At 43.7% G+C, this 234,505-nt stretch overlaps 2 protein-coding genes across 7 annotated transcripts; one reads left to right on the top strand and one right to left on the bottom strand.

The window, feature by feature from the left end:
• Window positions 1–1,946: 1,946 nt before the first annotated feature.
• Window positions 1,947–76,350, bottom strand: GALNT6 (polypeptide N-acetylgalactosaminyltransferase 6). Of its 3 annotated transcripts, none has more exons than XM_058558241.1 (13): window positions 76,340–76,350; window positions 28,431–28,551; window positions 26,400–26,482; window positions 24,798–25,390; window positions 23,051–23,223; window positions 14,484–14,633; window positions 13,166–13,400; window positions 8,950–9,067; window positions 7,381–7,581; window positions 6,704–6,835; window positions 5,969–6,070; window positions 4,699–4,851; window positions 1,947–3,679 (listed from the first exon to the last, which is right to left on the bottom strand). In XM_058558241.1, exons 4-13 carry the CDS (start codon window positions 25,286–25,288, stop codon window positions 3,566–3,568), a joined length of 1,869 nt encoding a protein of 622 aa, XP_058414224.1. In that variant the 5' UTR covers window positions 25,289–25,390; window positions 26,400–26,482; window positions 28,431–28,551; window positions 76,340–76,350; the 3' UTR covers window positions 1,947–3,565. The 3 variants fall into 3 exon arrangements, with proteins under 3 accessions (XP_058414224.1, XP_058414222.1, XP_058414221.1); XM_058558239.1 differs by lacking the exon at window positions 76,340–76,350 and adding an exon at window positions 36,176–36,230 and having other exon boundaries at window positions 28,431–28,553; XM_058558238.1 differs by lacking the exon at window positions 76,340–76,350 and adding an exon at window positions 34,277–34,859 and having other exon boundaries at window positions 28,431–28,553.
• Window positions 56,667–129,782, top strand: SLC4A8 (solute carrier family 4 member 8). 4 transcript variants are annotated; one of them, XM_058558237.1, is made up of 25 exons: window positions 56,667–56,829; window positions 70,015–70,096; window positions 75,531–75,677; window positions 76,187–76,322; window positions 77,869–78,029; window positions 80,753–80,941; window positions 81,945–82,036; window positions 82,993–83,150; window positions 84,061–84,148; window positions 85,114–85,260; window positions 86,074–86,174; window positions 92,093–92,267; window positions 92,864–92,997; window positions 94,048–94,293; window positions 103,349–103,454; window positions 104,062–104,223; window positions 106,469–106,582; window positions 108,992–109,153; window positions 110,045–110,296; window positions 113,033–113,101; window positions 114,247–114,420; window positions 117,490–117,627; window positions 120,937–121,028; window positions 123,074–123,169; window positions 124,337–129,782. In XM_058558237.1, exons 1-25 carry the CDS (start codon window positions 56,785–56,787, stop codon window positions 124,347–124,349), a joined length of 3,279 nt encoding a protein of 1,092 aa, XP_058414220.1. In that variant the 5' UTR covers window positions 56,667–56,784; the 3' UTR covers window positions 124,350–129,782. The 4 variants fall into 4 exon arrangements, with proteins under 4 accessions (XP_058414220.1, XP_058414219.1, XP_058414218.1 ...); XM_058558236.1 differs by having other exon boundaries at window positions 123,062–123,169; XM_058558235.1 differs by having other exon boundaries at window positions 75,531–75,698.
• Window positions 129,783–234,505: the final 104,723 nt, after the last annotated feature.

Genomic DNA, 234,505 nt, shown 5'->3' with positions numbered 1-234,505 from the left:
GCTGTATGTGGGACGCGGCCTCAGCATGGCCGGAGAAGCGGTGCGTTGGTGCGCGCCCGGGATCCGAACCCGGGCTGCCAGCAGCGGAGCGCGCGCACTTAACCGCTAAGCCACGGGGCCGGCCCTCAATGTCACTTTTTAAACTCATATTTTTCTGTATTATTTGACTTCTCTACAGTATTACTTTTATAATTAAAAATAAGTAAAACGTATATTCTGGGACATTTAGCTGTTTTTGGCAATGGTGCCAATACTCTTCAAGTGGGAAAGAGATCCCCAGAGGGGATCAGCCATTCAATGCCAAGGTGGGACGCTTCTGGAGCCGGGAGATAGTAGCATAGGGCTAGCATCAAGATTTTAAGCAAGATTTAAGCAAGGTTATAAGGTTTTAGGTTAGCTCTGAGAATGGTCAGGGGTGGATTTTAAGGAAGAGTGCAGATGTTGGGGTAGGGGAGGCCATGGAGCTGGTTTCTTGAGCCTTCCCACCACCCCATCAGTGCCTTCTCCCTCTTCTTGACCACTTCTCTTCCCTATTCCTCCCCTCACCCCCAAACCTGGGCCCACTCTCTAGCCGTGGCATGCGGTCTTTTCTCTCTTCTGCTGCATCTCTCACTCCCTATGAGTTACCCTTAGCTGACTGCTCCTGGGAGAGGCTATGCTGCTTTTGGGTGGGGGTGAGGAACCTTGGCACCACAACAGGGCACCTTGGTTGGATGTACACCATAAGATTGGGCTAGAGAGCTGTTGGATGATGCCATAGAGAATATGAGGGATATTGGGATAAAGGGCAAACAGTGCCTGGTAAACGTTTGGATGTTTAATGTAACCAAGAGTTAGGGCGAGGGTTAGAGTTAGGGACTGTGGCTCCCTATTGCTTACTCGACTTATTAGCATGGCATTCAAAACCTCCCCAATTGGGCCCCAACCCAGGGATCTAAGGGGCCGACTTGCCCACTAGGCACAGCCGGCACAGTGCTGAGGGCCCACAATACTTTTAGGGGCCCACAAAGATGTTTTAGTTCCTTTTTTTATTTTTATTTATTTTTTGTGAGGAAGATCGGCCCTGAGCTAACGTCCAATGCCAATCCTCCTCTTTTTGCTGAGGAAGACCGGCCCTGGGCTAACATCCGTGCCCATCTTCCTCTACTTTATATGGGACGCTGCCACAGCATGGCTTGACAAGTGGGGCATCGGTGCACACCTGGGATCCAAGCCTGGGCCGCCGCGGCAGAGCACGCGCACCTAACCGCTACGCCACTGGCCCGGCCCGTTTTAGTTTCTTTTAAAATCAGAAGAAATAAAAGGAATACAATCAGCCTGGATTATATTCAACTTTATACTAATGCAGTCGTAAAACAATTTTTCATATTTTTTTATGAAGGCAAAAGTGCTTAGGGCCCATGAAAGTCAAATGTGGCCCTGATCATTTTAGCTTCCATATCCACTGCTCCCTCACCCTGATGTCCTCTTGGTTTCCCAGATCCACTTGTACCTTTGTCCCTCTGTGACTTTTCTCATGCTCGACTGTTGCTTGAGTGAGATCTTTGCTTATTGAGCCCTTCCCCCCCGAGGACTCATCCTTCGAGGTCTAAGGTCAAAGTCACCATCTTTGTGAGGCCTTCCCTGATTCTCCTAAATGGCAAGAATTCTTCTAACTCACCTAGCACATCTCTGAACATCTCCAGGCTTGTCATAACCCACTTACATCTCTGTTTTCCCAGCTAGAGTGTGAGTTTCTGGGGGAAAGAGCCTGATCTTCCATCTCCTTGTTTCTACACGTGCTTGGTACACAGTATGTAGGCTACACTGGGGGCCAGAGGTGGTCTGGGGACAAGAGACAGTGGCTGTGACAGAACTTTTCAGATGTGTGTGGTTCTTCACAGCCTGAACCAACTGATTCTCCAAATGGATCAGCTAAGGGACAACGCAGGAGACCCAGCGCAAACTTCCTTTACCAATGCCAGAAAACCTTTATTTCCACTGGGATCTCATGTCCAATTCTCTTCTCTTTCCAGGAAAGAATTTTTCCCTTTCCCCACTCCAGGTCACATCCTGGCTAATCTCTCCTCTTCCTTAGGCTGGGCTACCCCAGAAGGTTTCCTCTATGGGATCCTGAAGGCCTTCAGGGGCCTAGGAGACCTCCTGTAGTGTTGAGTTGTGCCAGGCCAGGCAGCTGTGATCCCATGGCACCCTCATGTGGTGATGCCCAAGATGACAGCCTGCTACTGAAAGTCAGAAGCCCTCCTGGAAGGAATGTGAGTCCTCCAGGCAGCTAGTATCTCTAATTCAGGCAAAGCAGTCCTGTGCGGTGGGGTCCAACTTGCTTGAAGAGCTGACATGCATGTCAGGTTTGTTCCACGTGGGGACTTCACGTGAATACAGCCGACAAGGCCAGGCATGTAGTCATGCTCGACTCTACACACCCGTCCCTGCTTCCTATGACTTCCCAGGGCACTTGTTAGCCTTATCTGGGTCTTAGCCTCAGGGCTGCCAATACCTTGCCATGCGGACAAATGACTTCACTTATTGGCCTGTTTCATAATATGAAAATGATAGGGTTAGACTAAAACACGATTTTCAAATTGTGCTTACAGACCTTTAGAATTTCAGTGGCTGGTGGCATTGCCCTCCCCCACCCTCAATTTCACCCATGGCTACTTTGCCTTTTAATTATATTATATACAGGGCATTGAAAAAAAGGGTTCTGGGACTTAAACCTGAGAATCACTGGCTCTGCGAGCTTTCTTTCAACACTAACATCCCAGGATTCCCAAATGTGGTCTCCCTCATGGCTACCTGGCCTCATTGTTCTAGGCTTTATGGAGATCAGCCAGCCAGAAATATCAGAATGGAGGGAAGAGAGAATAGGAAGGCTGATAGCTAGTTGTCTAGTGTTCTTGTGGTGTGGTGGAAGGAGCCCTGATTCAGCATTCAAGATTGAGCCTCAGTCTTGGCTCCAGCCATCCACTAGCTGTGGGATATAGACAAGCGCCTTTACCTCTCTCTGCCTCAGCTTTCTTATCTGTAAAATGGGCATGGTGGTTCCTGTCCTGTCTTTCTCACAGGATTGTTGTGCAGATGAAGGTAAAGGATTCCTGTCAGGGTGCTTTCTGTAAACTGTAAACGGCTCTACAAACTTCAGGTAATATTAGAAAGACTCTTTGAGACCTCTAACCCCTCTGTTAGAATATACTATTTCACCAGATTCTGTGGGTGCTCTAGATGACCAGGGATTCAAGACGTGGCTGCAGAGGTACTTTTCTTGAATTCAGCATTTCTGGCCTTGGCCCCATGCCAGCTGCCTTCCCTGCTTTGGAAGTCTCTGTTTATAGGATAGAAGGAAAGCTCTAGGCCAAGTATTATGTGTTCTAATGGTCCTTTCCATCAATGTGGAGGAAAGAAAATGGGCCCAATGTTGTTGCAAGGAGTAGGAAAGTCCCGCCTTGACATCCATTGGGCTTAGAAATCCATCTTTTAAGGCCTACAGAGAAGCTGATGATCAGGTTCCCAAAAATCCTGTTTCCTGAGAGGCTTGTGGGAACTCCCACGGAGGATGATCCAGGGCCTAGATGAAGAGCCAGTGCTGGTTGGGGTCACTGGGATTGCAGGAGCCCATGGCTGGCTTTTTGTCTTCCAACGTCAAGCAGGTACCAGATCCTGAGTTCCTGATGAGCTGGTCCTACAAGATGACAGCAAAGGGTCACCCTGGGCCTCAGACCTCTAACACTGCAACCAGGGGGCAATGAGATGGGGGCAATACATAAAATGCAAAGGGAGCCGAACAAGGCACAGAGAGGACACTTCCAAATTCCTTTCCTTGGAGGCCAGATACTCTGAAGGGATGTTTCCTGAGTTTCTACCTGTGTCTGGTGCCAATTCCCCACCTCCAGCTTTAGCCTGAGTGGCTTGAATAGAGGAAGGCAGGACCACGGGCTAACCGAAAAATGCTTTCAGGGCCCCCCTCCTCCAGATGGCCAGTCCCAAAGACCAGGGTCACTGCTGCCCACCCCGCTTTCTGCCTTTGGTCATATTTAAACTCCCCCCTTCCCTGTAGCCCCAAGATTAGGCTCCTCTTTCCCTAAGCCAGGGACTGGGGATTGGGGTAGAACGGGGTGTGGAGGCTCACTGGGGGTGTTGGTTTGGGCCCAGTACTGTAGAAGTTACATTACATATCCTGAAGCAGTGTGGTGTAATGCTTTCAAGCCAGACGTATCTAGGTCTGAATCCCAGGCCTGCCATTTATTAGTGACGGGTCTTAGGCCAGTCACAAACTTGCTGAGCTTCAGCTGGCTCATCTATGGAAACGGGGACACCACCTACTTGGGAAGAGCCTCTGAAAGATTAACCAAATCAATGTACGTGGGTGCATAGCTTTGTGCCTGGCACACAGAGGGCAGGCAGGAACCATGAGTGACTCTTCACCTTCATCTACTTGGGTTCAACCTAAAAATACTTGAGCCATGACAGAGCTGGCCATGGACCATAACCCCCAACCCCACCTTTATATTAGCCAGAACCAGCCATCAGCAAACATTGCTTAAATCCCAAGAACCCTGGCTGTTCCAAGCCATACTCCCCATACTTTCCACATCATCCTGATCCACCCCATGGTATCTCAGGCAGAAGATGCAGAAAATAAGGAGGGGGCAGTTGTGGCCTCAGGTTATTAATTCTGAGCTTTCTGGGCAGCTGACTCACCTGAGTCAATTCCCACTCCTCATCCTTGGGGACTTGGCTATTTTTGCCAGTGAAGTGACAGCTCCTAAGGCCCAGAGTGCCAGCACTGGCATGTACACACAGCTGCTTTGCGATGTTGTGGCGAAGGTCCCTCTGGGTTGTGTACTCAAAGTACTACAAGTCAAGACGAGAGGAGGTCCTGAGAAGGAGGCAGAGAGTTTGCCTACCACCTTCCAAAGCCAACTGCCCAAGGATGCCAACCCTAGATGGCCTCCTGGGGAGGAAAGTGAGGGGGTGCCAAGACTTTAGTAATTCATGTGCCACCTTCAGGATTTTTACCATATCTGGGTTACACTGGAATAATACTTAATATTTTTTCTTTAGATTAATTAAAAATGTAACTTAGCCTCATCTTAAGCATTATCTGTGAAATCAAGTGTTTGATATGCCAGTTCTTTTTCTGATAATAAATTACTATTCAAATAAAAAATGGGGGCCGGCCCAGTGGCATAGTGGTTAGGTTCAACATGCTCCGCTTTGGCAGCCCAGGGTTCGCAGGTTCAGATCCCGGGCGTGGACCTACACCACTCATCAACCCATGCTGTGGTGGCGACCCACATACAAAGTAGAGGAAGACTGGCACAGATGTTAGCTCAGGGCCAATCTTCCTCACCAAAAATAAATAAATAAATAAATAAATAAATAAATAAATAAAAATGTTCATCAATGTACCACCTGAAATCATTGTGCAGGCCAGTGGTACAGGAAATTGCTTTAGAATGACTTTGTCTTCATTTGCACATGCTGAGCTGGGGCATTGTAGGGCATGGAGTAAATTCCCAGGATATCAGGTAACTGTGAGATGTCAGTAGGTGGTTGTTTTGGGATCACAGTTGGGTGGCAGGATCAGAGTGGTAGCTTCTGGGCAGTGGAGGCATTGAAGATGGAAGTTGAGTGTAGGTGAGGGAAAGTGCTTAACAGTTCTCCACAGTCACCCTAAAACCTCACTCAGCAGCTGGCATCCTCCAGCAAGCCTTCTCTGACAAACATCTTCCCCTCCCACCCGTCTCAAGCCCCCAGCACTGACGCCCAGTGCTCTCTGGATGTCCCTAATTTGTACTTCAGACCTTGTCTGTTTCACGCATTCCCCACCAGACTGGGAACTTTCTGAGGGTAGGGTATCTCCCCCACCCTAGTCCTCAGGAAAGGACTATTTTGGGCCTGTGAAGAGAGGAGCTGCCCCAGATACAGGCTTCTCTCCTGCCTGCCTTGGTACCGTTGGGCTGTGTACCTGGTTGCCGCCAAGGCCGTGGCAGGCGTACATGATGAGGGGCTTCCCTCCATGGTTGTTCTCACCCACATCTAGGCACTGATCAATGCCGACGTTCTTGATCTGCAGAATGGTGAGCAGAAAGGGGAAATGGGATACCCCAGTCAGGAGTTTTTTGGTTTGTGGTGTGGGGCCCAACTGGAATAAATTTGCATGGCTGGACTTTTCCTCTGTGATCTTTCTCCTTTGCTCATCCTCTCTGCTCATTAACCCCTATGCCTGGAGTTAACAGCAAAGGGAGATGCAGAGCCTGGAGGCTGAACAAGGGCAGGATGGGCAACTTCCCAGGCGGCCAGGTCCCTGGGAGAAGCCCTCAGCACTTGGGAATTTCCCATGAGCAATGGCTCTCAAAGTGTGATCCTCAGACCATCAGCATCACCAGGGGACTTGCTAGAAATGCACATGTTCAGGCCCCACCCTGGTCCTACCAAATCAGCAGTCTGTGTTTAACACGCCTCCTAGTGATTCTGATGCAGGCAAATGTTTGAGAACCACTGCTTATGGGTTGTTTTCCTCTTACAATGTTTTAGCTATCTCTAGAAACCCCAAAGTGGCCTCTCAGGCCTCCTTCTAAACGCAGGAGTGTGGAGAGTAAAGATCAATTCTTGTTTGTCATCCATCTGCGGGGCAAGTGGTCCTGCACTTTCCCAGGGGGTTCTGTGATGACGGGCAGGCACGTTGGTTCTCAAGACTCACAGCTCCATAGAAGGTGGGCTTCAGGTCAGGGACAAACATCTCCGGGTAGATGTTGTGCAGGAACCAGGAGAAGTTGCGACAGTGTAGTTGTTCCCTCAGCCGCAGTCGCTCAGAAATGTCACCAAAGGATTTCTGTCAACCAAGCCACCCCTAAGGTCAGTTTCACCAGTCTGACCTCATCTGGGTTGAAGCAGCCCAGAGTTCCTGGGGCTGCTTCTCCCAGGATGGGTCTCATGCTCATTCCCCCTCAGAACCTGTTGAGGTTACTGGCTCAGCCTCACATCCAATCTCAAATCCCCTGCCTTGGCTTTGGGACCCCCACTCATAGCCCCCTTACCTCTCATTCCTTGTGACTTCCCAGTCAGTTTTCTCCCAGTCCCCCATTCCGAGCCTCACAGGGCAAAGAACCTCCTGTAAGAGTTTCTTCCTCCAATCTCTTTTCCCTCCACTCCTAAAAGATGCCGAGGCTCTCCAGGCAGGGACGACAAAGGGGCCCCTCCTCATTCTCCAGCCTTCAAAACCTTGCTTCCCTGGGCTCTCGCTCCCAGGCTCTGAGGGGTAGACGGAGGCACCAGATGGTAGAGATGGGTAGGCCTCTGCCATTAAGCCCCTGACCGGGATCTGGGATTCTGCACTTCTCTTCATCCAAACATCTCCTGAGCACTGTTGCCTCTCACCTCTCGGGCCATCTTTGCTGCCTGCAGATTTCTCCGGTAGAAAATCTCCTTGTAGCTATCCATCCAGACCTCAGCCAGCCGCACTTGGTTGCGAGCAATAACACTGATGCCCTTGGGGAAGGTGTGGGGGCTCTTGGTACGAAACACGTGGCCCACCACAGAGCAGGGGATGATCTCCAGCTGGCCCCCACACTGCCACACCTGCCATAAGAGGATACAGGTGGGGCCTTCAGGGGGGTGGGCGGGAAAATAGCCCCTCAAGCAGCTCTGTTCTATTCCCAGACCCCAGGTCCAAGGACTCAGGGAAACGCTGCTCTCTCTCCCTGGAAAAAAGGACACTGACTGGGCTTCGTGTGCAGAGACTGCATAATCCCTGGCTCTCTGATTTTGGTTCACTCCGATTTAAGCAAACGGAAATTTGCAGGGTTCTAAGGGTTACCAGGGCCCACTTCAGAGAGAAAAGACAATTGGCTAATTTTGTGTCCGTATACCTACTCTGAGCTCTAGTCGCTTGGCTTTTCGACCTGGAAATGTGATTTTATCAGCTCAGAAGGTGTTACTGGAAACTCAAGCACCCCCAAATCAAGATAGACTTGTGACCCAATCAGAGCATCAGTGCATTAATTACACCAAGGATGGTCAACGGCCAGGTAGCCTGCGGTAGTCACCTGAACCCTTAGCACACCAGCTTCCTAGGAGAGAGATGGAACAGAGGTCAGAGGCTCATGGATGAGCCTAGAATCAGAACCCTGGGGGTCATGGTGACCGAAGTGTTGACCCTTCTCTATGCCAGTGGGCTGGTTTAAGACATCCCTCCTACCTGTATCTTCTCTTTTTTAGGTTTTATATTGGGAGGTATGTTGTTATTGATTTTAGTATAGCAGCAACAGAAATACATACTCATAATCATAGTCACAGCAGGTGTCAGTGATGTGCTTAATATGTGCCAGGCACTGTGAGCGGTGACTTCATAAACGAGCTCATTGACTTACTATTAATTCTCTACTGGCATGGGGATTTGGGTAGATTTTGTGGAGAGGCAGCCCTTTCTGCCTAACCTATTCCTGATTTGCCTAATTTCTGGAATCCCTCTGAGTTCTGGAGTCCACCATCTTCTCCCACGGTTATGAGGAGCTTGCTGAGTACAGGGTAGGGAAACTACAAAGGCTGCCAGGGTGTGTGTCCTCTGACCTGGAGAGGAGGGGAGCCTGATTTTTCCAGAAAAAGAATAGTGATGGCTTACTGACCTGTTCCATCTTCACTCTAACGCTTTTCCCACAGACATCATGAAAGATGTCCCCAGATGTCCAGTCCCTATCAGCCCTATTGTCCCTTCCCTCTGAGGAGTTGTGCAGCCATTTGTCCCAAGTTGTCTAATCTGATTCCCAAAGCCCAACTGCCAAGGACTGGGAGGGGAGCAGAGTGAAGGCGGAGCCATGACAGGAAAGCCACCCTTTTAAGTTCAGCTCCAGATGAGCTATCCCGGAGGCTGCCGCTGCCTAAGAGACAGGGTTTCAGGCTGTACCCTGGGAAGTTGTGGTTCCCCCGCGAATCCTTCTTTACTCTCACCCGGAAGGACATTTCCACGTTCTCCCCTCCCCAGATCTCCATCTGATTATCATAGGTACCGATGTGCTCAAAGTAGGACTTGGAGATGGAGAAGAGGCCACCAGCAAACGTCGGGGATCTGGAGAGACAGAGGGAGAAGCATGTGCATCTTCTGGAAGAGGAGCAGGAGCCTGGTGCGGAGAGCTGTGGACTCACGCTGACGCCTCCTGACCTCCCTCCTTCTTCCTCGCCTCTTTCCTGGGATGTGCAGCCCCTCCTCCACTAACTTATTCATTTAGCAAATGTTCATTAAGCTTTTATTATGTCCTCTTCACCTTCTAGGACCAGGTCAAAGATCTCTATTACTCTCTTCCAAAAGGCACTCATTCATTCGATCAACTGAGAATGTATTAAACACTGGCCACCAGGGCCTGAGCTACACGTTAGGCACACACAGCTAAGAAAGGCAGATCCCATTATCTGACAGTCAGTTTAGCAGCAGAGGGAAAAGCTCCCATCATTGGTTTTTTGGCAGCCAAGTTCCTGGAGCATAGTAGACACTCAGTTACCAGAAGCTGTGTGAAGTTGTTTTTGGAAATAGCATTCAAACCATGAATGAATGATCATTATGAGCTGGATGGACTCCATTCTCTTTTGGGGTCCCTGGCCCTTCAGGGACTGTAAAGTCACAGTTTTAGTAAGCACCTAGCCCTGGTAACAAATACTGCATGAGAAACTTTAGCTCTGGGGAAAAGTTACCAGCTACTTTGAACAAAGGAAACTGATAAGAGATGCTCCTGGAAATAGAGTAGATAGCCAGCCCTGATTGCCTCGTGGTTAAAGTTTGGTGCATTCCACTTTGGTGGCCCAGGTTCAGTTCCCGGGTGCAGAACCACACCACTTGTCTGTCAGTAGCCATGCTGCGGTGGGGGCTCACATAGAAGAACTAAAAGGACTTAGTTCAACTTAAGTTGTATAATCGTACAAGTAGATTATACAACTAGGTACTGGGGCTTGGGGAAGAAAGAAAAAGAAAGAGTAGAAAGTGAGGTGAAATCAACCTCATCTTGGACTACAGGGAGCATTTGGAGGTTACAAAAAGTTTCTGGCTTTCAAAGGCAAGGAGGCACAGACCTATGTTAAGATAAATTGACAAAAACATCTCATTCCTAGAATTTATTTTATTTTTTATTTTTTGTGAGGAACATCAGCCCTGAGCTAACATCCATGCCAATCCTCCTCTTTTTGCTGAGGGAGACTGGCCCTGAGCTAACATCTATTGCCAATCCTCCTCTTTTTTTTTTTTCCCTCTTTCCTCCCCAAAGCCCCAGTAGATAGTTGTACGTCATAGTTGCACATCCCTCTAGTTGCTGTATGTGGGACGCTGCTTCAGCATGGCCGGACAAGCGGTGCGTCGCTGCATGCCGGGGATCTGAACCTGGGCCGCCAGTAGCAGAGTGCACGTACTTAACCACTAAGCCACGGGACCGGCCCCTCATTCCTAGAATTTAGATACCAGGTTGCTCATAAGAGAGGCTGGGCTGAGGGTGAGGGTACTTGAGTGAATACGGTGAAGCATATGCCAGGTGGAAGGCGGGGGTGGGGGCAGGGGGCAACAGGGTCAGGAGTACATAGATAATCATGAGCTGTTGGTGGCTGTGCCGGGCCAGGCTGGCTTGGACAGGGCTTTGCTGCCCTCAGTGGGTGGCTCCATGTGGTACAACCAAGCAGAAAGAGACTGAAACCTCTGTAAGTCCAGAATGATCAAGGTGCTTTCCACACAGCGGGGTCTCAATCAGTGTTCACTGGACTGATCTGACCCTGATGTTCCTCCGTGGCAGCTCTTGTTGCCCTGAAGTTGACTCCTGCAGCTGCTTTCTGGAAGGAATTTCAGTTGGGAAACCCTCATGCTCAGGCAGGCTTTCTGTCACTGGATCTGGCCTCTCCCAGGGGTTCTAAGCCAGCCCGAGTGAGATCTGGAAAGGCCCAGAGTCCTGGTACTCCAGATGAGCACTGGGGAGCTAACCTGCTCCTTCTTGAGGGCCTCCTCGAGCTGGGCCTGTCTCTCACCCTGACAAATTACCACCGAGGTAAACCCTACACGGGGAACTTCACTGCAGACCCACAACCAACAGGCAACACCCTGGACTTCCTGGCCTACTTCCTAGGGTCCCCCGGGCCCTGCACAGGCTTCCCCTGCTATCCACTAGAGCATTCCTGTGGAACCTGTCGTAAGCTGAAATGGCATCAAGTGAAAAAACAATTACCATTAATTTATATGGGAAAAAATTTTGAGCATTCCCAGACCCCAAAAATAACCTACCAAAATAAGCCGAGATAAAGCATAGATGCTCACAGACGCAGTTCCAGCTATGGCGGGTTGACGCTGAGATGCGGAGTGTAGCTCCCAGGGAAGAGCTGGGCGGCCACTCTTGCTGCTTGGGGTATGCACGGCCTCTATAATGCTGAACGCTATTTTTGTTTTTTGCCTTTTTTTGTAAAAGCAAAAATCCTCTTTGGTTTCTTTCGAAAGACTAATGTAGGTCTTTCATAAAAGCAAAGAGGTGTAAAGCGGACTTTCGGATAGCGGGGGAGACCTGTACCTCTCCTCTTAGCCTCCTGCGAGCTTTGAGAGTGGAGGATAGGAGGGTACTGCACACAGGCCTCCTGGTGGGGTACTCTGCAAAGTGCCTCAGGAAAGCCATGCAGGCCACCAGGGCATTTGGACCAGGGAGCAAATTCATTCCTCAAACACTGGAGCTTTGTCTTCCAGTTGTATGGTCTTTGGACATCGGAGCTGGGGACGTCAGTGATGGGCGGGGGCCAGGTGCCCTGTCCCTGACTGTGCCACTGTGTGCCTGGCCCCCATCTTGGGGGAGGGGGTCTTTGCTGCTGTACACACCAAACAAAAGACATCTATGAAATGAGCAGGGGGTCAATAGGGAGTTCCAATGTCTTTTCTCTCTCCTGCCTTCTCTTTCCCCCTCTCCCCCTTCTGTTGCTTCTTCTCCTCCTTCTAATGGAGACAGAGCAGCTGGCTGTTCAGGATCCATGGGATTCCTTCCTGTGGCACCCGTCTGAGCCCTCTCGACTGAGGCTCTGGGCAGCATTTCTTAGGATTTGGGCACATGGAGGGGAGGAACTCCAACCCTCTCCTCCTTTCAAGCCTTCCCTCTTCTCTCTGCTCACTGTATCCCCAACATCTGCTTCCCTCCATCCCTGATATATATACAGTTGACCCTTAAGTTTCCTGGCCAGTATAGGAAAACAGTGGCACCACAGGATATTCTAAAAGTCACTCCCCAACACTCAGTTTGGCTGAGGCATCTGTTAAACTTGTGGTCTCCAACAACGCCAAGAGGCAATCTGGAGAGGGAAGGATGGGGTGGGCCCACGAGGGGAAGGCAAACCCCACGGGGCATTAAACAACAGATAAGCTTTCAAGTATCCCCCCTATAGCCCAGGTTTGAACTATGGCCTGTGGGCCAAACCTGGCCTGGCCACGTAAGGCTCTGGGCAAAGAGTGGTTTTTACATTTTTAAAGGGTTGTTTTGAAAAAAAAAAAACAAGGAATGATATGCAACAGACTGTATGGAGCTGGCAAAACCTAAAATATTGGCTATCTGGCCTCTCACCGAAAAAAAGTTCAGGGCAACTGCAACAAACTACAAACTGAAGAACTCTTCTCTATTTTCTTTTAACATGTTCTCAGCCCTTTCAAAGCTAGTGATCTGGGAGCACACACCACCCCTTCTTATTACAATGGCTTTTCAACAATGGCCTCTACCCACTATCTCTCAGTGCCTCTGCAAGCGCCAGTCACATCTTTCTCCATGCAGGGAGGAAAAAATGGGATAAAGTATAGAAAGCCCTTAGTCCAGTGCCTGGCACACAGTTAGTGGTGGAGAAGAGCAAGCTGTTATGGCATGCGGCGGTATCGTGCCACGGTTAGGAGCATGGGCCTTGGGTCTGACCAGCCGGGATGGGTATCCTTGTGCCACCATTTGCTAGCTGCATAATCTAAGGCCAGTTGTCATCACTAGGAGCCTCAGTGCTCTCACCTGTAAAACAGGCTAATCACAGTATCTACCTCACAGGGGATGAGGATTAAATAAGATGTCAAGTGCTTCATAGAGTGCCTAAGAAATGTTGACCTGAGATGGCCCAGGTCCCTGGAACTGCGTGGGGCTGGGGCCATGAAGGCCAGGCTGGGGGCTCACCAGGCTCTGGTCCTTACTTGATGGGGTAGGTCTCATCCTTGCGCCTCTGCTTCTCATGTGCAGGTAGAGTTTCCCAGCCAAAGGTCAGGCTCCAGTCAAAGTTGCCACGGCTATGGACTCTGCCCCTCTGGACGGGCTTGGAGAACTCAAAAGTGTTAAGGTCGATGGTGACGATGTCCGGGCTCACCACCGCTGTCTTTTCCTCAGCTATGCGAGCCAGAAGGGGCTCCAGCCAGCCATGGAAGCATTCACCTGCAGGCCCAGATCGGGAGACAGCAGTCAGGGTCCGGCACACAGCTAAGCCCAGGCCCCACGCCAGGGGGGAGACCCAGGAGGACAAGAGAACCCTCCCCCACTCCCTAGTTACAGGCAGAGAAACACAGGTGAGTTCCATAGCTGTAGAGAGCATAGCGGGATCTCCTGAAGCCCTCCTACCTCCCCCCATCAGCACCACCATAGATGGAGGCAGCCTTCGAGGGGAGAATGGAGGTCTCAGGGGAGTAACACGGTCAACTCCAATGATCCAAAAGCACAGGGAAGACCCTGGATGGGCGTCTCCAGCCTATGCACTAAAACAGCCCTCCACACCAAGTGTGGATTTCAGAAGGGGGTGCCCCTCTGCCAGGGGTTTCTGCATCTCAAGCTTCAGCTCCAGTTGTAGAATAATATTCCCTTTCATTTGTCTAGCCCTTTGAGATTTTCAATGAACTGCATATATTACTATATATGGCCCTCAGAGTAATAATTCTGCTGGTGAGTAAGGTTGGTATCTTCATTCCCACTTTACAAATGAGAAAACTGAGGATCGGTCAGCGGCAGAGCCAGAACGAAAACCCCAGTCTTCTGACTCCAAGTCTAGAGCTTTTCCCAATATCTACTACTTATTTTAGGGAATGATTTTTTTTTTTCTGACAACAGTGGGGAGGGGTTTCGGTTTGGGGCAAGAGGGAGGCCTTCCTGGTTCCATGTGGCCCTATAGGAAAGCTCCATACAAACCAGTTCCCAGTGGTAATAGCAGGCCTCTCTGAGCGGCCGAGCTCAGAATGAGGTCCAGATTGGGGGAGGGAGGGCAAGAGGAGTGTCTGGGGTCCAGAGCACGCTCCCAGCAATTGTGGGGTCACCAATTGTTTTAGGGCTGTGTGTGCCTCCTGATAAGACTTCCTTGGGACTGGGGTGAGAAAGGGGTAGAAGAGGCTGGAGCAAGTCCCAAGCCTCCACTCCTGGGACAGCAGAGCAGGAAGTGATGTCGCGGTCCCAGCTCTCCATTCTGCCAGGAAGGGCGGGACCAGACCACATGCAGGCCTCCTGGTGCCAGGCAGGCACTCCCGTACTCACAGTGGGCGTCCAGGAAGGTGAGCACCTCTGCTTGGGCCACGCTGGCTCCCAGCAGTCGGGCGGTGATCAGCCCCTTCCGCTCCTCCTGCCGCACCACCCTCACCACCTGCAGCTGCTTCACGTACTGCTCCAGTTGCTCCTTTAAGTATTCTGGAAGGGACAGTGTCATTGTTGCCAGCTGGCCACTTTGTTGCAAACCTAATCCCCTGTGGGCACCAAACCCTGGCACTCTCAGGCCTCCAGCAGGCCTTAATTTTAACCCTCCCATACCTACTGCACTCAGCAGTTCCAGAGAGGCCAAAGGTGGGGAAGGGGGTGGAAGGAGGAAGTCCCCCGTGTGGCCAGGCATGCCCTGCACCCGAGGACCACCTTGCCAGGACACTGGCTCTGCGGTGCCCATTCTGTGCCTGTTTACTTAGGCACCTGCTCTAATGTCCGACACAGGACCTCAGAGTTGTGTTTCTTTGGTCTCAAATCAAGTATAAACTTCTGATGAAGGCTCTCAGATGCCTCTCTTGGTCTCTGCACCCTCTCAGCCACCATCTTTCAGAGCTGTGATGCCAGCCTCCCTTCTTTTCCACACCTGATGGTTGTGGGCATCACTTCTCCGTGTCTGATGCCCTGCCTCCCAGCTCTTCAGAATAAGTTGGACAGGCAGAGCACACACAAACGTTGATTTCTAGCTTGCCGGATCAGCAGCAAGAAATCTTACTCTAATCCTCTTTATTACCTCCTCTGCACGTGGAATTCTTTAAGAAGATGAAAAGATGCTGAGCAGTTTTTTAATTAAATTTAAAAAACATGTACCATGAGCCTGCCCTGGGCCAGGCACAACGGTGGGCCAGGCACAACGGTGAGCCAGCCGCTCAGGGAACGGGCGATTGCAGGGCAGGTGATCAGGGACCTGACAGAGGTAGTGCAGGGCTGGGGGAGCCCGCAGGAGGGGCAACCATCCTGAATTCCGGGATGGGTGCGTGGGGAAAGCACTTTGAAGGCATGGGTGTCTCTGCTGAGATCTCCAGCTCCTTCTGAGTGAGGGCTTACTACATGGCCTGGTTATTCAGTCTGAAGTCCTCAGAGCATCAAAAATAGCTCTCTTCTGAAGCACTCCATCTTGAAACATATCCCACATCTCACCTATCTTTTATTAACTGCTATTTTGGTTTATCTGTGCCACTGTTCTGTTCCAGACTGTGCAGAATGGAACTGCCTGTAGTTTCAGAGGTGAAGGTGGTGGGCAGGTGTGACGGATGAGTGTGTCCTTTCTCTTGGGCCCTGGGATCAGCCCAGCGCTCAGGCCTTGCTCTGAACGCAGTGTTCTACAAACTGGGGCCTGAAATCAATTTTGTGGGGGTGCGATTGATCTCTTTCTCTCGCACACACACACACACACTTTGCCCAAATACCTGAGCACCTACTGTGTGCCAGTCATTGAACTAGGTGCGTTCACATTGACTTTCTTATTTAATCTTCTCCATGAAGGTTAAAAACGCTATGAAATAGGGAGTCGTCCCCAACGTTTGAGTCAAAATTATCCTCATTTGCAGCTTTAGGCCTCCACTCACTCAGCAAACACCTGCTAACACACTGCCCAGGGCCCAGACACGATCCTGGGCAAGGAGGGGCCTGGTCTGAGTCCTGCCCCCAAGGAGCTCCTGACTAGTGATCCCACAGCAGCCCCAAGTGCTGGCTCTAACAGGACGGAGGGAGGAACCCAACCAGGAGCCTCACTTTCAGCATGGCTGATGTTTCCCCTGAGAACTCGCTTAACTGTGCTCACAGGAAGTTCACGGTGTCGGAGATAACCCAGGGACAAACATCATAGGAAGTGGGTTTTGTGGTAAGCACTGAGCTGTGAGCCTCAGGGGGCCTGAGCTCCACAGAGCCCTTCTCCACATGCCTTCTGGCCAGTCGCAGGTGGCTAGCCTGGACCTGGGCATTCCGAGCACAGGCCTCAGGCTCTTCAAGGGGAGTGAGACAACTCCCATAAGTAATGCCCCTCCTGACGGTCTTCCCGTCACACCCCTGGACCCACTGGACATGTGCCCCAGAGCTGAGTAGAGCAGGGCTGAGCGTGGAGACACTGAAGAGCCCATTCATATTCTCTTACGTCCCCCAGACAGCAGCCTCCTAATTTACGTTCAACACCCCACCACCTCGACCCAGCTTCATTCCTCATGACTGGTGTCTACAAGGCTCCTGTGACCTCCAACACACACGCCTTACTCAGTCCCATGCTTTGAAACACCATCTATACGCAGATGGCTCCTAGGCCCCTTCTCCTGGCCTTGCCATCTTCACCAGGATGTCTCACAGAACCGCAAACCTGATGTGCCTGAAGCTGGACTCCGGATTTCCTCCCAACCTGCCCCCAGGCTCCCCCGTGTCAGTACTCAGTACCAGCACGCCTCCCACTGCTCTAACCTCAGCCTCGCGCTGCGTTCTCCCTTTTCTCACCCTCCACACTCAGCCCATCACCAAGTACTGCCAGTTCACTCTCCGTCCCCATGGTCACCCCAGCAATAATGTCTTTGCTGGTCTCCCGGCCTCTACACCACTCTTCCCAATCTATTCTTTTTTTTTTTAATTTTATTTATTTATTTAATTTCCCCCAAAGCCCCAGTAGATAGTTGTACGTCACAGTTGCACATCCTTCTAGTTGCTGTATGTGGGACGCAGCCTCAGCATGGCCGGAGAACCGGTGCGTCGGTGCGCACCCGGGATCCGAACCCGGGCCGCCAGCAGCGGAGCGCGCGCACCTAACCGCTAAGCCACGGGGCCGGCCCCCAATCTATTCTTGACAGAGCAGCCACAGTGAGTGGCAGAGTCAGCTCTTAAAACTATAAATCAGATCATGTCATGATGGTGGTTTAAAATTGCACTTGAAAACAAATCCAGACAGTATGGTGGCTCCTCAAAAATTTAAACATAGAATTACCACGTAATCCAGCAATCCCACTCCTGGGTGTGTATCCAAAAGAACTGAAAGTGTATACCAACGTCGACAGCAGCATCATTCACAATAGCCAAAAATGTGGAAACAATCCAAACGTCCACGGGCAGACGAACGGATAAACAAAAGTGGTATATACAAACAACGAAATATTCAGCCTTAAAAAGGAAGGAAATTCTGACACATGCTACATCATGGATGAACCTTGAAGTCATTATGTTAAGTGAAATAAGCCAGGCACAAAAGGACAAATACTGTATGATTCCACTTATATGAGGTCCCTAGAGTAGTCAAATTCATAGAGACAGAAAAGAGAATGGTGGTTGCCAGAGCCTGGGGGAGGGAGGAACAGGGAGTTAGTGTTTAATGGGTACAGAGTTTCAGTCTGGGAAGATGAAAGAGTTCTGGAGATGGACGGTGATGACGGTTTCACAACAATGTGAATGTATTTAATGCTATTGAATGGCACACTTAAAAATGGTTATGATGGTAAATTTCGTGTTATGTATATTTTACTACACACACATGAAAAATCCAAACACTGACCATGGCTTACAAAGGTCTTGTGATTCAGTTCTGTTCACCTTTTTTCTTTTTTTTTTTTTGTGAGGAAGATCGGCCCTGAGCTAACATCCGTGCCAATCCTCCTCTTTTTGCTGAAGAAGACTGGCCCTGCGCTAACATCTGTGCCCATCTTCCTCCACTTTATGTGGGACGCCGCCACAGCATGGCCTGACAAGCGGTGCATGGGTGCGTGCTCGGGATTCGAACCTGGACCGCCAGCAGTGGAGCGCGTGCACTTAACTGCTATGCCACGGGGCCAGCCCCTGTTCACCTTTTCTTTTTCTTTTTTTTTTTTTTTTTGTGAGGAAGGTTGGCCCTGAGCTAACATCTGCCAACCCTCCTCTTTTTGCTGAGGAAGACTGGCCCTGGGCTAACATCCGTGCCCATCTTCCTCCACTTTATATGGGATGCCGCCACAGCATGGCTTGCCAAGCGGTGCGTCGGTGTGCGCCCGGGATCCGAACCGGCGAACCCTGGGCTGCTGCAGCAGAGCGCACACACTTAACCACTTGCGCCACGGGGCCGGCCCCCTGTTCACCTTTTCTAAACTCACTTTGTACCAGTGCTCTTTCTGCTTCCTAGCTCACTTGTCTTCAGCCACGCTGGCCTTATTTCTGCCCCATTAACATGCTAAGCCTCAGGGCCTTTGCACTTGCTGTTCTCTTTGCGGGGAACACTCCGAGGAGCCTTTCCTGGCCACTCTGACTAAAAGAGCTGCCTAATTACTCACCAGCCCAGCACCTGCATTCTTTTTTTCCTCTAATTTCTTCATAACACATTATTATCTGAAATTATTTACTATTTTCTGTCTTTCCCATTAAAAAAGTAAGCTCCAAGAAGACAGAGACCTTGCCCAGCCAGTTCACTGTTGTACCCCCAGGGCCTGGGTATGAGTCGGTAACTAACAAATACTTATTAAACAAATTAGTGAACTCCTGCCTTTAGTTACTCTTTTCTTACGGACTGTCTCCCACTTCCTTGGCTTCTGAAAAATCTAGAAAAGAAAAGCAGAAAGTCTTTCTTGTAGGGAGGGATTCCTCTCTAATTTTTCCTGCTTTGTTTGTTTTTATTCTACTTTCATGCCCATCTATATTCTATCCAGCCTTGGCTCTAACTGCAATGGGGAAATTTTTCTTGGTTAATCCCTTTGGAAGGATAAAAGGAGAAATAAACAAGTGTAATGCCTTTGGGAGTATTCTACAATCTATCTGCCCAGATAGGACATTTGGACACTGGGCCGTTATTTTCAAACCTAAATCAAGACCCATTGTCGGCCACTTTCCATTTCTAGGTGTAAGGAGTGGACTGGCAGGTGAAACTGACATATGAGAAGAGTAAAATTTTTTATGTGGAAGAAAATATTGAAATGGAAACTTTCCCAGAAAATCCAGGACATAGAGTTACTATAGAGACCTTTTACTATATTGTAAAACAAGTACAGAGTTAAGAGAGGTGATATAGCAACTTTTCCCAATGGAATAGATACTGGAAGTTGTAATTCAACTAAAATCAGAGGCTTTGGACAATTCCTTACTTGCGTTACTGGTACCTCTTAGGAGCTCAGGAGGCCACGAGAGGAACTGCCACTCACTTCAGTTCTGACCCACAAGGGGAGACGGAAGTGGGAGAAATCATGGGCTAACCCAGAGTGTTCCCCAATGTCTCCTCCCTGGGCTTTCTGAGTTCAGGGCTGCCCCTTATCTTCTTTCCTTTGCCTGATCCCTCTATCTTCCTCCTACAGAACCTGCTCCCTGGCCAACCCCACCTCCCTGCTCCCTCTCCTTCCATGAGCAACTTGCTCACTGAGGGTCCTGTTCACTTCTTGACTCTTGGGGTCCTGGTACGTGTCTGATTTCTTCCCACCCACCTAGCAAATTCCCACAGGAGCAAGGCCTAGATTCTCTCCTCCTCAGCCTCCCCCAGGGGCAGGGCAGGGCTTTCGACACAGGGATGCCTTGTTTGGGGCACAGTAGGCTGATGGGCCCGGGGGCCCAGTTTTCAGAAGTTTGTGGAGCCTGCCAGACCAGGAGTGGACCTGCCTGCTGAACTGGCCATGCAGGAGTGAAATCTGTGTCTGGGGTTCGGACTCCGAGGTGGGAAAGAAAAAGTTCCCCAGCCTGGCACTGGGTCTCTTCCCCCAACCCCAGTATCAAACTCCCATATACTTCGTGGTCAGAGAGTGCTGCCAGGCGCCCAGATTAGGAGCACGGAGAGCAGGGGCACGGTATTTCAGCAAAGACACAGCCCTCGTTTGTGTGTGTGTAACAAGAGCCAGTTAATCTGATCAAACCGCCAAACGTGTGGGAAATTTTATCCTGCTGTGGACAGCAGGGATTTCTGACCATGGATCTGAGTTTTTCCCTTTCTGCACTGAACTGGACATTGCTGAAAGTATCTCGAGAGTCCGAAAACCCTCAAGGTGAGGTTGTTTATCCTAGGGTCCACAAATTCCCTGGAATTACATGCAAAAATGCGGGTGTGTGCACCCTGGTGTGGCAGTTGTGCACGATTCTAGGGTGAGGGGCATAGCTTTTAACAGATTCTCAAAGGAGGCCAAGACCCAGAAAAATAAGAATGACTGGTTCAGGTTTTTCACGCAGGTGATTCCGAGATGCTGGAATTGGCCCTAGGAGAGCCCAGAGCAACAAGGGAGAGACAACTAAAGAGAAGGGGAACACATGTCTGTGGCCTGCTAGGGCCGGCCCTTCTGAGGGGCTACGGGAGCTCCGACAAGGATCACCCTACTAGGAAGAGGCTGCTGTGCCCTTTAGATGCTGCCTGTGCCAGTCTGGCAATTGTCACTTGTCTAGCCTGCTCAGAGGAGTTGCCCAACTAGGCACTTATACCTTATGGACTCACAAAATTCTGGGTGACAAGTTGAAACAGTTTAGAACTTCCACCATATGCGAGTCAAGGGAAGAAGCTTCTGAGGGTTGGGCAGCATAGGGCCAGGGGCAGACAAGTTTGAGAGGAAGGGCAGCAAACGCACTTGCTCCCATTCCATACAACCATTTCATTGCTAATGAGATTCCCTGGAGGCCACTCCTAGCCCCTCCCATCTCTGCCACATTCTCTGCCCCTCCCCTTCCAGAAGTCTAATCTCTGTGCTCCTTGTCCCCCAGACCCTTTCACTGCATCCTGACACTTGTCTGCCTTTGCTTTGGAAGTGCTGCCAGGTGTCTGTCTGTCCTCCCTGAGGAAAGGTGAGCTCCCTGAAGAAAAGGACTCAACAGTGCTCCGACTCAGCTCCTCCTTCCACGGCCTTCCCCAGCCCTAGTCCTCTTTGTAGCATCACCCCTCACCCAGAGGGAGCAGGGAGGCTGGGGGAAGGTCAGGAGAGGCAGCAGCTCTACTCAGTGGCCCCACAGTTCCTGCCCTCGATATGGGAGCATGGGCACAGGAGGCCAACCTGGGAGAGCCCAGATACCACGTGCCCCCTGGGAGGAGGGCTCAGCTCCTGGAGACTCCTGGTCTAACAATGCATCCATCCCACAGTCCCTTTCCTAGTTCTGGCCCCATCATCCTACTCTCAAGTGATTATAAGAACTTCCTCTCTGGAATGGGGTCCTCTGCTTCAATTGTTCCTGACAATTAGCCTCCCCCACAATTGCCATCCTTTTGAGACATGGTCACTCTCCAGCTTAAGTACCTCTAATGATGCCTCATTTTTTCCCCAAATAAATACTTTGAGCATGGAATGAATTTCAGTTCAACATTTTTTCTTTGTTTGTTTGGTGAGGAAGATTAGCCTTGAGCTAACATCTGTGCCAATCTTCCTCTATTTTGTATGTGGGACGCTGCCACAGCGTAGCTTGATGAGCGATGTGTAGGTCCATACCCGGGATCTGAACCTGTGAACCACAGGCCATTGAAGCAGAGGGTGCAAACTTAACCACTATGCCATCGGGCCAGCCCCCAATTCAACATCTTTCCTACCACAAACTGAAGCTTCAGCCACATCAACCTCTCAATTTTTCACAAACACACCTATATCTCTAGGACTGTGTTTATGCCACTCTCTCTTCCAAGAATGCCCTCCAATGCCTCTGCTTTCCCTAAACACTCATGCTTTAAGGCCCAGCTCCAATCTGACCTCCACTGTGGACTGCCCCCACCATGCCATGCAGAAATAACACCTCCTGGGTACGTACTGCCATAGCGCATTGTTCCCCTACAAAGAATACAATGAAACTAATGCTTACGGAGCTCTTACTCGATGCTAAGTACTCTACAGCACGTGAATTATTGCCTTTATCACCTGTCTCAGATCCCTCGCCCACTACGTGAGGGAGTCAATTGTCTTCATTTTTAGAAGAGGAAGCTGAGGTTCAGAGAGTCTACGTGTCTTGCTCAAGGTCACAGAGCTAGGAAGAGTTAGAGCTGGGATCTGAATTCCTGGGTGTCGGACTCTCAAGTCTGTGGTGTGTTATGGGCCACACCGCTGTGGCTGGTGGTGTAAGCGGCCATCTGACCTAGGAGGGTTGTTAGCCTTTTCAGGGCAAGATCTGTCTCATTTGTCATTTGTCACGGTATCTCTTATGCCTGAGTCAGTGCCAGGCACCGAGTACTCAGTAGATGTTTGTGGAATTGCTTTGAAGGGTAGAAGTCTGGGGAGCAACCTCGCTTGACTATTAACAAAGAGAGCAAAAAGGGCTTCTGAGGCGGATGGAATCTTCAAGAGCAGAAGTGTGATCTAGCAGGTGGGACACAGAGGGAAGGCTCATTCCTACCCTCTGCCCTGACCTCTCCAAGCATTTCTGACTTGGGGTTGGGCTTGGCAGCTCTAATGAAGTCTTAGAAGCCAGAAGTGCAAAGCTTTTGGAGCTCTTTGGGTGAAATGGGAATGAAGTCCAGGCTCTAGGAATGTGACCCACTTGTCCCCTACTTTCCCATCCCTCACCTGCCTTGTCCCTGCTCCCGGCATTTATGATGAGCTGTGATGCCAGGCAACAGGCGGGGAGGGCGCCTACTCCCTCGAGAGAATCTGTCCTCCTTCCCAGAGTACCAGGGGGCACGCCAGCCCCCTCCTCAGGGCCCCCGCCAGCCTCACCCTCAGTGCTGGCATCATCCACCAGAATGATCTCCCTCAGCAGGATGGCAGGAGTGGTGTGTAGGACACTGTACACTGTCCGCAGCAGCGTGGACCAGGCCTCGTTGTGGAACACAATGATGACGCTGGTGGTGGGCAGTGGGGGGCAGCGCCGGAACTTCTGGTCGACACATCTGGAAGGATGAAAGTATGGATACAGCTATCCAGGTCCCTGGGAGTCCGGGGGGTGGGGAGGACTCTGTCCACAGATTCCCATAACCATCCTCTGCTCCTTGGAACCACCAGCCTACATTCTCTGTTGCGGTTGAGAATAGCTGCTCCCTGTGCCCAGCTTATGCTGTATTTGCCACCTTCTCTGAGCCTCTGCACAGGTCCTAGCCAACCCACTAAAAAGGCCACCTCCCCCAGAGCTGGCTCCGTGCCCCCATTGTGCTGCTGAGGGCTCCTCCCTGCTGACCTCTCACTTCTCTCAACTGCTCTAGGAGTTCCCAGGGCTGACTCTCTCCTCCTCAGTAATACGTATACTGCATAAAGTGTCATTGGATCCAGAGGTCCCCGAGGGGTGGGTAATAAAGGGCAGATTTGACATCTGAGGAAAGTGACTACAATTTCCATACTCACTGAGAGGAAAGGCTCTTCTCTTTACAGTTCACGGTTCCTCTCTAACCCATTTCCTCATTAATTCCCTGTCATCTGATACTATCATCACAAACAATCTCCTGTGACTTTTCTCTCTCCTCATCCACTCCAACTGCTCTGTGCACTTGGCCACACTGCCAGCCTCTTGACGCTGTCTCCGGTGGGGGTGGAACGTGTGAATACTGGATCTCAAGGGAGCATGCGGCCTAACCTCCTTTGCTAACCCCCTCTGCTGGTCAGACATTTCTCATGGACCCAGAGGAGGCTCCGGAACTTCCCCCACTGGCCCTCCTCACGCCCGACACCCTTCCCTGCTGAGGAGCTCCCGACAACTCCAAGTGGCTCCACATTCCAGGACACTTATACTCGGTCCAAGTCTGAGGAACCCCAGGTTCACAGCCCTAGAGAATCATGAATTTGGGGCTAAGGACTGCCATGTGAGAAAAGGCCAAAAAGGTTATAACTATTGAGTTGGAAAAGATAAAGTCCAAATGAGGAAGACACACAATCTTTAACTTGGGGACAATGTGAACACAGCACGGCTGAGTTAGAGTTGAGTGGCCACAGCTCAGAGACCTGAGTGCTGGTTTGCTGCCTGGGATTGAGAGGATAAACAGCTTCAAATCGAGGTTGGAATGAATTCCTCACTGAAGGGAACCAGGAGGAGGTGGTAGTCCTGACCACCAGAGTTGGCCTCAGGACACGTCCCTTTCCCAACAGCTCAGCAGCAGAGTCCCACGGTCTGTGGGGCAGGCCTCAGCAGAGGGCACGGCCGCCGAAACTGTGGCCTGGAATCAGTCCCTCCCGGTTGCTCCTGTGCCAGGTCCTGGCCCTAGGCCCTGAGCTCCTCCTTCTGTATCCTGTCACTTTCATAATTGCGTTTCGCCCCTACAGGTCTCCCTGGGCCTCTGGCCTGACCGTAATACTCCTGAACCCCACTCCTGGGATAAGGGTAGCTGGTCAGGAGAAGAAGTGAAGGCTTACAGGAAATCCTTGCCCATGTTCTAAAATCCCCTCAGCTCTTTACCTGGCACTTGGCCCATGGCCATACCAGCCACACCATTGGCAAGAGCCCTGGCTTCACCACAGGACTCTGGGTGCTACTTACTCAGGGGGTCGAGTGTCTGGCCCCAGGGCCCTCTGCAGTGAGATCCGGTCACTGGCAAAGGCATTGAAGCAGTGCTTCTTATAGCCCTCTTCCTTTTCCTGAGTCTCCAGGGGGGTCCACTCGCTCTTCTGAAATGCTTTTCCGTCTGCCCCGGGGCTGTTGGGGTCCTGTGGTGGCCGTTCCCAGAAGGGCTTCAGCTCAGCTGGAGCATAGAACCCGGGGAGGCAGGACCGGTTTGTGGAGACCTGTGTCTCCTGGGGCTCCGGAGCCCTGATCTGGAGCTTGGGCATCGAATCCCTAAGGTTGTTCACAGCCCCCAGCATGAGGTCCAGGACGTGATCCTTCTGACTGACCAAGGACTTCAGCCATGGTGTCTCTGTGGCCTGTTCCCTGCTGCTTACGTCCCTCTGCAGGATGAAGAGGAAGAACACAAAGGCACTGCCCACCATGGCCAGGCGCAGGGGCATGTGGCGTCTGCGGAGGAGCCTCATCCTCTGGAACCAACGGGGACCCCGGCTGGGTCAGCTCTGCGTGTGGGCTCGACCCTGGAAATAACTCGATACGTCGTGGTGGCCACACCTTGGAGCCTCAGCCTGAGAAGGGAGGGGGTGAGAGACAGAAATGAGCCAAGGCAGGGGTGGGGAGGGAGTCAGGGGGCTGGGGGTTCGAGTCCAGACTCTGTGGCTGAATGGTGACATCCCCTTAACCCAGTCACTTAACTTTCCTGTGCCTAAGTTTCCTCCATCCATAAAATGAAGAGCCTGGTCTCAGTGTTTCCTTCCTGACCTAAGATTCTGACATTCATGGATCTAGAATAACCGGGAGACTGAAACTCTACAGGAAGAGATTTAATTGACATAACCACTTTGGAAAACTATTTGGCCTTATCAAGTAAAATTTAAAACATACATACTCTATGACCCCACAAATCCAGTCCTAGTTTTATATCCCAGATAAACTCCAGAGCACATGAGCCAGGAGGCAGGTACCAGCATGTTTCTAGCAGCACTGACTAAAACGGCAAGAATTAGAAAGAATCCAAATGTCCATCCAGCAGTAGTGTGAATAAACAGTGCGAAATAGCCAACCCAGGAGGACTCTACAGCAGTGACCAAGAATGAACCGCTTCTACAGGCAACAGCACGGATGTAATGTTGAGCAAAAAAAGCAAGTTGCAGAAAGACACATACATTATGATTCTATTTATAGAAAATTTAAAAACGTAAAACTAAAGAATATATTGTTTATGAATACAAAAATGAATATGTGGTAAAGCTATGAAGAAAACTAAAAGAACGATGAAACCAAAGTTTCTGGGGGAATCGAGACACACAGGGAATTCAAAGTAAAGTGTTTTTCTCTTAAAGTGGATGGCGGCTGTTGGTGGCACTCTTATTCTTTATACCCACTCACATATTTTATAAATTTTCTTCTGTATCTACCCATATTTAATAAAAAAAAATTCTTTTAAATCTAAGATTCTATGACAACTCCTTCTGGGCAGGATTGGGACTGCTTCACCCCCAGGCACGTGGTCCCACAGCTCAGAGGATGGATGTTTGCAAAACTTTCTGTGGAGAGCTCTGGAAGCATAAGACTTACCGGTTAAGTGCTAGAAATTGGTGGCAATAGACCTGGGCACAAATCCTGGTGCTGCTCCTTCTAGTAATAATAGCACCTACCCCCTAGGGTTGATAGAAGAATTAAGTTCCATGAAACAATTCATGGGAAAGCTTAGCAGTCTCTGCACACAGTAAGTTCTCAAAAAGTGTTAGTTTTTATCATTAGCAGCTGTGTGACCCTTGGACAAATTTCTTAATCTCTCTAAGCCTCAATTTCCTCATCTATAAAGTGCGGGTAACTAATACCTAACTCACAGGGCTGTGGTGAGGATTAAATCAGAGAAAATGTATGTAAAACACTCAGCGGAGTGCCTGGCACATACGAAGCCCTCAATGAACGGTATCAATTATTTCTATTATTATGATGAATAAATCCTTGCTCAGACTCCCAGCAATTATTCTCAAGCCCCTGGTCCTCGGCCAAAGCCACACTCATTCCCCCATGACGTGTCTTGCTTAAAAGTAATTCCAGGTGAGCTATTTAATGCTGTTATTTAAACATGCAAACTGCTGCCCATGGGGAAGCCTGGTGTCTGGGGTCACTTGGATCTGGGGACTATGTGGGCATCATGATCTCAAGGGGGAGCAGGGTTCACTCTGGGCGGGGGGGAGACAGGTGGTTTTCTTGTGTAACATCAGATTCAGCAGCAGCAGCATGAAAAATGAAATGAAATGAAATCTCTTTGAGCGTCTATTTCGTACTAGGTGTTGTCTGGGAGATGGGAGATGGCCACTCTGCCAGTATTGATTGGATAGCTGCTCTATGCCAGCTACTCTGCCAGGTCGGGAGGTACAGACATGAGCAAGCCCAGCCTTCAAGGAGCATACAGTCAGTTGGGGGAGTCAGATTTTAAACGGAGATCACCCGGTGAGAAGACAGCACGAGAGAGGCACCTTCAGGTGCTGAGGGAGAGAGGATGTAAGGGGGCGGCGGTAATGTTTGAGAAGAGGTCCCACAGGGGGAGAAGCTCGGGCTAAGCACTAACCCACAAGTAGGAGCTGGCCAGGCGAGGTGAGCACATTTCAGGCAGAGGGAACAGCACAGACAAAGGCCTAGAGGTGGGAGACAGCATGGCCAATCAGAGAACCACAAGTAGTTCGGTATGGTGGGAGCATGAAGGCTGATGGGAGTAGCAGAAGATGGGCCTGGGGAGGTGGCTGAAACCAAGTCATCACGCCAAGGAGTTTGCCCTTAACCTGAGGTATGGGGAGCAATACAGGATTTGTGGGGAGCCCAGCCTTACAGGAAGAGTAATATGACAGCGGTGGAGGACGTCTAGGAGATGGATCTGATTGGCAGCTGGATGGCCAGTTAAGAGGGCTTGGGGTCTGACCCAAGACAGCAGCAGTGCTGACGAGGAGGGAGGATGTGGTGCCAGGAAAACTCCCTTGGGTGATGGGGTGGGACAATTCTCCCCAGCTGGGACACAGAGGGTCACAGAAAGGTAGGAGACAATGCCTTTCCCCATGGGATTATAAAATCTAGTTGGAGAAGAACAGGTAGCACTGGGTCGAGGGAGCACCTGTCCAGGGAGGGGACAGGAGCAGGAAAAAGAGCTTTCTCTGAATTTGTTTTTGTACTTTGAACCCTGATTACATTACCTATTCAAAAATTAATAAAATTAAAACGTAATAACAGCACAGACAGTATGTGCCAAGTTGAGAAAGGCAGAGCTCCCTGTGGGCTTGCAGAAGGCTTCAACGAGGAAATGGGGATTCGGTGGAGAGGCACTTTCCTGCCCCGGGGGTTGAGCTCTGCTGGGCCAGCACAAGGGGTTCTGCTTGAGCTAGACACCTTGTCAGTTCTGGAACTGCCCCAGCTAAGCACAAACAGAGGGCCCGCAGAATGGGGAAGTGTTTGCCACAACAGTGTTGAACCAACCTGCAGGCTGCATCTTCCCTGATACTTTCTGTCTACCTTCCCACTCCAGCAAGAAAGAGGAAGCAGAGTTAGAAACAAAGGCGTGATAACAGCTTAGTTACTAGCTGCTGCCAAGTGCACAAGACTCACCTCCTCCAGGAAGGCCTCCCTGACTGACTCACTCAGAATCACCCAGGTCACTCCAACTCCCTCGTTTTGGCATTGCCTCGTGGTCCCTTGCAGTGGGGTTCGCCTTTGCTCCTTTTACTTCCTCTAGAGAAAGAGTTGTTGTTAGTGCCATCAAGTCAATTCCAACTCCTAGTGCCCCTGTGGACAGCAGAGCAGAACCCTGCCTGGTCACTTTGCGCCATCCTCTGATCTTCCGGCGCTCTATCAGACAACACTCAATGCTATTTGTAGGATTTTCAAGGCCAATTTTTTCGGAGGTGGGTGGCCTGGTTCTTCTTCCTAGTTTGTCTTAGTCTGGAAGTTCTGCTGAAACCTGTCCACCATGGGTGACCCTGCTGGTATTCGAAATCCCAGTGGCATCACAGCAACACGCAGCTGCCACAGTATGACAAACGACAGATGGGTGTGGTTCCCTGACTGGGAAACGAACCCCTGGGCGGTGGCTGTGAGAGCACGGAATCTTAACCACCAGAACACCAGGGCTTCTGCTGGAGAAAGAGACTTCGGGTTAAATTGAGCCCTTCCCAGGCATCTGCCCTCAGTCCAAGCTGGCTGCCTAATGCTTTCTCTCTGGAGCCTGCAGTTCCTCAAGGTACTAACCACATCCTGAAGTGAAACGAGACACCTGTGATTAGCCCTGGCAGTAAGGGATTCGGTCTCCAGTTTGTTTGCTCAGCATGCGGGCAACAGGAGAGTTCCTTAGAAGAGACACGTAATCCGATGGAAGCCGCGAGACTTGAGGGTTAAGGATTCCTGTTCTCTGTGTAGGAGATGATGCCCAGAAGTGTGGTTAGCAAGGTCGGGGGTTACCCCTCCACCAACCTTGGTGAAGGAACAGCCCCTGTGGTACGCAGTACTCTGCCAAGTGCAGGGCTTCACGGGATCCTCCCCCCAGAGTGGCTCCCTCACCTTTGGGCTCCCACAGCCTGGCCTCCCGGTCCACCGGCAAGTGTGCCCACAGCTCTCATCCACTCATTCCCTTCCTGCTGCTCCTGAGCATTCACTCCCAACTCTTTTTCCTCCAGCTACTTTTGGGATTGTAACACTTCAGCCCATCTTGGTTTCAGGACTGAGATGACACCAGAAATCCTCTTCTTCCGGGAAGCTTTCCTAGATTGACCAAATGGGACCTGCTTCCCTGGCCCCACCAGCCAGAACACAAACTTACCTTCTCTCCCTGGTATAAGGGAACTGAGGTCTCACCCAGCCCAGTGTCTATCAAACCGCTGATTCATAGGATTGTGACCCCCCCATAGGATTGTGAAATACATTTAAAGTGTTGCAAATCAGCATGAAAAAAATTCTTTAAAAGATCAGAATAGAACAGGGCCGGCCCCGTGGCTTAGCGGTTAAGTGCGCGTGCTTCACTGCTGGCGGCCCGGGGTTCGGATTCCGGGCGCACACCAACGCACCGCTTGTCCGGCCATGCTGAGGCCACATCCCACAGACAGCAACTAGAAGGATGTGCAGCTATGACATACAACTATCTACTGGGGCTTTGGGGGGAAAAAAAAAAAAGATCAGAATAGAACAAAAAAGATACCAAAGTGCTCACATGTAATATGGGTAAGTATTGTTAAAATTTCATTTCAGTTATTATATATACATATATAGAGTGTACCAAAAGTCTTAGTGCAATGTTAAGCTTTAATAACTTCAGAAGTATAAATGCTACAGACTTACAAAGAACGTCATTTGAAAACTTTATTTAAATTTCTCTTACTTTATTTAGTTTTATGATTTTGAATAACACATTCTTATTTTAATGTTTGTCTCAGTCCATTGAAGATTAGAAACATTTCCTGATACAAAATGAAAATGAAAAATTTGTTATTAAAAATTCATAAAACTGGGGCCAGCCCAGTGGCGCAAGCGGTTAAGTGCACGAGCTCCGCTGCAGTGGCCCGGGGTTTGCCGGTTCGGATCCCGGGCGCGCACCAATGCACCGCTTGTCAAGCCGTGCTGTGGTGGCGTCCCATATAGAGTAGCGGAAGATGGGCATGGATGTTAGCCCAGGGCCAGTCTTCCTCAGCAAAAAGAGGAGGATTGGCAGATGTTAGCTCAGGGCTGATCTTCCTCACAAAAAAAAAAAATTCATAAAACTAAAGAAAGAAAGAAATTTAAATTATTACATTTTCAAGTCACGTTTTTTTGTTAGTTTGTAGAATTCATACCTCTTATGTGATTAAAGTGTAAAATTGCCCTAAGACTTTTGGGATACCTGTCACACGTTAAGTAGGTACTAAGTCTTATTGTAAAATGTCTTTCTTACTTTGGTCCAGTCACAGAAATTTGAAAGCCAATGTTTTCACCTTTTTACCACTTGCAAAGCCTAGCACAAGTTTTGTACATAATAGATATTCCATAAACTCTTGTAAATAAATGAGATGAGGCCAGAGGGGTTAAAGTGACCTGTTCAAAGCCACAAGGGTAAGCACTGGCTTCACTACATGATGTTTTTTTTTTTCTTTCTTTCTTTCTTTCTTTTTTTTTTTTGCTGAGGAAGATTAGCTGTGAGCTAATATCTGTGCCAATCTTGCTCTATTTTGTATGTGGGTCGCCACCACAGCATAACCACCGATGAGTTGGTGTAGGGTCCGCACCCAGGAACTGAACCCGAAACGGAGCACGCCAAACTTAACCACTAGGCCACAGGGCCACCCTCCACTACATGATGTTTTGAATGCACTTACTACAACAAGCATTTGAGTTACATGATATTCTGCTGTTCCACATCAGCGTGCCACTTTGACCTGGTATGTCTTGTGTTTGGGTTAAATGTTTAAGCTTAAAATATTATCCAATCATGAAATGAACCTAGATTTGCTGGGGGAAAAAACTTGATAGACCAGCATCCTCATTTTACAGGTAAGGCCAGAGTGGTTAGTGACTTCCCTAGCGTCACACAGCTCCTGGCTTCTAGGAGCAGACACCGCCGGTGTCCCAACTCCCGGGACCCTGCTCTTGCCTCCCCCTTGGAAATCACCTGGGGAGTCTGGGGGCTGGGTTTGGCACTCCTGAGCCTGGGGCAGGGCTGTTCTCCTGAGCCCCACGCCCTGGCACACTCTACTTTTAGACACCTTCCTCCCCTACCCAGCACTTGCCCTCCCCCAAATCTCGCCCAGGACTACAAGTGCTTTAAAGATGTTGAAATTGGAAGTTCCAGGCAAAGTTTCAGCTTTCGTGAAAGCCAGGGTCAGCCACCCAGAACACGCCCTTGCTGGCCAGGTGGCCTCTTTGTAACAAAGTTTCTTTCTGTTTATCAGCCGAGCTGCTCACCTCTGGAGACGTGGCAGCCAGGAAGTACCAGTCTCGACCCCACCACAAGGATGTTTGCTCAAGTTACTCAGACTACTGCTCAATTACAGGTTTCTTCGAAAAGTGACGACTGTCACCACTCTCACAGAGGGTGCAGGTGTGTGGAGCAAGACATCATGTTGGAGAGCAGACAGGTGAATTTCAAGCTACTGGTGAGGGGAGGGGACCAAGAGGCTGTCTTGGCCAAATGATTCTCCTTTTCTCCTTCGCAAGCACTTTCTTGCCATCAAACACGGCCCACATTTTACTCCCTCCTTCTCATGCTGTGAACAGAGCAGCAAATTATCTCCTCCAAGCCCTTCTTCCCACCTCTGACCCTTTTGATTACAGAATGCTGAGAGGTTTTCATGTTTCTCCATAATTAACACCTTCAAGACACTTCAGCGTTTGCCCAGGACTAAAGCTGCAGGACTGTGGCTTCTTTTCCCCGAAAGATGTGCTGAAAGTTATTTCCGTAGCTAGTCTATCAAGTTTTTTCCCCCAGCAAATCTAGGTTCATTTCACGTTTGCATAACATTTTAAGCTTAACACTTAACATTTACCCCAAACACAGATTTTCAATTGAAAAATCCAACCCGACTTTGCTTGCACTGCATACCTAGAACAGTGCTTGGCATCTAATGGGCGCTCAGTAAAGATTTGCTGATTTATTCAAAGTTTGTAAAAGTTACTGAAAATCAAAATAATACCTAACCAAACAGGAAGTTCAACAGCGCACGGGTTTTTACTGGAGGACCTCCAGGCCCTGCCAGGTGGGGCAGGGATATGCAATTTTTCTCAAATTGAGCCTTGACACTGCTGGCTCCTAGGAAGCTAGGGATAAAGGAGGCACTCAGGTGGGCATGAGGTAGGATTCCTTAATTGCCTAGGAACCCCGGTGAGAATCAGGCTGGGTTTGAGAGAAGGCAAGAAAAGGAACTTGAATTGAGTCTTATCATCTATCAGTTGGGGTTGGGTAGGGAGGGGAAGGGACAAGAGGGGGAGTTAATAGGAGGGGTATTCCTGAAGACTCGAGCTCTGCTCCAGATTGGGGGTGGTGATGGGAGAGGGCAGAACTGAAGTTTTTCCTTTTCTCCTCACCCCACAGTCTGCTTCTGGCTATAGGACTTCTACCCAGGCCACCAGACACTCAACATGCCACACCCTGTACTCGGGGTTTGTGCCCTGCCTCTGAAGTAACCACCCTTCTCAACTCCCCCATTGCTGCCACTAGCATCAAAATCCTTCAAACAACCCCTGCCCCACTCCCAGGCATGTAGTTTTTAAACCCTTCTCAATGTCAGGTTCACTCCACGCCCACTCCCAAGTCCTGCTGATTCATTCCCTGCCTCCTGGGTCCTCCTCTTCCTCTCCACTCTCCAAACCGTCGTCTGAGACAGTGCCCTTATCACCCATCTGGAGGATCAGCAGAAGCTGCTGCCAGCCTCCTCTGCTGCAGGCCTCTCTCTTCCTTTCCCAATGGGAACAGCCGTATTCATATTCCTTTAGCACGGCTGGATTGTAGCAGAAACACAGCCCGGGCAGTCTGCTTCCTGTTTGCTACTCACCCTCACCGGCTGTCTTTTCCTCCTCAAAGCCTTTCCCTTATATTCTTGCTAAGCAAGCCATGTTTCTTTTCTCTTTCAAATTCTTACTCGAAACTCCCTCCTCTAAGAAGCCTTCTTAGACTAAGGGGCATCTAACTGCCCTCAGCTTCCCGGTGTATTTGTTTCTACGTTTCACCACCCACGTTTCCCCATGTGGGACGTCTCCACTAGATTTTATGGGGGAGGGAGAAGCAACAGGTCCAGACACTAGGCCACCTAGATCCTGTTTTCTTTGTCCTTCTCAGTCTTTAAATCCTGGTCCCCAATCTTCTGCCTCCAGAGTGCTTTTCCTGACCAATCCACGGAGCCTTCTCATCCCTGCAGTGTCCCTGGGTCCTGAGATATTTGGTGATGCTAGTCCACCGCCCCGCTCCTCCTGCCCTTTGTTCTCTGCCACATGTGGAGCTGAGGGTGAGGACTGGGTTTCTTCCTGCCTTCAAATCTCTACCTAGGGCTCAGGACCAGGTTGTCCAGGGTACAGAATAACCTGAGCCCACAGGGCTCTCAGGTGTCACAAAAGAGTCTTCTAACAGTCCTTTTTCTCCCCAGACTGAACCCATCCTTGTTCACTGAGCAAGCCTTTTACACAGCACAATCACAGCATTGAGCTGAACACAGAGACAGGCCCTGCCCTGCACTTGACCCCTCGTTCATTCAAACCCTCACTCTCATTCCCATCGAATGAGAACAGGCATTTGGGGATTTCCCAGAGGGGCAGAGGGCTGCGTGAAGAGCCAAGTTCACCCAAGTCTCTGGCATGACCGTTCACTGGGTCCCTCTGGTGCCTAGACACCCACTCTGGCCCTCAGCTTCACTTCCGGGGCTGGAGATGTGAGAACATGTTTGTGGGAGCCAGAGGAGGTTGAGGACAATACCACCATCACTGTCAATGTTACTACTTACCATATCAAATCAAGTAACAGTTATCTTCTCCACTTTACACAGAAGGAAGCCAAAGCACAGGGAGGTTAAGTAACTTGACCAAGGTCACATAGCTAGGAAGTAGCAGAGGCAGAATTTGCACTCAGGCCCATGTCTCTCCAAAGCCCGCTGTCTTAACCACGACACCACACTGTCTTGCCCCATTAGCTGGTGCTTGGAGCTTTGCCAAAGCACTTTCATTTACACCTTCTCATTTGCTCCCCACCCAGGGAGTGTTTATGTGATTTGGCCAAGGTTAGCTAAATGAGTGACAGAGCTGAGTCAGCTACCTGCCTCCCTTACGCCCACTGCCACCCTGCACTGAGAGCACTTTGGCCCTAGGGTTAGCTGCCTCTCTTGTTCCTGACTTCTGTTCTAGGCAGTGGCTACATGGACGAAGCCCATGGTCACATCTCCTATCCAGGTTTCTCCCAACTGAACTTGGGCTAAGATATTTCTGATCTCAGAGGGCATCTGACCAGCATCAGGGCCTCCCTTTTTCAGGCCTGAGTTCTTCCATGCTGCTGTGGATGGCAGTCAGCTATCCCGCCAACTGTGGGCAGTGATGACCAAGAATGAAGCCATCTCGCGCAGCCCAGTATCCTTCATGGTTCTGCCAGCTCCAGACTACTTCTTCCCTTTGACAGTCTTTCCTGCTTTCTGCTCTGCTGCCCTTGAAAGTAGTTTTGTCTTGTTACCTCTGGGTGTCTAAAGTGAATGGCACTGTTGAGGAACAGGAGCTAAGGAAGTACCCGCGATGATACTGCCTTCTGCTGGATAATTGGATCCAAAGTATATTTCAGATCCCTCACCTTAGCTTGTACTATTCATCACATGAATTTGCCTGTCTCATCCTTTTTACTCTTCCTGTGATGGGCGGGGACACAGCTCACCTATTAGAGAGACCAGGGCCTGGGTAGTGCACACATATCTCTGGTAAAATGACTACCAGCCCCAGGTTCTTTGGTGCGTCCAGAGTTGCTAACCTCATCCAGTGTCTGTAAACTGCATTTGTGGGTCTGGAGAGCAGGACATTAAAATCCTCCCTGGGACAGTTGCAATGAGTTGTTGGCTAATAGAGGGGGTCTGTTCCAAGCTTTGCTAGCAGACTGAACGCTCCCTCGCACCCCACCATACACACAGGGTCTGGGATGACTGGCTCTGGGGGCAAGTAACAACCTGTTTCTCCTTTGGGTTGGCCTGGGGCTCGGAACAAGTGACGGGGAAATCGGGAAGTTGGTGACAGTCACAGTCATGACCACCCATCAGACTCCCTCTCCACAATACCACACAGCCCCCACCCCCCAAAGGGCCCAAGCCTCTAGAGGGAGGACATCCGAGACCCGACCCCCACCAGGGACGTTTCTCTTCATGTGCCCCTTCTGCTCAGGAGCAACGTGGCACTGGCAGGAGGAAGCTCTCTGAAAGATTTTCTGCAGCGGAGCACATGGGGTGGCCCAACTTGGGGAGACGCGACACAGAAAGACGCGGGGGCGGGGGGGGGGGTGAGGGGAAGAGGCTGTAGAGCCCTGAAGGGAGAGCTATGGCTTGCCCCTCTCCCACCCCACCCCTCCAAGTCCCAGAGGTCTGAGCTTTTCATTCATTCCTTAAGGCGCAAAGGTGGAGAGGGGTCCTCCCGAGGGAGGAGCTAGAGGCCACGACGACAGATGAGGACCAGTGTGGCTCAGCCCCTTCATTTTACTGTCGGGGGTGGTGAGGAGGAAGCGGAGGAGGGGAAGGCGGCGGAGGGGGGAGGTGGGGAGCAAGGACTTGGCAGAAGCGAGCTCGCTTGGAGGAAAGTCCCGAGAAGCGGGAGAGCTCTGGGTTCCAAGTCCGGGGGGCGGGGGCCCGTGAGGGTCACGGGCTGCTTCGGCCGCTTACCTGTCGCGAAGAGGAAGAGCCGCAGCCGCGCCGCCGAGCAGCTCGCCGGGCTCCCGACGGGACGTCCTGGAGGGCGGGGCCGGGGCGGGCCCTGCAGGGCCGCTGGGGCGCGCCCTCCCCTCCCCTCCCCTGCCGCGCCAGGTGCAGGCGGCCGCCCGCCGCGGCCCCGAGCGCCTCTGCGGGCAGCGGAACGCCCAGCGGCTCCTAGGGCCGCCTGGAGGCTGGCGGCCGGCTGAGGGGCATCTCCTGCCCCGTGCACCACACCTGCCGGCCGCTGCCAGGAGCCCAGCTTCTCCAGATCTCAGCCCACCCCGGGATGCAGCCTCTGCGGCCAGGCTCTCAGCGCCGAAAAAGATCAAAGAGTCCTAGCCACCTGAAAGACGACAGGCATTAGCCGAGCCGCCGGTGGCGCGGAGCAGCGTGTGCATGGAACCGCAGCGTGCCCGGCACGGGCGCGGTGGCGGCGCGGCCGGAGCGCTCAGAGCCGGGAGGCAGCCGCACTGGAGGGGAAAAACGCGGCCGGGAGGCGAGGCGCCCCGAGGCTCCGTCCCAGGTTTGCTTCTCATTGGCGGGGTGGTCTGGGACAAATCACTCCTCCCCTCCGTCCTACAACAAGAGCAGGTATTAACTGTTTGCCACGAACAATGCTAAGGGCTTCATATGCCAGGTCTCAGGTAAACGCCAGCCCCAGCAAATACCTGCGATTATTATCCGGAATACACATGGGAGGCAGCTGATCACACAGCTAGAGTGTTGCTCAAAGTGTGGTTCCCGAGCAGCAGCAGCAGCAGCAGCATCTGAAAATTTGTTAGAAATGTAGATTCTTGGGTCCCACCCAGACCTAAATAATTCGAGACTCTAGAGATGGAGACCAGCAATTTGTATTTTTAAAAGTCCTTCAGGTGATTCTGGAGCACGCTAAACTTGGAGAACCATTGAACAAGTAGTGGCAGGGCTGGAATCAGAATCCAGGAAAATTCATTTCCCCAACTCATGCTCTGAATCATCCCGCCAGGGCCTGGGGCTGCTCACCGGCTCTCTCCGGCTCTAGGGTTCTCTGATGCAATCTTTTGGGTCTTTATCTCAATGACAGAGAAGTAGCATGGACCACTCAAGATTCCAAATAGCTGATAATTCGGAAATTTTGTATGGTAGAAAGTTGGACCACTAATTCTGTTTTTCTTTTGTTTTGATATTTAAACCAGTTTGTATTTCTAGGTCCGTAAGACCTGGGAGCGGAAGTGTGGGTGGGTAGATGTGAGCAAGAAGACTTCTGATGCCAACTGGGAAGGGCAGGGGAAGCCACTTGGGGATTAACAGTTGGATGGAGAGAAGTAATCTTGTTTTTGTGTGTGTGTGTGTGTGAGGAAGATCAGCCCTGTGCTAACATCTGCCAATCCTCTTATTTTTTTTTTTTTTTTTTGCTGAGGAAGACTGGCCCTGGGCTAACATCCGTGCCCATCTTCCTCCACCTTATATGGGACGCCGCCACAACATGGCTTGCCAAGCGGTGCATCCGTGTGCGCCCGGGATCCGAACCGACGAACCCCGGGCCGCCACAGCGGAGTGCACGCACTTAACCGCTTGCGCCACGGGGCCAACCCCGAAGTAATCTTGTTTTTAATCTGGGACCCTGTGGTAGGACTGAGCTATTCAGGAGGCCAGAGGTTTACCAGTGATGGAGTCTGGAGGAAGGAGGCCGGTGAAGCATGGATAAGATCTTGCTCAACTGCACTAGATCAGAAGGACAGACATTCCCAAAGGAGTAGAAGAGGAGGCGTCCCCTCACTCTGGGCATGATCACTCGTCTCCTGTAAGTAAGCTGAGTAATCCTCCACCCCAACTCCCTTTTGTTCACACTAGAGACTCTTGGGGTTCATGTTCCTAAAAGGAGACTTTCTACAGAGTTTACCTTGATCATCCATTTTAGCCCCTTTATAGGCCCTCAGGGCTCATCCTAACTCCCACTGTTCCAGCTGCCACCATTCTTGTCACTTGCCTTATTCGATAGCTATCTTCCTCAGAATAAGGGCATTTCCTATTGAAGACTGTGGGATGCGGCCCTCATTTGTCTCTTTCTGGGGGCTAGACTCCTGTATCGGTCTGACCCTGCAGTCGTTGCCCCACCCTTCCTCTAACTCCACACACTCCTCAGGGAGTGTGTGATCCTTACCTGGCCCTTGAACCTTAGTCAGGACCCAAGCTGACCTGAGGGTGATGGGCTAGGCTGGACTCACAGCCTCACTTCTTCCCCAGGACAGAGTCATGTCCACTAACCCCATCCTGGAGTTCCTGAGAGGGCGGTGCCCAGCTTCCCAAGGAAGCAGTATCAGTCTGTGTTGTGTGTTCCACATTCTAGAAGCAGATTACCCATCCCGTTTTACTTGGTGATTTTAAACGTGACTTTGAGTCCTCAGAAGAATCAGCTGCCTAATTTGGAGGCGCACGTAGTCCACAGGATGTGTGACCCACCCCTGATGTGTCATGCACTGAGCTGTTCCCTCCTAGCAGGAAGGACGGCTTGGGCTCCCTGCCTTCCGCTCCAGGAAGGTCTGGAGATGAGCCACCGCAGAATGGTGACTGCGAGCTCAGTCTGCCACTGGTGGCAGGCCACTTAAAAAAATAGTTTTCTTTAATTGAAAAAGTTATATAGGCACATAGTTAAAAAAAATTCAAGCACTGTAAAAAGGTATACAATGAAAGATACATTTCCTCCCTCCCTTGACCTCGGTCCGTCTCTCCAGAAATCATCTCTGCACATTCATCACGGAAAGTCTCCTCATCGTTCAGCTCGTCTGCAGGACCTGCCTGACTTCCTTGCTCCTCAGGAAGTCCTGTGAATTTCGTTTTTTGCTCACTCTCTTATTTTTATTTCTTGGCTTTGTTTTGGTTTCTGTTTTTGGGTGTTCTGAGTTTCGCTTTCACATCAGTGTGCTTCCGGGGGGTTCCCCCCATAAGGCAGGAAATGTGGTGGGGAGCAGATCGGTTGAAGCAAGCTGAGACAAGGGCAGCTCTGTGGGCTACTGACATCAGCTTTGGTCCTTATCAAGTCTCCTCCTTCCACACACAGTCCCTGGTGAGGGGACACCCACCTCTGGGGTGGGGGCAGAATGAAGGAGACTTGCCCATCAGGAGCAGGTGCTGGCTCCACTTAGCAGGGAAAGTTTGCAGAGGAAGCACCGAAGATGCCCAGGATCTGTGTGTACCTTCTGCAAAAGAGAAATTTAATAATTGTGAAGAATAAAACATCTAAATGCTTACAAGGTTTGCTGCGAGAACTCTTTCTGCCTCAAATCATGATATCTTATTGTTTAATAGCTCTCTTAAAAAAAAAGAAAGAGGTATGCATATTCAGCCTTCTGAAACATGTAATTGGATCTCAACCTGATAGTTATTTTGCCCAAAGGGAAGTAATAAAAGGAGTAATAAACTATTCCCCCAGAGCAAACTATCCCCCAGCTTACAGCAAAACCTCTGTTATCCATCCCTAAAAAATAGGAGAGGAGGTTCCTATCTTCTTAGACTTTGAAAAAACAGTAACTTTCATTAGAGAGGGTGAAATCTATTGGATAGCATCTGAATGTTGTTTAATATTGCTTTGGATTGAAAGTAAAGGAGAGGTAGAATAACTCAAGGGCAGTTCTCATGTCCTGATGTCTAATGTCCTCTTAATGTCCTGAAATTCTCATGGAATCTTATTTACTTATTTTCAATACGTAAAATGTACATATGGCAGAACAATCAAAATTCCAAAAGTATAGTGAAGTGTAAGTCTCCCTCCTACTCCCATCCCTGGTCACTTAGTTTTCCTCCCCAGAGGCAGCCATTGTTACCATTTTCTTTTGATTCTTTCTAGAAATAGCCCAGAGAAGGAGTCATCCTGATTTTAGCAAGTGCCTTAATTAGTAACTTTTTTTATTATGTTGTCTGAAATAGCTCAAGTTACTTTAAAAGCAGTCAGCTTACTGAGCTCTCTTTGTGGCTCTGATAGATTTCGAGTGGATTCTTTTGGGTTTTCTAGGCAGACAGACATATCAACAGCGTATGATTTTGGCAAAGTGAAAACAGTTTTGGAGTGAGACCCAGGTTGATTCCTGGCTCTTCCAGCTACCCTCTGTCTGATTTTAAATCCAGCCTTTAAAAACGTTGGCACTCTCCAAAGGCAGCGTGTAGGTACAATGTGGTCCTTCCCCGCGGTGTGGTGGGTAGAGTGGGCAGAAGCCACACAGAGCCAAGTACTGTCCCTCTGCCCTCTCCTGGGTTAGTTCCATCTGGATCTGCGGATAAATCCAGAGGGCTTTGATCTCAGGGATTTCTAATCACCCAGAGATCAGGAGGAGAGACTGAAAGGAAGCCCTAAACTAGAGTAACCTTTTCTTCCTCCATGAATGGAATGTGGGTTATGTTTGCTGACAGCAGATTAAAATAGATTTTATTGTTTGAAATCAGGGATTACAGAAACTCTTTGAAGAGCTGCTGATTATCAATGAAGCCCTGCAAACCCCCCACTGGGGTAGTGGGTAGAACAGTTGGCCACAACGGGGATGTACATAGGTTTTCTCAGAGTTGAGACCCACTGCCAGACAGGAAGTTGGCAGTATTTGGTGAGGAGTGGTACCAAGAAAAACCCATGGTTAGTGAGGGAAAAACCCACATTCTTACCTGCCCATGTAATTTTTTCAACTTGCAGGGACGCCCCGGAACATCTCAAGGACCTCTGAATCCTTTAACTCCTTCATAGACAAGGGGATTGGGGGTGTGGATTATCCAGTTTATTTATATAACGTAATTTTTTTCAGCAGGGCCTTAGAGGAGCATGAATGAGCTCCTTCATATCTTATACTACCAACAGAAGACAGACCTGAGGTGGGGCCTTGATATATATGCATATTCTGCCAGACTACAGGAAGATGTGACAGGCATATATTGTCACAACAAGGGGTGAACTCAAACTTTGAAAATATATTGGCTTGGCTTATTAATGATCAAGACTTAAAATGTCCTGGAGTTCAGCTGTGATAAGAGGTTTATGGGAAACTATTCCAGGCTTGACAAACCACCGAGTGACTTCACAGGTACAAAACACGGATGCCCCAAGAATAGAAGGAGAAGAAGCTGCACTGGGGGGAGCTGGACATGGACCTTTAGGACCCTGATGGGCTCTGTAATGTGTTATCCTGCCCTGGCATTCAATACTCTGATGAACCCACAGGTGCTAAATGTGAAGGCTGTAGTGGTCAGGGTCGTTGACCCCTCAGCATTTATTGGTCCCTTGGCTATTAGTCTAAGCTCTACATGGTGACCCCATTCTCCTTGCCAGTGATGGGCAAAGAAGGGTGTCTGCTGGGGGCCTCTGGGAAAGCTTTCATTCCTTAGAAAAAAACAGATACAAGAATAAGACAGCCCCTCGGAAGCCTACCTGAGGACAAAGTCCACACAGTGACAGGGTGGAGCAGAGGGATGACAGAACCTGGGCCACTGTGACACTGTTGAGCAGGAGCTTATATTGTTCATGGGGTCCCCCCCCACCCTGGCATATCTTATGTGAAATAACTCAGTGGGCTGTCCTGGAGCCAAGGGAGGGCCCGAAGGGGACAATAGGGGGCACCAGCCCAAAGGGGCCCGGACCTCCTCCAAGGGCATTAAGGTTTTGCTTTGAGTCTACAAAAACCAGAATTTTCTACAGAACCTGGAATGCGACAGAGGAAACAATCCCACCTGGGGAATCGGAGAACCTTAGAGCCAATATGACCTTCATCTTTTAACTCCAATGGCTGAGAAAGCCCTGTCTGAATGGGAGCCTCAGCCTGCGGCCCATGTGAGCAGCTTCGCTGAGACCTTGCAGAGGAGTGAAGTCCTGGAGCTGGGGCTCATGCACTTGGCTTTGGAATCAGAGAGTTCCAAACTCTCTGGGAACATTCTGGAGGTGCCAGGTCACTTCACCCATTCTTCACAGGGTTATCCTACAGCCAGATGCTATGGGAGAGACACATCTCAGTATGTGGGGCTGAGAGGCCCTGATAGAACTCCCCCTGGTCAGAGGAGAGACTCAGAGTGATGGCGTGATGTCCCTCAGTTGGTGTTTCTGTAATCGTGGGTGAGTTGTTTACCTTCAGTTTTCTCTTTTTAAAAAGAGGGTATTGATATGGGTCTGTTGTGAAATTTAGATGAGATAATGTGTATAAATCCCTTGTAACGTGCTCAGAACATAGTAAACACTCCATGTTCAGCAACAACGACACAGGCACCCGGGGCCACTTCTCTGCAGCCAAGGAGAGCCATTGAGCTCTCCTAACCGTGTGGGGGCCACTCAAGCCTGCATAGAGGGGCCAGTGGAGCCAACACATGGCTCTCTTGGTCTGTGCCTGTAGCTCCACCCAAAAGCTCTACTTACTCATTTTCGGAGTCTGGGCAGGAGCCTCACAGCTCGTTCATGAGCTTGGCCGACCTGTGAAATCTGCTCTGGGTTTGAGGGTGGGCAAGAAAGACCACTTAGATCCTGCTCAAAGTTCTTTCATTTTGGTTTACTCCCAAAGCAGCTGAAAGCAGCGCAAAGGCTAGAAATGAGACAAGGGTACATCCACTGCTCCCCATGCCTCTTGTGTCATTTCACGGAGAAGCACCCCCCAGAGTTTGGTGCCATTGGCAGCCAATGGGGAGCAAGTTGTCTGCCAGACCAGAGGAGCACAGAACTGCGGGGTCGCTGCCTTTATAACTCAGCCGTATCACACCCAGGTCTAAAGGCCAAGCCTTGAAATTCTTCCTGTGTCAGCCTTGGGGCCATCACCCCTCGTCTGTGCCTGTGCTGCAGGCAGGCACTTGCTAGCCCATAAGGAGCGTTATGAATTGTTAGAAGGCCCCCCTTCCTCTGGGCAGATGCAGACCTGTGTCAGGGCTCCACCACCTGTGGCAGCCATGGCTGCAGGGCCTGGGAGTCCCCATTTCTGTCCAGGACCTGCCACAGAGACCTCTGTCTTGGGGTGGGCAAGGGCAGTGGGCTTCACTCAGGGTGAAGCCAGACATTTGGGCGCACTCTAGGAATCTTCCGGCTTAGCCTCCGTTGCTGTTTGCTATAAGAATAGACCCAAATCTGGTATCAGGAGCTGTTTGAAGGAGACGGGTGACTGCTCTGGAATTAGGGGCTGCCTGCTGAACATAAAATGGTCAGTCTGTGGAAGCTGACTCCTGACCAAATGCAGGAGAGACTGGGGAGCTTGACTGTGCACAAGGACCTACAGAGATTGGGACAGGGCCAGTCAAGTGTGAAGGATCTGCTTTCTTCCCCCTCTAGCATCTCTCCAGGGAACTACCTTCCTTCGATTCTTAGTCCATGAAGTTCAGATGAGGCCCACCTCACTCCCCAGCACCAAGGGTGGATCTAGGATATGTATATCATATCTCTGTGCATTCATCCTTCGGCCACCATGATTGGTTTAGGGTTAGGCACATTACCCAAGCCAGGCTACTCAGCCTTCTCTGAGATATTTCCTGTAACTAGTGAAAAAGATGACGCCACACACATAACCACTGATGGAATCATTAGCTGGGAAGGTGATGTAAGTTTAGACAGCTAGTGGCCATCTTTTCTATTACATGAGGAAGGAGAGTCAGCCTGAGCATGAAGCCAACACTGAGAAAGCAGAGAATAAAGGTAAAGAGTGGAAGGACCCTAATGATATGTTTTAGACTCCTAGATCCTGCTATACCTGAAGTCATTTATTCCTGGACTTCTCCTTTCTTCTACTTCCTTTTCTTTCCCCGCCCCCACACCCCCACCTTCCTTCTTGCCTCCCTCCTTCCTTTCCTTCCTTCTTTCTTGTTTTGGTTGAAATTTGTTTGAGTATGTTTTTGTTACTTACAACTGAAAGAATCTGACCAATGAATAATATATGTGTTGAATTAACTTCTTGTTATAGGGGAGTTGAATTAAACCCAGGCCTGGCAGGGAGGAAGTAGAGAGAAACTCCCGAGAAAAACTTAGGAAATGAAGCTTCTGACTCTCCAAGGAGCAAAGAAAGAGAGTTGAGTGGTGACTCACAGTGGGGAGGTGAGGACATATTGGACTGAGAGGGATGGACCACCCATCCTTCTAGGCTTTATCCTGTGAGATGCCTTTGAACTAGGCAATTTCCCAGGTAGGGCTTGGAGATGCATGGGAGACCAGGGGAACTTGGGAGAGGAGGTGACCCCAAGACTAGAGAGGCAAGAGGCTGGCCCAGTGTCTGGCCTATCTCCAAGCCCCTCAGGGCATGCTGCACCTCAGTCCCTGTTGGTGATGGGGGAGCCCGGAGATCACCATTTCCCCACTTTGTTACAACCTCAGGCTCAGGACTGTTGATGTTCTGTGGCCAGCCATGTCCCTTGTGTTTGCTCCGGAGAGATTGCACCAAATTCCCCAGGGGCTCTCCCCTGTTACATATAAACAGTGCTGCTGTAAACCACCTTTGTGCACATCTCTGGCCATTTTCCTAGGGTAAACTTATAGTAGTGGAACTGGCTGGGTCAAAGGCTGTGAACATTATTAAGGTTTTTGATTCTTATTCCAGGAGGAAATATTATCCAGTACTAGAAAAGAGAGGTAAAAGGTTCCTGCCCTTGTCATCTAGGAGAGGGCTAGTGGCCAGATAGCTAATGTAAGAGGTGACCAGTTTCTCAGAAAAACAGAGCCATGTCACGATGTCTATAATAAATTAAATTAAGACCATAAAATGTGGTGTGGGTGCAGCAGATCATGTGGCATTAAACAAATTGGACTGCCTGGTTCCCTGGAGACACACGGGACAGAAAGCAGCAGAGGAACGTAATGGGGTTATCAGGGTGCTTTCTGGGAAGTAGGCAGTGTGGCGGTGACAGCAGCTGTGGTTGCATTTACTGAGGGCGACTTCTGTGTAAGTGGGGTTAGGACCAGAGGAGAGCAAAGAACTAGCATTTCTCTCTCACGGAAGTCTTTGTTCAATGAGGGAGATCACCAGCTACAAATAAAATTATCCCAGGAGAGAGATTTTGTCCTGGTATAAGGAAGAACATTCTAACATTCGATCCACAGTTGGAAAGGTTAATGCATATGAAAGCACTGTGGAAGCCCTAAAGCGTTATCAGTGTGGGGTACAGCGCCAGGTACTAGGGAGCCAGAGATGAAAGACATGTCCCTATCTGTAAGGAGCTCCCGGTCTACTGAACAATTCTAGAATGTGATAAGAGCTGTGACAGGGGAACGTATGTAGGAGGTCCAGTGGTGGCACAAAGGAGGGAGTGATTAACTGACCTGCTGGAGGAAGAGGTGACATGCCTGGTTTGTGAAGAATGAGTAGCAGTTTACCAGGTGGGTAAGTGGGAGAGAAGCAGATAGAGTGAGCGGTGTACGTGTGACCTGGGTGGATCCCACAATTTGGAATGCAAATAACATGTCCCAGCTAGTCCCCAGAATTTAGTGCTCCAGGCCCCACACGCAGCGGTATCAGATCCAGAAGTCCAGTCTGGGGCCGTCTGAGGCTCCATTGTGTCCCCAGGATCCCTGGGATTACGAGTGTTGAGAACAGCAGAGCCAGCCTGGTCCTGGCTAAGAAGGCTTGCTGCAGCTGGGGGCCGCAGTCAACGAGGAGGAGCCAGCCCAGGCAGTCAGCCCTCAGGGTGGAGGCTGGGAAAACAGGAGGCACATGAAAAGACAAGGGTACCGGAGCAATGTCTTGCCCTGAGAGTGTGTCTCTCAAGCGTGGGATCCTTGCGCTCCTAGCTGGACTGGTCCAAATTCCCTGTTTAAAACGCTTTTGGGTTTTCCCCCAGCCCACTTCCCCTGGGTGCCCAGCTGCCCGCCCTAGTGGTGCGGAGCGCACGGATTCTGACCGTAGGTATCTGTATTAGTTTCCTAGAGCTGCTGTGACAAAGTACCACAGACTGGGGGGCTTAAAACAGAAATTTATTGTCTCACAGTTCTGGAGAAATCTGCAGGGCCATGCTCCCTCTAGAACCTGTAGGGGAACCCTTCCTTGCCCCTTCCTAGCTTTTGGTGGTTTACCAGCAATCTTTGTCTTTCCTTGGACAGTTGATGCAGCACTCCAATCCTCCACCGTCACATGGAGTTCTCCCTGTGTTTCTCTGTGTCTTCACATGGTTGTCTCTTCATAAGGACACCAGTCGTATTAGTTTAGGGGCCCGCTCTACTCCAGTATGACCTCATCTTAATTAATGACACCTGCAATGACCCTATTTCCAAATAAGGTCACATTCTGGCATACTAGGGGTTAGGACTTCAACATATCTTTTTGGGGACACAATGTAACCCATAACAGCATCTCTTAGAAATGTGGTGGCACAGCTTTCAGATGGCAAGGACCAGAGCTCCCAGGGCTCTGAAGTGCTGCTCACGGGTGACAGCTCCGGAACATGGTGTTTACATCTTTCTGCTTGAAGACCAAAGGCTGCCCAGGATTGCGGCTGCAGGAAGATGTGGGCTACAGGGAACCGAGGCTCTGCCATACCGCAGTGGTGTTGGGTCTGGAGGGAGAGGGTAGAGTTGTGTCCCGGTCAAGGGAGCCATTTGGGGGCCCTTTCACAGCTGTTCGTCAAGGAAGGAGGCTCCCAGTGTGTTACTCACTCTGGAGCATTCTCCTTCTAGAACAGGTAAGGAGTGAGGAACGAATCTAACTAGCTACCCAGTTTTTTTTTTTCAGAGCTTTCCTGGATATTTTTGTTTGCCCATTAAAAAAATAAACCCTGTTGGTAATTTTATTGTGACATTTATAGATGAGTAAAAGGAAAATTAACAGAATAGCTTTAATAAAATTGAGTTTTTCCTAGCAGACACAGGGTGTGCCTTTTGATTTACTCAGGCACTCAGGAGCAGTTGATCTTTTCATATAGTTCTTGCACGTTACTTGATTGCACGATCTTTTATCTCTTTGCTTATTATAGTAATAGGCATCTTTTCTCATTCTATTATCTAATCCATTGTGCTTTGTGTTATAGGAAAGCTATTGATTTTTGCATAATCATCTCATGCCCAGCCACTTTTCTGGATTGTCTTATTGTTTGCAGTAGTTTTCAGTTGATTCTCTTAGGTTTTCCAGATGTACAATGATATAATGTAGTCTATTCCTTTCTGATTTTTTATATATTTTATTTTTTTCTGTTATCAAGTTCCGTTGGCTAATCCCCTGTCTACTCATTAAGTAATAGTGGTGATTATGGTCATCCTTAATTTGTTTCCGACTCTACAGGGAATACGTCTATTGTTTTCTTAGTAGGAATGGTGCTGGCTTTGATTGTTCTGGTTAGAGTTGCCTGCGAATGCAACTGGGCCTGAATTTATTCATTTTTTTAGTGGAGGGTATTTCTTTCAAACTTTCGTGTCTCTCCTCCCCCCCTCCATGGTTTAGATTTTCTATCTCTTCTAACAATCTCTCTTTTTATAGAGCATTTGCTATTTGCCAATTTTGAGTGAATTTTTGTGAGTTGTGCAAGATAGAGGTCCAGTTTCATTCTTTTGCATGCAGATATTTCTTCAGGATAGTGATTTAATTTCCTTCGGATATATATCCAGAAATGGGATTGCTGGATTATATGGTAGTTCTTTTATTTTTAATTTTTTGAGGAACCTCCATACTGTTTTCCATACTAGCTGCATCAATTTACATTCCTACCAGCAATGAACAAGGGTTTCCTTTTTTCCACGTCTTCCCCAACACTTGTTATCCTTTTTGATAATAGTCATTCTATCAGGTATGAGGTGATATCTCATTGTGGATTTGATTTGCATTTCCCTGATGATTAGTGATGTTGAGAAGCTTTTCATGTACCTGTTGGCCATTTGTGTGTCTTCCTTGGAAAAATGTATACTCGTGTCCTTTGCCCATTTTTTAATTGAGTTATTTGGTTGTTTGTTTTTTGCTATTGAGTTTTGAGTTTCTTATACATGTTGGATATTAACCCCTTACCAAATATATGGTTTGCAATTATTTTCTCCCATCCTGTAGGTTGCCTTTCCATTTCGTTGATTGTTTCTTTTGCTTTGCAGAAGCTTTTTAGTTTGATGTAGTCCCACTTGTTTATTTTTGCTTTTGTAGCTTGTGCTTTTGGTGTCATAGCCAAAAAAATCATTGCCAAGACTGATGTCAAGGAACTTTTCTCCTATGTTTTCTTCTAGGAGTTTTAGTGTTTCAGGTCTTACATCTAAGTCTTTAATCCATCTCAAGTTAATTTTTGTGAGTGATGTAAGATAGAGGTCCAATTTCATTCTTTTGCATGTAGCTATCCAGTTTTCCCGACCACATTTATTGAAGAGACTATTCTTTCCCCATTGGGTATTCTTGGCTTCCTTGTCAAATATTAGTTGACTGTATACACATGGGTTTATTTCTGGGCTCTCAATTCTGTTACATTTGTCTATGTGTCTGTTTTTATGCCAGTACCATACTATTTTGATTACTATAGCTTTGTACTATAGTTTGAAAAGTTCTTGAATATGTTTATAAGCTTAGTTGTTTTTCTGTTTTCTCATTTTATAATTTCTACTTTTATCTTTAGGAAGTCTTTAGTTTTTTTGTGGCTCTTTTTCTAACTTCTTGAGTTGAATGCTTAATTCGCTTATTTTCATTTTCATATTTATCTGTGTAATTATTTAAAGCTGTAAAATATTTTTGGTTCTAGTCTTCTGCAGTTTCAGTTTTAATTTCCTTTTCTTATGATTGAGTTACTTAAGAGTTTAAAAAATTCCATTTAGTATAGTTTAAAAAAAATTTTATTACTGATTTCAAGTTTTATTACATCATGATAATAGGATGTCTTTTACTCTACAGAGTTTCCTCAGTTTTCCTTTGGTCTAATAGGCAATTTTGGTGAATATTCCATAAGCCCTTAAAAAGATATATTCTTTGTTTTCAAAATATAGAGTTTAATATATATCAATTAGATCAAGCGTGTCAATTATGTTACTCAAGTGTATATTTCTATCTTTTGTCTTGCTCTGTCACAGGCTGAGAGAGGTAAAATAAACTTTTCTCATAATATGTGTGTCAATTCTTCCTTATATTTCCAGTAAATTTTGTTTTGTATGTTTGTTATTGTGTTATTTGGTGCATAGGTATTTGTTAGATTTTCATGGTAAAGTAAACCTTTATTGTTATAAAGTGCCTATAATTTTTGCCTTGAAATCAGTATTACCAGAAGGTAAAATCATGACTTTCTTTCCTTTCTTTCCTTTAGCTGGCATACCTTTGCCCATCTTTTATCTTTCAAACTTTCTGAGTCACCTTGCTTTAGGCATGACATATTTTGGGGACAATCTGTACTTTTGGTATTTGGCCAGCTTGGGGCAGGAGGTGTCCTGAAATAGTGCCCACTGGCCTGGGAATTTGCCTGTTTGATGGAGGTCTTTTTTTTTGTTTGATTATTTGTATTTTTGAAAATGTCTTTATTTCACTTTCATTCCCCCACTTTTTTTGACCCTCTAGTTTCCAACTTTTTTTTTTTGCTGAAGAAGATTCACCCTAAGCTAACATCCATTGCCAATCTTCCTCTTTTTCTTTTTTTTTGCTTGAGGAGGATTAGCCCTGAGCTAACATCTGTGGCAATGTTCCTCTATTTTGTATGTGGGTCGCCACCACAGCATGGCTGACGGGTGTTGTAGGTCCACACCCAAGATCCAAACCCTTGAACCCAGGCCACCAAAGCAGAGCCCCCCATGAACTTAACCACTACACCATGGGGCTGGTCTCTGTTTCCCAGCTTTTAATTAAGAAAAATTTCAAACATAGAGAGAATATGAAAAATGATAACAATGAACATTCATAAAGCCTCCACTAGATTCCACAATTGTTAACTTCTTGCCATATTTATTTTATTTCTCTCTATCTCTATCTAGGAATATCTATCTATTTCTGTATCTATTGCTATATCATTTGAAAGTAAGTTGTAGACATAATCATACTCTACCCCTAAACACTGCAGCTTGCATCTCCTAAGAGTAAGAATCATTTCCTACATAACCACAAACTGTTATCACGTATAAAAATTAACCATGGTGGAATTCTTTTTAAATTCTGTGTTTCTTTGCTGAAAGTTCTCCTAGTGGTCTAGAATCATAGGGATGCAAGTGGCTTGCTGGCAACAGTAATCCCATCCTGGTCATGCCCTCTCAGGAAGATGAGGGAGGAGATCGCAACTGGCTACAAGTATTTGAAGGGCTGTGGGGAGGAAGAGTGAGCAGAGGTTCCCTGTGGAGCTACAGAGGAGAGCACTTGGAATAAAGAGTGGAAGTTACAAGGAGGCAGATTGATCCTGGAATGGGGCTGCTGGCCTCACTCAACGGTGAGTTCCTGTCACTGGGAATATCCAGGGGAAATTGGATGGCCCCTTCTTGGGGTTGCTGTGGAGGGGACTCATGTTCGATAGAAAATTCTTAGGGGACAGGGACAACAAGTTCTGGAGAGACCCAAACTGATACCCAGGTTATAATCGGATTGTAATGGCTCTCATTCATTTTGCCTATGCCAAACAAAGCTGAGTGTTTTTATATCTGTTTTAAGGCTGTATTTTTTTCTCTGCTATTCATTGGCTGACCATCTCATAAGCCCTGGTTGTTTTTGGTCAATCTAGCAGATACCCTTTCTTATATTTTACAAGAAAGGACCAGAGAAACTCTGCCTTCTTTAAAGAGGAGACTGGCCTTTTCAATTTGGCAGGAGATTAGAGGTAGAAAAAGATAAATCAGTGAAATAAATTCCAATTCTATGTCTATTCCCTTTTGCCCAAGCCCAAATGTCTGAATGGGTCTCTTTTCTTTTTTATTAACTGCAAAATAAAAGGCCTCAAGGGATGTTTCATTGGGAGTAAGAGTAGCTTGGATTAAATGTGTATCTATGTCAGATGATGTGCTTCTAGAGATAAGAGGCAGTAATAGTTATTTTCAGAACTTCGTGGGAGTTTGCTCAGTAAACTAATGAATGGGTATCACTGACAAGCTTTTCAAAGTGGAAATGATATGAAAGTGTCGTCTGATGGGAAAGGGTAATGGAGGAGACACCCTGGGTTTTTGCTATGGGGAGTTCGTGTCAATTTTAAAGGAGATTCGCATTTTCACTCTTCCATTGAAGCCAATTCAACTTTTTGCAGGAAGTGGCTGGATGGAATTATGTTTCTGGGAAGCCACACAATGAAGTGGAAAGCACTAGTAGTTCTTGACCCAGCTCTGTTAATAACTGGCCTGGGCAAGTCCCTAATTCTAGCCACATTTCAGCTTACTAGGCTGTGAAATATTCTGTGTACATTTATAGACCCATTGAAGAGAAACGGGATAAGGCGATAAGAAAGTTGAGTATGGAGAATGATACAGATGTGAGGTATTGAATTTGCTGCTTAAGGATATCCCAGGCCTATTGGCTAAAAGTGAAGTAAGCACTTCCCTACTTAGTATAACAAGCTCAGGAGGCTTATCCCCAAGCAGATAAGATGTGGAGTGAAACCACTGTAAACAGGCCTGATTTCTGGGCAGGGCTAGGTTAGGTTAGAAATGGATAAGATAAATGTATTTAATTAATACAGTATGTTCCGATCTTATATCAAGGACTTGGCAAGTGGTCCTTGGTTAACACTCGTTTCTCCCAAATCCCTGAATGACTTCCCATCTGGATCTGGAAGTCCTGTGGCTTCTTTCCTTAAAGGCCTGCTTTTCTGTGTTATTCTGCTCCCTCCCTAGGTCCTTTCCCCTACCTCTGCCCCTCTCCAAATATCTTAATCATGATTCCAGAGAAGGCAAAAAGTAGGTTTTTGCCATTTTACTTGGGCTCCATCTGCCAGAGCCTCCCTTAGTCTGGAGCAAGATGTCAATGAGTACGGCATAAGGAATTTCTGTGGATGATGCTGATGATGACAAATGGAGGGGGAGTGATTTTCCCAGGGGAGTCAATTTTTGTGGCGCTTCATTGTTCTTCCCCGTGATGTGTAGTGTTCCAGGCTGGCAGCATGCTGTGAACAAAGCAAATTGTATTCTGCAGTCTCTTTAGATATGCTATAACTTGGCAAGGGCTGAAGGCAAATCATGCACCTGCATAACCTTTTTAGCTTGACAAAGTATGGCGCCTCTCCCCCGCTCCCCTCCCTTCACGGGAAGTGCTCCCAGACGACGGCACAAACAAGCCCTAATTAAGTCTGTCCTCGGATCCCGACGTCTTTTCCTCCAACCTTTCCTCGGGTTTAGATGTGTAATTAAGAGGAAGGTGGAGAAACTAAATCAGGTATGAGATGCAGCTGGGAATTGGGAGCTCCCTAATAGCAAGTGAAGACTGGAACCTCTGCTCTGGCAGCTCTTTTGACAGTTGAAACAGGGCAAGAGATGTGGTAAATTGATGGAGGAATTAAGATGCTCTTGAGGGATAAATTGATTGCAATGATCTGAGAACATCTTCTCAGACCTTTTGAGTTTCTTACATTTTCACCTTTTGTCTCTGAATAAGAGAATTTTAATGTCTTCCAGCCAATCTTTAAAGGTGATATATGTAAGGTGCCTGGTGCTTCTCTGGGAAGGCCGTGAACACACCCTTACACTTATATGCAAAATGTGGGGCTTTGTGTACTTATCTGAAAAGACAGTCCCATAGATTTTATCATGTGCCCAGAGGGTGCAAGACCTACCCTTTTCCCCCAAAGTTAAAGAACCACCGGTATTAGAGAAGGATCTAGAGACAAAAATCTGGAAGGATAGCCACATTTGGAAGCCGTGAAGAGAGGGTGGAGCCTATAAAAGCTAGAAGAGGACAGAGACACCAGGCGGGCAGTAGGCGGTTCAGCACGTGCACTTGGGAATCAGACACCTCTCAGGGCAGAGCCCAGGGTCTCCATTTACTAACCGTGCTGGCTGTGTGACCTGGGGCAAGTTGTATCTCTAAGCCTCAGTTTTCTCATCTATAAAATGGGATGATAGCACCAACCTTGTAGAATTGTTGCAAAGATTGATTGACGTCATCCATGTAGCACACCTCCTTGTCTTCCTGTTTGTGTGTGTGTGTGGTCTCTGTCTTTGCATGTATTTTGCATTTTCCTGTCTATTTTATGCCTCCTTCTAGGCCAAGCAGCCTGTGCAGGCCTCAGAAGGCTCTGAGTTCTGTTCCACTACCTGTTTTGTCTGCTTTCTTTAGAGAAGCAATCAGTGTGAGGTGGTCTCCTTGGCTGATATCCTCCTTCCAGCTCCCCAGCGCCTGCTTGCTGGCCAGGCCAAGAGCAGCATCTTTGCACTTTTCCAAGCAGTGGAGGGAGCAGTGGAGGCTTGGAGCTTGGTGCCTAGAACCTGAAGCCTGGAGCCAAGTGAGCCAGCCTCCTCTGGGAAGGAGAGACCAAATCAGCCCTGGGAGGGGAGAGCCCTGTCTCCTGCAGTGCCCCAGATAGCGGCCGCCTCAGGCAGCCTCAGGCTGCCTCTGTGGCCTAGTTCCTTTTGTAATTTGCCCAACAGACCAGAAGATGGGGCTCTTGACCCTGAAGTCAAGGGCCAGAGGCTCTGACTTTTTCCACAATTGAACTGGAGGAAAATCAGACCCACAAGAGCTCCCAGGAATCCTCTGCCTCTGCATTCCTCTCCCTACCCTGCCCACTCTTATCTATTCCCATGGCTGGGAGCTGTCTTTCTGGGAAGTGGGGAACGCAGGACACATCTTCCCTTTGGTCACCATTCTTGGCCCCTCCTGAATTACCACGTTGCAAGAGTCCGTCTAAGTGACCCCCTGCCTCAGGTTTCCCCTCTAACCCATCCTGCCCCTAATGGCAGATTTCGACAATGGTACCCCTTCTATAGGACAGTGTTGCAAGGTGACCCAGAGCTGTAGAATCAGACAGACTCATCCTTGACTCATCTCATCAAGTGAGGCTCTCCTCCCCTCCTCAGAGAAGCCCTCCCCAAGCACCCTATCTAAAATAGCTCTTCCCACCCCCCATGCCAGTTACTCTATCACATAACCCTGTTATTTACTTTCTGGCAGCTATCATAACCTGTAATTATCTTGTTTGTTTCCTTGTTTACTCTCTCCCCACTGAATTGCAAGGCTCAAGAGGGCAAGACCCTGTTTGTCTTATTGATGTTTTCAAAACACCCAACACAGGGCTGAATACAGAGCTTCTCAGGAAATATGTTTTGAATTAATAAATGACTGAATCTCAGCTTAAAGACTGCTTGACCTGGAGAAACCTGCTAAACTTCTCTGAACCTCAGTTTTCTTATCAGTGAAATGAAGAAATAATGGAAATGTCATGAATATTAAATACAATGCATTTACACCACTAAACCCAGGTCCTGGTGCGTGGATGTGTTGTCTAAAATCTTCAGCGGTGTCCTACTTTCTATCATATGAGAAAAATAAAGTCTGACTTAATTAGCTGGCTCTCCACAATTCGGCCATAGCTTTTCTTTACCACAATTTTTACTTCCTATCGCTCTTCTTTATAACTTTCTGCTTTGGCCCAAATCATGGCTACTCTGAATGGGCCATGTGCATTCCTACTCTTAAGTCTTTGCCCAAGAGTTGAGATGCCTGCTCTGCCTACCTTGGCTCAACTATTTTCAGATTTAGCTCAAACCCATGTTCTCTGTGTCGTGTTCCTGAAGTGTCCCCAGTCATAAAGATCATTTTCTCTTCTGCATTTTTATAATCTTTGTGGTCTATATTACTCATATGGCTCTTGTTCTGTGTTATATTATCTTGCCATTGTATTAACATATATCCTGTTTCCCTGATTAGATCACAAGCCCTTTGGAGATATGTATAATATTTTCAATTTCTCTGCATCTTCAAGTGCCATTTAGGTCTGTACATAGTAGATGTTCAATACATTTTTGATTAGATTGAGTTAAAAGCACATATATTTACTAACTACTTTCTATGTGCCCAGCATTCTTTGAGGCTTTGTGGAGTATACAAAAGGGCATAAGAAAAATAATCACTGCCTTCTAAAACTTACAATATTATAGTAAGCTAAAGTCAAGAAATAATAAAGAACTTAAATAACCACAGCATGGTAACTGTTAGAAGAAAGGTATGAGTTCTATGAGGATTCCAAAGAGGGAAAGATGACATCTCTTAGGGGTGATGGGGAGAGTGGGATAAAGAAAGGCTCCTTGGAAGAGGTGGCCTTTGAGATTGACTTTGAAGGATGGTTAAGATTTTGATGGGCAAAAATGGGGTGAATTCCAGATTCAACAGACAGGATTAGTGAAGAGATCAATATAGACTGTGGCAAAGAACACTAAGACTCAGAAACAGGACCAGGGACTTATACAGGAGATCAGAAATATTCTGCCTCAGTGACACTGAAACACAACCTTGTTTCAAATTTCAGGGCCAATATAAGGGATGGTGTTTAGGGCTTGAAACTTTAACATGTACCTGACTACATTCCTCAAGTGTAGCTTCTTTGGAGACAGAGAATTATTTGCAACAGTTCTTTTTGCTCTAATAATGTGGACTTACCTACAGTCTGATGTGATACTGCGTATAAAGCAAAAGGCCCTTCTCCTCCTCTTGGGGACAGAGGATTGGTTGGATTATGGCCAGCCTCTCTTTTCTTTTAAACCCAATCAAACTGAATGTATTACTCATGATTTTCTTTTTTTTTTTTAATTTATTTATTTTATTTCCCCCCAAAGCCCCAGTACATAATTGTACGTCATAGCTGCACATCCTTTTAGTTGCTGCATGTGGGACGCGGCCCCAGCATGACGGGAGAAGCGGTGCGTCAGTGCGCGCCCGGGATCCGAACCCGGGCTGCCAGCAGCGGAGCGCGCGCACTTAACCGCTAAGCCACGGGGCCGGCCCTACTCATGATTTTCTAACCTTGCCTTAGATCAGTAATTCTTCTGTCGTTAAATAATAATTTGCCTTAGATCATTTCTTGGAAAAGTTGGAAGTGCTTTTGTGGAATTACTTCAAGAATCATCCTTAGCTCAACTCTGTGCTTTTGGCTACCAACCTGAAATCCAGGGAGAAGACCTAAGTCATAGCGAGTCTGTGGAGGAGGTCGGATCTCTGCCTGCCTGCTTCTCTTTAATGCTCTTTAATCTGGCCACTAGCTCAGAGATTAACAAGTAATTTTAGAAGGCCCTTTCCCCTCATCCTCGATTACTTCCTTCTGCAATCCCAATGGACGTTTCCCCAGAATTTAAAAATCATTACCTAAGGAATAAAATCAGAATAGACTATACCGACGCCTTCCCAGTTTTCAAGGGTCAGGTGCCGCTGCAAATAGAAGCATGAGATTTTCAATTTCTAGCAAGTAGTTGGAAGGACCTTCAAGCCAAGAGGCCCCTGAAGGGAGGGAGGCGGTTTCCAAGGCAACCAGGCCCCGGAGCGGTTGGCTCCCCAGGCTCCCTCCTCCTCCTCCTCCGGGTAGCAGGGTACCGCCGGACAGCGTCCTCCCATGCTCCGCGCCCTGATTGGCCGCACAGGCCGCGCGCTGATTGGCTGCGGCGGTGCCTCGCGGGCCGGTGGCTATGGAGGCGGCGGCGGTTGATGGTTGACCGTTGGCTCCAGGGTAGGGGTCGCCGCTCGGGCGATCGCTCAGACCTGACTAGAGTGCGCGGGCTGCTGACGCTCGGCCTGGAGCCCGGGGGCGAGATCTAGCTCGGCTCCGCCATGCCGGCCGGGAGTAACGAGTCGGACGGCGTCCTCCGCTATCAGGTAGGGCCCCGCCTCCCGCCCCTCCCCGGAGCTCAGCCTCCTCATCCTCTGCCCACCCTCCTTCCTCTGCCCCCGAGCCCGGGCTCCGCAGGCCACTCCCTGAGGGCGAGGGGAGGCCAGCCCGCGACACCAGGGGGCGCTCCGGGCGGGTGGGGATCGGCCGGGGCTGCGAGAGGGTGACCTTGGGCCGAACCTGGGAGCCGGCCGATCGCTGCCGCATCCCTTGCGCGGCCGGCGGAGGAGCCTTGACTGCCGGCAGGCGGTGACCTCTGTTCTTCTCGGATGCTCCCTGTCGGGAGAGAGGCTGGCTTCTGGCCTTGCCGTGTCCAGCTGCAACGTGGGAGAAAGGGTAGCCAGGGACTTTGCTCTGGTCCGGCAGGTGTCTTCTTTGTGTTTTTATTTCTGGGGGTTTCTGGTTCTTGAATGGCTCAGAGGAAGAGCTGGAAAGACTGGAGGCTGGGACCAAACCCCGTTAGTGTGGCCAGCTTCATGACTCCCTCCGCCCCATTGCACAGACATCTGACAGGTTCTGGGTAGGGAAGGGCAAAGGGGTTGGGAAAGTGTTGAGAGGTCGGGAACAGGTGTTTATTTAACGGAATGAGGAAACCAGGTTTAAATAACTGATAATCCAACGGTTGGAGTGGCTAATGTAAGGAGAAGCCTTAGACTAGGTGAGGGAGACTGTAGGTTTATATTCTACATCTGCCTTGCACAGGCTTTGTGACCTTGAGTAAGTCACTTGCCTCTTTGAACCTCAGTTTCCCCATCTAGTAAAATGGGAATGATAAGGTCTGCTTTGCTTACTTCACAGGGTTGTTCTGAGGACTAAACGAGGTGCTATTTGTGAAAGGCTTTGTGAAATAATATTTCTTGTGTGACAACTAGTAACTGAGTGGCAGCCCATTGAATTCTCTCTCCCTCTTTCCTGTGCAGTCAGGTCGTATAGTTACTGCTCTGGAAAGAGGAATTGAAGGGAGGTAAGTCTGAAGTGGAGAGCTGTGAAGAGGATGATGGACCTTCTCTTGAAGGATGATAGGTCTTGGAAATGAGTGCTACGTTGACGTCAGAGATGGTTTCTGTAAGGAGGCAGAGAAAACACTCCGAGTTTGTAGCCGACTGGGTGTCAGACGCTGATTCTCTTCTCTTCTTCCTGGTAATAGTTTGCTACTAGAAGATCCATAATTCCTTCTTTGCTTGCTCCGTCAACAAAGGGACCATATCTAACATTTTGGAAAATCTTTCTATATCTAATCCTTCTAAGGCCTACTAAGTGTATTCATTCTATGTTTGGGATACACTGATGAGCAAAAATAGGCAATGTTCTTCCCCTCCTGAAGCTTCCCATGGTGGGGGGAGAAATAACTGTTTTTAATCAAATAATCACACGAGTAAATGTATTATTATAAACTATGATAAGTGCTTCGAAAGACAGATAGCCTTGGTGTCAGATCAGAGAAGATTTTGCTAAGGAAGAAAATTTGGGCAAAGACCTAAAGAATAAGTGTCAGCTGAAGGAAGAGGGAGTTCAAAGGGCCTTGGAGACAGAGCACAGCAGAAGGGGCCATATCTAGGTAGAAGACTGAAAGCAGGCCAGTGTGGCTGGAGCCCCAGGGAGTACTGAGGGGAATGGTGTGTGATGTACTCTGGGGTCACAACACACAGGGCCATTGCACCCCAGGGTGAGGAAGTGGTATTTATCAGAGGAACAAGGGGAAGCCACTGAAGGGGTTGAAGCAGAGAGGAGAAGAAGAGAGAAAGAGAAGAGGAGAGAGCAGGAGCCAGAGAGAGAAAGAGAGCTAATGAGATCATCATCAGATTTTCCTGTTGAAAGATTTCTCTGGCTGCAGTGGGGAGAACAGGCTGGAACGAATGTGAGGAGACAGTGTCCTTAACATGCAGAATGTGTACCAGTTATATTGTCAAGATCATAATAACCCCAAGGCTTCTATGAGTGCTCTGTGAAACTGATAATTCCTCAGTGCTTCTGGGATAGGATAGAAAATAATTATCTCCTTTACATCTAGTTCCTGAAACTTTCATGGGTGGTGGGATGAGGAGAGGACAAGGAATAGAGCGGGAACAATGGGACCTCATGAAGCCTGAGTCAGGTGATGGGCAAATGGGTACTTGAGATCTAGGGAGGAAGAGAAGTGAGGGGAGAAGGAGGAAAGGAAATAGGGATGACTTGGGGGGGACACAGTCGACTGATTGAAAATGACCAGTTCAGCCTCCTGTGTGCCCACTAGGCTGTGTGGAGAGAGATGGACCTTGCAAAGTGAGGAGGTTGTGTAACTTGATGTGAACAGAGAGTCCAGGCATCACATCTAAATATCACAAATGTAGGCTGTTTCCTCTGCCTTGGACTACTGCACCAGCCTCCTAACAGTTCCCTCTGCTTCCTCTCTTGCCCTTCTGCGGTCCACTTTCCATGTGGCAGCCAGGGGAAGCTTTTAAAAATATAAATCAGATTGGATTATATCCTTCTTACAACCCTTCAGTGGCTTCCCAGTGCATTTTGGAATAAAATCTAAGCTCCTTATCATCGCCTAGCCAGCTTTCACGTGATCAGAGCCTTGCCCACCTCCCTGACTGCCTCTCCTCCACACTCTCACCGTGCACCCCTGCACTGGCTTTCCTTCTGTTTCCTCGACATGGCAAGCTCCTTCATGCTTCAGGACCTTTGTCCTTGTTGTTCCCTCCACCCAGGATGTTCTTCTACCCAGGCCTTCTCGTGACTCAACTCAAATGTCACCTCCTCAGAGTGGCTTTCTGTGACCTCCGCCCACAGTCACTCTCTTTCAGATGATCCTGTTTTATTTTCTTAATAGCACTTATAACTTATCTGAAGTGTTCTCGTTTTGATTTCTTGGTTATTATCTTTTTGAAGCTTCATGAGGGCAGGGACCAGGCAGAAAATCGTGTCATATCGCGCAGTGCCTGGAATAAAAGAGGTGCTCAGTTGCGTGAGTGAATGAAAGACTTTCCTGGATCCAAAGCCAATGGGCCTCTCCTGAAGGAGCTCCTGGTCTTGGCAGGATTAGCGCAGAGCATCAGACGGCCATTGCTCCGTTACACAGAAGCTCTCCCTTCTGTGCTGCTGTGCGTTTGCTCAGGTGTTCCAGCTGGAAAATCCTTCCCTTCCTCTCCACCTAGGATATTCCATTTTAACCTTCAAGGTCTGGCTTCATATCATTATCAGAATTCGTCACTCCGTCTTCTCTGCTCACAGCAACCACCAAGTGCTTGCCCCCTCCTTGCCGTGGAGTATGCGTGTTCATCTCTGCTGCTAAACTGATAGCTCCCTTTATGTTGTTGTTTATGTAGGTTAACTTTTCTGGAGTGCTTGCTATGTGCCAGGCACTGGACTAAGTGCTTTCCATGCATTATCTCATTTAATTCTCTCAATAACCCTGAGAGTTACATGCCTTTATTACCCCTGTTTTTCAAATGAGGAAACTCAGACAGAGAGGTTAAGTAACTTCAGTAAGTGGCAGAGCTGTGCCCCTCTTCAAAGGATGTGCCCTTCATCACTCTGTGTTACTGTAGCTTGTGTCTTTGATACCTAGACCAGTGCCTGGCTCGGAAGATATATGTGGCAAGGTGTACAAAGGCTATATTAGAGTGGGAAGAGACTGGGGTGAGGGAGGCCAGCTAGCAGGCTGTAATTTAGGATGAGTTAACGAAGGCCCGTATTATTGAATTTTGGTGAGATCTCCGGAGGTGGTTATTGAAATTATAGGAGTCAACGAGCTCCTTAAGGGGGTAGTAATGGAGGAAGAAGATTGGAAACTTTGGGGAGAGCCCCTAGTTTGAACTGGCACTAGGGACATCTTGTAGCTTCACAGTTCTCCTGATCATCACTTTTAGAACCAGGCAGAAAGAAGTGCTGGAGGAGAAGGCTGGAGAGGTTGGAACTGACCTGCAGGGAGGGTGGAAGTGGTGGAGGGAGGAGCGAGTGAGTTTGGCTTTTATGTGGATCAGGGCTGCTCAGACTGGAAAATTTTGCAGAAATCTTCGGAATAACAAGCCCTGGTAAATGGGTGGTAATTGGGAGGCATGGCCGATGGAAAGAGAGTCACACTCCATGTCTTCTGGTGGACCTGAAAAAACTCTCCGAGTTCCTGAAGGAGACCTGAGTGCTAGTGCCCAATGACTCTGGCACATGTTGGAGCTCACTAAATATTTGCTGAGCCAACGAATGAATGGCTCTGTAGAGAGCAGGTCAACTTTTCTGAGGATCATGGTCAGTTTATGGTAAGCATTCAGTAAATATTTGCTGGATGTTATTGAACGGAATTATTAGCCATAGCAGTTTCTCCTCTCGCCACGCTGCAGTGTACAATCCACACTCTTCCACCGTCGCCCGAGACACACTCGGTGTTCTTTCTCTCTGTGGGAGTTGAGGAATCTGTGAGCCTTCTCTTTACCTGGCTCCACCAGCTCTCCTGGGGAGCTTCAGGAGAAGAGGTGTGGGCTGTCCTGCCAGGCAGAGAGTTGAGGCAGTCTGGGCAACTATTCAGGCTGCAAATTTACTTCCTTCAAAATTTGTAGACAGTTGTCTTAGCTCATGGTTTACCTTGGCAGGGTCGACAGGGCTCTCAGTCAAGCCTGCCACAGTGGTAATGAGGACACAGAAAAGCAACCGTATTTCTTCTAAATCTGCTGCTAGGTAACAGCAACCAATCTTAGATAATGGAGAGGTTGGTTGTTTCCCATAAGGAAGTAACAAGTTTTCTCTGGTCTTGGTAGTTAGGAAGCCATAATGTATATATTAGTTTCCATTCTTGCCATAACAAATTACCACAAATTTAGTGGCTTAACACAACACAAATTGATTATCTCACAGTTCTGTAGTCAGAAGTCCAACACAGGTCTCATTAGACTAAAATCAAAGTTTTGGCGGGGCTGTGTTTCTTTCCGGAGACTCTAGGAGAGAATCTCTTTCCTTGACTTCTTCAGCTTCTAGAGGCTGCCCACCCTCCTTGGCTCATAGTTCCCTTCCTCCGTCTACAAAGCCAGCAACATAGCATGTCTCAGACCCTGCTTTTGGCATCATGTCTCTTTCTCTGACTGTACTCTTCTGTCTCCCTCTTCCACTTTTAGGGATCCATGTGATTACATTGAGCCCACTGGACAGTCCAGGATAATCTCCTTATTTTAAGGTCAGCTGGTTAGCAACCTTACTTCCATCTGCAGCCTCAATTTCCCATTGTCATGTAAGGTGACATATTACAGGTTCTAGGGATTAAGATGTGCATATCTTTCGGTGCCATTATTCTGCCTACCACAATGTACTAACTAGTAATCTGTACTGAACAGGAGTGACTCCAAGTGGGGTTCAATAAAAGAATCACTGAGAAACCAGAGCCACTTTGGAATTTTAGCCTCGTAGTAGGCTGCTGAAGTGTCAGAATAGGAAGGTTGTGGATATTCAGGAGCTTACGGCTGCTGCAAAGAGGTCTGGAAGAGCTGCACAAGTCCTTGTGAAGCCTTTCTTCCTTGCTATAGGGTGTCCATATTCAGTGAGGAAGTCAAATTGAGGGCATTAGAGAGTTGGGGATCTGTAGGTCAGAGTGAGTGATGGGGTCTACCAGGGGCCAGAGTTCATAGGTTTTGCTGGGTGAAGAGCAAGATGGAAGTGAATAAGAAGATGGAGAACTGTTGGAAGTCTGGTCAGTAAAGGGGCAGTTTGAAGTACAAGGTTCTGGATCACGAACGATTTAAGAAGGTAATAATGTGGACCTTGAGCTGTTCTCACTGTGCACATTAATCCATGATTAGGTGACCTGAGCTTACTAAAACAACCAGGTTCTTTGCTTTTGGCAATATTAGCATATAATGTTAATGTAAGAGTACAGAGAGACTTGAGTAGGAATTCTTCCTATCCCGCTTAGCTCTTGTGAAATCTTACATAGCCTTGATTTAGGACTGTTGTGAGGCTTAAGTGAGGTGATATATGCAGAGCACAATGCTAAGTATATAGTAAGTGCTCAATAAATACTAATTGTATCAATTCAATTTGCTGATTAGAAACCCTGGAGGCAGGCCTAATGGCCTAGTGGTTAAAGTTTGGCGTGCTTCGCTTCAGTGGCCCGGGTGGGGTTCCTGGGCACAGAACCACACCACTTGTCTGTCAGTAGCCATGCTGTGGTGGTGGTTCACATAGAAGAATTAGAAGGACCTACAACTAGATCATACAACTATGACTAGGGCTTTGGGGAGGGGAAAAAAAAAGAGAAGGAAGATGGGCAGCAGATGTTAGCTCAGGGCAAATCTTTCCCAGAAAAAAACAAAAACAAAAAAACCCAGGCACTATTAGGAAAAAAAAAAGACAAACCCTGGAAGTCACTTCTATATTTAAAAATGGTTAAATGTATCAGAACTCAATAAACTCTTGGCTCTTTTTTGTTGTTGTTGGGGGGGGTGTTGGGAGAGAGGAGGGGTGGGAGGGTGTTATTTACAATCTCTGAAAACACTAGATCCTTAGGAGAAAAGATGGAAGTGATCTTTGGAGGTGAAAGTCTGAGAATGACCGCAGGAAGAGAGGCAGAGTTGAGTTTGGTGGGACGACCACCCCACAGGTCCAGAGTGAAGCAGCAGGGGAGATGTGTCTGGGAGGGCTGAAGGTGGGCTCCCCTGCTTGCCTCCTTTCCCCTCCCCTGCAGCCTCTGTGGCTGCTTCCAGGAGCCTGGGCCATTATGTAAAACTCAGCCCTGCTCCTGCCTTTTAATTTGTCTATTAACTGTTAAGTGAGAATCTGGTCTGCTACTCAGCTATAATTCATTCATTTTTCAAGGCTCGTAACAATGTTTTCTCGCTCAAGACTTGCCTTGCAATTTCAATGTTTTAATGTGTATTTAATCCCCTTAGTTCTTTTTATCCAGTCCTTGAAGTAGACATCCAAATCAATTCATGTTTATGTAGTGGGTCATTGTCAGTGAGCTAGGAGGAAGTACAGAAAAGAGGAGACTCAGAAACAGGGCCTTTTCTATAGTTCACCCTTCTTTCCCACTCTCTTTCCCTCCCTCCGGCCTTTCCTTTTTCTCCTAAACTTATATACTGTGGTTCTCATGATTTTATCTTTTCTGAGTCACAAACTCCACTGAGAATCTGATAAAAGTTATGGACCCTGTCCCGAGAAAAATGCACACTCACATGTGATCCTCTGAAGCCCATTCATAGGAACCTTAGAAATCCGTGGTTAAGAAATCCTCTCTGCCGTAAATAATGATGGTATCAGAGGAAGTAATAGCCAACTGGTGAGGAATCTGCAGGAAGCATAGACCAATGAGACTTGATATTCCTTTCTTTTAATTTTTTATGATTTTAAACAAACTTTGTATATATTTGAAATTTATGGGACATTTCAAGCATATACCAAAGTACAGAGACTTGTAAAATCCATCATCATATGCACATGACCTGGCTTCAACAATGAACACACAACCTGTATTGTTTCATCTGTGTCTCCACCCATTTTCCAAATCCCAGCCATCGCATCATTTCATCAGTAAAAACTTCAGTAGGTGTCACTAAAGATTAAGGACTCTTTTTTTAAATGAGGTAACTACCATATCACAAGATTATTATTATACTTAAAAATTAAGAATTCCTTAATATACTCAAATATCCATTCAGTTGTTTAAGTTTCTGAGTGCCTTATAATTTTTTTAATAGTTGGCTTATAGGAACCAGGATCCAAATAAGGTCTGCACATTCACATTCAAGCCTGACCTTTCAAAAACTTTGACTAATGATGTTTTACAGGGGTTCTGTTTTCTTTGGCAAGACAAAGAAAGTGGATGCACATTTATTCAGTGAATTCAGGCTGTGGTTAACCAATCTAAATTAAGCAAACAAACAACAAGTTGATTTTTCAACCTGAATTTTTCAGATGGTTGACCTTGCTCTTCATATTGTGCTTTTATAGTCTTAGAGTCAAGGACTCAGTCATCCCTCCCTCTCTCCCTTCCTCCAGATTCTCGCTGCATTCTGTGCTGTGTCAGGTGTCCATGGACAGTACTAAGCATTATAATTAATTGGTCCCTGTCCTCTGGATATTACAAACCTGTGGGACGCCAATATGAAAAATTCTTCATATATATATATATTAAATATGTATATTAATATATACATATGCATGTATGAATAATTTATTATTATATGTATATAATAAAACATTATTTATGTTTTATTATTAACTTTTATGTTTATTAACTTTTCAGTATTAGATGTATGTAATATATGTATATTCATGTATATGTGTATATGGATAATTTTTATATGAATATGAATATATATGAAGTTTTATGAGAAAATGTATGATCATATGATAAAGAGTTCAGAAAAATAACAAATATTCATTCATCAAAATGTATTGGATACTTACCACATACAGGACATCATATTAGGTGCTAGGTACATAGTGGTGAATATAAGACATAGTACCCATCCTCCTGGAACTTATAGGAGCGCAGGCTACTTACAATCATAAGCTACTGTGTTGGACTCCGGGAGAACATAAAAATGAAAATATGTGGCTCCCGCTGTTAGGGAATTCATGATCTAAAAGATAAGCTAGGTAAACAAATAATAAATAAGTCTAAAATAAAAGCAAGTTTTTTCCACCTAAAAGTTATTCCTCAGAAAGGACTTTATATGAGAGTCTTTACAACTTAGATGGAAGTGAAACTGACATGCTCTGGAAAATGGACTTAAAGCACCTATGGTGATGAGGAAGAAGTCACTGATGTTAAAGATGCATTTGCAGATTTTAAATAACATTATTTTATAAAATGTAAGTGAGAAAAAGTAATATTTCTTAGTTAATATATTATTTTACATATATGTAATTTTTAAGCTTCATCTGTATACATATACATTTCAGTATGTATCACTAAAAGATAAGGATTCTTAAAAAAATAAGCACAGTACCACCTAAAGAGAAAATGACAATTTCTTTAATATCATACGAGATCTAGTCAATATTCAAATTTCTAATTGTCTCAAATGTCATAATTTTGAAAAAATAAGTAAAAAATTATTTCAGTTTGTTTGAATTAGGATTCAAATAAAGTCTACACATTATGGTTGGTTCGCTGTCTCTTTTAACCTATTAGTTTCACCTTGCTCTTTCTCTGTCTTTGTCTCTGTCTTTCTCTTCCTGCAATTATTTATTTTTAAAAAGGGGATGAGGGGAGAGGATTCGTCCTACAGAGTTTCCCACAGTCTGGATTTTGCGGATTGTATTCCTGTGGTGTTTTTAATGGGACTCTGTTTCACTATATTTTCAGTAAATTGGTATTTGGATTTAGAGACTGGATCGGATTCAGGGACAATTTATTTGGTAAGATTACCTCATGGGTGGTGATATGGTCTCCCATTAGCAGGCATATAATGTCTGGTTGTCTCTCTTTTTGTGATGTTAGTGGCCGTTGAAAATCAATGCAATCCATTAGAGATTGCAAAATGGCGGTGTTCTAATTCTAACATTCCTTAATCATTTATTCTCTTCTATACTAAGAGACTTCTCTCATCTCCTCTACGGTACCACTCTATGATACAATTTATATAGGAAAACCAGGATAAATTTTTACCAGTTTTCAAAATCATGAGTTGGTTTATCAGCATTATCTTCCAGTGATGGCCAATTAGTTAATTTTTAGTGACCTTATGAACTCATGGATTTTAATGTATTTGGTATATTCAATCTATTGCAGTTATCACCCTTATTGATGCTGAATTGTCCTATTTTTGGCTACGGAGGTCTGTAAGTTGGCCCCTGAGTCCTTTTGACGTGACTCCAGTTGTCTGAGTGCCTTTTAGTAGAAAATGGTCTTTTAAGAGACCACCATCTAGGTGCTAATGATACCCATTGCTGCTGGCTGATCACTTTTTTGGCCTTTTGAGTAGACAGAGCTAGAAAATAGAAATTTATAAATTTAAAAACATTTAAAGATAAAAATACATCATACATTATTGTTGATACTTCCAATTCAAATTTTGGACTATGTGGTTTTTACATGACTTCCATTTTTCGACTCTATCTCCTTTCACCCCTGCTGAGCATCCCAGTTCTCAGTCATCTTGAGAGAGAGAATAATTCACATAATTGCTCGTTCGTTTTATCTCGCAATACGCCACAATCTCAGAATAATAACACCAGCACTACAACCCACAATATGATAACTAAAAAATAGTTTATGATCTTTTAAAATTCTTTTTGTCCTTAGGGTATATGCCACTAAGGCTGTTCAGTCAGTTTATTATGTTTTAATGCTACTTGGAATAATTTCTCTTAGAATAGTTATGCCATCAATTTGGCATTTGTTTCCATTTTGTTTTTGATTTCTGGGAATTGCTTTTAAAAATTTTAATTTTGTTTTAAAATTATGTAAAATACTAGGGCCGGCCCCGTGGCATAGCAGTTGGTTAAGTACGCGTGCTCCGCTGCTGGTGGCCTAGGTTTGGATCCCAGGTGCGCACCGATGCACCACTTCTCAGGCCATGCTGTGGCGGCGTCCCATATAAAGTGAAGGAAGATGGGCACAGATGTTAGCCCAGGGCCAGTCTTCCTCAGCAAAAAGAGGAGGATTGGCATCGGATGTTAGCTCAGGGCTAATCTTCCTCACAAAATAAATAAATTAATTTTTAAAAAATTATGTAAAATAGTTACAAAATAAGGTATATTCAAAGAAGTCTAGTTTCTGTTCTTGTCTCTTCTACGCTATTCTCTCCCTCCTCTATAGGTGACTATTTAAAAAAATCTTTTATGGCTCATTCTTCCTTTATATGTTTTTAAGTGTAACAGATGCTTATGTTCCAACACCCTTTCTTAGATAAAAGGAAATTATACAGTTTTCTCCACCTTGCTTTTTAAATTTAATATTATATCTTTGAGATTATTTTATGGTAGTAATAATATGTAATGAAAATACATCTATAAAACTAAATTTATAAATAAAATGCTATAAGTAGACATTTGACTATTTCATCTACCTCCCTAAAAGTTTGTTTATTCAAGTTGGCCTCAAAAATTTCTTTTGAGGGTCCGGCCCGGTGGCGCAAGTGGTTAAGTGCACACGCTCCGCTGAGGCGGCGTGGGGTTCGCCGGTTGGGATCCCGGGCGTGCACCGACACACTGCTTGGCAAGCCATGCTGTGGTGGCGTCCCATATAAAGTGGAGGAAGATGGGCATGGATGTTAGCCCAGGGCCAGTCTTCCTCAGCAAAAAAAGAGGAGGATTGGCAGATGTTAGCACAGGGCTGATCTCCTCACAAAAAAAAAAAAAATTTTTTTTTGAGGGGCCGGCCTGGTGGTGTAAGCGGTTAAGTGCACGTGCTCTGCTGTGGTGGCCTGGGGTTCACCGGTTCAAATCCCGGGCACACACTAACGCACTGCTTGGCAAGCCATGCTGAGGCAGCGCCCCATATAAAGTGGTGGAAGATGGGCACAGATGTTAGCCCAGGGCCAGTCTTCCTCAGCAAAAAAAGAGGAGGATTGGCAGATGTTAGCACGGGGCTGATCCTCCTCACAAAAAAAAAAAAAAAAATTTTTTTTTGAATCTTCTCATTGGGACAATGGATTGATTGCCTTATGTTTAGAGTTGACTTATTTGGGGATAATGGATGGTAACTAAAAAATAGTAAAATTAGAAGGGTAAGCTGGAAATTTGAGCAGGATCTGGGGGGTGGTGAGGATTTGTGGGCTGGAGAGTTGGGGAAGGGGCCTGTTAGGTGACCCGACAGTGTGACAGAGGCATGAAGGTGGGAATGTGCCCAGTGCCTGTGGGATTGTGAGCCTGGCTGGAGCTGCAGGTTTGGTCAGGGAAATAGATTGGCATCGAAAGCAGCTAAGATTTTTTTGAAATAATTCAAGGTCTTGATAAGGTAAGTGCCATTATATCTATTCTTTTAACAAAGATTAATTGAGCCCCTACTATGTGAGAAGTCTGTTTCAGAGTGCTGGGGAAACAGTGGTGAGGAAGACAGATATGGTCCCTCCCTTAAGGAGCAGAGACATTTCGTTACTAAGGAGAAGTGCAGAGTGCTATGAGGGCGTGTGAATGGGAGGACCTAGCTTAGTTCACAAGAGAGGTAGTCAGGAAAGGCTTCCAAGAAGTGCAGTTAGGCCGAGATCTATGGGATGATGAATAAGTATTGGCTGCTGGTGGTGCGGGCGGGGGTAGCAGGGAGAGGGTGATAGTTGTAAGCAGAGGGAGCAGCACTCAGGAAGAAAGTGAGCATGGTTCCAGAAATGAAAAAATGTCCAGTATGACTGAAAGGACTGGAAAATCTGGGATACAGTGGATGGGAGGTGAGAGTGAATTTGAGAGAAATTGCAAAGGAGGTCGTGACAAGAAAAGAGAACTGTTTCCCTGAAGGCATATAATAGGCACTCAATACATGTGGAATGGATGAATAAGTAAGTTTGAGATTTCAAACGTGGGCTAAGAAATGATGGTGCCGTGGGTAGGAGTACGTAAATGAGCACAGGTTGCTCACTTGGGAAGGAAGATTAGTTTGGTTTTAGACACATGGCTCTTGAGGTGTGGCATCACAGTGGGTTGTCAAATACTGAGCCGCACAGTTTCAGGCTGCTGTTGACACTGTGAGACTCGAGTGAGGGAAACGAAAGGTCGAGCGCTCTTCCTTGGGAATGATGGTGAGAGGAAGAAGAAGAGCATTAGGATGAGACAGAGGAGATGTGGTTAGAGGAATTAGGATGGAGAATTTCAAGGACAGAATGGTACACGGGCTCAAGTACTGCAGAGAGGTCAAGGAGACTGATTTATACCAAATAAGACAACGTGGTTGACACCACTCACAAAATGCCAACCTGGTCTACAGATGCGTGGGTGGAGTGGGGAGGAGAGAGAGGCACGAGATCTGCAGTCATAAGACCTGGGCTCGCTCCCAGCCCTGCCTCTTACCACATTTGTGACCTTGGGCAATAATTACTTAATGTTCTCTGAGTCTCAGGCTGCTCATTCATAAGACGAGAAAGAAAATGGCTGCCATGTTTGTGTCTCAAAGTTATTGTGAGGTTCAAATTAAACATATATGTAAACCATTGTGTTTCTCCCTCCAAGTGTTAGGTAAAGGGTCTGGTATACACATGGTACTTAAACGAGTGTTTGAATGAATGTATGGGTTTTACTATGGCTACTTATTTCTGTTTCAGCAGAGACCAGATGAAGAAGCTGTGGTGGATCAGGGTGGGACCAGCACAATTCTCAACATTCACTATGAGAAGGAAGAGTTGGAAGGTAGGAAGTGCTGTTCTGCGTAACGGGGGAAATGAGCGAGAGGCAGCCTGGTGTGGGAGGGTCAGCTTTGCCATCAGAAGACCTGGGTTTAAGTCCTCAATCTTTCTCACTAGCTGTAAGACCTTGGGGGAAAATCACCTAATTTCCTTTAGCTTCAATTTCCTCATCTGTTAAGTAAAAGTAGGGATACTAATACCTGTCTTACTGTTAGGATCTAATAGACAGCATGTGAGACAATGTGTTCAGCGCTGTAAAGTCCAATATACATATTAATAAATGACCTCTTCCTGAAGAATGTAAAGGACTCAGAACAGTTTATTGATTCTTGACAATTGCCTGGAAATATAAATATAAATGTGTACAAAATTTTAAAAGAAAATAAAATACAAATAATTTTAAAAATTCAGTTTGGCTATAAAACTCCGTTTTTACCCCATTTCGAATATTTGCTCTTCTCATTCTAACTGTAACCATTTCTGCCCTGGTGTTTTCATCTAAATAAGAAAATGCAAAATATGTACACACCTATAGCATGTTCTTTAAGAGTTCACAGCACAGAGTTGTTTAAAAACCCCACCGAAGTGGAAGGGAAGGGAGAGGCGTTTTAATTGACCAGCTCTGTCTGGTTTACCTTATTAAGGCTCTTTCTTTCTCCCCTCCCCACCCCCAGCTCCCCACATGACCATGGTGTGGTGTCCTTCTGCTTTGCTTTTTCCCGTGGGGCTTCATTTCCTGATAAGTGGTGATGCTCAGTTGGATTAAAGAAAGGCTTGTGTCCACTGCAGCTTTAATGAGAACCCACACGTGATTCAAAAGCCTTTGTGAAACCTCTGCCACATCCCCTGCAATGTTGAAGGCTATGATGCAGCAACTTTATAATGACTGAGACAGCATGTGAAATGTTCTCTCCGTACTGCTTGTTCCCGTGACATTTTTTTCATCAAAGTTGTACAATCCCCAGAGAAAACTTGTCCTTTGGATGGGGAGATGGAGAGCTGTAGAGGCTGACTCAGCCTCCGGGCCTGTTACTGTGAGAACTTACGTGGGTGGCTCTGTGGCGGTCAGTGGAGTTCGGGTATATAAAGGTTAAGGTTTCCAAGTTATTTGGACCAGATAGAAGAAGAGCCAATGTGGGTTTCAGCAACTGGGAGAAAGCGGAAGAAGGAAAGGGTGTGGAGGCGAGAGGCTGATATTGTTGAACGCCCCTGTGTGGTAGGCGTTTGATTAGGCACTTGGTACAAGTTGTCATTTTTATCACGACAGCAGCCCAGTGAGCTAGGTATCATCCCTGTTGTACACGGTGGGAAACTGCTCAGGGTCATCTAGCCTAATAGCTGGTGAGACTGGCTGGCATGGAATTCTGCCACACTGCCCAGCATTGGCCACCCAACCTCAACATCTTGCTCCATCATATAGACATTTTTATGTATTGCCCCATCCCTTCTTCTACCCTGATCATCCTATTGCCTCTCTACCCTCTCATTGCACCCTGGGGGCACTGTTGCTCTCAGTGTGGTTGTCTTGGCCCACTAGACTTTTGTGCTCAGTAAGGAGGTACCCATTTGTGAACACTCTTGTCTGCTGGGAATAGAATAATAAACCTGGGCAAACTCTTTTGGATCCTGAGGATTGGGTTCCATCCACAGAGGTTGGCTGAGTGATTGGCAGTAGGAGCATCTTCTCAGGATGACTTCATCTATTCCTTATGCATTCCCCATTTTGCTGGAAAGGCAAGCCATCTATGATGATAGCATTGCTAGAGGATAGTGTGTTGGGAAATGGTCCTTTATACATAGACCTTTTTGAAAACTAGAATAGTATGAATCTGATTTATGTTAGCACTTTTTAAAAAAAGCAATATAGGCAAATGGAGGACAAATGGTTCCCACTCCTCAGCCCCATGTGGTTCTAGACTGGCTCCAGAGAGGAGAAGGGGGCGTTGGGATTTGCTGTAGGATTGGCCATGCTGGGGGCTCACCCTGACTCACTCCAAGGGCAGCCCTAGGACTCAGTGAGGCTGCTTGCAGGGAGGTGTTGTCTCTTGAAGGCATGGAATAAAATCAGTCCCACTTCGATGGAAGACAAGTAAATTGTGTTCTGATTCGATATGTATGCCGCGATACAAAGTTCTGTGGCCACAGATAAATCTCTGGGTCTTCCTTCCCCTTTGTTGCATAACTTCTACTCCATGTGACGCAAACCATTCCCTCTCCCATTTTCAGAACTACTTCTGAGATTTAGTCTCCAGACACTGTTAGCGACTTTTGTAAACGTGCATCTTTTTGCGTAAGTTAGTTCCATCAGTAGGAGAAGGTGCATTAAACCATGACGTTGCTTTTTTTATATATGGGAAGCATCAAAAGCAAGCATTAGAACAGATTTCCAAAGGTAAACTCACGAAGAGCAATAGTCCATGCTGTGCTTCAGTGGCCTCTCCTAGTCCCAGAGGAACACGGAGCAGTGGATTTAGTTAGGGGAATGGCTTTTCCCATTTTTTCTGGCAGATCATTATTCCTGGTTAACTGTTAGACCTGTGAATCCTAGAGTAAGTGTAGTACTTTCTAATGAGTTTTTAATAGAGGTAAGAGCCATTTGGTCATATTTATAGGTTAAAAGAAAAAAAAGGCTTGCATCTGCTCCACGTGTTAGATTCCCCCCTGCGGTTATTGACTTAGAGTTGTCCTGTGGCCCAGGGGAGTGAACACCCTTTCGTCTGTGCTAATGAGCTCTGTGTGTGTGCTGGGAAACAGTGTGTTTGGAATGCACTCTATGTTGGTAGGCCCAATCTCCATCTGCAGGGTGGGTCACACCTGTGATTTCTGTCCTGCTCTACAAGATTCAGTCCCAGTTCACTAATGATTGCTGTGTGTATGTGTATACATACTTATTTTTAAAAATATACACTAATATTACGTCTTTCCCATAAGTTTTATAAAATGAATACTTGTATTTGCACACAGATAGCCCCTAAAGAGTAGGTTTGGTAATAACTGGAAAAAATGAATAGAGAATTAGTTGGGGAGGAGGTGGAATTTGGGTGAGCTGATAGGTAGATGAAGGAGAGGAAGACTGTGTGGGTAGGAGAGTAGTTGAATGGCCGGCAAAGTGACCACAGGATTAGTTCAGTGAAGTCACTGGACTGCAGAATTCAGGTAGATGGACTGGGTTTTATTGGTGCTTTATTCATTTCCTGCTGTCCATTTGTTTGTCATCTTTTCTGCTAATTTCACTCAGAAAATCTAAGTCCCTGTTTCAGAGTCCCCAGCCTAGAAACTGATGCTTAATTTTCTGACAGCCACTTTGTCCTTCTTAGCTCTGATCCCTACTGGGGCTTGTTTTCATTTCTGCCTGTCTCTCTGGTGTTTTCAAAAGGCAGGCACTGTGGTTGGCTAATGTTTGTGAAAATTGATTGGACCAAAAAAACTTCCTAGAGAAGGAAGAGCCTTTCTTCTCTGAGATTTCAGCATTACCTTACTTCCTACAGAGCCATCAAAGGCATCTGATAACAGATGGAGATGGAGTAGGACTCCAAATGGCTGGGAGGTGATGCTCATTAGCCTGGCAGGGAGGAGAAGCTGGGGAGGAAAGTGAGCCAGGCTGGAATGGAGGGAGCTCACATGAGGGGGCCAAGTCTTCTCAGCAAAATATGAAGGGAGGTCACTGTTCAGAGGGAGGAACCATGGATAAAGTTGTGGATTTGAAAACTAAAGACTGGAACAGCTTCTGTGGTGGGAGATGTGGGGGGTCAGCCTGAGACCTAGGGTGCTGAGCAGCAGTAACTGGGCAGAAATGGGGGAAAACCAAGGCTCTATGTGTCGGGGGTGGTAGCATCCTTGAAGCTACTGATTCTGGGCTCCAGGCTTGACAGGAAGGCAAGTGAAGCCAGGAGGAGGTGAGAGAGGCCTAGAAGTGGTGAACAGAATAAAATAAGGTTTATAGAGGGATGCTTCTGGGTCACATATTTTCTCTTGTTCCCTCTTTTTGTACAATATTTAATATCTCTCCCTATAACCCCAGCCTCACGCTCCTTGTGATTTGTAGTTAGTCTCTTCTTTTCTAGATTGTGTATTCTACAACGCAGAAAGAAAATAATGGAAACTGATCCTAGAATGTATTAGCTGCTAAAATTTATTCAAGGCATTGTGTTAAACATTTTATATACATCATCTTATTTACTGCTCAAACTTCTGAGTTTAAATAATAGGCTTTTGGTATTCATTTTTTCAGCTGGGAAATATTCACCCTGAGCTAACATCTGTTGCCAATCTTCCTGTCTTCTTTTCCTCCCCAAAGCCCCAGTATATAGTTGTATATTCTAGTTGTAGGTCCGTCTAGTTCTTCTATGTGAGCCGCTACCATGATATGGCTTACTGACAGACGAGTGGTGTGGGTTCCACACCCAGGAACCGAACGCTGGCCGCCGAAGCAGAGTGCGCCAAACTTGAACCACTAGGCCATCAGGGCTGGCTCTTGTATTCTTTTTATTTTATTTTATTTTTTTTGTTGTTTTAACATATATGTATTTTTTAATTTTTTGTTTATTGCAGTAACATTGGTTTATAACATTGTATAAATTTCAGGCCAAAGGTAGATTAGAGAACTTGTTCCAGGTCGCACAGCTAACGATGAAGTCAAGTTTTAGAGCCAGGCAGGTTGACTGGAGCACTTAACCACTTTTCTAAGCTGCCCCCCTGCCAAGACTTGCTGCAGTTGTCATAGAGTGACTTTACTGCTTTTTTTCAACCACTCAGTCAAATTGTTGTAATAACAGCTAGCATCTGTATTGGCCTTTTGTTGTTAGTGCCGTGGGGGTGATTGCAACTCCTAGCGACCCTGTGGACAGCAGAGCTGAACCCTGCCTGGTCTTTTTGCACCATCCTCTCACCTTCCAGTGCTATATCAGACAATGCTCCACTACTATTCACAGGGTTTTCATGGCCAATTTTTTCAGAAGTGGGTGGTCAGGTCCTTCTTCCTAGTTTGGAAGCTCCACTGAAACCTGTCCACCATGGGTGACCCTGCTGGTATTTGAAATACCCTGGCATAGCTTTCAGCATCACAGTAACATACAGCCACCACAGTATGACAACCGACAGCTGGGTGGTGTGGTTCCATGACTGGAACACGAACCTGGGCCACTGCGATAAGAGCCCTAAATCTTAACCACTAGACCATCAGGGCTTTGCAAATCATGTTCACACTCATTATTTCCTTTGATCTTAACAACACTCCTGTGAGGTTGGCAGCTACATGCAGGATGGAGGAGACCTCCAACTCCAAGATCTCTGCATCTTTAGTCCTGGAGGCCTTTGAAGCTTTGTCATTCCAGAGTCGTGACCAGGCCAAAGAACTGTAAATTTTTTTCCCTCTCTTAAATATACTGGACTCCTCTTACTAAAGGAGTTCTCTCTACAGACCTTCTGCTTCTTTTCAGGTCATAGAACTCTGTACGTTGGGGTTCGGATGCCGCTGGGCCGGCAGAGCCATCGGCACCACAGAACCCATGGCCAGAAGCACCGAAGACGAGGGCGGGGCAAAGGAGCCAGCCAGGGGGAGGAAGGCCTGGAGGCCCTGGCCCACGGTAACACCCTCGGGAGAGAGGGTGGGTATCCATGGTGGGGAGCTTGGGGAGGCTGAGGGAATGTGTGGACATCAAGCAGGGGGTCTCGGTTCTGTAGCCTTTCTGTAGAGTTTTCAGAGCTTGCTTCCAAGAAGAAATGCCTCTAAGAGTCAAAGTATCTTCCTGAAAACTTCACAGTTCAGGCCCCCAAAATCAGTATCATAGTAGGTGAAATCATGTGCTAGAGAATTAGCCACTCCTTTTGATCGAATTTGTCAGATTTCCAGTTTCTTGTGTGTTTTCTTCAGGTGGACTTAGTTAATAATTTTTTCCTCCCGTGAAACTACTTCTACAGAATAGCTTTTTTTTTCTTTTTATGAGGGTAAAAAATCTTTTTGATCTGTGTTCAAGATTGTCTTCTGTATGTTCCTGAAGTTGTAAGGCCCCCAGATGTGCTAAGTATGGCAGAATGCTATTTCTGTTCTAAGGAGAGGCTGGGAGCAGGCCTTTCTCTGTGGTTGATTTTCCAGACACACCATCTCAGCGTGTTCAGTTCATTCTTGGCACTGAGGACGATGAGGAGCATGTGCCTCATGATCTGTTCACGGAGCTGGACGAGATCTGTATGAAAGAGGGAGAAGATGCCGAGTGGAAGGAGACAGCCAGGTGAGGCCTAAAATGACCTGGGTCGCGATTTGCTTGGGTAAGCAAATGTGTGCCCCTCAGCAAGTGACAGGCCTGCCTACTTTTTATTTCTTCATGGGAGAAGTGATGACTGACATGGAAACTGATGTTCCAGAGTCTTCTGTGGGAAGTCTTGATGTTGGCCTCTTTGTGATGTCTCTGATAACACCTATGCCAATTGACCTTGGGCCTGGGATTGGTGACAGAAATATGGAACCTTTAAGGGAATCCTCTCTCATTTGTTTATGGACAAGAGTAGTTCATGGGCTGTCTTAATAGGATAGGTCTGGCTTAGAAGATGCCCAGTGGGGCCACCTTGGTTTGGACCTAGCCCAGCAGACATAGCATAGGTCCAGAGTTTTCCTGCAACTGAACCATAGGGTCATTTGGGTTTTTTTTTTGTGAGGAAGATCAGCCCTGAGCTAACATCCATGCCAATCCTCCTCTTTTTGGCTGAGGAAGACTGGCCCTGGGCTAACATCTGTGCCCATCTTCCTCCACTTTATATGGGATGCGGCCACAGCATGGCCTGACAAGTGGTGCATCAGTACACGCCCAGGATCTGAACCCGGGCTGCCAACAGCAGAGCGCGCGCACTTAACCACTACACCACGGGGCCGGCCCCTCGTTTGGGTTTTAATTCACTGGAAGTTCCAAAATTTTTGAGGTGTCCTAAGGGACAATCCAACCTCATAGAGACTTTTGGTATTATAGCCAGCCTGACAGTAGGCTTCCTGGAGAGGTTGTAGAATGACCATGCTTGTCTGAGGCTCTGACCCCAGAAGAGCCCTCAGATTAAACCAAGGCCATGTCTAGGGCTCTGTAGTAACTGACCAGTGAGGCTTATGGAGATGCAAAGCCAGCATGCCTGAGCCTCAGGGAAGAAGGCAGGGAGGGTAAGTAGCCAAGCGTGGCTCCAGCTCTCACTGGAACAACTCTTCCTGGATGCCTGCTGTATCCGTGGACGTTTTCTATGGGTAGAGAGGATTAACAAGCCAGTCGACCTGAGACCAAGCGAAAAGGCAATGAGTCTTGTCATTCTGTCTTTGTAAACTTCTAAAGGTCACACAGATTGGCTTTTTAAAAAAGAAAAATAGTTTCATTTTATTAATGTGATTTGTCAGTGTATCCAAATAATGTAGATTAGATCTAGTTTTTTAATTGCACAAGTAATGCATGCTCATTATAGAAAATTAGAAAATAAAGATAAGCAAAAGGAAGAAGATGAAAATTATGTGTAATCTTACTACCCCAGGGATAATGAGGAATATAACATGTGGTGTCTTATACATGTGCAAGTTTGTGTTTTTTAAATTTTCTTTAAATAAAGATTGACTCAAACTATACTCAATTTTGCACTGTTTTATAACTTGCTTTTTTCACTTACCGATGTACCCTGAACATATAGATTAGATTATGATGTTCAATATGTTTATTCAGATATCTTTCTTTGTGGCCTACATTAAAAATTCCCTCGAAAATTCCTCATTTTCTATCTTTGGCATCCAGCTATTTGTAATGCTTTCAGGTGGCTGAAGTTTGAAGAAGATGTTGAGGACGGAGGAGAGCGCTGGAGCAAGCCTTATGTGGCAACCCTTTCATTGCACAGTCTCTTTGAGCTAAGGAGCTGCCTTATTAATGGAACAGTCCTTCTGGACATGCGTGCAAACAGCATAGAAGAAATTTCAGGTAAGGTTAGGTGAGGGAAAACAGAGGAACATTTGTGTAAATTAAGCAGTGTGGCGTAAAGGAAAAAATAAAGTGGCTGTGTGTCCTTAGGCAAGTTATTTAACCTTCCTGACCTCAATGTCCTTAGCTGTGGGATGAGTTTCAAACTAAGAAACTACTCTGTTTCACAGGCTTATTATGGGATTCAAATGACATGGTGTTTAGTCTTCCGTTTGCCTGTTCATTCAGCAAACATTTATTTTGTATCTGTTTATGCTAGGCATAGAAGAATAAAGACACGATGCTGTTCCTGTCCTCACGGAGCTCACCTTCTAGTGGGGGAAATAGCCATGGAACAATTAAAATAAGTGCAACAACAGAGAGATGTTTGGGTAATGATTAGAGAAAGGGGCAACTGGGAGTTGTGCAGAGAAAAAGGAGTTAGAGTTAAAGATTTTTTAAATATGGCAGCTAGGGAAGAGGTGTAAGAAATCGAGCCAAAGTACCCCCACTTCTTCAGCCAGATGTGAAGGAGCGATGTCTGATGGAGTCTCCTGGTGTAGTTGAGTGTTAAGTTGCTATGTTTTGGAAATGGAGTTTGAGAAACACCTGGGTGCACGTGAGGATTTTTCCCTCAGCTTGGCTCTATTTGGCTGGACAGGTTAAATAAAGGTTTCTCCAAACTTTTCTCCATTTCAAGTATCCAAGTAATTCTGCCTCTCTGGGATCACATGGGGACCCAGGGAGGGGTCAGCACTGATGGGATCCTGTGGCCCCTCCAAAGGCTCTAGGGGAAGGTTATTCCTTGCTCCTTTGAGTTTCCAGCTTCTAGTGGCTCCAGGTGTCATTAGCTCATGACTGCATGACTCCAATCTGCCTCTGTCTTCACATGGACTTCTCATTGGTGTCTCTCTTATAAGGATATTTGTCAGTATCATCCAGGATGATCGCATCTCGAGGTCCTTAATTACATCTGCAAAGACCCTTTTCACAGATAAAATCACATTCACAGGTTCTGGGGGATTAGTACATAGGCATATCTTTTGGAAGGACACCATTCAACCCGCTACAAAAGCCAAGAGGGGAGAGAGTTTCAATTTATCAGTGTCCAATGCTGCAGAGAGGTCAGGTTAGGTAAGGACTAGAAACATCCTTCAGTTTTAGCAACTGGAAGGTTATTGATGATTTTATCAAAAGCACTTTCATCAAAGTAGCCAAATTACAGGCTGAGGAATTTTCCTTTCCTCCTCCTCAGAGAGGAGGCAGTGAATAAAGGAGGGGGACCTGGGGTGGACACTCTTCTATTTGTTTTTTTTTTTTTAAGATGAAGGATCTTAGGGCTGGCCCCGTGGCTTAGCGGTTAAGTGCGCGGGCTCCGCTGCTGGCGGCCCGGGTTTGGATCCCGGGCGCGCACCAACACACCGCTTCTCCGGCCATGCTGAGGCCGCGTCCCACATACAGCAACTAGAAGGATGTGCATCTATGACATACAACTATCTACTGGGGCTTTGGGGAGAAAAAAATAAATAAATAAAATTATTAAAAAAGAAAAAAGATGAAGGATCCTAAAGCATGTTAATAATATGGGGGCAAGGAACCAATCAATATAAAGACAGAGAAACAGAGCTTTGGTTGAATGTTCGAAATAGGTTTTCTTTATTTATTGCTTCTAGCACTTGGATAGTCATGGATGGAGCTGGAGTTGAGGGTACGTTGAAGTTTTTGGGAGGCTTGAGGATAGGTATGTAGGATTGGAGTAAAACTGCTCTGCTTCTTCACATTGGGCACCTGAAGTATTCATGTTAGTACTAAGGATAGGGAAACTGTCATAAGTGTTTACTGTGAATCAGCACTTTATATATTATCTCAATACTTTTCCATAACAAGCTTCTAAGGTGGGTGATAATATGAGCTCCATAGTACAGATGAAGAAACTGAAGTACAGGGAAGTTATATAACTTACCCAAGATCACACAGCTAGAAAGTGGTAGAAGTGGGATAGAATGTGGGCCTCCAGCTCTAGAAGCCATACTGTTGGCTGCTGTGCTGGCCACCTCTCAGAAGCAGGTGTTGGGATTTTTTCCTTTCTGTTCTGCTTGGCTTGACAGGTTAAAGGTTGATGCTTGGTGGTAGTTGTCTGGATGTTTAGTTAACTGAATTATTCTTATAGTTTCCACTTCAGATAGTCATTTGGACTTCTACGTTATAGTTCCTCCTGACAATCACAGCAATGTTAAAATCTTGGAGGAAGGGAAGGTAGAGGCACTTTGGCAGATGACAGAACAAAATGAGTAATATTGTGGGCTTGAGTCAGACAGTCTTGGGTTTGAATCCCAGCTCTGCAGCTTACTAGACATGAGACCTTGGGGAATTTTGTAATGTTTGGGTGTCAGTTTCATGATCTGTAATAATTGTTATAATACTACCTACTTCTCAGGGTTTCCATAAGGATTAGATTAGATAAAGTGTGTAAAGTTCGTGGTATAGTTCCTGGCACATATTAAGTGCTCAATAGTTTCTATTTCTAATAATAATGATTTGTTACATGAATAAAGTATAACTTGTCACAGCTGCTATCATCTACTAGCTCTTTCAGGCACTGAAGTGAAAATTGTACTTCAGTGATACTGGTAGAACTGCTTCCCCTCCTCCTTGCCCCTCACCCATCACCCCAGACCCGATGTTGCCCTCTTTGGGTTCATTGACCGTCAGTTTGAGTGTTCATGTTAGCGCCTACTTTCCAGACCTGATCCTGGACCAGCAAGAACTGTTCAGTGACCTGAATGACAGCATCAGGGTTAAAGTACGGGAAGCCCTTCTCAAAAAGCATCATCATCAGAATGAAAAGAAGAGAAATAATCTCATTCCCATTGTTCGCTCCTTTGCTGAGGTTGGCAAGAAGCAATCTGATCCACATTCCATGGATAAAAATGGTAAGATTATTAGGAGTGACTGTTTTCTCTTTTTGTTAATAAGACATTTAGGCACTAGTTGGAGATGCTAAGTTGCTCGAGGGTAGGGGCTGTATTTGTCTAGTGTGCTTCCACGCTCACTTAGACACAGTACTTTCTGGTGATTGGCAAGATGGGTGACCAGGACTGGTGACCATCTATCTCTTGTGGCCTAGGGATGCTTTCCTCACCTAGATTTCAGTGGACCCAAAGTGAGAGGTTTGTGCCCCAGAGTGGCCTCAGAACTGATGTGGCTTTTGGAAGATACCCACATTGGGGATAATTTGGGGCCAGAGAAGGTCAACTGGAGCTTTTTAGGAGTAAACAAATATCTTAGATTAGGGAGGCAAAATGCAGTAGTGTAGGCTCTTGAGTCAGACTTCTAGGCTTGAGATTCGGGCTCCTCCGCTGGCACAGTGTGTGACCTTGGGTAATCTAAACCTCTTTACGTCTCACTTTCTTCTCTGTAAAATAAAGATAATAATAGGATCTACTCTGTAAGTTTATTGTGAGGCTTCACTAAGTTAATCCATGTAAAGCCCTTAGCCAGGTGCCTGGTGGGCTATAAACACTCAGTGAATTTCAGCTGCTAATTGGTTTCCTTTTCTGTGGCCAGGCAGGGCCTCATCTGTATTGGGCTCCTTGTCCCCACATTTACTGAATCACAATGTGCAGGAGATTTGCTGGGAATCTATATATTTGAAAAGTTCTCCGTAGGAGTCTCTGATAAGCACTCCTGGTTAAAGATTACCACCTTAATGGAGGAAGAAAAGAGGACCGCAGTGTGTTTGGGAAGAAGGTGCAGGAGTAGTAAGACTTCTGTCCTTTCTTTACTACTAACTAGTAGATAAGGAGATGGGTATGTGTGGGTCCTAGCTTCAGAGTCATCTTAACCTCTTCTCTCTGTGGGCTTTGCAGGACGTAGTCATAGCTAACCCATGATGGATGGTGTGTCAGAGAATTCTGTTTGATTTTCTCCAAATAGGTCAAACTGTGTCTCCTCAGTCTGTTCCAACTACAAGTCTTGAAGTAAAAAATGGAGCAAATTGTGAACACAGCCCCATGGATTTAACCAAGGTGAGCAGAGCCCTGGGAAGTTGGCTCAAAGGCCTGAGTATCTCTAGTGGAACCCAGAGTGCAGTTGCTGGGAGCTGGGTGAACTTTGGTATTTGAGCACCTTTCTCCAACACCAGAGCCCTTTCTGCAGAAAAGGAGGCCCATCTACTCAGGTCTTCTCCTCCAGCCTGGATGGGCTGACTTGTTAGTCTGTTCCACCAGATTCAACATGCTGAACCTGAGACCAGCCACTGATAATCCTCCCTCACACAGACCTGATTTTTCAGAATTATTTTTTGGTACCTGCTTTCCAGCAGCTCCTTCTTACCTCCAAGGGTTTTGCCAAAACAATATTTTTGCTACCGTCTCCTGAAACTACTTTGTGGTTAAAACTCTTCTTGGGTCTGTGCCTTTGGTGTCCGAGGCCTTCTGCAGTAGCAGTGCCTCCCTGCAGTTTCTGGTTCAAGTCTTGATCTCCCTGCCTCCAGCCTTTCCTTGCTCTGGTCTATCCTTGACACTGTCTTTCTAAAACACAGATAGTGTCATGTCACTTCTCTGCTCAGAAGGCTCCCTGTTTTATTGAGAAAACCTGAACCCCCTGACAAAGCATTCAAGTATTTTAAGATGGAAAACACTCGACCTAGAGCTTCAAAAACATTCTTCTTTGAGAATGCATGGTGTAATGGAATTCAAATCAGAGCACCTGGATTTAAATTCTCTCTCTTGAAGGCTCTGCTGTCCTGAGCAAGTTGACTCCACCTCTCTGGGTCTTAGTTGCTTCATTTTTTAACATAAGGAATGAGGTTAATAAGACCTAGCTTATCCACCTTACAGAGTTATTGTAAGGATCAAGTGAAACAGAGTGTGAAAACATATGTTAAATTATAAAATGGCATATGACTATAAGGTATGAAGAGGGTGATTGATGTTTGAGGTGTTGGCTCCCAAGTTGTCGGAGGGTTCTTTCGGACTTTCAGGTGGACCTTCATTTCATGAAGAAAATTCCCACTGGGGCTGAGGCCTCAAACGTCCTGGTTGGAGAGGTGGATTCTCTGGACCGCCCCATCGTGGCCTTTGTGAGGCTGTCTCCAGCTGTTCTCCTCTCAGGCCTGACAGAAGTGCCCATCCCAACAAGGTAAAGACAGACAGCAAAGCTCAGTGCCTGCTGTCTAAAGTACAGATTGATGTGAGCTCTGGTGGAAGAAACTAGCTAGTGCCAAAAGTGAAAATTAATTAATTTGGGGAATGCTGTTTAAAATTCAGCAGTGACCTCAGAAAACTGGGGTATATTTCATTAACCTCTGTGCAGAAGAATTCTAAGACTTTTAAGGCGATGACTGCACAGTACCTACAGCCTTGGAAATGGAGAGCTGAAGAGCATTCAGAGGGCATAGCAAGGGCCGATCCCTCGTTGTGATGAGAGGCCAAGTCTTACTCTCCCAGTTCCACAGAGCTGTGTCCCAGGGCATTGTCTCTGAGCAAACGTATTGATGTCTCTTTCCACAGTTCTGGCAGGATTTGTCTGGTTTGTAAATATGTCTGCATTTGTTCAAAAGGCTATTCATGCAGTCTGAAAGTGGTGATTCAGGTGATTCAGAGCCCCGTTAATTACAGAGTATACAGATGTCCAGAACACAGTTTAGACTCCTCTACAGGGCTTGATCACTTCGACTTCCTTATCCCTCTCCTCTCCCCATCATTTTCTTATTAGAACAATAAATGCGATTCAGATAACCTTGAATTTGTACTACAATGCCATGTTTTGAAAAAGCATCCTTTCTATAGCAAGGAATTGTGTCTATGGAAACCCTAAGAATTATAACCACATATTGAATGGAGTCATACAGATAACTTCCACTGCCCACAGTGGAGCTATTAGGTCAAGGCAACTCGCATTGCTCCATCATTAGTCTGTCTTCTTTTGTTGAAGGTACTGGGATGATTTCTGTTTGATAGGAAAGAGAAATTTCTGCTGTTTAGAGAGGAGTAAGATACCACTTCTTTAAGTTTACTTACATAATTTCATCCTCTGCATATGTTGCCAGATTCCTGTTTATCCTGTTGGGTCCAGTAGGGAAAGGTCAGCAGTATCACGAGATTGGCAGATCCATGGCCACCATCATGACAGATGAGGTACGCACCACTTCTTTTTTTCATTCATTCATCTCATAAATATTTACTGAGTATTTTATCTGTGTCTGGCACTGTGCTAGTTGTTGTGGATAAAATAATTACAGTTGCAGTGTCTGCTGCGAAACAGTCCAGGTCACTTCTCTGAATGCCTGTTGTGGGAGGACCAAGCCCTCTGGGAGATTTTTCTTCCTATGTCATCTCTCCCTTTGTGAATAATCAAGGATGCAGAGAAATCTTTTTCTGGGAAAACTGTTATTGCCAAGTAGGCTACCTAGAGAGAAAGATATTAAGGTTGACTTAACTTTCTAGAGAGGAGGGTTAATTAAATGCATCTAAGCTATTTACATAAAGAAACCTCACTCCTGTCACACACAGATGAGACCAGCTTGTATAAGGGTCTGGGGTTTGTGCTTGAGCACTGTAATGTGAGTGTACTAAGGCAACCAGACATTTTGGCTGCCATGGTGCTGAACTCCCACTGCACCCTGGTGAGGACTGCCTGCTCATGTAAGTTGCAAAGCAGGGTTTTCAAGGCATATGTCTTAGCAGGCAGAGGGAGGTGGAGGCTGTGCTTTATCAGCTCTCTTTGGGAGGCTTCTTTCATGGAAGACCTTAGTAATTCCATCCAGTTTTTCCAACCATTGTGATCAGGAAAAATTTCCCATGCATCTTGCCTCTTGTTCTATTCTTTGAGAAGGTAACAGAATTATACAACTTTAGAGTCATGTCTTACCTCTTCTTATACTAACAGACATGTATTTAGTTCTTTTTGACCCATCTCATCTTCAGGTCCATTTTTGTCCTTTTATTCTTGCACTTCTCTAAGTGCTAAAGTTTTCCACATTTCAGATCCCCATGACAGAGAGAAAAATCAAGAGGTCGTATCCATCTTTCACCATATCCATTGGTGCTTGTTTTAACTAAAGTTATTTTCAACTTTCCTGAGAGTATTTCCTTCTCTGTAGATTTTTCATGATGTGGCATATAAGGCAAAAGAGCGAGATGATCTCCTGGCTGGGGTTGACGAGTTCCTAGACCAGGTGACGGTGCTCCCACCAGGGGAGTGGGACCCCTCCATTAGAATCGAGCCACCCAAAAACGTCCCTTCCCAGGTAATGTATGCACATTGGCCAATGGTGGCTTAGTGCCACTTAGTGAATACCCGCCATGGACCAAGCTAAGACCACGTGGGTGTATGCGAAATAAATCAAGACCTGGCCCTGTTTCGGGGGACCTAGAATGTCAGAACAGTAATTAAAATGAATATGCAGGAACCTGGATTGGCTCAGGTGTGATGGGATCAGTCAGGATTACTCTGGGATGAATTTAAAGCCAACTTTTGAAGGATTGATGTGGGATGGCAGAGAGAAGAGGGGAGGCTATTTCTTGGGAGTATATCATGAACGAAGAAGCCATTAAATGGAAAGAACAAGTTGTAGAGAGGGAGCAAATAGAACCCCCCTACTTTTTGACAAGTTAGAGATGGGAAGGGAACTCCCACTATGCACTAAACACCAGGTGCTTTACATATGCTTATTCAACCTTCCCAGCAACATCCCCAAATAGGTGTTGTTATCCTTAATTTTACAAATGAGAAATAAAAATATCTTCAAGGTTTTAAGGTAAAGTAAGATTACATAGATGGATTTGAAACTGGAACTTAGGTCATATCTGATGCCAAAGTCTCCATTTTTCTGTTTCTGGGCAAGGCAGTTGAGTCAGGTACCAGTAGAGAGGAGGAGAAATTATATGTTGTTGTTTTCAGGAAAGTCAAAACTGCCCCAAATCAGTAAATGCATTTGAAAGCTACAAACACTTGGGTATTTTTTGGCTGCTTTTGAATTATCTCATCACCACTCCCCCCATTGGCAGGAGTGACGGAACAGATGGCTGACTTTACTAATTTTGTGGTCCTCTGTTAAAAGGAGAAAAGGAAAATGCCTGGTGTTCCAAATGGAAACGTTTGCCACATAGAACCGGAACCACATGGGGGCCACAGTGGGCCAGAACTTCAGCGCACTGGGCGGTAAGTTCTGTGATGTTTCACAGTTAATACTGCTTACTGGGCTGAAGTTGCGTGAAGGAGTAAGTCATCCTCTTTGCTTTCAGCCTTCTTCTCTGTGGTATCTTTAATGACTGGGAATGACTTTTCAAATGGAACCACTGACTATCAGTATTATGAATATATCAAATATTGTATTCATTCATTCAAGTTTCTCAAACCACCTGCCATATTCTGTCTCACCTCCAGTCCTTCCCACACATTGTTCCCTCGGATTTGAACACTTGTCCCCTTCCTCATCTCCTAGCTTCTCCTGCTTATCCTTTATCTCAGCTTAGGTGTTACTTCCTTTGGAAAGCCTTTCACGACTCTCTATAGATGAGGTTAGGTATTCCTACTATGTGGTGACACAGCTTTGAGCTCTGTCCCCCACCTGCCAGCCACACTCCCCCTAGCTCCCCAGTACAGCCCTTATCATGATTTCTTATTATTGCTTGATTTGTTGTCTTTCCTGCAAGAAAGAACGTTTGCTCCGTAAGGGCAGGGACCTCATTACGTTCCTAGCACCCAGCACATTGCTCTGTACGGAGTAGGCCCTCAATATCTGATGAATGAATGAATGAATGAATACTTTTAGAATGATGCCCATTCTGTAGCATGAATGAACTAGCTATAGATAAATATTGAGTGATTAAGTTAGAAAACTCCCTTAAGGTAGGAAAATAGGTGGTATTTTAGGTGTGTGTGTGTCTCAAAATAGGCAATCTACTCTTCTGGGCCAAGATTTTAAGGACAGATGTCCAACGAGGAGCTTCTCTAGTAGGTGAGGGAAGCAGGTCCCCAGACCAGGAAGCTTTATTTGCCAGGTAGGAAGGTGGCAAAAGAAGGTGATATTTTGGGTTGGAGTGACATCCAGGGTGTCCCCCAGATTGTGGGAGAAGACTGAGACTATGGTTCTGGCTCTGCAAATTGTGCTTGTGTCTAAGAAGGATCTGCTGGGCGGAGATTCTCAGGACAGGACTCAGATCATGGAAAGAAGCTTTTAACACCCTCAACTCCCTTGTTTTTGCCTTATTTTTTTCCTCCTCGCTTGAAATTGCTTTCCTTATTTTTATAACCTCAATACTCTACCCAATGGAAACTCAGGGGTTTTTTTTTGGAATTGTGGAGAGTGCTTTATTTTTCTACTCTTGGAAATTCAGGGAGAAGCCAGGAGAGGAAATGGAGAAGCAGGAGAGAGTGCGCTTAACTAGCAGTGTCCATGTAGCGTGTGTTTCCTGCGTAGAGGAAGGTATTTGAGGGGGACAGATAACTGGGCTCTGGGGAGGGATCGCTGGAGGCAAAGAGGAGCCCTTTGATGGAAGGGATGCTGAAAGGAGGGAGCCACCTCCTAGAGTAAATTTAGTGTTTTCTTTATAGTTAGAAGAAGTCTGAATTGGGTGGGGAGGCTGATATTGAGGGACAGTTCAAGGGAAGCATCTGCCCTTAGAATAGGTTCCAGGATTGAGACTGTGCTAGAGGAGGTGGTGTTTTTTAGAGGAGGGTCTTGGGTATGGATTTGATAGTATTTCAGAGTTATGATTTATCTTTTGAATATAAAGAGCGTCCATACCCCAGGACTTAGAGTTTGAAAGTAGTGGAAATGAGGGCAACAGTGTTTCCTCCAAACAGATATCCGTGCAGAGGTGATATTTTCAGATTTCTTTTGGTGTCAAAGAGAGAATAAACTAGAGTCCCAGGCCTTTTGAGGGGGTCACTTATAATCAATTCCACATGGGGGTTTGGGAGACCATTAAATTGGATTTCAGTAATTATAGAATCCCAGAAATGGTGCCTGACATCCCAAAAGAAAATCCTATACGGCCAGGATCATCACATGTTTAATCCCAAACCCCTTTACTCACAGAACCAAAGTACCTTCATCACAAATTCAAATAGGGGTGGAGGAAGTTCTCCCATAATGCTGTGTCAGGAACTTGTCGAACTGACAAAGCTGGAAGGAAGGGTTATCTGGGCTCAGAGCCTCGGTCTGCTTGGTGTGGGGGGTGCCTCCTCTTCCTGAGCTCCTGAGCTTCCTCAGAGCCCTTAGTAAAGGACCTTGAGACACATGGCCTTCTTCTCTTATAGCCTTTGAGGCAGGTGACCTAATGCCCACATCAGGGATTATAGTTCTGTGCCATCTCAGATTATGTAGGGAGTGAACATGAACCTTCCCCTAGAATTTTCCGGACCTTTCTGGTATATCAAATCATCACATTGTACACCTTAAACTTACACAATGTTATATGTCAGTTATACCTCAATAAAGCTAGGAGAAAAAAGGAAAAAAAGGATTAAGAAGATTTAAAAAATTACATTAGCCTGGGTTTTATAATTCTTCATACCATTAGTTGTGTTTCTTTGAAGTGGAAAACCTACTTTATGGGTATGATGTTGTACAACCTGGGGCAAAACTTGGAGACTTAGGGGATGTTATCCTCGTTGGATGGAGAGGTATTTGAAGATGGGGTAGTGTGGACTGTAAGAAGGTGAGGAAGGAGGCAACGTTGAAAATGGTACTCTGAGTTCTGTGTTATCTGACCCCCCAAGCCAGGGCCAGGACAGTGTCTGGGACCTCCCTGATGCCGACCCAGGCGGTGAGGCCGACTCATTCCCATAGGTAACGAAGAGGAAAGTCTGACTAGAGTGTTCCTAGGCCAGACGCTGCGCAGCAGGGAGGATACTCTGAAAAGAAGTTTTCCAAGGTAGATTGATATACCTTGTTGGGGATGCCACTTTTGGGAAGGGTTAATGAAAAAGAATCAGGAGCTGCTATCTCGATGATCCCCCCACGCTTCAAACAGGTTTCTGCCAAAGCACACCTGACAAATGGATGGCTGGCCTGTCCCTAAAGCCCTCCAGAGAGGGGTTCCCTAAGTCAGTGCTCCAGAGCCTAGTGACCCTCTATGCGGGTAAGTCCTTTCTTGCATCAAGCTTAAATTCATATCCCCCCAAAACTTGAACATCAAGGGCAGTGTTGAAAGGGAAAGGAGGTCTCAAATGTGAAGAGAAGCATCCGTGTCTGATTAATATCTGGTAAATGGGCAGTTATGGTCTGATTTTATGTGTGAGTGAGGTAGGAGGCTGACTCCATAAACAGCATTCAGAAATTATTTTATTAATTTATAGTTATACCATCGAGAAGAGCCTCAGATCTTTTCTCATTTGTCTAGTAGGCAGACAGGTGTCCTCCCTTTCAGTGACTTCTCATAAATCCATTTCACATTAAATCTTTGTCTATTACTCACAGACGCTCCTCCCTGAAGGCGCCTCCTGCATCCAGGGGCCAAGTGATCACAGCAGCTCAGTGGAGTGAGGCTCACTATTGCAGAAGGAGATTCTTCTCCCAGAATAATACCCTTCAGAGGAAGGTCACTGGTTATTAAGAGGTGATATTCACATTGTACTAAGATGCTATGTTGGGTAAGGACCCAGAAACACTTGAATCCTGCCCCAGACTAATCGTGGTGCCTATAAAGTCCTTGAGGGGCTAGTACCCAGAGGAGAAAGCAAGACAAAGTGATACTTTCTTACAAACTGGAAACAGACCCAAACCCTGAGGTGGGACACTCATGCTCTAGGTTAGACCCTGTTGATAGCTCCTTACCCAAGCTAGGTTTGCCAGAGAGGCTAAAACCAAAGCAGGTCACAAGGCTGGCTTGGCCTCTCTCCCCTAAGCCCAGACCCAGACAGTGATTTTACTGCTATAAGCTGAGGAAGGATGAATCCCAACTACACCCACCCAAACCAGAGGAAAGAGCAAGTGGGTAAGACAGAACAGCATCTGCCCTGTGTCCACCTGCATACCCACTGTCCCCGGCGAGATGACAGAAAGCATTCAGATGGAGAAAGAGAGCTGCCTTCTCCCCTGGCATACAGGTCCAGGCCTCGTGGTACTTTTCCAGGCTCCTAGGCAGGGAGAAAGAAAGAGCTGGCCAGGCCTCTTTTCATGAGAGAGTTGTTTTTTGTTTTTTTTAGCTATTACAGAAAATTTCAAACATACAAAAAAGAAAAGCGAATAGTATAATAAATCCCATGTGCCCATCAATAGTTATCAACATTTGGCCAATTTTGTTTCATCTATTTCTCCCCCAACTTAATTGTTTTGTTTTTATGTTTTCTAGATTATTTTAAACCAAATTATCGGTATCATGTCATTTTACCCGAAACTACTTCAGTATGTATCTCTGTTTGATAAGGACATTTTTAAAAACAACTCTCATGCCATTATGAAATCTAACAAAATTAACAATAATTCCTTAAATTGTCTAATGATCAGTCCGTATTCAACTTTTTGTGATTGTCTTAGCAACATCTTTTCAGAGTTCATTTGTTTGACATAGGATCCAATCAGGGTTTGCATTTCACATTCCCATTCTATAACAGCCCTCCTTCCTTTTTTTCTGTGCCATTGATTTGTAGAAGAAACCAGGTAATTTGTTGTGTAGAATGCTGAGTGGCCCTTTTTTGTGTGTGTGTGAGGAAGATTATCCCTGAGCTAACATCCATTGCCAATCCTCCTCTTTTTGCTGAGGAAGGTTGGCCCTGGGCTAACATCCATGCCCATCTTTCTCTACTTTATATGGGAAGCCGCCATAGCATGGCTTGACAAGCGGCGCGTCGGCTGATGCCCAGAATCCAAACCTGCGAACCCCAGGCTACCAAAGCGGAGCGCATGCACTTAACTGCTGTGCCACCGGGCTGGCTCCTGAGTGGCTCTTTTTGTTACTCACTTATCAACTTTCACCCTGGTGCGGTGACCCCACTCTTAGAAAAAGCGACCCAGTCTGAGGACACCACTGCTCCTTAGGTGTGGGATATCTTGCTCTCGATCTGTCTCATCCTTGGGAAGTGGAGGGGGATCCTGAAGTCCTGCCACCAGGTCCTGTTGATTCTACCTCCTGATTAGTCCTGAGCCCACTCCACTACTTCCAGTCCTGCCCTGTGTTCCAGTCATTACACCCCTGCCTGAATGATCCTTCCAGGATGCACGTTTAATTGTGTCGCTCTCCTGTTTACAATCTTTCAGTGACTTGACATGCCATTAGGATCAAGTTCTAATTCCTTAAAACAGTGTACAAGGCCCTTCGTGACTAGGCTTCTCCAGTTTCTCCAGCCTTGTCAGTTGGTATTTGCCCCTCACACTGTCTTATCCAGCCATATCTCTTTCAGCATCTTGAACGCACCATGCCCTCTCACCTCTAGGTGTCACCCATGCTAGCCCCTCTGCCTCATCTGGCTCACTCCTGGTCTGTTCTCCTAGTCCCTGCTGAAATGTGCCTTCCTGTTCTGTGCTGCCGTGGCGCCTCACGACACTGCCTGTCTCCTGCACTCGACTGTTGGTCCTGGAGAGAAGGGCTGTGTTGTCTTGCTCACTCCTGCCTCTCCAGGACCCGGCACAGTGCCTGGCACGAAGTATCTGCTACCACTTGTCAACTGCGTGAATGAATTATTATGCTAATTGCTGAAGAGTCAGGTGGATAGGAAAGTACTTTCAGAGTAGGAAAGTACATGTGAAGGGGCTTTGAATCTAGAAAACATATAATAAAACTAACAATTTTAATACTTTGAATTGGTTTTGCACATTTCCTCCTAACAGCTCAGAATTTGTAGTTTGAAGCTAATACTTACTTCATGTTAATTTTTTGGAACTTTTTATTGAATGGGTAATATGCACACCCAAATTCATGCTTTTTCTGCTTGGGATAATCATTCAAATTCATGCCCTTGGTTGCAAATAGAATCTGTGCTGGCTCTAGAGAGATCTCTTATACTTGGGGTCAAATTGAAGCCAAAGTGTAACCTCCATTCAGAGCACGTTTGAAGTGCTTTCAAATGTGTGCTGTTCATATGCTTGCACGGAGGGGGGCGGTGTTCGAGGCCTGTCTGCCATGTTTCTGCAGGCTCTTTGGGGGCTTGGTGCTGGACATCAAGCGGAAGGCCCCCTGGTACTGGAGCGACTACCGGGATGCACTCAGCCTGCAGTGTTTGGCCTCCTTTCTGTTCCTGTACTGTGCCTGCATGTCGCCTGTCATCACCTTTGGGGGATTGCTTGGAGAAGCCACTGAGGGACGCATAGTAAGAACTTTTAACCACTTCTAATGGTCCCAAACAAGACTTAAAATATTATAGTGGCAGCCAAGTCCATTGGGGGGAAAATTGCCCGGGCTAGGACTGAGGAGATTGGATTCTTTGTACTGAATTACTGTGGTCCTCTGACTTCATACCAAGCAGCAACACAGTTCTCCCTTTAGAACAGACTCTCTTCTGCTTGAGTATCAATTTCAGTAGCTGATTGCCCAGTTGAATTGCCCGTTGCTCCAAGGGTGGAAAATGATATATTAATGTCATTTGAAAGTAAGATTTAAGGTGACTCTGTATGACAGCTTGTAGTGTGAATGGTGTTGTTGTGCTTTCTATATATATTTAAGTACTGAATTGAGTCACTGGAGAACAGGACTTAGTTAAGGAATCACATATGGATGGATTCGGGCACCTGAATTATCAAACTGTTATCCGTTTACAAGAGTATTAGACAGCGTATACACATCACTCTTTGCAAATGACTTGTCAGGGCACACAGGAGAGCTAAGTCAGGAATGTGCATAAGTCCACATTACTCATTACAGGTGGGCTGTGGACTCAGTGATGATGGTTTTTTTTTTCCCTCTCAGAGTGCAATTGAATCCTTGTTTGGAGCCTCCATGACTGGGATTGCCTATTCCTTGTTTGCCGGACAGGCTCTCACCATCCTGGGAAGTACTGGGCCAGTGCTTGTGTTTGAAAAGATTTTGTTCAAATTCTGCAAGTAAGAAATTTGGTTTTCTGAAAACTCTAACTAGATGTGCTCTTGTGCTGTTAGGGTTGAATGCCAGGGTCCTGGCAAGTATAAGCAGGCAAATATCATTCTGGACTGTAAAAGCCTGAAGAAAGAACATCATTGGTCTGTTGTCCTACCCCCAGGTAGTACTGTACCTAAAATAGCAGATCTCCTAGTCTTAAAGAGCTTTATTAACATCCCTCAGCCATTAGTGAAGTCTTGACTTTTTATCTTTATTTTTTATTTATTTTTGTGAGGAAGATCAGCCCTGAGCTAACATCCATGCTAATCCTCCTCTTTTTGCTGAGGAAGACCGGCTCTGAGCTAACATCTATTGCCAATCCTCCTCCCTTTTTTTTTTCCCCAGTAGATAGTTGTATGTCATAGTTGCACATCCTTCCAGTTGCTGTATGTGGGACGTGGCCTCAGCACGGCCGGAGAAGCGGCGTGTCAGGGCGTTCCCGGCACCCGAACCCGGGCCGCCAGCAGCAGAGCGCGCTCACCCAACCGCTAAGCCACGGGGCCGGCCCTTGACTTTTTATCTTTAAAAAGACTTTCCCTAGCTAATTCAAACTCCTCCATTTCCATTTCAAGTCAATTTTTAGTTTGGCCTAATATCCCTCCTCCATATTCTGGTTGCTAGTGGTGGTAAGACTCAACAATGCCCTTGTTTCCCTACTTTTCTTATAAAATCTTTTTTTCATTTTGTATTAGCATGTAGAACAAGGGCCGGCTCCTTTTTCTTACCTGCAAGAATAAGATCTTAATCACGTTGGGCAGTAATGGCAGAAACATGTGTGGGACAATTCCTTCCTTCTCCACTTTCCTTGTCCTTGCTATGGCAAATACCACTTGTGAAGCAAAGCTTTGTCACAGTTGTCCCAGGGCAGCGTTTAGGAGTGAAGTGCAGTCAGAGTTAGGGATAAACTGGGTTGCAATACTGGGATGGATACTATGTCATGAATCAACCACATTTCTGACCCTTTGTCTCGTGATGCCATCCATCCTTGCCTTTGATGAACTTTGGTCTTGTTTCAGAGACTACGCTCTTTCATACCTCTCCCTGCGAGCTTGTATCGGACTGTGGACCGCCTTCCTGTGCATTGTTCTTGTGGCAACTGATGCCAGTTCCCTTGTCTGCTACATTACCCGCTTCACTGAAGAAGCGTTTGCCTCCCTGATTTGCATTATTTTCATCTATGAAGCAATAGAAAAGTTGATTCACCTAGCAGAGACCTACCCCATTCACATGCACAGCCAGCTGGACCACCTCAGCCTGTATTAGTAAGTATGCTTTCTGCTTGTCTTTCTTTTTTTCATTTAGCAAAGGGCCTGAGTTTAATGGCTGATGTAGTGTGCCAGGCAGCGCGTGTAGCTTCTGTTAAGGAAGCATCTTGGCCCTCTGGGAAACAGAGCTCAGATACGGATGTGAAGACTTGGGGGGCTGCCAGGGGAGAACAGTCAAAAGTGATGACGGAGAGGATAGACTAAGAGTGAAACCCAGAGGGGACGTGAGAAATGCTTCCAGAGCATGTCTTTTGGTTCCAGGCATTGAGACAAAAATAGGCTGCAAAGATAGCAGGGAGAATTCAAGTTAGTGGTTGGGAAGAACTTCTTTTTGCAAGGACTGTGACCCTGGACCACGTTATCACGATTCTCTGAAAGTGTATACAGGCTACTCTTAGGACTCATTAGGTAGAGATATGTTAATGATTCCTTACCTATCCACAGGTCTCTTACTCAGTATCCTAAAGATCTAGAAGTCTGTTTACTTACCTAGATTTCAACTCAAGAGGCTGTGTTTTCTTCACATGTTCAATACAGTTTGGATCAGCTGGAAAAGAAACACAGTATTTGGCTGTGTTTTCAACCTTCTAGGAGAGTCTGGTCCTATAAAACATCTCCTCTCTGGAATAGTCATTCTCCAAATTATGACTAAAGCCCCTCGTCCTTTAGCTCTGTATGTGAAGTTCCCTCCCTCTGGCTGCACAGTTATTTTTCACTGTGGACAATTCACCCTGAGCTAACATCGTGGCAATCTTCCACCTGTTTTGTATGTGAGTTGCTGCCACAGCATGGCCACTGACAAGTGGTATAGGTCCGCACCCGGGAACTGAACCCAGGCTGCTGAAGCAGAGCACGCTGAACTTAACCACTAGGCCACGGGGCTGGCCCTGGCTGCACAGTTCTGATGTGGAGGGTCTGGTTGTGAAGTGAACACTTTCAACCTGAAACTGCCTGAGCCAAGAGTGCACTGCATGGAGGCATCTGCCAAGCAGCCACAGATACACTTTTATAGAGTCTAGTTATCCATTCATTAACCTTTTTAAAGCCAGAATTCATAAAAAATTTATTAGAATTTTAAAGTTATTTTATTAGAAAATAACCATTAGGGAGTGTAATCTTTGAAGCCTAGAGGATTGCCGACTTGCTTTGGAGTTCTGGATTGCCCATTGGCATTGGAGTAAGGTTTATTCTTTGACCTTTTTATTGTCATTCATTTATTCCTTTTTTTTTTTTTATTGATATTTTAATGGTTTCTAACATTGTGAAATTTTGGGTTGTACATTTTTGTTTGTCCATCACCCCATATATGACTCCCTTCACCCCTTGTGCCCACCCCCCACCCCCACTTCCCGGGTAACCACAGTCCAGTTTTCTCTGTCCATGTGTTGGTTTATATTCCACATATGAGTGAGATCATACAGTGTTTGTCTTTCTCTTTCTGGCTTATTTCACTTAACATAATACGCTCCAGGCCCATCCATGTTGTTGCAAATGGGACGATTTTGTCTTTTTTTATGGCTGAGTAGTATTCCATTGTATATATATACCACATTTTCTTAATCCAATCGTCAGTCGAGGGACACTTACGTTGCTTCCACTTCTTGGCTATGGTGAATAATGCTGCAATGAACATAGGGGTGCATAAGCCTCTTTGGATTGTTGATTTCAGGTGCGTTGGATAGATTCCCAGTAGTGGGATGGCTGGATCATAGGGCATCTCTATTTTTAATTCTTTGAGGAATCTCCATACCGTTTTCCATAGAGGCTGCACCAATTTGCATTCCCACCAGCTGTGTATGAGGGTTCCTGTTTCTCCACATCCTCTCCAACATTTGTTGTTTTTTGTCTTGGTGATTATAGCCATTCTAACGGGCGTGAGGTGGTATCTTAGTGTTGTTTTGATTTGCATTTCCCTGATGATTAGTGATGTTGAGCATCTTTTCATGTGCCTATTGGCCATCTGTATATCTTCCTTGGAGAAGTGTCTGTTCATTTCCTCTGCCCATTTTTTGATCGGGTTGTTTGTTTTTTTGTTGTTCAATTGTGTGAGTTCTTTATATATTATGGAGATCAACCCCTTGTCAGATGTATGTTTTGCAAATATTCTCTCCCAGCTGGTTGGTTGTTTGTTCATCTTGATTCTGGTTTCATTTGTCTTATAAAAGCTCTTTAGTCTGATAAAGTCCCACTTGTTTATTTTTTCTTTAGTTTCCCTAGTCTGGGTAGGCATGTCATCCGAAAAGATTCCTTTAAACCCAATGTCAAATAGTGTGTTGCCTATATTTTCTTCTATGAGTTTTATAGTTTCAGGTCTCACCTTCAGGTCTTTGATCCATTTTGAGTTAATTTTTGTGAATGGCGATAGCACATGGTCCACTTTCATTCTTTTGCATGTGGCTGTCCAGTTTTCCCAACACCATTTATTGAAGAGACTTTCCTTTCTCCATTGCATGTCCTTAGCACCTTTGTCGAAAATTAGCTGTCCGTATATGTGTGGTTTTATTTCTGGGCTTTCAATTCTGTTCCATTGATCTGTGTGTCTGTTTTTGTACCAGTACCATGCTGTTTTGATTACTATTGCTTTGTAGTATGTTTTGAAGTCAGGAATTGTGATGCCTCCTGCTTTGTTCTTTTTCTTTAGGATTTCTTTAGCTATTCGGGGTCTTTTGTTGCCCCATATAAATTTTAGTATTCTTTTTTCTATTTCTGTGAAGAATGTCATTGGGATTCTGATTGGGATTGCATTGAATCTGTAGATTGCTTTAGGTAATATAGACATTTTAACTATGTTTATTCTTCCAATCCACGTGCATGGGATATCTTTCCATTTCTTTATGTCATCGTAGATTTCCCTCAATAATGTCTTGTAGTTCTCATTGTATAGGTCCTTCACCTCCTTTGTAAGATTTATTCCTAGGTATTTTATTCTTTTTGATGCAATTGTAAATGGTATTATCTTTTTGAGCTGTCTTTCTGTTAGTTCATTATTAGCATATAGAAATGCAACTGATTTTTGTAGATTGATTTTGTACCCTGCAACTTTGCTGTAGTTGTTGATTGTTTCTAACAGTTTTCCAACAGATTCTTTAGGATTTTCTATATATACAATCATGTCATCTGCAAATAGTGAGAGTTTCACTTCTTCGTTACCTATTTGGATTCCTTTTATTCCTTTTTCTTGCCTAATTGCTCTGGCCAAAACCTCCAGTACTATGTTGAACAGGAGTGGTGAGAGTGGGCAGCCCTGCCTCGTTCCTGTTCTCAGAGGAATGGCTTTCAGTCTTTCCCCGTTGAGTATGATGTTAGCTGTGGGTTTGTCATATATGGCCTTTATTATGTTGAGGTACTTTCCTTCTATTCCCATTTTATTGAGAGTTTTTATCATAAATGGATGTTGTATCTTGTCAAATGCCTTCTCTGCGTCTATTGAGACGATCATGTGGTTTTTATTCTTTGTTTTGTTGATGTGATGTATCACGTTGATTGATTTGCGGATGTTGAACCATCCCTGCGTCTCTGGTATAAATCCCACTTGATCATGGTGTATGATCTTTTTAATATATTGTTGTATTCGGTTTGCCAATATTTTGTTGAGGATTTTTGCATCAATGTTCATCAGCGATATTGGCCTGTAATTTTCTTTCTTTGTATTGTCTTTGTCTGGTTTTGGTATCAGGGTGATGTTGGCCTCATAGAATGATTCAGGAAGTGTTCCATCTTCCTCTATTTTTTGGAATAGTTTGAGGAGGATGGGTATTAAATCTTCTTTGAATGTTTGGTAAAATTCACTGGAGAAGCCATCTGGTCCTGGACTTTTATTTTTTGGGAGGTTTTTGATTACTATTTCAATCTCTTTACTTGTGATTGGTCTATTCAGATTCTCCATTTCTTCTTGGTTCAATTTTGGGAGGTTGTATAAGTCTAAGAATTTATCCATTTCTTCTAGATTGTCCAATTTGTTGGCATATAATTTCTCATAGTATTCTCTTATAATCCTCTGTATTTCCATGGTATCCGTTGTAATTTCTCCTCTTTCATTTCTAATTTTATTTACTTGAGCCTTTTCTCTTTTTTTCTTAGTTAGCCTGGCTAAGGGTTTGTCTATTTTGTTTATCTTCTTGAAGAACCAACTCTTTGTTTCATTAATCCTTTCTACTGTTTTTTTGGTCTCAATATCATTTATTTCTGCTCTGATTTTTATTATTTCTCTCCTTCTGCTGGCTTTGGGCTTTGTTTGTTCTTCTTTTTCTAGTTCTGTTAGGTGTAATTTAAGGTTGCCTATTAGGGCTTTTTCTTGTTTGTTAAGGTGGGCTTGTATCGCTATGAGTTTCCCTCTCAGGACCGCTTTTGCTGCGTCCCATATGGTTTGATATGGCATGTTATCATTTTCGTTTGTTTCCAGATAGTTTTTGATTTCTCCTTTAATTTCATCAATGATCCATTGGTTGTTCAGTAGCATGTTGTTTAATCTCCACATTTTTGTCACTTTCCCAGTTTTTTTTTCCTGGTTCATTTCCAGTTTCATAGCCTTATGGTCTGAAAAGATGCTTGTTATGATTTCAATCTTCTTAAATTTATTGAGGCTTGCTTTGTTTCCCAACATATGGTCTATCCTAGAGAATGTTCCATGCGCGCTTGAGAAGAATGTGTAGTCAGCTGTTTTTGGGTGGAGTGCTCTGTATATGTCTACTAGGTCCATCTCGTCCAGTTTTTCATTTAAGTCTAATATTTCTTTATTAACTTTTTGTCTGGATGATCTATCCATTGCTGTAAGTGGGGTGTTAAGATCCCCTACTATTATTGTGTTGTTGTTGATTTCTCCTTTTAGGTTTGTTAATAGTTGTTTTATGTACATTGGTGCTCCTATGTTGGGTGCATATATATTTATAAGTGATATGTCTTCTTGATGGAGTGTCCCTTTTATCATTATATATTTCCCTTCTTTGTCTTTCTTAACCTGTTTTATCTTGAAGTCTACTTTGTCTGATATGAGTATGGCAACACCTGCTTTCTTTTGTTTGCCATTAGCTTGGAGTATTGTCTTCCATCCTTTCACTCTGAGCCTGTGCTTGTCTTTAGTGCTAAGATGTGTTTCCTGAAGGCAGCATATTGTTGGGTCTTGCTTTTTAATCCATCCTGCCACTCTGTATCTTTTGATTGGAGAGTTCAATCCATTTACATTTAGGGTAATTATTGAAATATGAGGGTTGAATGTTGCTGTTTTGTCACTTATTTTCTGGTTCTTTTGCATTTCCTTTGTTTCTTGTCCCATTTGTTTTGGACTGCCAATTCAGTTTGGTTGTTCTGTCTTATGATTCTTCTAGTTTTCTCTTTGTTTATCATATGTGGTTTTAATTTGATTATTTGTTTAGTGGTTACCTTGAGGTTTGGGCGAAAAATCTTCTGTATGAGATAGTCCATTATCTGATAGCCTCCTATTTCCTTATACTAAGTCAATTCAGTCACTTTCCTCTTCCCCTTCTAAGTTGCTCTTGTTATACCTTATTCTATCTTGTGTTGTGGCTGTGTGTTTACAGTGATGAGGTTAAATTTATTTTTGGTGAATTTCTTCCTTTGATCTTTGAGTTTAGTATTTAAGTGGTTGCTAACCTATTCCGGTAAAGATCTACTATTTCTCTGATTTTGTCTACCTACTTTTCTCCTTACTCCAAGCTTTGTGTTCCCTTTCTCTTCTTGTTTTCAGGCCTGAGGGCCTTCTTGAGTATTTCTTGTAGTGGCGGTCTCGTGGCCATGAACTCCCTTAGCTTTTGTTTATCTGGGAGAGTTACTATTTCTCCATCATATTTGAAGGATATTTTTGCTGGATAGAGTATTGTTGGCTGAAAGTTTTTGTCTTTTAGTATTTTGAATATATCATTCCAGTCTCTTCTAGCCTGAAAAGTTTCTGTTGAGAAATCCGCTGAGAGCCTGATGGGAGTTCCTTTGTACGTTATTTTTTGTTTTTGTCTAGCTGCCCTTAATATTGTTTCTTTGTCGTTGACCCTGGCTAGCCTTACCACTAGGTGTCGTGGTGAAGGCCTTTGTCTGTTAATATATATAGGCGTCCTGTTGGCTTCGCTTACTGGTATTTCCTGCTCCTTCCCCAGATTTGGGAAATTTTCAGCTATTATTTCCTTGAATAGGCTCTCTGTTCCTCTTTCCCTCTCCTCTCCCTCAGGAATACCTATAATTCTTATGTTACATTTTCTAATAGAGTCCGATATTTCTCGGAGTCTTTCTTCATTTCTTTTTAGTCTTAGTTCTCTCTCTTCTTCCATCTGGAGTATATCTGTATTCCTATCCTCTAAAGTACTAATTCTTTCCTCCATATTGTCAGCTCTGTTCTTTAAAGATTCCAGATTCTCCTTTATCTCCTCCATTGTGTTCTTCATCTCCATCAGCACTGATAGGTTTTTCTTTATGATTTCAATCTCTTTTGTGAAGAAACTCCTAATCTCATTTAATTGTTTGTCTGTGTTGTCTCGTATTTCGTTGAGTGTTTTTATGATAGCTATTTTGAAATCTCTGTCATTTAGTTTATGGATTTCTGTGTCTTCAGGGTTGATTTCTGGGTGCTTGTCATTTTGTTTCTGGTCTGGTGATTTCATATATTTTTGCATTGTGGTTCCTGTGTTGGTTTTGATTTTCCTCATCCTGGAAGTCTCTGGTTGCAATTTCCACCTGCCACCACTGTCTGGTGGTAAAGGGCTGTGTAGTCTAAGCCCCCTGCGCTCTGCCCCAGTTTTTCTGCTGCGATCCGCAGTTTTGTTTTGTTTTGTTTTGTTTTGTTTTTCCCCACTGCGATCCACGGGTCCAGTCCAGTTTATTCAGGTCTGCCTCGGACCGCTAGGTCTGGTCGAGCTGCAGACTCCGGGTTGCGGGGAGGGGGGAGCTCTCTCTTTTGCCCTCTGGGTCCCTGACGTGGGAGGCTTCTCGTTTGCCCCTCTTTATCCGCTCTCTGGGTTGCTCAGATGTTGATGGTAGCCCTGTGGCTCCTCTGAGCCCTCTGTGCGGGAGTTTCCCACTGGCTGAGAGAGCCCGAAGAGCTACAGTTTCCCGCCGAGGACCGGATCGCTGATCTGATGGGGAGGGAGCGGAGTTCTCCTTACCTCTCCCCACTTCCTCCGGGGGCCCAGCACGTTCCGCTCTCAGATGTGCAGCAGTGTGGATCCCTCCGCTCTAGCTTTTCACTGTCTGGGATTCCGTTGTTGGTCTGTGGCTGTTACTTTTGTTGTATCTTGTGGGGGAAGAATTCACGGGAAAGCTCACTCCGCCATGATACTGACGTCACTCTCTCATTTATTCCTTTAACAAATATGTGTTGAGCACCTACTGTATGCCAGGCACTGTTTTAGGCCCTGGAACATAGCAGTGACCCTGACAGACAAAGGATCTACCCTCATGAGGCTTATATCCTAGTGAGAAGAGATGGACAAAAGTGACCAGCCCTAGACTGAGTAGACTTTGGATCTGGATACTGTAATTGTTTGTTAGTAAAGCTCAAAATAGCATTTTTCTTAGTTGTCTTCCACTGTTGGTTCATATGGAGCTGATGTGAAGCTAGAACTCCCCAACTCTTTAAATGATTTTATGTTAACATGTGTGGAACTGATTTTTTTAATAGACTTGTTTTTTTAGAGCAGTTTTAGGTTCACAGCAAAATTGAGCAGAAAGTACAGAGAGTTCCCATATACCCCTTGCCCCCACACATGCACAGCCTCCCCTGCTATCAACATTTCCCACCAGAGTGGTACATTTGTTGCAATCAGTGAACCTGTATTGACACATCATTATCACCAAAAGTCCACAGTTTACATTAGGGTTCACTCTTGGTATTGTAAATTCTGTGGCTTTTGATGAATGTATAATGACATGTCACCATTATAGTATCATACAGAGCAGTTAGTTGCCATACAAATTCTCTGTGCTCTACCTATTCATCTCTCCCACCACCCCAACCCCTGGAAGACAGAAATCTTTTTACTATCTCCATAGTTTTGCCTTTTCCACAGTGTCACATAGTTGTAATCATACAGTGTGTAGGCTTTTCAGATTGGCTTTACTCACTTAGTAATATGCACTTAAAGGTCTACTGTGTCTTTTCACGGCTTGATAGCTCATTTCTTTTTAGTGCTGAATAATAGTCCATTGTCTTGATGTACTACAGTACATCCATTCGCCTACTGAAGGACATCTTTGTTGCTTCCAAGTTTAGAATTGATTTTTTATACCTAAATATAGGACTTCATAGCTTTCCCTATTAATTTTCATTTTGTTGATTTCCTCCTATTATTATAAACTGTTGAGATCTTTTTGAATTTTAATTCTGTCATGCTATATCCTTAGAAGGCATGCTCATTAAATTCACAGATGAAACAAAGTTGGTGGGAATGACTGTATTAGTTGAGTATACTGGGAGCCAGTTCAGGCATGAAGCATGCTGGGACTGGGAGGCAATATGGTGGCCAGTGGGACAGGTCTGGTCAGATGGACAAGTTTAGATGGAAGAAGAGGCCTGGGGAAGCCAGAGAATGGTGGAGGTAGTGGGATATATCCAGAGATAATGCAGCGTGATAAGAAAAGCTTATATCACGATTCCAGGAGACTCCCATTTTTAGAGCAAGAACGTGACGGGAGTATAGGGAGCAAGATACGTAGGCTTGGAGGAAGCTGTTGAGAGCTGACTGCAGTATCAAGTCCTCCTTGCTGTGTAGATTGAATTTCATAGGAAGAGCCTAAGAGATAGAAACTAAGCAAGGAAACCACCAGGGCTCATTCTGGGCACATCAGATGCCAAGCTTTGTTGTTTGCAGAATTTAACCCGAGACCCACATGCTGGTTTGAGTCCATCTTCGGTAATGACTGACTGAAAAATTGGGATGTGGATGGGCCTACAGATGGGCCTCAGCCAACAGGACCAACCTCAGGGATCTGAAGTGGGCAGAGGAGAAATAGGCAGCTCTGCTAGAGCCTTTAGCTCAGTCACGGCGAAAAATACTTAATTGACTACTTGGCTGCTTTCCTCAGGAATCTTTTTTCCTTTTCCCTTCAGCTGCAGGTGTACTCTCCCAGAGAATCCAAACAATCACACCCTGCAGTACTGGAAGGACCATAACATCGTGACAACGGAAGTCCACTGGGCTAACCTGACCGTTAGTGTAAGTCTGGGAGCTGCCAGGTGCTGTGGCAATGTGGCCGCCAGGTTTAGGAGGGCCTTCTAGGTAGAAGTGGGGTAGCCCTTCGGCAAGCTCTGGAATTTTCAGAAATAAAGCTTTTTTTTTTTTTTTTTTTTAACTATTCTTACTGACTTTTTTCCCCCTTCAAAAGTTTTCTTGTACATAAAGGGAAAAGAAGATTACCTCTCTCTTCTCTCCCACATGCACCCTACCCAGTGACCCTGCACCAGGGGTATGAGGGGATGAAACTAGGCAGGGCAGGGGGGCAGACCCAGGCTTTGTGGGGCTTGAAGAACATTCAAATTTGGAAGTCCTCTGTAATATGAGTAATACAAATTGCTAGGGCCCTCCCAGAACCTCATGTTTGCTCGGGACAGTTCTGGTTTCATTTTCAAAAGCAATAGTCACCCTGCCTGGGAGGGGCTTTTGCGAGTGAGAGCCCCACAACTGCATGGAGGTCAAGTGGGTGCTGCTGGCAGCCTGTGCTCCCCAGCAACCGTGGGGTGACAGTGATCAGTGGACTCAGAAGGCTACAGCTATTTATTCCCTTGTGCCTGCCTTTCATCACCCAGAATACTTGTTCCTCCAGGAATGCCAGGAGATGCACGGAGAGTTCACGGGATCTTCGTGTGGCCACCATGGACCCTATACTCCGGATGTGCTCTTTTGGTCCTGCATTCTCTTCTTCACCACCTTCATCCTCTCAAGCACCTTAAAGACGTTTAAGACAAGCCGCTATTTCCCAACCAGGGTAGGTAGCATGCTCGTGCGTTTCTTTTGTGTTAGAAGTCGAGTATAACAGGCCCTGTTCTCAGCCTCCCTGCTGCTTGCTGAGCAGAGTGGCAGGTGGAGAGTTCCAAATGTCATGATGAACAACGCTGTGGCATTCTCTTCTTCCAGTGTCCAGCAGCCTCTTTCATAGATGTGTGGGATGAGGGTTAATACTTAAAAGCTTTTTGATTTAAAAATGCCAGGTGAGTTTAAAGTGGTAGTAGTGTTGTCTAAAAGCTATTAACTCTCATTTCCAGAATGCTGTTAAGTTTCATTTCCAGAATGCTGGGACATGTAGTATCCAATAGCGAGAGCTGGCTCCTGAATGTGGTAATTTGGGATGATCATTTTGGATACATAGGAAACCCTGAAGTCTCCTCCCAGGGGTGGCTTTTGTGATAGCTTGTGAGATCACTGGTGACATTGACTGCAGCAGCCAAAATGCTCCTGACAGCGATGGTGCTGTTTGTATCGTGATCAGTTTTGGCAGGGCAGAATGAGAGGCTGACTGTAGAGTGGATAAAGGGGCCATTGCTTTGAAAAGGCACTTGAATCAGGAGAAATGGTGGTTTTTCTGTAAGTGAGGTTTCATCAGGCACATTTGCAGAGCAGGATGTGTGACTAGGTGGGGGGCTCAGGTGATTAGATATGTACTGTACACACCTACATGACTAAAACACATTCTTAGACTTCAGTGAGCCTACACAGTAGTTAAGGATGGTACATATTAAATAAGTTTGGGGTCATTGTTTCCGGTCTAGACAAATAGTTAACTAATGGCAGTTGTGTACTAACTACTTGCTCAGGCGTAGGTTAAGTGCTATGGGGGATGCAAAAGTAGTTTAAAATGCAGTCTCTGCCGTCAGATAGGAAGGGGAAACCCATGAAACAACCAGGTCCACCTGAGACAGTAGTAAAGCGTTGGATGCCAACCTGGGATGTAAGTGCTGTAGGAGTTCACAGGAAAGAAGGGCCACAGGGCCCCAGGATGGGCTTCATGGTGGGAGCAGCTGCATGTTCAGAGAATGTTTGTAACATTCAGTGGAGAACTAACAAAACCAGGGAGGAGGAGCTGGAAACCTCAGGTTTCAAAGGAAAGCAAAGTCAGGTTAAGGTATTAGTGAAGTTACGTGCGGCTAAGATATGTTCTGAAATGTTGGGCATTTCAGAAGCATTGTACTTTATTAAAGCTATGGCAAACTATAAAGTGGCATAGTCCTCTTAGGGACAAAATGTGATAAGTGCTATGGAGAAAAATAAGGCAAGAAAGGAGTATAGGAAGTGCTGGGGTGGAGGGTGGTGAACAATGTGAAGTAGGATCATCAGAGAAGATCTCATGGAGGAGGTGACATTTAGGTGAATGTAAAGGAGGTGAGGGAGCTACCCAAGAGGTTACCTGGAGGAAATACATTCGAGGGAGAAGGATGAGCAAGTACAAAGACCTTGAGGTGGGAGTGAGTCTGTCATGTTTAAGAAACAACAAGGAGGTCTTTGTGGCTGGGGCAGTGTGACCGAGCGGGAGAGCACTGGGAGCTGGAGTCGGAGAGGTAATGATGCCAGTATGTGGGCCTCATAGGCCAAGAAGGCCTTTGGGTTTCTAACTCAGCGAAATGAAGAGCCATTTCAGAGCTTTGGTAGAAGAGTGATATGATCCAACTTATGTTTTAAACGATCACTCCAGTGGCTTTAAAGAAGGGCAGAAGTGAGGTTAGGAGTCTGCCGTAGTTACAAGAGCTGATGGTGACTGATCTAGGTAGCAACAGTGGAGGGGTGAGAAGTGCTCAGGTTCTGGATATGTTCTGAAGTCAAGCCAGCAGGACTCACATGCAGATGGATTAGATGTTGGGTTTGAGGGAGAGGAGGAGTTGATGCTGCTGCCGACGTTCTTGGCTGGCACAAATGGACCTTGGCTAGTCCCAAAAAATCTTCCAAGTTCTCAGAACTATTGCTTAAACCTGGTCATAAATGCTCCAAACAGAACACTTCAGAGGCTGGGGTGGGTTGCCCTGGAGTTTGTCAGATGATTCATTCTCCCCGTCATATCTACACTTTTTGGGTATTAACGTGGGCATATTAACGTATTCCTGTTGTTTAAATATGCTTGTATTAATTCACCTATAAAATTAAAGCACTCCTCTGAGGATTTTTAAACCTTTTACAACACTAAGTTCTCTTCTACCCCATTTAACCTCCTAAAACACTTTTCCAATCCTTTCTCATGCCAGGTACGCTCCATGGTGAGTGACTTTGCTGTTTTCCTCACTATCTTCACAATGGTGATTATTGATTTTTTGATTGGCATCCCATCACCAAAGCTTCAAGTTCCCAGTGTGTTCAAGGTAAACAGATCTCAGGGTACTTGGTGCCCTCATGTGGTTTCATAGAATCTGGTCCCGAGTTTGATTTCAAAGGCCTTCCTGTATCCGAATCATGAGTTTTTCAGTCCTCTAAATCTGAACCTTGCTCCTCGTGCCTTACCACTCAGAAAAGCAAACTCTTCAGGCTTGGCTAAGTTCAGGTCAAAAAAGTCAGAGAACAGAAAACTTAAGATTGTTTAATGAATGAAAAGTATTATTTATTATCATTAATGCCACTTATTGTTTTTAATATGTTAAGATTTAAAACAAAGGAATGTGTACATTTATATAAATATATACCAGATACTGTGGGAATGGGGTCCCTGGAAGAAGCCTGGTTAACAGCACTTGCATGGAGCATCAGCTGTTTAAGGGCCCTGGGAAGGACGAAAACGCTGAATGTTGGACTCGGCCCTCCCCTCAAGGATCTTGCCATGTGAGGAGATGGGCTGGCCCAGTGGCCTCATCCAGGGTCTAGGGCCCCTGCCAGAGTAATCATGATATCTCTTCAACCTTATTCCATTGTTTTTTTTGTATAACTCTCTATAATCCATAATATTTTTCAGGAAACCTTATACAAAAAGTAAAACAAATGATTAATACATGGGGACTCCAAATCTATTTCAGTTTGGGGGCAGTAACTGAGTAAACTGAGAAGATAGAAAAGCTGAGCTCGGTTCCATAGATCCCCACAGGGTGGAGAGAAGAGAAAACCTGGGTGTACTCAGTGGCTGGAGAAGAAGCATAAAATGAGAGGCTGGAGAGGCTGGGAGGAGAAGGAGGACAGGAATGAAGGCAGTCCTTGACTCGTACAGGCAGGCAGCCTTTGTCTTTCCTTTCCCTCCCTCTCTCCCTGAAGTAGGCCTGGTTAAAAATATCTTTTTCCATATTGCCTGAAAATTTTTTATTTTATTTTGTTAAGTTCACTGAAATGCCACCAGTTAGAAATTTATGGATTAAAAAACTCCTTCTTTAAAAATATAATACCTCCGAGACTGTCATTCTCACCTTTGTGTGAAGGAGCGCAATTAGCTTTCTCTCTAATACCTCACTGAGGTCAACCCTGCAGGAGGAATGGATTTTGTGTAAAAATAAGTAATTTGGGAGCATTAAGCAGTCTTTGGAAAGGTTCCCTGATGGGTAGGCTTAAGATAGTCAGAAGGCACTGAATTTCTGGGACATCTGGGAGGAAGTCCTCTCAGAGGTGGGAGAAATGAGAAAGGGAATTGGGAGAATGTCAAAGAAAATGTTGCTCATTGACAGACCTCACTTTCAGGAAGCAGCAAAGAAATTTCCTTCCTTCTTTCCTTCCCTATTATACCACATGGCCCCCAGCGACCAAGACCCAGTCTGAAGGCTAGTACTATTACTAGTGGGTTAATGTCAGTCAGGGTTTAATAAGTTTTTGTGTTGGCCTGAGAATTTGACTATCACTTAGAGCATTGTTACTAAGGAAACATAGATTCTGTAAACTTTCAGAACCTAACCCATTCATAATTTGGGACTTGATGATGTTATTGAAGAATCTTTGAATCCTAAAGACGTGTACGATATGGAACCAAAAACTTTGGACATTAACAGTCTTTGTTTGCTTTATTCATTGAGTTTGGGTCAATTCCGGGCCAATTTGTATCCCTGGCCTTTGATCCTCCAGCACTACTTGCTAAACAAGGTGACCTTCTCTTCCCCTGAGTTCCCTGGGGGTTTTGGAGGATCTAGGAGACTTTGGGTGTGTCATGAACACCCAAATAAGATGTATGAACAGTGGTTTTACAGGGATGCTGGAGAGGGTCCTAGATCAAACAAGTCCCCTGGTTCAGCAGTCTCGGGCTTATCTCTCAAGTCTCTGGTGCCCAGGCCCCTGTTTCACTGCTGAAGGGAGAAGGCCTCTGGACAAATCCAGTCTAAGCCTGTGAGATTCCGTGCATCTGGCCCTCCTTTGCCTTTATTTGTGCTGTAGACATACATTATAGGGCTGCTGGAGGAGAGTGGTGAGGACGGTAGTCAAAGCTGTTTACATTTGGCTTTGGAAATGATTAAATTCTTTTTTGACAACAGATTTTGTTATCAATTGTATTTTACTTGGGCTAGTGTTGAGATCAAGTTGCTTTCTCTGTACATAGGGTTTGGAGAGTAGGGGAAGGAAGTGAAGGATTAACGAATATTCCACAGGAAGTTGACAGCTGAAGATTGACTCTTTCAAAGAGGATTTGGAATAAGGTCATAGATTTCCTGAGGAGTTTCTGTATTTCACGCTTTTTTTTTTTTTTAAAGGATTCTCATTCAAGAATAAAAAGAAATGTGGATATTGTGATTCAGTTTTATCTGTTTTGCCCTAATTACTATAGTTAACTTAAAAGACAAAAATAAAACCTTGTTTTCTCTCCTTAGCCAACAAGGGATGATCGAGGGTGGATTATTAGTCCCATTGGTCCCAATCCCTGGTGGACTGTGATAGCTGCAATTATCCCAGCTCTTCTCTGCACTATCTTAATATTCATGGACCAGCAGATCACAGCTGTCATCATTAACAGGAAGGAACACAAGCTCAAGGTAACAAGAAGTTCTGCCCTAGAAGGAATAATAGCAGTCTGTTACATTTTTTGATTTTAGGGTAGGCCCATTTAGACCAGGAACTGTAGAACCTGAATAAAAGCAGACATGGAAAGAGCTCATAAGGAGTCCAGGGGTTTCCAATCCCTAGAGTAGGGTATGATGGTATGATGTGAAAGAAGCTAGGACTCCATTAACCTCCTCTCAAACCTGTAGGGAAGGTGGGTGGACAGAGTTCCTGGTGGTCCCTATATAGCCACTTACTCTGGGTCAGGCTTATCTTCCTGGATTCAGGTTGGGGTTTGGGCCACTGTTTTCTACAGGCAGATATTCTCCCATTGGTGGCCATGACTGGGGTTTTCAGAGTGAACCTTGAGCCCAAGGATCCTCAGGAGGTCGGGTTGGTTGCAGTATATTTATTAATGAGAGACTTCATGCCTTCATCTCTATTCTTTCCTTACGTGGAGTAGGCAACATCAGATTTGGCAATGATCTGGGGGTCTGTTCGGGGGGCGTATTGTAAATGACAAATAAGGTCATTTATCTCCAATTCCTGTAGTGTCTACCATCTAGAATGGTCAAGACGTGCCTTGGTTTCTTGTTACTCTGCCAAGAAAAGATGAATCTTTGAATGTGTGGGACTCAGGGTGAGATCTTGGGCCTCTTGGATAAAGATTGGACATTGGTATGTTTGGACAGGCTAAGGTTTCCCTTTTTCTTCTCTGTTCCCTCCAAACCAGGAGGTGCTGGAAGACTTATCTGGGATCATTGGACCCCTTCTTCCTTACCCTCACATCCCTTCATGCTTTGAGCCTGAAACTCTTAGCTCACTGTTCTGTGCCCCACTACAGCCAGCCCACTGATGGTGACGGAGACTCTGTTTCCCCACAGAAAGGCTGTGGCTACCACCTGGACCTGCTGATGGTGGCCATCATGCTGGGTGTCTGCTCCATCATGGGCCTGCCCTGGTTTGTGGCTGCAACTGTTTTGTCCATCACCCACGTGAACAGCCTCAAACTGGAATCTGAGTGCTCTGCTCCTGGAGAACAGCCCAAGTTCTTGGGCATCCGAGAGCAAAGAGTGACAGGCCTTATGATCTTTGTGCTGATGGGCTGCTCAGTCTTCATGACAGCTATATTAAAGGTAATCATTCATTCACTCATTGGGTAAATATTGAATATTGAGTGCCTGATTTGTGCCAGGAATCCTGTTAGTTGCGGAGAATACAGTGGTATGCTGAACACATACACCTCCAGATACCTGCCCTAAAAGAGCTTATTTTAGCAGGGTAAGATAGACAAGATGTAGTTAAGAAAACAAACATGATAATTACAGAATATGATAAGTGTTAAAAGGAAATACATAGTGCTCTATGGAGCTATAGAGAATTAAGGGGGTGCTGTCTTTAGTTAGTGTGGTCAGAGAAGGCCCAAGGAGATAGTATTTAAGATGAGATGGAGCCAGCCGTGTCATGGATGGTGGGAGATGGCATCAGGGGAAGGGAGAAAAGTAGTCTAGTCAGGCCCTCAGGTGGGAAAGAGTGGTATGTGTTCTAGGAAATATCAGGGCCATGTGGCTCAAGGGTGTTGAGTCAAGGCAAGAGCACAGAGAGATGAGATTGAAGAGTGAGCAGGGGCAGGTCACGCAGGGCCTTGTTGACACTAGTAAAGGTAGCCTTTGAAAGATTTTCACAGGAGAGGGACGTGATCCATTTCATATTTTGAAAAGATCACTCTGGCTGATGTCTAGAGAATAAGTTTCTAGGGTTTGGGGAAAACAGAAACAGAGAAACCAGTGAGGCTATTACAGGTAAGAGATGACGGTGGCTTGGATAAGGAAGTTGGTAGTAGGGATGGATAAAAGGCACGGCTTCTCTATAACTTGAATCCAAAGATCCAAAGGTCTGCTGGTTGACTGGATGTGGAATGGGATGAGGAAAATGTAAAAATCAAAATGCCTGTTAGGTTCTGATTTGACCATCACAGTGGAGAGTGATGGCATTTAAGATGGAGAAGACTGCATGAAGGAGGAAGTGATTTTGTGAGGGGTGGGCGGGGTGGTCAGATTTTGGGTGAGATATCTGGGAGGCATCTGAGTGACAAGGCTAGAGGAGGGTTCTGGACTAAAAATAAAATGTGGGAGTCAACACCACAGGGGTGGTATTGAAGCACAGAAGTAGAAGAGATCACTCAGGAAGAAGGGTAGAGATAAAAGAGAGGTAGGACTAGAGGGAAGAGAAGAGTCTAAGGAGCTCCTCTCAAGGTGGGTAGAGGAGGAGATAGCAACAGAGACTCAGAAGGAGCTGCCAGAGCAGTAGAAGGGAAACCAGGAGGGTGGGGTGTCAGGGAAGCCAAGCAAGGGGAGTGTTTCAAGAAGGAAAGGTTGGCTAGAAACTGTCTAGAAAGCTGAAGACTAAACCACTGCCATTGGATTTGGCAACATGGAGGCCTAACATGAGTTGACATGAGCAGATTCAGTGGAACAAGAGGGCAGCAGCAGAGTTACAGGAGACTGAAGAGTAAATAGGAGGTGAGGAAGTAAGAGTGTGGGCAGACCACTCTTTCAAGAAGTTTTCTGTGAAGTAGAACAGAAAAATGGGTTGTGGCTGGTGTGAGATGCGGGGTTGAAAGAGGATTTTTGGAAAGGTGGAAGATACTTTGAACATGAGAAAAAAAAATTTTTTTGTGGGTGTAAGGCCTGCATCTGGGAAAAATGGGATGAAAGTTCTATGGCCATATCACCAAGCCCCAACCATTCTGGAGTACTTACATATCTCCCTTGCCTCCTTTCCTGCTCTTTTTGGTGAATCTTCAACCACCCCAGCCTGCACTGCAGATGCTATTTAAGGGTGAGAATCGAGAGGGATGGGAAAGGATTCTGAACCATCTTCCCGTCCCCTTACTTTCCACTCAATCTTGCTGCCTCTCTTCATGCCCCGTACCCCCTTCTACTTCTACTTCTACTGTACCCGCATTTCCACCCCTGGTTAGGTGCCATCTGGAGGAGCCCAGAGGTTGCTGCTCCTTCAGAAATGTAACCACAAAGGCATGGTGGTGGGCATCGCCTGGCCGCCCTATAACTGTCTCAGGGGGATTATTTTAGGAAACCATTCAATAGTTATACAAACAAAGTTAGCACCAAATTGAAGTGTCTACTCACTCTAGAGCTGGAAAAACATAAAATCCAATAGGGATTTTTCTAGTTCTGAGAGGATTCTGTTTGGGAAGCTTCTTTATTCCCACAATAAAAGCAAGTTAAAGTTAGTCTTCAGCTGTGCGACTTTCTTGCCTTGACTCGCTAGGCCTCCTTTCCCTACCTCATAGAGTCGCTCTCAGGATGACCTAGGGTGATAGATGCGATGTGATAGGTGTGTATGTATATTCAAGTGAAATAGAAGAATGTTGATATTTCTCCCCAAATCATTCCCTCTCTGATAAGATACCTCTCCACTCCTGCCCTCAAGTCTCTGGTTAGTAAAAAACGGAAACTTTTTTAGTCCGTGTTAAAATATACCGAATCCCTGAGGAGATGATTATGTGATTACAAAAGACTGGAAAGTTATCAATTCTGTAAAAGAGGGACGTGTGTGTGTGTGTGCACGCCCATCCCCACGGAGGAGGAAGAGCCAGACAGGGGTAACCAGGTCCAGATTACACTTACGTGTAATCATTTCATTTCAGGACAAAATGATTGTTATCATTGCTAGCTTCTGTTTTTGCTTCTACTTCTAAATCATGTAAAGACAGCAGAAACTAATGCAATGTTTATGCAGTGATTTTGTGACTTTGCTTCCTTCTTGGAGATTTAAAAGTTTGTATAGTCTTGAGTGTGCTATGATACCAAATTTAATTTCTGGTCTTTCTGCGCTTTCATCCTCAGTTTATCCCCATGCCAGTATTGTATGGAGTCTTCCTCTACATGGGAGTATCCTCACTGCAGGGAATTCAGGTATTGCGCGGTTCACCCAGGGCAGTGTCTTCCCACTGTGAGCCCACCTGTCCTGACCAGGGAGGGACAGCTCCCCAAGGGAAGCACAGACCAGGTCTTGAGAAACCATCTCCTAGTCTTGCTGGTTAAGCTATTTTAGACATTTCTTGGGACATTGGGCAAAATACAGTTATGTTGACATGAGGGTGGAGAGACTTAACGGGGTGGCCTGGCTTGATGTCATGGTTCTAGTCATCTGTTAATTATTCAACAAATAATTATTATGCACATATTAAATACTAGGTGCTTTGCCAGATGTTGGTAAACTTAGATCCGAGAGGTTGGTCAAGAACCAAACTGGTTTCCACCCATGGACAGTACTAGGCTAGGTTCAGTGCCAGGCTAGAGTGAGGTGGGGGGGCTAACTGGGGGTACACTGATGAAGAGATTGGGAGTAGTGGGAGCTGCTCCAGATAAGCAGGCATTACTCCCTGTCATGCTCTGCCTTCTCCCATCTATCAACCCATTCCTCGGTCCTTTGAACAGAGAAAAATCAGGAGCGTGTTAATAATAACCTGGGTATCCAGAGATGCGATAACTTAGCTGCTGCTTCTATTGGTGGCTTGTTCCTCTTTGTTTTTACGGAATGTCCAATCATCATTCTTATACGCTGATTCTCATGTGACCTTGGGCAGGTTATTTAACCTCTCTGGGTCTCTATTTTCCTTTTTATAATATAAGAATGGTCGTGTTTTTTATATCCAGAATGTTATGAGCTTTCATTTTATCTTTTTACTGTAAATAATCAATGAAAAGCTCCAAGCTCCTCAAAGAACAGGTAAGAGCCATGGTTTTGATAATAAGCAGAAAGGTGCAAATGATTTATATTGTTTTCAACGCTCCCAAGAAAGATCTGAGGAGCCACAGTGTGGGATAGGAGAAAGAAATTTGAACCTTGGATTAGAAAAAATGGATTCAAATTTTGACTCTATCACTTACCCCTTGGCCAAATTACTTGGTCTCTCAGACTCAGTTTCCACTTCTGTCCAGTGGAAATGGTATTACCTACCTTTCAGAGCAGGTGATGTAAGAGACATGAATGGGCCTAACAAGGTTTCTGACCCAGAGAAACTCCCTGAAAATAAATGCCAGTTCCCTGCTTTCAGTTCTTTGATCGCCTGAAGCTCTTTGGGATGCCCGCAAAGCACCAGCCAGACTTTATCTACCTTCGGCATGTGCCCTTGCGCAAAGTGCACCTCTTCACCCTAATCCAGCTGACCTGCCTTGTCCTGCTCTGGGTCATCAAGGCATCTCCAGCTGCCATTGTCTTTCCAATGATGGTGAGTTTTAAAAAAGTATTATTTGTTTTTAAAAATAGTGATAAAATATGGGTAACATAAAATTTGCCATCTTTTTCTTTTTTATAATTTTATTTATTTATTTGTTTTCCCCCACAACCCCAGTAGATAGTTGTATGTCATAGTTGCACATCCTTCTAGTTGCTGTATGTGGGACGCGGCCTCAGCATGGCCAGAGAAGCGGGGCGTCAGTGCGCGCCCGGGATCCGAACCCGGGCCGCCAGCAGCGGAGCACGCACACTTAATCGCTAAGCCACGAGGCCGGCCCCGCCAGCTTTATTTTTAAGTGTATAGATCATTGGCATTAAGTACATTCACATTGTTGTGCAACTGTTGCCACCATCCATCTTTTTTCATCTTGCAAAATTGAAACTCTGCACCCAGTAAACACTAACTCCCCATTCCCTCCTCCCCCAGCCCCTGGCAACCACCATCCTACTTTTTGTCTCTATGAATTTGACTACTCTAGGTACCTCATATGTGTGGGATCATACAGTGTTTGTCTTTTTGTGACTGGCTTAATTTCACTTAGCATAATGTGTCGGAATTTCCTTCCTTTTTAAAGACTGCATAATTTCCATTGTATATATATATGCATATATATACATATCACATTTTGTTTATCCTATTCGTCGATAGACACTTGGATTGCTTCCACCTTTTGGCAATTTTGTAAATAATGCTGCTATAAACATGAATCATACAAATATCTGTTTGTGTCCCTGCTTTCAATTCTTTTGTGTATATACCCAGAAGTAGGATTGCTGGATCATGTGGTATATCCATTTTTAATTTTTTGAGGAACCACCGTACTGTTTTTCATAGCGGCTGTACCATTTTACATTTCTACAGCAGTGCATTGGGTTCCAATTTCTCCACATCTTTGCCAACACTTATTTTCTGTTCTTTGTTTTTTGGGTTTTTTGGGAATACAGCCATCCTAATGGGCATGAAGTGGTATCTCATTGTGTTTTTGATTTGCATTTCCCTAATGACTAGTGATGTTGAGCATCTTTTCATGTGCTTGTTGGCTATTTGTATCTTGTCTTTGGAGAAATATCTCTTCAAGTCCTTTGCCCATTCTTTAATCGGGTTTCTTGTTTTTTTGTTGTTGAGTTTTAGAAGTTCTTTATATATTCTGGATATTAATCCTAATGGATGGCAAGTTTTTGTTTTTTGGTTGGTCTTTGTAGGAGCAGCATTATTTTGGGGACCTTGAGGTGTGAATGCATGTGTGTAGCAGTTTGCCATGTTTATTTTTAAGGCTATCAGTCTGCCTGCCTGCCTGTCTGTCTGTCTGTCTTTCATGAATCTGATGTGGAGAGGATTCTTCATGTTTGCAATAATCTGCATGTTAACTTGAAAGCAAAATAGTTCCTAATTTAGAATTTATTGCAATCAGAGGTGTCTAAAATGGTGGAAATGCACTGTTTGAAGCCACTGGGTCAGAGGATGAGGGTGGTCTAGCACTGAGAAGTGACTGGATATCCTTACCTCCTTTCTAACTGCAGCAAGGGCTTTGGAGAGTAGGGAAGCTGAACTGTGTATGGTACAACAGGTGACAAGCTGTTTCCTAAAACTAGGGTGATGATGAATTCTTGCCACCTGACCGCCTCACTGTTTCATCTTCTCCTCTTGATGCCTTCTCTCTGGCTCAGTCTGTGTCATGAGGATGCTGAGAATCCAGTGGGCTGTTTGAAGGTTACCCAAAGGGTGGGCCTCCAGAGAAGAGGCCATGAGGGTGGTGTTCTGTTCTCGTTTAGGTGCTGTTGAACTCTGACTTACTGGGAGATTATTCAAGGGGGAGGAAACTGGTAGTCAGGGGTCTTTTTCCCTAATCACCAAGATATATACCCTCGTGATGCATTTCTTAATTTTTTCAGACTACATGTAGAGTTCTGCATTTGGGTGTTAGGTTCAGGAGTTGAGTGTTTGGTAAAAGAAATAGCAAATTCCTGACAATTCCTAGAAGGGGTACTATCAATTTTGGATTTATTGGGACAGTAGTCATTGAAATTAGAGAGAAATGTGGTTAAATTTAGTAACCCTGATTTGCCTCATTCCTTGTCCAGCCACCAGAGGTAGCTGGTGAACACCAGTCAATCTAGGCAGGTCCTTCTGGGTTATTATTGGTTTCCCTTTGGCTAAAATGGCCCTTATGGGAAAAACATGGAGCAGCAGTTGAGACACCCTTACCTGTTCCTATTGAGGAAATTAGCTGTCAAATTTTAGGCAAGTCACTTTCTCTCCCTTGGCCTCAGTTTCCTCGATTATAAAATGAGCATCCGTCCAGGCCAGAGGGCAGAGACGAAAACACCTAGAGATCCATGATGCAGGCATAAAGCAAGAATTTTGCAGGGAAATGTATAGACAAAGGATCAGAGGGAATCCAGATGGTCTTTCCAGGTCCCCTCACCCCAGGGTGAGGCCTGCTTGGGCTGGGTGTGGCTGCCCCCTCGCCCCCCGCCCCGACACACACACACAGCCGTGCTCTTGCAGAGGCTCTCCACCCCCATGCTGCCCATAGCCGTTGCTGCTGGCCCCAAGCCAGGGGAGCAGCTCTTAGGGCCATCTGCAGATGAAGGGTTTCTCTTTTCAATGAGGGAATTAGATTAGGTGCTCTCTAAGTTGCAGGGTTGTTATGATGATAGTTAAACAAAATATTGTATATAAAACACTTACCTTAGTATCTGGTACGAAGAGATCACTCAATAAAAGGCAACTATTATGATTATTATGAGTTTGATTTTGCTTGAAATGTCCTAGTGTGCTATGAAAATAAGACTTCGCGGGGCCGGCCCCGTGGCTTAGCAGTTAAGTGTGCACGCTCCGCTACTGGCGGCCCGGGTTTGGATCCCAGGCGTGCGCTGACGCACTGCTTCTCCGACCATGCTGAAGCCACGTCCCACATACAGCAACTAGAAGGATGTGCAGCTATGATGTACAACTATCTATTAGGGCTTTGGGGAGAAAAAAAAAAAAAAAAGACTTCGCTTTTAACTCCAGGAAGGAAACAAGCCCCTTTAATTCACTTTCTTTATTTTTCTTCAGGTTTTGGCCTTGGTCTTTGTCAGGAAAGTCATGGATCTCTGTTTCTCTAAGCGAGAGCTGAGCTGGTTAGATGACCTCATGCCTGAAAGCAAAAAGAAGAAGTTGGACGATGCCAAAAAGAAGGCCAAGGAGGAAGAGGTCGTAGTTCTTGCACCAACTGTACACTTTGGGGCAGCCTCGAATTACAGGACTTAGGGAGGGCCACATGAAACGTCAGCATGTCTGGAATCCCAAGGGTTATATTTAGGAGCCAGGAAGACTACTCCAAAGATGTTCTGAGCCCAGAGTGGATTAAGGATTCTTGTCCCTGTCTGTCCTTCATTTTCGGATTTGATAACCAGTTTTCTCCTTTGTCTGCAGTCTAGTCACCAGGTTCACACTTAGAAGATGAACCTAGAATCTGTTCTTATTATCAGATCTAATGGTTCATGTTCTCCCAAAAGGTCTAATTCGACAAGTATACAAAACCTATTATTTTCTGAGAGTATTTGTTGTGTATCTAATTGCAGATGGTGCTGTGGTTGGCACCATGCAAAGATAACTTGCATGGGACTTTCTGTCCTTCCTCGTTTCCCTCAGCACTTGGCATCTGCAGGCCACACAATGGACCCTTAATCAATGGCCTGTATGTGCAAAGAATGTATGTGTAGCAAAATGAAAATACCCCACCAAGAAATGAATGAGCCAGAAAGTGTTTCCAAATACAGTTAGTGCCTGAAATAGTGTCCTTTGAAATGTATTTTGAAGGACTTTTTTTCTAATATCTTAAATTTTAAAAATCTTGTATTATTTTTTCTAGCTTTATTGAGATATAATTGACATTGTGTAAGTTTAAGGTATACAGTGTAATGATTTGATATATGTATATATTGTGAAATGATTACCACAATAGGCTTAGTTAACACATCCATCACCTCACATAGTCACAGTTCGTTTGTGTGTGTGGTGATAACTTTTAAAATCTACTCTCCTAGCAACTTTCAAATATGCAATAGAGTATTGTTAACTATAGTCACCATGTTGTACATGACATCCTCAGAACTTATTCATCTTATAACTGAAAGTTTGTACTCTTTGACCACCTTCTCCCATTTCCCCTACTCCCTACCCCTGGCAGCCACCAATCGGTTCTCTGTTTCTATGACTGCAGATTTTTTAGATTCCACATGTAAGTGAGATCATACAGTATTTGTCTTTCTCTTTCTGACTTATTTCATTTAGCATAATGCCTTGAAGGTTCATTTAAATTGTTGCAAATGGCAGGATTTCCTTCTTTTTTATGGCTAAATAATATTTCACTGTATACATATTTTACCTTTTCTTTATCTATTCATCTATTGATGGCCACGTAGGTTGTTTCCATGTCTTGGCTATTGTGAATAATGCTGCAATGAACATGGGAGTGCAGATATCTCTTTGAGACAGTGGTTTCATTTCCTTCAGATATATACCCAGAAGTGGAATTGCTGGATCGTATGGTAGTTATATTTTTAATTTTTTGAGGAACCTCCATATTGGTTTCCACAGTGGCTGTACCATTTTACATTCCCAACAGTGCACAAAGATTCCCTTTTCTCCATGTCCTCCCCCCAGCACTTGTTATCTCTTGTCTTTTTGATAATAGCCATTCTGACAGGTGTGAGGTGATATCTCGTTGTGGTTTTGATTTGCATTTCCCTGATGATTAGTGATGTTGAGCACCTTTTTATGTTCCTGTTGGCAATCTGTGTGTCTTCTTTGGGAAAATGTCTATTCAGGTCCTTTGCCTATTTTTTAATTGGATTTTTTTGTGGGGGGGTTGCTATTGAGTTATACGTGTTCCTTGTATATTTTGGATATTATTAACTCCTTGTCAGGTATGTGCTTTGCAAATATTTTCTCCCATTCCAGAGGTTACCTTTTCGTTCTGTTGATTCTTTCTTTTGCTGTGCAGAAGCTTTTTAGTTTGATATAGTCCCACTTGTTTATTTTTGCTTTTGGTGTCATGTCCACAAAATCATTGCCAAGATCAATGTCAAAGAAACACCAAGAAAGCCAGTGAGGCCGGAAGGGAGAGAGCTAGCTGGGAGACTAGTGAGAAGTCTGTGGCAATGACTTGGGCAAGAGGTTGTGGTGGCTTAGGCTGAGGGAGAGGTGGTGAAAGAGGCTGGACTGGGGGCTTATTCTGAAGATAGAGCTGATGGGGTTTGCTAATGCACAGTGAGCACGGATGAAAGAGAGGAATCAGGGATGCCTCTTAGATTTTTGGAGTGAACAATTGGATGAATGGTTGGTTGTGCTTTTTATTAAGATGGGGAAGACCTAGGAACAGCAGGTCTAGGAGGAAAATCAAGGGATCTCTTTTGGATGTTAAGTTCGAGATGGCTGGTAAACATACTCCTTATTTTCCAAACTTTCTGAAGTAAACATGCATTTGTTAATACATGTTTTACATTATAAAATTACTTTAAAAACTAAATGAAAGGAAAGAAAAAAATGAAGACTTCACCCCACAATTTCACATCAACATCCAACATTTTTCTTCATTTCTTTATGTTATTTTTAAATCCTTAACATAGTTTTCATATATCTTATAATTGTATATTTGTATGTGTATATATTTATCTATGTTTTCTATATATATATATTCTGATTTTTCCCCTTCACTTGATTTCATAACAGTTTCATTTTTCTATGTCTATGTAGTAAATAATCATCTTTATTGTTTTAATGGATATATAATATTTTATAGTATTATCTCATAATTAATTTAAACATTCTTCGTTTGTTAAAATTTATAGTTGTTTTAGGTTTTATTATTAATTATACTACTTTAAACATCTTTGTATATATTTTTTTCTCTGTAATTATTTCCTTTAAATTAATGGGATTTTTTTAAAGAAAACACTTTATTATGGAACATTTCAAACATATACAAAAGTAGAAAGAATAGTCAGAATTCGTATTTCCCCAAATGTCTTATTATTATTTTTAACCATCTGTTTGTTTGAATCAGGATCCAAATAAGGTCCATATATTGCAATTGGTTGATATGTTGCTTAAATCTCTTTAGGGGTTCCCCTGCTGTCATTTTTTTTTCTTTTTGTTTAAAAAACTAGATCTTTGACCTATAGGATTTTTTGTCATTTAGATTTTACTAAATGTGTCCCTTGGTGTCATTTAACGTGTTCTTCTGTCCCCCATATTTCCAGTAAATTGGTAGTTCCATCTAAAGGCTTGCTCAGATTCAGCTCTTTTTTTTTTTTCTTTTCATACTATTCCATAGCTACAAATATCTGGTTGTCTCTCTTTTTGTGACGAGTCACATATATGAAAGAATATAATTATACTCTTTTATAATAAATGTGAGAGAAAATAAGGTATAAATTGTGGTGACAGAAAAATGGGCTGGTGTAGACTCATGGTTTTACTTGGTTCAAGATATAATAATGCCTCCTTTTCTTCCAGGAGGCCGAGAAAATGTTAGAAATCGGGGGAGACAAGTTCCCCTTAGAGAGAAGGAAGTTACTAAGTAGTCCTGGAAAGAACAACAGTTTCAGGTAAAACTCCCCAAACACCAAGGAGTCGACTATTTTGGTTATTCTGTAAACAGTCTGGCTTTGTGTGGGGTGGTGTCACAAATGCAGCTGTGGTTCAATGGGCTAACATTCAGTCTCCTAGTTCCAACTCGTGAAAACACCTTTCCTTTCATGGTTTACTGAGTACCTGCCGCATGTCAGGCACTGTACCAGGGGAGGAATCACGAGGAGAACAGAGGTGAGGAACGCATGTACTGAGCGCCTTCTCCATGCCGAGACTGTGCTAGAAGGTTTACTGTGTGCTCTCATTTGTCTTTACAACAACTCTCTGAGATAAGTCTCATTATCCACATTTGTACAGTGAGGAAACTGAGGCTTAGAGGGGTTTAGGTAATTTGCCCAAGATCGTAATGCTGCTAAGTAGAAAGTTTAAGACTCAAACCTTAGTCTTTGTAGTCCTCAAACCAGTGCTCCTTCTGCCTTTCTCTGCTCCCTTCCAAAGAAGAACAGGATATGGTCTTTGCTTCCAGAGAGTTCTCAGCCTGGTTGGCCTGAGATTCCCAGGCTGGGCAAGCCTTTGGGGATGAGCAGAGACAGCCCATTCCAGCTTGGCTCATGGCATCTACAGTCCTAGGACCCAAGGGGGAACCGAACTGGGATCCCCCAAAGTCCTTACGTCTGCCGGAGATTTTTAGCCCCTTTCTCTATCAAAGCTATTGGTCACCACAAGTCGTAGGAAGCTAAATTGGTCCGTATGTGGTTTCATTCCTAGCATTTTGTTTCCATGTGGAAGAGGTACACACAAGCTGAAAGAGGCTCAGAGGTTGAGAGGGGACAGAAAAGGAAGAGAGAGGGGATCTGGGTCATCTAGATCCTGGATAATTTATTGCTGAACATTGAGAGGATTGTGGTTTATAGTGAGGGGAAAAGGAGGAAAGTCCTTTTTTAAATTTTTTATTTCTTTATATTAGACAAATAAAAATAGTATATATTTAAGGTTTATAATGTGGTGTTTTGATATCCGTATATGTTGTGAAATGATTAATACAATCAAACTAATAACATATCCATCACCTCCTACAGTTACCGTTCTTTTTTTTTGTGGCAAGAACACTTGAGATCAACTTTTTTAGCAAATTTCAAGTATACAATACATTATTATTAACTATGGTCACCATGCCGTACAAAGGTCTTCAGAATTTATTCATCTTATAACTGAAAGATTGTACCCTTGGATCAATATCTTCCTTTTCCACCTCCCTACAGCCTCTGTTAATCACCATTCTACTCTCTGTTACTATGAGTCTGACTTTTTTTTTTTTTTTTTAACTGACCCCAAAGAAATGGAATCTTTGGACCTTAATAAACTTTCTACAAGTTGTTAGGGAAGCAGCCATCAGCTTTGAATTCTCTGGCAGCAAAGTAGGAGCAACGGTCCTTCTCTATTGGGATGCTGCCTCCTCTCTTGGCCTTTTAAAAGGAGACAGTCTGGCTTGTAGGAAACCTCAGAGTACTCAGGTTCCAGGAGACCAAGGACTGGATTCAAGGTCCTGATTCTGCACTTACTGATGTTTGACTTGGACAGTCACTTAGCCCTAGGAGCTTTGGTTTCTACATCTTCAGATGAGGGTGTTCATGATCTCTGATGCTCTGATAGATGAGGTGATATATGGTAGAAATCCTTTGTAAACTACAAATGGAAATCATTTGGCCATGTAAATGAGAAAATGAATGAAGAGTACTCAGCGCCGTGCCCGGCACACAGCAAGCGCTCAGTAAGTGGTAGCTCCTGATCTACCACCGTTGGCGTCCTAGCCCTATCGTCAGCACCCTAGGGGGCCCTTCGAAGGGCAGAATCGTGGGACAGGGCTGCCGCCACCTGGCACACCAGCCCAGCCCTCAGCGCCACCTCACGGGCCGCTTGCCCCTCTACATTCTGACCATCTGGCTCCTAGCACTTCTGCGAGCTGTTAGCGTTCCCTTCTGGTGGGGTGGTGGTCATCACAGCCTGAGATACGTATTTTATTTGTATGTCTGACATTTACTGTCCCAAGCACTGATTTCAGATGTGACCCCTCTGAGATTAATATATCTGATGAAATGCCTAAAACCACGGTCTGGAAAGCTCTCAGTATGAATTCTGGAAATACAAAGGAAAAGAGGTAAAGAGAACTATTACTTGCTGATTTTTATTTATTTCTGGCTTTTAAAAAAAGCAATCATGTTTAAAGTAAAATATATTTTAGTTGTAAAACTGAATTTGTCTGATAAATATCACTTCCAGGCCTGCTCCTAACCCCATGAGAATAGCTATAAGCCTAAGAAAAGCAAAAATGTTTTCTAACTATTTGAACAGATATGCTGTTTTGAGCTGCCCATTTACACAGGTCCAAAGTCAGGATGGAATTATTTTGAGATGTAAATTTGCTTTATCTGTTTAGTTCCCTAATCCTCTTTCTAGTTCCCATTTCAAAATCTATAGAGCATCTCTCTGGTTACTGCAGCCACACAGACTGGAAAATTGCTCAAATATTCGGATAGCATTGATAGTATTGATACAGACTTTAACCTATTTAACTTGTTCCATAATGAGAATTATTGCCAATATTTGAAATATGAAATTGTCATTGTTTTCTTATCTTGGAAACTAAATTCTGAATATCATTTGCCATTAGCATAGATCTATTTTAATCATGTTAGTGAAGAAAATGGAAGGATTTGAGGCATTTTTGCCTGCATTGAGGTAGACTGTGTACCCAAATTATGTGAACAATTTAGTCCAAACACCGTTTAAGTTTAAGTAGTAAGATAACTGAAGGCAAAATCTTAGGTCTCATTAAGGGCAACTTTTCTAGTTAAAAAAAAAAAAAGCAGGAGGCTAGGAATTAGGAGACCTGGTCTAGCTGTTAATTCCAATCATAACCTGGCAGACAACTGTTTCTGGCACTCAGTGGTCTCAGCAGTAAAACGGGGACACTAGTAACCAACTGCCCCACTCGTAAGTCTGCTCTGAGGAGAACCTGAAGTGCTTTGAAAAGTCACAGCCGCCAGTGGGTGGTGGTGGTAGGTTATTCCTTCATCGAATGGGTTAAAATAAATCTGTGCTGAATGTGAGTGAAATATAGAATCTTGTTTCCTTCAGAGGAAAATCCAGGCAGCTGTCGAAATGTATAACGCATATGGTTATTTTTAGTTGAGAACTAGTCTACTTGTAAATGAACTTAAAATATAGCCAGATCCAAATTGTGGTGACATCTTCAAAGTATTGTGTTAAAAGCAGGAATGAATCATGTGTTCCCTTTTTGTCTAATTGTAACACTTTTATTCAGTCTCTTCAACTAAAAGTCTTTGCTGGGATGCAAGATTTGGGCCACGAGGTGCCTCAGGGGAGTTCTGGTCACAGAGAAGATGGTGAATCTCTCAGAGAAGAAGCAAGACCAAGTCTGGCCCTGTCCTTGGTCATGTCAACGCCATGCCGAAGCATTGAGTTATTCGTGGTGTGCACTGGAGGACATCCAGCTGCCCCCTTACCAGCAGCCAGTCACCAGATGTGAACGTGGAAGCAGAAGACCAGCTCCTGTTGGTACTTGTCTTTCTTCTGTTTCTCCTCAGAACTGCCACCATTGAATACCCAGCTTCCCACTTTCCAGACATTTTCTCTGAACCTCTCTGCTGGCCTGCCGAGCCATATGGATCCATTCTGCCACTGAGGATTCCTTCAAAGAGGTCCCTCTTCCTAAAGGATGGAGTAGGGGAGTAGGAGGAGAGCGGAGAGAAAAGGGAAGGCTCTCCAGTCCCACAGTATCTGCAGGCTGCTAGGCAGCCCTGGGCCTTGTTTGATTGCCTACTCTGGGGGATGCTGGTCAGACCCAGAGGCTGTCAGGAGGGTTTGCTCAGCGACCTGGGCGTTGGCAGTGCCCACCACCAAGCCAGAAGATACCTCTGGCCCGGGTGCATCTTCATTGCTTCCTAGCAGCAGGCTGCATAACTCCGTGAGAACCTTGGATAGTGAAAGGGCCAAGAGGGACACTGGAGTTGTTTAGCTTCAACAGGAAGCAGCTCGAGGGAAATCAGTTACGATAAGTGAGGATGAGCAGCCTCTCTTGGTTTCATTGAGGACAGAGTAAGAGAATGAGCTGAAATTGCCACAGAAGGAAATAGTTTAGACACCAGGAAGGACTTCCTCGCCTGAAGATTTGTCATAGTGTCTGATTTCTAGATCTCCGAGAAAGGTTTGATAAGAGCTGTTTGTGAGTAGAAAGGGATTTAAGGTGTTTTTATTGCCCTGTTGTGGAAACATTCATGTCTTGCTGCTGTCTCTTGAGGACACATTCTGATTCCATTCCTGGAGAGATCCAAGTGCTTACGTAATGTCTCCTTAGCTGCCTTAGTAGCAAACCATCAATGGACCAAAACCACCTTCAGCCATGCGGTTTCTTCATCATCATAGATTTCTTTTGGTTGACACATGTTCTGCCACTCAGATGTAAAAAGCCACACTGGGAAATGAACTGTAAGTGGTGACATTAATTTTGGTATTTAGTTTAAAACTAATTTATGGTTATTCTCTTCTCTTCTCTGTTGCAATAATATCAAGGATTTGGGCTCCAGTGTGTATAGACTTTCCCTTCCTTTGTGCACAGAATGTGACTAACAAGTATGTTGGTACCCAGGGAATACGATCATATCAGTTTTCCATCCTGGAAAATCTTTGTACAGTGGGACATTCCCCCAGTGTGCTTTCCTTTCATAGATGAAGAGTTGGCTATATCACTTGATTGAATTTTGCATTCCTTAGACTCTTAACATATATTAGTGTATTCTAGTCTTACTCTAAAGATCTTTGATGTTGAAGGAATCCTGCATTTCTTTCATATTTCCCTATCTCTTAGAGCCATAATTATTTTCATACGCAGATGATTTTCAAAATATTTAACAACTGGTACAGGACGGAGACCAACCACTCAGAACGGATGCCTGCTATAAACAAGCAGTAGGTATGGCCTTACCCATGCCTACTGGCTGAACGTCATGCTGCTTTCAAATATTAAAATGATATCCCTTTGAATTGTGGATATTTTTCCTGGTTTGTCTGATTTCTACTCACAAGGCTGTTTTAGGGACAGCCTCAGCTTCCTTTCCTATGGTGCAGACAGGAACAGGAATGTGTTTTTGAAGTATACGGGCATTAAAACCTTTGCGAGCCAAAGCTTCACAGTTTATCACTTTAGGATAAGTGTAATAATTGTACCCATTTCCCTACCTAATTCAGAAAAATTGAAAGGCAGCTTTGTCAAAGAGAAAGCTTTCTTGCTGACTTTCCCTGTCTCTCTCTGGCTGCTTCCTTGAACTTGCCTCTTTTTTCATCTTTCTTCCCTGAGAACATCCCCCCACTTTCTTCCTCCATCTTGCCCCTCCCATCTTTTCCTGCCACCTCTGTAGAGGGAAGATGGGGACTGCTTCACCTGTTTCCCTAGCCTCAGCGTGGCTGGAAGGAATGTAACAGAGTGAGTCCTTCATGCAACAAAACTAGATGAAAGAGCCACTCAGAAAAATCTCTCTCCTAATATGCTGATGTCTTGTGATGCCTTGTGTATGCTGGGCTTCTGGAGAGAGGGAACCTGTCTTGGTTAACTCTGTGCAGTGCAGTTACAGGACCACGCATGCACTTTCCTGAGCCAGACCCTCCTCAGTTACTGCACCTTAGGAATGTCAGCTACCTTGTGCCAAGGCTTTTAGGCCATTAGATTTTTCTCAAACGATAGCCAGCCTCATTTCTGCTACATCTCAGTGATGGCAACCATTCCCTACTCTTACTCTCTCCTCCTTCCCAAGTCTCACCAAACACTCAACCCCAGTGCTGGCTGCTTTCTTGCTCGGGTCTGTGGCTGTGACCATGATGGCAGAGTCAAGCTGGGCACCGTTTGGGGTGAGAAACTGGGAGGGGAGGTGAAGCAGCAGCAGTGTTTGTGTATGTGTGTGTGTGCATATGCATGTGTGTTTATCAGCAAATGAGAGTATAGCCGTAAGATTTCATTGCTGCTAATAAGCAGCCTTGTGCACCGCGTGCACAAGGGGATATTAGAAAAATATGGCCGTATCCCTTCTAGGGGTTCCCCCTCTCCAACTTCTCTGATGGAATAGCTTGAGGACAAATATAGGCAGATTAATCTATAAAAAAAGGTATTTAAGCTCAACATTAAGGAGAAACTGATTTAGGGGTGGAAAGAAAGGCCAGTAGGTAATTTCTGTGCCCAGGTTTGCTTGGGCCGGAGAAGCAGTCCATCTCTTTCATGACAAGGGGAGATTTCAGGAATAGTTTGAGTGTTGGCAGGCCAATGCCCTGACAGGCTGGTAGTGTAGAGGTAGGGAGGGAGGGAGGCCAGAGATTTAAGAAAGTGATGGTGAATAGAATCTTGGTTCTAAGGAGAAGAACTGCTGTTGCTCAGTGGGTGGGTTACTTCCTAGCCCATGACTTTCAGGAAAGGGTTGGCCTAGAGAGAAAGGGAAGACCAGCAGAAATATGCTGTGAAATTACCAAATATATTTGGTTGCATCAAATGCAGGCTAGCTCTTTGTGGCTATATATGATTTCAGATTTCTGATGATGGGGTTATCAGGAGATCTGGTCTTGAGCACATACAGCTCCTATCCCCATCTCCTTATTCATATAACTTTGCCTTTAGGGTAGAGGGGTAGGGAACCATGTATTTCCGAAAGACGGTGTGAATAGTTGCTATTTCTCTTTGTCTGAGATGTGACTGGCTTTTAAATTAGTCATAAATGTTTGATAAAAGTCTGGTATATGCTATGTCCCAGGCTTGGTTGACAACTCAGACTATGACAACCATGACCTTTAAGAGGTCTCTGGTTCTGGAAATCTGTGGTTTCTGGTTGTCCAAAAAAGGCAATTCCCAGTTCTACTTTGTTTTCTACCTACTCAAGGCTCCCGACTTCTTCCTTAATAGAGGTGTCAGTAATTCTCCCTGCATTTTCTCTGCTGATTTCAGTGTCCAGTGTTCTGCATCTCCCAAGTTTTTCTGAAGCATGAGAGAAACTTGACCACAGGGCCCCTGGCTTTCCTTTTAACTGGCATCAGAAGTACTATCTAGTATGTTCTCTCTGCTACTTTATCAGCTTCTCTAAATTTCTTCTTTTGCAAGCGAGTTAGCACCTCTTCCTAGGACTTTTAAGCAGTCTTTGCCAGTTTGTTACTGCATTTTCCTTGGCCGTCTCAGGTTTCCAAGCCACATCCTGGCGGGACATTAAGCAGCGTTGCAGTGAATGTTCTCTGCCTTCTTGACTTTCTTTTGATTGTAGCTGTCGGGCCTGTAGGGAGAAATCCTCCCTGCCAAAGGAGGCATCGTCCAAGTTCCGCCCCCTTTACTGACTCAGCTTTTTCAAGCACCCTTTGTTCTCCTTTCTGCCTTTTCCTCAGTCCTTCAAGTCCTCCTCGGAGGGAAGAAGTTCTTGGTCAGAGGCCCTAAAACCCACCACCAGTTAGGGGTGGTGAGAGAGGCAAGGAGGTTGGACAGTTCTGAGGCTTCTCATGGTTATTTCCTTACTTCGTGGTTGTTTTCCTTCTTTAGGATGAGGGATTAAGAATTCTCAAGCCCTCAGGTTTATCCTTATTTCAGCGTAAACAGAAAAAGACATTCCAAAACCAAATAGAAGTGATTTTTCTACCAAATCTATTCTTTATGATTCACGGTGCCCTTGGTCTCTTACATTAATTACAGAGAACGGGCAGTTGACTCAGTTAACATTTCTTTACCAGAAAGAAGGCTAATTTTCATAATTAAAAGAGGTGTGAAGTAACTCTTGAATTTTTATGCTTGAAGCATAAAAAGAGGAAAAGAGTGTTACGTGAATCTTTTCAATAGGAAAATTCAGCAAGTGGAATGATTCATCCATAGGCATAATTCTTTCAGGAGATTCTGTGCTCAAAGGGAATGGAATGGTTTCTGATCCTTCTGAAAAGAAAAGGAATGGCATTTTTCTTAAACTTAACCCACTTTCAGCTTTGGAGAATACAGAACTTTTTCTTCTAGCTGATGGCATTAATATTTCCTGAGAGAGAGAGAACCCACCCACGGCACTTTTCTGAGCCCAGCAGAAATCAGCAAAGCTCGGGCTTCTCTTAGCGGGTTTGCTGTTGACGCCAACATGCAGGTTTTTCACACGTGCAATAATGTTGGAAAAGAAGCACCAAACTGAATGTGCAATTACTCGTTTTGCAAAAGAGGCCAAAATCCTCCTCCTCACTCCTTTCTCCGATATTCGCTCCTCCAAGATGATGAGCTTCCTTCTTGTTTATCTGTGTCTGTCTGTCTGATTGGTTAGATATGGCTGCCCTCCCAAGCTGATGGTGTCAGGTGGGGAGCCGAGCAACCTTCCCACGGAAGGGGACAACTTGAGGTGCTGGTACATTTCCCTTGTTTTCTATGTTCTTCTTTCTAGTGGGTCTCATGTAGAGATAGAGATATTTTTGTTTTAGAGATTCTAAAGTATATATTTTTAGTGTAAGAAATGTACCCTCTCTACCCTCCATGGTGTAAATAGAATCGAGAACAAATGTGTCCTTGTGACAACCCCATAGCAATCTGTGGTAGGAATAGGACCCTGCTCCCTCCCACCAAGTCTCATGGTCTGTGTCTGTGAACCAGGGGAGGTGACTGTGACACCTCCACCTGCCCAGACCTTCCTGTGCTCAATGGGTGAAAAATAAAGTCTGTGTAAACTGTGTAAACACCTGTGGTGTTCTTTGAGCCCAGACCAAGGGGCTGAGCCAATGCTGACCAACTTCAGAACTTGTGAAGAAGAGTTTTGAAGATGGGCGAGAGAAAGGTGTGGTGTCTGCTGAGTGTGTCTTTAGAAGGCATGTACACCTCCTCAGTGCAGACCCTGAGTCGTCCTTGGGACAGAGCCATGGAAGGAGGCTGTCAGGGCCCTTTCTTTGGGGACCACTTAGACTTATGTTTGGATAGGGGGACAGGACAGCATGAAAAGAAAGCACATTTTGGAGATACAACCAAGGTGATGAGAGAAACTGCTAATATTTGAGGACTCTCCACTGTCTAGATATCCGGATTTTTAAAATCTGTCACTCAAGAGTTTTGGTTTTGGGGGGTGGAGGGTGCTCCATTTCTTTTCCTCTCAAATCCAGTTGTTGGAGTGTTGGAGAACAGGGGAAGTGGGAAGCAATGGAGTAAGAGTAGAGAGACCAGTGAGGGGGTGACAGGCAAGGGTGGGGGAGAGGCAGTAAGCAAGCTTTATGGAGTGACCAGAAAGGCATCAACTGAGAGCATTCTGAACAGAGACCACAGTGTGAATGGTTTATTAAGGGAGCCAGGGCAGGCTGGGCTGTAGATACAGAACTTACTAGCTCTGAGGCCTTTTGTTGTCTTTTGGCTATTTTTTTAAACATCCCAGCAGCATGCACATTCTGTCACTTTGTCTCACAGAGAGACATGCATTGACAGTGGGTAGTGTATGGGAAGGCTGCTCCGGCAGGGAATGAGCCAGTTCTGATGCGGGGTGGGGGGCTTGGGGGGGCATTCATCCTTCTCACATCCAGAGGACCACCCTCAGGGTTGTTAAGGATTCCATTAAGTAATACGTGGAAAGTGCTTAGAACGGCGCCTGCACATCGTAAGCACATAGTTAAGTAACAAGAAATCTGGAGGTAGGTGGTTCCTGGGTGGTTAATTCAGCAGCAGTCACATCAGGCTCTGGTCAGAGTCTCTGCAGTTCTCTTGGTTTTCCCCTCATAGTCACAAGATGGCTCCAGAAGCTCCAGGCATCACATCAGAAAGCATAACTTCCAAATGCAGAAAAGGGTGAGGGAGGATTTCTCTAGCTTCTTTCTCTCTCTATTAATGGGAAAATCTTTCCCAGAGGGTTCCCCCCTCCCATGTCATTGGTCAGAACTGGGTCATAGACCATCTCTAAGATGAGAAAATGGGGATGGGGTTACCTTGTTTGGCTTGGATCAGTTAGGCTTCATCCTCTGGGGTTGGGCCCATCTTCCTTGACTGTATTGCTGCTCCAATACTTATACAAAATTAGGAGTCTGTCAGCAAGGAGTAAGGCAGGAGCTGTAAGTGGTTAAATATCCACAAGTATCTGCCAAAGAACCCAGGAGAAGCTGGAGCACGGGCCGTCCTGTGGAGCAGGAGCCGGCCCAGCACAGCGGAACCTCACTGCAGGTCAGTGGCCCTCCCCCTGAGGAGACTTTTAACCTACTAATGCCTGGCTCCCCTCTACAACAGTTAAATAGAACCTCTGGGCTTAAGCACAGGTGCTAGTATTTGTTAAGTTCTCTCCAGATGATTCTTCTGGGCAGGCAGCGTTGAATATCATCTGCTTAATGCTTCTCCTTTGCTGACCTGACTCTTCTGTGTCTGCTTCACTTCCCACCAGCTTATCCTCGCCCCCCACTGTATAACGTTCTTCTACACTGTGGCTCTTCTGCAGTCAGTGTCTCTGCCTAACCCGTCACAGCCTGAACCACCTCCAGATTCTTTCAGCTTCAACCCCCATTGCTCACAGCTTCACTGTCTCTGTGTTTCCAAAATCAGATTCCCAAGATGGAGACTGTGATTGGTCCCTGTTCCTTATTTCTTAGCAGGCCACATTGCAGGTCTCTGACCAGTCTAGGGATCGGGGTCTTTGGGTCTGGAGCCACCCCTGGGCCAACTGGATGAGAGTGAAGGTCAAGTGATAAAAAGTATGGCTGTTGAATGATGTTCCTTCAGCAGGGGCTGTGACTTGTCAGTTTTCCTTAGGAGACAAGGGCCAGGGAGACACAGTAGTTGACATGTCTGGTTATTTTATTGATGTCCAAAGGCTGATCCCCAGGTTACAGATCTGGCCACAAATTCACCCCTTTTACCTCTTGGTTGTATTTGATGACAGGGACACACTGGCAAGACAAATGTGCACATTATTGCCTTACTTCCTCCTTCAACCATTGCCCAAAAGGTCCCTAGCCAGAGCACATCCCCTACAGTCTTGTCCAGTGGATGTCTGTGCTCACGAGTGGAGGAGTGGAGGGAAGCTCCGAGCTTCCCTGTCCAGAGCTAAGTGGGTGTGGGTAAGGCTGTTAGCGAGCAGTGCGGGGTGTGTAACAAGTAGATCAGGAACAAGCCTGCCTGAGTTCAAGTCCCAGCCCTGCCTTCACAGCTCTGTGACCTTGGGCAACTTGCTTCCTCTGTGCCTCAGTTTCTTCACTGCAAAATGGGAGCCATAAGACCACCTACTGTCTAGGTCTGTGGGAGGGACTGAATGCATGGAGCATGGTGAGGCAGTCTCCTCCCTGCGTGCCGCCGTGCCCGCTCTGGGAGCGGCAGGTCCTCCCTTCGCTTGCTCCCCCCCGTTTTGCAGCTGCATGGCGGAGTGAGTCTCCAGAGTCAAGGGGAAAGCAGTCACGGCCTGTAACCTTTGTCTGTGTGGTTTATAGGTGTTAACTCACGGGAAGAAAGAGGCCTCACTTGTGCTTCTTGGCCTAAGCTGTGTTCTCCAGCTCACCTTCCACCTGAGCCTTTCATTTGGGGTTCTGGGGTGCTTGCCCAGTGTAAGGTCATGAGTAGCTATTCAGCCATTGATCGTGGGGTGTATAATCCCTAGATCCAGAGGGGACAGGCGGGATGACCAGGGGGCTCCCAAGCCCTTAAAGGGTAATGGCCATTTCTCTATAATTATCATAGTCCTCAAAGCCCCTCCCCTCAGAAATTACAAAGTGAATTCTCATCGCCTAATTTCCCTAACAGACACAGTGGATGAAGAGAAAATGCCCAGCCTTAACTACTCAGGCAAAATACTAGTAGAGGTTTTCTAGTAGCTTTGGGCTGTGTGATTCTAGCACTAATTTTGAGTCATGAGGGCCTCCATGTCCTCTTTTAACAGTTCTGTCATCACGCTAACCACCATCAAAGGCCTTTCTTGGGCATTTCATAACCTACCATGCAGGGCTGAAGCACTTCACGGAGCTTCACTGAGGACCATGGCCAGCGTCCGTGTGTGTGTGTGGTGTGCCTGGCTAAGCACTTCACACGGGCATTATCTAATCCTCACGGTACATGGAGTGGGTACTATTCCTTCTACAGATGAGAAAAAGTGAAGCTCAAAAAGATTAAATGAATGAAGTTCACACAGCTGGTAGTAGTAGAGCCTCGAGGGGGCCCATGTTTGTGTAGAATCTGTGCCCTCAGCTTCTGTCTATTGGCTTCATGGGTCTCTGACCACGGGCTCTGCCTCTACCAACCTGATGTATACAGAAACGTAAGAGGACACACTGACAAATAAAAGCGTCAGAGAAATCGAAATTAGAGAACATGCCACTCACATCACATAAACGGCAGGGGAAGTTGAGACAAGGAGTAAGTCAGTGTTCCAGAAAGAGTGCTGAGGATATGGCAGGTACGCAATGATTTCTTTTTAATGAATGGCCAAGGGAGGTGGTCACCGCACCTGAGCAGTCCTGGAGAAGTTTTCTCAGGAAGAAGAACTTTAGGACTCATTGTTAAGATGTGAAGAACTCAAACGCTGATCAGATATTTTGGGAACCTGAGTAAATAATTGTTGGTGGCCAAACTGTTTGATCGTAATCCACTGCATCCCTTTTCCTACCTTTGGCTCAGGGGAACTGTGGCTTCCCTGGACCTGACCGTGGTCAGACTCCACAGAGTACTGTGTCCTCTGGAGAGGCTGCTGGAAAACAGAGGAGCCTAAAGCATGCCCTTAGGAGGAATGGTTGAGGAAAGTGGGGAAGAGACGCAGGGAGTCCTGGCAGCTGGGTTTATCTCATCATTGTCCTCAAAACTCATGTTCTAAGCACCTACCTGTGAACGGTGTGGGGGAATCAGAGTTCTCAGAGGAACTGCAATTGGCCTCATATCAAAACTAAGAAAAAACAGCATCTGCACAGCACAGTGGTGAGGACTGTGGCTTCTGTGGATGTGGGAGGGGATCCTTCCGGAGCCTCAGGTTATCAGACCTCCAAGGACAAGACAGGACTGGAGGAGAGAAAGAAGAGGGTATAGACTGGTCCCAGAGGCAGGGCTGCTGACAGCATGTTCTGCTGACAGTGAACTGAGTTTGCTTGCAGTTAAGGGTTTTGTGTACGGAAGCAATTGTACATGAAATTGGAGACAGAGGAGAGAAGACCTTCAATGCCAGGTTATGGAGTGAGGATTCACCTATAGGCTTCAAGCCTCTGTCAAAAGGGAGATGTATGTTTGTTGATGTTTTGGAAAAATTCCTCTTGTGGCGATGAGGAAGAACTGGAAGAGGGGAAGAGTGGAGAGGGTGGCCCAGGCACCAGGTGGTGTGGCTCTGGACCAGGGCCAGGGCAGTGGTAATGGAGAGGAAGGGAGGGTGAGAGAGATGAAGGAAACAGCGACTGGATGTGGGGGACACGCAGGTGGAGTGAACATCACTCTAACGTCACCCGTTGGAGAGAAAGGCTGTCATGTAAAATAGTAAACTTTATTGACAGAGCTTCAGAGGACATAACCAGGACCAGCTTATTTTCTAAGGAGGCAGATTTGGGCTCAATGTTAGGAACTTAGAGCTAAAACTGTCCAAGAATGGAATTACCTGCCTCAGGAGCCAGCGAGTGCCCAGTGCTGGAGATGCTCACTGGGGCGGAGTGGCTGCCCGCCAGGAAACTGCAGGTGTGGGAGGATGGACATGAGGGCCTGTGACTCTGTGACAGGGATAGGGAGGGTGCTGCAGACACACAGCCTCGCCTGGGAGGAGGATGGGAGATGGGAGGTGGTGATGAAGGAGTGGGTGGGGAACAGATGTCTGAGTCGAATGGAGGGAGCAAACGGCTCAGGGAAGAAGGAGTGAGTGGGATGAGGTTGTCTGCTTCTGGGGCCCAGCTGGAGGGTGAGGGCCTCAGCACTCGAGTCCCCACTGCTCTGGGGCTGGGTCTTTGGGGTATGTGGGTCCCAGGTTACATGGGTCTAGGTTAAAAAAATAGAGTTCCGTAAGGACACGAGAGGGTATTTTCCTGATTGTCTCCTGCCCTCCACCTGCTATTATAGGACCACCAGGCCCTCTTAAAAGCCCCGAGAGCTGACTCATGTCTGCTCATGGACATGGTGACCTCAATGACAACCGCTCCGTCCCAGGCCCCAGTTCCTTGCCCACTGCTGAGCAAGACCCTGCTGCCAGCCACTGCCGCCTCCATCACCCACGGCAGACGTGCTGTGCCAGTCCACTCTGCACTGGGCCAACACCCCCGCGTGCTGTCGGCGTTGGCTTCCCGGGGCCCTCCAGGCAGCAATGCTGAGCTGCTCACCCTGTTCCAGGGGTGAGGAGCCTTTTCTCCCAGCATCAAGGCACCCTCTGCCAATGGATTTCCAAAGCTTGGTTCCTCCAGTGGGGCAAAGCAAGATTGCTCATTACAAGGCAGTAATTGCCTGGAAGGCCCAGGTTTCACCAAGAAGGGGACTGAACAGGTTGACCCCTACTACTAATTCCCCACCCTGGTCCAATCAGCTGTGACCAATGTCAAGGTCATGCGGGTGGCAGAGGCCGTGAGTGGGGTTGCTCCTAGAAGGAGGTATCATTGCTCATGTAGCATCTCTAAAATAAAAAACTACCATCTTTGAGTGCTCAGTATGTGTTAAACACTGGGCCCAGGACTTTAAATGCATAATTCATTTAACTCTCACAACGCTCAGGTAAGCATTGTTATTCCTTTTTTACTGGCATGGAAACTGAGGTTCAAGTTAGTGATTGGCCTGATGATGTACAGCCAGCAGATGGCAGAGCTGGGATTCAGACCTAGGTCTTTCTGAGTCCAAAACACATTCACACTCAAAACCACATCACCGTTCATTGTTCTGACCACACTGGTTCAGCTCGTCTAGTTTTCTAGGCCCAAATGACCACTTTGAAGGCTAAGGAAATTGCTTTGGCCGTATCTACACTGACTTGCTTGTTGATTCAACAAATAATGATGGTGCACTTACTCTGCGCCAGGCACTGTCCCCAGTGCGTAGGACACAGTGGTGAACGAACTCACGGAGCTTCCAGTCTGGAAGGGGAGACATGAATGAGCACACTACGTTGAGGGGGAGGCTGATTGCACCAACAGGATGGGCAGTTTGGAAAACTTTTGTAAGGGACCTTTAAGCACCATGGTTGTCACATGGCCCTGGGGAAAGGGAAGTCAGGAGATACCGTTCTCTTCCTGACTCTGCTCCTTACTAACTTCAGTTTCCTTCTCTGGGCTCCGGTTTCTCGTCAGTGTAAAGGAGGGGTCATGTTTAGGTAGTTTCTTAGCTCTCTTCAGAGTTCGATGTCCCCTGGGTCTATAATGAGGGCAGGAATCGCTTGGCAGGATCAACCCTGGGTCTTAGGTGTGGTGAACCAGGACCACAGAGTGGGACAAGCCTGGAAGATTGGCCAGGTTCGAGTCTGGGGAATCATGTTTAGAGGATCAGCGACATCTAGGAGGGTCCAAGCAAGTTGGAGTCTGGAATCTAGTGGGTGAAAGCTTGAGGCAGCGGCACCAGAGGGAAGAAGACCCTCGCAGGACTAGACCCTCAGGGTCCCTGTTAGGGGCAGCCTGGTGCCCATGTCCATGTGTGTTCTCCCGGACCTGGCATATTGACTTTGATGAAAGTCCAAAGTCAGGGGTTTGTGGCCTCTGATCTCCTGCCTGGAGAAGGGAACACAGATCCATTCATGTCATCACTGGGTCACACACTCAGTTGTGTGTGGCCTTCAATGAGTTATTGGAAAAATGTAACCAGAGGGAACCTGCATTATGTTCCTGTAGTGATGGGCACATCCCCAGACAACACAGTGACCTTGCAGATCAAACCCCTGGAACTGGGGTCTTCATCCCACTGGCAACATCCCAACCAGCAGGGTGGGAATGAGCCCCCGTAGAGGAAGGGGGACCTGTCTAGCCCTCCATATCTGTCTTCCATCGTCTGCATGACAAATAGCTCACTGTTGGTGATCTCACCGGCTTCTCTGGGGAGGAGAGGAAAGCCAATCACCCACCTGCATCCAGGGCCGTCCTTCCCACCTACTCCTCCTCCAACACAGCCCCTCTCCACATCTTCAGCCTCGTTCTTCCACTGGTTCCTTCTATCCGTCTCTCCTCTTGCACAGGACAAGCGCACCAAGAGGTGTCATGTCTCAGAGGATGCTATGGGGCCTTGTTCTCCTCTTCAACCCCAAGCTCCAGGTCTCCCCTGATTCCTGCTCACACTGATGCCCCACAGTGCGTGCCCAGCAAGGCCCTCTCCTGCCTCCTGCCTCTCCCATCTACCTACTGCTCTCAGCCTCATCAGAGAATTGGAATTGGATGAGGTATATGGATGCTGTTGGGCTATACATAGTTTCACATAAAACATACCTTTTGTGGAGCACTGTACAATAGGTACAATTCTTATTTTATAGATGAAGAAACTGAGGCTCAGAGATGCAAAGTAATTTTCCCAAGATCACACAGCTATCAGGTGGCAGATATGACTCCAAACCCCTTTTCTCTTCCCACTACATTACTTTACCTCCTAGAGCCTCCAGAGGAGGCTTTCTTAAGCCTTTTATTTTATTTTTTTGAGGAAGATCAGCTCTGAGCTAACATCCACTGCCAATCCTCCTCCTTTTTTTCCCCAAAGCCCCAGCAGATAGTTGTATGTCATAACTGCACATCCTTCTAGTTGCTGTATGTGGGACGCGGCCTCAGCGTGGCCGGAGAAGCGGTGCGTTGGTGTGCGCCCGGGATCCGAACCCGGGCCGCCAGTAGCGGAGCACACGCACTTAACCACTAAGCCATGGGGCCGGCCCTCTTAAGCCTTTTAAACTGATGCTCATTGTCCAAATATAAAATTATTTCATAACACTAAACACACTTTTTCCTACTCTATATCCTGCTCCCTCCCTGCCCCCTAGAGAGCCTGCTCTGCACATTCAAAGGAAGAGATTCTCGCCACCCCCTCCCCCCAGCTCCCGAGGGCCATGAGCCTCCTGAGAGTGGTGTGATTCCATTTGGAGAGAGGCCAAAATTCCCCTGCACTCAGCCGGAAGAGTCCATCCAGAAAGCAAGGTATCTACCAGTGCTTAGAATGGAAGACAAGTGCCTTTGAGCCAGAATCAGTCAAAGCACAAGAGAACAGACCTTCCGGGTCCTAGGATGGGAGCAGGAGCCTGTCCTTCCTCTCCCGTGCCTGGACCGTCTGCGTCAGAAGGCACCAAGTCCCCCAGAAAGCAGCTTCTTCCACTCAGTTTGTCCTGAACTGGAGGGGAGTGACCGGGCCTGGCTTCTTTCTTCACAGCAGACTTTCTGCACGCAGCATTTTCTCTGATCCTTGAAACCGTCTGAGGGCAGTTTTCCTTAGGGCGGTTGTTATAATTTCCTTTTTAGAGTTAAGAACATTCAGGGCCACAGGGCCAGTGAGTGCAGTCCGTGCTGTCCCTCACTGCGTCCTGTCGTACGTTTTCACACCCTTTCCTTTCAAAGTGGACGTTTACCTGCTATTTGTTTCATGGGTCAGATTTTTAAAATTTACCATGAAAGTAAATTATAGAACTATGTTGTTAATATGTGGCTATTTAAGTTTAATTAAAATAAAATTTTTTTTAATTCAGTTTTTTAGCCTCACCAGTCGCATTTCAAGTGCTCCGTAGTCACATTATACACGTGGCTGGTGTATTGGATGTCACAGAGTAGAGCATTTCCATCATTGCAGAAAGTTCTATTTGACAGCACTATTAACCAAATATTTAGGAGATATAGAAAATTATAAAATTACATAGAAGTATAAATGTATTAGTTTTCCATTGCTGTGTAACAAATAACTACAACCTTAGTGACTTAAACAACAAATTTATTAACTCACAGTTTCCATGGATCAGAAGTCTGGGCATGGCTTAGCTGGGTCTTCCACTCAGGGTCTCTCACAAGGCTGTAATCAAGGTGTCACCTGGGGCTCCATCTCATCTGAGGCTCGAGGGCCTCTTCCAAGATCATTCAAGTTGTTGGGAAAATTCAGCTCCTTTGGGCTGTAGACTGCAGCTTTCAGCTCCTAGAGGCTCCTATCTCCAAAGTCACTTCACAACATGACTGCTTTCTCAAGGCCACAGGACAGCAGAGAACATCTCTTACCTCTAGACACTCTCTTAAAGGGCTCTCCTGATTAGGTCAGGCCCACCCAGAATAACCTCAGTTCTGATTAATTTACAGTTCTGATTAATTTAGAGCCAACTGCTTAACCACCTACTTACATCTGAAGAATTCTGTCACCTTTGCCATATAATATAACATAATCACGGAGTGACATCCCATCATCTTTGCTGTAGTCTATTGGTTAGAAGCACTGGCTTCTAGTCTCACAGGTTCCCCCCTCACTCAAGAAGAGGTGATTATACAAAGGTGTGGATACCAGGGGCCAGGACTCACAGGGGCCATCTGAGAATTCTGCTTACCACAATAAAGCATAATAGAGTGAAAAGAAGGCAAATAATGTAACTCTGTAATTCTACCATGAAAGGGAACCATGGCTAACATTTTGGTACATTTCCTCCCAGTCTTTTTCTGAGCGTATTTCTTTTTACATTACTAAAATCACACTGTATGTACAATTTGAATCTGGATTTTTTTATACCACTATCATGTCATGAAAAAGTCATTACAAACATCACTATTAATGACTGGATAACATCCTACCAAGGGGTTGATTATTACTTATTTAACCAACTCCCTATTGTTGGACGTATGTGTTGTATCTAATTTTTTGCCTATTATTATCCACACTGTGACAAACATCTTTTTGCATACATTTTTTTCTACATGTCAAATCATTTCTTTAGAATAGATTCCATATGGAAATTATTGGCTTAAAGAGCATGGAAATTCATAAGGCTCTGGATACAATAGATTGACTGCTTTCCCAAAATGTACCAACTGACATTCCCACAGCAGGGACGAGCAAGCCCATTTTGCTGCACGGGATCAGGCTTTGGGACCTCTTGGTTTTGGTTGAGTTGAGATGGTTGAGCCTCCCTGAGCAGGTTCACAGGATCTGCAGCTCGGTCTCCCCACAAGACTGGGCACCTCCCCCAAAACAGGTAGGGGTAGCCCAGATTCTTCATCAGCCCCCAGGACTTGAACAGAACCTTTACCAAGAAGCACAACTTCTCCCCAGTCCAAGAAACTGACAGATGCCAGGCTGGGCTAGGGCCTCCTCCAGACATCCCAACACTGAGAATGGAAAGAATAGTTCCCCACTGTCAGGGTTTTACCTGCGGTCTGAGCACAGGCCAGGTGTACTTCAAGAGAGATAGGAAGGAACTTCAAGCAATATTTTGAAATTTAGAAAATCTGTGCCCAAATTCTGGGGGATTACTTCATCTTTCAGGGAAAACCATCCCACATCCACCACCAGTTTATTAGAGAGCAACTTCCTCCTTCCCTGTTGAGATTCACATCATGGAGAGGAGGGGATATTTCTGTTGCAGTACTGAGCGTGCTCAGTGAATAGGAAAAAACTGTCTTCTGTTATTTCTCTTCTCACAGTCACACTTCTGACACCAGATGTGGGGATTTTCCACATTGAACAATTCTGACACTAACTGACTCAAGTTAGCACAGACCCCAAAGGTTAAGGGCTTAGACCCACAAGACTGCTCCCCACCACTTCAGATGCCAATTGCAAGTAGTGGGTCCCCAGATTACCCGCAACTTCTGTCCAAGTTGGCTACAAACCAGAGGTTCCCACAACCCCTCCTTGGGTTTGATAATTTGCTAGAGTGGCCCATAGAACCCAAGAAAACAGTTTACTTACTATTGCTGATTTATTTCAAAGGAGAAAAATGAACAGCCATATGGAGAGATACATAGGGCAAGGTCTGGATGGGCAAGGTCTGTCCCCATGGAGTTGAGGTGTGCCACCCTCCCGACACATGAATTGTGTTCACCAACCTGGAAGTTCTACGAACACTGGACTTTGGGGATTTATACGGAGGCTTCATCACTTATGCATGATCAGTTACTAAGTCAATTTCCAGCCCCGCCCCCCCTTCCAGAGAATGGGGGGTGGGCTGAAAGTTCCAAGATTCTAATCATTCTTAGTCTTTCTGCTGAGCAGCCCCCATCCAGGAGCCCACGTAGCATCACCTCATTAGAACAAAAGATAGTCCTGTCACCCAGGAAATTGCAGGGGATTTAGGAAGCTCTGTGTCAGATGCTCCCGTCACTCAGGAAACTATCAGGGTTTTAAGAGCTCTGTGTCAGGAACCGAGAGCAGAGCCCAATATACATTTTTTTCTATTATTTCACACTCAGGATTTCCCTTTCTGTTTCAGGAGCAAAGGCAAGACCTGGCCCCTCAACCATTGGCAAGCCCCCTCCTCCTCACAGGGCCCAAACGCCACACCCCTCTGGCTGTTATTTCAGCTCCTCATCCCAGCTCTGCCACTCACTAGCAGTGTGACCCTGCGTAAGACACTCCTTACTTTGGGTATCAGTTTCCTTCTCTGTAAAGAGAAGATGTTGAATTACAATGAGCTTACGGTCCCTTCCATCCCTATCACTTTATGATATATTTGAATTTCCTCTGCTACAGTGCAATCTACATATCATGTATTTAATGTTTATTTTACGATGCATAAATATCATAAAAACGGCATTCCCTGAGAGAATGGGTCTCTGTGTTTAATCCACAAACGTCTGTTGGGTGTGAGCAGAGCTGATGCTGAGCTGAAAGATACAGAAATGATGTAGAGTGACAGACTCTGAGGTGCTGGCATTGACGTGGGCCTTGGGCATCTCAGGGAGGAGGGGTGAGGGTGGGGACAGAAAGTAAAGACATGACGACCCGCTTGCCTGGCTGCCTTGTTTTTGGTTCCCAGCAGCCACGGGACCCCAGCGTTAGCCTGGACGCCTGCCCTTCCTCATTCCTACTAGTTCTGGGATGAGTTTCCAAGGTCTTTCTTTCCTGGCAGAGCCCTTCCAGGGCACCACCCAGATTGACACCAGACTCTGAAAACCACTGGCACCCACATTCCGCAGCTGTGTCTCCCTCCCCTTGGATTGGAATGCTTGGAGCGGGTAAGTTTGCCAACCCCCTTTGGACATGGTCTGCTAGTCTCACCTGGAGAGGAGAATGGAGGCAGGGCTGCCTCTTCTGCCCCACGGCCACTCTGTTCATCCACATGCAGGTTGCCCTGAAAGGTGCCCAGCTGAAAGGGAGAATGGGCGCTGGAACCCAGCATACTCCACTCACCAGGCTGTGTGCCCTAATATAGCTGCATTTGGCTGGAGGAAGGAGCACCTTTTTCACATTTGCACAAAGGTGTCCTATGGGCTAATGGTGGCTCTGGGTTTCCCAATCTCCTGTAATTCTATCTGTCATCCCCTTGGTCCATCCTCCCTTGCCACATGTCTTAGAGTTCCTCACCTCTTCTCACCCGCTGAAATGTGACTCCTGGACTGCATGATCTGCCCTTGGGGGTTTCTTCTTGAACTCCTTCCTGTTTCTGTTCTTGTTACTGCTCTAGCTCGCTTCTCAGACTTCAGACCGACTCTGTCACCAGCTCATTGATTAGCTGAGCTGAGAATCAGTATATCTGGGGAAAGCCTGGCTTCAGTGAAAGCCAAGTGCCAAAATGTTAGCAGGAAAGTTCAAGAATATAGGGGAGTATGTCCCCAAAATAAAGGGTGTTCCTAAGGACAGAAGGAGAGAGACTGGGTTGGGAGAGGCCAAGGAGGGCATGAGCCTGGGATGGGAGGGCTAAGCTGGAGGGCAGACCAGAGTAAGAAAGCACTAGATCAGGAAGGGGCTCCCGGGGCAGAGTGAGTGGTGTCTGTCTGCTACTCTCCCCAGGACACGCAGCCCGCAGAGCATCAGAGCGCACCAGCAGCTGCAGGCAGGGGTGGGTGGCAGTGGGTTAACATCTATAAAGTTCCCGGAACAGTGTCTGACACATAGTAGGTGCCATGTAAGTGTTTGATAAATAAATATGGACACAGCATTGATATTCCCCGGCTGCCCTTTATCTCAGGAGGCAGCCCGGCTCCCAGCAAATCTCCAGGGCCTCAGACAAGCCACAGGAGGTCTCTCAGGATCTGCAGCAGCAGGTTCAAAGGGCAGAGCCGACCGTAGGGAAGGAGCTTTGTCACCTACATCTTTATTATCTTCGCTCCGTGGTCCTCTCTTTTCCCTGCCTCCCTTTGGAATAGACTGTTATCTCAGAAGAATCCTTTACATGCCAAAGTCCCAAAACTGGCCTGTACCTGGACTAGACTATAAACTTCTTGAAGACAGTTACCAGGTCTATCGCATTCATTTTTGCATTCGCAGTAAAGCAGCACATCTAGCACACAGTAGATGCTCGTTAACTCCTTGTTAATTGAACATATGGCCCAACTCTGAGGCAGAATTAGCCTGCAAGTATATGCTAATTAAGTACAGTGATGTTTAAGGAGAAGTCAGATCAAGACCGAATAGACTAACTACAGAACAGGCTCAGCCAGGTCCATGTTGAGGGTCTGCTTATTTGTGTCCATGCAGGAAAGGGTTAACTCAGCAGGTCTGGGTTGCCCAAACCCCGCACATTCCAAAGAAAGAATTGTCCTCAGGACTGGCCCTTGACGCCTTCTAGGACACAACCTTTGAGCCCTTGAAATATCCTGCTTGATAAGAGTTTTTTCCTATGCCTCAGGCCTTGGGCCACACTGTATCAGTTTGACCAGATAGTTTATGCTAACAATGTGACTTACGGTGAATTCCTGTTTTTGTAAGCCTGAGGCCCTGGACCATCTGTATCAGTTTGACCTCTAGGAGGGCAGGGAGCTAGAGACTGAGTAGCTAATGTCAGTCACCTGGGCACTGCATGCCTACATGACTGGCCCCCAGTAAAAACCCTGGACAGCAAGGCTTGGATGTGCTCCTCTGGTTGGCGGTACTTTGCATGTGCTCTCACATACTTTCTGGGGGAATTAAGTGCATCCTCGTGCAACTCCCCTGGGAGGAGACACCTGGAAGGTTGAGCCTGATTTCTCCCGGATTTCACCCCATGTACTCTTTCCCTTTGCTGACTTTAATCTGTATTCTTTTCTGTAATAAACCATTACTTTGAGTGTAAGAGCTTTTCTGCATCCTGTGAGTCCTTCTAGTGATTCATTGTACCTGAGGGTGGACTTGGGGACCCCCAACACAATGTCTGTGATGAAAGAAGCTTAGAAGTGGAATATTCTTTGTCTTCAGCTGCACTGATGCCTCTGCACAGAAATACTTCATTCGTTGATGCAACAACTATTTCTTGAACACCTGCAACGTGTCGATGTTGCATTCCAGGCGCTGGAGTGCACCAGTCAGTGAAACAGAGATCTCTGTCCTCACCGAGCTTGGGTTCTAGTTGGGGCAGGGGGAGAGGCTAGAAGCAACAAACGTAACACAAAAGATGATAAATGCTATGGTAAAAAGAAAAAGTCAAGATATAGGGGATCAGGCTGCTGGGGTGGAGGTGAGGCTCATTGAGAAGGTGAGAGGTGGCTTGACAGAGATGAGCGAGTTGGCCATGTGGGTTACTGCTTGGAAAGTTCTCTGGAGGACCTGCCTGCTCCTCGAGTGTTGGGCAGTGGTTCTCATTCTTTAACGAGCACCATAATCATATAGGGAGCTTGTGAAAAACACAGATTTCCAGACCCCTTTTGTGTGTGTGGAGGGGAAGGAGGATTAATATTTTTAACAAGGACTTCCAGTTGGTCTGACACTGGAGGTCTGTGAACTGCAGGGAGAGACACGTCACGTTAGGCAGCCTGGAAGGTGAATAAGACACAGCCCTTGCCCTCGAAGAACTTACTCTTTAGTGAAATACTAGAAGGGGGAACTGGATAAAGTGTCATGCCTTTTGGAGCATTCCTCTGCCGTTAATATATCCATGGGGCTTTCTGAATTGACAACTGCTGAGAGTAGAGAACTCCGAAGGGATAAATTTTGAGAAGCTGGGGTAGAGGAATTAGGGGCAGCAATGAAAACCCCTGCAATGAAAATTTAGGTTCCCAAGAGCCACAAAGGAGGTGCTGAGATACTGGGAAACATCTCCTGTGGGAAGGTGAGAGGGCTCTTAATCTTCATAGGTTTTCCCAGAGGTGGTTCTGCCTGAAGGGACAAAGTCATTGGTCGTGGGAGACTGGATAAATAGGAGGGGCCTCGGAGTAGCACACGCTGTCAGTTCTGCCCCCTGCCCCCCTCAGATCCCCTTTACCAGCTCTGTGTCCATCCTGCAGCTTCTGTGTTCACTCCTAAAGGCTCCTGTCAACTGTCTCCAGAGGATGAAACATGGCCTCTGGAGCCGCTTCACACAGAGGCACCAAGAACTGGCAGTGCCTGCGCGTTTGTGCCCGGCTGGGGCAGTCGGAGCCAGTGACTGACAGGTGCAGGAGCGTGGAAGAACAGTCCCTCTGTCCCAAGGAGGAACAAACTCAGCTACAACAGAGCTTCCCGCAGGATCAGGCTGAGGCTGGACTTCGCTGAAATCAAACACGGGCTTCTGCTTTCCTAGTCTGCTCTCCCCATCCCCTTGTAGGAGGCGGGATATTTCCTTAGTGAACCACTTGCACGCGAATCTTCGTCTCATCTGACCTAAGACAGAGAGACAGTTCAGGCACCAAAGCAACCTGTGCCCCGGCTCCCAGTTCTTCAGGGAGAAGGGACAAAATGAGGGGCGGGGTGGAAAAGCTGTGGAGAACCTGTTGCCATGGCAGCCTGGAGACGCCTTCCTCTCCCCTTCCCCAGCCTGGACCGCCCAGACCTGCCTGGCCTGGCTTCTCTAGAAAGGGCATTGTTAGTGCCCAAGGAGAGGCGGCACCAGGGGCCAGATGGCCCCAAACTGTGGGAAACGGATGGAAAATGCAAACTCAATATGGATTCTGGGCAAAGCTGAAGGTGTAAATTTGGAGCCCAAACTTGGGGCAAATAACTTCAAAACTCACACAGAGAGGACTCGCCCTCTTTAATAAGCCTGGAAGGCTGTCCAGACAGTTCAGAGTGTGCTGAGACCAACACGAAACTTGGCTAAGGAATCAGACTTTTGTCCCATCTCTGCTCAGCCTGCCCTCTGCTGGAGGGACTCCTGAACAGCGGCTAGTCAGGAGGGTCAGAGCCAAAAGCAGGCATCCAGAATCCCACCCAAATCCTACTCATCCTTCAGCGTCCAACTTAAATGTCACCTCCTCCAGGAAGCCTCCCCTGAATCTTGCAGCTGGAAGCAAGTTCTTTACTGTGAGCTCTCACAACCCTTCGTTTACACTTCCCTAATGGTGTGTCTACCTTATGTCATGGATGTGAGGTACCTATGTTATCACCCCAACTAACTTGTGAGCTCCCAGAGGAAAAGGATTTTTTGCTTTTTGAAATTTACTCTAAAAGGATTTTGCACCTGCCCAGGAAGGTCTCCTGCAACCAAGCCCTAAATTTACATCATTGAAGAGAGTCTTTTGAATTCAAATACATCTCCAAAAAGACCCAATTAAAAAATAACTGAGAAGATGTAAACATGTTGCTGGACTGTGAGTCATTAAGCACTCAGGGTATTAGCACGTTAGCAGAGCCCAGGGCTCAGAGCCAGGCTGTTATGGGAAATTTTTTTAGGTGGCAAAGAAAGATGAGAAAAGAAAGAAGAATAAAGAACAAAGGAGGAGAGAGTTGAGCATGAAGTACTTCTGGAGACAGTGACTGGTCAGTTTGGGGAGAGGTTGGGGCGCTGGAGGGAGGCAGAAGGGAACTAAGGTACCCTTACCCCGAGGTAGAGGTTCCAGAAGGAAAGATGTGGGGCACATATCAAAGAGGCCATTGTATCTTGTAGGACTCAAAAGAAATTATTGGCTCCAAATGCAAAAAGAAAACAGTAAAACGAAATTCTTAAATGCTGAATTAAATGTCAGTAAAACGTAACATTATGTCAACTTCATTAATTGCTAAATTTAGCATTTATAAATATTCATTCCATTTGCAAAGAATTTGTGGGTTAGATTTTTTCACTTCATAAGAATTCCCGAGTAGAGGCAGTGACTCCTGAGAAATCGTAGCCAATTGCAAATTAAATATTACTCATAGCCAAATATTTTTCAAAGCAAAATTATAAAACTCTTTTCAAATTTGCAGGGCAAAATTATATTTAATGTAGGATGTTAGTGCATTTTAATATATTTGATATAATAAAAGGAGGCGTCCCTGGGACTTACAAGGTTTTTTTTAATGGCCTGAGTATCAAAGATCAATTTCATTCATCCTCTTCAATTTCCCTCTTGATGACATCACAATCTTCACCTTCCACATACAGATAAGCACCCGTAGACAAGCTGCTTCTTTCTCCGAAACACAACTGGAATTTACCTCTTTGTCCGCCTGCGTGGACCAATCCCTTACAATGAACTGCTTGATTCAATGCTTGGAATAGATCCCTGAAAAGTTTTCCTGTTCCTAAGGACCCTCCAGAGGGAACCAGTGTTATTAACTTTTTATGCAAATTTTCTGAGTATCTTCTGCACTTACAAGCCCCAACTGAATACATATTCTCCACCTTCCCTTTTGACGTAGCTATTAATATACCGTGTCCATTGCTCACACCGCCATGTTCCTTGTCCTTTCTACTTCATAATCAAATCCCCTTTTTAAAACCCATAATTATGAGGAAACTACTGGTAACCCTTCCCGCAACATGGTCAGAAGAGGGAGAAACGTGCAGCCCGCTAGCAGGTAGAAGCAATTTGCATCTAGTCAGAAAAACGCTCAGCTACAGAATGTAGTTAAAGAGAACTCAAGTCATTTCCTGCAGAAACAATTTAGACGTTGATAGAGAATGCCAGAGTCAGGGGATACGGAATGAGCGAGCCCAGTAGAAGCCTGATGGCCAAGAGTGACATGTTTTTATTGCAAGAGACACAGTGATGGAGAAGGCCAATGCGTCATCTTTCTCCTTCCCCTCCTCGTCTCCCTCCTCCTCCTTCTTTCCTCTTATTCTTGCTGGAAATAAAATAGATTGCCAAGAAGTCTGGGGGAATAGCCACATGGAAGCAAAGAGAAGCCAGTTATTCAATAAAGCTGAGCACGCACTTGCGGGGGTGGGGGCTGTTATGAGTTGGAGGGCCTGGTCATAGCAGGGCTGCAGAGAACTGACCACTAATGCAGGAGACCAAAGAAGCTGGGCTTGAGTCCATGGTTAAGGGAGGAAGGAAGACGATCCAAGGTTAGTCAAGCCATGTTTTCTCTTCCTGCATCTAGAAACTTAGAGAATTCAACGAAGTGATATTTACTTGGTGGCTGCTGTGCACTAGGCAGGAGGACACGACTGTGAGCAAAACAGATCAAGTGTTTGTTTCATGGGGCTGACTTTCTAGTCAGGGAGAAAAACACACAAATACATGGGAAATATATGTGACAATCAGGTTGTGGTCAGTGCTACAAAGACACAGGAAGCAAGGTTTGGAGATGAACCCAGGCTGTCTGACTCCAGAGCTCATGCAATTAAGCACCAGGCTACTCAGATGTTAGCAGCCATCATCAGGCAAAAAAACCACCCCACAAGCTTTCTGCATGTTTTCACTGACCCTGAATTTGTTCCGTATTGCTAGACAGTGACTGTGGCCTCTGTTCAAAGACTCTGCCTACGGCTCTTCCCTCCATTCCAGGCACACTTTCCCGCATGTGAGGATGTGAGAAGAGCCCAGATGGACTCCAGGGCTGCAGGATGGACATGAGACCAGCAAAGGTCCAGTGTCAGAGTGGGAGAGAGTCCATCACAACTGCCCAGAAAGAAAGGGAGCCAAGTTGTGTGGATGATAGAGCTCCCACGCTGGGTTCCAACAAACAACCCCTCCAGAAAGAGCAGGGCCAAGTAGCAAAATACAAAATGTGCACCCTCAGAGACACAGAGATGACAAGGCAAGAGAAAGAGCTGGAGACAGGTAGCCTTGAGTCCAATCTCAGTTCTACTAATTTCCTACTGTGCAACCTTGGGAAATTTACTCAACCTTTCTGACCATCTTCTCCCTTTTAACAGTTAGAGGCAAAATACTTGTCTTTCAGTGTTGCTATGAAGAATAATACAATCTCGGGCCGGCCCTGTGGCTTAGTGGTTAAGTGCACGCGCTCCGCTGCTGGCGGCCCGGGTTCGGATCCCGGGCGTGCACCGACACACCGCTTCTCCCGCCATGCTGAGGCCGCATCCCACATACAGCAACTAGAAGGATGTGCAACTGTGACATACAACTATCTACTGGGGCTTTGGGGGAAAAATAAATAAATAAAATTATTTTAAAAAAAAGAATAATACAATCTGTGTGACACACTGTTTGGCATACATTAGGAACTCAGTAAATGTTAGTTTCCCTTGATTCTTACCCAGGATTCAGAATGTAACTTAGCTTTTTTTATTTCTCAAACGCTTTATGGTTTCTGATCATTTAACATTGTTATAAATAAAAGGGAGTAGGGAAGGGGGAAGAGAGAGGGAAAAAAATGAAATTGGAACCATATCCCCTTTTTGCCACTAACCAAGGCAACTTACTACCCGCTGACAGTGAGGAGCTGGGTCTCAGACCTTCATCTGGCCGGGCCTCTGAGTTTGCCACCTCTGCCCAACCACCTTCTGAGACGGGAGGTGGGCTGCGCCCAGGGGCTCCTGGGCTGCCCTTGCTCAGGCATCTCATCTCCTTCTAAGCTCATTTTCCCTAGATCTGTGTTTATCTGGCCAGTCAACTGTGCACTGTTTCAGTCTGGAAGTCCACCCTCTGGTGGTCTTGGCTGTCTGTTTATCCTACTGTGTGGTATAGTGAAGACTCCTAGGGATAGAGAACAGGTTGAGGGACTCCCTCAGTTCAGCTGCTGGAAACCACTCCTGACGAGGGGTCTGGGGACTTGCTGCAGCAGCTAATAGAAAATGGTGGCTGTGGATCTCGCCGTCTGTCAGCCACAGGAAGGAGGAGAGGGACCCAGGGAGATCATTCACGCTCAGTCTTTTCAAGGGCAAGACCTTGGGAGTGGCTTACATCACTTCCACTTACAAATCATTGGCCAGAATTCAGTCAGTAGACACATCTGGCTGTAGAAAAGGCTAGGAAAGGTAGGTTTCCCTGGTGGCTACTGTAATTTTGGAAGAAGGAGAGAATAGCTATTGGGGGACAGCAGGAGCCTCCACCTCCTCACTTTCCCCCTTCCGGCTCATGTCTAATGTAACTATAAAAATGCAAATTTTTGCTAGGAAAAACCAACAACAAAGTGATACACTGCAGAGCAAGACTTTAAAAATATGAAGATCAGCAACTTTTAGTGCCAGAAAGCAAAGAAGCTCTCAAAAAACAAAGGGTTGTCAAAGAGACACAAGAACCAACTTGAAAGAGCTCCCAGTGGCCGAAGCTGGAGCAATCTGAACAACAAAATAAACCGCGTCGTGTTGGATTACAATCCAAAGTATGGAATACACATAAGTCCGTCTTGGTGTAAACTGGTGATTCAATAAGTAGATGGGAGACAAAGGACAAATATTTTCCTTATAGAAGAATTCCAAATGGTGTAAGCAGAGCCTCCACCCTTGGGAGGGAGAGCTTAATTCTCACCCTCCTTGAGTGTGGGCCTAACCCAGTGACTAACATCCAAAGAATACAGTATGGAGAGGAGAAAAATAGTCACTTTACAGTGGAGAAACTTGGCAAACACTACGTAAACCAAATGATCAAGGTTAACATCACAGTGATAAGTCAGGTCAATATCAGATAACCCCTGGTTGGATGTGATAGGAGGCACTTTGCCTCTGTGGGATTCTTCCTAAAAAGCCAAAAACCTCTGGAGGGTTTGTAGATTGAGGGACATTCTACAAAATACCTTATGCCAATACTCCTCAAAATTGTCAAGGTCATAAAAAACAAGGAAAGACATAAACTGTCACAGACCAGAGATGACTAAGGAGACACGATGACTAAATGTAATGCAGTGTTCTGGACTGGATCCTGGCACTGAACACTGTAAAAACTACTGAAATCCAGATAGAGCCCAGAGCTTAGTTAATGATAATATACCAATGTTGTCTTAGTCTTAACGAATATACCATGGTAATGTAAGATGTTAACATTAGGGGAAACTGGCTAGGGGTATATGGGAACTGACTGTGTTTTATCTTTACAACTTTTCTATAAATCTAAAATTATTCCAAAATAAAAAGTTTTATTACTATACGTGTGTATATATCTTTTACTACATATATGTGAATATATGTGTGTGTGTGCGTGTGCGTGTGTGTGTAAAAATGATCCAGGTCCAGGTTAAGTACCTTCACATCTGTGGCTTTCAGACTTTTCTGACTGGGACATCTAGTGTAAGAAATCCTATTTATGTTGTGCACACATATATATATTTGAAACAAAAATTTCCTGTAACAATACTGACTGTAGCGCACACAGTGCATTCTGAAATTTTCTTTTCTATCCTATTCTATTTCATTTTTTTACATGCTGGTCTCACCCCACTAGTGAGCCCCTCCTTGGGACTTTGCTCGATGTGACCAACTCCCCAACCTCACCTCCCACCAAGCCCAGCGCATTGCCAAGTGCTGTCGCTCCTGCTTGGAACACTCATTGTGCAGATGCTGGAATAGTTCAGTCCTTCGCTTTATTCGGGTCTCTGCTCAAACACCACCCCGGAAAGGCCTTCCTGACTACCTCGTCTAAAGTCACATCTCCCCATAATCCTGTCACTCTCTGTCCCCTTACCCTGCTTCTGTCCTGGTTATCTGTGGCTCCATAACAAGCTACCTTGAAACGTAGTGGAGACCGTTTAATTACGTCACATGATTTTGTGGGTCAGGAAGTCAGATAGAACTTGGCAGGCCAATTCTTTCTTTCACATGGCATCAGTGAGGTCACTTGGTGGTATTCAGCAGCAACTGAGCTGGTCTGAAGGGGCCAAGGTTTCACGTACACATCTGGTGCCTTGGGGGCTTGGCTGGAAGGCTGGGCTCAGCAGGGCCTCTGTCTCTTTCCGTGTGGTCTCAGGGCCTTTCCACAGGTTCTCTCCGGCAGGGGCATCAGATTTCTCGGTCCAAGAGACCAAGCTACCAGTCCTCTTAAAGGCTGGGTCTGGAATTCACATAGCACCCTTTCTGCTGGCAAAGCAATCAGAGGCCTGCCCAGATTCAAGAGGAGGGAAAAGAGCCCTCGCCGCTCTGTGGGAGGAGTGTGGAACAATCACCCATCTCTGCTACCCACAATTCTGTCCTTGGGCCTGTTTCTGAACTTCCTTGAGCCTCAGTTTTCTCACTTGGAACAATGGAGGTAATAACACAAATCTCATAGAATTGTCGTTATAAGGATTAAACTAGACACTTTATGTAAAGCACTCAAGACATTGCCATGATGTATTAGGCACTCAACTATTCTAGGGCCGTGGTTAAGTTCACAGGCTCTGGAGTCAGATGTCTGGGATTCAGTTCTGCCACTTGGCAACTGTGTGATCCTGAGCTAGTTACCTAACTTCTCTTTGCCTCCATTTTCTCCTCTGTAGTGCCTCATAGGCGTGTGTTATTAGGATTAAAAGTGATAATACACATAAGAACTGGCTCATAGAAAACACCCACATGTTGAGTGGGTTCCCAACTCAGAAGGAGCATATCTTCCTCACCCTGGCCATCAGTGACAAGAAGTATCTCTAGGTTAATACCCTGAGCACTCTTTAGGAAAGTGAGGGCAAAGTGGAGGTGCCGTGTGACACTGAATGCTGCCGGTGGTCCTTCTGGTTGTAACCACGAGCCAGGTACCAGGTAAAATGGGAGTGGATGCTACCTGGCAGAGGAGTTGATGATCCCACCATAAACCAGGGCAAAAGGGTCGATGTTGGCTATTGTTTCTGGGCCACAAAAAACACATCCACCCCAGATAGGGTAAGGCAAATCTCTTCCACCTCCTGGAAAAGATCAGAAGGAATCTCAGAACAAAACCAAAGTGAAGGAACAAAACTGTCAGAGGCTTTCAGGAAGAACATGTACAGGGTTGTGCCATCCAGATAGCATTTTGGGATTTTGCAGAGCCCAGGGAGTGGCTGGTGGCATGGAGACTCTGGAAACTGCTTAATGGGTTGGCAGTTGGGTAATCCCCACATCACAGAGGCCAAGGTAACAACAAGAGACGGCATCATCAAATCTCAGAGTTGGGAGGAATCCCAGAGGCCCTCCCAGACGCATGAATAACTTCTACCTTCTAGAACAGTGGTCATCAACGTCTGCTTGCACACCCCCATGGAAAATGGCTCATCATCTCTCGTGGTGGCCCATTTCATTTATGTACATCTCCAGTTGTTAGTTCTTTCTTAAGTTGAGGAAAATCTACCTTCCTGAAATGTCCACCCCTGGTTCTAGTTCTGCTCTCTGGTAGCACACAAACAAGTGTAATAACACACACTAGTCTTCTAGACATTTTAAATCGGTTTCTCATCCTCTCTGAGCCTTCTCTTCACCAGGACAAACAGCCATAGCTTCTCCTGGTGCGTCTCAGTAACGTGATCTGAACTCCCTCCATCACTCTCACGATTCTTCTGTTGACCTTCTCTTTCTAGAAATAAAATAAAATAACCCAGGTAACCCACAGCCAGAAAAACAAATAACTTTTAATTTATTTGTGTTCCCTATCCACTCTTCAGCTCCACGCTGACACTTTTTATATAGTCTGTATCATGGTGTTTGAGGATGCTACTTTTCTCGCATCATGTGGTGGATTACAAATGGCCGCAAATTCTTTGCTCCTCTTCCCTTCAAGTGACGGAGCCTGTTTCTCCACCCCGTGAAGCTGAGCTGGCCTTTTGATTTGCTTTGGCCAATAGAACATGGCAGAGGTGATGCATGACTTTTAAGCAAGGCTCAAGAGACATAGCAGCTCCCTCTTTGGTCCTCTTAGGATTCTGCCCTGAGACCACCATGATGAGAAGTCAAGGATATGAGAGCCGGTGGACAGAGAGGTCTATCTCAGACATTCCAGCCATACCAGTTGAGGCCCCAGACACACAAGCCATTTTGAACCATCCAGCCCAGAACGCAGCTGCAAGAGTGGGGCCAGGAGAGACCAACATAAGAAATATCCTTTCAACCCGCAGAATGATAAGAAATAATAAATTGTTGATGTTTTAAGCTACCAAATTTTGGGTGATTTATTACACAGCAATAGATAACTAATATGTTTACAGGAGAAGTCATTTTATCGGGTACTTTGGCTGTACACTTACCCAAAGGGTTTTTTTTTCCCTTGAAATAGTAAAATATTTATATACCGACCTTCTCTCCCTAGTTGTCCTCAGCTTAGGGCCCTCTGCCATGGGGGGAGAGAGTCCAGCTATCTTGTTGTGCCAGTCAGCCACATCACTGCTGAGAATGTGTGTCCAGCATGGGAATAAGCTGCCCAAGCCAGGAAACTAGACCCCTGTTTTAAATGACAGTTGTCATAGAAAAACAGGATGCCTGAAACTGACATCAAAGAATAGTGTGTTCTTTAGTGGCTGGTATCTCACTGCCCGGTACTGGGGGGAAGTTAGCCAGCCATGAGAGACACAATGGCAGACGGAAGTGGCCAAGCGATGGCGTCTCTGTGGAGTCAAGAGAGGAACAAAATAACTTCCCTTTCCAAGAAGTTGTTTCTTTTTTTAAAAAAATATCTTTTTGGGGGTCTTTGGATTCCCAGAGAGCAAGACATTAACAGAATTATAGAAATCAGTGCATTCCAACAAACAGTTCTGAGTACCTGTTAAGTGCCACACCCCATGCATGGGGATGCAGCGATAAACAGTTTCTGCCCTCCAGGAGGTCAGTTCAGGGTTGTTCAAGTCTGGGAGCATTGGTTGTAAGTAGCAGTGAGTGTAAATATTTCAAGATATCTGCAGCTACTGTGATATGACGTGACAATATCTATGGTTTCCATTGGTGACAAAATCCCAGGTGCTGCTAATTCTACTGGAGTTTGTTGCCTACATTCATAATTGAAGAGAATGCTAATTTTCAGTTATTAATCAGAAAATAAAGATTTTTTTCCCATTCAGGTACACTAGGTTCTATCCCCAGACACTAGGTTCAGATGCCCTGTGTCCAGTGCAACAACGAAAGGGAGGAAACAAAACAGCTGTTTCCATATTGTCACGGCCCAGGTGCTCACCTCTCGCCACTCAAGAAGCAACGTTCAACCTCGCCAAGGGGGCCTGAGCCCTGGAAGACCACCTGTCCTGGGGCAGGCGAGGCGGGTACAGAGAAGTCATCCCTGTCCTGGGATGGCTTTAGGAACTGGACTGTCAGGCACTCAGGCCACGTTCTTTTTCTCAGAGCCATCTGGCCTCCGTGTCCCTCGATGTGTCCACATCAGTCTCCTCCCTGCTGACAGGTCCCTCCTCTGGCTGCTAATTTCTGCTCCTGTATAACTTGGATTTGCAGTGGACTTGGCTTGCCATAGTACCTTATTTTTTGAGGTTTTCAAAAACTTTTTATTTGAAATAATTTCAAATGCATAGAAGAGTTGCAAGAATGGTACAGAGAACTCAGTATACACTTTACCCATGCTCACCAATTTTTTTAAATTGAGGTATAATTGAAATATAACATTGTGTTAGTTTCAGATGTATAACATTATGATTTGATATTTATATATATTGCAAAATGATCACCACAATAGGTCTAGTTAACATCTGTCACCACACATAGTTACAAAATTTTTTTTCTCATGGTGAGAACTTTTAAGATCTACTCTCTTAGCAACTTTCAAATATTCAGTACAGTATTATTAACTATAGTCACCATGCTGTACATAACATCCCCATAACTTATTTATTTTATAACTGGAAGTTTATACCTTTTGGCCCTCTTCACCCATTTTGCCCACCCCCTACACCCCGCCTCTGGCAACCACCAATCTGTTCTCTGTATCTATGAGCTTGGTTTGTTTTTTTTTAGATTTAGATTTTATAAGTGCAATCATCCAGTATTTATTTCACTTAGCATAATGACCTCAAGTTCCATCTATGTTGTCGCAAATGGCAAGATTTCATTTTTTAATGGCTGAATAATATTTCATGTTCACCAATTTTTAACATTTTGCCATATTTGTTTTATCATTCTCTCTATCCATATATATATTATATGCATCATATATACATACATATATATAATATATACACACACAATATTTTTATGAATGATATGAGGGTAGATTGTATTCATCATGTCCCTTTACTCCTAAATACTTCAGTGTGTATTTCCTAAATATGGATATGCTCTTATATTTCCACATTACAGTGATCAAATTCAGGAAATTTACCACTGACATATTACTTTTATCTAACCCATAGTACACATTCCAACTTCTTCAATCAACACAATAATGTTCTTCGTAGCAATTTTTTCCCACCCAGGAAAGAGTGTTGCATTTGGTTGTCCTCCTTTTGATCACCTTGACTTTGGAACAGCTCCTCTGTCTGTCTTTGTCTTTCAAGTCTTTAATACTTTTGAAGAATACAGGCCAGATATTTTATGTCCTTCACTTTGGGTTTCTATGCTGTTTCCCCATGATTAGATTTAGGTTATGCGTCTTTGGCTAGAATAATCCATATGTTAGATATTCTTCTTAGGGAAATCACATCTGAAAGTTTGTGAAATTCATCTGCCCCTTATTGGTGATGTGAATTGTGATCACTTAGTTAATGTGTTGTCCAGTTTCTCCGCTATTTACTTTTTTTCCTCTGGTAACTAATACCTAATGTGTAGGTAGATGTTTTGAGACTATGTAAATATTTTGTTGTTCATCAAACCGCTCTCCACGAGACTTCACATGCATTGATGAATCTTGCCTGAATCAATTTTTACTGTGATGGTTGCAAATGGTTACTCTTAAAACTTCATTCCTTCCATATTGATTAGTCAGTATTTATTTATTTGTTTACTTATCTGTTTTTTATCACTATGGACTCATGGATTCTTATTTTATTCAATGGGTTATAATCTACAACTCTCCTGAATTATTTTGATGTTTAAAATTTTGATGTCCCAGATTTTGCCAGTGGAAGCCCCATATCTGATTCCTGTGTCTTTTTAAAATACCCCCATAATATTCTTAAGTCACTTCCTTACTCTCTGGCATAACAAGGTATTCCTGGCTCGTCTTGTACCTTTGCTGCTCCAGCTCTGGAATCAGCAATTTCTCCAAGGAGCCCTGGTTCACAAAAGAAGGTATACTATTGGCCAATAAGCACATAAAAAGATGCTCAACAACATTAGTCATCAGGAAATTCTTATTAAAACCACAATGACTTACTGTTACACACTCACTAGAATGGCTAAAATTAAAAGAATGACAGTAAAAAGCATTGATAAAGATGTGGATGACTAAAATGCTCATACATTGCTATTGGAAATCATTTTGGGGAAAAATTGGCAATTTTTTAATAAAGTTACACTTACAAAGTTTTATGCATACCATGTGACCTAGAAATTTACTGCCACATATTAATCTAAGAGAAATGAAAATATATGTCCACACAAAGACTTGTACGTGAATGTTCATAGCCGCTTTATTAATAATAGTAAAAAACTGGAAACAATGCAAATGTTCATTAACAGGTGATTGGGTCAATAAATTGTGGTGTATCCATACAATGGACTACTACTCTGCAATAAATAGAAATGAACTACTGATCTACACAAAAACATGGATTAATCTCAAAAACATTATGTTGAGCCAAAGAAGCCAGACACAAAAGAATATATACTATACAATTTCATTTGTATGAGACTCTAAAAAAGATTAATCTATGATCATAGAAAGCAGGTAAATGGTTGCTTGAAGCTGGTAGTGGATTGTGGGGCTTAACTGGGTAGGAACATCATAAAAAACCTTTGGGGGTAATGGAAATGTTCCATATTCCTGTTTTTTTGAGGGAGAGTGGTTATGAGGGTGCATGCATTCATTGAAACTCATCAAACTGTATACTTAAAATGGATTCATTTTATTGCATGTAAATTACATTTCAATAAAGCTGATGAAAAAACTATATAAAAAGATATACTCAGAGAAGTGCTTCTTCCTTCCCTATCCTTTCCACTCAGTGATGTATTGCAGCCAGCTTGTTCCTGCTTGCAAGAGCCAGTTCTGTGCATCTCTGGGGGTAGCTTGAAATTGACCATGATGGGAGTATTTACACCAAGGAAACTGACACATTTACAACCCAAGGCTTTTGCATTGTGTGTGTGTGTAACTGGTTTACCAACCTACCACTGTCTTTACCTTACCTATTCTCCATCCCTTGTAGATAACCCATCTCATTGGCTTCTGGTTTATTCTGCCTGTGTCTTTTTGTAAAAATCAGCAGATACGAGTTTGTTTTCTTATTTCTCTTTTCTTTCTTACACAAAAGTAGCATACTGCATATGCTTTTAAAATTTTTGCTTTCTTTCACTTAACAATATATCCAGGAAATCACTCCAATTCAGTTCATAGAGATTGTCTCCATCTTTTTCAGCTGCATAGTACTCCATTGTGTGACTGTATTGTAGTTTATTCAACCAGTCTCCTGCTTCTGGGCATTTAAGTGGTTTCTAGTACTTTGCAGTTACACATAATGCAGTAATACATAACCCTGTGCCTATGTAGTTTTTTGTATTATTGAAAGTGTCTTTTGAACTTAAATTCCTAGAAATGGGATTACTGGGTTGAAAGGTACATGCTAGATATTACCAACTTTCTCTCCACAGTGTTGTACTATTTTGTATTATAACTAGCAATGTATGAGAGTGCCTGTATCTTCAACACCTTGCAACCATGTACGTTGTTAAGCTTTCGAATTTTTGCTAACTTGATGAGTGAGGAATGGTATCTCAATGTAGTTTGAATTTGTATTTCTCTTATAATGAGTGAAGTTGAACTTCTTTTCATGTAAAAGTATATGGTGCAGACTCTTTCCCCAGCCCTATAAAACTTTTCATTTTTAGGGCCCAGTCTTGTCTGACCAAGCCTTGGTGTCTTATTTCAAGTCATTGAGAGAGAATCTAATTGGCCCACCTGTCTGTGACTTAGTTGCTATCCCAGGTGCATTCAGCTCTGATCAGCCGTCTATTCCCGTCCTATGACAGGGGCTTGATGGTTGAGGGAATTCTCAGAAGGGAGTGTGGACTGAGCAGTCGTAAGTATGAAAGATGTTGAGTGAATATCAATGATGAAAATGTGTGTTAGAGCCCACCTGTCTAAGCAGATGGCCCTCTCTGCTTAGGTTGATACTGTCTGACAATTCCTTCATTCAATACATATTTTTTGTTGAGTACTCACCATGTGTAAAGTACTGACCTAGGCACCATGGAGGAGGAAATTTTTTGTATTAAAAACATATTATGGAACATTTCAAACGTATACAAAAGTAGAGAAAATATGTAATGAAACTCCAGGGACCCATCATTCAACTACAACTATCAACTCATTTCCTTTTTTTTTTCACCTGTGCACCACATGCTCCCTCCCCATGGCTTTGCATCATTTCATTTGTAAATATTTCAGCATGATTCTCCAAAATATAAAGACTACTAGCTTTATAAGGACATAACCATGATACCATTGTCACACCTTAAAAACTTAACAATAAAAGTTAACTTTTATTTTTAACAATAAAAATAAAAGTTAACACATCTTAAAAGTTGACAATAATTACTTAGTATCAAATATTTACTGAGTTCAGGTTTGCATGTTTGTTTGTACAATTTGTTCAACAAGATTCAAATAAGGTCCATATATTGCAATTTATTGATACATCTCTCAAGTTTCTTTTCATCTATAGCTTCTCTCCTTTCCTTCTCTCTCTTTTTTTTTTTCCTTTCAACTTATATGTTGAAGAAACCAGGTCATTTGTCCTATACAGTTTCCCACATTCGAGATTTTGCTGATTGCATGCCTATGGTATTATTTAAAATATTCCTCCATTCCTATATTTCTTTTAAATTCAGATTTTATTTATTATTTTTGCAGAACTCTTTCAGACAGACACAAAATGTATGGTCGTCTTTCCTTTTGGGATGTTGACAGTCATGTTCAATTGATTATTAGTTCTTTAGGGGACACAAAATGGTGATATTTTAATTCTATCATTCTTTCTTTGTTTATTAACCAAAGCATTTCTACAAAGAGAAACTTATCATTAACTATTTGGTTATCCGTATTTATAGTTCCCACAGGAAAGGTAGCATAAGTCCTTGAACCAGTTTTCAACATAAGAATTGGTTCCTAGCATGGAAAATGCAAATTGAATCTGACATGAATCCTGCCCTCAAGGAGCTTCCCATCTGGTATGGGGATAAGATATGTGGACAGAAATGATGAGAGAAGCCAAGAGGTGCAAAGACTGCGAGCATGCCTGGAGGACCACAGTTCCTGAGAGACAGGCTGGCTGGGATTCATTCCCTCTGGCTGCTGGTCATCAGGGGAACTTTGCGCAGGTGGTGGCATTTCAGCTGAGCCTCGAAGGATGGGGTGGCAGGGATGCCAGTTGTTCCTCAACATCAGTTCTCCCCTTCTCCTATGCCAGGACTCACGGCCTTCCCCAAATAAGAGAACCTTTTTATTCTTCCTTGCAGTTTGGTATGGCCATATGACAAGGTTCTCCCTATGGGCTGTTATGAGAAGAGTGATCTGTGCACTTGCCAGGTTGTATCCTTAAAGAGGGAGTGAGCCCTTCCCTCCTTCTTCCTCCATCCTCCTGCTCACAAAGTGGATGTTGCGGTGCACCATCTTGGAACATGAGGACCAGGCAGCACCCCAAAGATGGCAGCGCAACAAGGTAGAAGGAAATTGCTGGGTTCTTGGATGTCCTCCTACGGCCACCGTACAGCTCTGGATGCTATCCACTACAACAGGAATGAGAAATAAACCTCTTCCCCAGATGGAGTGGCTGTGGAGATGAGAGTGCCGTCTGGGGTCTCCCTTGAAGCATCTAGTGTCCACTGGTGCTGGGAAATGGCAGGAAAGAGAATCCTGTTCAAAGAATGTAGGGTGAGGAAAGTTTTAAATGGAAAAAGTATAAGGCAAGGCAAATGTTTTCACTAGTTTTACACATTGAGAAAGAGGAGGAGAGAGCAATTAAAATGACCCCAAAGTCTCCTAAAGGTAGGGTTACCCTGTATTTTTGAAAATCATTGACTCTCCCTTTTCACTCTGGCAGTTTATTCAAGCTAAATGTGTTTGTACACTCATGGTCAGAAGGCCCAAGGCATCACTCACGTACTTTTAAAAAGTGAAGTGTTTTCTCAAATATTTTCTGTATATTTGCCTATATTATCTCATAGAAGCTTTAGCATTCTTTTATTCACATTTAGATTTGAAATTCACCTGGAATTGGCTTTTATGTGTGGTATGAGGTAAGGATAAAGTTTCAATTGTTTGAAAAACCATCCTTTTCCTGTTTCTCTACAGTGATAACTTTGTCGTAAATCAAAGACTTTTGGCAATGTCTACTAAAATTGGACATACGCGTACCCTTTGATCCACTAAGTCCACTCCTAGATATATACCTAACAGAAATGCATTCTATGTGCGTGAAAGACAGATTCAAGATGTTTACAGCAGCACTATTCAAAATAACCCTAAAATGAAAATAACCCAAATGTCTATCAACAGACTAGACAAAGGAATCATGGTATATCCATCCAACAAAATAATATACAGCCACAAAAACACCTCAGCTAACTTTGATAAACACACACAATAACTGCAATAATTCTTACAACCATATTATTGAGTGAAAGAAGCCAAAAGGAAAATACACTAAAATAAAGTTTAAAAGTGGGCAAAATTGATCTATGGTGTTAGAAGGTTATCTTTGGGGAGGAGAGTGGAGCTAGTAACTGGGGGGACCTGCGGAGGGTTTGGGAGGTGTATTAATGCTCTATTTCTTAATCTAGATGGTGTTCGCTTTCTGATAATTCTTTGAACTCTACATTTATAATATTTGCATTTTTTTGTATGTGTCTTATACATCCAGCTAAAAGTTATTTTAAAAATGAAGTTGGATCTTATGTTATATTCTAAAGGAAATAAGATGAAAAGAGGCATGGTAGAATTAGGACAGATCATATATGGAGGTGGCCTTCTTTTGGTTTCAAAGTAGCTGTCGTCTTTCTCTAGCGAAGCATCAAAACACGAGATATTTGATATACATACAAAGCAATGTATGATATTTGATATAAAATAGTGGACGGAAGAGGAAAGAAAACTAGTGGTCAGATTTCAGCACATCTCAAATACCACTGACTATAAAATATACCTTTATTTTAATCAGGCATTTATAGAGAAAAATGTTGCTAATTAAATATAAGACCATGCTTTAACAATGGTCCTGGGTGGCACATGAATTGGTCATATCAGTGTCTCATTGCTTTGAAATTTCTTTGATTTATTCCAAGGGATTTGGCAGTTTTTCCTATCGTCAGTTGTCTTATTTGCTTGGCTTGTGATATTACGATAGACATGCTTTTGCTTATATTTCAGGAACAAAATAGAGCACAATTTCGTCTAATTGTAGGTCTCCTCCTTTCTTAGAGAGGTCCTGTAAAGCTCTTGGTTGGTCTTTATAAGAGAATTTAGAAGTTTGGCCATTCGTCCAAAGTGAAATGTTTGCTTTATTACCACCAATTTGCCCCGCTGCTCCATGTCCCTGCCTTTCTGTGACTACAACAACCTTTCATTTCAATGAGAAATCTTTTTAAACATCAGTTAAACTCATCTACAACGGTCCAGTAGGATAGCTATGGTCAAGTTCACACATGTGAGGGCAGTGACACAGCTGCTGTCTGGGCAACAGGGACTGTAAAAGGCTTCTCGATTTTGTAGATGTTAAAATGTGAAAAAACGTGCATCTTAGAATTGATGAATCAGTGTGTTGAAGGGAAAGGCAAAGTCAGAAAATTACTATTTACAGAGTTAGAGGAAGTCTTACATACTTGCATAATTTGGGCTGAAAATAAGCAGTGATGTATTTCAAGGACCTAGAAGAAAATCAGAATAGGTCAAAAGAAAATAACCTAGTTTACCTAAAATAGATATACTATGCTTGATGGAGGCTGGTATTCATTAACTTGATATGGAGAAGTGTGGCTGGTCTCCCCCTCCCCTTGGGAGGCAAAGTGATATGAAACTTAGAGCAATAGAGTGCTGGTAAATGTTCAGCAACTGGCTCTCCAGAAAAAAAACTGCATATATATATATATATATATACATGTTTATTATAAATTTTACTGATATAAAGGATGAGTAGCACACAGTTTACAAATAATATTACATATATAATATTCTTTGTTGTAATTGATCATATAGCCAATTAGCCAACTGACTTCCACAGAATGCTTTCGTTGATTTTTCCCTAATTCTGTATTCATAGCCAACCTGTAGTTGCAATTGACAAATCAGTACAGTTCTGACATGAATGTTGGTTGATATTTTTGTTTACATTAATGAATAAGAGCAAAGTGAAACAGTAAAGACATGTGTTGGACTTTCACTCATTTGTCAATGATTTAAGTGACTTCTTTGCTGAATCGGGTAACAGTCTTCTATTACTGAAAGAATATTTCCTCAATACTTTGTGTTATGAAAAATGTAACAGCTATAGACACAACACATTTTTACGTTTAGTCTAGATTATTAATATTTCCCCACCATCTTCTTAAGTCTAGACAATCAAGAAAGCGATAAATCAAGCCCCGATCTGTAGCGTGTGCCAATTGCTGTGTTGTAAATACTCCCAGCATGACCAATTTCAAGCTATCAGTGTGATCTCACTGAATGTGGAGATGGGAAGAGATGTACAGTAATACAACATTATTTAGTATTTCCACGCTACAGATACAAGAGATGTAAATAACCTCAAGAGCATAGACACTTGTAAAGGTAGCGATAATAACTAGGAAGTGATGAATTTTGAGTATTTATTACCTTGTTTTAAATATAACTTATTACACTGTAAGTTTGCCTCATTTAATTTTTAATAATGGCTGTGTTTAACAAATGCTCACAAGATTTCTGAAATTTTAACTATCAGCTCCTGCAAGTCTGTATGAATCAGCTCCGGCACACCTCTGCTTTGGAGTCAGACAACTTCAGGTTTATATTTAAGTTTACCAGTTCCTTGTTCTCCAACCATGGACAATATACCTAGCCTCTTCGAGACTGGTTATTTCTACAACAGGGCTAATAATAACTACACCATAGAGCTGAGTGAGGATGGAACAGGATCAAGTTTGCGAAGTGCCAAAATCAACACCAAGTTGGAGCACAGTATTAATTCTTTTCTCTTTCTCTGGTCTTTCTCTTGTCTGATCCATCCTGAACACTGCTTTTTAAAATTACCTTCCCGAAATAGAGATATTGCTATGTCATCCCTCTGACTTACACTGGTATTAAGCACAAACTTCAATTTGCTATCAAAGTCAACATCTCACCAATCTCATTTTTTCATTACTCCTCAGAAGGCTGTCTGTGCCCCAACTACAAATCTGTTGATGTCTCCTACGTAGTCCTTGTGGCTCTCATCTCTACATCTTTGCTCCCAGCATGCCTTCCCATTGAGATCTTTGTACCATCTGTGCCACGTTCCTCCTTCCCCACCAAAACACACCTCCATGAGGCTTTCTTTGTTATTCCGATCTCATAATAATATCTAACCTGTGTTGAGAGCTGGGGATGTGCCAGGAACTATACAAAGTACTTTATATGAATTATCCCATTTAGTCAAATTTAGTTTAGTTAAATTTAGTTAAATTCTGGCCAATGGAATGTGGGCAGAAGTGATGTGACCGCTGCTAGGCCTAACCATAAGAACTTCCTGTGGGATCTGCAGGCTGGATGTTGACATCCAGGAAGTTCCTGAATGACCACGTGGAGCAAAGCTACTCTACTCCCCTCCTCCCTGCCGCCCATTGGGCTGCATATGAGAAATGCAATTCTATTGTGTTTAGTCAATGAGTTCACAGTGTTTATCTGTTATTGCAGTTTCTATTACCTGCATTAATATACCACTCTAGTATACAAGTCTCCTCTTAGAACATAACCGAAAATTTTAAATGACTCCTTCAGGCTCTTACTAATTCATCTCACCTGGTAAGCATATTTTTGTACATTGGCTGGAACACTTGCTGAAACAGTTTCACAAATTGGCTTTTCTTCTTTTTACCTAATACCTATGATAGAATCATCCATATCACAAAGCTATGCCACAGGCGTGTGTGACATCTCTTTAAGTGATTCAATATTTCCATTTTCTTGCCAGAACTATTTTTTCTTAGACTTTTTAACTTCTGTCTCCAGTGTTAACAGCTGCCAGCTTTCCTCTTCTTTCCTTCCTTTATAAAATTTTATTTTATTATAAGATGTATCATACATACAGCAGAGGGCATAAAATGGAGAGTACAGTTTTCCGGAAAAATTAGAAAATGAAGACCTGTAGAATGAGACCCAAGTCAACAAACAGAACATTGCCAGCCCCCAGTAAGCTTTCCTGTTGTCCCCCACCATTATAATTTCCTTCCTGCCCCCACAGAGTTATCCTGTGGGGCTAGCCGGACCTCGGTGACACTCATTTCCCTGCTTTTCTTTATAGTTTTCCCACCTCTGTCTGATCCCTAAATTATGTAATGTAGTTGACCTGTTTTTGAACTTTATATAAAGGGAGTAATCATTCCAACTACTTTGTGTCTTGCTTCTGTGTCCTACGTGATGCTTGTGAGCATCATCCATGTTGTTTCATGTAGCTCTAGTTAGATCATCTTCATTGTTGTAGAGTAGTCCTTTCTGTGAATCTACTGCATTTCACTTATTCATTCTAATGTTCAAGGACATTTGACTCTTGTAAACATTGCTTTTATGAACATTCTTTTCCATGTATCCTGGTGCAGATGAGCATGTGTTTCTCTCAGGTATACACCTGAGAGTGGACTTGCTAGGATATGGTATATGCCCATCTTCAATTTGACTGGACAATGCCATACAGTTTTGCAAAGTGGTTGTACCACCTCATGTGCCCATCAGCGGTGTATGAAAGTTCTCCTTTTTCCTCATCTAAGCCAATATTTGGTGTTGTCAGATTTAAAAAATTTTTTTGTCAGTCTGGTAGGCATTTCATTGTGGTTTTAATTTGAATTTTTGATTATTAATAAGGTCAAACACCTCTTTATATGTTTATTAACATAACTTAGATTTCCTTTTATGTGAAGTGCCTATTTAAGTCTTTTGCCCATTTTCTAATGGTGGTTTTTCTCTTGATTGCAGGAGTTCTTAATCCTGGACCCATGTCAGTTAAATGTGTTTCAAATATTTTCCCTACCCTATACCTTGTCTTTTTACTCTCTAATGGTATCTTCTGAAAAACAAACACTCTTAATTTTATCTGGTCTGTATTTATTTTTTTCTTTATAGATAATGCTTTTTGTGTCTTGTTTAACAAATCCTTTTTTCCCTGAGGGCTTGAAGTTATTTTCCAGTATTACATTCAATGTCTTTACAGTTCTAACTTTCACATTTAGATCTTTGTTCCACCTGGAAGTAGAGGTCTAACTTCTTTATTTTCCATATGGTTACCCCCTTATTCCTGCACTGTTTATTGAAAAGACTGTCATTTCCCCATTGATCTGCAATACCACCTGTGGTCATATGTCAAGGGTTCATATACTTGGGGGTCTGTTTCTGGGATTTCTATTCTGTTCCACTGATCTATTTGTCTAACCCTGTGCCAATACCATATATTTTTTCCCACTTTATTCATTCAACACATTTATTTTAAGTGCATAACAGACACTGTTTTAGGCACTGAGGATAAAGCAGTGAATAAAGCAGACAAAAATCCCTGCTCTCCCAGAGTTTATGTTCTAGTGGGAGAATCAGACAGTAAAGAAGATAAATAAAATATACAGTATGTTAGATAACAATTCGTGCTAAGGAGAAAAATGAAGCAGGAAAGGGGGTTAGGAAGTGGTGGTGGTGGGGCTAAAATTTTGGATAAGATGGCCAGGAAGACATCATTGAGAAGGAGATATTTGAGTTTATATCTAAAGGGACTAGGCAGCACGCTTTGGCTATCTGGGGAAAAGAGTGCCAGGCAGAAGGATCAGCAAGCAGAAAAACCCTGGGATGGGCCTGTTCCTGGTGTATTTGAGTCATGATGAGGCCAGTGAGCATGCGTGGTGTGAGTGAAGATGGAAGGAGATGAAGTCAGAGAGTTAACAGGGGCCAGTCAAGGGGGACTTGCAATTCATAGAACTGATTTCGGGTTTTAGTGCTATTAGAGGGTTTTACATAGAGTAATTTGCTCTAACTTCTATTCCTTCTGGATGTTGAGTTGAGAAAAGACTAAAGAGGGGCCAGGGTGGAAACAGGGAAATCAGCTAAGCGGCTGTTGAAACAAGTCAGGTGAAAGATAAGGTGACTTGGACCAAGGAGGCAGCTGTGGTGAGAGAGGCTGGATTCTGGCTTTGCTGATAGATCAGGTGTGAGGTTTGCGAGAAAGACAGCAGTCAAGGATGACTCCAGAGTTTCTTCTTGGGTACATTGTCCACAAAGGAACAAAGTTTTTATTATTTGATGAGCATTACTACACATAGAATGCTGACAAAGAGGGAACAGGAGCTTCAATATGATATAGGTGCTGGGCCAGACTTATCTGCCACCACTTCTGTCAATGAAAGTCAAAGAAGACTTCTTGGAGGAGGCTGAATCCAAGCTGGTTTTTTTGAAGAACAAATTTGCCAGATGAACCCTGGGCATTTCAAGTAGGGGAATGGCATGGTTAAAGGTCTGGCAGAGTGAAACAGCATGGGGCAGACACTTTCAAACTTTCTCTGTTTACTGTGCCCTTAATGTCTTGGAGACTTTTTCATGGCTTCGGTAGGCCAAAAGCAATGCCTAACAGTTCCATTATTGACTAATTAGGTCCAAACAACTCAATAACTATTCATGTTCTAACAACTAAGTAGCTGCTTGAAAAAAATAATACACACGAATTGAAAGAAAATAATATTTTTATTTTATGTTTAAATAACCACAATAACATACTAATGGGATGTGTGCTCCCATTGTGCACTACACGGTTTCTCAGATGTTGGAATCAGATTGGACATCACCACTATAATGTCCTGTTCCACATTGATTTTCACATGGCATTTGCTTTTTGTTATAGCAATTCTTGAAAATCCAGCTTTGCAAAGAGATAATGTCACTGAAAAGAATGCTCGTCATGTAATATTGGAATTGTGAACTCCTGCAAGTTAGTTTGTGTGGTGTCTGACAGATGTCGATTATTGATGTATTTCCCTCAAAAAGTTAAAATATCTTCCAAAGCCCCTGTGAGTTAAGCTGCAGGCATTGGACATCTGGGGGAACTAAAAGCATTTCAAGACTGTTAGGAGATAACGTGTTTGTGCAGGGGAGAGTGAGAAGAAATGAAGCTAAACTATATTAGGCAGTGGGCAACTTGTGCAAGGTATTGTCGGTTACTTTAAGTTTTATCCAGGCCCAATGGAGCACCAGGAATGCATAGTCTTAGTCTCTGGAGATGCACATTATAGCTGGGAAGACAGCTGCAATAAATTGCAATAGATTGTGATTATTCCTGTAACAAAAATATATACTAAATGATTGATTTTGTCTTGGGAGGAGGTTAGAGAAAGGTTCATAAAGCACAGAACATGTAGATTGATCCTTGAAGAATGAAGAATAGTTGCCCAGGGAAAGAAAGTCACCTGTGCAAGAAAATGAACAGGTCTGATAGTGCGTGGCATATTTATGAACTGCACAGGACCCGCATGGCTGGGACCAATGAACTAAAATGGCAGGAGGTGAGAATGAAAAGGTAGTCTGGGGCCTATCTGTGAAGAGCTTTGAATGTGATATTGTGGAGTTTAGACTTTATTGTTAGAACTATAAGGAGCCACCAAAGACTTTTAAGAGATGAATTATTTGACTAGTTTCATATTTTAGAAAGACAAATCTAGCAGCATGAAGATGGACTGGAATAGGGAGAGATGGGAGGTAGTGTGACTAGCTAGGAAGAGGTTGTATTAGTCAGCTATTGCTCTGTTAATGTTGTATAACAAAACACTACAAAAGTGTTTCTCACTCATGGGTCTGTGGGTTGGCTGCAACTCAGCTGGAGTAGGCTGGATTCCAGGTTCCAGGCTGCAGGGCAGGTCCATGTGTCTCTACATTAGCCTTGGGCCAGAGACTACTGGGAGGCATGCTCTTCTCATGGTATATATTAGCGCAAGAGATCAAGCCAAATGGGGTGCACAGGCACATGTAAAGCCTCTGCTTGGATTATGTCTGCTAACTTTCTATTGAACTAAGCAAGTCACATAGCTCAATCCAAAGTTACTGAGGCAGGGAAATATGCTCCATCTACTCTAAGACACTGCAAGGTCACATGGTTGGGGGAGGGAAGAAAGAATTAACAAGACTCCAGTCATTGTAGTAGCAGCAAGAGATGTTTAGGAAAATGACAGTGGAGAGGAAGGTACAGAGTCAAAGGCATTAGGGAACAAGAGCTCCCAGGACTTAGGGTCCACGAGAAGTGAGGTGAGTGAAGAGAAGGAGGTTTCTATCTTGAGCATATGGATAATAAACTAATACTTACAGAGTGGTTAGTAGGTGCTAGGCACCATTCTAAGTACTTATGTCCACTGACTAACATAATCCTGTCATAACGACCCTATGAGCTAAGAGCTATCTCTATCTCCATTTTACAGATAAGGAAACCAAAGCACAGTAGTTACATGACTTGCCCAAGATTATAAGGCATGGTGAAACTTGGATTTGAACTCCTGACATCTCTCTCCACAGTCCACGTGGCTGACCACTATGAACTCTGCCTCTCAACTATGCCTATCAAAGAGCGTACTTACTACATAGGATGCACAGCAGTGCCATCAGTGGCGTCCAGATGCTGACTTCGAGGCATGAGGTATGCTCTTGTAGATTCAGTTTGACTAAATTAATTGGTAAATTATTTGCAAAGCTACAATAAAAAGTAGGATAAACCAAAAGTAAGAGAAACTAAAAGTAGAATAGACCAAAAGTCCACAGGCCAGCCCACGAGGCATATTGTCATAGGGGATTTCACACTGGTTGCAGTAGAAAGGAAGGCTAGAGTGAGCAATATCTTCCACATCACCAATATTTCTGCAGGGCCTACCAGTGTGGGAGGAGATTAGGAGTAATCTCAGAGATAAATCTTCAGACTAGAGTCTGCTGGCATCACAGAAAGATAAGGGATTAAAATCTGTTTCCATTGAAGGGAACAGTAAATTTAGAGGAAGCAGTGATGTCTGGAACAAGGGATAGAAGATTAAGTAAATTATTATTGGGTAAAAAGGGAGAAAGGAGAAGTGAGACAGAACGTCTAGCAGAAAGTACATCAGGAAACCCTAGATGACCTCTAAAAGTAGTGGTGAGGATGGGGATAGAAGCAGAGGGTCATAGGCTGAGTGGGAACGGGAATAGTCCCACTTCACACTTTAAACATCTGTGTACACGGGACATTCTTAACCTGGGGTTCAAGGATGAGTTTCACAATTGAATGTAAAGCTGTGTATTAGTATATGTGCGTGTGTGCGCATGGATCTGGGAAGAAAAAAGACCCATAGCTTTCAACATATTTTCAAACCGGTCCTTGATCCTACAAATGTCCAGAACAACTGATCTAACAGTTTCTCCTTGAACAAACACTTTTGGCTCCTTTGCTCAGGAGTGGTCTGTTTTGTTGCCAATCAGCTCTAGTAGAACATCCTTCCTCATACTGAGCTGGCATCTATCTTCTAGGAACTCCTACCCTCAGTCTTGGTTTTGCCCTCTGGAACAACACTGGGTAAGTCTAATCCCTCTTTCATCTTTCTAAATGGAAATTCATTTCTCAGTGTATTGAATTTTTTCCTGATATGAGCTTAGTGTTAAAGGAAATCCTTGACATTTTTGATACCTTCAAAGATTCTCATGGAGTCAGCAAATGTTCTCATATTTTGAAAAGTTTATAAGTTTAGCTACCTGAAGCTTAAAGGTAACAGATTCCTATATCCCATGGGGCTGAATTTCCATGTTTGGTAAAATACTGGAGAAAGAATATAGAACTCTGTCCTCTCTCGCTGTTTGGCAAATAATGTCTAATGATAGCTCCAAAGGGTCTGATTTTTCAGGAAAAGCAGATTTAATAACGACACACATCCTGATTGTAACAACCACAGAGCTTCGGAAAATGCAAAATAAAAACTATTTATAAAGGCAAGTCTATTATGAAGAAAGAGTTTCTCTATGTTATGTGATTAGATTTTTAAAAAATCTGTGACCTCAAATTTCTCTAACTTATTGATACATTGGCTTTCTTATAAATTATACCACATAAAGCCTCACTAATTCTATTTTAACCATTTAAAGGAATATTTCTTTTCCTTTCCTTCTCTTGTTTTATAACAACCTTGATTTAGTTACCATGTTGAAAATCAGTGCTCCATCTCTTCGTCTAGTATGAAGGCTGCTCCAGTTGAAATCAACTTCTAGTTCAGTTATCTGGAGCACTCTAAGCAGGTAATCACTAAATGTTTGTTAATGTAAGATGAGAAGAAACGAATGCTCATTCATTCAGTGAGTATGTATTGAAAACCTACTGTGTACAAAGCACACAAAGTTCAAATAGTGGACGAACTTATAACAATTTAGTACCCAAGTTAAGGCAAATACTTAAATTTATGTAGCTGCAAAATAACACAACAAAGAGTTATAGCTAGTAAGTCAACAATGTAGATAAAACGGAACCATAAAATATACTCCAATTAATCAAAATAAGGCAGAAAAAGAGAAGAGAAAAAAACAAAGAACAGATGGAACAAATAGGAAACAAATAGCACCATGTTAGATTTAACCCCAACCATACTAATAATCACATGAACTGTAAATGGTCTAACCACACTAATGGAAAAACAGACTGTCAGAATGGCGGGAGGGGGGTGGGGATGCGGGGATATGGATGACAAGACCCAACCATATGTTGCCTAAAAAAGGCACACTTTAAATATAAAGACAAAAATAGGTTAAATTAAAAGAATGCAAAAAGAGATACCATGCCAGCGCTATATTAGACAAAGTAAATTTCAGAGCAAAAAATATTACCAGGGATAAAGAAGGTCATTCCATAATGATAAAGGAGTCAATTCATCAAGAGGACATAACAATCCTAAACATCAATATACCTAATAACACAGCTTCAAAATATATGAAGCAAACACTGATAGAATTGCAAGAATAAACAGACTAATCCACAATTATATTCAGAGATTTCAACATCTCTTTCTCAATAAATGACAGAACTCGTATAAAGAAAATCAGTAAAGATATAGAATACTTGAACATCGCTATCAATCAACTCACTCTAAATGACATTTATAGAACACTCCATCCAACAACAGCAGAGAACACACTCTTCTCAAGTGTACATGGAACATTTACCAAGACAGATCATATTCCGGGCCACAAAACAAATCTCAAAAAATTTAAAAGGATTCAAGTCATACAAATCATTTCTCTGAGCTCAAATGCAGTAAAATTAGAAATTAATAACAGAAAGATATCCGGAAAATCCCTAAATATTTGAAAACTAAAAAGTACACTTCTAAATAATCCATGAGGCAAAGAAGAAATTAAAAGTTAAAAAGTTTCTTTGACTTAATTGAAATGAAAATCCAACATATCAAAATTTGTACAATATAGATAAAGCAGTACCTAGAGAGAAATTTATAGCAATAAATTGCCTGCTTTAGAAAAGAAGAAGATCTCAAATCGGTGACCTCAGCTCCTACCTTAAGAAATTAGGGGGAAAAAAGAGCAAATGAATCATAAAGTAAGCAGAATAAAGGAAAAAATAAAGATCAGAGTGGAAATCAATGAAATAGAACACAGAAAATCAGTAGAGAAAAATCAATGCAATCAAAAAGTGCTTCTTTGAGAAGATCAATAACGTTGATAAACTTATAGCCAGACTAAAAAAAAGAGAGAGAGAGAAGGCACAAATTACCAATCTCAAGAATGAGAGAGCTGGCATCACTAGAGATTCTATAGATAGCTGAAGAGTAATATGAGAATATTATGAACAAACTTATGCCCACAAATTCAACAACTAGATGAAATGGAAATTTCTTGAAAGACATGACTAGTAAAGTTCATTCAAGAAGAAACAAAAGGGCCGGTCCTGTGGCTTAGTGGTTGAGTGCGTGTGCTCCGCTGCTGGCGGCCCGGGTTCGGATCCTGGGCGTGCACCAATGCACAGCTTGTCCGGCCATGCTGAGGCCGCGTCCCACATACAGCAACTAGAAGGATGTGCAGCTATGACATACAACTATCTACTGGGGCTTTGGAGGAAAAACAAATAAATAAAATTATTAAATTATAAAAAAAAAAAGAAGAAATAAAAAACTTGAATATCACTGTATATATTAGAGAAATTAAATTTGTAGTTAAAAACTTTCCCTCAAAGAAAACTCCAGGCCCAGATGATTTCACTGGGCAATTCTACCGAACATTTAAGGAAGAAATCATGTGAATTCTACACAAACTCTTCCAGAAAATCGAAGAGGAAGGAATACTTCCTCACCTATCCCATGAGGCCAGCATTACTCTGAGACCAGAATCAGACAAAGTATTACAAGAAAAATACAAACCAATACACCTCATGAACCTAGATGCAATAATTCTTAACAAAATCTTAGTAAATAAAACCCAACAATATACAAAAAGGATAATATTTCATGATCAAAACATTATCCTAGGCTGGTTTAACGTTTGAAAATCAATCTGTGTAATTCACTACATAGAGTAAAATGAAAAACCATATGCAGAAAAGCAATTGACAAAATTCAAAATCCATTCCTGATAAAAATTCTCAGGAAAGTAGGACTAGAAGAGACCTTCCTCAACATGATAAGGGGTAACCAGGAAAAACCTACAGCTAATATCATACTTAATGGTGAAAGATTGAATGTTTTCCCCCTAAGATGAGGAACAAAGCCAAAATGTTTGCTCTTACCAGTTCTCTTCAACATTGTACTAGAAGTCCTAGACAGTGCAGTAAGGCAAGAAAAAGGAATATAAGACCTCCAGATTGTAAAGGAAGAAATAAACCTCTTTAACTGCAGACGATTATGACTGTCTCTGTAGAAAATCTAATGGAATCTACAGAAAATCTACTAGAACTGATAAGTGATTCAGCAAAGTTGCAGCACCTAAGATCAATATATGCAAATTAATTGTACTTCCATATACTACCAATGAACAATCAGAATTTAAAATATAAAAATACTATGGAATAGCATCAAAAATATGAAATATTTAGGAATAAATACCAGAAAGGTGAGCAAGACCTGTATCCTGAAACCTATAAAACATTGTTGAGAAAAATTAACGAGAACTGAAATAAATGGAGTGATATACTGTGTGGTGTTGTTACGATGTCAGTTCTCTCCAAATTGATCTGTAGGTTCAATGCAATCTTGATCAAAATCCCAGGGGCCTTCTTTGCAGAATTTGACAAGCTGATTTTTAAAATCACATGGAAATATAAAGGACCTAGAACAGCAAAATCAATACTAAAAAATGAAGAGCAAAGTCAGAGGGCTTATACTATCTGACTTCAAGATTTATTATAAAGCTAGAGTAATCAACACAATGTGGCATTAGTGTCAAGATAGACAAATAGATCATTGAAACAGAACGGAGAGGCCAGAAACAGACCCTTAACATACCTGATTAATAGATTTTTAACAAAGGTGCAAAGATAATCAGATAGTACTGGAACAACTAGATATCCACGTAAAAAGAATAAAAAAAGAACTTAGATATGATTCCAAAAGCATGATTCACATAAGAGAAAATAATAAATTAGACTTCATAAAAATTAAGAATTTCTGCTCTTTGAAAGACACTGATAAGAGAATAAAAGATATGCCCAGATTGGGAGACAGGATTTACAAATCACATATCTGATAAAAGGCTTGTATCCAGAATATATAAACACCTCTCAAAACTCAATAATAAGAAAACAAACAACTCAACTTAAAAATTAGGCAAAAGACTTGAACAGACACGTCACCCAGGAGGATTACTGATGACAAATAAGCTCATGAAAAGATGCTCAGTATTTTTAGTCACTATGGAAATGCCAATCAAACCACAATGAGATAACACTACTCACCAGTTAGAATGGCTAAAATGAAAAAGACTGGCCATACCTAATGCTGTCAAGGATGTGGAGCAACTAAAACTCTCATTCTGCTAGTGGGAATGTAAAATGGCATAACCACTTCAGACAGCAGTTCGGCCCTTTCTTAACATGTTAAATATACACCTACAATAGGACTTAGTCATTCCATTCCTAGATATTTATACCCAAGAGAAATGAAAGCATATGTCTACATAAAGACTTGTACACAAATACTCATAACAGCTTTATTTGTAATAGGCAAAAGCTGGAAATAACCTAAATGTCATCAACAGTTGACTGGATAAACAAATTGTGGTACATCCCTATAATGAATACCACTCAGCAATAGAAAGGAACGAACTATTGATAGACAACTGAATAATCAACAATGGAATAATCTGAAAATAATTATGCTGAGTGGAAGAAGCCATACAAAAAAAGAGTACATACTGTATGATTCCATTTGTTTAAAATTCTGGAAAATGCAAACTAATGTACAGTAATAGAAAGAAGATTAGTGGTTGCCTGGTGAGGGAGTGAGTGGGAGAGCGATGCAGGAGGGATTACAAAAAGGCATGGGGAAACTTTGGGAGGTGATGGGTATACCGTTACCTTGATGGTGCTGACAGTTTCATGTATGTATGCATATGTCAAAATTGCCCACTCTAAACATGCATAGTTTATTGTACATCAAATATACCTCAGTAAAGCTTTTTAAAAATGTACATAGTGAGCACACTACGTGGTAGGCATACTGCGTGCCAGGTTGTGTTACAAATGTGTGAAATGCATTCTCTTCTTTAATCCTCACAAGAAACCTATCAGGTTGGTACTATGATTGTTCCCTTTTACAGACGCGAACAGAGGCTTAGAGAAGTTGTTCATGTCCAAGGCTCCCAGTTAGTACGTGGCCGCCTGACCATACTCCTTCACTCTCAACTGTGAACTTGTGTAGAAATACGCAGAAGAAAGACACAATCAAGTGCTAAGAGTTCTCACATTCATTTTCTAGACCCTCATAAGAGAGTGTGGAGTAGGCGATTCAAATGCTCATGCCTACTTGACAGGCAGTCAAACTGAGGCTCAAAAAGATGAAGGTGACCTTAACACAGTTTCAGACCTGGGGGCTTGTCAGGGAAGCGATGTCTGCCTACTCCTCACACCAGGGCCCTGTCCACTAAACACAAGACTCCAAGTGCTGTTGGTAGACTTGTGCGGTTTTTTCAGCCGGCCAAAGACCATGTAAATTGAGTGCCCTGTGTTTACAGATGTCAGAAACTCCAACAACTGAGCTTTGCAATATTCCTGGGCATTTCCTTCTGCGACTGCCGTTCAGGAGAAAGGTAAGACATGGCATTTACAAAGGTCACGGGGCACTCCAATCGACGGAGCACCTTGTGGGTTTCAACAACGCCCAGAAGCCGCCCGACAGCCGGCCGGCGTCCCGGCGCTCAGCCCGCGGCCCCTCCCGCTCGGCTCGGCGGGGGTGTCGGGGAGGCGGGCCCGGGGACGCTCGCGAGGCACTCCGGCAGGGCGCCCCCTGCCGGCGCCCTGCTCCCTCGCCCGGATCCGGTGCGGGCGGCGCGGGGACGCCGGCCTGAGAGCGAGTGAGCGGGTGGGCGGGCGGCGCGGCGCGCTGCGGGCGAGCGGGCGCGCCCTGTAGTGGTAGGTGGGCCGCGGGCGCGGGCGGGCGGGGGCGAGGGGGGGGCGGGGGGCGCGCGCCGGGGGTCGGCGCGGGGGCGGGGCGGGCGGGGGGCCCGGCGGCGGGGGCGCGCGCGGCGGGCGCGAGTCATCAATTATGCAAGGACTCCGGCGGCGCGGGGGGCGGGCGCGGGGAGCGCTCCAAGATGGCGCCCACCGCAGTCCCGCCCGCCGCAGCCTCGGCGCCTCTGCAGTCCGGCCGCGCCTCCCGGGCCCCGCGCTAGGGCCGCCGCTGCCTCCCTGGCCGCCGCTGCCTCCCTGGCCGCCGCTGCCTCCCTCGCCGCCGCTGCCGTAAGTCGCCCCAGAGCCCCCGCCCCGGCGCCGCTCCTCGCCCGCTGGGTTCCCCTTCTCGTCTCGGGACCCCGGAGCGGAGCTCGCCGGTCTCCGGTCTGGGGCTTTGCCGCAGAGTGCGCGGCGGGGCTCGAGGGGCCACGGAGCCGGGTTTCTGCCCTCGCTGTTTTGGACAGGTGTTTGGAAGTCTCGCTTCCTTCTGTGTTTACCGGGGGTCGCTGAAGAGAAGTGAGGACCACTGGCCCCCACCCCCATGCACCCTCGCTCTCCTCAGCTCTTGGATGCTTTGAGGGACACCGGCCTGCCCTGGGCCCCCTTCCGTGGTGCAGCTCCCCTACCGCCCATCTCCCGGGGCCGGGCAGAGTCGGGGCCCCTCGCCGGGTTGCACTGGGAAGGACAGCGCTGTCGGGATCTTCCTACAGCAGCCCCTCAGCTCTACCCCCTCCCCCATGTCTTACTGCATCCTTCTCCCCCATCCGGCTCCAGGTTGTTACCAACTGCAGAAGCCAGGGGCTCTTGGGTTCTTAGGACAGCCAGGGCCCCCCTTGTCCTTTACTCGGATGCGTCCGTCCCCCTCCCGACAGGGTGCTCTGGGGCTGTGTTGGGGGCCCTCGGGACCTTCCTTGGCAGGCTAGGATTCCTGCATTAGGGAGTACATCACTTTCAGAATATCCCCTTCCCCCACCCCTACGCCACCCGATGCAGAGCTTGCTCCTCTTCTCCTCTCTCCCTTCCCTCCCCCACCTTACCACCAGCAGCGGCACCCCGGGCGTCTTGTTAGCGTTGGGCTTACAGGACTGCCGAGCTCCACGGGCTCGGACCCCTCCTCTCTAGTTCTCTTGGTACTTGGAGGACCGCAAAGCCTCTGCATTTTTCCTGAGAGCTCAGCGCCATCCCTTCAGTGCCAGCAGCAACCACTGTTGGACACTTGGCAGTTAACTTTCCGGGTGTTAGCCAGGGTTTTCAGACCCCCTCAGGTGCCCCAGCTTTGAGGTGGGGTGGCGTGGGAGTCGTTTTTCAGCCTGATAAATATGATTCTTCAAACCATGCATTCCTTCCAACTACTCCGCTCTGTGCCCTCTTCCTGACTTACACTGCAGTTTTTGAAGCATGGGGGAATACATTTTACATCCGGAGATTCCAAGCTTCGGCATCAGTGTTCTTAATAAAAGAATGTCATCTGTTTGGGGGAGATAGAAGAAACTTTGCATTGCATGTGGCTAATTCAGGGGGAGGGAGAAAGAATTAGCATGGAGCAAGCTCTGCCACACAGGGAAAACTGCTTTTAATGCACAGTGGGCAGTAGAGAAGCGAGGATGGAAGCAGGGGGCAAAGGGGGAGAGTGCTTTTTATAACTGTTTTCTCAAGTTTGAACCTGGAGAGCCTTTAGAGAGGTAGTGTTGTGTTCTGGCTGGGGGATGTTTTAGCTTTCCAAGGGAGATTTCGGGTGTGGTGGGTTTTCACTGTTTCACAATCTCTCTGTACTTCCCTTTTCTCCACGTGCATTAGAAGATATTGGGGATGGGGGGGACTTTTTTTCTTTCCTCAAAAAAAATTTTTTGATATGTAATGCAAATGGCTGGATAACATTACCAGCCGTTACCATCCTGGTAGGAGCCTTGGGGGAATCAGGTTTAAAATGCTGAAAGCTTTGTAACACATTGCCTGTAAGCTGGTTCATGAAATACTGCAGCGTTTTTTCTTTGGAGCTCATGACCCATAAAGCCTTCAATTCTCCCTGAAACAGAATTTGATTGCTTAGAAAGGGGGGTGGTAGTGATGGTTTGGTATTCAGAGAGCATTCTCTGTCCTAGAAATTGAGGCTCTCCCTGGAGAGGGCTGGAAGCATGTTCCATGTTCTCTGCACATCTGATTCAGGATATGTGTAAATATGTTTCTTAGGAGGCCTGGTGGTGGGTATTGCAAAGCAATCCTTGGTAGTGCAGGCCAGTTATGGGTTTCTTGGGTTCAGTTTGAGAGGCTGACTTCCTCTGCCTTTGGTTTTCGTTTGGGGTTTTCTCAACTTTTATCAAAAGATTTCAAGGCTTTCATTTTAAATTACTAAAGGATAATGAAGTGGAATATAGCGTACTTAAAAACAAACCATACAATTGCTTGTTGCTTTCTTTGTAGGAGCTGTCACAATTTTTCTGACCGCCCAGCTTTGGTTGCCTGTGTTTAGGCTTGGCCAGTTTCCTACTGTGGTGCTGAAAGGACAGTTCCCTGACCAGCTCTGCCGTGGAGTGCACACGTGCTGGACACGATTTGGGTTTTTCTTTGCTTTTATTATCAGCAGGCTTTTCTGTAGCTGTGTGTGTGCATGCGCAGCTAGGTTTATATTTGAGGTTGCAGTCCTAGTTATCATCTTTTATTACTCCCACATAACTCTTCATTTTGGCTGTCCCTCATGGAGAAAGTGGTTTACAGGCCGTAACAAATCCATATGTAAGTCATACAGTGACATTTTGCTGACTGTGTTGTTTCAGCACATTTCAATAATTTCCAACAGCAGAAACTGTTAATATTATGGGAATTTTCTCTCCACAAGAAGTAATTAGATAGCTTGCTAAGTTAAGCTGGATTAGAAGGGCATCTTCTCTGGGTTGATTTGAACAGTGAGCTGGGAAAAGGACTCGAGACAGCAGAGGCCAGTATGCGATCCACTGTATCACTAGAGTAGACTTGTCAAAAAAATTATTTTAAAAACCTTAGGATAGGACAAGGGCCATAAAATTCAGCTTGTACACCTCCCACCCACCACAGGAATCCCCTTAGAGGAGATCTCTGCTTTGAATACTTCCATTGGTAGAGAACTTATGACCACATAAAGTAGCTCATTCCATTTGCGTTCCACTGTGATTGAAGTACTTTAATGTCATTGAAAAGGTAACATACATGAAATTAAAAGACATATAAATTGGGGCTCTATTAGAGGCAAATGTCATTCTTGTGCTTGTTACCAAGAAAAGATCGACAGTCAATGTTCTGTAGAGATTATACAAGAAATATGCACCTGCTTGAAAAGAATGCAAAGATAGAGACATATCCACCTAAAGCAAGAAAAGCATTCCATGAATTGAAAGAAAAATAATTGTCTCTAATGTGCTGATGTTACGTAACAAGTTGTTCTGGAGGCACATGCGTGAATTAATGAATACTTACTTCCTATAGATTATATCTGAGAAAGAAAATAAACCCACACTGTGTAGAAAGTGTTAAAAATACAAAGTTTATCCAGAGTGAGATCAGTTTCCATAATTATAAAAATAATGCATACTTATTGCAGAAAAATTTTAATATATGTAAAAAACAGGAAAAAAGTCATCATTAGTCTTACCATCCTAAGCAAAACAGTTTTCTGTGTTTTATTGTATATTTTCAGTCTTTTTTTTTTTTCCGTAGCAAGGGCAGATAACACTTGCAAAAATTATTCAGAATAATTGCAAAAGTTATTCAGAATAGTTTATTTTTAAACCAAGCCTTTTAAACTCTAAAGTTCATAGTCCACTAGTTAAGTCTTTTAGGGACTTAAACACTAGATTGTTGTATTTCAATTTACTTTTTTTACTGAATCATTTTTAAATTTTCCAAAAAATGATCTTTAATGTGAAAGAATTTGTTAATAGAATTGGACTTCTGTAAAGTCTCTTGATTTAAATTTAGCAAATTAACTAGAGGAATGAAGAAATCTTTTGTCAATCTACGAATCAACACATATTTTCACTCTGCCCCTACTGTGTGTGAGGCATCGTATTAGGCACTAACACTCTTCAAATGGTAAGAACCAGCTTAGAAAATGATACTGTGCTTAAAAACTATAGCTATTGAAGTTTTGAAGGAAGGACACAGAACTTTCACCCTTTAGGTATATTAATTGTTGAAATGCTGTATCACAGACTATTAGGTCTAGCCCAGTGATTCAACCTAAAAAAGAATAATTTGTGCAAGAATAGGAAGTAAGTGCAGGAAAAGAAAAGGCAAAGAAGAAGTCTTCTGGAAAATTTTTTCTCTCCCTTTGTGAAGTTATAGAGACACAACCAGGACACACAGTTAAGTACTTTGTCAGGAATTAAGGTGGAGTGAAGACTCAAGAAGGTTGCCGTAGTTACACCATTGAGAAGAAAAAGTCAGAAGCAGTCTGGGCTTTGGAGCTGGACAAAATGAAGATCAAATCTTGACTCTGCTCCTTATTAGCTTTGTGACCTTGGGCAGGTTATTTATTCTGTCTGAGCTTCAGTGTTCTCCTCTATAAACACAGGAATAATAATACCTGTGTTGCAGCGTGTTTGGGGGATTAAAGGAAATCTGTTTCCTTATGGTTTCCGACACATAGAGCTCAGTATATAGTAGCTCCTTTCCCTCTAGGGATTTAGCAGCTTAGTGTGTATTGATATGTGTGTTTGCTGTAGTATATATGTGCTGTATTAAATTTCAGTAGTCTGAGAAGCAAACGTTGCTTTATCTTCAGTCTGGCCCAGAGGACAGAATCTGCAGGTGCTCGGACTTGGAGGGATGTTGCTGGTCTGAAAGGAGAGAAGCTTTATTACTGTACAATTGCAGTGCTGATCCCCACCCCCACAGTGCAAGTGCAGTTACCAAAGTAACTTCTCATTCATTCCCAAACTATTCTGGAATAGGACTCTTTGCCAGAAAGGAATGCTCTGGCACTCACAGCTGGCCGGCAACTGGGCTGTTATTAGCTACAGCCTGGGATCTGAAGGTGGAATGGGCCCGAAGGCTGAGGTTCCCCTTTATTGCTTGAGCTGGATATTTTCATTGTGGTAAGTGGTCATACAAGTTTGGAGTTGTTTTTGTCTTCAGCACCATTCTAGGTTTTCCCATCATAGAGTCTTTGAACCGCTTTAGTCTCGTGCATTTAGGTCTCAACAGCTGACCATCTACCTTTGGTAATTATTGCTCTATATTGTCTGTTTACAGAAACTTTACAAATCCTTCTATCAGTTGATTGTTTGAGTTAGGTAAGGCAAATATTATTCTACCCATTTTATAGCTGAGGACACTGAGTATCCCAGGGCTTAAGCGAGTTGTCCAAGGCACCAGGACTGTTAAGTGGTGGAGTGGAGATGGGTACCCAGGTTGGTTGACTCATGCTTAAAGATTTTTTTCCATTAAATGGTGTTATATTCTGATGTTCATAAAACCAAGTAATCTGAACAGTTTTGGCTTTATTTTAAGAAATTATCATTATCCTAGGTAGCTAAACATATCTTAGTGAGTGGGCATCATGAAAGATTCTGGGATAGGCAGGGGGAGAGCAAAAGTACCTTTGAAGGAGAGCATCTTGGAAGCAGGAAGGATGAGGGAAAATGAACAGAAGATGTGTCAATAAATAGAATATAGATGAAAATAAGAGGCATTGAAGTAACATACTCGTTTTGTTTCTCTCCTAGCTTTTTAAAAGGTCATCGTGTCTTGATGTCTGCTTATCTTTCTTTAGTTCTCTTGCCCATAAGTCCACACCCTTCGTTACTCATAAATGCTCTCACGTTGCCAACATAAGTTATCACCAGGACCGTAGGGGACTTATGGCCACTCTCACCTGGACTTCTTGCTTATGTATGGCGGGAATTGAGGTGGGACTCAGAGAAGAACTGAGTGTACTGGCGACTGGTGCTGGCAGGGGTATGCGAGGTGGAGCTGAGAAAGTTCTGGAAGGCTCTTGGGCCAGAAGAGCAAAGGCGAAAAAGGATGATGGTTAAGATTTCCCTTAGGCATATGGAGATGTGTCTGTCGAGGAGAGTGGAACGAAATAAAAGCCAGGAGGCAGAGGATCTAAGAGGTACTCTTAGTTTGGGACTGAAGCTCTTGATCCTGGAAGAAGGTGATTGGGTGGGTGACTGAAATGTGAGCTGGAGAGGTTTGGAGCACTTTTAATATCCCTGTTGGTGGTAGGGAGAGGCCTCCTGTGTTTATTGGGCTTGTCCCAGGGTCTGGAAATAGAAAGCACTGAAATCCCTTAAAAGACATATTAACAGGCTCCTTTCATGTTCAGTTGATTAGTGCACTTTTTATGCTGTGAAATCTTTTGAGTTCCTGGGGAGTAAGAACATTAGAGAAATACAGTGAATGCTTATTTATTGAGGGATGGATTATCTAGGCTGTGAATTGTACGTCATTTATTTTCCTCCCTTTTTCTGCACTGTGGGTATTTAACTGGTTATTAGCATTTCCACCAGAGTGAACTTGGGAAGGGAGAAAAAGTCAAAATTAAAATGTTACTTTAAATTTTTAGATGATGATTAATAAAGGAAGACATCATAACTACTTTATCAATGAAAAAGCAATTCATTTTTCCTCTATTCTTATTCTTTCCTTATTTTAATGGTATAGACAATTGAAGGCTGAGCGTCTAAAAGCTTAATGTTCACTGGAAGCCAATGTGAAATAGCATTTTTCCTTCATTTTGCTGAGTGACAGCCCTGTAAATAAATAGGGCTTAATTTATTACATGGTTAGTTTCTTTCTTTTTTTTTTTTTTTTTTGTGAGGAAGATCAGCCCTGAGCTAACATCCGTGCTAATCCTCCTCTTTTTGCTGAGGAAGACCGGCTCTGAGCTAACATCTATTGCCCGTCCTCCTCCTTTTTGTCCCCCAAAGCCCCAGTAGATAGTTGTATGTCGTAGTTGCACATCCTTCTAGATGCTGTACGTGGGACTCGGCCTCAGCGTGGCCAGAGAAGCGGTGCCTCGGTGCACGCTCGGGATCCGAACCCGGGCCGCCAGTAGCGGAGCACGCATACTTAACCGCTAAGCCACGGGGCCGGCCCTACGTGGTTAGTTTCTTGTTTCAGCAGGAATTCTTCTTCAATTAAGGATAATGCAACAAGCTTTTGCTTCACATCCACTAGCGTCTTTTTGTCTTAGCAAGCAGCTGAATAAAACGCTTTTAAATGAAAACAAATTGATGTATTATTATTAAATTGCAGAGAAAAATTGGTAAGCTTGCAAATGAGATTGGTAGAGCCTTCTCAGAGGTCAGAATACCTAGAAATCTCATTTGCTACAGAATTCTTAATCGATTTCCTAAGATTTTGGTGAAGACTAAAGAGGTGAAACGTCTTGTTTCTAGGCAAGATGGCTTGAAGAAAATAAGGCCTTATTTAAGAGTTGTGTTGTGATGGGGAAGACAGTATTGGGAGTGTGAGGAATCATGCAAGTGGGGGAGTGAGAGAAAGTGAAAATGGACAAGGGACTTGCGATGTGAGCTTGGGGAACTGCTCAGATTTTAAGAGGAGTTCTCTCCCCTCTGTAGACTCCTTGGGATGCATCTCTGTGCACTGCTGAACTGGAGCGACCCTGGTCTTCTGGATGGGGCACGGAACCTTAGGAAGGTGTTTTGTTTTTTAAATATTATTTTACCCCTAGCTGTGCTAGGACTTTGCTGCAAATTGCTTTCTTTATCTGACCTCTGCGCTGGGAAAACTGGAGAATGTTTCTCTGCTTTATAGCAAAAGATTTAGTAAAATTCTTAATTTTTTTAATTTCCTTTTTTTTTTTTAGCATTTTAAGTAATTTAAAAGCATTTTCTCAAAAGGCGTTGGTTGAAGGTATCTCTTCCATTGTGTCGTAAAATATATCTTTTACATTTATTTGCTTGAATAGTTAACAGAGGCACAGGGTTCAAAAATCAGAATGTTGAAGTTAAAAGTCTTCTTTTACTGTCTCCCAGTCACCCAGGATGTGCTCCATAAGGCAACTACTGTTACCAATTTCTCTTGCATCCTTTTCTACGTACATGTGCATGTTTGTACATTCTCTCTCCCTGCCCCACATGGTTATTTCCATTGTCTTTTGAGGAAGACTGTTAAATAGTTTGGGAATTTGGACTCTCATTCTAGATCATCTTAGATCCATTAATTCCCCCAGTGATATTGATAATTCTCTTATGTTTTATTTTTCTTAGTGGAATTTATATTTTAATTTCTTGGCTTATTTAAAGTAAAAAGTTAGTTTGAGTCAAAGCAGCCCTTTTCTACTAACTGCATTGCTTTTTAGGGTTTCTGTTTGAAAATTATCTATGAAAAATAAAAGTAGAGAGGAGGACGTGGCTCTGAGGTCTATTAGTCTGTTGCTTTCTATGGGGAACTATAACCCACCTATCCTGAGCACACCAGTCAACAAATATTTAGTGAGTAGCAACTACGGGTGAGGCATTGCGACAAGTCTTGAAGATAGATGAAAGATAGGCCTGGTGTTCTAGGAGCTTATTTATTTGGTGAAATAAATTTTAAACACAAAATGTGAAAGAAGAAGAAGTTTTCATCACGGTTCATGATAACATTTGGAAAGGGTTTATTTGTCACATAAATGGTACAGAAAATAAGTAAATTGATTTTTTAGAAGAGAGCTTCAAGCTGGTGTGATCAGAGACAGGTTGATGGAAGCAGTGTGACTTCAGCTGGGCTTTACAGAACGGTTGGATAGAACAATGGGAGCCAAAGTGAGAGGGTGAAAATGTACGAAGTGTTTAGGGGAGCAGTGACCAGATCACTTGGGCTGGGGTAGAACCCCCAGTGGCAGATAAGCCTGCAAAGATGAGGTAGAGTTAGCCAAACATTAAGGATCTTTGGAAGTTGCATTTATCCTGAGAGACAATAAAGAACATAGAAGATTTTGGAGAGAGTACAGAATGGCACATTGTCCAAGCTGTGCTGTAATGTTCTAGGAGGATTGGGCAGCAGTGTATAATAGGACGGACCAGAAGAAGGAAGGGACATCCAGTTAATTGGCTTTTTGCCTTGGCCTAGCTATGTGGTGACAAAGGCTTGGACTAGGATAGTGGTGATGAAGATGGGAAGGAAGGAAAAGAAAATAATTTTGTATATGTGTGTTGCATGGATGTGAGTGTTTAAGTAACATTTTTCTAATGGAAGAATAGTTTGTAGGAAGACTCAATAGGACTTGGTGAATGACTTTACATGGGGGAAAAGGGAGAAGGAGTAGTTAAAGATTATTTTGCTATTGAAAGTTTAGAGACAGAGAATCTTCTATTTAGAACATCTGGGGAAGTATGTTCTGTAATACATGTGGCAGTCTAGTCCAAAGCAGCTTGGTTAGCAAGCTATCTTTATTTCTAATTTTTAATCCTTTCTCTGCAGAGAGCTTTTCCCCCTTGAGCTTCTAGTGTTATTTCTTTAAGGAAAACCTACATCTTCCAATTTCTTTATTCTCTGCGCTCTGTCACTCATAAAGATTACTTAATCTTTGCGGGTCTCTATCCTTTTCTTTTTTTGGAGTCTTTCATTCTATCCATTTATAGATACTCAACTCATTGTCTTTCTCCTTGATATTCTCAACTAACCTTGAGTTTAGTGTATAAAGAAACGAGTTATTTACCTTTTCATAGACCTGGTGGATGACTGTTTTGTCCTTACTGCAAGTCAGTGGGTTTCTTTCTTTGGCCGTTTGCTTATATTCCTTGTGCTTCATGAGAGTCATAGTATTTGAAATTGCAGGCTGAATTAAGGTAGCACCTGAGAGGACGCTAATAGGTGAAAGCAGACAGAAAGAGTTAGGCCTTATCAACCAGGGCTGTTGCTTTCTGTTTGGGGTACTGTATCTTGGGCTGGGGGTACAGAATGTCAGACTTGACTTGCGTAAACTTCCTTGGTGTATGTAGCTGGAGTGCAAGACAGTGGCCAGTGGGCCTTAATGCGCGACTTCAGTATAGGGTGGTAATTTAGAGCAAAGGCTGGGCTCAGGGAGCTTGGGTTCTGTTCCAGTCTTTTGTAGTCGGTAAAGATCTTTGAATAAGAAAAAACAAAGAGTAATTGAAACATCAGAACATATACATGCAGAATAACAGAATGCACCTAGAGAAAAGCAATAAAAATTTTTATTTAATTTGTTAATGTTATTTTCCTTCTCACTACTAAAGTTACTGAGTTCTTGCAAATTCTATTAACATGTACCACAGTGTGCACTCAGACGGTTGGCAGAAGTCCCCATGGTTTGTGTGGAACCAGTAGAGCAGGCAGAGTTCATGTACGAGGGGTTAGTAAATTGAGTACTCTATTTGGGGATGCAAAGCATCCTTATAGTAATCCCATTAGGAGGTTCCCTGTGCAATCACACTGTAGGTTTGTACCTGCCGCCTAGTTGGAGTGCTCAAAGTTAACAGTGATTAAGAGCAGTTAACAGCAGCCCCTTGGGAAGGCATTCTTTTTTTTTTTTTTTTTTTTAAAGATTTTACTTATTTATTTTTTCCCCCCCAAAGCCCCAGTAGATAGTTTTATGTCATAGCTGCACATCCTTCTAGTTGCTGTATGTGGGATGCGGCCTCAGCATGGCCGGAGAAGCGGTGCACGCCCGGGATCCGAACCCCGGGCCGCCAGCATCAGAGGGCGCGCACTTAACCGCTAAGCCACAGGGCCGGCCCGTGGGAAGGCATTCTTAAGGTAGCCTGAGATGAGGAAAGGCCATAGAGACCACTTAACTGAACGATGGCAATTGTTTTATTAATTTAGATGTTCTAGAGCAAGTAATATTTGTAGATTTTTTTTTTTTTTTTTTTACTTTCCTTCTGTTTGTAATATTTCTTCTTCCTTGTCTCCAGAAAAGGGAGGAGGGTGTAAGACCCAAGAAGGGCGCAGATTGCGTGATTAAGTGTAGTGGGGAAACAAGTAGAATGATCATGTGAGTATGTCACTTACCTCACAAGGCTTTTTTTTTTTTTTTTTCTGACTCATACAGGAAACTTCAGCCGTGAGTGCCGAAGGGATAAGACTCCTTTTATTTTGGGATCTTAACGTAGATTCTTGACATTAGAAATTGCTCAAAAGCTCTATAGGTCAAAGAAAATAAGTCTGTGTTGTGTGATGAGTGGATATCAAAGACTTGTTATTAATTAGATCCAAGCATTTTCCATCTTTAATTTTAATTAGATTATATCCAGCCTGACCCTTGGGGACTGATGCGCTTTGTTCCTAGCCACAGGCTCCTTCCTGACCGTTAGTGTGTCTTTGGTTAGTATTGTCCCTGGTAGGTTGTAGGAGTTGCCACGTCCCTCACCTCCCACTCCTCAGCAGGCCATCTTGCTGGTTCCCACTGGTGAGGCCCAGCAGTCACGCGGGGGAAAGGGACTTATATGCCGTGCTTGGGCTCTACTCTGGAGCCCTGCCTTTGCCCAGGGTAGTGCCTAGAGAAAGGTTTTTTTAAAGAGCAATGCATTTGTCACTTGGTGTAATCTGTTGTTAAATCTCAAGAAAAGAAATCATCCCCAGAAAGCAGTGTCACCTTTCTAGCCAGGATTCAGAACCATCAGCTCCCTACAGACACTGCTTCTCTGTATAGATGTTGATTGTCAACGCCTTCCAGTTGTTTTTTCCTTCTGTGGTCTGCTCATAGCGCCTAGTAAGAACTCTTATTTGTGGGAACTGAATGCTGACTTTTGGGGGCCTCTAAAAATCCACTGTGAATCAACACAGGTCAAAGTATGGGTGCTAGTATACATTATGGGCAAGAGAGTATCTGATGTTTTTATGGCCAAAATTTAGGCATCGGAGCCCCTGCAGTCTAGTTGTGGCTTTGGGCCGATACACAGTGCCCCTGGGACAGAGTCCTTTTTCCTGTTTGGGAACTTATTCCTGCTAGGATGCTGTTTCCTTCACAAGAATAAGTTCGATAGAACTAATATTGGAAAAGCTTTGGAAGTTTTAGCTCATATATGGCAAACATATTTTTTTTCCTTTTAACATTTTTAAGAGCTTTGGTTATTTTTCCTTTTATTGTTGTTATTTTTTGAATTTACAAATAGTACAATTGAAAACAATTTTGGCGTACAGTTCTGTGAGTTTTAAAACATGTATAGATTCATGTAACCACCACCACAATCAGGATACAGAACAGGTCTGTCACCTCAAAAAGCTCCTTTCTGCTACCCCTTTGTAGTCAGACTCTCCCTAACCCCTAATCCCTGGCAATCCCTGGTCAGTTCTCCGTTCCTATGGTTTTGCCTTTTTTAGAATGTTATATAAATGGAATCATACTACATTATATAACCTTTTGAGGCTGACTTCTTTCACTCAGCTTAATACCTTGGAGATTTATCCATGTTCTTGTATTTGTCAATAGTTTGTTCTTTTTCATTTCTGAGTTGTATTCCATGTATGGTTGTGTAACAATTTGTTTATCCATTCATCTGTTGAAGGTTATTTGAGATGTGTCCAGTTTCAAGCGATTATGAATAATACTACTGTAAACATTCATGTATAGGTTTTTGTATCGACCTAAATTTACATTTCTCAAAGATATCCCTAAGAGTGAGACTGCTGGGTAATGTAGTAAGTGTATGTTTACTTTTATCAGAAACTGCCATACTATTTTTCAGAGTGGTTATACCATTTTACATTTCCACCAGCAGTGTGTGAGTTCAGTTGCTCCATATATGCATTTGTACTTGGTATTGTCAGATTTTTTGTTTGTTCGCTTTTAAAGTTTATTTTATTGTGGTAAGAACACTTAACATGAGATCTACCCTCTTAAATTTTTAGGTGTTCAGTACATTATTGTTGACTATAGGTACAGTGTTGTACAGTGGATCTCTAGAGCTTATCTTGCTTAATTGAAACTTTATGCCCATTGATTAGTTAACTTCCCATTTCCCCCTCCCCCAGCCCTTGGCAACCATCATTCTACTCGAATTCTATGAATTTGACTATTTTAGATACCTCATATAAGAAGCATCATGCAGTATTTTTCTTTCTGTGACTGGTTCATTACACTTAGCATAATGTCCTCAAAGTTCGTCCGTGTTGTAGCGTATGTCAGAATTTCCTTCTTTTTTAAAGACTGGATAGTATTCTGTTGTATGTATATACCACATTTTTTAAAATATCTGTTCGTCTATCGATGGACGTTTAAGTTGTTTCTACCTCTTAGCTATTGTGAATAGTGCTGTGATGAACATGGGAGTGCTAATATCTCTTCAAGATCCTGATTTCAACTTCTTAAGTGGAATTGCTGGATCATAGGGTAGTTCTATTTTTAACTTTTTGAGAAACCTCCATATTGTTTTCCATGGCAGCTGCACCATTTTGCATTCCCAGCAACAGTGTGCAAAGGTTCCAATTTCTCTACATCCTTGCTAACACTTTTTTTCTGACAGGTGTGAGGTAGTATCTCATTGTAGTTTTTTTTTCTTTTTTTTTTGTGAGGAAGATTGGCCCTGAGCTAACATCCATTGCCAATCTTCCTCTTTTTGCTGAGGAAGACTAGCCCTGAGCTAACATCCATGCCCATCTTCCTCTATTTTGTATATGGGGTGCCGCCACAGCATGGCTTGATGAGCGGTGTGTAGGTCCACCCCCAGGATCTGAACCTGCGAACCCCGGGCCGCTGAAGCGGAGCATGCAAACTTAACCATTACACCACCAGGCCAGTCCCTCATTGTAGTTTTGATTTGCATTTCCCTGCTGATTAGTGACATTGAGCGTTCAGATTTTTTATTTTAGCCATTTTAATAGGTGTGTAGTATTATCTCATTGTGGTTTCAGTTTGCATATCCCTAATAGCTAATGATGTTGAGCATGTTTTCACATGCTTATTGCCATCCATATGTCTTTGGTAGTGTCTGTTCAAATCTTTTGCCCGTTTTTTTATTGGATTGTTTGTTTTCTTGTGAGTTTTGAGAGGTTTTTTTTTCCCCTTTTAATGTATTCAGGATACAAGTCTTTTATCAGATAAATTACTTGGACATATTTTCTCTTAGTGTGTAGCTTTTTTTTTTCATCTTTAACAATATCTTTTGTAGAGCTGAAGTTTTAAATTTGGTTAAGTCTAATTTGTCAATTTCTTTCTTTGATGAATTATGTTTTAATATAAGAATTCTTTGTCTAACCCAAGGTCACAAAGATGTTCTTTGTTTTCTTTTAAAAGTTTTATAGTTTCACATTTTACATTTAGATCTATGATCCATTTGAGTTAATTTTTGTATGAAGTATGAAATTTAGGTCAAGGTCCACTTTTTTTTTTTTACAGATAGATGTGGAGTTGTTCCAGCACCATTGTTATGAAAAAGACTGTCCTTTCTCCCTTGAATTGATTTTGCACCTTTGTCAAAACTCAATTGGCTATATTTATGTGAGTCTATTTCTAGACTCTCTGTTCTGTTCCATTGACTTATGTGTCTGTGCTTTCACCAATACCACATTGTCTTGATTACTGTAGCTTTATAGCAAGACTTAAAAATTGTGTAGTGTGTCTTCTAACTTTATTCTTCTTTTTTCAGAATTATTTTGGCCATTCTAGTCCTCTTGTCTTTCCATATGAATTTCACAATCAGCTTATCTGTGTCTGCAAAAACGCCTGCTGGCGTTTTGATTGGAGCTGAATTAAGTGTGTAGATTAGTTTGAAAGTTAATATCTTGACTGCAGTCATGCACCGCATAACGATGTTTTGGTCAAGAACGGTCTGCATATATATGACGGTGGTCCCATAAGATTATAATGGAGCTGAAAAATTCCTATTGCCTAGTGAAATGTCGTAGCCATCATAACATCATAGAACAACACGTTAGTCACATGTTTGTGGTGATGCTCGTGTAAACAAACCTAGTACACTGCCAGCCCATAAAAGTATAGCACATACAATAGTGTATAGTACATAATACTTGATAATGATAATAAATGACCATGTTACTGGTTTATGATAATAAATGACTATGTTACTGGTTTATGTATTTACTGTACTGTACTTTTTATCATTATTTTAGAATGTGCTCTTTATACTTATAAAAAAAGTTTATTGTAAAACAGTATGGCATGTTATGCTGGCAGCAGCCTCATACATCTTGTGGTGTTTACCACGTCTCTTGATTGCATTATTTTCTCTTGTGCTTGGTTTAATCTCATGTTGTTTTGTTTGTCATGGCCCCTAAGCGTACAAAATCCGCTGTTAAGGTTGCCAGTAAGAGGCCACGTGAAGTAATTGACCTAGAAATGAAATTAAAAGTGATTAAGGACTACAGAGGTGGAAAAATTGGTGATGGTTATTGCTCACCAATCTGGTGTGTCCTATTCCACCACAGCTGTGATCTTGAAGAACAACAACAAAATGGTGGAAGCTGTTAAAGGATCTGCTTCATTGAAGGCAACGAGACGAACAAAAATTCAAGAAGAACCTATATCAGACATGGAGAAACTTCTAATGACCTGGATGTAAAACCAGACATAGAAATATATCCCTCTCAGCACCATGACGATCACGGCCAAAGCAAAAAGTTTGTGATAGTGAAAGAAAAGGCTGGACCCATCTATGATGTTGAATTTACTGCTAGCTGTGGGTGGTTTAAATGATTTCAAGAATTGTTATTCATTACATAATGTGAAAGTGAGTGGTGAGTCTGCAAGTGCTGATGTGAAGGCAGCTGAAGAATTTTTGGAAACTCTAGATAAGCTGATTGTGAAGGAAAATTACTTGCCAGAGCAAATATTCAATATGGATGAAACCTCCGTTTTCTGGAAATGGATGCCTGAAAGGACTTTCATCCTTAAGGAAGCCCGGTCAGTGTTGGGTTTCAAGGCTTTTAAGGACAGGATGACAGTCTTGCTTGGCAGCAATGTTGCAGGCTACAAATTGAAACCCTTTGTGATCTGGCATAGTGAGAACCCCCGGGCCTTCAGGCGTATCAGTAAGCACACACTGCTAGTGTACTACAGGAGCAGTAAGAAGTCATGGATGACCCAGCTCCTCTTCCAAGATGCCCTCCTCAATTGCTGTGTCAGCAAAATGGAGAAGTACTGTTTGAAGAATAATATCTTTCAAAATTTTGCTTATTGTTGATAATGCTCCTGAACATCCTCCTTTTATTGGTGATCCTCATCCCAATATCAAAGCAGTGTTTCTCCCTCCAAACACCACCTCTTTGATCCAACCAATGGATCAAGGAGTTATAGCAGCTTTTAATGCCTACTACCTGAGGAGATCCTTTGCCCAGGCTTTTCCTGCAGCTGAGGAAGCCACTGATGCAATTCCGGAGGGATTACAATGTCTATGACTACATCAGGAACCTTGCTTGGGCTTGGGGTGATGTCACCAAGGAGTATATGAATGGCATCTGGAAGAAGACACTCAAGAGGTTCGTCCATGACTTCAAAGGATTTGCCAAGGATGAGGAGGTTGCAAAAATCAACAGGGCTGGGTTGAGATGGCGAACTTTAACCCGGCTATAGATGAGAATGACATTGAGGGCCTCCTAGAGGTGATTCCTGAGGAATTGACTAATAAGGAATTGTTCGAACTGGAACAGGAACACATAGCTGAAGAAGATGCAAGAGAAAGGGAAACTGCAGGAGAAGAAAAAGAAGAAGAACTCCCAAGAAAATTCACAGTGAAGGGTTTAGCAGAAGCTTTTGCAGACCTCAACAAGCTCCTTAAAAAGTTTGAAAACAGGGACCCCAACACTGAAAGGTTTTCATTAATAGAGAGGAATGTTCATGGTGCATTATCTGCTTACAAGCAAATCTATGATGAAAAAAAGAAACAAATGAAGCAAACTACCGTGGACATATTTCGAAAAGAGTGACACCTCCTCAAGAAGAGCCTCAGGCAGGTCCTTCAGGAGATATTCCAGAAGAAGGCACTGTTATCCTAGGAGATGACAGCTCCATGCGTGTGATTGCCCCTGAAGACCTTCCAATGGGACAAAATGAGGAGATGGAAGACAGTGCTATTGATGATCCTGACCCTGTGTAGGCCTCGGCTATTGTGTCTTAGTTTTTAACAAAAAAGTTTAAAAAGTAAAAAAAAAAAAAAATTTAAATAGAAAAAAGCTTATAGCATAAGGATATAAAGAAAGAAAATATTTTTGTACAGCTGTACAATATTTGTGTTTTAAGCTGTGTTATTACAAAGGAGTCAAAAAGTAAAAAAAAATTAAAAAGTTTATAAGGTAAAAAAGTTATGATAAGCTAAGGTTAATTTACTATTGAAGAAAGAAAATATTTTTTTGTAAATTTAATGTAGCCTAAGTGTACAGTGTTCATAAAGTCTACGGTAGTGTATAGTAATGTCCTAGGCCTTCACATTCACTCACCACTCACCACTCACCCACTGACTCACTCAGAGCAACTTCTAGTTCTGCAAGCTCCATTCATGGTAAGTGCCCTCTATACAGGTGTACCATTTTTTATCTTTTATACCATATTTTTACTGTACCTTGTCTATGTTTAGATACACAAATATTTACTGTGTTACAGTTGCATACAGTGTTCAGTACAGTTACGTGTTGTACAGATTTGTAGCCTAGGAATAATAGGCTATACCGTATAGTCTAGGTGTGTAGCAGGCTATAATATACCATCTAGATTTGTGTTAAGTACACTCTGTGATATTCCCACAACAACGAATCTCTTAAGGACACATTTCTCAGAACGTATCCGTGTCATTAAGCGATGCATGACTGTATATCAAGTCTTCCAATCAATGAATGTGATATATCTCTTCATTGATTTAGGTCATGTGTGATTTCTTTCATCAGCATTTTATAGTTTTCAGCATATAGATTTGGATGTGTGTTTTTTTTTTTTTAGGATCTTTTTTTTTTTATTGCAGTAACATTGGTTTATAACATTGTAAAAATTTCAGGTGTACATCATTATACTTCTATTTCTGCATAGATTACATCGTGTTCACCACCAAAATACTAATTACAACCCATCACCACACACATGTACCGAATTATCCCTTTCACCCTCCTCCGTCCCCCCTTCCCCTCTGGTAACCACCAATCCAATCTCTGTCCCTATGTGTTTGTTTATTGTTGTTATTATCTACTACTTAATGAAGGAAATCATACGGTATTTGACCTTCTCCCTCTGACTTATTTCACTTTGCATTATACCCTCAATGTCCATCCATGTTGTCACAAATGGCTGGATTTCATCGTTTCTTATGGCTGAGTAGTATTCCATTGTGTATATATACCACATCTTCTTTATCCATTCGTCCCTTGATGGGCACTTAGGTTGCTTCCAAGTCATGGCTATTGTGAATAACGCTGCAATGGACACAGGGGTGCATGTACCTTTACAAATTGGTGTTTTCAAGTTCTTTGGATAAATACCCAGCAGTGGAATAGCTGGATCATATGGTAGTTCTATCCTTGATTTTTTGAGGAATCTCCATACTGTTTGATTTGGATGTGTTTTGTTAGATTTATATCTAAGTATTTTTTTGAGCTATTGTAAATGTTTTTATTTTAGATTTTAGTTTCTAATTCATTCCTAGTACATAGAAATATGATGGATTTTTGTATGTTGAACTTGTATCTTACAGCCTTGTTCAACTCGCTCAGTTCTAGGAGCTTTATTATAGATTTCTGGAGGATTTCCTCTATAGACAATTATGTCATCTGTGAAAAGTGACAGTTTTATTTCTTCCTTTCTAATCTATCTACTCTACACTTATCTATCTAATCTGTACTTTTTATTTCTTTCTTTCCTCCACCCTTATTACAGATTTCCAGTAAGATATTGAGTGAGAGTGGATATTCATGCCATCTTCCTAATCTTAGAGAAGATGCATTTAGTGTTTCACCATTAAGTATGACAGTAGCTGTTAGTTTTATCAGGTTGAGTAGGTTCCCTTCTATTCCTAGTTTGCTGAGAGTTTTATCAGGAATGGATGTTGAATTTTGTCAAATGCTTTTTCTGTATCAATTGCTCTGATCAGATGCTATTTTCTTTAATCTGTTGATATAATTGATTACACTGATCGATTTTCAAATACTGAGCTAGCCTTGCATTCTTGGGACAAACACCACTTGGTTGTGATGTTATTCTTCTCTATTGTTGGATTTTATTTGCTAATATTTTGTTGAGGAATTTTGCATCTGTGTTCATGAGGATATTAGTAGTTTTTCGGGGGTCGGGGCTATCTTTGTCAAGTGTTAGTATCAGGATAATGCTGGTCTTATAAAATAAGTTAGAAAGTGTTCTCTTTAATATTTTTTTGGAAGAGAATGTGTGGAATTCCTTTTTTAAGTATTTGGTAGAATTCTCCAGTGAAGCCATCTGAGCCTAGGGTTTTCTTTGTGTAAAAGTATTTAACTACAAATTAGATTTCTTTAATAGACACAGGATAATTCAGGTTGTCCTTTTATTTTTGGGTGAATTTTGATACTTTGTGGCTTGCAAGGGATCGGTCCATCTCATCCAGGTTGTCAAATTTATGTACATAGATTTGTTTGTAGTATTCCCTTATTATCCTTTTAATGTCTGTGGATCTATAGTGATATCCCTTCTTTCATTCCTGATATTGATAATTCATGTATTCATTCTTTTTTTCTTTGTTTGGCTAGACGCTTATCAATTTTATTCATTTTTTCAAAGAGCCAGCTTTTGGTTTTATTGATTTTTCTCTACTATTTTTCTATTTGCAGTTTAATTGACTTTTGTTCTTATCTTTATTTTCTTCCTTCTGCTTGCTTTGAATTAATTTACTTTTTCTGTTTTTTTTTTTTTTTAAGGAAACAGATCATTGATTTGAGCTCTTTCTTGTTTTCTAATATAAGCTTTTAATACTATAAATTTCCGTCTAAGCACTGCTGTGGCTGCATTTTACAATTTTGATATATTGAATTTATATTTCCCTTGAGACTTCCTCTTTGAACATGAATTATTGTATGTTGTTTTGAGTTTTTGGAGTATTGGAAGATTTTCCAGTGCCTTTATTTTTTGATTTCCAGTTTAATTCCACTATGGTCAGAGAACATACCATGTATAATTTCAGTACTTTTAAATTTGTTAAGGTTTGTTCTCTGATCTATCTTGGTGAATGTTCCATATGCACTTGAAAAGAGTGTGTATTCTGCTATTGTTAGGTGGAATGTTTTATAAATGACAATTATGTCCAGTTGGTTGATGGTGTTGTTTAGTTCCTCTGTATCCTTGATTTTTTTCCTCCTTTTTTTAAAATAAAAATGTGATTTAATTATTACTTAATTGCAATATTATATTCTACCTCTTTATTTTTTTCAGCTTTATTGAGGTATAATTGACAATAGGAATTGTATATATTTAAGGTATAAAACTTTGTGTTTTGATATCCTTGATTATTTTCTATCTACTTGTTTTATTGATTACTCAGAAAGGAAGAATTGAAGTATCCAACTATAATTGTAGGTTTGTCCATTTCTTCCCTTAGTTCTATCAATTTTTGCTTCATAAATTTTGACGCTCTTTTGTTATGTGCATACACATTTAGGTTTGTTATATCTTTTAGTGAATTAACCCTTATATCATTATTTAATGTCCCTTTCTATCCCTGGTAATTTTCTTTGCTTTGAAGTCTACTTTGATATTAATATAGCCACTTCAGTTTTCTGTTGATTCATGTTTAATGGTATATATTTTCCCCTCTTTTTACTTAAATATTGTTTTTTTGAAATAATTTCAGATTTATAAAAGTTGCAAAAATAGCATAGAGAGTTCCTATATGCCCTTCACCTAGCTTCCCTAATGTTAACATCTTATATAACCGTAGTACATTTATCAAAACTAAGAAATTAACATTGGTGCAGTACTCTATCAAATAAGCTACAGAATTTTATTTGGGTTTTGCCAGATTTTCTACTGATGTCTTTTTTTTGTTCCCTAATCCAATCTAGGCTGCCATATTTCATTTGGCATCCTTTTATTTTTAACCTACATATATCGTTCTATTTAGTGGGTTTTTGGTAGACAACATATAGTGTGTCTTTTTTTTTTAAATCTATCTGACAGTCTCTCTTCTAATTTATGTGTTTAGACCATTTATGTTTAATATAATTATCAATATTTTGGATTTAGGTCTGCCATTTTATTATTTGTTTTCCATTCCATTTGCTTTGTGTTTCTTCCTTCTTTTGGATTATTTGAATATTTTTTAGTATTCTATTTTAGCTTATCTATTGATTTTTTTACTTTCTCTATTTGTATAGTTATTTTAGTGTTGACTAGGGATTACAAAAGACATATTTAAGTATTCAGTTCACTTAGAATTAATATTTACCACTTCAAGTGGAATGTAGAAACTTTAGTACCACATAGATTGGTTTACCCTCTTCCTTTTATGTTGTAATTGTCATATGTATTATATCTACATTCATTGAAAACCCCATCAGACATTGTTATAATTTTTGCTTTCAACCATCACTCATATTTTAAAGGACTTAAGAGGAGTAAAATAGGCTATTACATTTACTTAGATATTTACCATTTCTGTTGTTCTTCCTTCTCTCCTGAAATCTAAATTTCCTTGTAGTATCATTTCTCTTTCATCTAAAGAATTTCCTTTAGTATTTCTTTGGCAAGTCTGCTGGTGGTGAATTTTCTTGGTTTTCTTCAGTTGAGAATTTATCTCACCATCATTTTTGAAGGATACTTTCACTAGATATAGAATTCTGGGTTGACAGTTGTTATTTTTTTCCAGCACTTAAAAATCTTGTTCCACTGCCTTCTGTCCACCATAGTTTCTGATGAGACGTCCACAGTTGTTCACATTGTTGTTTCCCTATGTGTAATGCATCATTATTCTCTGACTACCTTTAAGATTTTTTTCTTTGTTTTAGTTTTCATTGGGCAAGAATTTCTTTGAGTCTATCCTGTTTGCTGTTCATTGAGTTTCTTAAATCTGTAATTTTATGTCTTTTACCAAATTTGGGAATTTTTCAGCTATTATTTCTTCAAATATTTTTCTGCATCACACTCTTTCTCCTTTCTCTTATGGGCCTTTGAAGATACAAATGTTATGCCTTTTGGTAACGTCCAGTGGGTCCTTGAGGCTCTGTTCATTTTTTTTTTTTTTCAGTCTTTTTTCTCTCTCTGTTGTTCAGTTGGATAATTTTTGTTGATCCATCTTCAAGTTCACTGAGTCTTCTGCCATCTTAGTTATGCTCTTAAGCCCATCCAGTGAATTTTTATATTTCTATTATTGTATTTTATAGCTTAAATTTTTCCATTTGGTTCTTTTTTATTTTTTTTAGTGTTCTATTTATTTGTTTAGACTTTCTATTTTTCCATTCATTTCAAGAGTGTTTGCCTTTATTTCTTGGAGCATGGTTTAAAGTCTTTGTCTGATAATTCTTATGTATTGGGGTAGGTGTCTGTTGATTTTCTTTTCCTTTGTGAGATGTTGACATTTTCACATTTCTTTGTATATCAGTTTCGATTTGTATTCTGGACATTTTGAATATTATGTATGAGACTTTGGGTCTTATTTAAATTCTATAGAGAATATTTCTTTTTGTTTTTGTCTTAGCAGGCAGCCCATCCAAGTTAGATTCAGGCTCTAAGTACCTACCTGCCTTCTGTGGGCTGGGGTTCAGTATCTGTTCAGTTTTCAAAGTATTTGCCTGTGCTATTTGTGTCTGTCACATGTATGTACAGCCAGTGGCCAGTCTCAGACCTGGGCAGTGCTATACCCTATAGATCAGTTGTAAACATTTGATATGCTGTTTAGGGTCAGATACATGCATGTGCAGCTTGGGGGTGAGCCCTGGAGTTCACATAAAGCTTTATTGAGCTCCCTCCTCTTCCTGTTGTTCTCCCAAACTTTCCAGATTCAAAGGATTCTCCTTCCTGCTCCTCTTGCTAGAAAGCTGACTTTAATTTCTCTCCTCTGCCTTGTACTCCCTGTGACTACATTTCCCTTGGGAATTGGCAGGAGGATAGGAAGAGAAAACAAAGCAATGGAGAGTCCCTCTATGCTTTTGGGATTGCAGTTCCTCTGGTCACAGAAAAAGGTTTTCTGTCTGGCTACTGTTGTCATTGCCACTGCTGCCTAATTACCTTGGGATAGGGCAAGAGAGAACAGAAGAGACAAACAAACAAAATCAGGGGATTTCCTCCACTCCCTTTGACCTTTAGAGGCTCCCTTTCATGTTTCTTAGGCCAAAAGTGGAGGTCCTCTCTTGGAGCTCTTTCTGTCTGTGCCTGGTACACAGTTCTGGGTTTTGGCTTCCTTTGCATCCAGGCCAAGAGACACCAGAAGAAGAAAAAAAGGAAACTCTCTGCTGGTTTCGTGATATTTTGAGTTTTGTTTTTTTCCCCAGTCTACCTGCTTTCAATTATGTATGTTTCAGAGTGATCGGATAATGCATGGAGCAGCTCTCTCTAGGGATTTTAGTTGAGTTCAGTGGGAGAGACAGGGTAGAATGGACTTACTCCATCTTAACTAGAACCAGAAACTTTGGTTATTTATTAAACATATGCTGAGAGAGGACCAAGGTTGGCAGGGTGAGAAATGTGGTGGCTTCGAGGCAGCTTATCAACCCTGAAAGATCAAGTGACTGGGCTGACAGGCCTCAGGGTCCCTAGTGGAGGAGACACTCCAAGGAAGCACTCCAGCAGTTTTGGTGCAGGACACTCTCCTCCTTTTTAATTTTTAGATTTAAATTAAAAGTTTTATTTTTAGGGGGGCGGGAGGTGGCAGTCCAGTGGCATAGTGGTTAAGTTCAGTGTGTTCCACTTTGGCAGCCTCGGGTTCGCAGGTTCAGATCCCAGGTGCAGACCTACACCACTCATCAAGCCATGCTGTGGTGGCAACCCACATACAAAATAGAGGAAGATTGGCAACAGATGTTAGCTCAGGGCCAATCTTCCTCACCAAAAAGAAAAAAAAATTTTTTTGAGGGGGCTGGCCTGGTGGCCTAATGGTTAAGTTCAGCATGCTCTGCTTTGGCAGCCCAGGTTTGGATCCCAGGTGTGGACCTACACCACTCATCAGCGGCCATGTTGTGGCGGCAACCCACATACAAAATAGAGGAAGATTGGCGCAGATGTTAGCTCAGGGCAAATCTTCTTCAGCCAAAGAAAAAAAAAAAAGTTTTTTTGAATAGATGATATTTGCACTTAGTACAAAATTTGAAAGATATAAAGGGAACAAAGGGAGAAGTAAGTCTCCCTCACTCACCTGTCCCTGGCCACCCAGTTCCTTTCCCTGGAGGCACCCTCTTTAACAGTTTCTTGTGTGTCCTTACAGGGATATTCCACGTATTACCAAACATAAGATAGGGGTAAGAGTGCACATATTAACAAGAGTGGTAATGTGCTGTACACACTGCTCTATGCCTTGCTTTCTCACTTATTATGTCCTGGAGACTTTTCCATATCAGTGTCTACAGAAGGCCGCATTCTTTTTAGCAGCTGTGCAGAATGCGATTAAATGAATGTACCATGATTTATTTAATAAGTCCTTTATTGATGGACATTATTCCATTAATAAATATATATTTATTAAGTGAATAAACAAACATTCCATCAATTTCAATCTTTTGTTAATACAGGAAAGTTGCATTGAATATCCTTGTACACATATTTTGCAGATGTGAGGCATTATCTGTAGAACAAATACCTGGGAGTGACATTGCTGGGCTAACGAGTGTATGTGTCCATTTAAGATTGCCAAATTGTTAATAGCATATCGATGTCTTATTTCATTCAACTACAAATAATCCATCAACTTTTTTGTGTGTGTGTGTTTGAGGGAGATTGGCCCTGGGCTAGCATCTGTTGCCAGTCTTCCTCTTCTGGCTTGAGGAAGATGTCCCTGAGCTAACATCCATGCCCGTCTTCCTCTGTATTTTTGTATGAGGGATGCTGCCACAGCATGGCCTGATGAGAGGTGTGTAGGTCTGCACCCGGGATCCGAACCCGCGAATCCTGGGCTGCCGAAGCAGAGTGTGCGAACTTAACCACTATGCCACTGAACCAACCCCAATCCATCAACTTTTTAAGCCTTGGTAAGAAGAGGAATATTAGAATAGGTAATAGAAATCTTCATAGAATCTTAAACCTTTTTTCTAACTCTGGTTAACATCTAACTCTGGTTCTGCCAAGTCTTTTAACCAAAATTATGTGGAAAAAAATAAAATGGATTAATTGGCATTTTCCTTCTTTCCTTCTCCTTCTAATTCTATGAAGAGACATCCGAACAAGCTGTGAAAAAATTATTGTGAAATGACTACGTAGTAAACAGCCAAAAGCGGGGATATGACAGTCAAGAGGATTGGAATGACCAGTTGATTGGGCAGTCAGTTCCTAATCCTCAAATGCTAGTTTGGATTAAAGCCTGTCTTCTGAGGAACATTTGTCTGTCATGTATTCTCACCCACACAGCCATGCATGTGTAAGTAGACAGGGCAGGTGAAAGCTGTTATCCCTTACTGTACTGATGGCGGAACAGAAGCCCTGCAAATATTTGTTGTGAGTGCTGTCCAGTTGATACCAACTCCTAGCAACCCTGTGTCCAGCAGAGCTGAAGCCTGCCCGGTCTTTTTGCTCCATCCTCTCACCTTTGGGTGCTATATCAGACAATGCTCTGCTGCTATTCATAGGGTTTCCATGGCCATTTTTTTCAGAAGTGGGTGGCCAGGTCCTTTTTCCTAGTCTGTCTAGTCTGGAATCTCCACTTAAACTTGTCTACCTGGGTGACCTTGCTGATATTTGAAATACTCATGGCATAGCTTTCAGCATCAGCAACACACAGCTGCCACAGTGTGACAACTGATAGTCAGGTGGGGTGGTTCCCTGACCGGGAAATGAACCCAGGCTGTGGCGGTGAGAGACTGAATCTTAACCAGCTAGGCCACCCCTACAAATATAATGATCTTTTTTTTTTTTTTTCTGATCCCTAGATCAACACATGTGATGTGCAAAAATTTTGTGTAATAAGCAGTCTTGGAGATGTATTTGATATTATGGAAACCAAAGAGTTGTCATTTAGAGTTTTTTTGATGGTTTATGATATTTATTTGAAATGAAGGCTTTCTTGGAAAACCTGAGATAACAGACTTTCCAATATAGTGGAGCATTTTCCTAATAACAATCCTTATGACATTACACCTGGGACCAGAAATCAGATCAGTGAGCTGCTTAAAAATTTTCATGTTTACTTGTCTTTAATTGTATTGATATTTGCTTCAATTAATTTTAGTAAATAAAATTAGCTGTAAAATTAATCTGAAAAACAAAAGACTATATTTTCTTTTGTGAGGAAGATTGGCCCTGCACTAACATCTGTTGCCAATCTTCCTCTTTTTCTTTTTTCTCCCCAAAGCCCCATTACATAGTTGTGTATCATAGTTGTAGAGTTGTAGCTCTTCTCTGTAGCTCTTCTCCACCTCAGCATGGCTTGATGAGCAGTGAACAGGTCCGCACCCAGGATCCGAACCTGTGAACCCCGGGTGGCCGAAGCAGAATGCATGAACTTAACTGCTGCGCCACTGGGCCTGCCCCCAAAAAAGACTGTTATTAAAGTGAAGGTGTGTTCTTTCCAAGTGGGGACCCTACTTGGGTAAATTATTAAGTCATTAAACTGATTTTGGTGGCTCTTCAAATAGTCATCTAGTTTTAATTTTTTTAATGTTTAACCTATATTATTGGAAAAATTGAGATGAGCATGTATTAGTTTTTTTAAGAAATAGAAAGCAGTAGAAAATAGAAAATAAAGAAAAACAGTTATCTTGGAAGGCTGTGCACTTAATACAGTGAAGCAATTGTTACATAAAACATTCTTGGAATTTCTTGTTTGAATTTGCATTCTGTTCCACGTCAGTCAAATTAAATAAAAAGGCTCTGTAGAATCAGACACCACTATGGGGCAGACTGGGAAGGAAAAGGATGATGGTTCTTATGATGACCTGAGTGGAGCAGGCTTACTAGAAGACACTAAGATATGGCTCCTTGGGCTTTCCTCTGATAGTGGGTTTATAGAGTGATGCAGTAGAGCAAAGACTGTCAAGAAACTTTTTATTGCTTAAATGCTGTATCTTTTGCTTTTTATCTTCATAAAGTTTTGTGACCTTCTCTGCTTAGCATATAAAGCAAGTTAAGCAAGTATGGCCCTTGCCAACTATAAACTTATTGTGTCTAGGAATTCCCTTTTGAATGCTATTTCCTGACTTTGGATTTAGAGATCAGAGTTTATATTGTCAGTAGACATCTTTCCCAGAGGGCAGCCAATGAATTCTTAGAATTTTTTATCATTACCTTAAAAAAATAGTGCTTGAGCTGGCCCAATGGCATAGTGGTTAAGTTCGTGCACTCCGCTTCAGTGGCCTGGCATTTGCAGGTTCGGATCCCGGGCATAGACCTGTGCACCACTTGTCAAGCCATGCTGTGGCAGCATCCCATATACAAAATAGAGGAAGATGGGCACAGATGTTAGCTCAGGGCTAATCTTCCTCAGCAAAAAGAGGAAGATTGGCAACGGATGTTAGCTCAGGGCTGATCTTCCCCACCAAAAAAAAAGAAAAAAATGTGCTAATTTTCATTTAGGAATACAAATGCATTGTATTGATGCCCCTTTAGATAGTGAGCTCTCAAAAACCTAATTGTAGGGGTGGGTGTCAGTGTCACTCATCAGTTCTGTATCCTGTGCAGAGGCTATGCAGTTATTTGGCTATAGACTAGGACGTTGCTATTATCAGTCGTGTACACTGATGCTTCTGGAAATAATTTAATCTGGACATGGAGAGACTGGGGTAGTTCAGATTTCTTAGTTCTGTGTCAGAGGCAATAGTGAATAAGAAAGAAGGTGCAGAGTCTTAGCCACACGTCTAGGCCTCTTACAGACAGGCTGGGGTCCTACAGACAACGTGAGAGTCCCAGGAGAGGCCAGAGTTCTGCTGTCTAGTCCATATGGCCAGGAAACCCAGTGAATCTCATCTGGAGGTGTGGAAGGAAAGGAGGAATCCTTGTCAAAGAAAGAATATGTAGTCCTGTATTTTGGAGATTGTTTCTGCCTCTGGTAAAGAAGCATCTGACCATGAATGTGCCATGGAAATGCATTCCCTTCATCAATAGAAGTATCATTATGATGAATTCAGTTTACAAGATAGTATGTCAGGTGCTCCTTATTTGCTCTCTGTAAAAAGATGTGCCCAATAATGTGATCCCATACTTCTGTCACACAGAAATCTTGCAAATAAAAGTTTAATTAGTTAATTTTTCTTGCTAATTTGACCTTAAACCAGCATTAGGTTATTAAAAAATCAACTTTTTATTTTGGAATAATTTTAGATTTACTGAAAAGTTGTAAAAATAGTACAACAAGTTCCTGCCTATGCCTCACTCAGTTTCCCCTAATGTTAATATCTTACATTACCATGGCGTATTTGTCAAAACAAAGAAATCAGCATTGGTGCATTACTGTGAAGTTCCAGACTTATTATTTGGATTTTACCAGTTTTTACGCTAATGTCCTTTTTCTGTTCCAGGATCCAGTCCAAAGTGCCACATTGCATTTAGTCATCATGTCTCCTTAGTCTCCTCTGGTGTGTGACAGTTTCTCAGACTTCCCTTTTTTATGACCTTGGCAGTTTTGAGGAGTGCTGGTGAGGTATTTTGTAGACTGTCCCTTTGGGGGTTGTCCGAAGTCTTTCTCATGATTAGCCTAGGTTGTGGGTTTTGAGGAAGAATACCTCAGAGGTGAAGTGCTCACCTCATCACATCATGTTGGGAGTATATGATATTAACATGACTTATCACTCTGATGTTAACCTTAATCATTTGGTTAAGGTGGTGTTTGCCAGGGTTCGCCACTGTCAAGTGACTATTTTTCCCCTTTTCATACTGTATTCTTTGGAAATGAGTCACAGAGTCCTGCCCACACTTGGGGGAGGAGGGGTGAGGGTTAAGCTCCACCTCCTGGAGGAGGTAGTATCTACATATATTATTTGGAATTCTTCTGTAAAGGAAGATTTACTCCTTCCACCTATGTGTTTATTTATTGTCATTAATTTATATCAGTGTGGACTCATTATTTATTTTATACTTTGAGTTATTTATTTACCATGCTATTTATTTTGTTGCTCAGATTGATCCCGTTTTGGATGTTGGAGGCTATTCGAGGTTGGCTTCTGTGTCCCTTTAACATGCCCTCATCCTTTTGCTACTTGAGCACTCCCTTACTTTCTGGAACTGAGGATGTTCCAGGCTCATCTTGTATTTTCCCTGCCCTAGCTCTAGAATCAGCCGTTTTCCTAAGGAGCCCTGGTTCTTTTCATTGGAGAAACCAACATCTGAGCACTGGGTGTGTGTATTGCTACTAGGCCCTCTCAGTGGATAGAGCTAGGAAATATACATATGCATACTAACCCATGTATATATACATATTTGCAATCTGTTTCTGTTCTGTCCATCTGTATATATATTTATAAGTTAACCATGGATTCACACTGATACCTCTGACTCTAACCCGTTACCACAGAGTTTATTCTCCCTTCCCCCTTGTTGATCCACAGCTCCCTCTCTGACAGTGAGAAGCCTGCCTCTCACCATCCACCATTTATTTATTCAGTCCTGTAAATCCTATAAAGCAGGTTCAGAATTGTTAACTCATACTTCTGTGAGCAACAGGTTTACCAACTCGCCTGTACAGTGTTTATGTACAGTTCCTTTTATCTTTAGCCCTATAATTTCCAGTGGAAACGTTTTCCAGGGTAACTTAGGTCAGCTCCTTTCTTCCCCGCACCCCTTCAGTGAGTTTGTCATGCATTTATAATACATTAGATTCATTTGTATTAATCTGCTTTCTATCTTGGGATCCCCTGACATCCTATTTGATTTTTTAAAAATTTGCATACATTAAAGTTCGCTCCTTGTAAGGTACAGTTCTGCGGGTTTTGACAAATAGATGGAGTCGTGTGTCTACCACCCCAGTACCATATAGAATAGTTCCATCACCCTGAAAATTTCCCCGTGCATTCCTTTGTGGTCAGCCACCTGCCACTACACTGTCTAATCTGTTTAGCCACCACTAATCTGTTTTCTATACCTATAGTTTTGCCTTTTCCAGAATATTACATAAATGGAATCATACAATATGTAGTCTTGCACTTAGCAAAATGCATTTACGATTCATCCCTATTGTTGCATGAACCACTAGCTTACTCCTTTTTTGTCATTGAATAATATTCCATTCCATGGATATACCACAACTTGTTCATCATTCACCTGTTGAAGGACATCTTGGTTGCCTCCAGTTTGGGACCCTTGTAGATAAAGCTGCTGTAAACAGCTTTTGTGTGTATTGTGCGTAGGTTTTTTTGTGAACATAGTTTTCAGTTCACTAGGAGTTTTCAGTTCACTAGGCTAAATGCCTAGGATTGTGATTATTGCTGGGTCATATTGAAGTTTATATTTAACTATATAGGAAACTGCCAGACTGTGCAGCCTTAGAGTTTTATCACCCACTTTCGGGGGTTTTTTCAGGGCAGAGGGGATAATTAGCAATTGATAAGATTCAGGCTAAAAAAAAGTCAACTAATTATTTACTTATCCATGTAAAATTCAGCTTATTGAGTGACTGCTGTGTAGACAGCATTAAATTTGGTGAGTAGGGGCTACAAGAGATCTTGTTTAAATCTTCAGAGAAGTTTGCCATCTACTAGAGAAGGTAAGATGTTGTAAGCGGTGGTGTCAGCCGGCATTTAGGATTAGGCTGGATTGGTTCTGGTTCTTTGTGTCTGGTGGAAGTGGCAATGGCAGTGTCCAACTGATTTGTGCCTGGGGCTTTCCTTTATAGAGGTGACTGAGAGCATGGAGAGGTAGTGAGAACTATGTAAAAAAATGATAAAGTAAATCAAGCACTTATAATTTTTTTTGGTTAAAGAGCAATCTGTGTTCATTTGTTATTTTAAATATAAGCAATATTTAAAATTAATAAAAATGTTGCCCATGAGATGAAAATATCCTGTGCTTAAATTTAAAATAGGTAATTGAGTAAGAGGTTTAGACTTATGTTTATAGGTTTGGGAACATGAGGGACATTAAGAACTAATCATATTGATATTTTATTTTTATTTTTTTAATTTTATTTATTTATTTTTTTTCCCCAAAGCCCCAGTAGATAGTTGTACGTCATAGCTGCACATCCTTCTAGTTGCTATATGTGGGACTCGGCCTCAGCATGGCCGGAGGAGTGGTGCGTTGGTGCACGCCCGGGATCCGAACCCAGGCCGCCAGCAGCAGAGCGCGCGCACTTAACCACTAAGCCACGGGGCCGGCCCTGATATTTTAAATTAAAATTCCAAGAGTTAAGTTGTTAGACAATTGAAGTACTCTAAAAAGAATGGATCATTGAAAATTTCTGAATGGACTTTAAATTAGAGAGTATAATTTGTGAAGTCTCTGTTAAAAGTAATTGTTAAAATATACTTATATAGAAGTAGATTTGTAAGCTGAACTTTAATTCTTAAGAGGAAAAAAGGGATTTGAATTTGTAAACTTGAATACATTGAATATTAATTTTTAAGATTTTTAAAAATTTAAAAGTAAAAAAGAATTGTTGAAAGAAGAATTTATTATTTACATTTCCCAGTAGAAGGGGCCATGCCAGGCCACACAGGGCCACAGGGGGAAGCACCAGGTTTGGTCAGGAGGGAGGAGGGGGTGGAGAGTTTGGCTCAGAACCTTTATTGTGTTTTCCATGGGAAGGGCCGAGCAGGGGATATGGTGTACGATTGGCTAGTTTGAATAATTCCGATGGGCTCTGGGGGATGGGAGCTGTTGCTGGTTGTCTGGAACCTGGCCCTGGTTTGCTTTAGGGCAGGGGAAATATTGGCTTGGTGTGTGAGAGTTAGATGCAGGGGAGGTTCAGAGTATGGGCTCTGGATGGCAGGGGAGGTGTAAACAACTCTGGCCGTTAGTTTGGCCCCATGATTAATGGATGGCAAATAGAGAATCTAAGAAAACACAGAATACCAACACAACCTTCCTACACAGAACTCTACCAGTTGAATAGTTTAATTCAATGCATTACTGACTGGCGAATTTGAAGCAGGGGTACAAAAGTGCATGAGATGAGGTCTTTGCCCTCAAGGAGCTCATGATGTATCAGGAAAAACAGGTTCATTCATTCACTAAGTAAACATTTATTGAACATCTACTGTGTGCCAAGCACTTGCTAGTCTCTAAAGATACAGGATTTAGTCTAACAGATGGAACGTTCATGATCAAATAGAGTACGTTTGTCTCCCTTATAAACGTTAATATTTAATACAGAAGTACATCCTCTCATTTCACTCTGTGTTTCCATTTCCCTACCTCTCCCTCTCCGGTTGTTTTCTGGATGTACTTTTAGATTTAGAGGAGCTTAGATTATGGGCTTGAGTTTTCACGTTCTTGAAAAATATAAGCAAAGGCATATGATTGACAGATTTTCTTTTAAGGATCTGGAGCATATTTTAAAAACTCACAAAGCTTTCGTGTAGGTAGTTATCTATACTTTTTACTGTTGCGTCTAAAAAGCGGTAATGGGGGAGGTAGCATAGTCATATGTGTGGCTGGAGGAGTAGGGAGAAGCTTGGGACTAGAGGTCAGGAGGCTTGTTCTCTTGTATTTATTGTTAACTTGGGCAAGTCTTCCTCTTTCTAAGATGTTTCCTCATTTAGAGAATGGGGATTATGATTACATCTTGCTCTAGCTATCTTACATGGTTGTTAAAGATGAAGTGAGAAAATAAATATAAGACCTAAATGTAATACAAATGTAAGGTATATTCCAATACCTTATATATAAAAAGCCTTAGAAAATATTGAGGGAATGAATGAATGTATCTTTTTTCTTTTGTTTCTGACATTCACTCCAAGAAATGAGAACTAAGAGAGCTTGATTGTATTTTCCGAACTTCTGTAGTATTTGTAATCTATAGCTGTAATTTAGTAATTATGTGCTTCTTAAACTTAGTGATTGTTTTGAATGAGTTAGTCTTGGCACTTCAAGGGCAGTAACTAAAGGGGGTATACATATTTTTTATCCCCCAGAGAACCTAGAGTGCAAAGTACGTTATAGGTACTCGATAAATATTTGTTGATTAATTGATACTTGTTGAATGTTTAGTGTATATAAATAAAACCTTTGGGGACTAATTCTGAAGCAGAATGTATGCAAGTGAGTGAGAAGTTGGGATACAGACTGGGAGAGATCATCATGGAATGGAGTTAATAAAAAAGACTTGATGGGAGGTTTGAGGGAGAGCCTGATGTAGACCTGAAAGGCACTGTAGGTTTAGTTTGGGAAACAACGGAAGAAGGGCATGCCAGGTGGAGGATCAGAAGTAGGAATGAGAGTGGCATATCAGAAGTGAATGCCTGGTGGACCGGTAGTAAAGGTCAAGTTAGTAAAGGTCAGGTTGGTAAAAGTCAGGTTGGTGAGGTTTTAAGAATCATTTTTAAATTGCAGTTATTCACGGTGGCTATAGATTTATCAGAGTCAAGCAGGCAACCTTCAAACTTTGTTCAGAAGTGAGTCCTTGTCATTATAGCTCTTCAAGGTTGACACTTAATGCTTACAAAGCCCCTTGCTTCTGCAAAGCCAATCTCTTAGGCTGCTGATGTCGTTAATATAATCCATGTAGAGTGACAGAGGTTTTTAGCAGTTTTATAGTCCACCTAAGCAGATAGGCCAGGAATTAGCAGCCTTTTATGGAGATGTGCCAAAGTTTGGGTTACTTTCCTTCTGGAGGGTGAAGAGGATTCTTACCGTGTAGGGATTTTTAGAAGTTGGGGGTGGGGGCGGTGTGTGACTGCATGCTGGCCCTCAGCTGCCGGTGGCTGGTAGAGACTGTTTAAAGCGGAAAGAGGAGTTGAGCGTTGGTATCAACAGGCCTGTGTTTGTGTGGCTAGCGATGGCCCTTCTCCCTGAAAGAAGAGAATCTTCTTATCCAGGAATTACAACAGGTTGGCAGGTCCCCACCTCCTTCATGTTCACCATCAACCTAGTTATATATTAGTAAGTACTAGTTGTATACAATTAAGTACTAGTTTGGATGATATATATATATATATATATATATTTTTTTTTTTTTGGTGAGGAAGATTAGCCCTGAGCTAACATCCCTCGCCAATCCTCTTTTTGCTGAGAAACATGGTCGCTGAGCTAACATCTGTGCCCATCTTCCTCTACTTTGTATATGGGATGCCGTCACAGCATTGCTTAATGAGTGGTGTGTAGGTCCGCACCTGGGATCCAAACCTGTGAACCCTGGGCTGCCGAAGCAGAGTGCTTGAACTTAACCACTATGGCACCGGGCCGGCCCCGCATTTTAACCATTTTTAAGTGTACACTTCAGTGGCATTAAGTACATTCACGTTGTTGTGCAGCCATAACCACCATCCATCTCCAGAACTTTTCATCTTCCCAGACTGAAACTCTGTCCCCAGTAAAGACCAACTCCCTATTCTGTCCTCCTCCTGGCGACCACCATGCTATTTTCTGTCTCTATGAATCTGACTACTCTAGGTACCTCATGTAAGAGGAATCATACACTATTTGTCCTTTTGTGACTGGCTTATTTCACTTAGCATGATATTTTCAAGCTTCATCTGCATTGTAGCTTGCGTCAGAATTTCCTTTTTAAGGCGAACAGTATTCCTTTGTATGTATATGCCACATTTTGTTTATCCATTCATCTGTCGATGGACAGTTGAGTTGCTTCCACTTTTTGGCTATTGTGAATAATGCTGCTGTGGTATTTTTTTCATTTAAAAATGACAAAAGACAGTGCTTCCTTCATAGGATCATGGTGGCTGTCTGTAAAGGCTCCTTGCAGAGTGCCGGGCTTTGGCACATGATAAGTGACACTTCCTTTCCTCACCCTTTTTTATGCCAGCTTCTTCACTTTTGCTTCTTTTAAGTCTCCCTCCTAGTACTGGTAACCAAACCAAAGCAAGGGCTAATGGATTTTTTTCCTGCCGATTAAAGTCCATTCCAGGACTGACATTTTGCAGTCAATATTCCCTGAACTGTTTGTGTTATTTCAAGACTAGTCAGTCTCGTTGGAAATTTGAGTTGATTCTAAGGTTGCCGTAAGTGTTCAGGTTCTCCTTGATGACTCCAAGAGTCCTTTATTAAATCTCATTGTCACACTTTTATCTAAGATAATTTGTTCCAAAGCCTTGCTAATGGCAGCTTGCTGCCCCCAGGATCCTGAGGTCCCTTCCTCAAGAGTTTTGATTCGTTTGTCATTCAAAAGACTATTGATATCCTGAGGGCAAGTTTTAGATACCCTTAGTGAATTTCATTGCTTTGTTCCTTTGACTCCTGCCTTTAAACACCCAGGCTCCCTCCCTCTGTGGGAAGGAATATTTTTGACTGGCCCTTTTCTGTCTGTGCTGTGCCATCTGTCATAAGGGTCATTGCTCAGAGGCTATCTTCTTCCCTGCTGGGAGCAGGTGGTCAAAACCAGCGGCTATTGACAGGGTCAGGTTGGGGCAGCTTACCAATATGCCCCCAAAGCTGTGTGTGTAGTTGTTATCCTTCAGAGGAATAAGAGAAGGCCTTACTTTGGGGTCTTTTCCTGTGTTAAAGAGGAGGAGATGCAGATGTGATCCTGAACTGTTAGTTAGTTCCTGTGGTCCAGCCACGTGTGGACGATCCTGTCTGTGCTCTGGCCTCCATCTGCCTCAACTGGTTCTAGACTCTTAAGACCACTGCCTGAAGCTACAGTGTACAGAGAAAGCCACATCCATGAAAATTATGGGCAGTATAATTACTCAAGCTGATTCATGTTTAAATGCTAGAGGTGACGTCCTGATCCTTGTTCAAACCAAATAAAATACCCTTGAGATCTTTCAATGATCTCGGGTGGTAAAGACCTTGGTTTTAAAGTCTTATTTAAAGAAATTGTGCTTCCAACCACTTAGGATTCTGGGTCTGACTCACAGGAGAGCCAGCCCAGTGCTGAGTCACTTAGCCAACTTCATTCATTGATCATGTGCTCGTGCACAGCTTGGTTGCAAGGTGGGAGAGAATTACTATTTTCAAATGTTCCTTCCTGAGGTAGCATGGTCCAGAAGTGAGCTGAGAGACAGGATGCTGGAGTTTTATTCTTGGCCCAGCTATGCACCTTCAGCAAGATACATCCCTCTTCCCACCCCACACCATGTTAATAAGGACGGATCGGAAATAAGTAAAACCCACAAGACAGATAAGAACAGAAGAGTTTTTAAAAAATGGTTTTCCCAAAGAGATTTTTCCAGGAGTCCCTAAACCCATCACTCCTTGGTGGGCCGGGTTTGTTACCACCACTTGCTCAAGTAATTTACCATAACCTCCGCCTGAAAGATAAAGAGGAATTTCTCCTCCAAAGATAAACCTTGGCATCCCTAGTCTTGGTTCTTTTCAAACCTGTAATGCCTCTTTCCCGCAGTACTCACTGCATTGTGCTTGGGTACATTCAGCTGTTTTAAAAAGCGCAAACGATTTTTCTGCTAAGTGGGGGAATTATTTCAGAACAATTTACAGGATAAGTTAGTCCTAGGTGTGTGGTCTCAGGTTACTGAAATCAGCTTGACCCAGTGTAAAGTGTTGCGGGTTTCTTTGGGGCCTCCCTAGTTCCTGTCTGGGCCTAGTGTTTGCACAACTCTGTCCTCCCTTGCTGATGTCGTCCTGTCTAACCGCAGTCCCAGACAGAATTATACCTTCATCTCTTCTGATCCCTGAAGAAGTAAGATCTTTCCTACCTAGGCCTCAGGTACTATCTGCTCTTTGGCATCCTGACCTCAATGTGGTGGCATCCCTAAACTTTGCCCACAGAATTCTTTTATTCTTAATATGAAGTATTTTAAGCATACAGAAAAGTATAGAGAATAATTAATATTTGCTTTAGGTCTTTCTTTTTTGAACGTAGGGAATCATCGTATGTTCATTTGAAGCCCAGAGGCACCATGTCCACCCCCTCCTCAACTCTTTTGTACAAACCTTTTGTTGGAAGCACACTGCAGAGTGCTTGGCCTCCTGTAGGAGGTCAGCCTTCCATGAGTTGTATTCATTCTTCTCTGTTTCCTCAAGTGCGTTCACAGCTCCCCTCCCCACCCCTCTCTGTGACCTTCGGCAAATTGCTTTCCCTCTATGAGCTTTATAGTTCTCATCTGTAAAATGAGAATAATAGCAACACCTGCCTTCTCCAGGTCACTTTTAGAATCGAATGTGGTAATATATATGGAAAAGCTCTGTGTTATGTGTGGCATCGATCATCTGTATAGAGAACCTATAGCAGTGTTTTCCAAGGCTGCACAAGAGGGTGCTGAGGGAAGGGAGATTGCCAAGGGAAGTGGTGGATCAGAGTCCCAGGGGCTTTTTCAGACTACGAGAAATGTACCCTACACTTGTATGTGTGCACACATGTATATATACACACATAACAATTAGAAATACTTTGAAGGTAGAGGCCAAGGGAAATCATCTCTATCTATATTCCCTTCTATCATTTTCAAGGTTCTTTATTATTTTCTGACCTATCTCCCACATAGGTTTGCACTGGGATAGCCATTTAAAAAAAAAAATCAATTTCTTAGTCTTTATTTGCTCGAAGTTCAGATTTTCGATAAGAATCTTCATCAACTGTTTGGCTAAGGAGGTTTGCTTTCACCAAGATGCTTTGCAGAATTCCTGCCACCAATTAACTTTATTACATAGAATATGTCTTTCTCTCCTTTGTGTTCTCCCTCTCCTACTGAATGTAGTCTGAAGAGGGTTCTCCTGCTGTGCAGGAGTTAGGGATGCCTCAGCATTTCTTTTATAGACATTACACTGAAGACAGTTGGGTGTAATTGCTGTTTAATCATTTCTGTGCCACTGTGTGTAGGTTCTCTGTATAGATCCTGGTTGCTGGTCGTTGTCTCTTAGCCTTCCACAGTTACTTAATCATTTGATTTTATTTAATTATGGTACTCTGGCCCAAACTAGAGAAGGGGTCCTTGGGTGGAGATATGCCTGTGTAATTCTACTTAAGAACTAGTCACTTTTATTATTTAAAACGTTTAAGATTCAAGTGTAGAAATGGAAAATACTTATACTCTAGAACCTAGTAATCGAACTGCTAGATGTATATATATCCAAGAGAAACTCTCTCCTGTGAGCACATGGCGACCTGGACAAGAATGTGTTATGGTTGTATTGTTGATATAATAGCACACAATTGTTGGAAACAAAGGCTCATCAACAGGAGAGTGGATAAATTGTGGAATAGCCAAACAGTGAACTACTGCTATGAAGCCATGAAAATGCCAGAATTAGAGGAAAATGTGTCAAAAGGAATGAACAGCAACCATAATGTGGGGCGGGAAAATGCAAGCTTCAGGATATGATCAATATTTTGCGTTTATACAAAGTTTCAGAATATGCAAACAATCCTTCATATTATATGTGGATACACTGTTTATGTGGTAATAACATAAAAACGTGCAAGAGTTTGAGAAACACCTAATTCAGGATAGTGGTTGCCTTTGAGGAGGGTAGAGAGGAATTGTGTGGAAAAGAATACACAGGGGGCTTCAGTTGTATCTGTAAAGTTCTGTTACTATCTGTATGTGGTTTTTTTTGAGGAAGAGTGGCCCTGAGCTCACATCTGTTGCTAATCTTCCCCTTTTTCTTTTTTTCTCCCCAAAGCCCCAGTACATAGTTGCATATCCTAGTTGTAGGTCCTTCTAGTTCCTCTGTGTGGGATGCCGCCTCAGCATGGCTTGATGAGCAGTGAGTAGGTCCGTGCCCAGGGTCCAAACTGGCGAACCCCTGGCCGCTGCAGTGGAATGTGCGAGCTTAACTGCTACGCCACCCGGCCAGCCCTGGTTACTCTCTGTGTTTTTTTTAATACCTGAAATATTTCATAAAATAAATCAACTGTAAGAAAAAGGATTCAAAATGTACGTCTTTGTTTGGACAAAAATACCATAGATTGGGTGGCTTATAAACAATAGATGTTTGTTTCTCAGTTCTGGAAGCTGAGAAGTCCAAGATCAGGGCGCTGGCTGATTCAGTGTCTGGCGAGGGCCTGCTTCTGGTTCATAGAAGCTCCTTTCACTGTGTCCTCATGCGGCAGAAGTGGCAAGGGAGCTCTCTGGGGTCTCTTTTTTAAAGGACTCTCTATTTTATAATTTAATATAGGAATTTTGGGGGACTACACGTATTCAGTCTTTAGCAATGTATGTAGAATATGACCCCCAATTTTGTAAAATTATAGACAAATGAAAGAACATGAGATTTAACAGAAGTTCTTTGGGTGGTAGGCTCATAGATGGTTTTTATTTTTTGTATCCAAGTTTTCTATTATGAAAGATGTATTATTTTTATAATCAGGAAAAAATGTCAATAATGTTATTTTTTAAAGAGGTCATAGGATATCAAAATAAGACAGTGAAGTAGTACTGACGGCCACTCAGAGTTTTCTCTCCAGTCCGGACCTGAGGATATTTTACAGTTACCTTAACTGGTTATAATTTTCAAACACTTGAATTTGATACCTGCTTTGCTGTTTTCTTTGCTTTAAAAAATTTTTGTTTTTAAAGAATTAGGTTTAGGGGAAAAAACTGCAAGGATTTTTAAAGCCAAAGGATGCTATTTAGTGTTATGTAAAATCATGTTAAGATGATGATTTTCAAAGACTGACAACAGGGTTGGCAAGTTAACCACTTCTAGTTAAAAGAAATTCTCATGGGGTTGGAGACAGGCTGGATCAAACTATAGAGAAATAAACTTAATTTTAATTTTTTTTCTTTTCTGTATGTCTTGTCCTTAGGACTTCACACATTTCACATGTTCGTAGAACAAACTTCTTTTTCTTCTCAGCATAGATATTACTTTTATAGGAGCCCTACCTGCACCCCACCCTCGCATCCGTTGCCCCTAATTCTGGGTTCTGTGGATCTGTAGTACCTCACCCGTAACGCTGTTGTGTCACTGCACTGTAACTGTCTGGTAGTCCATCTATCTCTCCTGGTGTTTAAGCTCCACAAGGAGGGGACGCAGGTGTTTTGTTCATCACTGAATCAGTCCCCAGGGTCTGACATTGTGCCAGAAAGCACTGGTAAATAATTGTTGAATGAATGAATGAAAAGATCACAACTGAAGGGGACATTCTGGAAACTGAGCAATTTGATGGGAAACTTGAAACTAGATTTTCTACTCATTGGTACAAGGGGGTTAATTAGGTTGAGTAATAAGAATTCCAGAATTCTCTCTGGAACTGTGAAGTGGAGAAATGAAAAGCCAGAGTTTTAAATGCCAGTGCCTGACTAGAAGTAATGAATGAGGAAGTAGGGAAATGAAGAAAGTAAACCCAGGATTGAGATATATAACGACTTTAAAAAGTTTAGATTGATTCCTCCTTCATCTTATCTGATTTTAAATGTTGTTTTTAAATCTTGCTTTAAACGATATGATTTCTTAATATTAGATAAGTTGTTTTATCAGTATTAATTTTATAAAAATTTCTTAATGAAATGTAACATGCTATAGAGAAGTGCAGAAATCATGACTGTGTACTTGGTAAATTTTCAGTGAACGTGCCTATGTATAACCAGCAACCCAGAAGCCTCCGCCCACCTCGCCTAATCTACCTTTCCTCAAGGGAACTACTATCCTGAGTATTCATTGTTTAATAGTATAGTTTTTATAGAATGCCTCAACCTATCATACTCCTATTATTATCAGGAGTAAGTCAGCCTGTTGGGCCCAACTATTCAAATGGTTATCATCTTCCACCTAGTGGTCTGAATGAAGACATGGCAACGTTAGCCTAAGGGAGATACTCCATTTTATTGACGACAAATGTCGTATCTTTATCTTTTATAGATCACTTTAACTTTTTTTTTTTTTTTTTTTGTGAGGAGATCAGCCCTGAGCTAACATCCGCCAATCCTCCTCTTTTTTTGCTGAGGAAGACGGCCCTGGGCTAACATCCGTGCCCATCCTCCTCCACTTTATATGGGACGCCGCCACAGCATGGCTTACCAAGCAGTGCGTCGGTGCGCGCCCGGGATCCGAACCAGCGAACCCCAGGCCGCCGCAGCGGAGCGCGCGCACTTAACCGCTTGCGCCACCGGGCCGGCCCCAGATCACTTTAACTTTTATCACAGAGATCTTAGACTATGGGTGGGTGAAAGGTGAGTAACAGAAATTTAGTTATACAGTTGTTTTGAGCCCTGCTTCTCTTGGATATTGAAGATCTCAAAACCCTGGTTCTCTTGGATATTGAAGATCTAATGGATGCATTATTTAACAGGTATTAGAGTCAATTTGCTTCCCAGTATGGCTGTTGTCTTACTTAAGACAGTAACTGAATACCATTCTTTCATTTATGCCACAATTATTCAGTGAACTACTGTGTTCCTCTTTGTGGGCAAAGCCCAGTGCAAGGCAAGGCATTCGGAGGATGCAGTGATTAATAAGCATGATCTGTGCCCTGGAGGTGCTTATAATCAGGTAGGGAAAGTGAAACAGAGGAACGTAAAACTATAAGGTAGTATTTTAGGAGTGACATAGAATACTGAGGAGAAGGAGAGGTTGTTTTTGACCAGGAGAAATATGAACAGCCATCTCAAGCAGTGGTAGGTAAGATAGCATTCTAGGCAAAAGGAATGCACAACCCAAGGAGTAGGAATGGAAAAGTACAGGAGTGAGGACTGCTTTCAGGGACCATAAGATACAAGCAGAGAATGTCTATTAATAGGCTGAATAGGGCCCCGAGTGCTCATTTAAGGATTTGAAATTTTAATCAAAAAGCAGTGGAGAGTCTGAAGATTTTGAGCAGAAGGGAGCCATGGGCATCAAACCTAAATTTCATACCAGTTTCCGATTGTATCTACCAGTTTGGAATTACTGTACTGCCCCTGAGGTTGCAGGGGCTGTGCCAGCTTTGAAGGTTACTCAGTTCATTTGTCATCAGAGAGGTGGTTAACAATAGTGAAGGCACCATAACAATCCGGAACAATTTTCTGCTTTAATTTTTCCTGCAGGATCTTTTGCTAGTCCCATCTTCTCTGAGTAGATGAGGGAGAGAACTTTGAACATATCAGGGAAAAGCATAGGATTAAGAGTAAGTTTTGTCAATACATTACTGGTGAGATTAGAGATGTATTTCTCACGTTGCTGCCACTGTGCTTGTCCCGTTATAACATTCTTTTCTCTTCTACAGAAGAGCACACTGGATGAAGCGTCACATCCTGAGTTTAAGTCCTGGCTCTGCTACTTACTATCTTTGTGACCCTGAGCAGGTCGCGTGGCCCCTGTGAGCCTGTCATAGGGTGGTTATGAGACTCCAGTTGGAAAGGAATTATTTAAGTCTAATATTTCTTTATTAACTTTTTGTCTGGATGATCTATCCATTGCTGTAAGTGGGGTGTTAAGATCCCCTACTATTATTGTGTTGTTGTTGATTTCTCCTTTTAGGTTTGTTAATAGTTGTTTTATGTACATTGGTGCTCCTATGTTGGGTGCATATATATTTATAAGTGATATGTCTTCTTGATGGAGTGTCCCTTTTATCATTATATATTTCCCTTCTTTGTCTTTCTTAACCTGTTTTATCTTGAAGTCTACTTTGTCTGATATGAGTATGGCAACACCTGCTTTCTTTTGTTTGCCATTAGCTTGGAGTATTGTCTTCCATCCTTTCACTCTGAGCCTGTGCTTGTCTTTAGTGCTAAGATGTGTTTCCTGAAGGCAGCATATTGTTGGGTCTTGCTTTTTAATCCATCCTGCCACTCTGTATCTTTTGATTGGAGAGTTCAATCCATTTACATTTAGGGTAATTATTGAAATATGAGGGTTGAATGTTGCTGTTTTGTCACTTATTTTCTGGTTCTTTTGCATTTCCTTTGTTTCTTGTCCCATTTGTTTTGGACTGCCAATTCAGTTTGGTTGTTCTGTCTTATGATTCTTCTAGTTTTCTCTTTGTTTATCATATGTGGTTTTAATTTGATTATTTGTTTAGTGGTTACCTTGAGGTTTGGGCAAAAAATCTTCTGTATGAGATAGTCCATTATCTGATAGCCTCCTATTTCCTTATCTTAAATTTATTGAGGCTTGCTTTGTTTCCCAACATATGGTCTATCCTAGAGAATGTTCCATGCGCGCTTGAGAAGAATGTGTAGTCAGCTGTTTTTGGGTGGAGTGCTCTGTATATGTCTACTAGGTCCATCTCGTCCAGTTTTTCATTTAAGTCTAATATTTCTTTATTAACTTTTTGTCTGGATGATCTATCCATTGCTGTAAGTGGGGTGTTAAGATCCCCTACTATTATTGTGTTGTTGTTGATTTCTCCTTTTAGGTTTGTTAATAGTTGTTTTATGTACATTGGTGCTCCTATGTTGGGTGCATATATATTTATAAGTGATATTGGAAAGGAATTATGAAAGCAGGGTTAACAGTATTGGGAGGCATGCTGCTGTGCTTTATATTTCGAGATGGTGTTTCATACAGGCGTTGCTGACAGTGTCATGGACGCTTCTGGAAAGACCCTGTCCATATCCTGCCCACAGTGCTTAGAGGTGGTGTGTTATAGGAAAGCCCTGGGTGGGAATCGCAGCCCACGTCATGCCACTTATTGGTGCAACTCAGATGTAATGACCTGCTTTTGTAAGCTATCCTGCTTTTTTCTTAAGGCGCCATAAAAACAAAACAGAACAGCAACAAAAACAGCAGAAACAAAACACACTCAAATTCAATTCCAGAAGACGTAATGCGTAATGCAGGTCTTTACTGGAGGATTCTTGAAGAGATGAGCAAGGTGTGTTGGACGTTGAGACACTGGATTTCCTAAAAAGTATTCTTTAGCCACTCCGTGTAGTAGTTGTCCTATCTCCTCTGTTTCTTTCTCCTTTTCTTTCTGTCCCTAAACTTCCCAGCCCCACTGACACCGTCTCCTGAGCCACACCCTCCAGCATCGGCACATTCCCAGAGTTCTCCTTCCTGACCTCTTTATCATCGCCGTCATTATCATCATTTTTATTATTATTTAGAGAGTTCTCTCTTTTCCTTTCTTACCCATTGTTCTGTTCAGCGTAAGGAAGATAGCTAGTCTCAACAGGAAAGGAATTCTCCCTCCTCAGAAAACGGACAGGGGACCATTTAATATTTTGTCCCTGCGTCACTGGCTGTTTGATACAAGGCAAGTCAATTAACCTCTCTCACCCCAAATACCTTTTCTGTGAAGTTGGATCTCGCAATATTTGCTCCTTTAACCTCACAAGTCAGGATGAGGTGTGGTGAAGGACAAGAAAATGCTCTGTAAATGTTAAAGCACTATACAAATATGAGGTTGCATTAATTTGTAGCCTCAGCAACTGTTTGCTGAGTTTGTCTCCCTGTCAGCTCAATCTCCTAAGATTCCTAGCACGTCTAAAATCTCGTTCAGGAAAGATCTACCCTGTTTTTAATCATGACTGACCACACAGGATTGTTGCTGCTATGATTTCCTAGCAATTCATAGCCAGGCTACTGTGTCTTGTTATACTTACATTTGTATAACGCTTTGAGAGCCCTTGATGGACGTTCTGTCATCTGCGGTAACCCTGTGAGGAAGATGTTTTTATCATCGCCATGGTTGGAGCTGTCCCTCGGGCCCCCTGTTGTAGGTGTCTCCCTGCTTGTGGTCACTGTGTCTGAGCACTACAGCAGCTGCTTGGGTGGCCCGTCTTCCCTTTCCCCATACAGCCTCCTAGGACTGTGAGCGATGCTTCTGAATTTGGTCAGTAGGTTATCTTCTAGTAACCATTTAGTGGGTCTGCCCTGCATCCGTTAGTGCGTGAATCAGCAAGCGAAGAGCAAAAGCCATACAAGCTCAACAAGACCTCTCTCCAGACCCCTTAGCCACACTCGAGGCTTTGGCACTCCATGCTGCTTGAATGCCCTATGGTTTGACCCAGTTTGGGTGTCACCTTTGTTGACCAGTGAAGCAATCTATGTGTTGCCTGAGTAGCAAAACTCCATGCAAGCTGCCAGTCCTCATGTTGTCATCGAATGTCTTCCTCCTGTTTGTAGAGCTTCTCTGGAGTAGGCAGGTGCTGGACCTTAGTCATTGTCAGAGGCATCATGTACAGGGGAAAAGCATGTGGCTTTGGAGGGAGGCTGTGTCCCATGTGACCTTAGGAATTCATGTTTTTTCTTTGAGTCTCTCTTTCCTCACTTGTAAAATGAAGCTGTCAATACTGGCCTAATTAGGTTGTCGTGAGGATTAAAGGTAGTGTTTATAAAGTGCCTGCCAATGTATGTTATCATAATCTTTATAGCTATTGCATCAGTTTTGCAGATAGTCACATAACCACTTTCATATATTTTTGCATGTCCATATCAAGTGAACTTTATTGGTAAACAGTCCCAGATCCATTGTAAGAGTTGTGCATTGAATTCTGGAGTTGAAAGAGACCCAATCATTATTTTGTGTAATAGTTTTAGAGCCATCCCGACACTGCAGGAGTGTCTTCAGGGGTGACATGAGAGGGGTGAGGTGGACTTCAGGCTTGCTCCCTGCTTCACACAGAGCTGACGTGCTTTTAAAGTCTGTATTATATATTGACATTTCATCTAAGATTTCATTTGAAAAGGACTTCCACTGATCGAAAACAAAAAAGCTTTAAAATTTTAATCCAACTTTCTACCATCCCATGCAGGAATCTACAACATGACTGACAGATAATGACTTAGATTTTCTAAGTTCTAAGCTTTACAGTGCTTGCCACGTAGTAGACACTCAAGAAGTGCTTATTGAATGATTGAGTTCTTGGTCATGGTTGTGATAAGGATCAACTGAATAGCACGGGACCTCTTTTTAGCCTCTGTGCCCCTTCCTTTATTCAACACATAATTATTGGATGATGGATACTGAGTCAGGATACAATTCTTTCTGATTTAAGCCTCCGTATGTTTAGAACCTTGGTAATTCAGAGAAGCCAACTTTACTTAGCCTATCAGAGTCCAGGGCAGCTAATTAGTTTATTTTTACATAATCATAGAGCTGGAAGGGGTCTTAGAAGTGGTACAGAGAAGGGGAAAGAGTGCTGATAACAAGAAGTAGTATAGTGAAATGGTTCAGAACGCAGACCCAGGAGCCAAACAGCTTGGGTTTGAATCCTATTCTGTGGTCTTGGGCACATTACTTAACCTCTCTGTGCTTCAATTTTCTCATCAGTAATATGGGATAACAACAATGCCTACCTCATAGGGTTGTTGAAAGGATCAAAAGAATTATATAAAAGCTCTTAGAAATGTGCCAAGAGCACATAGTAAATGCTCCAAATTAACTGTTATTATTGGAAGTATTATGATTATCGTTATTTATTTACTGAGACCTACTTCACACGCATCATCTCATTTAACCCTCAAATGAGGAAATGGAGGCTCCATAAAATTATATAATTTGCCCAGGGTCAATTTGCTGGTAAATTGCAGAGCCAGCTCTATAAATCATTTTACTCACCTCCCTCCTTTTATAAATAAGACAAGGCTTGGTGGGTGAACTGACTTATTAAGGGCCATATAGCTCGTCAGTGACAATATCTGAACTATAACATCAGTTTCTCAATCTTGGCCTAAGATTGTTTCTCTTTTGGGGATGTAGTAGAGATCTTGATTTGATGTCTTAATTTAAAAAAAAAATCCCTATAGCAAAGATGATGTCAGCTGTCCAAAACCATTATTTTGATTGGAAATTGTCAAGCTTTATAGAAACATATGGGCTAGGGTCTTACCGATCATAGAGAGCAGAAACCTCATAATCTTCATTATAGTCAAGCACCATTTTTTTGAAGATGGCAAACATAAGACCAGCTGTGAAATCTTGTGACTTAACTTCTGAATTCTGTATGCTATGAAAAAATGTATATGCAGAGGAAAGTAACATGATCTTGTGATGTTATCAATGTTATTTATTGTAGTCCATACCCTCAGCCTCAGTGGTGAAAGAGGTCATGAGTCCAGCAAGCGTTTCCACCATCTGTTTCTCTGGTACGAGTGAAATCATCTTCATTCCTCAGTTGAACTTGGCGAGCCTACCTCTGGCCATGTGTAGTCTATAATGTAGTAGAGAGTATCTACAACTTGCCTACATTTGTCTTTTGTACATATGATATGTTGATACCCCTTAACTACCATTTATACCCACATTTGGATGTTTTGGTATCAACTGAAAAATGAATGTTTATAGATAGTGTTTCATGTCACTGACTGCCCACCAAAAATTATTTCCACAGTGATGTCATCTTTGTTCAGCAGGATTTATGCAATGATTTGCAGAAATTGTTTTGGATTTAAAAAATTTTTTTTGGTGAGGGAGATTGGCCCTGAGCTAACATCTGTGCCCATCTTCCTCTATTTTGTATATGGACGCCGCCATAGTATGGCTTGATGAGCGGTGCGTAGGTCCGCGCCCAGGATCTGAACCTGTGAACCCCAGGCCGCCAGAGCGGAGCATGTGAACTTAACTGCTACACCACCAGGCTGGCCCAGTTTTGGATTTTTTTTTTTTTTTATGAAGGTTGAGTGGAATGGAAAAAAATTAAACTGGTGATACAGGTGGTATTAAGAGCTAATATTTACTGTGTACTTTCTAGACGCTGTATTAACCTCTGGACTTTCTTTGTCATTTTAGTAGGTCTCATAGTTATTATACGGTAGAGGCAAAGCTTAAAACCATTGGTTTTTTGGTCAGAATCAGTGAGTCTGTAACCCAAATCATATATTCAGTGGACTCAAGCTGATTAATTGTATCCAATTGTAAAGGAACAGAACAACATGAAATACAAGATCTGTTGATTTCTTTTCCTCAGTTATAATTAGGAATTTTATAATTTTTTTGTGTGTACAGCTACTTCCTCTCTCCGCCCCCAACCATGTTCCTTCTTATGGAGGGATTTTTCCGGTTCCCACCATGCCCAATAAAGGCTTATGGGAGAATGTGTACAGTGAGAGATGCTCATCCAGGCTCTAGAGTAGTATCTAGAAGCCTGTCTTAGACACGTGAGATAAAATATGGCTTCCTAAATGTTTTGGTCTTCTCTAGGAGTATAGGCACCTTTTAATTGACATTTCTTTTCTATATGTTAAACATATGTCAATAGTTTAGTTCTATGGAAAACATGGAAACAAGCTAGTGGAAAATAAGAACATCTGCTCTCTCTGTCTAGACCTTTGCATGGGTATGGGAGGAAGGGACCAAATAGGTGGAGAGGAGAGTCAGTATTACCCTGAAAGGAATGCATAGGAAATTGACGGTAAAATATAATGTGCATATTGGAATTGAGGCAAAAAGAAGTAGAGAACCACAGATCACAAAAATGAAACCCTTTTCAATTTAAAGCAATAGGCAAGAAAAATTGTTTGCATTGTAACTTGAATCAGGAGACTAGTGAAGAGAGTGACAATAGATGTGGGGGCAATAGCCAGAGTCTACAAAGGGTTTAATGTGTGGGATGTGAAGGTGAAGGGCTCCTGCACCTTGTGGAAAAAATAAAAGAAACATAGAAAGCCAGTTAAATTTGAAGAACAAAATTGATGATGGAGAGTAGGTAATAAAATAGAGGAAAATTTTGACTTGTAGTGTCTGGGGGGCCAGGGAGATGGGAGTCTAATGACCTCTTGATTGGGCTATATACTGAGAAACAGGTAGAAGAGTAGGCTTGATAGTTGTGTGGCTATAGAGACAAGGTGGAAACCTGGCTTCATTTGGGGCTGATCACACCTGCTCAGAGAAACTTTTGGATCCATTTAAAATGGTTATAATCATTGGTTTTGACTTCATTTCAAAGCATTTTTAGATCAAAATATTCAAATACTCAAAGTGTAAGTGCTTCACAAGAGTTATTTATCATGGTTAATCTTATGTTTAATCTATATTAGGCCTCTTTCAAAATATTCTGTAAACAGACCCTTCAAAGGGTATCTGTAGGAAGACGTAGATGTAAATCAACCAAGAGTGACTGTCTCAAAAGATTAGGAAGAGATACTTATTGAGAATCAGAGGCAAATAGCTGAGTTTGGGAGAATCTGGTGGGTGTGAAGTTGGGAAGAACAAGCTTCAGAGTGGCCTCAAGAGGTGGAAAGCCAGTGAGACAGAAGAGTGCACAGGGCACTGGCAGTTAGCACGAATGCTGACGTTCACCAGGGTGAGGATGGGCCATAAAATCTTGTAGGAGGGAAAGCCAGATTTTGATGTTATCAAGAGAGGCTTAGGACTGCATTTTTTTTAGGTTTCAAATGAGTAAAATTAAAATTTGACAAAATTGTTTTTATTTCAATTTCTAGAACTGTTATATGATTTTCCAAAATGAAATCTGTACGTGACAAAGTAGAAAATTGGCAGCCTAGCATCTAGTTGTCACTGGAGGAAGGAGGGGCCCAGAGAGTGGGGACAGTATAAACTCTATCCATCTGGCTGCATTTCTCTCTTCTCCTGTGATAAGAGCCACCCACCTTCCTCCCAGTGCAGAGCTGCTCCTCTGGCTAATTCCAAATGAGCTATACATCAACATGCAAAGAGCTGGCTGGCAGTCCTGAGTCTGGCTGTAGTTCTATACGAAGCTTTTCTCTTCTTTCAGTTCTTGTTCTTAAGTCTTTTCCTTGAATTTCAGAACCACATATCTACTGCCTATTCAGGGTCTCCATTTGGATGTAAGAAGGCAACTCAGACACATCTTAACCCCGCAGCTGTGCATCACATCTTATTCCCTGTCTCAATGAAGTTTACTACCTTCCATCCATTTGCCATGACAAAAATCTGGGCCTCTTTCTTGATTTTCCTTCTACTTTACCTGCCACTTCAGTTAGTCGACGAGACTGTTTGGTACATCAGCCCTGCTGCTGCTGCCTGGTTCAGGCCATCATTCCCTCTCAGCTGAATCGCTGCTACTATCTTCTGCCTGGTCTTCTTCACTCTGATCTTGCTCCTTCCTCCTCTTATCTCCCCCCCGCCCTTCTCACTCTATACCTGTAGCTGGGATAATCTTTCTAAAATGTAACTTTGATCAAATCATTCCTTATTTAAAAGCCTTCAAAAGCTCCTTGTTGCCTTCAGGATAAAATCAAAACTCCTTCCCATGGTAACAACTTTGCCTGCCTAATGTTGCACCTGCTTAGCTGTTAGTTAATTTTCTGAAGTCCACTCACACTGAACTGTTTGCAGTACCCAACCAGCTTGATCTCCCTTGTCTGTGGTCTCTTGTATGTGCTGTTTCTTCTTCCTGCAGAGCTCTATCCATTTTCCTGCCATCCCTGACTCCACCAGCCGTCCTTCAGGCTTTAGCTAAGATGTCACTTTCTCCAGGAAGCCTTCCCTGATCTCTCCAAACTAGATTAGGTGTCTTGCTTGTGTGTGTAAAAGCCTGTTATACTTTATTGGATTTATCATACGGTACTTTGCCTGTTGACTTGCCTACCACTCCCAGAAGACTTTAAAGGTCCCGGAAGGGGGAGCTTTTATTGATCATCAGTAAAGTTTCTGGCATTTGGTAAGGGGAACAATAGATGTGGTTTTTTTCTCTCTTTTTAAAAAAATTGTGGTAAAATATACATAATATAAAATTTACTATTTTAAACATTTTAAATGTACAATTCAGTGGTATTATTGTGCAACCATCACCATTGTTCATCTCCAGAACTTTTTCATCATCCCAAACTGAAACTCTGTACCGATTAAACAATAACTCTCCATTGCTCCCTCCCCCTAACCCCTGGTAACCACTGTTCTACTATTTGTCTCTGTGCATTTGCCTATAGGTACCTCAAATCAGATAATATTTCTCCTTTTGTGTCTGGTTTATTTCACTTAGCATGTCTTTAAGGTTCCTCTATGTTGTAGCATGTGTTAGGATTTCCTTCCTTTTTAAGGATGAATAATATTCCATTATATTTATAGCACATCTTGTTTATCCATTTATGTGTCCATGGACGTTTGGGTTTTTTTCCACCTTTTAGCTGTTGTGAATAATGCTGCTATGAAGATGGGTGTACAGATATCTGTTTGAGTCTCTGCTTTCAATTCTTTTGGCTAAATACCTAAAAGTGGAATTGCTTAATCTTATGGTAATTCTGTGTTTAATTTTTGGAGGAACTGCCGCACTGTTTTCCATAACAGCATAAGGGTTCTAATTTCTCTACATTCTCACCAACACTTATTTTCTGTTTTGTTTTTTAATAGCCATCCTAATGGGTGTGAAGTGGTACCTCATTGTGGTTTTGATTTGCATTTCCCTAATGATTAGTGACGTTGAGCATATTTTCATGTGGTTATTGGCTATTTGTGTATCTTCTTTGGAGAAATGTCTATTCAAGTCCTTTGTCCATTTTTTAATTAGGTTGTTTGGTTTTTGTTGTTGAATTCTAGGAATTCTTTGTATATTCTGAGTATTAATCCTTTATGAGATATATGATTTATAAACATTTTCTCCCATTCTCTGGATTGCCTTTTCAACTCTCTTGATAGTGTCCTTTGATGGCCAGAGGTTTTTAATTTTTATCAAGTCTAGTATATCTATTTTTTCTTTTGTTGCTGTGCTTTTGGGGTCATATGCAAGAAATCATTGCCAAATCCAATGTCATGAAGCTTTTGCCGTATGTTTTCTTCTAAGAGTTTTATAGTTTTAGCTCTTACATTTAGATATTTGATCCATTTTGAGTTAATTTTCGTATATGGTATAAGGTAAAAGTGTTACTTCATTCTTTTGCATATGGATATCCAGTTTTCCCAGCACCATTTGTTGAAAAAACTGCCCTTTCCTCCATTGAATAGTCTTGGCACCCTTGTCAAAAACTATTTGACTATATATGTGAGGGTTTGTTTCTGGGTTCTCTGTTCTATTCCATTGATCTATATGTCTGTCTTTTTGCCAGTGCCACACTGCTTTGGTTGCTGTATCTTTGTAGTAATTTTGATTTCAGGAAGTATGAGTCCTCCAAATTTGTTCTTCTTTTTCAAGTCTGAGATAAGTTTTTAATACTACATGCTCTTTGATCCTCCTCCTAACATTTTTTTCTTGTTCCTGCAGTGTTTCCTTTATCCACTCCTCCTGATGGCTTTCTTTCTTCATCCCTGTTATAACCTCACTCCAATGCCAGTTTTCTTTCCCTCTTCACCCCTTTTCCCTTAATTTGGATTCAGCTTTACCTGTGTGTGTGCAGGCCACAGCTGGCATTTTAAGGTCTTAATCCTGGAAGACTAAGAGAAGGGAGCCCTAACCATCTATTGCTCCCAACTTGAAGTGTAGTTCAGTCTCTTGGAACTCTCAGGGTTAAAAGTCACTTTTATTGTCCCTTCATCATCTGGGCCAGCTGTCTCATCTTGGCATTGCAGGAAGAAGAAAGCTGAGATAGGAGTGGTGTGATGGACAAGGCACGTTACCTGAGAGGCTGTGCGTTATGTAATAGTGAAAAGAGCATCCTGTTGAAGGCCAAGAAACGGGTGCCCTTGCTCTGGGTCTGTCACTAATTAACAGTTAGACAACTCAGCCTCTCTTACTTAACTTACTGATAAGTTTTCTTATCTGTAAAGTAAGGATAGTAGGACTAGGTGGTCTCTAAGTTCCCTCTAAATCTAAAAAGTTTATTTTATTTTTTTTGTTGAGGAAGATTCACCCTGAGCTAACATCTGTTGCCAATCTTCCTGTTTTTGCCTGAGAAAGATTCTCCCTGAGCTAACATCGATGCCAGTCTTCTTCTATTTTGTATGTGGGTCACTGCCACAGCACAGCTGATGAGTGGCGTAGGTCCATGCTCAGGATCCGAACCCGCAAACCTGGGCCACCGAAGCAGAGCACGCTGAACTTAACCACTACACCATGGGGCTGGCCCCTAAAAAGTTTGTTTTTAATTTCTGCAAGACAGTTTCCTCAGAAGGAGGCGGAGTTTAATCTGGTTTTAGTGGATGAGTAGAACTTAGGTAAGAAGGAAAGAAAGACTTCAGGAGATTTAAAATAAGAAAATGAAAGTACATTTGGGAGTCAATGAGAATAACAGTGACCTTTTTATTAAATGATGCTGCATCAATTGAATATCCATGTAGAAAAAAATGAACCTTGACTTCTGTCTCACACGATATACAAAAATCAATTCCAAATGATTTGAAATCTAAATAAGAAAGGTAAAACAATAAAGCTTCTAGAAGAAAACATAAGCTAATAGCTGCATGACCTTGGGATAGGCAAAGATTTCTTAGAACAACAGAAAAACCATGAAAGGGAAGATTGATAGATTGGATTCAGTAGAATTAAGAACTGCTATTTATTGAAAGACACCATTAAGGAAGAAAAAAAGAAAAATATTTGAAATATATCTAACAAATGGCTTGTATGGAGAATATACAGAGAACTCCCACAAGTCAATAAGAAAATGCAGATGACCCAATAGAAAAGATGGGCAAAGACTTAAACTGGCATTTCACAAAGGAGGATATCTAAATGGCCAATAAACGTAGAAGAAGTGCTCAATATCCTCAGAGAACAGCAAACTCCAGTGAGCCAACAAACACATAAAGAAATGCTCAGCATCGTTGTCATTCAAGAAACACAAATCAAAACCACAGTGAGACACCACTTCATACCCACTAGGATGGCTGTAATTTAAAAAAGAAAAAGGAAAATAACAAGTGTTGGCTATGATGTGGAGAAATTGGAACTCTTATATTGCTTACATTGCTGGTGAGAATGCAAAATGGTTCAGCCACTGTGGAAAATTGTTTGGCGGTTCCTCAACAAGTTAAACATAGAGTTACCATATGACCCTGCAATTCTACTCCTAGGTGTAAACTAAAAAGAATTGAAAACAGGGACTAAAATAAGTACATGTGCATGCACTATGCACAATAGCCAAAAAGTGGAAAAACCCCAAATGTCCATAAATGGATGAATGAATAAACAAATTATGATACATACATATAACAAAACATTACTCATCAAGAGAAAGGAGTAAAGTACTGATATATGCTACGATGTGGATAAACTTCAAAAACATTATGCTAAGTGAAAGAAGCCAGACACAAAAGGTTATGTGTTGTTTGATTAGAATAGGTAAATCAATAGAGACAGAACACAGACTAATGGTTGCTAGGAGCTGGGGGAGGGGGAGACAGGAGAGGAGTGGAGAGAAACTGATTACTGGGTGAAGCGTTTTACTTTGGAGTGATGGAAATGTTTTGAAACTAGATAGAGGTGTTAGCTGCTCTACAGTGTGAGTGTACTAATCCCACTGAATTGTTCACTTTAAAATGGTTAATTTTAGGGGCCAGCCCGGTGGGATGGTGGTTAAGCTCGCGTGCTCCACTTCGGCGGCCTGGGGTTCACGGGTTCAGATTCCAGGTGTGGACACTGCTCATTAAGCCATGCTCTGGCAGTGTCCCATATACAAAATGGAGGAAGATTGGTATGGATATTAACTCAGGGCCAATCTTCCTCACCAAAAAAAAAAAAAAAATCTGCCAAAAGGTTCCTAGCAGCTATTATTTTTAGTAGCCTAAAATAATAAAAAACCTAAATGTCTATCAAAGTAGAATGAATAAATAAATTGTGCTATATTCACACATAGACTACTATACGGTAATAAAAGGAATGAACTACTGCTGCACACACAACAAAGATGAACTTTACAGAAATAATGTTGAGTGAAAGAAGCCGGACCCTGAGGAGTATAATTACATTGTACTTATATGAAGTTCAGGGACAGGCCAAACTAATCTATGGTGATAGATGTCATATAGCCTTTGCTGGGAAGGATAGGGGGGTGGTTATTGACAAGGGAGCTCAAGAGAGCTGTCTGGAGTGCTGGAAATTAATATATCTTGATCCGGGTTGTGGTTACACAGGTGTATGCATATGTGCAAAATAACCATTCTGTGCATGTATACTTTATTTCATTGTGTTCTGCCTTAAAGAAAAACTAGAAAACCGAACCAAAAAACCATCACCAGAGTGGATGTTCTTGCAGGGAAGCAATAGAAGAGAATGTTTGAGAAGTGTAAAGTTGTAAAAGGCCTTGAATGGCAGAAGTCTGGATTCTGTCCTATACCTCTGGTAGGTTTGAGGGAGGGAAGTGACATAATGGAAGCAGATTTTTAGGGAAATGGATCTTTGGAGATGCGCCTGGTGGACTGAGGACTGGTCCGCAAGTGGGAGGCTATTGCAGTTGGACCTGAAGCAGCGTGATGCTGTTGAAAATGGAAACTCTGAAGGAAGAAGAATTAATAAGGCTGGTGACGGGTTGGGCAAGGGCAGCAAAGGATGACGGGGCAAGATGACTGAGATTCTGTGCTAGATGGCCGGAAAAACGATGGTCCAGTAACAGAATTAAGGAAGCCAGGAGGAGGAATCTGTTTTGGAAGTGAAAACATGAGTGGTTTAAATGGCTCAGTAGAGCCATCAGGGCTGGTGATAGAAATCTGGAAATCACCCACGTATAGATTCTTCTAGTAGATGAGATCCCTAAAAGAAGGAGTGTGGCAGAGAGATTGCAGGCCAGCCCTCAGAGAAGAACGAGGTGGTAGGGGAAGAAGAGACTGCAGTTGTGGATAGAACCCGAATAACAGAAGAGAACCAGGATCACTTAAGCCAAATGGAGAGAGAATGGGGGATAAAGATGTAAAGGGAGAAGATAAGAAATAGGAGAGGAAAAGTAAAGATTGAGGAGGTGATGGAGAGAGGGATAATAGAGGGAACATGGTCTTGGTGAAGGCAGGAGGAAACAGGATCTGGAAGCAAAGGCAGAGGACAGCTTTGGAGGGCTTTACCTGTGAAGAACCCAGGTGTGTGCAATCAGCTCACGGGAATTTGTCAACATCTTCCGTGACGTCCTCTTGCAGTATTCTTTGTCGTCTAATTAGGAACTGAGGGTGACACAGGGCTAAGAATGAGTATGGATGTGGGAGCCAAGGAGTCCCAGGCATTTGGACTAGTTATGGGTTCCAGACATAATCCTATTCTCTGTGAAAGGGATACAGAAGAAGTTTAAGAAACCACTCATGCCCTCTGGGAATTTATATGGTACAAAACAGCAATGATAAAGTGCCAAAACAAGTGTGAATAGCATGTTTTGAATCCTGACTTTGTCATTTTCTAGCTTTGTAACTTTGGGCAAGCTACATGAGGTTTCTGTGCCTCTGTTTTCTCATCTGTTAAATGGGGGTAATAATAATATCGACCTCGTATGTTGTTCTGAAGATTAAATGAGTTAATACAAGCAAGGTGCTTGGAACAATTCCTGAAACATAGTAAGTATTTGATAAATGTTAGCTAAGATCATGATAAAGCTATAGGAGTTCACAAGGGGAAAAAATTAGTAAAGGCTGGAGCAGGTGGGAAGGCTCTGTGGAGGAGTGGGATTTATTGGAGGCAATTTGGGGATAGATAGGGGAAAAGGAATTCTAGGTTGGGGAAAACATTGTGAATGAAGTCTCAGATCAGTAAAACCATTGGCGTTTGTGTGTGATTTACGTGATGAACCAGACTCTTGCTGTTGGGAGTAGTGGGAGTAGGAGTAGGAGAGGAGGCTGGGTAACTGATATTTGTCATAATTAAAGAAGTATGAGTTGGGGAGTCAGAGCTCTGTGGTTGTGGTTTTTATCCTGGCCCTGTGACTTTGGGCAAGTTGTCCAATCTCTTAGGACTCCAAGTTTCTAATCTGTAAAATCAAGTGGATGGGATCTTTAAAATCTCTTGCAGCTATAATGTTGGTCCATGCTTCATACATGAAGATGATTTCTTTGACCCCACTGTCTGTGGAACAGTGTTCTTCTGCACAGCACGAAGCCAGCTGGTCTGTGTGGGGGCAGACTTGTGGTTGTGGCCTCATTAGTGTCGTGCTGTAAGCGAGTTTGCTGACCAGCCCACATACAGACACTACACACTGCCTTTGCCACATTAGCAATCACCATCACCAAAGAAATCTGGGATCTCTGCGGGTGCATTTGAGAAAGGAGCCTTTGGGTATTTCACTCGCAAATTATTTTGAGTTAACTCTACTACTGTTCTCTTGAGGAGCCTCGAGTTTTATGGATACTTGCCTTGAAGTGGACCCTGAGGGCTAAGTAGGAGAGAAAGAAGAATCTTTAGCCTTTTAAAAATATTTCCCAGATTGTCTTTGTGGAGCTCACAAAACTAAAGGAAAAAGCGGCACCACGAGCGCCAGATGAACTGCCAGTGAAGCCCTGAAGCTTCCTGGTCAAACTCTTTTGCTTGGGTCCTTTCGTGACAGTGACCCACACTGTTGCTTTTGACATTAGGGATTCCCCTGTTTCAAGGCATGTATTTGAATAAACTAAGACTGTATAAACATCAGTGGAAATGGGCTTTTCACATACCGTGCTTAGAAATCACGGACTCTGATGTGGCACTACTTCAGTTTTCCTTTTTCGAAGGGAATTTTGGTTTGTCATTCCCTTCCCGTCCTTCCTGGGTGAGCCCCTCTCAGGGGTTGCACGCAGGCCTTCTGCTGTCACTCACTCTGCAGTGCTGCAGTGTGTTGCATCAGAGGAAGTTCTCTAAGATTCCTCTCTCATTTGCTTG

Source organism: Diceros bicornis, chromosome 17 (assembly GCF_020826845.1).
Source record: "Diceros bicornis minor isolate mBicDic1 chromosome 17, mDicBic1.mat.cur, whole genome shotgun sequence".
Classification (NCBI taxonomy): Eukaryota; Metazoa; Chordata; class Mammalia; order Perissodactyla; family Rhinocerotidae; genus Diceros; species Diceros bicornis.
This window is presented reverse-complemented; position numbering and strand designations above follow the sequence as displayed.

Coding starts and splice junctions, on each gene's coding strand:
- GALNT6 (XM_058558241.1), bottom strand. CDS start 25,288: ATGAGGCTCCTCCGCAGACGCCACATGCCCCTGCGCCTGGCCATGGTG. Junction 13,401..14,483: donor CACCTTCCTGGACGCCCACT/GTGAGTACGGGA, acceptor CTGGGCCTGCAG/GTGAATGCTTCCATGGCTGG. Junction 6,836..7,380: donor CAGCAAAGATGGCCCGAGAG/GTGAGAGGCAAC, acceptor CTTGGTTGACAG/AAATCCTTTGGTGACATTTC.
- SLC4A8 (XM_058558234.1), top strand. CDS start 56,785: ATGCCGGCCGGGAGTAACGAGTCGGACGGCGTCCTCCGCTATCAG. Junction 78,030..80,752: donor CAGCATAGAAGAAATTTCAG/GTAAGGTTAGGT, acceptor CCTACTTTCCAG/ACCTGATCCTGGACCAGCAA. Junction 92,268..92,863: donor AAGCCACTGAGGGACGCATA/GTAAGAACTTTT, acceptor TTTCCCTCTCAG/AGTGCAATTGAATCCTTGTT.